This window comes from Zosterops lateralis (genome assembly GCF_965231275.1).
Source record: "Zosterops lateralis genome assembly, chromosome: 19".
NCBI classification, from domain to species: Eukaryota; Metazoa; Chordata; class Aves; order Passeriformes; family Zosteropidae; genus Zosterops; species Zosterops lateralis.
In genome coordinates, this window is record NC_139779.1 from 4,385,869 (window position 1) to 4,656,304 (window position 270,436).

Here is a 270,436-nt window from a genome sequence, read left to right on the forward strand (position 1 = left end):
GGTGAGATCGTGACCTATTTTTTTATTAGCTATGAAGATACTAATTCAGGTTAAGGTTTTCTCTGTCGTTTCTGTTCCTGTCTTGAGTCCCTTTCCTCTGGTCTGCTTATTGGAGTAAGGATTCCTGCACAGGCAGGGGCTGTCCCCTTTCTCCTCTGGTCATCCCCCACCTCTCCTCCTCTGCCAGCAGGTTCTTCTGGGTGTCTCTTGTACAGGGTCTTGTGTAATAGAGACTGGAGCATGTAATGCCAGCCAGATCCAGCTTGGGATCTGCCTGCTTATAGGTAGATCATGGAGTGTTCTATATGATCCAAGGGGTGATTTAACAGCTGCTCCATGACAGTGGTTTGGGCCTTCAGTCTCTGCTCTCTACCACTCCACCCATCTGGTGGATTGGCAAAGCAATGGTTTTCAAGCTTTGCTTGGAGTTTGATTTTGGTTTAAACCCAGTTCAATCCTCTGTGAAACCTGGTAGAAATCTCTTTGACCAACAGGTAGCTCCAGGACATGGATTCTGTCACTTACCCACTTCAAACCTTTCTGACCTTGTAAATCCCACTTTTTGCCTTTCATAGCTGCTGTGCACTCCTTTGAAATGTGGAAAGAAACCAAATTCTCACTAGGCTGTGAGTCCAGCAGCTGGGAGTGGGTGATGAGTGAATCAGCCAGCTAAATGGAAAGGAAAATTGCTTCCTGCTAGGAAAAAAGAGAGCTGGAAGTTGTGCTCCCAGTTGTGTGTGTAATGAGGGCTTTCACCTTCAAGAGAGCATTGTGGTGGCACCATAGTGTCCCAAGTGGCCAGTTGGTGACATCAGGGACATCTGGGAGTGATGGCATTCACAGCCAGAACTGCCAGTAGTTTTCCTGTGTGTCCAGGTTCTGATCTTGATTCAGTAAATTGCTATGGTGTCCCAAGCTTCCAGGAGTCTTACCCTCTCATCCCTAGAAGACTTTTCTGTCCGTCCATCCGTCGTGGTTTGTTTTTCTTACAGAGGCTGTTTACAAGGGAGCTGATTGAGGTCAGGAGGGAGAGAACAAGGATTCACCCACTTTAAAGCTGCTGCCATTTTTCACACTGGTGTGTAAGGCAGGAGAAGGGCTGGTGTGGTGGAGTAGCCAAGAAAACCAGAGTAGTTCTGGCTTTGGGCAGTTTTCCATGTGGGAAAACCTTAGTGCAGGCTGGTGGGAAGGAGAGATCTCCATGTGCTGCCTTCCAGGGATTACAGAGCTTTAGAGGTTTCCCCAGTACCTGTTGCACCCCAGGGTCAGGCTGGCTCCTCTGTCCTGCCCAAGATCTTCTAAAGCAGCAGGAGAGTGGAGCTGTGGGGAGGTAAAAGAGCCCTGTGGTGGCCTCATGTCCTGGGTGTGAGCCCACTCCCTGTGCTGGGACTGGAGCAAGAATCCTGCCTGTGCCCTCACCAGGGGAAGCTGAGCTGGATTTATCTTGACTGTTAATCAGAAAGCTTCATATAATGTGTCCAGAGCTCTAAAGCCATTTTGTAAGATAGCAGTGTCCCTTTTCTACAGCCTTATTAATGAGTAGAGGATCTTTAAAAAGAGGAAAACAAACAAAAAAAAGAATTGTTCATTTCTTTCTGTGGTATGGAACTTGTGTACTGCGAACTTCTGAACATTTAGCAAAAATACAACTTAGAGTTTTCTTAAAAAAAAAAACAAAAAAAAAGCAACAAAAAAAAATTCCCTAGCCTGTCTGCTTTCCATACGGTCTTTCCTCAGGTGCTAAATAAGGGTTCCAAAAATGGATACTGCTTTAGGAGTTTCTGCTTTATTCTTAAAATACATATTTTTTTGCTTAGGTGTTGTAAAGATATTTTAACAAGAATGGGGGTTTTTTTATGTAAATAAGATTGTGTCTTTAATTTTTGTTTTATCTCCTTTTTGTCCACATTGAATAGTCTAATTTTCATTTTTATCCTTTTGAGAAGGATCCTCTTATGCCCTTCCCCGAAGACATTTCATTAAGTGTTGCTGCATTTAAGAACGAATCTACAACTGTTCATTGTCTTGGATTAATGCTGATGCTGCTGCTATAAGTAACCCTGAAAAATCAAGAATGTGTGATGCACTTTTGTTTTTCGTTTTTTGTTGTTCTGTTTTTTTTAACATGACCATGTAGTTCCTCTGCGGATAGTTGAACCCTCCTGTAACACAGCCACTAGCTGGGGGAGTGTAGGAACTGGGGGAGCTGGGGTGTAGGACAGGGTTGGACCTGATTTTGGTGCTGACCTATGGGAATTTCTATGCAAACGCAAGCAAAGGAGAACTCTTTAACTTGAGAGAACACTGTGCTTTTTTTTTATTTTTTATTATTTGTGTTTCTTTTTCTCTCCCTCCTTTTCTCAAGCTGCTATTGGAAGGGTAGTGCAAATCCCTGAGGTTTTCAACTTCTCCTTCCTCCATGGCTGGTGGTTCAGGAAAGGTGCCTGAGTAACTTGTAAAGTAAAAAAACCTCAGTCAGCTCTTGTCTCGTCTCCGGTTTTAATATATTTGTTTTCTATTTGAATTTATCTCTAGAAGGAAATTGCTCATCTCTACAAAAAGATCTTTTGAATGCTTTATCTCAATGTGAAGTTAATCAGCAGTATTAAGGATTGCATGGCCTCCTTATCCCAGTGCTGGGGACCCACCGGCTCCTTCTCCACCTGGGGAGCGCTCAGTGTGTGGGCTCGGATGTTTTCCAAGAAAAAAATGAAGTGAAGCCATCCACCCAGCCAAAATCTGCCAGTAAAAGGCTTAGGGAGCAGTGGAGGGAGGTCTCACTGCATCAAGGCACAGGCAGGTCCAGAACCTCCTCACTTTATGGGTCACACCTGGACCATGGTGGGGGATGTGTACCCTGGAGCAGGAGTTTACTGGAGGGGAAAAAGGGATTTTACTTGACTATTTATAGAAGATCCTTTAGGAATATAAAGTACCTCTCTGCAAAGTGGGGGAAGAGTAAGGAAGGTCTAAAGTCGTGTAGGAAAAACACTTGGGAATTACAACTGCCTGGAAAATAGTCTACAAATACATAGGCCAGAGCTCTCTGCCTGTTTAGTTAGTTTTTTCAGCATCAATTTATTTCTTTTTCGGCCAGCGTTTGCTCTTTTACACACCCAGGTGTGTGTGTACATCTGACTCAATGTGCCTTGCATGTGTGCTTAGTCTTTCTGGAGAGAGGTGGTGGGGTGTGAGCTGGGGATGTGGTCAGAGAGCCACTCCCCATCCACAGTCGAGGGTTCCTTAGTGTCCCAGTGACCCTTTGGATCAGTATGAGACCTGGACTCCAGCCTGTGTAGTGGCTGTCTTAGTTTGGGGATGATGTCCTGTGCAGTGGCACCTGTAACCTCGGAGGGGAGTGGAAGGGAGAGAGAGAAAAGCTGCTTCACTCTTCTGTGGACAAAAAATCAGTATTGTCGTGGTTTGCCTGCAGAGCCTAAACAAGCCAAGGTCTGGAACCGGCTTTGCTGGAGTTCAGGCTCTCTGTGGCACCATGATCCCATTATCCAGAGGATTTATTCCCTGCCAGGTTGTGGTTCTTGTTTCCGTGGGGTTTACGAGATTTTTTTTTGTAAAGGAGAAGTCAACATGCCTTGCTTGAAGTTAACGAAATCCAAACGCTTGTGTTTGCAGTCAGTGACTCAGAACTCCAAGCTGTGCAATTCTGGGTTCTCCATCTCCCGCCCCAGCGTGTGATGATTCTGTCCGAGTCTTTCTGTACTTCTGCCACAGTAAATGTGAAAGCTTGCTTGCATTATTTTTTAGAAATGCATTTTGCACACTCGGGTTTCGCTGAAGCTCCGTGAAAAGGTTAGTTTGAAGCAGATGAATAAAGCTATGCACATGTTTTGAAAGTTTAATTTGTGTCTCATTACCAGAAGTGACTTATCTGCCCTCTTTTGCATTCCTGTGCTGTCATTGCCTCCATTCTCTTCACCATCTCGGAGGGTATGATGTAAGGTGACAGTTCTTTGCTGACAGCTGTAGCAGAAAACTGGCGCTTCTTGATTTTTTTAGTAGCCTTTCTCTCTCCTTTGCTTTCTCTGTATCTCTCTGTATAGCTATATAAATATATATATATTATTTTTTTATTTTAAAGAGCCTACTTTAGTAATTGAATCGGAGGGAGCGGGGTGTGCTGGCTTGTGTTTCAGATACACTTTGTGCTGTCGGATGAACCAGTGCCCTTTTTGTCTCCGGGGAGAGCGTGGTGGTGGCAGTGTCCCCATGGGGATGGGGAGCCCCCACGCAAAGCAGCTTTGGGGAGGGGATGGAGACCAGTCCACTGCGCTGCAGGCCGGTGGCGTGGGCAAACTCGAGGCTTCTAATGACAAAATGAACCTAGAGGAATCCTACCGCTGTGTATTCCCACTGTGAGGCAGGAGGGACAGGGTTCCTCACTATCCCGCTGCAAGGCTGGAGTGGAGACTGGGTTCCCTCCAGCCTCGGGGGTGAGAGCTTTATTTTGGTTTTGTTTTCATGTGTTAGGTGCATTGGGTTGCAGGTACCACCTTTGGAAACGTGTTGCTTAGCCCAGAGCCTGTGTGCGGGAGAGTCGGGATTTTGTGACAGGAGAAGGACCCTGACAGCTTTCTCCTCCTGTTCCCTTCGCCATGGCAGAAATTTGTACTAACTTGACAGCTTTTTTTCATACAGAACAGGGCTGCTTTTCTATCTACCATCACACGTGTACTTACACACCTTCAGTGGCTTCCCAGCCTCTGAAGGTCCTCAACTTGTTTACTGGGGGGACTGATGCCCCTCTCTCCCCCTTCCCTGAATATTTCAGTGTTAAGGGCGGTGCAAACACAACCGCGCTGGGGCTGGAGAGGTCCCTGCAGGCAGAGCCGGGCGGGGTCAGTCTCTTCTCATGCCCCTCTTCCCCCATCGATAAGTTCTCATTTCTTTCCTGGTTTGTACTCAAATCACTGCGAGGGGTTGTGCTCTGCCTGCTCAGGAGCTGAATTACCTCTGACCTGCAGAGAGGGGCAGCCCCTCTTTGGTGTCGTTGTTGTAGTGTGCGACCACACGGATCAGTAAAAGGTAGTCTTTGTTTCCTTCTCCCCTCCCCGGTAATTTCTGATTAGGTTAATGCACTCTGTGTGCCCAGCTGGAAAAGCGTAGGCGTTTTCCCGGTGGTGAGAGGGTGGCTAGAGGAGTTTAGTGTAAAACCTGCTGTAGCTGTGTCTGGCGCAGCCCCTTGCGCTGGTGTGGGTGATGTCACGGACTGTAAGGATAGGTAATGTCCATGAGCTGTAATGGCATGATGTATCTTTACCAATGATGTCATACTTCACACTAAATGTTTAAGAAAAAAAAAAAAAAAAAAGAAAAAAAAAAAAAAACAACTTTACCTGAAATTTTTGTTTATTCTGCACCAACAGGTCTTCAAAATTTATCCAAATTTTATTATTTTATCAGGAAAAAAAAAAGAAATTTGTGTAGATCGAATACGTTAAGACAGACAATAAGTGATGTAAATTGTTGAATAAAAATTTTAAAGTTTGTGGGTGTCGGTGTGACTTTCTTTTTTGCATTTTCAGGGGGCAGCCTGGGTTTAGATCCCTGAGGCCTGGCAGTGTTGGCCATGGAACCCATGAGCTGTGTGTACACAGGTGGGGTAGAAATCCAGGTGTCCTTTACTTTGTCAGGGGAAGGAGGGAAAAAAACAGGGGTTTCTGTGCGACAGTGAAGGTCTGGACCTCCCTCGGTGTGAGCCCTACCACACTTCAGCCCAGCTTAAAATGAGTACCAAAGAGTCTGGTCCCTGGTCCTGGGATGGGGATGTACAACCTCAGTCCCAAACACGCAACAGCAAACACACACCACGCTGATTTATCTTTTTCTTTCAGTCACATTTATTGGCAATTGTGGCAGTCGGTACCGTTTTGGGAGTGTTGTTCCATAAGCAGTGGCAGTACGAGAGGGGGTGGTTATTTCGGGAGGGGAGTATTAGCACCAAGAGGGAGCCGGTGAGCTTTGGAAACCTTGCAGAGATGTACTTGGGGAGTGGGGAGCTACTGCTGGACACGCCTGATGGATTGGATCTGGGAGGTCTGGGCGTGCGAACCCCACTCTCTCCAGTGCTTGTAGTCCCCACCGTGGTGGTCAAACTCCAGGACGTACTGGTAGCCACGGTACCCGGGATACTGGTAGCACACCCAGCTGGAAGAAAAGGACAAAGAGGTAAGCACGGGGGGTTACAGGGTGTCCTCTTCCCACCACAGTGGCACAGATGACAGTGGATTGTCCCCGGTGCTCCTGGTCACTTACGCGCCGCACTGGATCTTCATGGAGCCCACTTCGTTGTTGGCCCAGCCCATGGCCTGCAGCGAGGGGTAGTCGTCAGCAATCTCCCACTGGCGGCCGATGAAGTTGTCTTTCTCGAAGATGGTGATCTTGGATTCCTTGTGATTCTGTGGGGGAGAGCAGGGGGTGAGGGGGAGGTGGTGCTCCCTCCCCAGCGTGGGTGGGAATGGCAGGGCTGTCACTCCCTATGGCATTACTCAGAGGGTTCCTGGGGAGGGAGGTGTTCAGACCCTGGCTGTTTTGGAGTTTTCTGGGTGGCTGGGAGGTGTCAGCTATGCCACAGCTACTGTCTCAGGCTGGCTGTCCCCTAGCTCTGGTCATGTACAGCTTGCCCAGAAATTCCCTCAAAAGCTTTAAAAAACAGGCCAGAAAAGAGCAAATCCTGCTGGGATTGAGAGGGGAAGCGCTGAGCCTGCCCCCGGTGTAGCTGTGTTTTCCCTTCCTAACCTCACTGCCGCGGCCTGGGGCGTTTTACAGGGCTCAGAGCTGGGTGGGACACTCACGGCGGAGCAGACGGGGCGGAAGGACATCAGGCGCTCGATGTGGTAGGCATTGCTGCCGCTCCAGGCGTCCCAGCGCGGGTACTCTCCCCTCTCCAGGATGAACTGCTGCCCGCAGAAGCCGGTGTGCTCGTAACCGACCCAGCTGCAAAAACAGAGCGAGGGCTGCCAGGGCTTCCTGCAGCAGCTCCAGGCATCCTGCTGGGAGCTGGCATTAGGGGCAGGATGTAGGTGCAAGGAGGAGGTTGGGGTCTGGCCTCTGCCCACAGGTTGAGAGGAGAGGAAGCGGTGCTGGATGTGGGCACAGAACTCAGGGAGTGTGAAACTGCATCTGGTGTTGTGGAGGCACCCACACGGCATCCCTGGCTGCCCTGGGAGATGGGGAGATCCTGGGGCCCATCCTGCACAGGTGGCTCTTCCCCCTGGCTGCTCTGTCATTATTTATGCAGACCAGCATCGCTTCAGCGTGCCCCAGCTGCCCTTCTCTCCCAAACGCCTAATTTCTTACTTGTTTCCCAATTACAACCTGACACTGCTGGAAAGAGCTGAATTCCTGATGCCCAAAGCAGGCAGAGCCCATCTGGCTCTGAGCAGAGAGCAGGGACCTACGGCCTTTCCCCTTTCTGCCTCCCCCTCTTTGCTGAAAACAAACAAGGAGAGGTGAGTGGAATGCCTCCACCCTGCAGGACACATTTTGCAAGCCCTGGTGCTGCCCACACAGCACCTGCCCATCCCCAGGGTGGGGATGTCCCCTTAAGGACACTGGGGACAGAGCCACAGACAGGGCAGGGAGACAGAGCCTGGGCTGGGGGTTGGAAGGTGGATGGCATGGGCTGTGCAGTGCATGGATCTCTTGCTGATGAGGTACAAAGGGTGCTGAGGGCCTCGAGGGTTTCCTGCCACTGACCCAAGCTGGGCCCCAATGCCATGACCTGCAGCCAGCCCGCCCTGTGCAAGGTGAACAGCCTGATTAGGAACACGTCAACTGGAGCAGGGAGCTGATTACAGCGTGAGCACGCACGCTGCTGTAATCCCATTAGCATTACACGTCCTAAAGATAGCAGCACAAATCTATCTCGTCTGCTCCCCGCCCCGGAGGGATGCGCACCGCGGGACCGCTCCCGACACTGAGCCGCTCGGGAGGGGCCTTGCCTGTGCCAGGGAAGATTCCCGTGTGCAGGGAAATGCCCAGCTCTGCTCCCTACCCCTATCAGGACTGGAGAAGCTGCGGGAAGGTTCTGCCCTGGCCTGGGGAGCTGTGCAGTGCAGGGACAGCCCAGGGCAGAGCAGGGTTGGGCCCTGGGCAGGAGGTGGTTCTCTAGGGCTGGAGTTTGATGTGGTTTCACAGGCAGGACAGGACCAGGCTAAGCCAGGCCACTCACTGAGCACTGACCCTCTCTGCACCCTTGGGCAGCAACTCTGCTCCAACCCTGACTGGTCCAACACTGCAGGAGGCAGTTCTGGGTGATGCCAAAGGTGTTGCCATTGTCCTCTGGCCCTCTCTCTGTATCAGTGCTGCCTGTCCGGGCCAGGCTGCTCTACCCTGGCAGGGTGGGATCCCCCCATGCCTGGCTTCCCTTGGCTGTGGTGCTTGGCTCCAGCCGAGCAGAATGGGGACAGCTGGTCCCACTCCACGCTTGGGCACCCCTGTCCCGGCCAGCCTGCCTGGGAAAGCACCCCCTCCCCTGGCAGCCGGGTACTTACGCGCCACATTCCACCTTCAGCGAGCGGATGTTGTCGAAGCCACATTCCATGATGTTTGGACAGGCCGAAGTGAACTCCATCCTCTTGCCCTGGAAGTTTTCTTGGTCGTACACGGTGATCTGGAACGGAGAGCGAGCTGCCGAGTTGGAAACTGCCCAGCAGCGGCCCCAGGCAATTCAGCGCCTCGTGGAGACGGAAGGTGGCTCCGTCGGGGAGAGAGCCAGCACCGGGCACCCCTCTGGGCTGGGACACAGCCCCGCACGCCTCCGCGTCCCTGCACTGCTGGCCCCGGCTCCGCTCTCCTGCTCACCCCTGCGGAGATCAGTTCCCGGGGCAGCGGTGCCGTCCGGAGAGAGGAGCGGAGCCGTTCTGGGACGGGCGGGTGGCCGGGCTGTGGCTGGCGGTTCTCCCGGCCTCTGCTCCGAACGCTCTAGGGCAAAGAGGATTAACGGGGGAAAGGGCGAGGGGCACCTCCCCGGGGGGCTGCGGCTGACAGAGCTCTCCTCTCCCGGACAGCTCCAGGCTTCGACGGGATGCTCCTCACTTGTGCACGTGTTTCTCCTCTCCCTCTCGGCTCCCTCCTTGACCTGTGGCTATTGCCAGACCCCTCGGGGCTGCTCCCTGCCTCGCTCCACAGTGGCCACTGCCTATGCTCACCCTGTCTGCATGGACAGGGGAGGGCAAACAACAGCTGCTGGCTTTTGTGGACTGTGTAACTGCCTGTCACAGGATGGCTGGTAAGAGCAGGGCACAGCTGGCTCAGGGTGCTGTGAAAAGCCTTATGAAAAACACCCCTGAGATATTTGAGCAGGCAGTAGGCACGTTCCCATGGGCAGAGGACAGGGGTGCCCGTTTCCTTTGCTCGTCTCTACCTTACTGCCCACTCTGCAGATTTGCTGGCCCCGGAGGGCTTTGCCCTTCTCCCTGTTCCCTACCTGCACACAGGGAAGGGTGAAATACAGGGGCTGTGAGGACATACCTTCCACGGGCCCATGGGAACAGGCAGAGGGTTTGTCTGAGCCATCTTTGCTGCTGGATCGGTGTCTGGAGAAGGAAGGAAAAGCCATTTTTACTGGAGCATGTCCCTGTGCATCCCTGCTGCCCGCTCGCGAGGCTGGGGGATGGCTCTGTCCCCACCACCCACAGTGCTTGTTCGAGGACAGCTGCCCCACTGCTGGGGACAAGCCACACCGGCCACAGTGAGACCCTCCTGTCAGCCACCGGATGGGGAAGGGGGCACAGCAAGAGAGCTGTGGGACACATCCAAAGCAGGGTGCTCCCTTCTCACTGCTGCAGTGCCCTTTCTCTCCTCCCTGCCATGGTATGGAGCCTGCAAACCCACCAGGGTGCAGTGCCCAATCCCCCTTTCTCCTTCCCCAAGACCAGACCACCGCTAGAAAAAGCACCCCTGAGCCAGAGCAGGGGGCTTCAGTGGGCACGGGCTGCCCTGTGCCTGGCAGTGTCCCACAGACCCGCCTGATCCCCTGCCTGGTATCCCTTGGGAGGCACGGGGGGCTCCCATGGACAGCCCTGGCTAATGGTGGGAGAGGCCCACTGGCGTGCTGTGCCAGTGGGCACCAGGAGTGGGGTGCTCTGCTCTAGAGGGGTTCTCAGCCCCCCCAGCCGCCAGCAGGGACGTGTGAGCCTGTCTTATGCCATGGGAAACAGCGACAGTCCCTCTGGGTGTCTTTTGCCACCAGGCAGGAGAGGAAGGGAGTCTGCCCAGGTGGCTGGCAGCGGAGGGGTGAGGTGGGAGAGGTGCGCATAGGCCCAGGACTCACCTAGCTCAGGCGGTTACTGCTGCTTCGCCCATGTAATGTTTGCCTACTTCAGCGGCTCAGCTTTTATAGGGTACTGCTGGCCGGGAACCGGTGCCAGCGTTTGCAGAGCCGTCAGCACAATGCTTGCTCTGGCATTGTCCTGCTGATCCCCGGAGATTTCAGCTGCTCATCCCCATGGTCTGAGGCACATTCTTAGGGAAAAAGAAAAAAAAAAAATTGATAATAAAAAAAAAAATAATCGGGGCGGCTGTTTGCACAGATAATCTTGGGCACAAATGACTCAACGATTTGACCGCGCTGGCATTTTCCAGGGGCAATGCACCGCGCCGTCACGGGGTGAGCCTGGGGGCTGGCCTGGCCCTGGCGCCAGTTGGCACCGTGGGGACAGCGGGAACACCTCCCCGTGAGACCCTGCGGGTGGTGGGCTCGGCAGGGTGTCTACCAGCCACTGTCACTTCACTTCACCAGCCGAGGCATGTTCTCTGTCACCGTGTCAGCGTGGGCACCCTCCTCCCATCACAGGTGAGCATGGCTGGAGGTGAGAACTGGTGTGGCCCTGGCAGACATGTCACCACAGCCACACTGAGCTCCAGCACCCCACACGGCACTGCCACCACCACAACCCCACACTCAGGACACCTGCCAGGGCCTTGGGGATGCCTCAGCCCTGCGGTGACCACAGCCACCAGCCCCACAGCCCCTTTCTCATGCAGGGTTCCCATGGGGCAGACACTGCAGGCCCTGGGGCACCACGGCGGGCACAGCCCGGGCCGTCGGGGGTCACGAGGCGAGCGTGGCGGCGCAGGCTGCTGCCTCAGCGCATGGCTGCCAGCACAATGCTCGCCCGCGTCTGACTGCCCCTTTTGTCTCCCCGCTGGGCAGCCGAGGCCGCACAAAACAAAGCGCCCCGTCAGCGCTGCCTGCGGCGTGGCCTGGCGCCCGGCCCGGGGGACCCTGCGGGGACATGCGGCGGGGTGGCACCCGACCAGACGGGCCTCGTGGGGCTCAGCAGGGTCCTGGGGGACCCCTGCTGCGGGCAGGGCACTGCCCTGATGGGGGAAACTGGGGTTTGCGGGGATCTTTCCCCTCGCTGGCTGCTGCGGGATGGGGATAGGGGTGGGATCGGTGTCACTGGGGGGATGGCTGTGGCACAGAGCTGCACTCCCAAGGTCTGACGTGCCAGCTGACAGTACAACCATATCCCAGCAAATCTGGGTCAGGGAATGGCAAGGGCAGGACCACCTGCCCTCTGCAAGGATGCCAAAATGAGGGCTGGTGGTGGGATGGTCCTGTGAAGCCTCCTCAGCACACTCCCTGTGCACCTGCTGGGGGCATCCTGGCTGAGGGAGGAGATCAGCTCTGAGCTCCCCCTCCAGCTCAGTCCAGCCCCTCGGACATGCCCTGGTCACGGCTCCGGCCACCCCAGAGTGCGGAGGCTCTGCCAGGAGCCTGGTGCCACTAGAGGGAGAGCTCAGCCCGAGCAGGATGGGACACCATCGGCGCATGCGGCTGCACGGTGGGTGTGTGGCACTGCACATCCTGCTGCACCCCACACAGGCACCTGCCTCTCCTGGCAACAGGAAAACTGTCTCTGGCTGAAATCAACCCCAGAGCAAAGCCTGGAGCTGACAGCCACCCCAAGTGGGGGGAAAGCCCCCCTGCACAGCCCACACTGGTCATGGCCAGGGACAGATCACTCTCAGCAGATAACAGGACCCCAGTACAGCTCAGGCTGCTGTGGATCCCCCAACCCTCCCTCTGCTCACAGTGCTGGTGCTGCAGGTGTCCTCCCCTCAAGGACCTGGGGGCACAGCAGTGGGTGCCTGGGGAGCCAGCGATGCTGGCGGGTCCACAGGTTGTCTGGAACAACTGGTTTTTCTAGATCCAAGAGACTATAAAAATGCAGTGACCTATTTAGGGAACCCCGCGGTGCTGCAAAACAGATGCTTCCCCTCCCAGCCCGGCTCCAGGCCCTTGCCCCGGCCAGCCATCTGCGCCTGCCAGGGGCACACAAAATGCCACTGGCACCGGAGCTCTGTCCCTCTTCTCCATAGAAAACCCTGGGAAACAGGAGAGTTTCCTTGGATGTGGGATTTGCTGGTGCCTGGGGAAGCCCCTGCCAGGGAGAGCTGCTCAGGGCAACCCAACCTGTTTCTGGCAAAGCCAGACAGGATCATGTGGACAGGAACAGCTGGTCAGCTTGCTGGAAAACACGGGGTGTTTAGCTTTGGGGATGTGGCAGGAGCGTTGCCCCAGCAGGTGGCTGCTGGTGGCAGGGCTGTGTGGCACTGGGGACCTTGGGCTGTCCCACAGCTCGGCAGTTCCAACCGGCACCAGGCCATCACCACCTGCCCAGTGTGATAAGGAAGCAGGAGCTGCCTGTAACCAGCTGTTCACCCGCCTGTGCCAGGGAGCAGGGCAGAGGTGCAGCCACACAGTGTGTCCCTGTCCCCTCACCACCACAGCAGGAAAATTCTCCTGAAAGCTCAGACGGGCTCTGCAGCCCTTCCAGATCACTCGGCCCCATCCCCGCTCTCCAGATGGCTGCGGCTCCCTGCACTTGGTGCCACGTGCCTGGGACAAAGGACAGTGTGACAAAAGCAGGCAGCTGCGCTCACTGCCGCCCTCCGCCCCTGCAGGGGCTGCATCTCCTCCACCAGTGCATCCCTGCGGCCAGGGCCCAGCACGGGGCTCCTTGCTGAGCTGCCAGCTTGCTCTGCCATGCCCTGTGTGTCCTGCTCTGCTGCTGCTGCTGTGGGATCGTGTCCTGGGCACAGGCTGTGGGCTGGAAATCACAGCCAGCTTTACCACTGTGAGGGAGGCTGTGACACCCAGACAGGTGTGTCCCAAGAGTGGCTCACAGGCTGTTGGTAGGAGCCAGGACCACAGGACTCAGCCAGCAATGGGGTTTGGAGTGAGTCCCCTGGGGTACCTTGGGATAGGGCACTGTCCCTGTCACCTCTCTGAGCTTCCAGTCAGAGACTGAGCACTGCCCGGAAAGTGAAACTGAAAACTGCTTTAGGAAAGAGCTTGTGGATGCCTCTCTCTGGGATCCCTGTTCCCAAAGTCCCGCTCCAGCTTCCCTGGGCCCAGTTGCTCCCATGCCCGATAGGAGGGGAGGCTGTCCCAGCACAGATATGGGAGGGCTTATCCTGAAACCCTGGGTCCCAGGATTCTCCCTGTGTGTGACCAGCCCCGGTGTGACGTCCCAAAGCCGGGCACCAGGGGAAGGGGTGTAACAGAGACTGTGCTGCTCTCGCTGCTGGGTGTGCTGGGAGATGCTCATTGTTAACCGCGGGCTGTCTCCCGGGCAGAGCAGGGACTGTCCTCACAGCCATTCCCCGCAGGCTGACAGCCCGTGCTGGGGGCAGGTGAAGGAGAAGCTGCAGAATGGCTCCAGCTCTGCCACGGCCAGCTTTGTATTCCCCACATGGGGCCAGCATGGGGTCACCCTGCTGGAGGGGGCAGCCTGGAGCCTTCCCTGTCCGGATCCAGTGCTGCTCCTGATGGGATTCTTCCCAACAGGAGAACCCCAGGAGTGCGTGTGTGCATTGTGCGATGCGCGGGGCTGCGTGTGCACCAGTGCGAGCTCACACACAGCCTGTGGGTGTGTGTGAGTGTGTGTGAGTGTATGTGAGTGTGTGAGTGTGTGTGAGTGTATGTGAGTGTATGTGAGTGTGTGTGAGTGTATGTGAGTGTGTGTGAGTGTGTGTGAGTGTGTGTGAGTGTATGTGAGTGTGTGTGAGTGTATGTGAGTGTGTGTGAGTGTGTGTGAGTGTATGTGAGTGTGTGAGTGCATGTGAGTGTATGTGAGTGTGTGAGTGCATGTGAGTGTGTGTGAGTGTGTGTGAGTGTATGTGAGTGTGTGAGTGCATGTGAGTGTATGTGAGTGTGTGTGAGTGTGTGTGAGTGTGTGTGTGAGTGTGTGTGTGAGTGCGTGTGAGTGTATGTGAGTGTGTGTGAGTGCATGTGAGTGTGTGTGAGTGTATGTGAGGATGGGGCTGTGTGAGCGTGCGGGGAGCGCCGGGCGGACGGTGTGTCACCGTGTCACACACCGGGGGGTGCGGGGTCACCCCGGTTCGGGGGTGCGGGGGCGGTTGCGCCGGTCCTGGGCGCGGGTCCGTCCGGTGGTTCCGGCCGGGCCGCGGGCGCGGCGGGTTCCCTGCCGGGTGGGCACGGCCGCCTCCCCTCCCCTCCCCGCCCCTCCCCGCCCCTCCCCGCCCCTCTCCGCTCCTGCCGGTGCCGAGCGGGGCCGCGCCCGGCGGTGCGGGCGGCGCGCGCAGAGCCGGCAGTGCCCGCCCCGGTGCGGAGCCGCCCCGCCCCGCCTCGCCCCGCCCCGCGCGCCGCCGGGGCCCGGCACCGCCGCCGCCTCCACCGGGCCCCGCTCCGCCGCCGCCGCCGGGTGAGTCCCCGCCGCCATCGCACCGGCACCGGCACCGGCACCGCGCCCGGGGGCACCGGCACGCACCGGCCGGCGCGGGGCGGGCCGCGGCTGCATCGCCCCCCCCGGCGGGCCGCGCCGGGCTGGGCCGAGCCGAGCTGAGCCGTGCCCGTGCCGGTGCCCCCGCGGCGTTACACGGCCGCTGTGGGTGGGTGGGTGGGTGCGGAGCCCCTCGGTGCCGCCCCCCGGGTGTGCATGGCCCGCTCTTGTCTCGCAGCCCCCGGTGTCACTGGTGTGCGTGTTCGCATCTCTGTGTGTGTGTGTGTGTGTGTGTGTGTGTGTGTGTGTGTGTGTGTCACCTTGTCCTGTGTGCCGTGTCCCCGTGTGTCCCCCGGCGGGATGCCCCGTGTCAGGTGCTCCGTGTTGGGTACCCCAGCGCCGCTGCAGGGCTGCCCTGCTTCCAGGGGAACCCGCTGGCCTGGGCCTTTCCCACACCGCCAGGGAATTGCATCCTAAGCCATTAGCCCGGCTCGCCGCTAACCACATCGCTGCCGGGGCCGCTGGCACCTGAGGCACCTTTCTGGAGTGACAGGGGTGGGTGGCGCTCAGGGAGCTGCTGTGCTGGGGGTGGTGGGGGCTCGCAGGGCTGTGGCCGCCCCAGTGCCTGTTAATTTTCCCGGAGAGGGATATATGGGCGAGGGCTGGGATGTGCATCCCTAAATCGTGTGGTTTCCAGCCGGCCTGTGAGATGCAAATTGTCTGGTCAGCCAGTGCCAGAACTAAACTTAGGGCAATTACAGGAAAGTGTGGGCATATGGCAGTGTATTCCTACACCCCAAGGCTGGCCCTGGCACTCTGGCACTGGGGGACCCTGCCCACTGCCCCGTCCCAGCTGGGAGCTGAGCATTCCCACAGCACCTGTATCAGCCCTGGACTTTGCCCCCTGATGAGCTGTGGCTCAGCCCTTAACCTTTGCCATGGGCTGTGCCGTGCAGGACGTCAGGCTGTGAATTTGGGGCCAGAAAAGGGTGATGAGGGAGGTGTGCACCCTGTGCTGAGGGGGCTGCAAGCTGCCTGGCCCCCCCAGCTGGTCATGGAACCATGGCCCACCTGGCAGCCCAGCCAAAATCCTGCCCCACTGCCTCTGGGTCTACTCTGTAAGACCTCTTGAGCTGTGTCATTCCCCAGCTTTGGGGCGAGGCAGGTCCTTGCACCCCATGCACCCTCCTGGCCTGGGGTGACTCCTCATAACCAGTCTGGGTCCCTTTTGTTGTTGGACATGGAGTTCCTGCAGCAGGAGGGCCTGAAATCCTGCTCTGGCAAGAGCCTAGTGGCACATTCTGGCTGTGACTCAGGTAGATCCAGGATTGTTTTCCTCTTGACACATTCCAGCGTTGTCCATAAGGGAAGGCACTGCAGAGGGATTTGGAAACCCCCTAAATTTCCTTTTTCTGCGGAAAACTTGTGTCCAGCACTAAGCAATCATGCAGGTCAGCCCCCATTTGCCCTGCGTAGGAGCTGGCCTGGCTGCTCGCAATCGCTGCCAGCAGCTCCTGTTCCCTGGCACGGCATCATCCCTTCCTGGCTGGGCACAGCCAGGGCATGGGGTACCCCAACATGGTGTGCCCAAGGAAGGGGACAGCCACCAGCTCCTGTGCCAAAGTGGTGTGGGAGCAGAGCCCTGCTGCTGACTTCAGGGAGCAGAGCTGGGAGGGCAGGCGACCGTGAAACTTGCCGTGCAGGTCCCTGCGCGGGAGCGTGTCGGACGAGATTGCGTCTCGAGGAGGGAAGGAGTGGCTGGGAGTTTCAGTGAACGCCTTCCTCCCTGCCTGGAACTCCCCGGCGCCTTGGCAGGGGCACGGGGGCTCGTGGCTGTGGTGGGGGCACATGGGGGAAGGTGCTCCTGATCCTGCGTGGGTGGCTCAGAGAGGATTTTTGATTTGGGGTGCGTTGAGATGCGTTTCCCATTCTGCCATCTGGCCTTTCCAAGGTGATGTCCTCACCTTTTGCCAGCCCAGTGTCACAGCAGCATCCTCGCGTGCGATCCCAGAGCGCAGCCGGCGCTGGCGGGAGCCTCTCCCTTGTCTGACACGGCTCCTGCACGCCGCTGCCCCAAACATGCCTGGCCAAGGGGAGTCCCAGGGCAAGCCCGGGCTGAGTCAGGGAGGGCGCGTTGGGTCTGAATCAGGAGCCAGGAGATGCTCGGCAGCCACCTCCTGCTCATGGCATCGGGCTGCACCCATCCGTGGCAGGAGGCTCCTTGGGGAAAAGGGAGCAAAACCACAATGGCATCCCACACGGGCTGGGGACATCAGTGCAGGGCGGATGCTGCGGTCTTTTCCCCAGCCCACAAAAGTCCTGTGTCCCCAGTGCTGCCCTATTGTGGCCCTGAGTGGGGCACACGTGGCTGCGGCAGTGGCCGCCAGCGCTGCCTGATTAGCGATGCGGCTGGGAACACTGTTCCCCCTTTTTGTTGGGCGTACAAAGGCTGGGAGGCAGCCTGTGTGCCGGGAGAGAAACCACTGAGGACAAAGAGCGCGCTGCCTGCCTGTCTCCTGGCGCCGTGGCTCTATCCAGCACCTGCCTGGCGAATGGCTCTGCTCCCAAGGGACCCCCGGGAAGGATCCCAGCAGCCCCCTCCTTGCCATGGGATGAGCACTGGGTGCTCCCAGGGATGCAGCCCTTTTGTACAGCTTCAGGGATGCCCAGGTAGCTGTGGTACAGTGGCACGTGTCACACAGAGGGGACAGGGACAGCTGCATGTGGTTCCCTCCCTGCTGTTGTCTGTGCTGAGGCCCTGGCACAGGGGAGCAGCCCCCGGGATGGCATTGGCCATGGTGCCCTTTGTAGCAGCACCTTTTGTGGGTCATGAGAAGGAGCTGTGCTGTCTCCTGGTTCAGGTCAGTGATCATCCCACATCCAGCAGTTCTGGAAGAGGAGAAAAGAAGTGGATTGTTTTCATGTTTTTGAGGCTCTGCCCTGTCCGGGTCCTGCTGTGGGTCTGGGTAAAGCCCCAGGTGCTTGCATGGCCAGAGAGGCTGCCACAGTTGTGCCCACACCACCCAGCCCCAGGGAGGGCAGAGCAGCCAGAGCCTTGGGGCTGGGTGGTGTGGGCACAACTGTGGCAGTCCCTCTGGCCATGCAAGCCTGACCTTGTCCCTCGGGCTGCTTCCCCTCACTGCCTCAGAGGTATACCCAGATCCAACCCTGTGCCGTGGCTTGCAGGGCTCTGTCTTCACCTGCCCTGTGGCCAGGCCTCTTCCGGGCATGTGTGCTCCTGGCCCAGCCCTGAGGGACACCGAGGTTCAGGGAGTTCCCTGCCATTCCTGTATGGCTTTGCCAAGGGGAAAACGGGTTTCCCTTGTCCCTCTGGGTGTGTTCAGGGGCAGTGGAGACCATGTGTCTTTGCAGGGAGATGGTCCAGGCAGTGATGGTGATGCAGTATTGATGCTGTGCTGGAGCCAAGGTGCAGCTTGGCACAGCACAGCACATCCATACACCCCAGGCAGAGCCTGCACTCCTACCCTGGGCAGCACTACCCATCCCTACAGCATCCCACACCCGTTGGAGAGCTTTAAAGCAGATGCTTCAAACGTGGGGAGCTTTCCTGTTGTCCTTTGTGCTGAGGTTAAGTTCCTGTGCAGTTTCCTGGCCTGTTATATATAGCTGTCAGCCTGTCCCACGGGCGCTGCCAGCCGCCTGCTCCACTTTGGAGTTGTTTATCCGCAGCCCAAGTGCTCGATAGAGGCTGGGGGGGGGGTGGGGGGGTACCAGTTATCCCAGGGTCAGAGGAGTCCCATAGCACCCCATGCAGGGTGAGATTGTGGGTACCCCCAGGCGCTGGGTGTCCCCAGACACTGGGTGCACATGGGGTTTTCCAGGAGGGAGCTGGGTTTTCTGCCCAGCCATGGTTTTCCCACTGGAAGCTGGGTGCTCCCCCCGCTCTGCCTGGGATGCCCGAATGAAAGAGCGACTGTTCCTGGAGGTCGCCGGCAGCGTCACGAGCCTCTACGTCGCCCTGGCTAAAATTAGACACTTATCACTGTTAGGAGGGATGTGATTTTACAGGTTCCTGTTTATTAGAGCAACCTTCGCTCCAGGCCGTGTTTCCGGCTCCTCCCTGGTGGGGACACTGCCCATGGCAGCCCCTGTGGTTTGCGGTGGCCAGAGCCAGGATGAGCAGCAGAAAGGCCTCTGTTTCCTCAACAAGGGGCTTTTGAACAGCAGGCAGGACGTTGGTGGCTGGATGGAATGGGGGGTTTTACCCTGGGGAGTGTCCCTGCTGGCAGTAACTGCTGCAAAAGCCACCGGGATATTTTCTTCCCTGCCCACCCATGCTGCTCCAAAACAGCTCCTGAGCTGCTGAGGGTCTTGCCTGCAGTCAGCCCCAGTGCCAGGCACTGCCAGGCTTCTGGACTACGTTTGGGGCAACCCTGGGGACACAGAGCCATCCCTGTTGCATCCCTGGGGCTTGGTGCCCGGCCAGGGCGAGGGCGTATTGACTGGGGCAGTCTCAGCCCTGTGGTGCTGAAGTCCCCAGGGAGGGTGGGAATACTGGAGCATGGCCCAGGGGCTGGGGTGACCAGCAGGGTGAATGGAGGAGTGGTGGGTGGGTGTTGGCCGTGCTGCTCTCTGATGGCACCCTTCCTGTCTGTCCTTCTGCAGGCGGCTGTGCTGTAACCAGCGCCCCAGCTCAGTGCCCTGCCGTGGGGGCAAGAGTGCCCCGAGCCCCCATCCACCATGTTCAACCTGATGAAGAAGGACAAAGAGAAGGATGGGGCCCGGAAGGAGAAGAAGAAGGAAAAAAAGGAGCGAATGTCAGCAGCTGAACTCAAGAGCCTGGAGGAGATGAGCATGCGCCGGGGCTTCTTCAACCTCAACCGTGCCTCCAAGCGGGACTCCAAGACCCGCCTGGAGATCTCCAACCCCATCCCCATTAAGGTGGCCAGTGGCTCTGAGCTGCACCTCACAGATATTGACTCCGACAGCAACCGGGGCAGCGTCATCTTGGACTCGGGCCACCTGAGCACGGCCAGCTCCAGCGACGATCTCAAGGCGGACGATACCAACTTCAAGGGCTCGGTGCTGCAGCGGGCAGCCAAGTTTGGCTCCTTGGCCAAGCAGAACTCCCAGGTGATTGTCAAACGCTTCTCCTTCTCCCAGAAAAGCCGGGATGAGAGCACCTCAGAGACCTCCACACCCTCTGAGCACTCGGCAGCCCCGTCCCCGCAGGTGGAGGTGCGCACGCTGGAGACCCCGCTCGACAAGCAGGGGGTTCCCCCCGGACAGCCCTGCACCCCTCCTGCCGCCTCCCTGCGTGCCAGGGTGCCGGAACTCGTCAGCAAGAAGTTCCCTGCCGAGCTGCGGCTGCCCGCCCTGGTGCCCCCCCAGCCTCCCACCCCACGGCAGCTGGAGCTGCAGAGGCGCAACACCGGCGATTTCGGCTTCTCCCTGCGCCGCACCACCATGCTGGACCGGGGCCCCGACGGGCAGGTGTACCGGCGCGTCGTGCACTTCGCTGAGCCCGGAGCCGGCACCAAAGACTTGGCCTTGGGCTTGGTGCCGGGTGACCGACTGGTGGAGATCAACGGGCGGAACGTGGAGAACAAATCCCGGGATGAGATCGTGGAGATGATCCGGCAGTCGGGGGAGACGGTGCAGCTGAAGGTGCAGCCCATCCTGGAGCTGAGCGAGCTGAGCCACTGCTGGCTGCGGGGCGGCCAGGGGACACGCCGTGCTGCCTGGGATGTGAGTAATGCCGGTCCCACTGCAGGCACTGCCGGGCCTGGGTCCTGCCAGCATCCTCACGGGGGTGTTTGGGTTGGCAGGGCCTGTGGGAAACAGCGGGTGCTGGGGCTGCTCCAGCCAGGAGCCATGCACAGGGAGGAGTGTGAGGCTGTGGCTGGGATGCAGCGGTGATGCATCAGGTCTTGTGATGCTATAGTGACACCCAGAAACATGAGGTCCTACACTTCTGGGCAGGTCCAGAGGGTTTGCAGGGTGGGCTTGAGCCCCCTTGCAGTGCTGAGCACTAGGGTCTGGATTTGCCCTTGCTTTTGTCCCTTAGTCCCACCCACTATCCCTGTGCAACAAGTCTTGCAAATCATCACTGGTGGGTTTTGCCCCCCAAGGTGCTCAGGGTGCTGTTGGGTTGGGTTTTCCTCCTGCCAGAGGGGCCGCAACAGAGCCCAGTTCTGCGTTGCTTGCAGGAAGTCTATCCCCATCTCTTTGCTGACGGAGCACAGTCCAGCTGAGAAGGGAGCTTTGCTCCTCAGTGCCAGGAAATTCCAAAGGCTACTTTGCAGAAGGACACTGCCTGCTCCGCTGCCCACGCTGGCGTCCCCCACTGGGATCCTCCCCGGGGACTGGGGCAGGCACACAGAGTGCCAGGGCCCGGGAGCTGCTGCTGGCGTGCGCAGCCCTGCGTGCGCGGCTGCTACTGCTGCTGTATAAATAGAAACTTAATGGCTGGGTGACCCACATCCCTCTTGCCTGCTGCCCAGCACTGCTGACCCTGCCGCAGGCTAAACACTGTCCTGGCCAGCCGGACACTCCAGCAGAGCCCCCCAAATCAGCATCCTGCAGAGCTGGACCCCCTCCATGGTGACAGGGGGTGCAGCAGTGTGGTGTTGTTTAGCATATAAGCTGGACTTGTTCAGTGTATTTCTAAGCCTTCCTTAGGGGGAGGAGGGTGCCTGTGCCTGCAGAGCAGATTGCCTGCACTTGGGAGAGCCACACAGTGCATGGTGAGGGCCTGTACCTGCGGGATGGTGGCTAGGATGGAGTGAGGGTGACCATGTGCTCCTCGAGCAGATGCTGGCACTGCGGGGTGGAGTCTGCGCCAAGCCAGAGCTGTGGCTTTCCCGCAGCTCCTCCCCGGAGCCCTGCAGGCATCACCGGGCAGTGCTGCCTGGATAACCCCTAGTGGGATAACCCTGTGTGGACACGGGGCACGGCTGTCACCGTGTCGCAGCACCTTGGCACGGAGGCAGGTGTGTGTTGGATGTCAGCACACACAGAGCCAGCGAGGTGCTTGTGCCTTCCAGGAGCGCCAGGCTGGGCTGGGAAGGGGGAGAGGAGATGCCAGTGCCCTTGGGGCTGCATGGGAGAGGCTGCAACGTGCAGCCTTGTGCCAGAACATGGTGTGGTTTGACGGCATCAGCCGGTGGGAGCTGGCCAGAGGGATGGCAGTGACTGTGTTGTGGGGTTGCCACTGCAGCACAAGCACCTCCCTGCACAGGATGCCTCCTCCTCCTGCATGGTGCACCAGAGTGACACACTGTGCCTTTGCTGCTGATAGGGAGCCCAGACTGGGGTGCTGGGTGCAGTTGGGAGTCCCTCACACAAGGTGCTGGCACACAGGGAGGCCCAGCTCTCCCCCAGGCCCCACTAAGCTCCCTGGAATGTTTCTGGTCCTAATTTAAATAAAAATGATCCTTTTTGAAACAGGAAATTATAGACATATTTTGGGCTGTTGCTCTGGAAGCCCCTCCCTGGCTGGAGAGGGATGGTGCTGGGCTCTCTATGCACCATGGGGGGTTTAACCCTCTCACTGGGTCTGTGCTGAGTCACCCTTGTCCCCACAGACCCAGCTGGGCAGTGCAGCTCCCTCTGGGTCTTGGGGTGTTGTCAGTGCTGTGGGGTGACAGGGGCCAGCTGGTTGCACAATGTGGCCAGGCATTAGGGTTGGGGTGAAACCTTCTCCGTGTCCCAGCCTTGCTCCCAGTGTGGGGCAGCAGGGCTGGCTCTGCTCCACACTTGTATTTATTTATTTACCAGTGAAATTCCTCAGGCGTGCGCCGGCCCTGCAGAAATATTCCAAAAACGCCTCTGACCACTCCAGTGCTTCAGCAGGGCCACAAGTATCTGGTGACTGTGCTGGCCAACCTTGTCCTCGGGCACCCAGGTCCCTACAGGTCGCTGTCCCCAGGGTGCAAGGCCACTGTGCCATGGCACGGCTGGGTTCCCCATGTCCCACCAGGGTGGGAGTGTGGGACTCTCATCATGTCAGAGGCACTTTTATAATTTTTCCATGCTTGGGAAGTTCTTGGTTTGGCTCTTTTTCTGCTCTCACTGAAGGGTTGGTGCTGCTGCAGTGTGCCAGTGTGAGGAGGTCCTGGGAGGGGGATTGTATCCAGTGGGCTCAGCCATGGGCCAGTGTGTGTCTGCTGAATTTCCTGGGTTAAGAATGAGAGAAAGATACTGGCCAGGCAGAAATGCTGCTGTCACCAAACAGCTGGGCTGGGCATCCCAGTGGAGGTCGCTGCCTGCCTGTGCTGCCTGGGGACACCCGTGTCACTGCAGACACTCTCTGCTGTGTTATGCCAGCCCTGCCGAGGGTGTTTGATGTGGCCTGTCCCTTGTGCAGTGGGGTGTGCCAGGCTGGGACCCCCTGCTTCCTCTGGGAATGTTTTTTTTGCTCAAGGCACATCTGTCTCCCTTGAGTTGGGCAGGGACCTGCTCAGCTGCCAGCTGGGGTCCCAGTGTGCCATGCCTGTGTCACCGCTGCTCCTCCATGCCACCAGCATGCCTGGCTCCAATTCCTCCCAGCAGCCCCCACATGAGGAGGCTCCTGACCCCCAGCCCTTGTCCACTGCCCCATTCCCGCTATTTCCAGTGAGACCTTAGACTTCCAGAGGCAGCTTTGCCATGAAAACATCTTTACCACGGGCTGCTGGAGTGCTATCTGTCCCCGAGAACATTTTGGAGGGATCTCATGTTCATGGCAAAGCCAGAGGAGGAGCAGGAAGTGTCAGGGTCCCACCGCCTGGCACAACACCAGGCCACCCCGGCGTGTGGATTGTGCAACCCCATCCTTCTGAGGCACAGAGCCCTCCCTGGCTCCCCTCGAGCTGTGCTTGGCTTGGAGGTGTCTTTCCCCGTGGCTCCGGGCGGGCTGTGGATGGAGGCCGGGCAGTTCCCCCGCGGCAGAGCCCACATCACTTCCTCTGGCAGTGGCGGCGGTGACGGTGCTGCTGGTGGCGAGGCCCCACTGCCCGCCCCACTGTCCCCCCCCCAGCTCTCCCTCCGGCTGCTGCTGCGCCGGCGGGGCCCTCGCATTCCTGGGCTATTTTTAGGGTGGCCCTATCAGCCCAGCTGTCCCCTCTGCCGCCGGCTGCCGCCCCACTAGTGCCTCTCCCGTGCGGTGCCGCGCTCGCCCCAGCGGAAACCCTTCTCCTGGCTCCCTCTGGTAAGGTGGGGACCCCCAGCGTGGCCAGCACAGCTTGGGGGAGCACCAGGGGGTCTGTGGGAGACAGTCCTGCTGCTAGGATCAGGGATTGTGAGGCTGAACCCACCCCTGGGGCACTTTGGGGTTGTTTGTTGTGGGGGCCTCATGGCCGGTGCTCTCTGGAGATTCTTTGTGGCAGTGCCAGGCTGCTCGGAGGTGGGAGCGCTGTGGACAGAGGGTTTGGGGGTTCGGACCCACAGGTGGGTTCATCTCCAGACCCCCATGCTCAGCCTGTGCTCCAGGCACTGGTATTTGACACCATTTGGGGGACAGGGGACCCCTCAGGGATGTACTCCCAGACTGCTGGGTTGCTTTGGTGGCCAGGTGCTCCCCTGTGCCACGCCTGGCCCTGAGAGGGGCTTCTCCCCAGTGGCCCCAGGCACAACCTGGGGTTGGAGAGTGGGTGCCATCCAGGGCAGCAGGTCCCACCAGAGCTGCTGGCACGGGGTCAGGCTCAGAATAAACCCAGGCTGTCAGGGCAAGCAAGGAGCTGGGGCAGAAAATATCCCTTCCCTCACCCTGGCATTTGCTTACCACAGCAGCCTGGCCCGCTTGAGGGAGCGGAGCCACAGTCCTGCAGCCTGACTAAAGGGGTTTTTTTACACAGTGAGTTTTGCTGTGTCTCAGACTGGTCACCTGTCTGTCCCCAGAGCCCCTTATGTGGGCACTGTTTGTATGCTGAGCCGGTCCAGGTGGGCTCAGACCCCCATTTCTGAGGATCCCAGGTGGGGAAGGGCTGGTTCCTGTACCGTGTGCTGTGGTTTGGCATTCTGTGTGCTGTCCCCAGTCCATCTCACCTCTCCCTCTCTCCCCAGCCAGGGCTGCGGCTCCATGAGACATCACCATGGCGTTCTCATCCCGGTTTGCATTCTGGGAGCAGAAGGGAAGTCTCTCTTGCATGTTTGCCTGCGCCCCACGTTTGGGTCACGCTGCTGACCAGCTCCCCTAGTTTGCCCAGTGCTGGCACCATGTTTGGAGCAGCATTCGTGGCCTCACTGTGCTGCAGTGACAGGGGCTGTGCTGGGAGTTTGGCCAGGGCTGGGGTCACCAACATAGCCATGCATGTGATCACTAACACCATCACTAACGGCTTTGCAAGTGTCTGGTGCAGCCCCTAACACAGTGTGAGCCACCCCAGTGCCACCTGCCACCCAGGAGCTGCTGTGTCATGGCAAGTTGGGGTGTGTTGCCCACAGGATGCACCACACACTGCCACTGCAGTATCAGAGCTGAGTCCTTGCAGTCACAGACACAGCTCAGGGCAGGGTTTGGCTGCCCACCCCCCCCAGAGGCCCCTGGTTTCCCCGGGTCAGCAGGGTTCTGGCATGTCCCACGTGCGGCTGCTGCAGAGATTAGCTGGTGACACTTTAAACGTGCTGTGACACCAGGGAGGGGTGACGTGTAGAATGACAGAACCCTGCAGGAGGGGTGGTGGGACTCTGAACCACCTCCCTCACTGGCTGCACATCATGAGAGGGCCCAGGCCAGGCGGGCAGAGCACGTTCCTCTCCCACCTTTGGGGTTTGCCATAACTAGGGTGCATCTCTGTGCTTCACTCCTGATTTTTTGGCTGATGGGAAGCCTGGAAGGACACATGTCCTTGTCCCTGCAGTGGGCTGCAAATTAGGGCTGGCATGGAGTGATGGTCCCAGGGGGCTTTCCAGGAGCAAAGCCCCACAGTGGGTTGAAACATGCTCCTCTTGTTTGTCTGACCCTCAGGTCAAGGACGAGGACAAATCTTTAGCTGTGAAAAGACCCGTGAAGGAGGACGGGGCTGTAAGTGTCACAGGGCACGGGCAGGGTGGAGCTTTTGGGGATGGGGCTTGTCCTTGGTGGGAACAGCCCCTGTGACAGGGCCTGGGGACACCGTACAGGGTCATGGGCTTAGTGATGCCCTGAGCACTGAGTTTTATGTCCATGCTGGCAGCCTGAGGGTTGAATGGTCACTGTTTGTGGGGCAGGGAGGTCACCACTGCTCCCTGCCCCGGGATCCGTTATGGGGCTGTAGGTTGGTAGGGAAGCATGCTGTGTTCCCAGTGCTGGAGTCTGTCCAGGAACTGTGCCCCATGGCAGGGCAGAGCCCTGGGCACCACCAAAGCCCAAACAGCAGTGGAGGCTGGACCTCCACTCACACCAGTGTCGTTGTGGCTGCAGTCAGAGAGCCCGAAGGACGCAGCACCTGCACTCCCGAAAGCTGAGGCCCCGAAAGCTGAGCCCCCAAAACCTGAACCTGTGAAGAGCCCTGAACCTGCAAAGAGCCCCGAGCCACCTCCTGGGAGAGGGAAGAGCCCAGAGCCAGTGATGAACGGGGCAGCTGTGAATGGGCTGGAGGGCCCAGCCGCTGAGGCACAGGGAGATGACGGCCAGGGGCTCTCCCGCCGCAAGGTGGTCCGGGTGGTGCGCAAGGTGGTCCGCAAAGTTCTGCCAGGGGAGGACGCTGGCAGTGCCAAGGAGCCAGGCCGAGATGCCAAATCTCCTGAGCCAGTGCCACCCCCAAGGAAGGAGGAAACAGGCCGTACTGGTGTCCCGGCTCCCCCAGCCCCGCCACCTCCCCCCACCGTGGTGCCTTCAGCCCCCGCCAAGCCGGAACCCAAGGATGAGATATCAGAGGGGCTCAAATCCCTCATGGCAAAGGGCAAAACCAAGGAGCACCGGCCACGGCCCCGGCCCGGGGACAGGCAGGAGAAGCCCCGTGAGCCGGCCAGTGGGGACGCACAGCCGTCCCCGTCCCCAGGCGCTGGAGCCAAACCTGAGCCACCGGTGCAGCCTTCGGGAGGAAAAGCGGAGCCAGCAAAGGTCTCTGCTCTGAAACCCACGGCCCTGGAAAGGCACAAGGTACCAGCATGTGCACAGCAAGGGATGCTCTGACCCGGCGGCGGGTTGTGCCCCCAGTGCAGCATGGTGTGAGCTCACCTGCATGGTTTGCAGTGGTTTTGAGATGTGTAGTGTGGGTGGGAGTCACTTTTTTGGGGCAGTCGTGTGTGCTGTGGCCACTCCATCATGCTGCCCCTTGTCTCCCCTCCATTTCATGTGGAGAAGAAGCTGCAGACCAGTGAGAAGCGGCAGACCCCTGTGAAAAATGCCCCGGCTACCCCCCAGCAGGTGTGTAGGTGTGTAGGTCCCTGGACACTGTGGGTACATACTGGTACCCAGTTGTGCCTTCACCTTGGGACCTGCCCTAAGCACTGATGGGCTGCAGGGCTGGGAAAGCCTTCGCAATGGCCCTGCTGGTGCACACATGCCAGGGCTGTGAGGGCTGTGGGGCAGCTGGCCTGGAGCTAATGGTGCTCTGCCTCCAGGCTGCCCCTGGCCCTGCTTCCCCTGGCCCCACGTCCCCGCTGAGCCCATCTGAGGAGGCGCAGCTCCGGCTGGAGAGGATCTTCACCACTTCTGTAACTCCAGAGGTGTTGGTGCTTGCGTGTCGCCTTCCCAGGGATGGGGAGGCATGGGCATTGTGTGGCTACACAGGACGCGCTGTGTGCTCTGCACACGGTGACTGTTCACCTGTGTCTGGCTGCCAACCCTGTGGTCCATCTCTGGGTAACACTGGCAGCAGGGAATGGATGACCAGGGCTGTTGGTGGGTTTGGGGATCATTGCCCAGACCAGCGTGCTGGGGATGGGGAACTGCTGGCATCCCCGTAGGGGCCCAGGCACACTGTCGTGGCTGGGGTGGATGATGTCCTGGTGGTGCTGCGTCCATGCTGGGGCAATGTGGCTTGTCAGGGTGCTGCTTCTGCTCTCTGCCTCTCACTCCCTCTCTTCTTTCTCTCCTCCTTCCTTGCTGCCGTTAGCTGGACCCTGCCGCCTCCACCTCAGCACCCAGCCAGGTACTGTACCCCCGTCCTCAGGAGCCCTCTGCCTCCATCAGCGACCCCCCGCCATCCTCTGTCTGCCGCTGGGCTGGCGTCTGCGCCCGCGCCTCCTGCTGGAGTGTAAGGCTTTCCCCATCCCACCCTGCTCCCTGGGCTGCCATGGGGCCCACAGGTGCCAGGGCAGCCAGGGCTGGGTGCCTCTCCCCTCCCCAGCGAGGTCATGACGGGAAGCCAGGCATCTCAGGAGGCTACCTTCAGTGGAAGTGGCACAGCTAGGGCGGGCAGGGGTGTGGAGCAGGGTGTGAAGGGGCAGAATGCTGGCACAGGCAGGATGCATGATTCGTGCTGAAGCAGCTGTGGCACATGGTACTGGCAGAGCTCAGAGAGGGGTCAGTGCAGTGGCCCTCCCACCCCAGCCCCAGGGCTTTGGCAGCATGGCCTCATGGCCAGTGTCCTTCCCAGCTCTGTATCTGTCCAGCACTGCACTGGACTCGCCACCCTGCTGTCCACAGTGGTGGCCATGCCATGAGGACTGCCCACAGGGTTTGGCACAGCTTTAGCCCCGCTCGCTCCCCCTCGCCTCTTTCTGTGCTGTGTGCGGGGCAGGGCTGAGCCCTTCTCGCCTTCACCGCCGTCTCTCGGCCTCGCCAGGGTCCAGCGGACGATGCGCCGGCAGCTCCCCTTGGCCCCGTCCCTGCTGCAGCTCAGGTTTGGCTTTGGGGCTCGTCCTGCTCTCCTTGTGCCAGGGACATCCCTGCTGTGCTGGCTACCAGCCTGGCATTTCCCATGTCAGAGTCCTGTGCCATCTCCTGTGTGCCTCCGTTATGTGCCTCCTGTGTCCCTACAGCATGTCCCTGCAGCATGTCCCATGTCTCCATAGCATGTCTGGTGTCCCTACATCCTGACACGTGGCTGATGTGGGTGCCTGCTCTCCAGGCTGTGGTTTGAGAGCTTGGCCCCTCCAGGTTCACCTGAGGTGGCCGTGGTGAATGTGCCTGTGGGTCACTGTGTCTTTATGTCTGCCCCAAGCTGTGGCAGGGCCCTGGTGGTCTCTGCAGCCCTGTGCCCACGAGGGTCCCCACCGGGCAAACTGGGGACATGTCCTGGGAGGGTTTGTGCCTTGTGCAGGTGGCCTGACTGTCCAGAACGTGGTCCTGTGGCAAGTCAGCCCTGCTCTCTCCAGCCCCAGGGACGAGGGGAGGGGGTGAGACAGGGCAGAAGGCAAGTGACCGCAACCTCTCCACATCTGCTGTCCCACAGGCCAAGACAGAGGAGCAGATAGCAGCCGAGGAGGCCTGGTACGAGACCGAGAAGGTGTGGCTGGTGCACAGGGATGGCTTCTCCTTGGGTGAGCCAGGGGCACTGCTGGGACCCCATCCTTCCTGTGGCACAGCAAGCCCCCCTGACCCCACTGTGGCGTCCCTGGGGGCTGCCAGCACGCCCCCTCTGAGCGCCCTGTGCCCCTCACAGGCAGCCAGCTGCGGCCAGAGGCGGGCAGTCCCCTGCCCGAGGGCAAAGTGAAGGTGAAACTGGACCACGATGGAGCCGTCTTGGAGGTGGAGGAGGATGATGTGGAGAAGGTAGGGCTGCGGGGCGGGGGCTGGCAGGGCAGACCCCCGTTCCCCGCCTGACCCACCCCACTTCAACCTCTCTGCCAGGCAAACCCCCCGTCCTGTGACCGTGTGGAGGACCTCGCCAGCCTCCTCTACCTCAACGAGTCCAGCACGCTGCACACGCTGCGCCAGCGCTACGGCGGCAACCTCCTGCACACTTACGCCGGGCCCACCATGGTCATCATCAACCCGCTGAGCTCCCCCTCCATGTACTCTGAGAAGGTGACGCTGCTGCGGGGTGACACTGGAAGGGACAAGCAGCTGGCACCGCGCAGAGGGGGCGGTGGGGGTGGCAGAGCGCTGACCCTTCCCTGTCCCCATCAGGTCATGCACATGTTCAAGGGGTGCCGCAGGGAGGATGCGTCCCCGCACATCTACGCAGTGGCGCAGGCAGCGTACCGCAGCATGCTGATGAGCCGCCAGGACCAGGCCATCGTCCTGCTGGGCGCCAGCGGCAGCGGCAAAACCACCAACTGCCAGCACCTGGTGCAGTACCTTGCCACCATCGCCGGCAGCACCGGCAAGGTCTTCTCCGGTGAGTCCCTTGGTGGGTGTGTGGGGGCCCTCTGTCCTGCCTGCACGCGCCCCTTGCTTTGTGGTCACAGCCCCACACATGTGTGGACATGTCACCCCCACGCACCAAACGGGCTGTCACTGTGTCACGCTGGTGCCTCTGTTGTGCTCCTGGGGGCTGCTGTGCTGCAAGGAAACAGCAGCACCTGCCAGCTCTGGCCCCCTGCCCATTGCACAGCCCCTGCACTGCCCCGCTTCTCTTCCCGCAGTGGAGAAGTGGCAGGCTCTCTACACCATCCTGGAGGCTTTTGGCAATAGCAGCACCGGCATGAACGGCAACGCCACTCGCTTCTCCCAGATCATCTCTCTGGATTTTGACCAGGCTGGGCAGGTGGCATCTGCCTCTGTACAGGTGAGGAGACCAGGGTGGCTCCTCCAGCATGGGAGCTGGTCCATCCTTACCAGTGTGGGTCCCTGTGGTGCAGGAGCCAGTCCATCCTCACAGGAGTGTTGTCCAGAGAACTGTAACTGCCCCATCCCCTGTGGCAGTGTTCAAGGCCAGGTTGGATAGGGCTTGGAGCAGCCTAGGATAGGGGAAAGTGTCCTTGCCCGTGGCAGGGGTTTGGAACTCGTTGATCTTTCAGGTCCCTTCTAATCCAAACCGTTCCATGATACTCCTGGTGTTTCCTACACTGCAAGCTCTGCTGCAGATCCTCAGCCATGCTTGCAGCACTCAACAGCCTGGCATCCTGCTCTCATCCTTGTTCACACCCACATCAGATGGGCTGCCTGTCCTTGCTGAGTTAGTCCCAAAATCAAAGGATGTGTCTTCAGACGCCTTCCTGCTGTGTTAACAGCAGAGCCCTTAAAATCCAGGAGACATACTCCATGCTCTTGTAGTAGCATTCACCAGGGAGAGATGCTTATGGGCTGCTTGGGTGATGTTTGCATTCACATGGTGCCCTGCATTGGAAGGGAAACCCTCACAACTCCATGGGGACCCTGGGCAGGCAGCAAGGATGAGGCTGGGATGGGCTGGGGAGGTCTCTGTGGGCACTTGGGGACAGTTCTCAACTGTCCCATCTCTGCCAGACGCTGCTGCTGGAGAAGCTGCGTGTGGCCCGGCGCCCGGCCAACGAGGCCACCTTCAATGTCTTCTACTACCTGCTGGCCTGCTCTGACAGCACCCTGAGGTGAGCTGGGGGGGAGGGCATGGCCTCTATTGTGTGGGGATCTCTGGGACCTCCCTCATGGGGCAATCGTGGTGTTTATCCCTGCAGGACTGAGCTTCACTTCAACCACCTGGCAGAGAACAATGTCTTCGGCATCGTGCCCCCATCCAAGGTTGTTGCTGTGGGGGGCTGTAGGGGAAGATGAGGGTCTCTGGCCCATTTGAGTGCAGGGGGAGGCAGAGCTGGGCTCCCAGACCAATGGCTCCTGTTGTTTTCCACAGCCGGATGAAAAGCAGAAGGCAGCCCAGCAGTTCAGCAAGCTCCTGGCAGCCATGAAGGTGATGGGCATCTCAGGAGATGAACAGAAAGCTTTCTGGCTCATCCTGGGGGCCATTTACCACCTGGGAGCTGCCGGGGCAACCAAAGGTAACAAGCTGGGAGCCATTAATGAGGGGAGATTTGAGACTGATGGATGTGAGGGGTTCCAGAGGCACCTTGCAAACAGCCTGCAGTGCAGCCAAGCCCTGGGGGAGAGGGTGGGAGGCTGTGTCAGCTGAGGGACCGTGCCCTGCCACCTTGAGTGCTCTAGGGCACCCAGCTTTGTCCCCATGGTTGGGGTGGTCTCATTAACTGGTGGGAATTGAAGATGCCCAGACCCTGGGCTGTCCCCTGCCAGCTTGGAGGAGTGGGGGTCTGGGTGGGGCTGAGGCAGTCGGGGAGGTGTTCCCCATTCCCAGTTTAACACCTTTCCCTCCATCCTTCTCACAGACCCACTGGCAGATGGAGCTGGTAATGGGAGTGGGGAGGGCTCTGCTCTGGGGGGTGCCACGCGATGCTGATTTGGGGGGCTGAAATGGGGGCTTGGGATGCTGCTGGTGTGCTGGGTCCTGGCAGCCCCAAATTTGTCTGCTGCTCGTGAGAAGTCCCAACCCAGTCCTATCAGCACCATTGGTGATGTGGGGCAGGGCTGCCCTGGCACACAGGGCTCAACATGGGTGCGAGTCTCCCACAGCACCAGCTTTGCTCTCCATTCCTGGCAAATTTGGCTTTGGGGGCTGCTCTTCTCCCTCTGTAGCTTTCTCTTTCTGCCTGTTGTGCTGGAAGCCCCTGTGGTGCTGCACGCTGGTGGGAGAGCTGGGCATGTCACCCCAAGAATGGGCAACTGGAGCTGTGTCCTGGTTTAAGGCAAATTTGGCTGGTGGCTGCACCTGGGGAATTTGCAGCCCTGGGGTAAAAAATGATTTGGGGATGAAGAGGAAGAGACCAGAGGGGTCTGGATGCACACTGGGGTGCAGAGCTGGCCTGTGGGGTGTTCTTGGGGTGCAGTGCTGGCTCATGGAGTGTTCTCAGGGCACTAGAGGGCAGCAGGACCCTGCTGCAGCCACCACAGTGGGATGCTCAGGCAACTCCAGAGCCTCTCCGTGGGAGCCTGCTGGGGGAGAACCTCAGACCCTGCTGTGGGGCTGGGGGGGGGGAGGGGGGGGGCATTGCTGCATCCTGCTTGGGGTGGGCATCCCACCCCCAGGTCTGTGCTGCTGCTGCTGAAGCCTCCCCTGTGGCTCATGGACACTGGGAGTGCTCAGAGTTGCACCAGCCCCACAATTTCCTTGGCCCCGGGCTGGATCCAGAAGTGGCTCCCCATGCACTGGGGCAGAGCTGAGCTGCTCCCCAGCGGTGCCCGTGGTGCGGGGGGCTCAAAGGGAAGGGACCCACACGCCGGTCACGGTTTGTCACTGCAGTGGTGCCTGGGCAAGGGGGCAGGCATGGCATGTGCAGCGGTGTGGTGGCAGGAGGGCGTCCCTGTGCCGTGGCGTGCCGTTGTTTCTAACCCCTGTCTCTGTTCGCATGGTGCATGCTGCCCTTTGCAATGCAGACGCCGACGAAGGTAAAGTCCCGTTCTCCGCTCGTGTCTCTGGCTTCCCCCTCCCCTGTGCCACCCTCATCCCACTTCCATGTCCCTGTGTGTCATCGCTTCCGTGTCCCTGTGTGTCACCGTTAACCAGCTCACACCACCCCCAGCCTCCCTGTCTCTGTGTCTGGCTGTGTTGTGGCTGTGTCACCAAGCAGGGATGTGTCCCCGTGTCGGGGTGGCTCAGAGCCTCAGAGGTCCCTGGGTAGTGGTGGCAAGGGGTCCGTGCTCCACACCAGTGTGGCTCCAGGCTCAGCCCTGCAGCGGCACAAAGCCATTCACCCTTATCTCCTCTTAGACCCCAAATCTTCTGTGTCTCCACAAACCCCAAAACATGTGCTCCCACTCTGCCCGTCACCCCCAACCTACTATGTGGGTCCCTAAGATCACTTCAGGCCTGTTTGGAAACACTCCCCATTTTTGGGGGTGCCCTGCCTGGCCCTGAAGCCCCTTCTCCACCCTTCAGCTGGGAGGAAGCAGTTTGCACGGCACGAGTGGGCTCAGAAAGCCGCCTACCTGCTGGGCTGCAGCCTGGAGGAGCTCTCCTCTGCCATCTTCAAGCACCAGCCCAAGGGCACCCTGCAGCGCTCCACCTCCTTCCGGCAGGGCCCCGATGAGTCTCCCCTGGGGGACAGTGGCACAGGTAGGGTGAGGTATGGGGGGCACAGTGGATGGCCCTGGGGGATGCCAGGCTGGGGACACTCAGGTTTCCTTTGGCCAGGTCCCAAGCTGACAGCGCTGGAGTGCCTGGAGGGCATGGCAGCTGGCTTGTACTCCGAGCTCTTCACACTCCTCATCTCCCTCCTCAACAGGTACGTGCTGGGGGGGCCAGCGGGAGAGCAGGGAGTGATGCCTGGCAGCACCCACTGACCCCACTGTGTCCTTTTGTGCTCCCCCCAGGGCACTGAAGTCGAGCCAGCACTCGGTGTGCTCTGTGACAGTGGTGGACACCCCTGGGGCACAGAACCCTGAGCTGGCAGGGCAAAGCCGGGGGGCCACCTTCGAGGAGCTCTGCCACAACTACGCCCAGGAGCGCCTGCAGCAGCTCTTCCACCAGCGCACCTTTGCCCGCGAGCTGGAGCGGTACAAGGAGGTACCAGGGGCCCCCAGGGCTGCCATTGCCTCCTCCACTCCTCCCCTCCCATACTCACATGGACATCTCCTACATGTTCCCCCCTGATCTCTTACCCCATGGTCACTCTGGGCTATCCCAACTAAAGCAGCTCTGACACGATGTTGAGCGCCCAGGGCTTTTCCCAGGGCTCCTGTGCTGGCTGTGCAGCACAGCACAGGAGGGCTGGGCTGGGAGGTGGTGGAGTGGCTGTGGATGGTGATGATGGTTGTCACTGCTCCTCCATCTCAGCCTATGGGGACCCTTCAATGTGTCCTGGTTCTCCCTTAGCACTCTGCATCACTCTAAACCCCATCAAGACCAACACCCTGATGGGTTCACACTCCCTATCACTGCTACTCTGCAGTGTGGGTTCTCACCTGCCTCTGTTTCCCCTCATCAGGAGAACATAGAGCTTGCCCTGACTGATGCTGAGCCCAGCTCCTCTGGCTCCATAGCTGCTGTGGACCAGTCCTCACACCAGGCACTGGTAAGCACCCACCACTCTTCCTTCCAGCCACATCACGGCAGCAGATGGGCAGCTTTTTTGGGACTTGGGTGGTAAAGGGGAAGGAAAGGGGCTGTTCTGAATGCTTGGCCACGAAAGTGTGGGTGCAAGTGTATGTGCGTATCTGCTGTGTCCCCCAGCATGATTTTCCCCTCTTGTCCTGGGAGCTGCCTACACTGTGGGCAGGGAGCCTGGAGACTGTATGTGATTTCTGGGCTGCTCCAGTCCTCAAAGTGCTCTGGTCCCCAGGATGCTCTGATCCCCAAGGTGTTCAGGTGCCCAGTGTCCATGGGTTCCCAAAGTTCTCCAGTCCCTGGGGTCTTCCACTCCCCGCTGGAGGAGGCTGCAGAGACTGGGGGTGCTGCTGGCATCATCCCTGTGCTGGGTTTCAGCTCAGCACTGCATTTCCCACCTCAGTGAGATCAGAGTGTCCCATATGGACCCTTTCCCTTCTGGGTCTCCACTAATCAGAGCCCTCTCATACTGTGCAACACTGCATCCTCCCTGGGTGGCCCGGGTGCCTTGTTCCACCCCATGTCCCTGCCCTGGGGGACCGTGGTGTGCTGGGCCAGCTGCCAGCTTGGTGACCCTGCAGGTCCGGTCTCTGGCCCGCACGGATGAGGCACGGGGGCTGCTATGGCTCCTGGAGGAGGAGGCTCTGCAGCCAGGAGGCAACGAGGACACCTTGCTGGAGCGGCTCTTCTCCTACTATGGCCCTCAGGAAGGGAACAAAAAAGGTATGAAGGGGGGCCTGCAACCAGGGGGATATGTTCTCACACAACCTCTCTAGTGGAAGATGTCCCTGCCCATGGCAGGGGCTTGGAATGAAATGATCTTTAAGGTGCCTTCCAAGCCACTCTGGGGATTCTGTGACATGCCCCAGTGAAACTATGGTCCCCAAGGCTGTGCCCACTGGTGCTGTGTTTCCCTGCAGGGCACAACCCGCTGCTCCCCAGTGACAAGCCCCGACACTTCCTCCTGGGACACAGCTCGGGGACCAACTGGGTGGAGTACGATGCTACAGGATGGCTCAACTACGTCAAGCACAACCCGGCCTCCCAAAATGCCTCTGTCCTGCTGCAGGAGTCCCAAAAGTGAGCAGGGTCTTGGGGTGGGAGCATGGCAGGGCGGAGAGGTGACGCTGGGAAATCACATGCCCTCTGTGCCCTGCAGGAAGGTGATCAGCAGCCTGTTTGCTGGGCGTGGAGGGTCAGCCTTGGTGCTGTCAGGCTCGGTGGCAGGGCTGGAGGGGGGCTCCCAGCTGGCCCTGCGCCGGGCCACCAGCATGCGCAAGACCTTCACCACCGGCGTGGCTGCCGTCAAGAAGAAATCCCTCTGCATCCAGATCAAGCTGCAAGTGGTGAGTGAGGGGGTGCCAAGGGAGGGACACTTGCCTTCCCGAGATTAGCATTTAGAGGGGCTGGAGAGGATCAAACAGCAGCTTTGCTGGTGCAATTAGCCCAAATGCTAACGAAGGGAAGCATGCTGGGATGCTAGTCCCCACATCTGGCTGGGGCACCACTGCACATCACCGCTCACCCTGCTTTGCCACACCCGCAGGACGCCCTCATCGACAGCATCAAGAAGTCCAAGCTCCACTTTGTGCACTGCTTCCTGCCCAAGGCGGGGGGCGGCGGGGACCCCCAGGCCGTGCCGTGTCGGCGGGTGAGCGGCAGCGAGCTGGAGCTGCCGGCGGAGCACTGTGAGGCCGGGCTGATGCAGCTGGACGTGCCCCTGCTGCGGGCCCAGCTCCGTGGCTCTCGCCTGCTCGACGCCCTTCGCATGTACCGCCAAGGTGAGCCCTGCCACCGGCACCAGGGGATGGACAGCACAGAGGTCCTGGCTGCATCTTCTCACTGGAGAGCCAGAGACCCCCAGGAATCCCTTCAGCACATGCCCTTCCTCTGAACTCTCTCCTCAGGGCGGTGCTGTCCCTGTCCCCCCTCCACTGCTGGGCTGTTATCTGCACATGGGGACATACATGGCCTTAATTGGGTGCCTCCCCTGGTGCCTCTGGTTCCTGGCAGCAATCCCATTGGCATCCAGCCACTGTCCCGCTGGAAGGAGAGCCTCTGGGTTGTGCTCAGCAAAGCATTTATCGATACATTGGCTGACCAGCCACCCGGCTGAGGGTTTATTGCTTGGAGGCTGGACCCTTCTTGCCATGATTGGAAATCGATGCTACCTGCACACCTCCTGGATCAATGGCCGTGGCCAGCCGGCCGTGCTGGGGTCAATGTCCCCATCAATACTTCATTGTTAATTAAGATATGGAGGCTCAGCGCTGGAGCCTCATTCAGGAGTTGGCTGTGGCTCAGAGTGGAGCCAGAGCAGGACTTGCACAGGCAACATGTGCCGCTGCTCTCCTCCCGAGGAAGGATCTGGCCGCTTTCTCCTCAGATCCCAGCCAAAATTGCTGGAGGACACAGCCAAGGAAAACCTCCGGGGGGGGGGGCTGAGGGCGTTCCAGCTATGCCTGACCCCATGGGGAGCTTGTGACACATGGGGTGACCTCGTCAGCTCTCCCAAAACATGAGCTCCAGCATGTCAGGAGGGCACGTGGGGCTGTCCCTGGCCATCCCCCGGACATCCACACAGCCCCACTCTCCCTTGCTTCCCCAGGTTACCCCGACCACATGGTGTTTGCGGAGTTCAGGCGGCGCTTTGATGTCTTGGCCCCGCACCTGACCAAAAAGCACGGGCGCAACTACATCGTGGTGGATGAGAAGCGGGTATGTGCCCCATGTCAGAGTCACTGCTGTGGTCCAGAATCCCCTGTACCCCAAAATGCCTGGCCCTGACACATTTCCCTCCCTGCAGGCAGTGGAGGAGCTCCTGGAATCACTGGACCTGGAGAAGAGCAGCTACCACATGGGCTTGAGCCGGGTATGGTGCCCGACACCACCGGGTGTGGGTGTGCACAGGGCTGTGTGTCATGGCACGGTGGGACAGCAAAAGGGCAGCACTGTTCTCTCCCACCCACGGCATTCCTCATGCCTGGGGAATAAAACCCCACGGTGGGACAGGACCAGTGCCTGCAGAGGGGAGAGACTCATCCCCACCAGCGGGAGGGTGGCACAGTGTGGACAGAGGGATGCCGGCACCCATTGCTGTCCTGCTCCCCTCCCACAGGTGTTTTTCCGGGCTGGATCACTGGCCAGGCTGGAGGAGCAGCGGGACACACAGACCAGCAGGAACATCACCCTTTTCCAGGCAGCGTGCAGGGGCTTCCTGGCACGGCAGCACTTCAAGAAGAGAAAGGTTCGTCCCAGCGACTCTCCCCTCCCCGCTCTGCTGCACAATTTCGCCTAAAATGGGCAGTGCAGCCTTTCTGCGCCTCCTGGGCCAGCACCTCCTCCTCCCGCCTCCCCCGGAGCTGTGGGGGGCCAGGGGGAACCGGGGGGCCAGGGGGAACCGGCAGGGAGGCTGCTGGGCATCGCCACAGAAGGATGAAACCACACTTCAGCTCCTACTTTTATCATTAGAGAAGGTGTAAAATAGGCATCCTCGCCTTCCCGGGATTAGCATTTAGAGGGGCTGGAGAGGATCAAACAGCAGATTTGCTGGTGCAATTAGCTCAAATGCTAACAAAGGGAAGCATGCTGGGGTCCTGGCAGGGGTGCTGAGCACCCACATGCCCCGCTTTGCCCTGCTGGTGGCCCTGTACTGACCCCATACCCTGTGCTGACCCTGTGCCCTGCACAGATCCAGGATTTGGCCATCCGGTGTGTGCAGAAGAACATCAAGAAGAACAAAGGGGTGAAGGATTGGCCCTGGTGGAAGCTCTTCACCACGGTGCGGCCCCTCATCGAGGTGCAGCTCACCGAGGACCAGATCCGCGGCAAAGACGTGGGTATCCATGCTGGGGGATGCTGGATGGAACAGGGAGGGCTTGGGGGAGCTTTGGTCCTGGGTAGGGCCCCCAGTGGGGTGGGATGCAAGAGTCCATGGTAGGGTCACATGCAGAAGCTAATGGTGGGGTGGGATGCAGGATCCTGCAATGGGGTGGAATACAGGACCATGCAGTGGGAGGGGAAACAAAACCCAGGGAAGGATGGGATAAAGGATCCTGTGGTGTGTTGGGATACAGGATCCCACAGTGGGCTGGGATGCAGGAGCCCACAATGGGGTGAGATGCAGGACCATGTCTGCCTGAGCCCCATCAGCGCCAGGCTCGAATTGCTCCCTAATTTGCGAATCAGCATGTCATTAGCATCCCGAGAGCCGGCTGTTGCTTGAGCCCAATTACAAGCGTGGAGAATGGAAATGAAACCGTGTGCCGAGAGGCAAATGCGGGGGCTCTGCTCGCACTGGCAACCAGACACTGGTGCACCCGCCGAGCACGGAGCTGCTGCCTGGCTCAGCTTTCACCCCGACCTGCTGGGGACAGGCACCTGGGCAGGGGCACCTGGGCAGGGGCACCTGGGCCCCCCTGCTGCCTTCCAGCCTGTGCTGGGGCCAGAAGGAAGAGAGAGGAAGATGTTAGCAGCCAGACATGCTTCCACAGCACTGGCTGGTGGTCCCTGGGCATCCTGGTGGGCACCCTGCCTCCCCACCTGGGCTGGGTGCACCCAAACCTTTCAGCAAGCTGCTGATGGGTGGATTTGTTTCCACCTCCTCTGCCGGGGGATGTGGGTACCCCTCTGCAGCTTTTCTGGGACTGCCTGGCATTTCGACACCATTTATGGGGTTGGAGTCGGCACAGACGGCAGAGCGGGTTGGGGAAAGTCCCTGCCCAGCCCTTGGCAGGGGAGAGCAGCCCCGGGGAGCCCCCACCCTGCCCATCCTTCCCTGGGGGGGTGCTGGGGAGGGGCAGAGAGCTGCCAGCCTCCTACCCGCCAGCCTCTTCCCTGCGCCTGCCCCCTCCCTCACCGCCCGCTCTGTTGCAGGAAGAGATCCAGCAGCTGAAGAGCAAACTCGAGAAGGTGGAGAAGGAGCGTAACGAGCTGCGACTCAACAGCGACCGCCTGGAGAGCAGGGTAGGTCTTTGCCACTACTGGGATGGGGTATGGTGCTGTGCCAGCCTGCCCCAGCCCATGGTCTCATTCCCTCTGCCACCCCCAGATCACAGAACTGACATCGGAGCTGACAGACGAGCGGAACACCGGCGAGTCGGCCTCCCAGCTGCTGGACGCTGAGACAGCCGAGAGGCTGCGGGCTGAGAAGGAGATGAAGGACCTGCAGGTAAATGTGCCCCTCCCTGGCCTCACAGTGTATCTTGTCCCCATTAAGTGCTCACCACGGCCATGTCCCCTCCCAGGCCAAGTACGATGCCCTGAAGAAGCAGATGGAGTCGATGGAGATGGAGGTGATGGAGGCTCGGCTCATCCGGGCGGCCGAGCTCAACGGGGAGCTCGATGATGATGATTCAGGTACTCTCCTGCCTCCAGTGCTGGCTGCTGGCACACCCTGCGGTGTGCCCCTCTCCCTGTGCCATCCCCACAGCCCCTTGGTGACCACGTTTCCCCACACAGGTGGCGAATGGCGGCTGAAATACGAGCGGGCAGTGCGGGAGATTGACTTCACCAAGAAACGGCTGCAGCAGGAGCTGGAGGACAAGCTGGAGGTGGAGCAGCAGGGCAAGAGGCAGCTGGAGCGCAAGGTGAGTGGGGGCTCAGCTCTGGGGACTCCCTGGTCCCCTCAGCATGGCTAGGAGAGCAGACTAGGACATTGTGGCATCCCAGAGCCCTCACTGCCTCTCCCCCTCTGCCCACAGCTGGCGGACCTGCAGGCGGACAGCGAGGAGAGCCAGCGGGCACTGCAGCAGCTGAAGAAGAAGTGCCAGCGCCTGGCTGCCGAGCTCCAGGACACCAAGCTGCACCTTGAGGGACAGCAGGGACGCAACCATGACCTGGAGAAGAAGCAGCGGAGGTGGGGACCGTGCGCTGGCAGCGGGGAGGACATGGGGGACACGCCTCTGGCGAAGTGGCATTACCATTTTAGCAGGGATTTGGGCACTTCACCAGCTCCTGCTTGGCTCCAGCGGGATGGGGCTGCCCAAGTTGGATGTGTTTGTTGTGGGGGGGGATCCTCATGCCCTTTTGGGGGACCCAGAGCTGAGTGATCCCCCATGGGGTCATGCCCCATGGTGGAGGCTGCTAGTGCCCTACATCTCTGCTCGGCACATGTTGCCATCCCGTCCCCTCTCCCAGCCCCAAAGTTTGCTAACGTTATTAAGCAGCAGGGACGCTTTCATCTCATTATGGTAATGATCACACACACAAATACAGCGAGAGAATCCAATCTAATTAATTTCAATTTCCGCGGATTGGAGTCTGTGCTAATGCAGCTGTTTATTACCCAGCGCAAGGAAAAATGGGGATTAGCTGCCGAGGTGTTTAACGCAGGTCACAAACTCAAGAGCAGGGTTGTTTTCCAAGCCCCAAAGGCAGTGATTTCGGAGCTAACCCGGCTGATCCCATCCCAGGGGCACTGGGAGAGATTGCCACGTTGCTGCCTGCCTACAGGCTGTGCTGAGCACTCCTTCAACAGGGGCTTGTGTCCCCTCCAGGGGGTCGGTCGTGTGTCCGCTTTGGGGATGGGACTGGTGCCCAGCACTGGGATGCAGCTGTGGGAGCCAAGGTGCCACAAGAGCCCATGTCTCCTAGAGACCCTTCCATGTCCTGCTTGGTGGGTTTGGTGTGCCCTTGGAGTAGCCAAACCTCTGCCATTGGCATCACAGTTCCATGGGCACATGCTGGCCCTGGAGAACAGCTGAGGAGCTGCTGGGGTCAGTGCTGCACTCCCCATTAGCGTGAAGGTGTCAGGAGGAGTGTCTGAGTGACTCAGTGCCATTAAAGACTCATCAACAGTGTGTTTCACACAAGGACTAAGCAGCACACCACCCTTCCCAGTGTTTGCTGCTGAGGGAGGGGAGATGCTCAGTGCAGTGCCCCTGGCACAGGGCTGAGGATCAGTCCCCAGGGTGCTGAGTGCTCACCTCACTCTCCCTGTGCAGGTTTGATAGCGAGCTCTCACAGGCACATGAGGAGGCGCAGCGGGAACGGCTGCAGCGGGAGAAGCTGAGCCGAGAGAAGGATGTGCTGGTGGCTGAGGTCTTTGGCCTCAAGCAGCTGCTGGAGGTGAGTGCCTCCCAGACCCTCCCCAGTCTCCCAGTCACTGGGTGCCCCGGGCTGACGGTGACCCTGTCTATCACAGGACAAAGACTCGGACATCACAGGGCTGACACAAAAGGCGGAGGCGCTGGAGGCAGAGCTGCAGGACATCTCCTCCCAGGAGTCAAAGGACGAAGCCTCCCTGGCCAAGGTGAAGAAACAGCTGAGGGACCTGGAGGCAAAGGTCAAAGACCAGGAGGAGGAACTGGATGAGCAGGCTGGGACCATCCAGATGCTGGAGCAGGTACGGCGGGGAGGGGCGAGGTTTCTGGGTGGGGTGGTTTCATGCAAGGCTGTTATTACCTGGGCCGGGCTTGCCTGGGAAGAGGAGGCAGCCAGGCATTGCCGCGGCCAACACGGCTCCTGGCCCTCCGTGCCATGGCCCGGCAGGTCACCATGGGGCAGGCAGCCCAGCTGGCCTCAGACCGGGGGGTTTTAAGGGTGAGTGGTGACTGGAGAGTGGCATGGAGGGGTCCCCTTTGCTCTGATCACATCCCCACCATTTGCAGGCAAAGCTGCGGCTGGAGATGGAGATGGAGCGGCTGCGGCAGACCCACGCCAAGGAGGTGGAGAGCCGTGATGAGGAGGTGGAGGAGATCCGGCAGTCTTGCCAGAAGAAGGTAGGGCTCAGCTGTGGCCCCTCTGCCCGGGAGGGCCTGGGATGCCTCCCCATGCCCTGGCCAGGTGCTGGGAGCTGCCAGCTGGGCACCGTCACACAGCACCCGGCTCCCACGCAGCCGACCACAGCCCAGCTCCACTGGCCCGGCGGGTCCAACCAGTCCTTCTGCTGCCCGGGCCAGCACACGCCGGGCTTTGTGCCTCTGGTTGCGCAAACACCCAGCTGGTGGGGTCACCCAGTGTCCCCAGGGTGTAGGGACACGTGAGGAGTGGGTCATGACCCGTCCCCGCTGCCCTAACTGGCTGCCCCCTGGCTGTCCCTCAGCTGAAGCAGATGGAGGTGCAGCTGGAGGAGGAGTATGAGGACAAGCAGAAGGTGCTGAGAGAGAAGCGGGAGCTGGAGAGCAAGTTATCTGCTGTCAGCGAGCAGGTGGGGTGAAGGGCAGCTGGGCACCTGCCTTGCACTGGGGACCCTGAGGTGGCCATGGTGGGGTGGACACCCCTCTGGCATGGAGCCGTGGCAAAGTTTCCCCTGCCACAGGCCAACCAGAGGGACTTTGAGACGGAAAAGCGCCTGCGCCGGGACCTGAAGAGAACAAAGGCTTTGCTGGCTGATGCTCAGATCATGCTGGACCACCTGAAAAACAATGCACCCAGCAAGAGGGAGATCACCCAGCTCAAGAATCAGGTGTGCATCTAGAAACTTCTCATACTGCAGGCTTTGAGGGGCACAGGGTGTCCCTGTCCCCTGGCCAGGCACTGAGCTATATCCCTGCAGCTGGAAGAGTCGGAGTTCACCTGTGCAGCCGCTGTTAAGGCCCGCAAATCCATGGAGGTGGAGATCGAGGACCTCCACCTGCAGATCGATGACCTTGCCAAGGCCAAGGCAGCGGTGAGTGGGTTTGAGTTGTGAGGAACCATGGTGGGGCCATGTCCCATTTGCACCCAGGGTGGCCTCGCGCTGTTTGGAGTGGGTTTGGGGGGTGAGTGCCCCATTCTTGGGATGCAGCGGGAGACATGTGTGGCTCCCTGCAGCTGGAGGAGCAGCTGAGCCGTCTGCAGCGGGAAAAGAATGAGGTGCAGAGCCGGCTGGAGGAGGACCAGGAGGACATGAATGAGCTGATGAAGAAGCACAAGGCAGCTGTGGCCCAGGTGAGGAGGGAGCAGCAGTTGCACCCACCCACCCCCCTCCAGCTGTCCTTCTTGGAGACAGCTCAGTGGGATCCCCACTGATGGCCCTGGTGTGTCCTGCAGGCATCCCGGGACCTGGCACAGATGAATGACCTCCAGGCACAGCTGGAGGAGGTCAGCAAGGAGAAGCAGGAGCTGCAGGAGAAGGTGAGGATACACCCTGAGTGAAGCTAGAGCAATGGGGGGCACCCAGAGACCCACTGCCCACACCATGAGGGGCCCTCTGCACCGTGGGGGTGTAGAGCAGTCCCGTGGGAAGCTCTCCATCAGGATAGGAGCAGCATGGCCAGCAACTCTCCTCCAAGACAGCGTGGCAGGGAGGGCAGGGTGATTGTGGTCGAGGCTGAGGCTGTGCCCTCTCCCGCAGCTGCAAGGTCTGCAGAGCCAGCTGGAGTTCCTGGAGCAATCCATGGTGGACAAGTCGCTGGTGAGCCGGCAGGAGGCCAAAATCCGTGAGCTGGAGACCAGGCTGGAGTTCGAGAGGACGCAAGTCAAGCGCCTGGAGGTAGTCACAGGGCTTTCCCTCTGCTCCAGCTGGGACAGGGGTGCAACAGGACCATAACAAAGCCCGCCTGAGGGTCTTCTGAGTGCCTCCCCTCCCCATGACCCCCCACACTGCAGCCCTCCCTCTCTGGCAGCCCATCCCTGTCTCCACAGGGAAGGCTCCCTGCAAGCACTGATAACAGTAATCCACCGCCCAGCCCGGCAAAGTGCTGCTCTTTCCCTGCATCGACTTAGGGAAATTATAGACTCCCCAGTCCCACGAACGCAGCCTGTTTTATATTCTGCCTCCGCAGCTCTGCCGGGGAGCGCGGCAGCTTAGCTCTCCTCTTCATATTTTCCAAGCTATTATTTCCTTCTCCACTCTCTCTGCCGGGGCCATAAATATGCAGCGGCTGGCTCAGTGGCTGGGGGAGAACAGGAGCTATTTTTTCCCTACGTTACATGTTTTAATTACTTCACACACAGTTAAATCTATTTTTCCAATTCAACAAAGCCCTTGCTGTTGTTCTGCCCCTTCCCTGGCCCTGGGAGGGGGTGGTTTCTCCTCCATCTCCTTGTGCAAATTGATGGGAGTGGGATCCATCCTCTCATCATCCCCTGGTGGGTGTCGGGGTGAGGGTGGACCTGTGAGAGGTCGGTGGGGGGGTTTGGGGTGACCCCGCTGCTCGGCAGAGCCTGGCCACGCGGCTGAAGGAGAACATGGAGAAGCTGACGGAGGAGCGGGATCAGCGCGCAGCCGCCGAGAACCGGGAGAAGGAGCAGAACAAGCGGCTGCAGCGGCAGCTCCGTGATGTCAAGGAGGAGATGGGCGAGCTGGCCAAGAAGGAGGCAGAAGCCAGCCGCAAGAAACACGAGCTGGTGAGGCACCCGTGGTAGGGCCAGGCAGGGGACAAGGGGGTGTTCCCTGAGGAACGCAGCTCATGCCACTCCCTCTCCGCAGGAGATGGACCTGGAGAGCCTGGAAGCCGCCAACCAGAGCCTGCAGTCAGACCTGAAGCTGGCCTTCAAGCGCATCGGGGACCTGCAGGCGGCCATCGAGGATGAGATGGAGAGTGACAGCAATGAGGATCTCATCAACAGGTGAGAGCACCTGGGCACAGCTCCCGCACGTCCCTGGGCATCACCGCTTCCCCTCGCCACGTCAGAAATGCCACAGGGACCCCTTGGCTCTGCCTGGCCCTGGCAGGATGCTGTCTGTGCATCCATCCATGCATCGTGCACACATGCATCTGCCCATGCACCCGTGCCTGTCCATCCGTGCATTGGGCACCTGTGCACACAGGCATCAGTCCATGCATCTGTGCATCCATCCCCGTGTCCACCCGCAGCCCCCGTGAGCTTGAACCACTTGTGGAGGTGCCTGAAATGCATCCAGGATCCTGCCAGGTGGCTGGAAACAGCCCAGAGAGCCCCAGGAGCCAAGGCAGCACAAGCTGGCAGGAGGTTTGGGATGCTGGGATCCAGCCCAGCCCAGGATAGAAATATAGAATCGTACAATTGTTTAGGTTGGGAAAGACCTCTGAGATAATCGACTCCAGCCATTAACTCAGCACTGCCATGTTAGCACTAAATCATGTCTCCAGGTGCCACATCCACACATTTTTTAATGTTTCCAGGGAATGACTCCACCACTTCCCTGGACAGCCTATTCCAATGCCTGACCACCCTTTTGATGAAGAAATTTTCTCTAATATCCAAACCTCCCATGGCACAACTTGAGGCTGTGTCCTCTTGTCTTGTTCCTTGTTCCTTGGGAGCAGCACCTGACCCCCTCTGGCTACAGCCTCCTTTCAGGAAGTTGTAGGGAGTGAAAAAGTCCCCCCTGATCCTCCTTTTCTCCAGGATGACCCTTCCAGCTCCCTCAGTTGCTCCTCATCAGACCCTTCCCTAGCTCTGTTGCCTTTCTTTGGATATGCTCCAGCACCCAACCTGGGATGCTGGGATCCATCTGAGTGCAACCCCACTCCAGGGGCACAGGGCAGTCTCACCTCCCTCCCCTGACCTTTCCCCATAATTTAATTTGCCCATATCCGTTTCCCACCCACTTGGTCTTATTTTTTTAATTTATTTTCCTTTCATTTGATTTCTTTTCTGTTGTGTTTCTCCCTTTTCTGACCCTGCCCCCCCCCACCCTCCAACCCCTCCCAGTTTGCAGGACATGGTGGCAAAGTATCAGAAAAGAAAGAGTAAAATGTGAGGAGCATCTCTTTCCTTCCTCCCCTCCCCTAACCCCCACCTCACCCCCAGGGGCCGGGGTCCCGCATGCCACTGGCCCAACTCAGCATGCCCTAACAGCACCCACAGCACGGCACAGCACAGCACATAACCACATCCCATGCATGGGGACGGCATGAGCCCCTGGGATGGGGTGGGGGGTGATGCTCTGCCGTGGCTGATGACAAATGTGTCAGTGTGGAGGGCAGCAATGGAGCCCTGCTGCCACTAATTAATAACCCCATCGACCCGGATCCTGCTTAACTAACGGCACGTTTTCCTGGACATAAACCGTGTTTGATGTGGAGCTTAATTCCATTGGTCAGAAAAGCCTTAGCTGCCCCCAGAGCTTGTTTTCGGGGTTTGTTGGGTTTTTTTTTTTGGTGTCGTTCTGTGGTTTTTTTGTTGGTGGTTTTTTTTTCCCCCAAGCCCAGCGTTGCCTGGATGTATTGCAGGGGAGGGAGATGCGCAGGATGGAGAGCGGCTTGTTGCTCTGAATTTAAAAAGAGAAGGATTCATATACAGGGTCTATCCCAGCCTGTCCCTTGTGCTGTTTGCCTTCATTCCCAGGCAGAGAATAAGCCTAAAACCAGGCAGATAAAAGGCCATTTAAGATCCTATGATACATCCCATCCCTTCCTTGGAGTGGCCTGGTGGGAGCGGGGTGGCAAGAGGGGACCACACTGCTTCAATTTCCGTATAGATCCCGACGGTGCTGCCATAACCCTAATGAAAGCAGTAAGCGGTGAGGTATTAAGAGAGATTTATTCAGGGATGCTTTTAACGTGGAGGAATGGATTTTGCAATGCAGACAGCACCTTCTTTCTAAAGGCAATCAATATGGTTACGAATGGCCGTTATAAATTAGATGGTTTAAGCCAGATAGGGGTTTTTTTTTACGCCGGGACGTAAATCAGGGGCTCTCGGGCACGGCAGGGCTGTAAATCTGCCCGCTGTGCTCCCACGCCCGCCGTGCTGGAGTCGTTTCTGTTCCGCCTGCTAAACTCCTGTTTACCCGGGGCCATCAGCATTGCTCTTCCTCGCTGTAATTCTGCGCTCGACGGCGGCCTATAAAATGAACCCACTTATTTCCTTCCCAATCCCGGAGCTGGAAATCTCTCCTGTGTTTCTGGAGCTGTGCCCTGCCTGCTGCCCCGAAGCCAGGCCTTGCTGTCTCCAGCTCTGGAGCCGTGCAGTGACAGGGAGATGTTGGGCAGAGGGTGCAAGAGCCCTTTGGGTAGTACAGGGGTGGTTTGGGGGTGCTTCAGGGAGCCCCTGAGTTGCAGGTTGAACTATGTGCATGCAGATTATGTCCCTGAGGTGAAGAGGAACCACAGGATGGGGTTTCACCCATGCCAGGATACGCAGGCAGTGGGTACTGGAGGGGTTCAGTGCCTTTCATTGCACTTCCATCTCTCCAGTACCCAAAACCTCACTGCCCCTTGCTGAACTCTTGCTTTCTTCCACCCTGACCCGCTCCTCTGGCAGTGACGGTGACTCAGATGTGGACTCGGAGCTGGAGGAGCGCGTGGATGGGGTGAAGTCTTGGCTCTCCAAGAACAAAGGCTCCTGCAAAGCGCTCTCGGATGACGGCAGCCTGAAGGGCAGCAGGTGGGTGCAGGGCTGGGCACGGGGCTGGTGGACAGAGGACAGGCTGAGCTGTGCTGGGACATGGACAGAGCTGGGTGGGTGCCCGTGGGATGTGGCATTTGGTGCTGTGTTCCCACCTGGTGCTTGTGTGGATGGCCAGGGAAGGGTTAATGGTGGTGAGCAGCTCTGTCTCCACTGGGGACACATGTCCCCCTGCCCAAGGGGACTTCCTTGTCCCCATTCCCTCATCCCACCCTGGAGACATACGGGGCATCCACAGCCCCTACCCCATCTGCCTCCCCAGGGTTTGCAGTGCTGGGCTTTAGCTCTGTGCAGCATTCCACCACTCCAGGACTGATTCCCTGCTCCCTCCTGCCCTCCTCTGCAGCCCCACACATCCTCCCCACACCTCTCAGAAACCTTTGGCAGAGGTGGGGGACAAGCCCAGGTGCACCCACGGCGTGGGGCTGGGGCACACAGCCCCACTCCTCCTCCTCTTGGAAAACGCTTGCCTGCTGAGCGCAGATTGCTTTTATCCAAACCCAATTTCCTAGCAGGGCTCCAGGAGTCCCAGGGGACTCCCTCCCTCTGCTGAGCAGGGGGGAAAGATCTGAGCTGGTTTCTGTTAATTGGTTTAATTTATTCAGCGGTGCAGATGTAAAACATTTTGTTATTGGAGATAATTCCACCTTTTCTGAAGTCGGGAATCAAACGCAGAGGCTCCAGGTAGCCAACAATGAAATAAATTGAAGGCAACACTTTAAAGGGGAATCAAAGTGCTGGGCTAGAACAATTCCCACATTTACATGACATTTTTCCACCATGCCATTTCCCGCTGACGCAAATTGCCGAGGCCGCCTCGCCCGGCCCCCCCTCCGCCCGCTCATCTCGGTGTCTCTCTTGTCTCCCCGGTGCGTGCGGGGCGGCGGTGCGGCGGCACAGGTCAGCCCCGCCGGACGGCCCCGAGCCCGAGGAGCGCCCGCTGTCCGTGTTGAGCTCCCTCAGCTACAGGAAGCGGCCGGGCCTCAAGGACTCCATAGGCGGCCGCGGGGATGAGCAGACGCTGTTCAGCGCCCTGGGCGAGCGGCCGCCTTCCCCCGAGCGCCCCCCGCGCAGGGCGGCCCGCGGGGAGCCCCAGGACCGGGCGGCCGTCATCGCCCGCGCCTTCGCCGACGCCAGCGGCCGGGCCCGCCAGGGGCTGGACAAGCGGTGGTCCCTCTCGGCCACCGACGTAGAGAAAGCTTCTGTCGCCTCCGCCCCAGTGAGCCGCGTCTCCTCCGCCTCCTGGCGCGGGCTGGAGGACGGCGATGACGGGGACGAGGGGTGCTCGGTGCTGAGCTTCGCCCTCTCCAGCCCCGGCAGTTTGAGGAGCCGGCGCGGGGGCCCCGAGGGCCGCCCCGAGTCGCGGCTGTCCTTGGCCCGCAGCCGCCTGGATGAGGCGGACGAGGGGTCCCGCGGGCAGCCCCTCCTGGCCCGCAGCTTCTCCGTGCCCCCCCGGCCCCGCAGCGCGGCCTCCGAGGAGGAGGGTCCCGGGGACGCCCGCCCCGTGCGGCACCGCTCCTACCTCGACCCCGACCTGGAGGCCGCCATCCAAGAGGTGCTGAGCTACCGCCCGCTGCGGGCCAGGGGCTACTCCAGCCCCGAGGCCGAGTCGGGGGACGACAGCCGGAGTGTCCGCAGTGTCCGGAGTGTCCGCAGCGCGGCCCCCCTGGGCGCCGCTGACCGCCCCTCGGGCAGCCTGCGCCGCTCCGCGTCCGCCCTCGACTTCTCCCGGCACAGCTGCCGCTGCCGCAGCAGCTCGGCCTCCTCCGAGGAAGAGGAGGAGAGGAAGAAGAAGAGCTCCAAGAAGCGTGCCAAGAAAAACAAGAAGAAATCCAAGAAGAAGAAGAAGAAGCAGCAGTCATCATCCGAGTCCAGTTCCTCCTCCGAGTCCTCCTCCGGCTCCACCAGCTCCTACCGCAGCACCTCCAGTGTCAAGAGGGGCCCGCGGGCGGCGGGGAGCGAGGAGCCGACACGTCCTGCCCGGGGCAAGAAGGAGGAGAAGCAGCGCAAGAAGCAGGTGGACAACCTGATGATGAAGTACCTGTACCGTCCCGAGAGCGACTGAGGCAGGAGGTGGGAGCGGTGTGTGCCGTGCAGCATGAACCTCCCCGTGTGCCACTAACCGCTCGTCCTAACCCTCTCCTGACTCCGCAGTTCTCCTCTGCCGGGATGGGGCAGCCCTACTTTGGGGTGCTGTGGGGCATCCCCATCGCATCTCCATCCGTGGGGAGATTCCCTGGCATGGCTGCAGCAGGACCGGCAGCTGTCAGGACACAGCGTGTTCGGGATTAGCAGCTGCGGGACACCAGGGAGTGCTAATCCCTTCCTGGCTCCCCCAGCCATCGGCCAGGACACATCTGGATTTATTCCTTCGGGAAATTTTTAAGAGTTTGATGGGCAGCACAGCCCCCAGGAGCAGAGGGGAGTGGGATGGATACTAACCCACTGCAGTGTGTGAGCATGGGGGAGGCAGCACCCATGGCAGGGGAGGGACACCCAGGTTGGGCTGGTGGAGCTCAGAGTTGCCCTGTGCCCCATTGAGTGCCTGTGGTGGGAATTCTGGGTGTGAATGGCGTCAACCTGCAGAACTCTGGAGCTCTGCACGCTGTTTGATGCAGAGAGGGTGTGTTTAGGCTCGCTGGCAGTGATTTCAGAGCAGGCTTCATCCTTTCTGATGGCTTGAATAGGAAAATGGCTGGAGGAAGGGAAAGAAGCCTTTTGGAAATGTGCTTGCCTTGGGCTGCCTGTCCCAGAGGAAGGGAAGATACCATGGGATGCCTGGGAGCAACACCCCCAGCACCCAGCCCTGGGCTCGGGTACAACCAGGACCCTCAGTCAGGGTGTCTGGGAGCCCTGGTGTTGGCATCCCTGGTGTTGGCATCCCTGGTGTTGGCATCCAGAGCCACAAGCCTTTTCCTGGGCAGGCTCAGCTCGGCCCCACTGCAGAGCAGGGGCTCAGCTCAGCACAGCGAGGAGTTATTTGCAGTGAGGCATGTCCCAAGTATCTCGGAAAGAATAAAAAAGGAGGCAATCAAGGCTCCATCCAGCTGGCTGCCAGTGTGCTGGCTCACCACAGCTCCCACCGCAGCCAGAGGGAAGTTGTGCTCAGCAGCCAAGCCATGCTGGGCACACGGAGCCCCTCCGTGTCACCCCCTCTAACCCCGTTTTCTCCCACAGCCCCACGAGCTCCCGGCACACCTTCACCTACGACAGATGGGACGACGAGCAGGACGCCGGGGACAGCACACGTCGCTCCTCCCGCAGCTCCCCCAGTGCCAGCGAGGCGGAGAGCCGGGCTGCCGAGACCCCCGCCTAGCCCCTCCCCACCACTTCCCACCGCCCCGAGAACGCTCAGCTCCGGGGGCCGCCCCGGGCAGCCGGTATTTCTTCTGCGCGGGGTGGGGGGGACACACTCAGCCTCCCCCCCGGCCCCAGCCATGGGAGGAGCAGCCCGGCCGGCTCGCTGGCTGCACCCCCCACCCTCCCACCTCCTGTCTGTCCTTGGCGGCAGAGTCGGCTGCTCCGGCACCCGGGATTTATTCCTCAGTGCCTGCTGGCTCCTTGTTTTATAACTTAAACTCCCCCCCTTCGGCACCTTGCCGTCCTCTTACACCCCTTTTAGTTGAGCCAAAGACGTCTCTCTCGCTGGCCGGGCCCTGGGGAGCAGCCACACAGCAACTGGGAAGGGACATGGGGACAGGGTGCCATGTGCCCACCTGGGTTTTTGTCACCCCCCTAGCCCCCCACCTCTGCCTGGCTGTTTTGCACTAGCCCAGCTGTGCATCTTCCCCCACCCCCTTTACTTTCAGTATGAAAATAAACGTCATTTCTGGCTGGTGATACTGCCTGCTGCCTGCTCCATGTTGCCTGGGGGGTGTCCCCGTTTTGGGGGGGATGTTTGCATGGTGCAAGGGTCTGATGGAATGCATCCAGCCCCAGCAAGGAGGCAGGGCTTCATGCAAAGGCCAAGTCTGGCCTCTTGCCTGAGCCTGCTGCACCCATGGGTGCTGGGGAGGGGAGAGGGGGGGGAAACCCTCGTGGGTGCCAGTGCTGAATCATTTATCAATCTTCATAAATATGCAGATGAGCAGCGGGACAGAGCCTCTGCCTGCCGGCGTTAAATAATTAACGCGGAGGAGATGATGATGTGCATTGCTGGCTGCCTGCATGGCTCAGCCTCAGCCCTGGCCCTGTGCTGTCCCCCTGCCATGTGCTGTGCCCTGCACCTGGCCCCAGTGACACCCTGCACCTTGGGGACCCCCCCTCATTCCTTGGCAGGCTGTTTCCCTTTCCCCACCATCTCTTGGAAGCACACACAGGCCAAGCTCGGTGCTCGCTGCCATAAAGCCACGCTGCGCTAATGCGCTTTCATTAAGTGGGAGCGATCTAATGATAATAAAATGGCACATTTAACATTAAAACATTTAACTTGACTCCTAAGCGAGTGTGTCTCTCTGCGCTGCTCCAGCTCCATCTTCATGAGGGTGACAAAGCTGCTTAATTTGTTCCCCAGGAGTGGGTGCTTGGTAAAGATGGCTTTGGCACCGCATGGCTTGGGGGATGCTGGGATGTGGGGAGGCAGGGTACCAGGATGCAAGGATGTGGGGAAGCAAGGATGCAAAGGTGCTGGGATGGTGGGAGACATGGGGATGCAAGGTACTGGGGGTGCAGGGTTGGAGGAGGTGCAGCATGTTGGGAGTCCCCAGGGTGCAGGGAGATGGAGATACATGGGGATGGAGGTGTACAGGGTGTGGGGATGCAGCTGCAGCCAGTGCGGTGCCATGGGGGCACATCTGGAGCCCCACACCTACTGTGCAGCCCCAAGCACACCGGGGAAACGAGTGATGGCAAAGTGGGCCATGTTGTAGGATGGCTCCTCACCCAGGCTCAGCTGACACAGCAACTTGCCCACCACTGGTGCCAGCTTGAACCCATGGCCTGTGGGAAGGAGAGGGAAGGTGGGGATACAACCATCCCCACAACCCCAGACAGCTCTGGGGTGCAGGATTGTGGGGTGGGCTGCCCTGGCCTACCTGAGAAGCCGGCGCCAACGACGATGTTGCTGAACTTGGGATGCCGGTCCAGGATGAAATCTTCATCTGGAGTGTTCTGGGGAGCAAGGGTGTAAAGGTGAGGAGACAGAATGGGGCCACCTTGGGGTGGGGGAAGGCTCAAGACCCCAGATGCCTGGATCTGTTCCCCAGGGGAAGTCTCACCGTGTAGAGGCAGGCCTCCCTCACTGCTGGCTGGGTCTCCAGCCCGGGTAGATAGCTGCTGATGAAGCTGCTCAGGACAGCAACGTCAGGGCCGGGGGCACTCGAGGGGATCTGATCCCTCTTCTCTGGGTCAATGGGGCTGCCATGGTGGTGACACACCTGGAGAACAACTGGTCAGGGTGCGCTGGTGAAGGAATCCCCCCATCTTCAGCTGTGCCCTGCTCACCTTCATCAGACCTGGGTACTCAATGGAGGGCAGCCCGTAGATGCCGTGGGGGGCTTGGCTCAGCCCCAGGGTCAGGAAGCAGGGACTGACACTGCCCAAGCGAGCACTCCCAGGTTGCTTCTCCCTCCAGTAGCAGACATCGATGCGCAGGGGCTGGAATCACTCCATTAGCTCTGGCCATGATTGTGCCACCCCCCTGTGCCACCAACCCTTACCTGCAGCGGCAGGTGGAGACCCAGCTGTTCCACGAAGGCACCAGTCCAGGCTCCAGCTGTGATGATGAGCCGGGGGGTTTTGTACACCCCAGCAGTGGTGGTGACAGTGACCGTGGCCCCAGGCTCGATGCGCAGCACCTTCTCCCCGTCTCGCAGGGTGCCCCCGTGTCGGCGAAAGACTTCCTGTGTGAGGAGGGTGACAGGAGGTGGCTGCGGGGACAGAGCCAGGGGACCCCCCCATCCCATCCCATCCCATCCCATCCCATCCCATCCCATCCCATCCCATCCCAAACCATCCCAAACCATCCCATCCCATCCCATCTCATCCTATCCTAAACCATCCCATCCCAAACCATCCCATCTCATCCTATCCCAAACCATCCCAAACCATCCCATCCCAAAGAATTCCATCCCCTCAGCAGCGCCTACCTGCACTGCCCGCAGTGCCCGGTCAGCGAAGAGCACCCCGGCAGTGCTGTCCAGCACGGCCACCTGGCCGGCCGGCAGCCGGAAGCCTGGGAAGCGCTGAGCCAGCGCCGCCGCGTCGAGGACCTCGTCAACACCCAGGCTCCTCCTGCAGGCCTCCAGCTCCGGCTCTCCCGGCGGCCCCAGCAGCACCAGTCCCGTCTGCCTGCATCCCACCAGTCACGTCAGCTCGCACTGTTCCCCCTCCCTGCACGGATCCCCCCGTTTGCTTTGCCCCTGGGGGAAACTGAGGCACGGTGACACCAGTGATGCTTGGGATGTGCTACACCCTGGTGCTGGGGCACCGCACAGTAGGATGCGGGTGACAAGGGCAGAGTGAGATGCATGGGAAGGGTCTGGACACTGACATCACACTCTCCCCCTTAAATACAGCGAGCGCCATCAGCCCTGACCCCGGCACCGGAGGATCATTTAGATGCTCATTTCCTTAATGACATTTCCTACATGGAGCCCCGAAAATTACCAGGAAGTGGCGGCTGCCTGCCAAGGAACCCAAAGGTCACCGCCGCCAGTCCCGCGGGGAGGGGACCGTGCCCGGGGGTGGCTGCGTCCCTGTCCCCATCACCTGTAGAGGGTGGTGCCGGTCTCGGCCTCCAGCTGCTGCCAGAGGCGGAAGCATTCGGGCATCATGCGGGAATAGTACTCCTGGGGGTAGGCGCTGCGGATGATGCGGCTGTGCCCATGCGAGCTGCCCCGAGAGTGGGGCAGGTGGAACTGTGGGGCGGAGAGGACATGGGGGTGAGCACAGACCCTCAACCCCACCAGCCCCGTGTACACCAGCGCCGTGCGGCAGAGGGCACCTTGGAACACAGGCTGTCCTGTCAACCAGGCACCGGGAAACAGCAGGAAATGGGTGTCCTGGTGCTGGGGACAGGGGGTCCTGGCGCTGGGGACTGCAGTGTCAGCAGTGACTCTGCTCTGTGCCACGGTGGAGGGCAGCCAGATCTCCAGGCACCCCCCCCCCCCAGCCTGCTGGGAATGGGGACGTGGCAGAATGGGGTCGCCATACCTGCTCCAGCAGCAGAGTGTCCTTGTGGCGCTGGGCCAGGTGGCAGGCAGTGAAAGAGCCCTGGATGCCGGCCCCAATGACAATGACATCGTAGGTGGATTTCTGGGGCTGGCTTGGGGCAGCCATGTCCGTCCTCGTCCCTGCTTCTGTCTCTGTGCCCTCTGGGAGGTGAGCCAAGGGGAGGAACGGGGCAGAGTCCAGCCAAGCCGAGCGGGTGGTGCAGCCTTGGCCACCTCCCAGCTCTGTGGGGACACAGGGGCCACACTCTTCCTACCCCTTGGGGCTGGCCAGGCAGGAACACTCTCATTCCCCCACCTGGTCCCACCAGGGCAGGCAGCTCAGCTGATCAGAGTGAACAGGTGGCAGAGATATGAAGGAAAAACTGCTTCCAATAAATCCCCCTTTCCACTAGTCACTGCTGGCTCCAGCTGTGGTGGGACACAGGGCTTCCATTCGTGTGCCAATGGGAAACCCCTCCTTGCTTCCAGGCAAACGGGGCTGTTTTTCCTCCAGCACAATTTATTACAGCCATAAACCATTTTGTTGCCATCTTCTGTTATTATTTTTTTAACGGGAGATAGGGGTGATTTAGGGCTCACCAGAGCTTCCAGGATGTGGCATGGTGGATTTTGCAAATCTGTAAAATTTTGGGGTGTGACTGGGGTTTGGGGACAATGCCTTGGATTGGGGGATAACACAGGCAGGGCTGCCAGTTTTGCCCACTGCCACCACTGCCCCGTGCTGCCTGACAGCTAATTAGGGGAATTAATTTCCTCTGGCTTCTGCGGTGTAAAAGGCATTATTTACTGGTTAATTGTCGTTATTACGAAATGTTAAATATCATTATTTATTTTGCCACTTGCCTCTGGTGATGAATGAAGCATTGGGGAGCACTGGAGGCTCCCACCAGGTCACAGGGACACCCCAACCGTGCAAAGGCAGAACTGGCAGCTCACAGCGACAGGGAGGTGAGAGGAGGAGGATGGGCAGCACAGGCAGAGGTTGGGGTGTCCCCCAGACCCCTCATCCACCCCACTGCCCATGACCACTGCTGCAGCGAGTGCATCCCAGTCTCAGCATCACCACAGTGCCCAGGGCTCTGCCTCGCACAGGGCCCCGTTAAATCAGCACATCCTCGCTCGCCTTTGATGTTACAAATAATTCAGCAATTTCCCTGGGTTTCAGCTGACATTTTTTTTGCTTTGAATAGCCCCTCTACTTGCTCTTCCTTTTTTGCTGGAAAGATGAAGAATAATTAATTATCCGTGAAACGTTAAATGGTAAAAATGAACTCCTCTCCCGTTAGCAGTGTGGTAATAGAACGGATGGAAAAGCCTTGCTTGTGAGGTTACAGAGATGGTGAGACCTTTGCTGGGATGCAAATCACCATCCCCAGGGCTGTGTGGGCCCCCTCAAACCATTGCTTTTGTTCTGCAGGTGACCCCCACCAGGGCTGAACCCAGACATCAGGGAGGTCTGCACCCCCAAAGTCTAAAAATCAGCTTCAGGACCACATCTTGCCTTAGGGTGAATTTTTGTGGTGACCCCTCAGCCCTGTGCCAAGGTCTCCATCATCCCTGCCATGTCCTCTTCACCTGGGTTTATACTGACTGGTGGCAATGCTTGTGGCAGCAAGAAATCCATTTCCCTAAGCAGCCGGCGTGGGTCAGGAGAGCTCAGTAAAAATGAAATATTCCCTGTGTGGGCTGGGTGGATGGATGGGAAAACTCAGAGCTGGCAACGGCATGGGGAGGGAGAAATGGGGGCTTGGAGAACTGCACAGGCTGTGGGAGCTGCCCCAGCTCAGATCCATGTGGCACTGGGGAAATGAGGAATGAGGAACTTTGGCCAAGGCTGGGCAAGGATCAGATGAGATTTGATAGGTGCTGGACTCTGCGCTCACTGTACCCTTTTCACCCTCTGTACACTGGGGCAGAAATTTCCCAAAATCTCATCATCCATCTGTGCCAGCCTCATTTTTCACCAAGCACAAACCAACACTTAAAAAAGAATTAGGGAGCAATGCTGTTCCCCAAGGAGCTGAGGCAAACACGGCATCCTTCTCTCCGAGCCACAACATGTTTGTTCCGCGCAGGCTTGCCCCCATTTTCCTCCCCAGACCCCTCCATTCCCAACCCTTTGACGGCACCTGCAGAGGATTGTTTGTCTTCTGTCAAAACCAACAGCGGCTGAAGGCAGCCCTTCATTAGCAGTCCAGGTACATGCCTGGGGAAGCATCAGGCAGATTAAAATTATTTGAATATCATAATATTAGAAACTTCAATTTGGCCTCAAAATGCTCATCTTCCGAGCCCTACCAGGGCTTTGCCGCATTAAACATTGATGGCGCTACCGGCGGATCAAAGTTTTGGGTTTAGAGCTGAAAGCTCTTTGAGGGAGAGCCGGCGGCACCCCCGGGATGAGGAGGATCCTGGATTCCCTTCCAGCCCCTCTCCCGCCGCAGCCGCGGGGCTGGTGGCACAACAGACAGTGCCACGGGCTCGGTGGCACACGGCCCATGACGTGGGACTGGCTGCTGCTCTGCTCTTGGCTCCCCATGCCAAGCCGTGCCATTCCCCACGGCAGAAGTGATACATGTCGGCAAAGCAGGACCTGGGATTAAAATGAAACCCCCGGCGGAGCTGCTGCGTGGGCTGTGTGTGCAGCGGGGCTGGCCGGGCTGCGGGGGATCCGGCGAGGAGAAGCCATCTGGGCTTTGGGAGGGATGGGGAGGGGGTTATTAAACAAAGAGATGGGGGGTTTTTTTGTATCTTTAACACCCGCAAGAGCCGTCCATCAGCCAACACGGAGCTGCTCGGTGCCGGTGCCAACACCATCTGCCCACTGCAGGGCTGGCTGCCCTCGGGGACCCCGAGGCAGGGGCTGGGGAGGGGCTGTTGGACCCCCACCATAAAGAATACCGGCCCCTCTCTGTTCTGTTCCGGGTCCTGCTTGGGAGACGATGAGCTCAGCCCTGATTTGGGTTATTTAGGGATGGGGAAGGGCAGCTTGGGGGAGGGGGTTGTGGTGAGAATTCTGTAGGGTGGGGAGGTAGGATATGGTGAGGTGGGCACCGAGCACCTTTCCCACAGCCCTTAGCGGCTCCCACCCCGAAGGGTTGCCGGAATTCGGGGAGAAAGGGGGGGAATAGGCGATCCCCCTCCCCCAACCTTCATCTCCAGCTGCTTTTTTTTTTTTTTTATCAGGCGCCGCACTCGAAGAGTTACGGCGTGGGGGTGGGGTAGCAGGGAGGAGCCCCCCCCCCCCCAGCCTGCGGGATTGGAGGGCGCCTCGCTCGGAGAGTTACGGCGAGGGGTGGGAGGGGGAGGGCCCCCTCCCTTCGCCCCTGGAATTATCGAGCGCCTCACTCGGAGCATTACGGCCGCCCCCCCGCCCCGGCCCGGGGATTGGCGAGCGCCGCGCTCGGAGCATTACGGCGGGGGGAGGGGGGGGGAGGCGGGGAGAGCCCCCCCCGATCCCTGGATTGGTGTGCGCCGCGCTCGGAGCATTACGGCCCCCCCTCCTCCGCCGTCCCCGGTATCGGCGGGCGCCGCCGCCGCGCCCGCAGCGGAGCTGTCCGCGGTGCTGACCGCCGCCGGCCATGGGCCCGCCGCCCGCGCTGCTGCTGCCGCTCCTCGCCGCGCTGCTCCGCGCCCCGGCTCACGGTAAGCGCCGGCCGACACCCCGGCTCGTCCCCGCCGCGCACACCGACCGCCCTCCGGTACCGGCTGGCCTCAAGCCGCCTCCGTCGCCGTCAAACTTTGCCAACTCGTGTTCGCCCCCGCGGTGAGGAGGGGAGGCTCCCCGTTTTCTCTCGGTGAACCGAGAATCCCCCCCGTCTCCGTTATCCGCCCCACCGCCGCCCCCTCCGGGGACGCGCACGGCGCTTTGCAGCCGGGCTGGTGCAACGCCGCCCCCGGCAGGCTCCGGAGGCAGCCCCTCTCGCCGGTGTTATCGCCGCACCGGGGGCTGGGCAGGCACGGCGGGACCCGCTCCCGCGGTCACCGAGCCCTTCGAGCCACCCTCGGGCTGGCAATGCCGTGAGCCGGTCCCTCCGTGCGGTCCCCACTGCCGGCTGGGGGGCTCTGGGGTTATTTGGTTCTTTCCCCCGCTCTTCCCGGTTGGGGTGACCCCTCCAGCTCCGCGGGGGACACAGGGGACGAAGGGGTGGTGATTGCTGGTTTGCCAAGGAGAGCAGCCAACACCCAGCTCGGCTCCTTGTCTCTGCCACCCGCGGGGCACCGGCAGGCTCGATGCCTCGCGGCTCCGCTGCCCCAAAAGCAGGACTGGGGACCCTCCGAGGCTTGGGGAGACCTGTCAGGGATTGGGGTGCCCCGGAGCACTGTGGCCGTGCACGGGGCGATGGGCGGGTCGTGGTCCAGCCCCGCTGGCCCCGGTGGGATGCGGGATGTGGGCACCGGCTGCAGGCAGCAGCCGTGCGGGGAGTTACATAAACTCCCCATCTGGCAGCCGAGCCCAGCCGGGGAAGGGCGCCCTGGTCCTGCTCCCGCTGCTATTCCCAGCTCGCTCTGCCGCCTGGGGCTGCTGCCACAGCCTTCTTTCTTGGGAAAGGGAGTGGATGGGGACAGCAAGTGGGGCAATGACATGGCACCCCCATCTCCTGCCCTGCTTGGGGCGGGGGGGGGGGGGGGGGGACAGCAAAACTGGAATGGGGTGTCCATGTCGCTGGCTCTGTCCTGGGAGCAGGGCGCTGAGCAGGGCAGATTTCCCCCAAGGGAGGCTGGTGCTTACTGTGTCAGTTTAATGATTTCTAATGAGCAATTACCTCTAGTCAGTCCCCTAATTTCTGAATATCAATAAAGTTAATTAAACACTGCATGTGCATTTCCCAGAGTCTTAAAAGTAGGGATGCCCTGGGAGGTGCTGAGCTTTTCCCAGGGCTGGGACCCGTGGGGTCTAGTCCATCCTGTATCCCCTTATCATGTACTGAGAGCTGCCTGTGTGGTTCGTGCCTCAAGCTCCCCATCCTCCATCAGGCAGGGCTCCCAGGCAGCACCCGGGGTTCCATGCAGCATTGCTGTGCTCAGTGTCACTGTGGCCTTGACTTGGCATCCATGGGCTGGTGCATGATGGGGATGAGCCGTGGCTCTGAGGGACATGGGGTCAGGGAGCCTCGGACTCCTCATCCAGGCTGGGGAGCTTGGTGATGTGGTGGCAATGCAGGGTCTGAGCCTGTCTCTCTCCTGCCCCAGCTGTGGGGCACCACCAGCCCCTGGTGTCCACAGGGATTTGCCCCAGCAGAAAGTGGGGTCTGGACCCCACGGCACTGGTGCAGCTGAGGGGTACAGTGCCAGGCACAGCTCCATCAGCCTTGCCCCACTGCAGCCCCTCTCTCCAGCTCTCCAAAGCCATGGCAGGCCAGGCATTTCTTTGTGAGGGTCATCTTAGCCACGCTGGAGGGACCTCCTTGTAATTTGGGGTCCTGGCAGCCTGGGGCATTAGGAAGCAGCACAGGCTGTGGCAGGGGGCACAGGGCCTGGCTGTGACCCCATGAGCTGTGCCACAGCCAGATGCACTGTGCCCAGGGGGGTGATGTATTTGGGGGACACGGTGCCCCTGGGGCTGGGGGTGCTGGCTGGGGGTCTCAGTGTGAGGAGGGGGCTGGGGAGGGAGGCAGGCTCCAGTAATTAACAGCATGTGTGCTCGTGCCCTGCGTGCCTCGGAGGAGTTCGTCACCGCCACGCTGCCGTGCCGCCAGGCCAGGATTATCTGGATAATACTCTTAAGCCAGGGAGCGGGAGGGCAGGGCTGTCCCGCGGGGATGTGGGGCGCGGGCTGAGCCAACCCACCCCAGCATTGCCCGGGAGCCTGATTGCCGCAGGCATCGTCTGTGGGTTTGCAGCGGCGGGGATGGATTCAGCGCAGGGTGCTGTGTGCCAGCCAGGGCTGCCAGGCAGAGACAGAGCAGTGGGAATGTGGGGAAAAATGGGGTGCAAAGAAGCTTGGGCAAGGACACGAGAAGGGCACCCCCCCAGGCCTGGTTTGGAGCAGTGAAGAACCCCCCCTGTTCTGTGGTGCTGGTGGGACCCCCAGGCTGGCCCGGGGCTCCTGGGGCTGTCACTCCCCGTGCGCAGCCCCTGCTGGGGTGGGGGCTGTGGGCTGAGGCTGACCCTGACTGTGGGGTCCCCTGGGAACACCAACAGCCCCCAGGGGAGGCGGATGAAGTTGTGTCTCCAGCGGCTCTGACGGGAGAGGATAATTTCTCCTCCAATCAATTCTTTAAATGCGCACAATTGAAAGATTGCCTCTGAAAGCTGCCTATAACCAGGGAGGTAATGGATTCCCTCCAGTCGCAGGCAGGAGCTCGGGAGTGGCAGCATCCCTTCCTCCTGATGCCGGGGAGATGGGGACAAACAGAGGACCAGCACTGCTCCCACCATGAGCATCCTCGGGTGGGTGAAGGGGCTGCCTGGACCCCTCAGAAGCAGCTGCAGATGCCTCTATCTGCCTGGCTCGCTGCCAGCCTGCCCTATGCTGAGACCTGGCACCCCTCCTCACATCCTCCGAGGTGCCAGGGGGTCCCATTGGCCAAGGCTGGGGCTCTGCTCGGCCCCCAGCCTGCGGGAGAAGCGGCAGGAGCCAGCCCGCACGCTCGCTGTGCCAGTAGGAATTATTACATATATAATTTAAATGCAGTAACGAGCTGTGCTGAAGGGATCAAATATTAATCAGCTGCAAGAACGCTGCTCTGACCCTGTGAAAATGGAGAGAGGTGCTTGAAATGCCAGATCAGCCAGTGGTGGGCGATGAGCGAGGTGATGCTTGGACAGAGCAGGCTCTGGTGGTCCCCGATGCCCTGGGGGGGGTGGCAGCAAGGGGGAATGTTGGCTGTAAGATCAGCCCTCAGTGGCTTCCAGAACCAGATGGTTCATCCTCTAGGAAAAGCAGTGCTGGGCCAGGATGTGGGGCTGGCTGGAGGAGACAGAGTGCTGGGGGCAGCTGAAATGCTGGCTCTGGCAGGAGCAGGCGGCGATGGGAGGGAATGGTGTCTGCAGGAAGTATGACATGGCTGAGCAGCCCAACGCGGAGCCCGACAAGCAGCTCTCGCTCGCCTCCCGCAACCGATTTCAATTACTGTCTCTGGCAGTGGGCGGAGGGAAGGGGAGACAGGAGCTGGGTGGGCAGCGTGGCCCTGCTCACCCTGTCTGACTCCTGCCCACGCTGGGCAGGCACCCCCAGCACCCAGGGCTGTGTCCCGAGGGCTGGGTGCCCCTCTGCCACCCAGAGGGGTGAGCTCTGCTGGGTCCTGGGGGAGACCAGAGCTTGCACAGAGCCCCATGGGGGCCTGGCACCTACATCATGGCCCCTGTGGGGCGGCACACAGTGGGTGCTGCCCAGCAGTGGGGTATTCATCACAGGAAATCATGGGGGAGGGGCTGGAGGGGCTGATTTGGGTGCCGTCAGCCCAGGGAGGGAGGGGGGGACATGGCACCGCACAGCGCTTGGGTCTGAAATAGCAGCAGACACACAATTTATCACCGCTGCTGCCACGCAGGGAAATTGCTGTAGAAACCCATTAGCTCCGCAGGGAGAATGGGGAAGGGGGATTACACGGGCTGTGGGTGGCGAGGAGGGGACAAGGGCACCAATGGCACCCGGCAGGTGGGAAGGGAGGAAAGCCCCGGGGACGGGCACACAGCTGCCCGCGGGGCTCTGCCCCGTGCCCGCCCGGTGTCGGCGGTGCTCGGTGTGTCAGCCGGCGCCCGGCCGCCGCGATGCTCCAGGGAACCGGTTGCGGTGATGTGACATGTGTCAGCGGGTAAATGACTGTTCAATTCAAGGAGAATTGCAAAACATACAAGGTCAAACGCTTCCCCGCCAGCGCTGCCATGAATATTAAAGCCGAACTCCTCTGATAGCTGCCAGGGCTGGCGGCCGCAGTCACCAGCAGTGTCCCCGGGCACCAGGGCAGCCCCTTGGGTCCCTGCTCCAGCTGCTCTAACAGTCTCAGCGTGGCCGTGGGCATCTGGGGTCACTGCTGGTGCCAGCGTGGAGGTGGCCATGGGGTGGCAGGACATGGATGCCAGTATAGGTGCCAGCTCGCCATGCCAGGTGCCAGTGGTTTGTCTGTGGTGACAGCTGGGTGACAGAGGAGCTGGCTGCACAGCCCTGCCCGTGCCCACCTGGCCCTGCCTTCACCCTCACACCATCTGTGCGCTCCTGCCTGTGCACGCCCACCCCCGCCTGCATCCGCCCACCCCCGCCCGCCTGCATCCCGACAATGCCTGAATTCCCAGACTGCCTACACCTGCCCACCCACCCGCTGCACCCACCTGTATTCCCTGCCTGCTCCTGCCCACGCTGCCTTCACACCTGGAAACAAGCCCTGCTCCCTGCCTGCCGTCCTCAGAGCCACCAGGGCAGGGGGCAGGTGGGGATCTGGCATCAGGATGTGATGGTGGTGTGTTCCCTCTCCTGTTCCTGTTATGGAGGCTGGGCTGGCTCAGGGGGCTGGAGGCCGTGGGACAGGCAGGCTGTGGGTGGGGGATCGTGGCGTCGGCTGCCTGACAGCTCATTCATCACAGCTGCTGGCCCTGGCCATGGGGGCAAAGGCAGATTGGATTTTAAATTAGAAAATAAACCTAGAATCTTGCAAAGCCCAGCCTCTGCCCTCACCTTGGGCCAGGCACCCGCCTGCCTGCACGTCCCCGCCTGCCCCCTCCTACAGATGAGGAAACTGAGGCACGGAACACCGCTGTGATGCTCCTGGGGCCACCGAGGGCCCTGCCCCGTCCCCTCCCTAAGCCGGGCACTCTGTTATTGCTTTCTTGGCGGGCAGCATCGATCGGTGCTCCCTGGGCGGCCGCGTGCCGCCTTATTTATTTATTTGTGACAGCAGGCAGCATCGATTCCCGCCGGGGGCGCCTCCGCCCGCCACAGCCGGATTAGTCTCTGGCATCTCCCGGCTGCTGTTAATAAACTCCCACCCGACAAAGCCAATGGGAGGGATTAGGGCCCCGTCCCGGCTGTGACTATGGCCAGCATGCCGAGGGACCCCAACAGGCACAAGGCTACTGGGGATTTACAGCCCCTTTGCCCACCCCGAGTTCAGTGGGGTCACTGCTGGGTGTCAGGGACTGGAGGGGTGTGTGCTGGGTAGCCAGTCCCACGTCAGCAGTCCCTGGTCACCTTGGGGACATGGGAGGGACATAGCTGTGGCACTGGAGATAAGCTGCTTAGGGACATCTGTGGAGGTGGAGGATCTCGTAGTGTAGTGTAGCACGGGGCGTGGGTGGCAACAACTGGGCACCCACTGCCTCCCACAGTGTCCTGAGCATCCTGCATCCCCAGAGGGTCAAGAGTGTCCCCAGTCCCAAACATCCCCTGGTGCCAAGAGCATCCTGTGGTACCCAGAGCACCACACAGAGCCCAGGGCAGTGCCTGGTGCCAAGACAGTGCCCAGCCCAGGGTGCTCAGTATCCAGATGGGGCCTGTTGTAGGATCCTTGTGAGGCCTGGCCTTAGCCAGTACCTCCATAGGGAACACTGTGCCCCCCAGCACCCCCAGCAGGTGAGATACTCATGGACAGGAGTGTCCAGGAGGTTGGGTGGGCATCTCTAGCCCAGCCTTCACCACACAGGGCAGTGGTGGTGGTGCAGGGCCCAGCCCTGAGCACTAATCTGCTATTAAAGCCTAACAGAGATTTTGGCGCCCTTCAGTATAAACTCATTAACTTTTATGTTCTAATAAATGCATCCTATTAAAATATAATTCTGGCCTTGCTGGGGGGCAAGTAAACCTCTCGGAGCTGATGCGGGCAGGTGTCCCTGCTGTGCCTCTGTGACCAGAGCATCATCCTTGTCCCAGTGCGATGGCAGGGGACAGGGGGTGGGTAGCAGTGGTGTGAGGACGCCTGCCAGCACCCAGCAGCTCCCCACTACACTGCACACCCAAGATAATGTCTCTTAATAGTCCCTTAAAAGCAGCAGTCGCGGAGTAATTAATCTTCACGGGGCCCTGCCCTGCTACGGATAGGGATAATTACCCGGTAATTGGCAGTATCGTGTCATCAGTGCCTGTGCACGGCAGCAAGACGTGCCCACGCGCTACCGTGGCCCCACACCGGGGCCTCGGAGGGATGCTGAGTGTCACCATGGCATCCCCTCTGCCGTGGCACTGAGCTGTGCCCAGCAGGAGAAGGGACAGTGCTGTGCTGTGCCGGATCCAGGAGCGGGAGATGCTGGGTGACTCATTAGGGCTGATTAAATTCTCTTTTATTTTTGGTCTAAAGGCCGTAAGCTGCTGGGCTGAGCATGCTGGGGATTTGTTCAGGGACTAATGCCTGAGAGGGACACGGGGCTGTGACAGGGGAATCCCAGTGGTTGTGGGTGGGAGAGGGGGGAGCATCGATGGGGTAGGGGGTTCCCTACAGACTCACTGCTCAGGGACAGCCTGGCTGGAAAGATGCTGAGCTCTCTGGCAGCCTGGAGAAGGGTCCAAGTGTCCAGGCTCTCATGACATTCCTGGCATAGCTGGTCATGGCAGTCATGGTAATCACCTGCATGTCTGCACACTGGGAATATCCAGTCCCGGGAGAACCTTGGCACGGGATGGCACCACCTCTGCGGTGAAAGATAATCTGTGATCAGGGACACCCAATCCCAGGGCTGTCCCCATCCAGGCTGGCTCACAGGAGGAGTGGGCACCCCTTCATGTGGTACGAGCTGCAGATGTGGATTAATTAGCCAGGGCTTCATTACCAGGGCTGCCCCGGTGAAGGGTGTGCTGGGGAGAGGGTGTCACATCCCGCTGCATGAGGCCGATGCACTTGTTTGCCATCCTGGTTTTGGGGAAATATTGGTGTGCAGGAAAGTGTTAGTCCTTGGAGCAGCACTGGCCTGTGGTGCAGGGTTGGTCCATGGGAATGGGGGTCCCCAGTGCAGCACAGGTCTGTGGCACTGCACCAGCATCACTCCCCAGAGCTGCATCCATACCTGATACAGCACCAGTCCATGTCCAGGCACTGGTCCCAAGTGACACTGAGGACACCGTGCTGAAGCATCACTCCCTGGTGCATCACCCACCCTGCTCCCTGCCAGTCCCCAACACAGCATCAGCCCACAGGTCCCCAGCATCCCACACTCTTTCCTCCTTCCAGGCTTCAACGGGCTGGCGAGGAAGACCGGGGAGAGCGCTGAGGTGGAGCCGACGGCGCTGCCCACGCCGGCGGAGCGGGAGGCGGAGGCTCGCTTTGTGAGCACGGCGCCCACGCTCAAGATCCTCAACCACCACCCGCTGCTGGAGGACCTGCTGCACGAAGCCTTCCTGAAGAAGGACTACCTGGCCCAGGCGCCATTCCTGCCTGGTGGCGCCGGCCCCCTCCTCCCTGCTGGTGCCCTCCAGCCGGCCCCCGGCCCCCCAGAGCCCGAGCCCTCACCCCGCACCCCCGCCCTGCCCCGGCCCGCCTTCCCCACTGACCCGCTGACCACGCCAGCAGGGCGCCCCGGGCCATGGGGGGAGGCGTGGGGGGCTGTGCCAGGTGCAGACCCCTCGTGGTCCCCCTCTGGGGTGCCAGAATCAAGCACTGCATCCCCCAGCCAGGCACCCACCACGGCCAGCGCGTCCCTGGGACCCCGTACCGTGGCCACCGTGGTGCCTGGGGATGAGGAGGGGACCACCACCACCTCCACCATCACCACCACCACTGTCACCACACTGCAGGGGCCAGGTGAGTGCCAGGGAGGGAGTCAGGCAGAGCTGAGGTGAAGTGGGGCTGAGCTGGGGTCTCTTCTGTCACCAGCTCCTTGCAACCGGTCGCTGGCGGGTCCCGAGGGCTGGCTGGTGTCCCCAGAGCCAAGTGGTGTCCCCTATGATGGCAGCCTGGACTGCACCTACACCATCTCTGTTTACCCTGGCTATGGTGTGGAGCTCAAGGTGAGCTGAGGGCTGAGGGTGGGACAGGGTGCCAAGTGCCTGCAGACAAGTGTGGCATGTCCCTTGCTCTGTGCCATGGCTGTGTGTCTGTGCAGAGTGCAGCAAACACATGGTCTTGTCCCTGTCCCTGTCCCCATTCCTGTGACCCTAAGCTAAGAGAGCTGGCTCAGGGCACTGCCTACCCTCAGCCCCAGCAGAGGGATGTGGGTACATGAGCTGGTGGGATGTCCCAGGATGCTCTGTGCCCACCAGCTGCTATGGCTGGCACCCATCACAAAGAAGTGCTGAGAGATTTAATTAACGAAGAAGGTGTGAGCAGTGCCAGCAGGTGCCGTGCTGTGCTGCAGGGCCAGGAGCACCCAGCACCCATCTGCCAGGAGCAGAGGCTGACAGCACATCCTGCTGTGCTGAGGCCCTGTGTGGCTCCTGTCAGTGGCACACAGCCATGTATCCCCATCCCTGCTGAAGCCACCACAGGGCAGCGCCGTGGCTTGTGGAAAACCAGTGGTGAGCCAGAGGCAGCATCTCCACCACGAGCCCTGCTCCAGCCCACACTCACCAGTGCTGCTGCTCCTCACCATGCAGCATGGCTTAATTAGCATCATTAATAGCAAATTGCTCCAGAGGGCAAGGCTGGCTGATTTCAAGGCTGCCAGCGTGGGCCTGGCTGTGCTGTGGTGCTCTGGCAGAGCTGCTGGCTGGGCCCTGCTGCTCTTGGCGTGGGGGATGATTTATGGCACTGCTAACCATGTTTGAAAGGTGCTGCCCTGCACAGACAAGCTCCAGTGGGCTATTGACCACAGAGAAGCCACTCAAGGACCAGCTCCGAGCCAGGTGCCGGGTGATGCTGCGGTGGTGACACTTGTGTCCCCTGCAGGTAGAGAACATCAGCCTGGCAGAAGGGGAGACGCTGACAGTGGAGAGTGCAGGAGGCCTGGAGCCCAACCTCCTGGCCAACGAGTCCTTCCTGCTGCGGGGCCAGGTCATCCGCAGCCCAGCCAACCTCCTCACCCTCCGTTTCCAGAGCCCCCGGCCCCCCAGCCCTGGCTCCTACCACTTTCACTACCAAGGTATGGGGCCCAGACCCCTCTGTACCCTCTGGGAACTTCCCTGCCAGCGTGGTGCTAATTTGGGTCATCGCCTAATTTGGACGATGCACCAGGAGTTTGTCTGTGTTTTAAATGGACACTGACTGGGTGAGGAACGCTCATGGAGAGCTAATTTGCCTTAGCAATCATGGATTCATTTAGCATAATTCTCGGCAGCTGTAGGCACTGTGTCACTCAAGCCTTGCCACACTCAGGCATTTCCAGGTGTCTGGGGAGGCAGTTTCTGGGTTCTGGGGCAGGGGATCCATTGCTCCTCAGCCTTGGTGACACCACCACCTGCCCCCAGCCTATCTGCTGAGCTGCCCCTTCCCGGCACGGCCGGCTTTCGGGGAGGTCTCTGTCAGCAGCCTGCACCCTGGTGGGGACGCCCGTTTCCGCTGCTCCACGGGGTACCAACTGCAGGGGCCCCGCCGGCTGGTCTGCCGCAACGCCACCAGCCCCTTCTGGAGCGCCCGCGAGCCCCTCTGTCTCGGTAAGCACAGGCAACAAGGGGACACGGGACAGCTGGGCATGGCACGGTCACCCACTGACGGTCCCTCTCCCACAGCGGCGTGTGGCGGGGTGGTCCGGAACGCCACCGTGGGACGCATTGTCTCGCCGGGCTTTCCCGGGAACTACAGCAACAACCTGACATGCCACTGGCTGCTGGAAGCGCCGGATGGCCACCGCCTGCACCTCCACTTTGAAAAGGTGTCACTGGCAGAGGATGATGACAGGTTTGGCTCTGGAGCAAACTAGAGGGGGGCTAGGGGTGTGGGGACTCCTGGGGCAGCCCCTCATAGGGCCATGTTCAAGGATGAGTGCTCTTGGCTATATCCAAGGATGGGATCTGCCATGGATGGGTGCCATTAGTCATATTTGAAGATGGATGTTGCTCACCATGGCCAAATGCGGCTACCTTTGGCCATTAGCTGTGGCCAAGGAGAGGTGTTGTTGGCCATGTCCAAGGAAGATAACCTCTGCCCATGCCCAAGAATGGATGGAAATGGCTGGGGTTGGAGGCTACCATCCATGCCCAAGCACAGCTGCTGTTGGCCATGGTCAGTCAGCACTGCACCCTGCCCTTGTCATGCCTTGGCAGGCTCATCATCCGCAACGGCAACAACGTGGAGGCACCACCTGTGTACGACTCCTACGAGGTGGAGTACCTGCCCATCGAGGGGCTGCTCAGCACCGGGCGCCACTTCTTCGTGGAGCTCACCACCGACAGCAGCGGGGCCGCCGCGGGCATGGCGCTGCGCTATGAGGGTACGGGGCTGAGGGCGTACGGGTGACCCAAACATCCCCGTGCCCACCTGGCCCCTGCAGACCTTTGCCCCTGTGCCCGCAGCCTTTGAGCAGGGCCATTGCTATGAGCCCTTCGTCAAGTACGGGAACTTCACGGCCAGCGATCCCCGGTACCCCGTGGGCACCACGGTGGAGTTCAGCTGCGACCCTGGCTACACGCTGGAGCAGGGCTCCACCATCATCGAGTGTGTGGACCCCAGTGACCCACAGTGGAATGAGACAGAACCAGCGTGCCGTGGTGGGTGCTGGTGCTGGAGGGTGCTGGGGGTTGCCGTGGATGGGGCATGAGAGATATGGCAGCCACTGTGCTGTTTGTGATGGAGCTGAGGGACATGGTGGGTGCTGGAGTGGGTGCTGTGGTGGGTGCCCCAGGGCAGTGCCAAGCCTGGTGTGTGCCCACAGCGGTGTGCAGCGGGGAGCTGACGGACACAGCTGGAGTGGTGCTGTCACCCAACTGGCCAGAGGCGTACGGCAAGGGCCAGGACTGCATCTGGGGGCTGCACGTGGAGGAGGACAAGCGCATCATGCTGGACGTCCGCGTGTGAGTGTTGGGGTGGGCCGGGATGGGGATGGTGGGATGGCAGATCTGTGCACTCTCTGCCCTCATGGCCCCACTGCCTCAGGCTGCGGCTGGGCTCGGGGGACATGCTGACCTTCTATGATGGGGATGACCTGACGGCACGCATCCTGGGCCAGTACACGGGCGCCCGCGGCCGCTTCAAGCTCTACGCATCCACTGCTGATGTCACCGTCCAGTTCCAGTCCGACCCTGGTGCCGGTGCCTTTGCCTATCGGCAGGGCTTTGTCATCCACTTCTCCGGTGAGCCCCATGGTGGGACAGTGTCCTTGGTGTCTGCAGTGTCCCCACTGCCCTGCTCAGCCTTCCGTGCCCACAGAGGTCCCCCGGAATGACACCTGCCCCGAGCTGCCGGACATCGCCAATGGCTGGAAGACTTCCTCACAGCCGGAGCTTCTCCATGGCACTGTGGTCACCTTCCATTGCTACCCCGGCTTCCAGCTGATGGGCACTGACCTCCTGATGTGTCACTGGGACCTGACGTGGAGTGGTGACCTGCCCTCCTGCGAGCGGGGTGAGTGGTGCCCACCAGTGACTCCCTGCCCTGCGGTGTATCCCCAGCCACCATCACCACTGGTCACTCCTGCCTGCAGTGACAACCTGCCGGGACCCTGGGGATGCTGAGCACAGCCGCAGGGTGGTCTCCAACCCTAAATTCCCGGTGGGAGCCACCGTGCAGTACGTCTGTGACAAGGGCTATGTCCTGGCGGGCGCCGGGACTCTCACCTGCCATGACCGCGCTGCGGGGGGACCCAAGTGGAGTGACCGCCTCCCCAAGTGCATCCGTGAGTTGGGCATCCCCTCCCTGGGCATATCCCCCAAGCCGACGGCGAGCGCTGACGCGGCCTAACCACTGCCTCGCAGCGGAGACGTACGAGCCCTGCCACAACCCCGGCGTGCCGGCGGGCGGGCGGCAGAACCCGGAGCGGCGGCTGTACCCCGCGGGAGCCACCCTACACTTCTCCTGCACCGCCGGCCGGGCGCTGCTGGGCGAGAGCAGCCTGCGCTGCCTGCCCGGGCACCCCTCGCGCTGGAGCGGCTCCCCTCCCATCTGCAAGGCGGGTGAGACGAGCACTCCCCACCCCAGCACCCCGCCGGCACTGCTCAGCATCACACTTCTCACCCCTGGTGTTGGTTTCTTTCTTCCGCCTCATCCAGCCTCCTACGATGAGTTTTACAGCAACCGCAACCTGGATGGTAAGGGTTGGGTTTGTTGGGGTGCCAGAGCCTGGAGGGGCACCCAGGGTGAGCCCAGTGTGGGGTGTCCCGTGGGTGAGCCCCAACTCTCCCGGACAGCTGTGGCCAAGGCCGTGCCCTCGGGGACAACGCTGGAGGGCACCAACGTTGCCATCGCTGTCTTCCTGCCCGTGCTGGTGGTGGCCCTGCTCATCGGGGGCATTTATCTCTATTTCTCCAAGTGAGTGGCCCGCTGGCCCCTGTCACCCCATGGGGCCCCATGGCCCCCCACTGCCCACTGCAGCTGTCCTTTCCCCACAGGCTCCAGGGGAAGCCAGCCCTGCAGCTGCCCCTTGCTGGCTCCCACCCCTACGACCATATCACCGTGGAGTCGGCTTTTGACAATCCCACCTATGAGACAGGAGTAAGTACCGGCCCCCACACCCCCCATCTGGGGCTGGCCACCCTGGGGACCCTGCATTGCATGGGCCACCTGTGCCAGGGGCTGTGCATGGGCTGGGACAGGAGTGGGATGGGCTCATGTGTTCCAGGAACCGTGCATTAGATAGGACATCCATCCAGGCACAAACAGAGGGGATGGGACATGCACCCAGTGATCACCCATGGGATGATGTGTCTGTCCAGGGGCTGTTCACAGGATGGACATCCAGTTAGGGACCAAGCACAGGACAGAACATCAATCCAGGGACCACATGTGGGATGGGATATCCATCTAGGCACCACACATTAGTTCAGACAGCCATCCAGGGACCACACACACCACCTAGGATATCCATCCAAGGACCATGATGGACACTGATCCAGGACCCCTGTATGGGATGGCACACACATCCCCAGGGCCCTCTGTAGTATGGGATGTGCCCCCAGGTCATTATGGGATGGGAGATGCCCTATCCCTGTCCCAGGCACCCCATTGCACTGCCGAGTGTCCAACCCCTTGCAGTCTGTTTTCTTTGCAGGACACGAGGGAATATGAGGTGTCCATCTAGGTGTGGGCAGCGTGGAGCTGGGCGCTGCCGCCACCCCTCCCGGGCCCCCCCGTGCCCGCCAGCCCCTGGCACGGGCTGGGAACACCTCTCCCAAGGAGACTCAAGCCAAGCGCTTGGCAGGACCCACCAGGGCACCGGCCACCCCCCTGCCACCCCCAATCCACCCGGACCCCCGTGGGGTCTGCCCGAGCCCCACTGCCACCCAGCCCCAGCACTGGGCTCATGAGAGGCTGAGCCAGTGGGGGTCCCTGGACCCCATCCTGCCCCCCCGGCCCCCGAGCCAGCGAGGGTCCCTGGACCCCACTCCGCCCTTCGGGCTCCATCCCTCCCCCCAGACCCCCGCAGGGGGAGAACAGCAGTCCCCACAGTCCCTGCGACGAGAAGTGACACAGGCGGGGGGAGCAGCGCTGTGGGGACCCCCAGGTAAGGACAGGGCTCCCCGGGGCTGCAGCGGGGAGGGGACAAAGCGCATGGGGGGTGGGCGAGGGGCTCGGGTGGCCATGTGGGTGCCGCTCCCGCCCTCGCCCTCCGCCCAGCACAGGGCTGGTCCCCCCGCAACCCTGTGTCTCCCACCGCCGCCACGCAGGGACGCGTCCCTCCCGTGCCCCCAGCATGCTGCGTGTCCCCCCGGCCCCCGCTTGCTTCGCCCTCCCCGGGGGGTCCCTTCCGCCACCAGCGTGTCCCCCTTGCCCGTCCCGGCGCCCCAGCGCGGCCAGACCCGGAGTGACGGGGCGGGGGGGGGCACCGGGCATGGCTCTGCCCCCTCCCCACCGCCGCGTCCTGCCCGGGCTGGTGACCCCGGCCCCCGCCGCCCCCTCGATCTGGAGGGGACACCGCCCCCCTCCCCATCTTTTGGTTGTTTCATTAATAAAAACTGGTGTTTTAGAAGAAGCGATGGCGTCTTCCTCAGCGGGGCTGGGCAGCTTGGAATGGGGATACACCCACACACACCCCGCCAAGGGTGGACCTCGAGCCCAGCTCACCGCGACCCCGATCCCGACGCCCACGCCCTCCCCTCCCGTGCACTCGGGGGGTGCACTGCCGCTTTAAGAGGCGTGGCCTCTGCCCTGTTGACGTCACAAACAGAGACCGCGCCCCCGCCACCCCGGCGCGCCGCGCGCCGCGCGCCCCCTGCCGACGCGCGCGTGCCCCGCCGCCCCGCCCCGCGTCATTACGTCACTGACGTCCCCGCTACCCCGCCCGCTCCCTGGAACGTGACGGCCGCCACGCGCCTGCGCGAGAAGAGGGCGGTGAAGGGGCGGGGCCAATCGGTGCAGGGGCGGGGCTGGGCGGAGTTGCGCGGGGCGGTGCTTCGCGCAGGCGCGGTGGGTCGGCGTGCGTCCCGCCGCCCCCCCGCCGCCGCCGCCGCCGCCGCGCCAGGTCCGCGCGCGGGCGGCGGCGCGGAGCGCGCATGCGCGCGCGGCGGGCGGGGCGGGGGCGCGGAGTGCGCTTGCGCGCGGGGCTCGGAGCGTCGGCGCCGCCTGTGCGCGGGGCGTGCGCGGTGCGTGAGCGGCCGCGGCGGGCGCGGGGCCGCCGCCCCCTCCCTCCCTCACCCACCCACCCCCTGCGCGGCAATGGCAGCGGGCGTCGGGCCCCCCGCGGCCGCCCCCGGGCACGGCTGGAGGAGGAGGAGGACGACGCGCAAGCCGCAGCGGCCCGTGGGATAGGCCCCGCCGCCCGCCCGCCCCCGCCGCGCCGCGCCCCCCCCCCGCCGCCTCGACGCGGAGCCGCCGCTGAGGGGCCGCCGCACGTCCCCGCCTCGCTCCCTCTCGCCGGGGGGGGCTCTCGGGGCCGCTCCTGGGCTGGATGAATGTGGGAGAAGATGGAGACCAAGACGATCGTCTACGACCTGGACACCTCCGGGGGGCTGATGGAGGTGAGGCCCGGGACGCGGCGGGGGGGGCCTGACCGGGGAGGCAGTGGGGCTGCAAGATGGCGAGGGAACCCCCCCACCCCGGAGCCCCGTGGCCTTACAAGGAAGTGCGGAGGGACGGAGGCAGCTCGCCCGGCCCCCGGAGAGGCCCTGCCGGACACGGGGCGGGCGGGGCGGGCTCGGCCGGGGCTCTGTCCCCCCCCCGATCCCCTCCCGGAGGGCCCGGGGCCGCTGTCCCCCCGGCGGGCACGGGGAGAAGGGCGCTGGGTCAGGGTCCGTGCAGCCCCTCAGAGCCCGCTCTGTCTGTGTGTGCATGTGCAGCAAATCCAGGCCCTCCTGGCTCCCCCCAAGAGCGAAGATGGGGAGAAGAAGAGCAGGAGGCCCGAGAAGGAGCCCAGGCGAAGTGGCAGGGCCACTAACCACGATAGCTGCGATAGCTGCAAGGAAGGAGGGGATCTGCTGTGCTGCGATCACTGCCCCGCCGCTTTCCACCTCCAGTGCTGGTAAGGCTTGGCGCTCTCTCTCTCCGGATCTGCCCAGAGCACCTTCCCTCCGGCCGCTCCCGCTTCCCGTTAGGTCCCGGGGAGGGGGGACGTGGGGCCGGCTGGAGCAGACAGGGATAAAAAAGGAGGTGCAAACCCCCCTTGAGTCCATCCCTCCTGAGACTAATCCACAGCGGCCGAGCTAAACCCTCCCCTGGCTGCTTTCTGGAGGGTTGGGGGTCCACCCTCCTCCTTTCTTTTTGTGCTGAGCAGCGGGTGAAAGGCCTGGAGGAGGAGCGAGGCCGCTGGCTGCGCGGCCTGGCTGCCTTGGTGCTGCCCCTGCCCGGCCTTCCGCCCCCCCAGCGGGAAACTTCCCCACCTCACTCCCTCTCCAGGGGTGCCTGGCTTGGGGGGGACCCTCCGGAGGGCCCTGGCTGGAGAGGGGGAAGCCCTGGTGGCGTCTCTGCGCCAGGCCTGACGTTCCCAGCGCTTCCGTGCTACTGCAGCTGCTGGGAATAATGGAGGTTGCTGTCTCTGTGTCTCCCTGCCTCACTGTTTACAATATGGCGACCTTCCTTTAAATTATATTTTTATTCTCAGCGCCATTTTGGCTGCATATATGACTTCCAAACCCTCGCAGCGTTCCCCACAGTATCTTAAACGTGAAAATACCTTCCCCGTGGAAATCCAGGCCTCCAGACTTTAACGTTGGCCGGGTTTATTCCTTTCCCTCCTTTTTTCCTCCCCTTCCTCCTTGCTCTCCCGACCTGCTTGTCTCATCCGTGGGGGTGTCTGCTGCTGGGTGCTCTTGATGGGAGTTGTGTGGCTTTGTTGATAAAGGCAGAGCTTTCTGCATGAAAATCTGGCTGCCGGCTGGGAATCGAGGTGCGTGGGGAAGCGGTGGCAGAGCTGGAGGTGCTGGAGGCTGCAGCAGGATGGGCTCTTGCCGCCTTCCCTCGCAGCTTCCCAAGCTCTCCTGGCACAAAGCGACGCCGTGCCAAAAGCTCCTCAACTTTGTGCCCCGAAGTTTTTCCCTTTTTCTGCACCCGGAGCTTGGATGCATCCGAGGCTGCTTTGCCAAAATCCCCCCTTTCAACAGTTGACACAGGCGGGCGGTTTGTGTTAAATTAGCACAGCCAGAGTGGATAATGGAGTGGAGGAGGGAGCGGGGCAAGTCAAACAGCTGGAGCTTGGGAGTACAGAGTATTCTTCCTTAGGGGAGATTTTTTAACCACATTCCTTTCTCTCTTTCATGCTTTGGAGCTTTGTTTGCCACCCTGTTACAGCTGTCTCCTCTGCGCTTTTTTTCCCCTCCCTCTGTTGTGTTTTTTTGTTGCTTTTTTTTTTTTCCCTCTTCTTTTTTTGCCTTTTTCTGATTTTCATTTGCTTGCTGGCTATTCTGCATTTCTATGCTAATTGAGGGTCTCAGAACACTTATTAAACTGGTTGCTGATAGCAGGGAAGCCGAGAGTGCGGCCACAGTTGTGTAGGGAGTGTCCCGTTAGCAGCCTGTAGCCAGGCAAACCCGACAATGCTGTAGCATGCAGCCATGACATCATCCCTCCTACCCTGAGGAAGTGCTACTGGTGGTAGTGCAGATCCTCTAATATTTACTAGGAGGATAGTAATTATCATTCTTTTTCATCCAGTGTCCTTGATGAGCTTTAATTTAAGGGTGGTTTTTTCCCTTCTGCCGGGCGTAGTTGCTTTCGGATGCAGCCGAACACATCCTGAGTGTTCCCTTAGTGAGCCTGGAGGGATGGCTGTAACTTCACATTTTGGAATGGAAGAGCTGTGCCTAAGGCTGTCGAGTGTCCTGCTTGACTCTGAATCCTAGTTAAGTCTCACCATAAATGAGACCACTTTGTGCATGCCTGAATTTCATGGCTTAACGTGATGATGTTTTTGTAGTTAGGAGTGGGAAACAACCAGGTAAATCAGATACCTGTAAAGCTTTTGCTGTACCTAAGTTAGTTGCATTGTAATTGCATAAAAATTATATTAAAATATTATATTAAATATATATATATATATATATATCTTTGGCTAATCTAGTCACTCTTCAGAACAGGAATGAAAGAGCAATTCTAAATACTGTCTTTCACTCCATTTGTTGCCTTTACTGGCGTTTCTCAAGCAATCCCTTTGACAGTAGCCCAGACCGTGCTGTGGGAGGTGACACAGTGTGGAAAGGCTTTGTCTGAAGGCCTCCAGCTTGGGCCTGGTTCTGCCTCTTTCCTCCTGGACCTTTGTTGGACCCTTGGCTATGGCCTTTAGGTGACCTAGGTTGTCTCAAAGGGATGCTCAGGTTTTGTTTTCTTGTCTTCCCTTTACCTCCTGCATTTTGCTTAAAGTAAACTTCCGTTCTGGATATAAACTGAGGCATAAAGGCAGCACTTGCAACTTCCTTTCTGCCTCCTTTTTTTATTTAAAGCATAGCAGCTGTAATGCAAGGCTTGATTTAAGTCACTTGAATAGCACTGCTGGGGCACTCTTAACTGATTTGTGTTGACACCTTACCTGTTCTCTGAATATTTATTGTAAGCTTTGGTACTAGGTTGAATTTATTATCAGTATAGCATAACAAAAATGAAAAAGTAGCTTTTAATTGATCTGTGGTTTGTGATCAGTTGATTACAGCTGTATGGGAGAGGCCATAATGTAAAAGAACAGGATTTTCAGGGGTATGATTGGCACAAGTCATGCAGTCAGCTGGAGACAAACCCAGCTCAGCTTCCAGGAACTCCTATTGCTCCTTCCTGTGTAGAGAAGTTCTTCTGTATCAAGTTGTTTAAGCCTGTAGGGAGAAAGTTGGCTTTGCTAGGTAAGTGTGTGACCCTCAAACTTCAGCAGTTTGCCTTGACTTCAGTTTAGCACTTAAACCTGTTTTTGCTCTGCAGGAAACAGAAGGCACTTGGCCAAAACTCCCAAAACTTTCCAAGTCTGATAGTATTACACATCTGAGGTGGTAAATAACAAGTTTTGTTGGTACACCGTGGAACGACCGCTCTCCTGAATTATTGTGGGTGGAAGTGACTTCCCAATTCATCTGTTGGGGTGTCAGCTCTTTCACACAACTCTCTTTTGGAGTCACTAGTTCAGTGTAAAGCTGCTCTGGGTGCTCTGAGAGGCCATGGGTCCAGAGGATTCCAGCCCGGCTGCAGATAAACTGGCCTGGTGGGAGGGATACAGGAAAGTGTGAAATCCCTGCCAGATACTTAGTTTCAACATACTTGGATTAATATCACAGTCAGGTGACTCTCTTCATGTTTGAATTTACAGGGAGAGGTTTTTTAGGTCCCTAGTAATTCTTGAAAACAGGTCATGCTCTGAAGTTGGTGTTTGGTTCTGGTGTTTGCCCATAATCTGCTGCTTTGGCTAACGGTGCAGAGTGCATTTCCATCCTGATGTTCTGCCTTAGCCCAGGCCCTCAGGGATGGTGCACACTCCTTCTTTATGTGATTGAAAACCAATTTTCCAGTGCTACTTCTATTCTTTCCCATTTATATCCTCCTCCTGGCAATGTGATTGTTAGAATTCCCTGTGTTTTCTTGAGCTTGTAGTAAACTTGATTCACACTGAAGCGGGTTTGCAAAGTGACTGATGTTGCAAATTCATTATGAAGGATTAGAAAGATCCCCGGGAGAGGAAAAGTTTAGTTAACAAGCTGGGGGAGGGGAGTGACAACAGGAGGGAGAACCAACACAGAACAGTTTTGTGTTTGGTTGTTTTTTTTTTTGGTTTTTTTTTTTTTTTTTTTTTTTTTCCTCTCTCTCTTTTTGTTTTTTTTTTAAAGTCTCCCTGCCCGGGTTTCTGGTTGGAGGAGCCCAAAAGCACAAACCTCACTGAATGCTGCGGTTCAAGTCCCTCTTGTAAAATCTCATGCCGCTGGCTGTGCAGCTCTGCTGGCATGGCAGAGTGACCTCAGCGCCTTAAAGCTGACCACTTATGTAAAGTACTGTATGACAGTACCAGTTTTGTGGCACTGCCCAGCAATAAAAGGCTCCTCGTAGCCGGGCTTCCTCACTGCTTTGCTGGGAGAAGTGTGTTGTGTCCCTGCCGGGGCCTGCTACCTCCGTCAAACTTTTTGCAACACCTCTTTGTGTTTATATTTGCAGCGTTTGGCTCATTTTCCCCCCTGATTTGGCAGCCTTCACGCAAGTGCTGGTGTCGAAGAACAGGAGTGTCAGAGCTGCAAAGTGCAGCAGAGGAAGCTAAACTAGAGTTTTGGTATTTTCTATGAGTCACATTGTTTTAGTGCTTCGAACAAAGATTAGAAAAAGTTGTGTTTGGCTGGTAGGACATCGATAACTCTTTTCCCACTTTATTCAGTCTAAAATGCTCTGCTTTATCTTTGGCATTTGTTCTAGCTTTGGGTTTTTACATGAATATGCAGTCTGTGAGGGGAGCAGAACAATGGCCAGGCTATTGTCTCAGTTAATCCTTCCCTTAATGGTCATCTTGGGCTGCCTCCGGTGGTTCAGGTGAATCTTAGAATGGTCTGAGGCATCTCCTGCTGCAAGGAGTAGCAGGATGTCCAGGAAGGTGCTGGAGAGGCAAACTTCCTACCTAACAGTGGCTAGGAACAGGGTTTGAGTACATGGAATTACATCACAGCTTCAAAAGAGTTTGTAGTTTTAAGTGCAGAAAGTTTTTATCCTGAGGCTTTCTGTTTGTTTGGGGTTTTTTTAACAGTAAATGACTGGCAAACCCCTACTTTAATGTTCATGTAATTGCATATTGAAGGTCAGAGTAAGCTGTTCTGTTCCCAACATTTAAATGTATCCCTCTTAACCGATACTTTGTTAAAACAATATCGGTTTAAGTATGTGCTTTTAAAAAAAACCCAACTTTTGTTTTTATGTATCTCTGGTTCTGATATTTTGGGAGCCTTGGGGCCAAGCTAGGCTGGCTCCTGAGGCAGGAGGAAGTGATTGCCCTGGCTGGGTTTCTGGCAGCGGAGGGTCACTGCGTGTGCGCCTGCAGATGTGGTAACATGATCAGTCTTGGCAGCTCTGCTCTGCAAAGCTGTACCAATGAGATTTTTTCACTCTCCTTATTTTGTCCTAAATCTCTCTGTGCAAAGGCAGATAAGGTCAGCCTAAATCTATGGGCTTCAGCAAATGATTCACAGTAAGAATTTGATGAACTCGTGATTGAGTGACTTGCAAAGCACCACTCTCACCTGTGTGTGTGGATGTTACCCTTGTTAAACTGAGCGTGAGCAGATTTTGCACCGTGGGGAAGAATTGGTGGTTTGGATTGAGCTGTGGGTGTCTGCTGAAGTTCCCAAAATCAGTGTGGAGTGGTAGGAGCATGGCTTTGGGATTCTAAAGTCAAGGAGTCCGAGTCGAGGAGGAGGATGTTTAACTACTTAACTTAGGCTTTGCCTTTAGACGTGGCTGCTGCGTGGTCTGGTGTTACATCAAACATCTGCATTGTTCCAAGGCTGTTTAAAATGGCACAGTGGGAAACTGTGAACAAGGAAAATTCTCCGTGGTTTAGTACCTTGGCTTAGGAAAGTGCCATGTTTTATGTTGACCACGACTTGTGGAACTGAGAAGTCTTTTTTTTTTTTTTTTTTTGTGCCGCTGTGAGGTCCATTTTTGAGTTGACTCCTCAGGAGCAAGAGGCCGCAGTGGTTTGCTTCGAGGTGGGGTTCACTGCTTTGTTCCTGCTGCTCCAGAGCTGGTCTTTCCTGGTATGTCAGCCTGCAGGCATGACTCATGGGAGCCTTTCACAACATGGAAAGGTCTTCCCAGAGGAATTCCAGCTCCTCCAGGCATTTGCAAAGGAAATTCTTAATTGGATTAGATTCATAATACTAATCTGCTAATGACTGTTTGTTATGGAGATCTTGGCACTATCTTGTAAATATATTCACCTTCTTTTAGCTTGCCTTATGTCTTTTTATCGCATACAAGCTCAGCGTTGTTAAGATTGTACTGCCGCCAGCAGATCTGATAGTTGGGAATGGGGGACTACTGTGTTTATTACACAAGATCTTATAAAGCTCATAATTCTTCCCTCTCTCTCTCTCTCCATTTCACGGTGTTGTTTAGGTGGGGTAGTAAAAGGGAAGCAGTAGTAATGGCATGTCTGACATCCGGCTGTACTTCTCTTACCACGGGTGTGAAGGACACCCTGTCTGGGGAGTGCCTCTGTGCAGTTGTCAGTGACAGAACTGGGTATTTTTAGGAAGAATCAGGGCCAAACAGGCATTCTCCCCACCAAAAGGGCCTTTTTTGGGTTGTAGGTGCTCTTGTGGTGGTGTGAGGAACACCTGCAGGAGAGCAGGGCTCCTGCATTTCTTTATGTAAGACAGAGTCAATTCGAAATTTCAGTTGTAGCATCGATAGTGAAACAGTTTTTCAACACTGACATAAATTCTTCCAGTATTGACCCACACCAGTGGATGTTAAACTGCATTTGTTGCTAGACTGACTCGTTGGTACATGTCAGGTTCTTGAGTTTTTCCTGTGCTCTGCAGCCTTTCTTAATCCTTGGGTCAGTAGCAAATAGCAGGAATCTGCTGTGGAGAAAGGGAGCAGTTACTTCCAGAGTAGGAAAGAGGTGTATCTCCCTGAAAACATGTGTGACAGTCTGAATATTTAGGAAGTGCTGTGTGTTGGAATATAAATCATGTGAGAAGGATGTACCCGTTTTGTTTTTTTTAATCCAGTCAGGAAGTTCTCTTGGACTTGTGAAAATGCAAATGTATCTGGGGATATAACATGGCTTTGTTACAGGGGTATGAAAGAAGTGAGTGTAAGCAAAAAGCATCTTGCCACGTCAGGTTACTGGCTAGAGTTGTGATTTTTTGTGACACAGATTGTCAGAGCTGGCTTTTCCTTCTTATAGTAATCGATTTGTGCTGTCTCCAGCTCCACTGCTCACTAGATGTCTGCCCAGCTTCCTCGAAGGAACACTGCAGTCTCCAGTAACTCTGTAAGCTGAGTAAAAATAGTGTTGTAGCTTCCCTTTAATAAAGGAGTTGACAGATACTAGTTGTAATGCAATCACATACCTTTTTAGGGTATGGAGTAAATGTTCCCTGTAGCCAAAAATGAAGGAGGGAAAAGAAAAAAAAAGTTGTATAAATCATTCTTCCTGTTGGTGTATCAGATCTTGAGCACAAAAAGCAAAGAGCATCTCAGCCAGCTGGGGGGAATCAAGTGCCTGAACCCAACTCTAACCTATTTCTGCTGACGTCTGCTCTGCACGATCACTGGAAGCAAACTAGATGGAGCTGGAGATTACCGACTTTGAACCCTGCAGAAAGCACTGGCCTGAGGATACAATTTAGCAGGCTGAAAACCCCATGCTGAATTTCTGGCAAGCACTAGTGATTGGTGTGAAACACCTGCCTGTACAGCCTCTGACTTTGGGCACGGCATCATGTGAACTTCCCAGTGATCTCCGTCTAGAATAGCAACAGGAGCAAGATATGAAGGTGATCTGGAAAAGGCAGGAAAGAATGTATGCTCTGCTCTAAGGTTTTGGTTTTTGGTTGGTTTTTGGTTTTGGTTTTTTTTTTTTTTTTTTGTGGATATTTCTGTCTCTGCTCTTTTTTCTCTCTTCCCCAGTGTTCTTGGGAAAGCCTAGTCCACATGTAGATGTCAGAATTACACTTCACTTGTGCCTGTGTGAAGACAAATTCATGCTTTTGCTTTTATGGGTATGCCCTTCATCCTCTTCTGATGTGCTGCTTTCCTTTTTTCCACCTTATTGCCGCTGTCCTTTCACCCTTGTCTCCTTTGAACACGTTCAGTATGGCTGGGGCTGAATATGTTCACTTCTCAGAAACCTCTCAGACCCGTGTTTTGATTATTTTTTTTCCCACCAGAGATGTCTCTTCATTTATTGTTCTTTAAAGACAGAATTGGATGAAGTGATTCTCACCAGGGCTGTGTTGTTCCTCAGCCTCCTTTCTTTTCCCTGATGCTGCCCTATGTGTCATCCTGCTTTGAGAAGATGACTTCTAATCTGTTAAGAAGATGGTGCTATAAAGACCTGAACACTTAATAATGAACCTGGACATTGAATTCAGGCTATTGTTACTATTGTCTGCAGCACAGGCATGAGTGATGCCTGCGAAAGAAACAGGAGTCAGGATGTGCAAAATGTCTGAATTTCTGTGTCTGACCCACATTTTTCAAAGTCAACAATTCTTCCTATCGACTTCCATGGTTTCTGCTTATAAATACAAAGCTGGATGGCTCCCTAGGCAAATATGTCTCAAATATCAGAGTTCATAACCAGTCAAACTAATTAAAAAATAATAATCAAAAAACCTCACTGCGGTTCTGGTGGTCTTATACACTTTTAAATACATATTTATTTTTTTTATATATGTATATGTTTACCCATGTGTGGAAATTTGATATCTTAAAAAACAATACTTCCTTTAATTTTTTGTCAACTGGACATTAACGAAGGTAATAACTAACAGGTTGTCTAGGGAATGGTCTCTGTGGACCAGGTTCTTTCTATAAATAGAAGTAACTAATTACATCAGGTGATCACATGTTTACGTGCAGCTTATCCAGTTTATTGGACCCTCCTGCTTGTCAGGTTGGAGGGCAAAAAGTTCTGCCTCATGCCTTGGAGGAACTTTTCCCCACGAACCTCAGGATTGCCTGTGCACGAGGGCACAAGGAGGAGGCAGGAAGGGAGGTAAACACCTGCTTCCATGAGATTCTCCTCCCAGGATGAGAGCAGCAGCAGTGGTTTGATGAAAGATTGAAGTAAATAAGTTAATTGGCATTGAAATTCACAGAATACTCACAAAATTTATGATAGACTCATGAAATGGTACCTAGTTCTTTGGAGCACAGTGGTGCTGCTGCCAGAGGCTGGGATTGCTGGCCAAGCCCTTGAAATGTTGAACACTGGCAAGTCTAGATGGTAAAAATGAGAACACAGTGAAGGCAGTTTTGGCATACCCAGCAATGCTGCTACTTAAACCTTTAAAAGTTGTCTTCCTTCACTCTTGTAGCATCAGTAGATAGTGTAGCATCCCTTTATTTTTTCCTTGGATACATCTTGTTCCTCGCTGTCTGCCCATGTAATGGTGTTTTAATCCTGCTTCTGTTTTCTGTCTGTTGCTGAACCCCTATTTCCAGCTCTGGCCGTGCTGTTGGAAAGGTGCACACTAAGCAGATGCAGTGTTCCAGATGATGGGGTAATTGGTGACCTGTGCAACGGTCATTTTGGTTCCCTTCCTTGCATAGTGGCAGCCAAAATAATCATGTCCTGACCTGTTTGGTGGTGTCCAGGAGTCTTTGCTAGATGTTATTAATTTAGAACTTATGTCCATGCTCAAGACTTTCACTTCAGTGTAAACAAAGTTGTGTTGCCTGCTGTCAAGCTTTTTTCACAGGTTCCCTCAGGAGATGTTGCACCACAGGTAGAAGTATAGTGGGTGATGCTGTAGTTAATGTGAACTGTGCTGCTGGCTTAAAACAGGTATAACTTACAAACAGTGTGGCCAGAAAGTTGCTGAAACTGTTAGTTTTAATGTGATCAGGTCATGCTTAGAGGTCTATAAAGAACAAAAATTATGCTGGGCTTATATGAAGTTTTGTGGTCTCTGCATTGGTGCTTGAAAAATCTTTGGCTTTTTCAGGAAGATTGTTCTTGTACAGCTGAGTGTCACAATTTATCCATGTTAATGAGCAAAACTTGGAGACTTCACTGAATAATTTGAGGAATAACAGTGGAAGAGAGGAGGGAGCTGTTAGTTTTCCTAATGACCACCTCTAAGGTAATTGAAATCTGACTTTCTGTCTTCAGAAGCTTTGTGTTGGTGCAGGAGTAAAAGAGGAAGGTAAGGGAGTTGCAGTGGGGAGGAACTCACCGCAGGCTGCAGCTGTTGGCTTGTTTGGTGTGGTTTTATTCTGTCTAAGGTAGAGGCTCCAGGTGTCCTCCTCCAGCCGGGTTTGGGAGCAGCTGTGAGTAGAAGTGTGTAACTTGGATGCAGTAAAAATGTTCCAAAAAGCTGAATTTGTAAATGATGCAACGTTCCCTGTTTCTCAATGGGGCTCTTGTAATGCCCTGACAGTGAGGTTGGTTTCCTGGTTTGTTTTAGCTGCCATTGAGGCCCTGCTGTAGGAAGCCGGGGAGCCTTGTTCTTTATGAAGCTGGTAGAACAGCTGTAGCTCTATCCATCATAGGGATAAATAGGAGTCCCATAGAAGAGCCGAAAGCCTTCTTCCCTTATCTGGCAAACATATCTAGCATCCTTCATTATCATCCTGTCATTGAGTCTTGGTCAGCTCATTAAGTTTCCTGAGAAGGAAAAAATGTGTTTGCCTACATTTTTTCATGGTGTTACTATTTTTCCTCCCCACAGAAAAAAAAAAATAATATTTAAGTCCAATTGTTGAAAACAACTGACGTGAAAGACAAGTTATTGAAGAAAGCTTCACCAGGCAGTGGTTTGTTTTCCTGCCACCATTATCCCAGCTGGTAGCTGGCTGTATCCTGGTGGGTCCAAAAGTAGTGTCAACGTGCCTTTGACGCAAGATGGTCAGGAATGCAGTGTGTAAATAACCTCGGGTCTGCTTATAACTGGTTCCTTTGAGAGCCACGGCCCAGTTTGTATTGGAGAAGGTGCTATTCCTTGGAGCACTTGTTTACCTATTTATTGAGGTCAGCAAAGTGAAGAGTAATTACGGGATTTAGACTTGACAACAGGCTTCTGATGTATGAGAGCCCCAGCGTGTGAAATTGAAAAGCTAAGTGCCTTCATGCTATTGTTTGCTTGATAAAAACTCCTAATACGCTCTTGAAGATTTTTTTTTTTTGTCATAGCCATTTAAGTTTTATTTAAGGGATAGAGCATTGTGTTCTGACCATTGCAGAACAATGCTTGACAATGCACATGATAGGAATTTCAGGAGATACTTAACTTTTTCAGAAAAAGCCATGAGACAGATATTATATGGCAAGTGACTTTGTAGTCAGTGTAGTGGTTTTTGACTAGGCAGTGATAAACATCTCCTTTAATTTTCAGAGGCTTTGTATGAGTTAGTCTTCCAGGTATTTTTAACTCAGCCTGTGTTTTTCAGAGCTGTCTTTGTCTTAAACACAGAAACATGTTCTGCTAGGTAGGTTTGATTTGGGTCACACCAAACCCCCCAGGTAAACAGCAGAGGCCACCGCTCTTGTCTGTGATGACAGAAGGGGAAACTTTCTGAAATGAAGGGTTAGTGAAATCGTACTGAAAAGCGCAACTGACTGGTGTGTAGTTGAAAGGAGATGTGTTGTAACCGAAGATAAAGTGGGAGCTGTACAATTCCAGGTCCTGTTGGCAGCAAACACTGGCGGCTGGAGCTGTGCATGCTAATGAACCCATGAAAGATAGGGAGAAAAGGGCCGTGGTGCTCCTGCCAAAGTGCTAATTCTTACCTTGCTTATGAAGATCAAGTGTCTTGCTCAGATTTAAAAATCCCTTTCTTTTATGCTTACAGTAAAAGGTTGAAGAATGTGGTCATACCTAGTCAATTAAAACAGCATTCTTTAGCGCTTCCCTGGCTTTCTGCTGAGACCCAGGCAATGCTCTCTGCTTGCTGCGAGGCCAGCAGTGCAGGAGCAGCCTTCATCAGTCTTTGTTAGCATGGTGAGCTGCCTTGATGAACAGTTCATTAACCAGGAGAGGCAGAATCAGTCTTTTAATACACTTGCCATCGCAGCTAGGCCCTGACAGTGAGCAGAAAACCTCAGGAGGCTTGTCTGAGCACTAAAACCTTTCTGCTGCTCTGAAACGAATCTTTCCCCCTCCTTCCACAGGCCTTTGGGTAGCAGCATTCATTAAAATGCTTCTTTAATAGTACAGTGGATGTAGGATTTCATGGTTCAAACTCAGAAAATGAGAAAATAACATATACACTTGCAGAAGAAACCTGTTCTGACTCTTCCAGGCATCTCTCAAGGTTCACCGTGGTATTAATTGTTTCATTGTAAAATGCGTAAGATTGAGGTAACAGTTAAAACAAATAACCAGAGGCATCTGGCAGCGCGTGGATCCCTGGCACGCCGCACGTCGGAATGGGGCAGACGTGTTCCCAGCAGTTCAGGCACGCTCGTCGGGAGCTTCAGAGGGTGAAATTTCACTAGGAACAAATCAAAGTCTGTGGTTTTTCTGCCCTGGGGTGTTGGGAGGGGAGAGGGGAGTGGGCCAGATGAATCTGTGCTTGCTGTAGATGCAGATCTAAGAGCTCGTTTTCTAGCAAGAGTAAAACCCGAGCTATTGCAGGATGCACCTTAGGATTCAGCATGGATTTATGCTGCGGCAAGCACACGGGGATCATTTGTTACTCTACCCCTTCCACCCCCCTTCCTGCTTCTGTTAGCAAAAGATTAGTTTGGGGCAGGGAGTTACTGCTTCATCCAAGCATTTGAGGTGAAGCAGCCAGTAGTAGAGGCTTTGGTGCTCTCATCTAGAGCCTGATCTCTTGTTCATCCAAGCCCTCCAGGAAATGAGAAACATAAGCTGCAGGTATGTCAGTGCATATATGCAGAGCGCTGCGTTTCTGGAGCGCCTGGAACACAGAGGCCTCTGAAACCCTGCTCTCCTCCTCAAAATGGCTGCCAGATGTGTTGGCTCTACTGAATTCCCTTGAGCCTGACACCAGAAATGCTGAGGTTATTACCAGCTTGGTTCTTGCTGTGTTCTTCCTTCAGTCTTCCAGGCACAGTGTTGCAAGAGGGAGCGTGACCCCGGATGGCTGCAGTACCTGCAGAGGCTGTTGCTGGCACACAGGCGAGCTCAGGGCAAGGCTTGCCAGGACTCTGTTTAAACAAAGGAAGTGTGTTTGTTTTCACAGTCCAGGCTTGGGAGCCTGGGCTGGGATCCTGTGCCATTTCCCTGTGCTAGGAGCAAGATTCTCGAGGAAGACAGCCTCTCCCTTTGCTGCAAAGCACAGCTCTTCCTGGCCAGCAAGTATGCATCTTATCCTCCCTGGCTTGTCAGGGCTGGAGTCTGGAAAGCTTAACTCTGATTTGGTTTGATATTTGTAGGTGCAACAAATAGTATAGAGACTCCTGCTATGAACCACGGTCTAGCTTCCCATACTTGTGTGGCTTTCTTGGGCCAATCTTATAAGCTACTGTACTTCTTGATCCCCTTGTAATCCAGTCAGTCCCAGTGGATCCTTGAAATCTGTTTCCCAGTCAGTAGGAAATGGAGCTTCCAGATCCTGTGGTAGTGCATCTGTGTGCTCAGCACAAGAGAACAGACTTGCTAATAGCTGCCTCCAGCAAAAGTCAGGAGAACTTTTAAAGTATTATCTCAAGCCACACTGCATGGTAAATGGCTGGGTTTTGCCAACAGGTACATTTTTCCCTGCCACAGTCAGCAGTTTGCTCAAATAACAAATCTTAATGATAAAGAGGTGTTGGAAAGTACTTGAGTTAGTAGTAGGATCTGTAAGGAAAGTGTATCATCTAACATATGCTGCTCTGCCTTTTACTGAGGAAAAGTGTTTCTCAAAATAGTCCTCCTTACTCCTTCGTCTAATTTGCTTTGGTTTATTTCTAGCATCAAAATGAGAATGTCATTTCACTGTGATACAGCTTTTATAGTAAGTGCAGATCCATGTGAGTAGGATGTATCCTGTGCTTCGTAGCCAAGGCAAGCTGTATATGGTGACACTTTTAGGAGTATTTGGGTTGTCTTAAGATAGAAGGTGGTTTCCACCATTAAGTAAGTGTGCCCAGGGATGGAGTACATGGGAGGTGGTGGGCAGACCTCATGGCAACTCGTTCGGTTGGACTCACTGCAAATCCAAGGGATGGAAATGCCTGGATGTATGCACGGGAATCTGTGTGGTCTCACATGGAGTAATCAAGTTATTTAAGGAGGCATGGTATTGTGGGGGGAGGTATGTGTGTGGCACACCAGTGAATCTTCCATTTATCTTTGCTGTTCAAGTCTGAGAGTGCTCTGAAACCGTGGAGCTGAGATGGGTGTCATGGAAGGCTGGCTTCTTGGAGGTGTCTGGCTAAGTGGATGTATGGGAAAGCGAATCCGGGGAGCTTCACCATAAATAAAAGGAAGTGCCTGGGAGTGGAACTGCAGAGCTGCCCTGACTCTGGCTGTGTACGTGAGAAGAGTTCCAGAAACGACAGTAAATAACAGTAAAGCTTTGCTTTGTGTTTCTCTTGTAGCAACCCTCCGCTCAGCGAGGAGATGCTGCCTCCGGGGGAGTGGATGTGCCACCGCTGCACCGTGCGCCGCAAGGTAAAGCCTCTCAAAACAACAGACACAATCCCTGCCCTGGCCATTTGAAACCTGAATCCTGTGGTTTATACCTGCCTCTCCCTTCGTGTGTACTTAGACAAGCAGAGCTGCTTCTTTGTGCTCATGTTTGCAAAGGGCTTTGTAAGGGAAGGGCTTAAAGAAACCTGAGGGGTCTTAGTGAGACCCTCATGATATTTTAACCTCACTACTAGGAGGTAAAACTGAAGTGCCTGATACTTTCTTGTCAATCTGTGCCTTTTAAACTGTTTTCCTTCCCTCCATTTTTGGAAAGGAGGGAGAGCTGAGGCACAGAGGAAATGGGAATGGCTCCTGTGCTCGAGGAGGTGAGCTGTCTACAGGCAGAACGGGAGTCACGTTAATACAGCTTTGCCATCAGGGCTGTGATTCTAGTTAATATGTGTTTTTTAGAAGAGTGACTTCACAGCAGTTGTACATCAGCAGAGGGTGAAATCACAGTGAGTTACGATTTCCTGGGCTGTTGAACAGAATGGGAAGGAGATGATTGGGCAAGATCATAGCTTGTCTTTTTTTTGCCTTGATGCTCTTTCTCCAGGAAGCTGTCTTGCACAATGTAAACATCTTATTGCTGTGACCACGTAAGGCTGTGTAGCAGAGGGTTTAGAAACTGCACCAAGCTATCTAGCAACTGTTCCCTTGAAGTGACACCCAAAACAGATTGGAAGAAAACTGTGTGCTCAGCCTTTTGTTCCTGAAGTGATTGCCTTGTTATGTTTCCAGGGTACTGTTCAGCCATCTGCCAACAATAGAAATGAAGGTCACAAATCGAAAAACAAATAATAAAGTAAAAAGAGAGAGAAAAGGAGAAACTCCCCAACTTTTCTATATTAAAAATTGCCTGAAAACACTTTGCTCTCTTTGCCGACCATGTTAGTGATGGAGTAGATTGGTTCCTCCATATGGGTGATGCTGTTAAGCACTGGAGCAATGCATAGTTGCCCATCCCAGGCCATGCAGCATCTTCTCCTGTTGCAAAATTAATCTTGTGGTGATGACAATCTATAGTTTTCCTCTGCTGCACCTTTTTCAAGATTCTTATCATCAGGAGATAGCAGAGTGTTGTTTGTATGTTGTGCTTGTATTCTAAAGCTGACCTTCTCAACCCCTGATGGGTTTGTATGCAGTGTTAGGGTTAGTAAAGTGCATCAACAGTGAACCGTCTGCTGTGGAGTTTCTGTGTCAGTAGCAAAGTAAACAGTTGTCTGATTTGTCAGGTGTTTAGGACCAAATGCTGTGAAATGTTCTGATCTGGACCAAGTATAGCTACCCTGAAAGGAGAGACACATGGTAATGTTCTTCCCCATGCTTGGTTCTCTCCAGCTGTTCTGTCACCTGTACCTTAGCTGCCATCAGACTGTTCTTGATCGAGGCTCTAATGACTTCAAGGGGGACGTTGTAGTGAGTGGCTCAAGCGTTTTCAGATGCTGTTTGTCTTCAATCACATATTTGTCAAGGTTGATGTGCTTTGTTTGTGGCCTCCATGATAAGCCTGCCTATTCATGTCGTGCAGAAGCGAGAACAGAAGAAAGAGCTGGGGCAGGTAAATGGATTGGTGGACAAATCTGGGAAAAGGACCACCTCCCCCACCAGTGACGCAGACCTGTTGGACAGGTCTAGCAGCAGCATCAGGGCTAATGCGCATGCCAGGATCTTGGAAAGGAGAGCGAGCCGGCCTGGCACTCCCACATCCAATGCCAGCACCGAGACCCCCAACTCAGAACAGAATGATGTGGATGAGGACATAATTGACGTGGATGATGACTCTGCCATTGCAGAAATGGACTGTGGGCAGCCCCAGCTGAAGCGACCCTTTGAGCTTCTTATTGCTGCTGCCATGGAAAGGAACCCAACGCAGTTCCAGCTGCCGAATGAACTGACCTGCACCACAGCACTTCCAGGTGAGCTGGGCCACGTCTGGTGTTAGTGAAGATGCTGCAGTTGCATCCTGCTGCCATCTTTCCTTTTTTCCCTCTTGACTCTGTGGTAGTTGTGACTCTAGTGGTGTTCACTGGTAAAAGCAGAGGGTACCTCTGGCTCTCCTCCAGCTGCCTAGCAGCAGGTGCCTTTCAAATCTGAGCTGTGGGGACACTGCAACTACACACCATGTCCATCAGGACTTGTGATAGATGCTTTTTGTTTTCACCTTGGTCTAGATCATCAATATGAAAAAAAATCAGTTGTCAAAATACTTGATTTTTGATTTATGATGCAATTATCTAGTAACAGAGTAGTGACTAAATGTATAGGATGTCACTGAAATTACTACGTATGAAATATATCTGCCTTTAAAGATAGTCTCTGTCACTTAAGGCTAGGTTTAGTGGTTGATAGAAGTTCCTTAAGCAACAGTCTTTGACTTTCCTGAGATCATTATATGTATCTACCAGAATGCAAGTCTCTTCTATGTGGATAACCCAAAGCTTTTTAAAATTTCCTTTTCAGGTACTAGTAAGAGGAGGAGAAAGGAAGAAACCACAGGAAAGAATGTCAAGAAAGCACAACACGAGTTAGACCACAATGGTTTGGTTCCCTTGCCAGTGAAGGTCTGCTTCACATGCAACAGGTACTTGCTCTTCCCAGGAAGCTGTTCAGTGTAGCTGCAGCCATCACAGGAGCAAAATTCTTGCTGAAAAGAGTAGATTACCTGTTTCCCTTTTCATTCTCCTTCATTACTTAGTTACAATCCTCTACACAAATGGGAGAATATTCATCTTTGCTAAATAACAGGTGTTTAACCACAGCATGTTTAGGTCCAGCTGTAAAGGTTCTGAAATGTAGCCTGAAGATTGACAAGATTGAGCCATCTTGTCTTCAGTGTTTTCCTGGAAAGAAATATTCTAAAGTGATGGTGTTTTAGTAAATGGAGATGTTTGTTTATGGTTTGTGAAGGAAGTGTGTGAGGAGGTGACCTTTAGGAAATAGAAATCTACTGAGAGATTTATAAGCCCAAGGCAAATAGGAATATTGTGCTGAAATTGTAAATCTGAAAACCAGCACAAAATACTGATGGGTTTTGTAACATTGCATAAAGAAATGCATAGACCAATCCCAATTCAAAATGTCAGTGAAAATGAAACCTTTATTTCAGAAACCCAGTAAGAGTGAATTTCTTGAAGTGGAATGGGGACTCAGGTGGGTTTTTGTGGAGAGTAACTGATGCCTTTGTCACAGAGCAAAGACTTTTAAAGCCTGGAGATTCAGATGTAGTTGTTTTTTTCTGGAGTTTGAGACTTGTTCTGAGAACGTCTTGTTCATGTCCCAACGTCACATATGATTCCTCTAAGGAAACTTGTAATTATCTAAATCCGAGATTTCCTTTTCATCTCTGAATTTTGATTTAAATAAAGGCTTTTGTCTTGAGTGGGTCTTGAAGAAGGTCCATACAGATCAAGTTACAAATCACAAATCCTACTTTTTGGTGCAAACAACAGTGTAGAGGACAAACTGAAGCGGTCAGCCAAGCTTGCCTGAATGTTCTAGTTATACTCTGTACAGGGAATAAGATTTGGCTCTCTCTTCTCAGGAGCTGCAGAGTGGCACCTCTAATCCAGTGTGATTATTGCCCACTCCTGTTCCACATGGATTGTCTGGAGCCACCCCTTACTGCCATGCCTCTGGGTAGATGGATGTGCCCAAATCACATAGAGCACGTGGTGGTAAGCAGGACTATGATTGCAGTATGGTAACCGGATGCTGGAGTGGAACCTGGCAGGTCCATTAAAGGACAAAGCACAACAAATGTAAAACAGCTTCTGAGCTCTTATTGCTCCCTGTAATGCTTGTAAAGCTCCTGCTGCAAGCAACACGCTCTCCAAAGGAATATGATGCTGCTCTCTGCAATAAGATATAAAGATTGGGGAACTCCTTCCTGTAACTGAAGCTGACAGCTCAGATTGTGGCTCACTGACAGCTTGTCTAGTTTTTGACTGGACTCTTTAAGATCTAGATGAGCTTCCAGAACTGAGATACAAAGCAGCACAGTGCTACAAATAGGGGAAGTAATTCTTTGCATGCTTAACCCAAAAAAGTTTCATTCCAAGAGAGAGTTTTCATTTTTGGGAAAGCAGTGTACTTGAGACTTAAATACTCATGAAACAGGGGGCTGAAACAAAGAGCTTTTTCCCCAGACAAACTGCTTCTGAGAGCATTGATGCTGCTTAGTCGGCCTCTAAATGCTTTTGTATTCATCTCCAGCAATGTGCCCTTTAACAGAAATGGTTAGTGCTGCAGGAAACAAATAGTTTAAAGCTGAGCTGATGCTGTACTGCCAGTGCTACGAGGCATTATGAAAGTCTTAGGGTGCCTTAGAGTGACCTGCAGATCCCTAACTCCTGTGGCATTATCTGATCACCCAGCTGAACCAGAAGAACTTGACCCTGAGTAATCGGTGCCGAGTATTTGACCGGTTCCAGGACACCATATCTCAGCATGTTGTCAAGGTGGATTTCTTAAACCGAATCCATAAGAAACACCCTCCGAATCGCAGAGTTCTTCAGTCAGTGAAGAGGAAAGGTCTGAAGGTATGTGTAACAAATAGTGGTGGGTGAAAACCCCCGTGTATGTGTTTTAGTTTGGAAGGGAAACCAGCGTACTCCTTGGGGCAGGAGGAAGAAGACGGGGTCTGAATGATTGCGTTGGTGAGAGATCTGGGAGTCAGCAGTCACTGCCTCTAGGATTTAAGATCTCTTTCCTTCAACTATAAGGCTCAATTATTACAAGTAAGCACTTAAATCTAGCACAAGCATAGAAGGTACAACACAAAACTTCCTGAAGGTGGCCCTGCAGTCAGATTTAGGGCTATGTTTGTTGCCAGGATGCCTGAAAACTGCCATACAGACTTCCCTTGGCTGGTTTTTTATGATTTCTTTTCTGCTGTAGCCACCATGTTGTACTGAAGTCATGCCTGACCTAAGGGAATAAAACCTATTAATTTCAGCATGGCTACATCAATTTAAAGTACTCAGTCCTTGATACTTGTAATGTATCTGCAGGGTTCCTTTGGGTGAGAGAGCAGCAAATGCAAAGTTTAGTGCTGATCAGGCACTTGGTTTAACTAATCATTCTTGAGTAATTGTTCTCATGTGTGATCTTCTTTCTACACAATATAGGTTCCTGATGCTATAAAGTCCCAATACCGGCTTCCACCCCCGTTACTCACGCCTGCAGCAATTAGAGATGGCGAGCTGATCTGTAACGGGATCCCTGAGGAACCCTTGCAGAAGCACCTTTTGAACACTGAGCACTTAGCCAGCGAGACAGAACAACAGGAGGTAAATGAAGTCAAATGCTTGGACTCTGTGTGTGTAGTTGCTTTGGTACAAAGATCCCCTTCCACTTCAATCATGATGGAGCAGTTGTCTAGGAAACCAATCTCAAGCTCATGTGTGGTGATAGCTTGTCTTGTCTCTGACACCCTTGCCCATTAAAACTTCACTTTGACTTTCCAGGTGAGATGTAAAATTCCTCATTTGACACTTCAGGGAAGTGGTGCAATAGTCCTCTGGCCTTAAGAGTGGAGTCGAGGGCCTTCTGTCTAGACGTCATCTTTATTTCGTGGCTGAGGGGAAATACTTTGCACTTTGATTATGTAAGGCTGCTCTCTGACACGTTTATTTATAAGTTAACATCCCATTTCTGGGTCGCTTTTTATTGCCGATGGAATTGGACATGTAAATCAAGGTCAAATGAGTATTTAAATCTTGTATGAAACTTCTGGCCAGATTCCACAGTGTAAGGGCATGATAAGTTGCAATCAGTGGAGAAATCAAGTCCTTCTTTTAGTCCAGACTAAAAGGTTCTTTTATGTGGCAGGTGCACATGCACAATGGAGCTTAAAATAAATCTTTTGGTCTTCCTCCACTTTGTGTAAAAGGAAAGTGCTCTTCACCCCAGCTTTCTACTCCCTATACCTGAGGTAGAGCAGCATTTCTTTCCAACATGCTATTGATTAAGTTGGAGGATTGTGTTTGGCTAGAAGCCCAAATTAGTGAAAGGTGTTTGTAACCTGAGGCTCAAGAGTTCCAGCATTTAACAAGTGAAATGAAGGAGGAGTTTGGAAATGAGGAAGTGCTGCCTTGTCCCTCCTTTAATCTCAGCCCCTCTCTGTCCTATCTCTAGCATGGAGATAAACAGTACATAATTTTGGTTGCATACCTCTGGACAAAATTTTCTCCTAATTGTAGCTGAGCTCCAGAGCAGAGGCTGTAGTTCCACACTGCATCTGAGCAGTCAGCAGCTGGATTTCCTCTGCCTGGGTGAACAATGGAGCAACTGTAGAGGTTTGGAGCACTGCTGCCTCCAGAGCTAACCTGCTCTTTTTCTCTTCCTTCCAGTGGCTCTGTAGTGTTGTTGCGCTCCAGTGCAGCATATTGAAACATTTATCTGCTAAGCAGATGACTTCGCTTTGGGACTCTGAACAAACAGAGAAGGCTGATATTAAGCCTGTTATTGTGGCAGATGGCTCACTCGCCAACCCTTACCAGGCAGCTGACAAGGCACCCACACCTTCCCTCTATTCCATGTCATCCTGCACCTCAGGGATTACCACCCAGAATTCCTTGAGCTCCTCGCAATCCCAGCAGACTTTGTCACAGGAAGATGTTAACTGCAGCTCTTGTATAGATAAATCCAAGAAGGCGTCTTCTTGCGGGACTTCGAACGGGCCCACGGCCTCTGACATTAAAGTGAACGGGCCTCATTTCTATGGCGTTTCATCCGAATCCTCAGCACAGTTGACTGACTCCCAGAGGCTCGTGGGCTCTGGGAACACAATACCTGTTTTGTCCCATCGGCAAACGTGGCCTCGGCCCCTCACGCCCCCAGCGAGTTGCGGACTTCTGAATCACACCATTGGAACCATTGTCAAAACAGAGAACGTAGCAGGGCCCGTTTCTTGTGCACAAAGGGGATCTGCACCGGTCACGAGTTTGCCTACGTCCATATCGAGCTCCTGTGCCAGCCTGGAGACCACCAGCACTTTGCAAAGGAAGAATGTGCAGACGCAGATCGGGCCGCCGCTGACGGCAGAGCTGCGGGCCGGGGGCTCCCCGCTCAGTGCCACCCGGGCTCTCACCCCTCCCCAGGCTGCAGGAGATGGGATCTCAGCTGTTGGGTCCACAAACAGATTCTGTTCACCAGCACCACCTTCAGGTACGTGCTGAGCCGCTGACCTCGGCCCCAGGGCTGAGAAAAGCTCAGGCTAAACCTCATTCAAAACCTCAAGGCTGTAGCAGTGTGCCCTCGTTTGACTGGGAATCAGGCTTTCTGTGGAGAGCCAGCAGAAGTTTCTCAGGTCTCCTCTGTCTTAGGTCCCTTTATGGGAGCCATGGGATGTATTTTTGCTGGCTGCCTATACTTGAGGGGGGAACTCTGTCCTCACAAGCAGGATAGTAGGTCAGTTGAATTCTTGAAAGCAACAGTGGTTTTATATCACTTGGCTGCTGCCTCGCTATTTCAACAGCTGCTGCTTTAAAACCCCAGCGCTGCTGTAAAACCACTGGTTTGTTTCAAATGGCCATTTGGATTGCAAGGTAGTCAATCCTTCTCACAAGAGAAGCTCTCTGGGATCTAATCCAGAGTAACTGTTCAGGCAGTGGTTGTGTCCCCTACTGCAGGTGCTGTTGAAGTCTTCAGCTGCACATCCTTGATTTTGGAGAAATGTGGACTTGGGAAGCTGTAGTCTGCTTAGGATCTGTTGGTCTGACACAGGGTAGTTACAGACTTGGATGTGCCAGAGATCCTGAGTTGTATCCAAAAAAGTTGCTAAATAATATCAAAGTATATAATAAAGTGTATATAACCATTTTTAGTGTAGAAACAAAGTCAAAGATGTTGATAGATGTCAGAGTTAACTGCCCACAGCTCAAATTTTGCTGGAATAAACTTTCACATATGGCATTCTCTTCCTTTTCCCACTCCCCAAACCAGCAGGCTGGGTGGGAGCAGCCACTGAAAAGAACGTGGCAGAGCTTTGTGTCACTTCTCATGCAGCTCCAACCTGCTCAGTGTCAGGCTTGGTGTGGAGTGGCTCAGGTTATCGTGGTTGTAAAGCAAGAGAGCAACATATTTTTGTAATCCTTTCTAAAATTCCTCAATGAGTAACTTCTAAGCTTTGCCTCGCCTTTGGAAGCAGTCCCCAGGGCACTTGGCCTCCTCCTGAATAAACTTGGTTACTCTGAGGCTGCTGATTTGACCATGCCCTGCTTAGAAATGCAAGGCTGGGAGAAGTTCTGGTAGAGGAAATGAGACTGTGTTATAGAAAACTTCTTGCTTGTGGTTTGAAGAGCACTGCAAACCCTACATAATTTTGCAGTTACTTAAGATGTTAAATAATTGCCTCTGGTGCACAGCTTGTGTTCTACAAAATCATTACTTGCTGCAGTGTCTCTTGGGAAAAGTGTAAACATTTAAATTTTCCATCTAACACGATGGATATATATATATTTATAACAAAAATTGTGGTGTGCAAATTTTGCTGCCAAGTAAAAAAATGCAAATTGCTCATGGGTTTTCTTGCCATGAATTTCAGTAGTTATAAGAAAACCAGCTGAAGAAGATCTGGTATTGACAACACATTACAGAGATTCTGTTTCCTGGCATTTGCCACTGCCTCTTTCAGCTGTATGGCCACTTCCAAAGCAGGAGGATTTTATTTTGTAAATAATAAGATCTGCTTATGACTGTCACATTCCTTTTGGACAATGATGTGCACCCCAGACTTCATAACAGTGTAGAAATAAAACCAGGGCAGTTGTACTTTTTAGTCATGTTAAAACCTAGACAAGCTACTTGGCAAATGTCTCTTAGGTTTAATAAATTCTTCAAGCTCCTGGGGAGTTGGTGCTCATCTTTCCAGTGTCACCACAGGGAGCAGGAGATAAATGTATGGGTCAAGAATTCCTCCAGCAGCTGGAGACGAGGCAGGAGCCACGTTTGGCTCTGTGTTGGAGGCACACAGAAGCCTTTCAGTGAGCAGGAGAAAGCTCCTGGCCTCTACTTCAGGCCTTTTTCAAAGCATGACTGTGAGCAAAATGAGTCATTTGGAGCAGCTTGGCAGCCAAGGGCAGCCTGAGGGCTGGGTGCATGTCTGGTGAACGTCACAGTGACATCTCTTCTCTCCATCACCTCTCTCTGTAGATGGTAAGGTCAGTCCCAGCACCTTATCCATAGGAAGCGCTTTAACTCTACCCTCATCACTCACTTCAAACTCTGCAGCTATGTTGGACTTCACCAGTTCCCTGAAAGCATTTATGGACGGGGGTGAGTATTTAATTCATCATCAGTCTCTGCAAGCTCTGTGTGTTTGCTTCCCTAAAGCATTCCATCTCTGCTTGAGGAAAAGTTCCAGAGATAAAGAAGGGCTGTAGTCAGGTGAGGGAGGGGCTGGGTGTACATTACCTCAAATATGTCACATGCTTCCCTGCTCCTAGTGTTGCCAAGGCAGCGAGGCCAATGAAGTGTTTCTGCCTGAAGCTTTTTCTGGGGAAGAATCACAGCTGGGCTGCTTTCCAGGTGGAATTCACATGCAGAAACTTGCAGCCCTGCCATGTTGTGGTGCTAGCTGCAATCCAGAACTGCTCCTGGCGGATGTTAGGTCCAGCAGCAATAGATCTTGTAGTAGAGCAGTCACCTGAGTGGTGATGCTCCAGTGGGTCTGTTAATTTTATAATTTATTTCTGCTTCTGTCAGTCTCCTAGACTGGCCTGGTTTTTATTTCCTTTTGTTGCACTTGGCAAGAGATGGGAAATGTTAGCAGAGTGCCTTCAGGAGGACATTGCTGAGCAGCAATCGTCAGTAGCACAGCCAGGCTGTTGCCAGAGATGACTCCTACATCTGAAATCTGAAGAACAGCCCTTCTGGCATTGCCAGTGCGACCCTCTTTTCTTGGGGGAACCCCAGCTGCCCAGCCCACCCTCTCTGCTATTGGGAAAGGCTCTTGCAGCTCTTCCTCCTCTCCTTTCCATTTTAACTGTTGTTGATGTGGAGAAAGCTCTTGGGAGAAGAGGTTACACAGCCTCCTTGCTGCAAGAAAGCAGACCTCTGTAAGGCTTTACAAATATAAACACTTCAGGGTTATCAGAAGATCTGCTCTAAAGCTCATTAATAATATTGTCTGTTTGGTTTCATTTGCCCTGCTGTGGAACGTGTGACTCAAGCATGAGCCTGCAGCAGCTCCAAAGGGGTTGTAGTTCTCTGTGATGCAGGGCTGGAGTTTCTAACCAGGTAACAGAGCTTCAGAGGAATGACCCAACAAACTGTCCAAAGGGGTGCAATGGCCATCTCTACTGACCTGTTGATTCTGAGCCAAAACAGCAGATTTCCAGCTTTTATCAACCCTAGTTCCCCCAAACTTCTGCTTGCTGCCTCAGTTGTAGCTCTCCAGCTGTGGCTGGCACTGTCTTCACACTCTGCTCGCAGGAGGTGGTGTGAAATAATAGCTCACCTATGTGTAACAGTCTTGGTATTGCAGAATTGGTCAAGTCTTTGCTGTTAAAGCAAACAACAGATTTGAAAGTGGGACAGTTAAATCCACTGTAGCTCAGATTGCCCTCTTTCCCTGAATGACTTACTAATTGCTTTTTATTTATTAACAGAGATTGAGATAAATATGCTGGATGAGCAGCTGATCAAGTTTCTGGCCTTGCAGAGAATACATCAGCTCTTTCCTCCCAAAGCTCAGTCTCTAGCAAGCAGTGTCAATTCCCATCAGCAATCTCCTGTGGGAAACCACATTGAAGGTAAGAGCAGCCCTAGAATAGCTGGGTTATGTTGAGCCATAGATTTGCCACTCCTTTGCCTATTCCTTGAAGGAGATTTCTCTCTTCTTCTGGTATCTGATGCTGCCTTTCATTTTTCTTTCTTCTCATCCCCCTGCTCTGGATATCCACTGACCAGAAACTCCATCAGGATCCTCTACTTAATTATTTACAAATTTGAGCAATGTGAATACTTTTAGTACCTTCTGATATTCTGCTGGAAATGTTTAGTGAAGTTGTGTTTTATTCATCTTAGAATTAGCAAGAGATGGGAAGGTTCATCTCAGGTGCTTGATGGCTTTTCTTTGCACTTTTACCTTTGAGATGGGCAAGAGAGATCTGTGAATTCCTGCTCTCTCTTTCTGGAGGAGTTGCTTGTGATACAAGCACAAGAACAGGAGGAACTGGAGCACAGAATATATGTGTGACATTGTCATTGCCTGTTCAGAATGTCACTGTCAAGCTGAAACCACTATGTATGACTAATGCCAGTAATAGATAACAACTTGAGTGTCTCTTGGAAATCTCCAGATTACCGAGTTTGGCTTTGTTTATTACCACTGGTATCACCTAAACCTGCAGGGTGAACGTGGCTTCATGTTCCTCTGCATGCAGCCAGTCAGTTCAATCTGCTTTCAAGCACTAACTGGATAGCCTTGCTGTGGAAGCAGTTCTCTGCTCCCCCTCTGCTAGGCCTGGGGGTAAATATCCCAGATAAGATCTTTGGAAGTCAGTCAGTAATCTTTTTCTGAAGCTCTGTGCTTGCCTGCTTTAGCATCACAGCATTCCCTAAATGCTTTGTCAGTCTTCTTGTGATGGCTGCTGCGGGACACAGCAGCAGGCTGTGGTATGAGCTGCCTTCCTGGTCTGGAATTCTTCAGCAGTCTGCCTTTCTCAAGGCAGATTGGTGCTGCCTTAACCCTTTTTGGGTAGGAGTGATGCATCCAACTGGCTGCTTGGCATTGTTGATGAAGTGTTGGATCCAAAGCCTTTAGTGAGCCCTGCAGAGCCAGGCAGCTGAAAGGATTAATGCAGGGCAGCCAGGCAGATGTGCAACCTGTGATGCCACTTGGTGTGGCCACTATTCTTGATGTAGGTACCTCTGCACTCTTTTCATAATCCTCATATTCTCTTCCTTGATTTCACTCTCTTGGTGTAACCCTGTCCTGCAGATGTGGTATCAGAAGAGGCTTAAACTCAGAGTATATAAGGGGATTTCCTCCCAAAGACAGTGCTGAAATCCTGGCTAGGCCCGTGTGGCCCAATGGAGTTCAGTATCTGTTCCACAGAATATTTTCTGTCCAGTAAACATGGGCATGTGAGTGTGTGGTTTGAACTTGGAGCTGCTCTGGAGGCTCAGTCCATTATCAGGTGTGCCATAGGGACTGACCTGAGGATAAAAGAGTCCCCTCAGTTAATCATCCTGTCTTGGGAGCTGGATTTGGGAGCTGCCAAGCCCCATTCAACCCAGGAGTTTTTCCTGCAGCTTCACTAGAAATGAAATCACGGCTGTTTAGTTGGTGAATTCACCAGCACCGATTCTTTTTAAGTGGCACTTTGAGAGCAAAGACTGAGCTCTTTGATTACTCAGAGTAGAAAAGAATAAGAAAGAAGGCAGTGGTAGAAGGCTTGTGTGTTCCTCAGCGTGGCTTCATTGTGCCCACTCCGTGTTAATGCTCCCCATTTGCATGGCTTGTGTGGGTTATGGGAAAGCAAATTTCTCTGACTGGCAAGAAGAAGTTTAATGCACAAACATTCCTAGAGGGCTGGGAACGGGTGCTTAGGCCAAAGCTGACTGCATCCTCCTTAGGGTCTGTGCTTTCTGAGCTGGGGACACTGGGGTCAAGCAGCTTTCCCAGCTGATAACATTGTTCAAGTAATTTCTTTTAATCTTGCAGCGCAAAGAAAGGAAGTGCAAGCCCGGGCGGTGTTCTATCCTCTGATGGGCTTGGGGGGTGCAGTCAATATGTGCTATCGAACCCTCTACATTGGGACAGGTGAGTAGCTTTTTCCTGCCCTGACCTTTCAGAATCAGGGTGGTTTTCCCTGAACCCCCTTCCTAAGGTGTGTGCCAAGTGGGTGTCAAAGGAAACAGATTCACTGTGGCCACTTGTACCGGGATCCTGCACTACCAAGAAGTGCGGAAATCCCCCGTCTGCCTGAATCTGTGTGGGTGGCAGCTCTGTCACCTGGTGTCATAACTAGAACAGCTGTCTTGCAGTTTTAATGCCTGACTGATGGAGAGGAGAGTTATGGTTTGCTTGCAGGTTTTGTTTCTTGTTGCTTAGATTCTTCTGGTGCTCTGGGTAGACCCAGGAGCAGCGAAATGCTCTACAACCTTTGTGGAGCTGCTGGCTCCCTTCCCCCACTGAAACTTTGTTGGTGGCTTATCGAAGCATTATTCATGCAGTCCTGGGAGCAGGACAAAAGCAGTTGCTCCCCTGTTGTTTTGCTAATTGAAGTTTAATTCTGTCTGTTGTTCTCTGGTGCCTGACAGTTTGTTTTTTTTTCCAATATGAACTGAGCCTGTTTTGTCCTCCCCCATGACAGGAGCTGATATGGATGTGTGCCTTACAAGCTATGGTCACTGTAACTATGTGTCTGGCAAACATGCCTGCATATTCTATGATGAGGTGAGTGCCTGAGTGATTTTTTTTTTCTTTTCTTTTTTCTTTTTTTTTTTTTTTTTTCTTTAACTTATTTTTTGGTGTGCATGGCAGTGGGAGCTGGAGATGCAGGCAGCAGGTTGTCTTTGTGTGGTGCTCCTTTTGTGGACTACAAAGTAAGAGCCAGGTTTTATTCCAGTGGAGGCTGTGTCAGCATTTTCTGTCAAACCCTTTTCTGAAGCACAGAGCTCTGCCAGCACGATCTCTCTGACTGCCTGTGGGCAAGGACTGGCCACAAGTCAGCACTGTCACTGCTGGTGTCTAGGGAAAGAAAAGGACATAGACACGGTCTGATACTTTTTGATCTGGATGTGTTGTTAATAAAAGCTAAACTTCATGTGTCAACATTGAACCTCATCTGGAACAAGCCAGGGAACTGCTCTGAGTCCCTTGTTTTTAAGTGTGATGGGGGAGCAAAGCATTCATAGTGTCTGCAGTTCTCTATAAATTATTTATTTAGCTAAAATTTCAGTTAAGCTTAGAGCATAAACAGAAACCTACAGTTTCTACTTAGCTACAGCCCAGAGATTAGTTTGTTCTTGAAGTAAACAGACCAGCAGGCCTGCCAGTAACAGCACTGCTGGAGATGTCTCTTAGCATGGAAAGAGTCTTTGAAACAAGATCGAGTCTTTTATATCATCATTTGTCAACCAGCTACGGAGCAGGATCCAGGATTAACCCACAGCCAGCTTTAGCCATTCCTCCAGTGCCCTCCAAGCTGCCAAACACACTCAGTAACAGGATCCTGACCATAAATCTGTGGGGAAGCATCTCCTCACAGTGGTCAGTCATAAATTAGGCTCCAGGCACTGACCTTTGACCCTCCAGTGGGTCTTCTATGGCTGTGTTCACTCTGGAGAGGGAGAATTCCCCTTCTTGGAGCTCTCTCTTCTGCAGGTTCTCCTTCTGCAGTCTAGCAGGTTACTTCAAAACCTACCCCCATGTGCATTAAGAGTTTTTGTAACTTGATTAAAGCCTTGTAGTCCCCGAGGGATGAGGTCTTGAGCTCTCAGATGATTTCTGTGAGCTAACCTGAAATCTTCTCTGCTCTGTCAACATCCTCCACAAAGCTCAGCTGAGCGTGACGCCGCTTGTGTAACGCTGTGTGTCAGGGTAATGTCTGCTGGCATTTCAGCGTCTGCACAAGGCCTGTGAATCCCAGACTGCCTCTGTCCTGAGGCTGCTGCAGCACGTGGCATCCCTCTTGCCATCTTGTGCCTGCTTTCTAAAGCTCATCTCTTCCTGCTAGGCACAGGTCTCGGGCCAAGTTTGCATCAGGTGCGCCTGTAAAATACTCACTTTTGAGAGCATCCGCTTGAATATCCTGTTTCCAAAAGATGTGTTGGTTCAAATGGAGTAGATAAAACCCACTTCCCTCTGGCCCTCCTCTGCCAGAAAGCAGTTCCTGCTGGAGGGCTGGTTCTTCTGTCAGCAGGGGGATCAGGTTGGTGATCTCTGAAGCTGGAGGATATTTACCAGCTCTTATTTGACCACCACTGACAACAAGGAGAAAGGGGCTGTGTTTCAGCACTCCAAAGAGGTGTGTATGGGCAGAAGCATTTCTGAGTGACAGAGGGTGGAGTTAGATTGAATATTGGGAAGAACTGCTTCCCTGTGAGGGTGGTGAGGCCCTGGCACAGGTTGCACAGTGAAGCTGTGGCTGCCCCAGCCAATATTCAAGGCCAGGTTGGATGGGGCTTGGAGCAACCTGGTCTAGTGGAAGGTGTCTCTGCCCATGGCAGAGGCCTGAAAACAAGATGGTCTTTAAGGTCCCTTCCAACCTAAACCATTCTATGACTTCATGTCTTGATTCCCTCCTCTTCCCTTTCATTCCAGAATACAAAGCATTACGAGCTGTTGAACTACAGTGAGCATGGGACGACCGTGGACAATGTTCTGTATTCGTGTGACTTCTCGGAGAAGATGACACCCACTCCTCCCAGCAGTATTGTTGCCAAAGTGCAGAGTGTGATAAGTGAGTGTCATACCACTACCACAGGGAGTTAATTGAGAGAGGGCAGGAGCAGGTGGAAACCAATTCCTTGTTGGTGCCCCTTGTTCTGCACAGGCTGGTGCACCCCTTGCAAAAAGGGGAGCCTTGCCACAGCCCTCAGCTGGGATTACACAAGACCTTTCTCTGCAGCCTGGGGAGCTCTGTGCTCTGACCTAAACCCTACTCCAGCCTCCAGTGCAGATGTTACCAAGCTCCAGGTCCCCATGAGCAGCCAGTTTGGAGCAGACCTGAGGCATTTCCCCATGCATGTCCTCCCTTCCCAGGCTGTGAGAAGATCTGGGCTGTGCTGCTGGCATTCTGTCCCTGCATGTCTCACTCCTGCTCTCCACCTGATCAGCTTCCTCTTTTTGGGCTGCCAAAATAGATATGTAAATGCCTCAACCTCTCCAGGGCCGTGAGGAGATTCCCATTTCCCTTTGATCAGCTGCTCACTGCAGACTGAAATCCCTCATGGCTGGAGGATGAGGCACCTCAACACTAACCCCAGTCGATGAAAACAAAGCTGCTGCTGACCTGCCCAAACCTTAACCATTTTTTTTTATTCTTTTCCAGAACGACATAAAAGCAGAAAACAGGAAGAGGAGGCGCACGAAGAAGCTGCTGTGATGAATTCACAGGCACAAGGGCAGCATCGCAAACCCTGTAACTGCAAAGCCAGCAGCTCCAGTTTGATCGGGGGCAGCGGGGCTGGCTGGGAGGGCACGGCCCTGCTCCACCACGGCAGTTACATCAAGCTGGGCTGCCTGCAGTTCGTTTTCAGCATCACCGAATTTGCGACCAAACAGCCCAAGGGGGACACTGCCTTAGTACAAGATATGGACTTGGAGGAGAAGCTTTCTCTGAAACCCCACCAGGTGCCCGTGCTGCGGTCCAACTCAGTTCCCTAGGAATTTTTAGGAAGAGAGCTTTTTTGGAGTAAGGAAAAACGCCCTCAAGACTCTTTACAATGCAAAAATGTACAAACCGAGGTGGGATTTTTCTGTGTCGGCCCAGAGACTGTTCACACGCCGTTTGCATGAAATGAAGAACGTTTAACTTTTTTTAATTTTTCTTTTTTGCTCAAGTTTTAGGGGCATTTGCACATATATTTGTACTATACATTTCATTTTAAAAGGAAAACTGCAGTGAGAGCAGGACGCGTCAGAGCGAGAGGTGACCGCTGTCTGACTCGAGGACTCTCTCTGACAGATAGTTCCCATGCAGTTGTAAAATAATCAGAAACTTGTTCTATTTTGTGCCAGTGACAATAGTTTTATATTAAAAGAGAAATACAGTTTTCATACAGCAAATCTATACAATATCATTGTTTTATTTAATGTAAAGAAGCGCTCTTCTTCCCACAGTTATTTTTCCCATCCCTCCCTGCTATGGTTGCACTACAAGTAGCTACTGTGTATTATGGGCAGTGAGAAATGAGTTCTTTTCCTGGTGTCCATCCTATTTTTTATTTCAAATAAGGAAAAGTGTTGGATTCTGTGTAAATACATCAGTGATGGCATTTTTCAATGTTTTAAAGCTGTGTACAGTGCTACATGTGGTATGACGTTCCTCAAATTGTCTATTGTAGCAGATCCTTTGTCGTAACCTGTCTGTCTCTTTTGTTTCTCTGCCACCTCCCCGCAGCAGAACAGCTAGTTCCACTGTACATAGTAATTGTAACGTTTTAGACTTTACAGAAACTTTCCTGTATTCTGTATATAAAAAAAAAATACTTCACATTCTGTTTTCTCGATTGTCTGTCTTCACTCGTGTCACCACAACCTGGAGCTGCCCCAGAGTGTCTGACTGCAGAGGAGCCTGAGCTGGGGGTCAAGGCTGGGGTGGGATGGAAGGACTCTGGTGTCCTGCCTGGGATGTGGGAGGATGCTGGTGGGAAGAGGGTGAGGACTAGAAGGTGATTGAATCATGGAATTGGTTGAGGTAGGAGAGACTCTTGAAGGTCATCAAGTCCATCCCCTGCAATGAGCTGGGACATCTTCAACTCCCTGTGGCCCAACCTCACCTCAAACGTTTCCAGGGATGAGGCACATCCAGTTCTGGGCTCCTCAGGACAGGAAGATCAGGGGACTGGCACACCTCATTTATGAGGAAAAGCTGAGGGAGCTGCACTGTTTAGCCTGCAGAGGAGCGGACTGAGGAGATCTTATTCTCAAATGCATCGCTGTGAAGGAGGTGGGTCAGCGGAGGGGGTGGAGCCAGGCTCTTCTCAGGGGTGCTGAACAAGAGGGAAGGGCAGAAATAGGAGCAAGGGAAGTTACACCTGACCATGAGGAAGATGCACTGGAACAGGCTGCCTGAAAAATGGCAGATGGCTTATCCCAGGAGATATTCAGCTATTCAGGCACAGTTCTTAGTGCTCTAGAGGACGCTGCTGGAGTAGGGGGGCTGGACTGGGTGACCTCCGCTGGTCCCTTTCCCCCGGAACCATCCCGAGACTCTGCTCTCCCCCCCTCGGGGCAGGACCGCTTTCCCGGGGTATGATCGGGGGGGCAGCGCTGGCCCGTACTCACCCTGTGTCTGTCTCTGCTCCCACCGGCGCCACGAATCCCGCTCTCCCGTCTCCCGGAGCCGCGCGGACCTTGCCCCGTCCGCCCGTGGGTCGGTCCCGCCGGGGCGGGAGGCGGGAGCGGGGCGGGCCCGGCTCGGCGGGGCGGGCCCGGGGCTGCCCGGAACGGCGGTGGAATGGAGTGGGCGCTGGTGGCGGTGGGGCTGCTGATGGCCGTGTACACGCTGCTCCGGCACGGGCTGCGCAGCGCCCCGCGGCCCCGCGCCCGCCCCGACCTGCGCGGCCGCACCGCCATCGTCACCGGTGAGCGCCGGCGGCGGGCGGCGGGGAGCGGGTTCGGGCCCCGGGGCCGCCCTTGCCCGCGCTCAGCCCCCGGCTCCGCTCCGCAGGGGGAAGCAGCGGCATCGGCGCGGCCGCGGCGCTGGAGCTCGCCCGGTGCGGGGCCCGCGTTATCCTGGCCACCCGCAGCGCCCGGCGGGGAGAGGCCGCCGCCAGCCGCATCCGCAGGGTGAGCACCGGCCCCCCCCGGGGAACCCCCGGCGTCCCCACCCGTGGGACATCCCCACACCCTATGGCAGCCTCAGGGCATCTCTAGCACCCAATGGGCAGCTGCAGGACACTCCTGGAATACCTCCAATGTGCCCCCTTGGGACATCCGTGGGTATCATATGGGCACCTCCAGACACCTCCATGGGCACCCTGAGGATACTGCCATGGCATCCCTTCAGCAGCCCAGGGATGCCCATGAGACACCCCCAGGACATCCCTGGGCCACCCTAGGACACCATCCAACACACACAACATCTCTAAGCATCACATTATTAACTCCCAAAACACCCCTATGGGTACATCCAGGTACCCCATGGCGCCAGGAACAGCCCCTCAGACATCCCCGTAGGACATCCCCAGGCACCCCGAGATACTCCAAGTTGGGGCACACTGTACCACGGGGGTGGCTTGGCTGCAGCCTCCCATGCTGGGGATGGTCCCAGCACAGTGTAGCCCTTGGGCCAGATCCAGTCCCCAGAACATCCCCCTGCTCCTGGCTGGCTCCAGCCCCCACCCATGGCAGGGCACACCCCCGGGCCGCCCCCCGGCCCTGCCCCAGTCCCCGCTGTGCCCACAGGAGACGGGGAACAACGAGGTGCGGTTCATGCACCTGGACCTGGCCAGCCTGCGCTCAGTGAGAGCCTTTGCCAGCACCTTCCTGCGCCAGGAGCCCCAGCTGCACCTTCTCATCAACAACGCGGGTGAGTGCTGGGACCCCAAATCCCCCCTGCACCCCCGGGGCACCACCACGAGCTGCCTTTGCCTCCTCACTCCGCAGGGGTGAGCGCCGGGGGCACGACAGAGGATGGCTTCAGCCTGCCCTTCCAGGTGAACCACCTGGGCCATTTCCTGCTGACCCAGCTGCTGCTGGAGCGGCTGCGGAGCTGCGCTCCCAGCCGGGTGGTCATCGTGGCCTCCAGTGCCCACTGTGCCGGCCGCCTGCGCTCCGAGGCCCTGGGCCGGCCGCCCTCGGGGCTCTTCTCCACCTTCCAGGACTACTGTGACAGCAAACTGGCCAACGTGCTGCACGCCCGGGAGCTGGCCACGCGTGAGCAGGGCACACAGGTCACCTGCTACGCCGTGCACCCAGGTAGGGCCCGGCTCACCCTTGGTGGCTGTCTGTGGTCTGCACACCTTTGTGTCCATCTTTGGGGGGTGGTCTCCTGCTTTGCAGCCTTTTCACAGGGAATTCCTGTATGGGGAGCATCTTTCCTTTGCAGGATGTGGCCCTTTGCATGTGCCCCTGTGCACAATGTCTCTTTTCATGGTGTGTCCCTTACCTTGCCATGTCCCTTTGCACCTTGTCCCCTTGCACTGTATTCCTTGATACTCTGTGTTCCTTTTACAATGTCCCTTTGCACAAGGTATGTCTTTATACAGTGAGGCCTTTTCCATGTGTCCCTTCGCATGGCATCTCCCTTTGCACCTGTCCTGGCATGGGGCACACCCAGGACAAGCTTGGCATTGCCTGGGGACAATCACAGCTGTACTATGCCAAGGCCACCCTGGCCATCTCCATTATGTGCTCATCCACTGGGACACACAGGGGGACACTCCATGGGGGGACACTCCATGGGGGACACTCCATGGGGGGATCACCCCACATGTTCCAATCTCCCACAGGGTTTGTCAACACGTCTCTGTTCCGGCACGCGCCGCTGTGGCTGAAGCCGCTGCTGGTGCCCGTGGCCTGGCTGCTGTTCCTGGACGCGTCCGAGGGCGCACGGGCCGTGCTGGACTGCGCCACCCAGGACGGCCTCGAGCCCCTCAGCGGCCGCTACTTCACCGAGTGTGGCCCCCGGGTGCCGTGGCCGGCGGGGCGCGATGACCGCCTGGCCCGGGCGCTCTGGGAGGGCAGCGAGCGCCTGCTGGGGCTGGGGGCACCGGGGGGAGACCGGGAGGGACATCATCATCATCGGGAAGGACAAAGGGAGGGCCCTGGAGCCCAGCACACAGCACAATAAAGGTGATGGTGGTGGTAATGATGAGGGGAGCCCAGGGGGTCCTGTGTGCGTGTGGAATGGGGGGGAACGAAGGGCACTGGTCCTTGCACAGCCAGCACGCCCTGCATGTACAGCAGGGCTGGGAGGGTGACGCTGAATGAGCGTGCAAGGGGATGTGTGTGCACAGTGTGGGTGTGGAGATCTGCACACACACACACTGCAGGACACACGCTCTGCCTTGCACACCCGTGCAGTGTCACTCTCACACACACAGACACACACATCCCTTGCACACCCATGCAGAGTCACACACACACTCATACCCCTTGCACACCTTTGCAGTGTTACTCGCTCTCTCACACACATACCCACCCCTTGCACACTCGTGCAGTGTATATATATCTCTCTCACACACACACCCACCCCTTGCATACCCGTGCAGTGTGTGTCTCTCTCACACACACTGCACACCCGTGCAGTGCCACACACGCACACTCACCCCTTGCACACCCGTGTAGTGTCACACACATCCCTTGCACACCCGTGCAGTGTCACACACAGATACCCCTTGCACACCCGTGCAGTGTCTCTCTCTCACACACACTGCACACCCGTGCAGTGTCACTCTCACACACAGACACACACACCCCCTTGCCCACCCGTGCAGTGTCACACACAGATACCCCTTGCACACCCGTGCAGTGTCACACGCAGCCCTTTGCACACACATCCCTCCCTTGCACACACCGCGCATGCGCACGCCCCCCATGTTACCCGCGCGCGCGGCGCCCAACATGGCGGCGCCCATGGCCCGGCCCCGCCCCCGGGGTGTGGCACCGACCTCCCCAAGATGGCGGCGCCCGCGGGCCGCGCCCCCGCCGAGCGAGGCGCGGGGGGTTGTGGGGGCGGGCGGCGGCGGGGCCGTCATGGGGAACTGCCACACGGTGGGGCCCAACGAGGCGCTGGTGGTGTCAGGTACGGCCGGGACAGAGGGGCCGTGCGGTGACACGGAGGGCACGCTGAGGGAGTCGGGGGTCTTGGCTGTGAGGAGACTGACAGCGGTTTGAGGGGTCCCTGTGATGGGAGGGCCCTGAGGGGTTTGGGGGGCGTCTCCATTGCGGTGTTTTACGGGGGGGCTTTGGGGTCCTGGCTGAGAGGGAGCGCTCAGCGATTTGAGGGGTTTCGATCACCCGGGGACCCTGAGGGAACTGGGGCGTGGGGATGGATGTGTCTGTAATGGAGCCTCGGGGGAAAGGGAAATCGGAGGGTCCTGGGGGACTTGAGGGACTTGAGGAGTCAGGGGAGACACTCATGAGAGAACCTGTGGAGTTGGGGGGGTCTCTATGATGGGCTGTGCAAGGAGCGGGGAATTGAGGGGTCCTGGCTGTGAGGACACTCTGAGGGATTCCTGTCATAGGAGGGCCCTGAGTGGTTTGGGAATAGACAGGGAGATGGGAGATGCTGCAGTGGGGTGGGCGAGGTCCGGCCGCAGCAGCAGCACCTCCGATGCCGCTGGTTTCAGGTGATGTCAGGCAATGGCACCAGCAGAGCTCTGCGCACCCGCCAACAGGCTTTGCCTGGGATTGCCAGGAAGCCTTCCTGTTCCCAGGAACAGGTTGGATTTGCCGGGAAAGGGGAGCTGGGTGTGAGCATCCCCTTGGGGCAGAGCGCTGCAGGCTTCTCCCTGCAGTGCCCGTCTTCATCCATCACATCCCCTGGGATCTCAGTGGTGCTGGATGCAGGTGATGACCACTGGACGTGTGGAATGTCATGAGGAGCTGATTGAGGTTAGGGTTAAACAAACCAGCAGTGAAGTCTCCATCGACCTGTAGCTACTTCGATGCTGCTGAAGCTCTAGGATGCACTTTGGCATGGGCCAGGCTTTGTGCAGACAGGTTTATTATTAATTCATTATTAGGTGAATTAATTATTGTTGGGTGATGCGAGGGCTGGGAGCTTCACACTGTTACAGACTGAGTCCAGCTGCAAGGTAATGAACACTGGTAGAAAATGCATGTGAACATCAGGGATGTGCCTCAAGTCACAGCTCTGCCACACTTGCAACTATATTACTGTGGTTTTGGAGCCAAAGCCTCCAGCAAGCTGTGGCTGATCTGTTACCAGTTCATCTCTCTTGGATGGCAGAGCTGTTATGGGAATTCCTGAGGTGATGCCAGGAGCAGGCTGCACTTCTGGAAACAGATATGCCAACTCTGGTGGTGGGTTCTATGAAGCTACAAATCCCACCCAGCAGCTGCCCAGAGCAGCAGTATTCCTTGCAGTTTTCCTGATCTGCAGTTCCCAGTGGGGATCCAGAGCTGATGCTGTGCTTCCCTCCAAACAGATCCCTGCCAAACCTGGCACTGCTTGGTGAAATCCCACATTCATGGGGAGATTGGGAATCTGTGCTCCAGGTGTGCTGCGATGCCCTTTAGTGTCAAAGCTTGGGTTTGCTTCTGTGCAGCTCTGGAGTTTACAAAACACAGCTTGCAGGATGAGCCAGCAGGAATTTGTGGCATCTGCCTGCAGTTCCAGGCGTGGTGCTTTTCCACTGCCAGGAGCAGCGAGCCCAGGACACTCCTCGAAGTGCAGCTGCATTTTGGGAAGGGAGCAGAGATCACCCCGGGTTCTGCCAGCTGGGATGGGGTTTGGGGCTGCCAGCAGACTGGTTTTCCTCAGCTGCTGCCCAGTGTAGCCTGCAGATAGTGGCTTGAGTCTGGAGGGCACCAACTGGGAGCTGTGCAGGGCCCTGCAGCTCCTCTGTGCCCATGTGCAGAGCGGCTGCCAGGGCATTAGTGAGAGGGTGTAGCTACGAGCCGTTGAAATTCCAGGAAGTTGAGCCCTGTTCCTCCAGGGAAAAGCAGGGAGGACCTCGTGGGTCAGCATTAATTTGTGTGATACTGAGTCGGATTTAGGGAGAGAGGGGAAGGAAAGGAGAAACTAATAATAATTACCAATAAGCCAAAATAATATTAAATAAACTCTAGTTAAATTAATTTAAATAAACCAAATATTATTAGAGGCATGCTTTTGGCTTGCAGTCTTGAATTGTCATGTGGTAGTTATTTGAAAGACTTCACTTTGTGGGAGGGTTTTCTTTATTTTCTTTACTCAGCCTGTGCCCCTTGGCCTTTAGTGCTGGGCCTCCCCTGGCATGTGGGTTTTTCTGAGGAGGGCTGTCCTTTCTTTTCACTTTCTTGTGAGACACTCGAGTTCCTCCAGTGCTCAAGAAGCAGCCAGCTGTGCCTTGGGAACGTGGAGCTTTGTATCCTTATTTGGGAAGCTGCTTCCCAGGCACGGCTCAGCACTCTGCCGTCCTTCCCCTGCTGAGCAACATCGACCTCCTTCTAAGAAACTGCACTGCTGATCGATCCCTCAGTGAATTGTGGAGCCCAGGATTTGTCAGGATACCCCACAGAGCCTTGAGTCTCCCCGGATTGTGGGTCTGACTTTTCTGGGAGACTGCCTTGGTGCAAGGTCTGAGGAGGCTGTGGCACATCGCTGAGCCCACTCTGAGCACAACTGGAGCTGGTGGAGTTTTCAGGGAGATACACAAAAGTACCTGTTCATCCTGATATCTGAATGTTCCCACCAGCCAGGGAGGCTGTGAAATGCTGGGTTTGGGTTACAGTCTGGTTAAATGCAGCTTTTGTGGCCAAGGGTTGATCTGCTGGTTTTGAAATACAGCACTGTAGTATTTCCACAGTGTCACAATAAGGAAATCTGTATTTATAGTGGCCATGTTCATCTAACAGTTCCTAAACAGTGTTGCCCAAATTTCTACATTTTGGGGCATTTTTCCTTCTGGCTGGCAAGGGCTGCAGGTGAGGAGCTCTGAGGGGAACACCTGGACAAAGGTGACCCTGGGAAGTGGGCACAGCCCTCTCTGTTCCTGTGTCAAAACAAACAAACTGCTACTTCAGCAAAAGTTTGGGGAGTGAAAGGAGGAAAGAAATCAGGGGAGTGCAACCCAGACAACACAACTTTGTCTCCTAGGAGACTACTGAGACAAGTATGTTGCTTGTAACACCTAGAGGAAGACAATTGGAGGTATTTGCTGTGTCCAGGTAATCTGATTCTTCCTCATTTGAGCAGAAGTCAGCTTGAGAAATATGCTCCAGCCCAGTTCCTCAAATCTGACTTCGGTGCAACACCTTTTGGGGCTCCTTGATGTCTGTTGAAGTAAAAGAAGAGCTAGCAGTTAATTCTAGTTTTATATAGGAATTTGCTGCTGTATGCCAGCAGTCAGGGGTATGTAACCCTTCCAGGGCTGTTCTAAGCTCTTCCATCCTGTTACTGGATCCCTCTTACCCCTTCAAGAACTGCTCATGTGCTATTTCACGTTACTTTTCTAAGTTGAAAACATGAAATAAGGATTTCCTGAAGCTCTTGAAGCCCTTCCTGCAAGAGAACTAGAGTCCACAGTGGAAGAAGGAACTGGTTTCTCAGATATTATGAAATTAATATGAAACTGCCTGCAAGACCATTGCCAGGGAACTTGACAGTGGCTCACTGTTCAGTTGAAAGAATTTATCAAGTAAGTTCCTTGTTTTGGTGTGGATAATGGAATCGAGAATGTGCTTATTGAATTTGCAGACTGAGCTGAGTTCAAGAGCTTTGAGGAGCTGGATCAGGATCAAAACAAACTCTGGAGATTGACCCAATGGGCTCAACAAAATCCAGTACAGTGCAGGAAGGAGAAATATAGAAGTTACATTTAGGTGAGAAGAATCTATTGCATGAAAATGGAAGGAGAAGGTCCAGGCCGTGTCCTGAGGAAAGACGTGGTGGGCAGCAAGAGCCACCTGAACCCTCACACTGATAGTGTAATTCCAGTTCTTCAGCCTCAGCAGAAAGAGGAGTTTGTGGGAAGGAGCAGGCAGCTTCAGCTGGGTCTCATGAGGTTTTGCCCTATGTTCATACAGTTCATTCAGTTCAAACTGTTTTCCAAGGTTGTGGTTGGGGTGTTCCACCTTTTGCGCCAGGCAAGCCATGCAGGAAACTTGCAGTGGCAGTGATGGTCATCTGCCAGGTTTAACTGAGTCCTCCTGCAGATTTAGGTTTGTCATTTTGGCAAGCCAGAACTCTTTCCCCACGCTTGGTTTCTCACTGCTTGTGGTGCTCAGGGGTTGCTGAGAGTGCAGTGTTGCAGCTGGTCTCAAGTTATGAGTGCTCAAAAGGGCCTTACACTGCTCATCTGGGGTCTTTCCTTCTCAGGAGGTGCTTCTTCACCTCTTTGAATGTGGTGGGGCTCAAGATTTCCCTTATCATATGCTTGTTAAATCTCCAGAACTTGCAAACTACTCTTTGGAAAGCCTGTTAGGAGGAGGTGGACAATAGCCTCAGACCTTTCTTTTTGGTTTCCAAAAGGAGTTTTGGGGTAATATCTCAGTGATTTTGTTGTGTAGCTTCACTGTTGTTTGTCTTTTCTGAGTTGGTGTTTACAAGATGAGTTATTAAATATGTTTTTAAACTCACTCTATAGCATTGTTAGTCATTAAGTCATGTTCATATAGCTTACATCCAGAACAAGGTAGCCAGTGTAATCTGCTTTCATCTGCTGCAGTGACCATCAGAGATTTTTATGGATTCAACTCAGAACTCTGCATCGTTTTAAATTAATTTTTGTTAACCTTGTGCCATTTCTGCTTGTGAACAAAGCCTGGTCTATACACACAGTGAGGCCTAAGAACCACACACTGACTTCAGTCTGGGCCCTGCTTTAGGATGTGATTGTTTTTATGTATGCTTTTGCCTTCCTCTATCTCTGCCTTATCTTTTGTCAATTATCTTTTTTCAATTATCAACCTTTTCCTGGTCGGTCTGCATTCAGCAGCAGTTTACCATGACCTGGTTTCAGAACACTCACCACTTCCTGCCAGAAAGGTAACTCAGTGCCTGAGCTACCTGGGAGAGCAAACAACACAAGAGCTTCTTCACATCACCCCAGCTTTGATGTTTTGAAGCCCTGTGTCCCCAAAACTGTTGAGGCTCACGTTCTTCCTCACTCACTTCCTGCATCTGCTGAGAGCTCCTTTTATCTACCGACTCCCAAGCAATTAATCTTATTTCATAATATAAAAAAAAAACACCAAACAAACAGACAACGTACTTTCTCCTGGCTCTGGGAATTCTTGCCTGAACATGGGACCTCTTCCTTGGTAAGAGGCCAAGCTGGCTGGCAGCTCCCTGGCTATGAATTCTCCATTTGTGGCCCCGCACACTGCCCCGGAAGAGGCACGGTGGATGTTTGTGGAAGCGACTGTGAGACCCAGTCTGCTGGAACAGTGGGCGTATTATAGCTGGAAAAGGCAATTCCTCTGCCAAATCTCATTGTGCAAGAGGGTTCATTCTTTAGCCTTGCAAAGATTTTGCTTTGTTGGTTCCTTTTTCACTTGCTGCCTGAGGATTGAGAAAGAGGCGGCAGAGGCTGCCATGGAAAATGAGCCCTCAGCTCCTCAGCCTTACCAGGACGGAGCTCTGCTGCGCTCAGACGTCCAGCATGTGTGAAAGCAACTGGCTGGCATCCCACTCCTCCTTAATGTGTTAGTTTTCCCTGCTTTTTTTAGGCTTTGAACAGGTTTTGACATATAATCTAGCTCAGTAGACCGTGCTCTGCAGCTGTGTTGTGTAGCACCGGGAAGCAAATGTGTAGCTTCACTGTTGTTTTGTGTGTGATACTAAATAAGGTATTTCCTTGCATTTCCTACACAAGAAGAGGAACATCTGTGTGGAGAGGCACTTCCCTGTCACAATGGTGGGTTTAGTGTGCAGAGCTTTCTCAGGATATTATTAAGGAAAAATTAACAGAGGTTCAGTAAAGACACATAGAAATAAAATACCTTTCCATGTGGTGCTGCTTTTCCTGAGTGCCAGGAACACCTCCCTTCCTGTTCTTGGAAAACAAGGGCCTGGCTGAAAGGCTGAGCTAACTGGGCTGACGCCCTCCAAGAAATGTTAAAGGCATTGTGGTTACTGCAGGATGTTGTATCATCAGCTGCTGTAACACTTGCCTGGCTGAAATAGCCTTCCAGCTACAGGAAAAACCTATCCAAAGGCTGGCTCAGAGGTCTCAGGAGAATATTCCTCTAGGCTGTGCAGCACACTGAAAAAGTGTGTAAAGCCTTTTTCTGTTTGTGCTTAATTCTTACTGAAATGCAAGGGTGAAGGATTGTAGATTGGGCAGATCTGCTGGCTTGTCAACCACTGCATGGAAGCCAGCAAAGCAGGCAGTGCGTGGCCAGTGTCTAGAAGCAGACAGTGTTTGGAAGTAGGCATAAGATGGCTACATGCTGGGGGATTGGAGGAAGAGGAGGAGCAAGAAGAGGAGAACAAGGAGGACAGAGTCTCTGCAGGCACACTGCCCTGGATGTGTGCTGCTTCTGCTTCTTCATTTTGACCTATAGTAGCAAACAATACTGGTCATTTCTTTTGAAAGGGCTGCTGGCTTCATCCTTCTCCCTTTCCACTCCCAAAGCCACTGTGTTTTCTGCATTCCTGCTCTTCCTCTGCACTGGCTCTGTCTTGCCTGCATAGATCTATCCTGCAGGGCTGGAATTGTCTGTTGCTCTGTTTGTACAGCACTTGCCTTGCTGAGGCCCTCGGGCACTGCTGTAGTAAGAGTGATTATGGCGAGCAGCTGAGAGAGGGAATTCTGGCTCGATCTGCCTGAGAGTCAGCAGCTCCCAGCCCTGGTCTGAGCCAGGGAACTGCAGTTTCTCCCTTCCCAGCCATGAATCCCGGGGCTGATCACTGGCAGGGTGCTCTCTTGAAAGGCAGCAGGTGTCTTGTTCCTTTAATCACAGATATGAAAATCCAGACAGTATCTTCTGGCTTCACCAGGATCAAATCTTAAATGTGTCAGAAGAGTTCTGGAGGCTGCCTGAATCTTGGGTACATCCAGCTCTGAGATGGACCATCAAAGCATCAGACACTGTGCTACTTGCACAAGCCAAAACTAGGAGGTGTTTTTTGTGAGCTCAAGGGTTTTTTCCCTTTTCCAATGCTGACTTGAGAGCTTTTGTGGGAATTTAAGGGTGGTGTGAGGGAAAGGAGGTGGATTTCTTATGTGGCTTTCCATAACAGTTAACATCACAGTTGAAGGTACTTATATTGATTCTGGTTGCTAAAAGGGCTTAAAATAAAAATAAAACCCTGGTTTAAGATACAGTCCCTTTCTGTGTGTGTTACTGTTGGTTGTAGTGAATTATACAAATACTATTTTCCAATTTTATAAGACAATTCCAAAAAAGGTTGCTTTGGGAAAACTGCCATGTGAAGCCCCTGGAGAGGAGGAAGAGTAGGAATTCCTCTGCTTGTAAGTAATTCCCTGTCCAAGAGCAGGGAATGTGTGTAATCCTGATGTCCCTGTGCTCTCTGCTGTGCTGCAGGTGGCTGCTGTGGCTCTGATGAGAAGCAATATGTGTATGGAGGCTGGGCCTGGGCTTGGTGGTGCATTACTGACACCCAAAGGTAAGGAGACCCCTGTTATTTGTGGGCTTTTGGAGTAAGAATTTGGCAAATTCATCCCAGTGGGGCTGTCAGCAATATCTTTAGGGACACTGGATCAGGCACTGTGTGTGAAACCAGGGATGAGCATTAGGAGTTCTCTGCTGGCTGTTGGCATGAGGACAGCTGGGTGCCACAGTGCAAAAGACACACACACAAAAAGAAATCACATGCTTTCAGCTGGAGTGCTTTTCAAACAGCCTCTGTGTCCACAAGAGGAGCCAAGCTCTGCCCAGTATGGCCCAACCCCTCACCCAGTAACAAACCAGTTTGTGGCCTGCAGTGCACCAGTGCCCCCCTCTGCTTCTCAAGTCCCTCTTTGTAAAGATCTGCTGACTGCTGTCACCTTGGGAGCAGACTGTTCTGATTTAAAACCACGGCGTTTCCTTTCTCTCCCTTTCCTCAGCCGTGGATTTTGCTTGCTGCTGCTTGTCTGGTCTCTGAGCTGACATGCTGTGGTAGTGCTGCTGTCCTGCTAATACAGCTCTTTGTCTCTAGGATCTGTAGGAATGCTCCCTCCCAATATACCCCTCATGCTCACTGGTACAGTCTGTGTAAAAAAAAAAAATAGCAGGGAAAAGGATAAAGATGTGACTTTTGAGTTTTACACTGAATGATGGCTAGAGCTTGTAGTTAACCCTTATAGCCTCTTCCAGCCTCTTTTCCCTGTAGCTGTGTTGCCACCAGCAAAGTGAGCATGTGGCTGCCTTCACTCTGCACATGATGGGAGGTGGGAGAGGAAGGAAAAGCTCAGCTAGCAGGCCCAGTGTTTAAGGGATGCATTTGATCCAGACAAGCCTCATTGCCAAATTTCTGTGAGACATCTTGCTGGGAAAACTGTTAATTGAACAAATGGTTCTTGCTTCTCTTCTTCTTCTTCTGTGAGAAGTGCAAAGAACAGTGCAGGGCCTTGACCTGCCCACTGCAGAAGATCAGATACATTTGAGAGGCTGATTTATTAAGTTAAGGATAGGCTGAATCCAGAGCCAAGAACTGGATTGCCAGGAATGAGCTGTTATATGATAGAGGTCTGGGCATTATTTAGCAAATGGAGCTCTTGACAGGAATTCAGCATCCAAACAAATCTTCTACTTTAAAATCCATACCAGTTCATGCCGTGGGATGTGGGGCTTAATTCTCCTTTCTCAAATGCCATAAGCTGTGCCCCAGATGGAGCCCACTGCATTAACATGAAGAGTGAGACAGATTTCCTTCTCTGAAATTAGGACATTTTTTCTGGAACTGCCAGTGCTGCGAGCAAGAGAGACAGGAGCAATTGTGTTGCTGTCAGCGGCATCCCGCCAGGTAGCATTAACCTGGGAACAAAAGGAACAGTTAGAACTGGCAGGGTGCTGGGCACTTATCCTGCTGCAACCTTGAGCACTGGGGAAAAACAAGGGGAAAAAATGCTGTCCCTGTTTAGGGGTCAGAAATAAAGGCAAGTGAGAGAGACAGTGTGGTCTAATATGCCTCTGGGGTAGCCAAATGGTGTTAATTCAGCTTCCCAGGACAGCACTTGGAAGCAGCTTCTCTCCTCAATGCCTTAGCCAGGGGTGGGTAGCCAGGTCCCTGGTGTTTTTACATTTATCTGTCCTCTCTTAAATACTGACATGGAGGCATCTAAATTACTACCAAAAGGAATTTTTCTGTGTGCAAAGATTACTTCAAGAGAAAACTCCAGCTGACACCAGGCTGGCAGTTTCATGTGCAGGGTGAGGACGAGCTCCCAGCCTGTTTAAACATAAAAAACCCCATTAAAACATAAAACAATTAAACATTAAAAAACATTAAACCAAACTGCTGGATGCTGTAAACTCCCTCCCATGACCAGGGAAGCTGATTGTGGAGCCCTGGGAGCAGGCAGTGGGAGAAAGGCAAACTGACCAGGGAAAAGTTGAAACCTGAAAGTCTCATCTGTCCTTTGCAACGAGTGTCTTACTCTCTGGTAACTGCTCTGTGTATTTGCTGTCCTACCCTTACTCCTCCCTGCTCAGAGTGTCTTTGGAGGTTTTGACCATCCTCTGTCGCTGCGAGAATGTTGAGACGTCGGAGGGGGTCCCACTGTACGTAACAGGGGTTGCACAGGTAATAATCCACCAGCTTCCTAACACACTGTCTAACTGTTTATCCCTCTGTTCTGAGCAGCAGCAGCAGCAGCAGCAGCAGGATAACATAAAAACTAATGGTTTTCTAACGGGACAGCTGAAATCTCCATGCTCTCCTCTCCTTCCCCTTCTCCGGCTCTTGCCCTGTGGCACTCCACAGTTAATAGGTAATGCAGACAGGTACATTCCTGGCGAATTCCAAATTCAGCGTTGCTGTACCTAACATTTGCTCCTGCTGTAACCCTTTCCTTGCCAGCACTGTCTCCATTGTGGGCTTGGGGGAGACAGAAGGGCATCTGCTTTTGTGTGGGGGCACAGAGAGGCCAGATTGGATTCTGTACAGGATTTGGGGCAGATTTTATGCCATTTCAAAATTGCAACTGTGCCTGGCTCTGCAGTGTTGGCTGTGGATTCCCACTCAGCCATTCTTCCTCCACATGGAGACACTGCCCATTTTGGATGTTGTCACCTTTGAAAATACAGCACAGAGACCTCAGTTGAGTTGCAGCACACAGGACTGGCATTATGAACCAGTAATGACTACATATCCCTGTGAACAGAACTAAGAAGCAGCACAGTTTGAAAATTAAATTCCAAATATAGATTAGGCCTTCAGAAGGCAGAAATGCTGCAGTATCTGATTAAAGCTGTGAACACATGGCAAAAAATGCCTGTGCATGTCCTGGACAGTGGGATGTGTTTTATCAGCTCCCAGTTTGCGTGCCAGTTTAATTAGGACGGTGGCCAAGGCAGGCATGAACTTGCAGGGATAGGTTTCAGCACTTCCAGCCAATCCTGGAGCAACTCAGTGTGCATGCAGCAGCCCAGGGCAGCCCCTTCATGGTTCAGATGTTTGACCTGATGTTCAGTGACACAAACTCTCTGCCCCGTGGCTCTCTGTCCTGACTCCCAGCGTCTTTCTGGCTCGTTATGGCTGACATGGGAGCCAGGCTTGGCTTCCTGGAACAGAACCTGTCACAGCCAAAGATGTCTCTTGTCCCTTGTGACCTGCAGATTTCTGGGACTGACCAAAGTACTTCAAACCCACCTGTGGTGATTGAGAAAGCTCTGGAGCTGCAGGATCTGTTCCTGGGTGCCTGATACTCTACAGGCATGGCCATAAAGAACTGGAGACTCATTTCCATCTTTGGGTCACGGGACACTGGAAAAATAGAGGGACAGGTGAACCAGGTCAGGGGGTAGGGCTAACCCAGGGCTTCTTCAGCATCAGTGTCAGGTTCTGCCGAGCACCAGTGCTCGTGTGAGGTGGGTAGGAGCATCCCAGTTCTGTGCTGTGCTTTTAAACCAGTGACACCACCCCGTGCTGCCATGGCATTGGGCAGTGTGGCACAATGAGCCTCTGACAGAGGGCCCTTTGGGGTCCCAACGCTGCAGCTTCTGGCTCCTCACTAACCCAGAAGGAGGGAAAGGGCCACGGGATAATTTCCAGTCTGGATTCCAGCCTTTTGCTGACAAATTACCTTTAAGCATTATCTGAAAATCTGTTTCTTGGCCACAATGCCCTGTCTGTCTCCAGTCACAGATGTGGTCCCTTTGGCTGCATTCTGTGCCTGCTTTGCATTACCTGTGATGAGTGCAGCAGGTAGCCTGAGGCAGGAGATGCAAAGGGAAGAGCTGAGTGTGTGTAACCTGGAAACGTGCAAACATTTTACGTTTTTTGGCAGGATTTCCCTAGAGATAATGACGTTACAGCCCAGGTGTGAGGACGTAGAGACGGCGGAGGGGGTAGCTATAACTGTCACAGGTGTGGCACAGGTACAGTAACTCAAAAACATCATTTCAGGAATGCATGTCTCTAACTTACATCTGGTTTTCTCTCTTAAAAGTTTGCTGTTGTCCAGGGAGAGAAGCCAACTGCTCTGGAATAAACCTTTGTACCAAACCACATTGTCCTAGTTGGTACAAACACGCTCCAGCATGTTCCATGTGGTGAAGGGGGTTATGACTTCTCCTTCTCTCCCCAGAATAATTTTTTTTCTGGTGTCTCATTTGTCCACGTGGCAAATGAGGTGTGTGGAGGTGACTTGATGTGTTTGTGGAATGCTGATGTGCTGTGGTGCCCTTGGAGCTATGTGTGACCCCACAAGACTGGCCCATTACCTCCTGAGATGGTATCAAGCATTATATTCCTTTGGATTGTTATTGTTATCACGTGGACCTTGTAATTCTTCATGGCGAATTAAAGCTTAAAAACAAGAACTTAGTCCCTCCAGGCACTAAAGCTGGCGTGTAAAATTTTTGGCTGGAATTGAATTTTGATTCTCTACAGCTTTTTTTCAAATGTAAGAACCTGCTTTTGCTGCTTGTGGCAGCACACCAAAACCCTGCACTTCTTGGAGTCTGAGGTCTGCTGTCCTGGTACAGTCTGTCCTTGGGGCTAGGTCCTGCCCTGGGGAGGATGCTGGGAGGGAAATGTTAGTTTTTGAGGGAACTTGGCTCCTCCAATAGGCAGCTGGATGCTGTGATGGAAAATTGCTCCTGACAGCTCATTCTGCAGTTGGGTGTACAAACCAAGAGTGGCTCTCAGTGCACACAGGGCTGTGTCTATCTGAGGTATGTCCAGGTGTGTTGTCACAGATTAAGTGGCTGCCACGTTCCCTGTGGGGAGATCTGGAGCCAAGGGGAGCTGCTGAGTGATGCAATGATGTGACCGAAATCCTTCATGGACCCAGCACCCTTGGTTTCTATTTTTCAGTACTTTATATCCATCTTTCACTTCATTTCCACTTCTCTATATCCATTTAGCTGCTAAGGTATCACATAACCCCAGTGGTGTTTGCATGGCTGGCAAAAATGTGTACACCCATGTCTCCCTTCACACTCTGTTCCCAAATCTGTAGGCTTTTCCTTCTGTATTTGGTGTTTCTCTGAAACCAGCATTCATTTTTGTCCTAGTTTTGGGAAATCCTTCCTGCAAATTGGTCTGGTAGCAGAGCGCTGGATCACCAGGTGCCTCAATTTAAAAATGCAGACCCCAGTCCATCTCATTCATGTTATTCTCTCTTCTCACTGTTCATTTTTTCCACTGACAGTTAATTTTAAAGCTGGGATCCAAGGAATTGCCACGCAGAAAGCAGCCTCAAGGCTGTTGGGGATGTGCATGGCAGAGATTACCTTAATTCTGCAGAAGGACTTTTTGAGACAAATAGACAAATGCTTTTCTGTTAAGGGCTTGAGAAAAAAAGAAAAAAAAAAAGAAAAAAAAAAGAAAAAAAAAACCCAAACAAATTATTCCTAGAGAAACAGATTTTAAAGTGTTTGCTGCAATGATAGAAGTGCTTAATGTGCATAAGGATGCTGTTCTTTTCTTGAGGAGTAGCTTCCTTCCCATGTTGGCTGGCTGTGGGATCTGCTGGGATGCTGCTGCCTTAGGCCACACCAGGCTCTGTATCCTCCTGTAGCATTTTCCTGAGCCTCCAGCTAATTGGATTCTGTGTGCTCAGCCCCTCACTGGGAGTGCAGCTGGCTGGAGCAGGGTGTGGCACCATCGATCCTGCACACGGGAGTGCTGGATGGAGGCTCTGTGATTCCCTGCCAGCCGAGGGCTCTCCCTCTGGTGGGAATGACATTTGAGTGTCGCAGTGCCCTGCCTGAAACCCTGCAAAACACGCTGAGCACAAATTGCTCAACTCTGGTTTCTTTTGTGCAGCCTTTGCTTTGGAGGTTGGGATCTGTATTCCATGCAGAGCCAGGCTCCCGTGGGCTGGCCAGGGCTCACCAGTGGAGGCTGGCTGGCTTTATCCAGAGGCTGAATCATTCCTTGCTCCTGAGTACCACAGGGATTCTCCTAATGAACATCCTGCCCTGTGCTCTGTCCTCCCCGCAGCTCCCGAGGGTGGGGATTGTTTGGAGAGGTGGAATTGCTGGCAGATGCTCACCGTAAGTGTCACTGCTGAGTCTAATTGCTTTTGATACTTGCAAAAATCTCCTGTTTGCTGTGAGAGGAGCCTCGTGCAGGGCTCACACTCCTGGGTGCAGCTCCAGAGCAGCTCTCCCAACTCCCCCTGGTGTGGGAAGAGCACACTGCTGGCCTGGGGTGTAGAGACAAGAAACCACTGTGGAATTGGCCCCAAAAGGATGCCAAGAGGCTTCAGGGACAATGTGGAATTTGGGGACAGTGCCATGCTTGCCTGAGGTTGTTTGACATTTTGAGTGGGAGACCCAGTCTGGGAAGCAGCAGTAGGAAATAGGCTCAGCCTGGGTTGGTGTTTCTTCACATTATGAGGGGCAGGGTGCGTTTTGGCCACTCTCTCTATCATGGTCCACCTCCTGTCCCCTTGGAGGATGACAGTCAGTCCCAGTTGTCCTGCTCTCTGGCAGTGCCTGGGCCAGGTGCTGCTGTTCTGCTCTAGAGGGATCATTTTGTGTGCATGGGCTGTCAGACAAGACTCTCAAGAAAGAGTTGTGTTGCTTTTGCAGCTGAAAGTGCTAGAAGGTATCAGGATGAGGTCTGTAGGCTGTGAATCCCTCAACAGTGTGCACTGGGACCCTCGGAGGGCGCCTGTACAGCATCTGTGCTTTGGAAATCTCTGAACCAGGTCCAGCCAAGGGCCTTGGGGCAGGGCTCAGGGTGCCACCAGCTCCTTGTGGACAGGAGGCACTGCCCAGCCCGGCTGTGTCCATGAGAGGGTGCTGTAGGATTCAGAAAGCTGTGTGGCTGCTCTGGACCTGCTCCTTCTCTGGTGCTGCAGGCACAGAATGTCCCTGTGCCCAGCCTTTGCCTGAGCCCTGGGACTGGACAGGGCCACCAGGAGCTGTCATAGTGGTGGGTTGCAGCTCCTCATAGCTGGGTGCTGTAGAGCACAGACTTCCACTGCCTAACACAGGCATTTGTAATTCACTTTGCCCTTAAAAAGCAGCCCTGTGACCAGCAGGGCCATCCTAAGACCCTGGCTTGGCTGGAATGGGGGCGATTTTACGCCTGGCTCTGGCATAAGGGAGGTGAAAACATTGCTGGGGTGACTGTGTCCCAGCTTTGGGGATCGTCACCAGAGTGACTGTGTGGAGCAGAACAGCCAAGTCCTGACCATGACACATTGGGGTCATTGCAAAGGATGTCTGAGAGCTCCCAGCAACAGGCAGGAGACAAGCCAGTGGCCTTATTGTATCAACTCTCCTTCCAGGGAACACTGAATGGAACCCCTGTTCCCAAGCTGCACCTTGGCCATGTCAGACTCTTTCTTAGTCTCTGCCTTTTTGGGGTGAGAAAAATTAATTCTAGTGAAAGAGGAGGAAGAGGAAGGTAACAAAATTAACAAAATAGGTTTTGGCCAGGGATGGTAATATCCAGCTTTCTTCTGACTCTGGTGTTGATGCAGTGGCTGAACTGCTATTTCAGGGAGGTTTGTAGGGTTTCTGTGAGTTGGGACTGGCAGGACCAGACTCTGTCCCCACTGCTGAGCACCTCCACGCTGAGCTGCTGTCAGGGTTTGGGCAGCAGCACAGGCAGCAGGGGCTCTCTGCCTGGTCCAGTGGCCTGGCTCACATGGTGACAGCTCAGCGTGGTCCCTTGGAGCATCGGTAGCATGGGGGCCTGGCAGCCTGGTGGTGGTACTGCTGCTTCTGCTGCTGCTGCTGCTGTTGGGTGCCTGCACCTCTGGGACAGGCACCTTCAGTCCCTTTGGTTCTGTCTCCTGTCTCTAGGTGAAGATAATGACCGAGAAGGAGCTCCTGGCTGTGGCCTGTGAGCAGTTCTTGGGGAAGAACGTGCAGGATGTGAAGAACGTGGTCCTGCAGACGCTGGAGGGACACCTGCGCTCCATCCTGGGTATGGAGGGGCTCATCCCCTGCAGGCATCTCGAGTGGCTTTGTCCCTTCTCAGCTGGCTGGTCCCAGCAATATCACTGCCACCACACAGCCACAGGGGACCTTCCTGTGCTGCCTGCAGAGGTGGCATCTCCCCTCCAGCAGCTCCTTCTGCGTGGCTGGCCCTTGTGATAAATGAGTTTTCGGTGCCTGCAGCAAGAGATGTCTGAGTCTCCAAGGGCCACAGGTAGCACATGTGGGTGGTGGTTGTTGCACTTGTGAGACTGAGATGTTGCTGCCACTGCTGTAGCAGAGGATTACACCCTTGTGCCCAGGCCTGAAGAGATTAGGGACAACAAGGATGTTGCTGAGCCTAGACACATATTTTTGTGTGTTACCTGTTCCAAATAAAGTGCTTCACCTTCCTCCCCTCCACAGGTACCCTGACAGTGGAGCAGATCTACCAGGACAGAGACCAGTTTGCCAAGCTGGTGCGGGAGGTGGCAGCTCCTGACGTGGGTCGCATGGGGATTGAGATCCTGAGTTTCACCATCAAGGTACACCCAAGATGTTGGGCACTGCAGTCTAGGCAGAGCTGTAGGAGCAGCAGGAGAGAGCCTGGCTGGCCCTGATCCCCAGCTGCAGCTGGAAGGCTCGGGCTGACAGCCTGTCCCAGCCCTCAGGGAGTTTCCATGACAGCCGCCACAGCATGTCCTGTATCCAGGGAGCTGGGCCAAGAGCACCCGGGTAGCTGCCTCTGTAAACAGGCTCGTGGAGAGAGCTGGCTGATAACCCAGCCCCCTGGGAGTGAGGGAAGATGTCGGAATGGCCTTCTCCTCCCTGCCCTCACTGTTTGTTTGGAGTCACTGACATGACGTATTCTGACCCTGGCCTGACTGCACTGAGCTTCAATGGGAAAGAGACTGAGATGGAGTCACTCATTTGAAGTGGTTATGACTTACCTCCTCTCCCCAGGATGTCTATGATAAAGTGGATTACCTGAGCTCCCTGGGGAAGACTCAGATTGCAGCTGTCCAAAGGGATGCAGACATTGGAGTGGCAGAAGCTGAGCGGGATGCTGGCATTCGGGTGAGTCCGGAGACGTGCTGGGCTTCCCTGGAGCAGCCCCTTCTGCTCCAACTGCATATCCTGAAGCTCTGCTCTCTGTTCCCTCTCTGCAGGAGGCAGAGTGCAAGAAAGAAATGCTGGATGTCAAGTTCATGGCAGATACCAAAATAGCAGATTCCAAACGGGCTTTTGAGTTGCAGAAAGCTGCCTTCACTGAGGAGGTCAACATTAAGGTGAGAGTATCCCACAGCCCACTGCTCTTCCCTAGAGGGTCTGTGATGGTGTTGATGTGTCTGGGACTTGTCAGCTTCCTCCTCCTGCATCTGTTAGGAGAGCTGGAGATAGAGAACCCAGGTCTGTGTGTTACTGTGAGCTCCTTGTAGGAGATTCCTCTCCTGTTTGGAGTAATTTAGTGGAACTTAGAGAAGAAAAAAGGATGGGGAGGGTTGATCCTGGAGTTGGTTGGGTTTAAATGCTATGGGAAGAGCAGCACTGAGGATTGGGTGTCACCACTGAGAAAAGATTCAATAGCAGGAGTCGTGTCTGGTTTTGGGGTCCTTATGTCTGCGTACAGGAGTTCATGGCCCAGACCCCTCTCCTCCTCTCCTCCTCTCCCCCATGTACAGACTGCAGAGGCCCAGCTGGCCTATGAGCTCCAGAGCGCCCGGGAGCAGCAGAAGATCCGTCAGGAGGAGATAGAGATCGAGGTGGTGGAGCGCAAGAAGCAGATTGAGGTGGAGCAGAAGGAGGTGGCCCGCATGGAGAAGGAGCTGATGGCCACTGTGAAGCAGCCGGCCGAGGCCGAGGCCTATCGCATCCAGCAGATCGCTGAGGGCGAGAAGTGAGTGAGGCCCTGCCCTGGGCTGGGCAGGTGGGAGCACAGTGCTGCCCTGAGCCCCTGGGCTCTCTGCAGGAATCTGGGCTGCCGCAGAGCTGCATTTCCCTTTCCAGAGTGAAGCAAATCCTCCTTGCTCAGGCCGAAGCAGAAAAGATCCGTAAGATCGGAGAGGCCGAGGCTTTTGTGATTGAGGCCGTTGGGAAGGCAGAGGCTGAGGGGTTGAAGCTGAAAGCAGAAGCACTCCAGAAGTATGGAGAAGCTGCCCAGCTGGCACTAGTGCTGGATGCACTGCCTGAGGTGAGGAGGGGGCAGTTTTCCCCTACTCCAGGTGGGCTGGGGGAGTTCCCAGACTGGGCCAGGTCTCCTCAGGGTACAGTAAGGCCCTGTAGGGACCTTTCCCAGTGAGCTGCTGAGCAGTTCCTTGACTCTCTGCTCACCTTGTTTCCCCAGATTGCTGCCAAAGTGTCTGCTCCCCTCTCCAAAGTGGATGAGATTGTTATTCTCAGTGGGGAGAACGGCAGCACCATGTCTGATGTGAACCGTCTCCTGGCTGAGGTCCCCGCCTCCGTGCGTGCCATCACTGGTGTGGATCTCTCAAAGGTGAGCAATGCCAGCTGCTCTTAGAGCACAGGGACTTGCCTGGAAGCTTTCAGCCTCCCAGGGAGCCTCTCCTTCCCAGCCCTGACCACCGCAGAGTGCAGGCAGTGCCCTGCCTTCTCCTCCTCCTGCAGCCCTAACAGCTTCTCTCTTCCCCTCCTGCAGCTTCCTCTGTTCCAGAAAGCCACCGAGGCCAAGAAATGACGTTGGCCAACCCAAAGCTAGTGAAGATCACTCCCTGTTATGCACTCAGACATCAACTGCCTTCTACACATGGGAATTCCTTTTATATCAAAGACAATCCGAGTTTTGTTTGTAACTGGTGCCTTATTTTGTAGGGCCAGAAAGATGCATGTCCTGTCTGCTGCTCTTTTTATTCCAAGGCTAAGAGAGGATTTATTTTCTAATTAACTTTGTGTTGTCTCAGGCCAATCCCATCCCCAGTTATGACTGGCAGCTTGTCTGGTGTTGCAGTCCCAGTGCCTTGCTGTTCTCTGCCCTGGGGTGAACACTTGGGACTTGGAGCAGAGGCTTGGGATGGGGAGTTTTAGGAAGAGAACCAGGACCTCCCTCCCCTGGGCTTCTTGCCCTCTCTCAGTGACCCCTGTGGGCCCTGTCCCAGCCCTGCCTCTGCCCACAGCTGTCCCTGTGGCTGGCTCTCCCTGTCCCTGTGTCTCACCCCCAGGGTCCCCACAGTGCCAGCAGCCCTGCCCAGGCTGGGTGGGTGGCAGTCAATCCCCCAGGAAGGTGACAATCCAGCACTAGCAGTGGGTGCTGCCCTCTCCCATGCTTAGGGAATTTTCCTCATAGGATCTGGAGCAGGGAGAGCTACAGGGGACAGAGGGAGCTCAGCTCAGCCCTGGTGAGATCTCACCACCACGAATACCAAAAAGTAGCTCTGTGCCAAAGCCACCCGTCCCCTGAGAGGGCAGTGAAGCCACTGTGGTTGCTGTCCCCAGGTGCTGTGGCACTTCCTGACCCTACAACTGCTCAAGCAGAGTGGTGGTCAGAGGTGGATGGGGGACCAGCAGGACACTGAGGTGGGGACAGGTACCTCCAGCACAGCCTGTACAGCTGCCCCTGCCCCTGCCTCCATCCCTCCTCTTATGGCCAGTGGCTTTGCTGCCTTGTGACAATATGAAAGAGATTGTCCCCTGTGTGTGCCCGTCCTCCCCACAGTGCCACCAGAGCCCTGTGCTGGCCCGTGCCCCTTCCCTGCCTGTCTCAATGCCTGTTCAGTGTGGCTGGCACAGCCAGACCCGTGTGTGGAGTCAGCCTGGCACTGCTGGGAGCGAGTGGTGGTGTTCGGGGGCCCGGCACCCACAGCTCAGTGCCCCCACCCCGTGCCACAGGGCGGCTGCAGGTCCCTCCCGGTGGAATCCTTTGCCAGGAGTGACCCACGGCGGGTGCTGGGTGCTGCGGGGCCCCCCCCGTGCCCTCCCTGCGGCCGGGGTGGGGGGAGCGGCGTTATCGGCGTTATCAGCCCCCGGCTGGCGCTGGCCCGTGGGCGGCGGGCGCGGATCTGGCGCTGGCCGGGCAGCGGGCCGGGCCCTATCTGCATGTGCCTGCGCCCGCCACGCCGCTGCTGTGAGATAATAAACCCTTGTCACCTCCTGCCTGGGCTCTGTCTCGTTCCTCACGCCCGTCTGTCCCACCCCAGCCCCCCTGAGTGCGTGTCCAGCCGTGGCTTGGGCTGGCCGGGGGCTGCTGGCCCCGCTGGGATGGGGGAACAAGGGGTGCGGGGAGGTGAGGTCCTGGCTCACACTGCTCCTCCAAGGCTCCTGGGAGCTGCTGGCTTCCCCACGGTCACCGTGTCCCCTTGGGCTCTGTGTCACAGTCCTCCATGGGGGTAGAACCTTGTCCTGCTCCCACAGGGATGAGTGTGGGGCCAGGAGGCACCGAGTGAACTCCACTGCATGGTCTGTGTTACCCCAGGGGGTGACCACCCCAAAGAGTGGCACCCGGGGTCTGGAGAAGGGTTGGCAGGTGCTGAAGGTGCCGTGTCACAGCAGCCAGGCCGGTGGCAGCCGCTCTTGTCCCCCTGCCCTGCCACCCGAGCCCTGTCCCAGCCCCACATGCCCTTCCCTGCCCTGGGGGAGCATCAGGGTGGTTCTGGGGGTACCTGTCCTGCTCAGAGTCACCCTGCAAGCAGGACCTGTGACAGCCAGCATAGGGCTGGCATGAGGGGACTTTGCTGCATTGCCCTCCCTGGGGAAAATGGTTTCTTTGTGCCCTCCAGACCCTCCATGTCCTCCCAAACCCAGGGCAGGACAACAGGCCCTGTCCTCTGTGTCCTGCAGGGTGGCCCTGCAGATAGACAGGGTGGGGACAGCTCTGCAGCTCCCAGTGCCTCCTTATCTGGAGCCAGACACTCTACCCTGGGGCAGCACGGCTGCTGGAAGGGCCGTGACACACGGGGGGCTCCTGTGGCACCTGGGGGTTCCCACTCCAGCTCTGTGGTACCAGCCTGGGGGACACTCAGGCCCTCTCTGTCACTGTGGGGTACAAGGTCACAGGGTAGGGCTGCCCTCGAGCAGGCAGCAGGGCTGGCAGGCACCGGCCAGCATGGAGGTAACCCCATGGGGATAATGGGGACTCATCTGGAGCTGGAAGGGCTTGGGGGACGCAAGGACACTTTGCCTGTGTCACTGCTCTGCATGCTGGGCTGTCTGTGCCACAGTCTGGGGAACACCACAGGCTCCAGGACACCTCTGGGTCACAAGAGGGACCAAAACAGGAGGTCCTTTGCCGCCCCCAAATCCCCACAACCTCATGCCCTGGGACAGGCTCAGACCAGGGCTTGACCCTGTGCCCTCTCCTGCAGGGAGGCTCTCTCCTCCAGGGTCTGCCCTGCCCGGGGGGACTGTGGGCCCCTGTTCCTGTCGCCCAGAGGTGACGGCGGGTCTAGGGACACCTTGTGTGGCAGGGCAGGGTCCCTGATAGCCGGAGGCTGCTGCTTATCGGGACCCCGCGCACACAGCCCCGGGCCCGCAGGGGATTATCACCTCCCCCCAGCCGATTTCCAGGAATGCCAGCCCGTCCTGGCGAAAACAACCCGGCACAAAGGCACAGCACTGGCTGCAGGATGTGGCCCTGGGGGGACAGACAGGGCTGGGGGACACAAATGGCCAGGGTCATGCACAGGCAGGTGACACTCAGGGAAAGGGGGTGGAGCCATTTGGGGACACGCGTGGTCAGGGGACAAGTGTGACCAGGGTCATGTGCAATGAAGGGACACGGCCCTCTTGGGGACACTCGTGGTCTGGAGGAGCATCCCTTGGGGGGACACAGCTGGGGGTTACATCCCTCCAGGGGACACACATGGCCAGGGGAACCTGTCCTTTGGGGACACCCAGCTGAGGGATGCATCCCTCAAAGGGTCACATCCCCCCCGGGAGGGGGAATGTATTTCCAGGGTGTCCCTAAAGGCAGGAGGGCAAATCCTTTTTTTGGGGACACACTGCTAGGGGTCATGTCCCTCAGGAGAGCAAATATGGCCAGGGGCACAGCACTACAGAGGTCACCCACCCCAGGGGGACACAGGCTCCCTGCACCCACGTGTATCCTCTATGTGACCTGAGGGTGCCTGTGTAGGGTGACACTCCCAGATGTCCCTCCTGGGCCCCATCCCCAGGGCTGCCACCCTTCCCTGTCCAACGCCACTGTCCAGTAACTGGGAACCAGTTTGCAGTGGGGGGGCTCCCAGTTCACAGTCCCCACAGCTACGGTAAGGGATAATCCTGGTGACCACAGGAGGACAGGGCATTTGTGGGGCCACGCTGAAGTGGAAGACAGAGGTGGTGGCCCCTTGCAAGCCCCACATCCCCACACATCCCCATGGACAGTGCCAGGCTGGGTGGGGGGAGCTGCTTGGGGCGGTGCCCCCCTGGGCATGAAGGGGTTAAGGGCCCCGTCCAGCTGTGCAGTGCAGATGTGAGATATGCAGATGAGGCAGAGCAGGTTTTATAAGGCGGGTGCAGACCCAGCACCCCACAAAGCCCCAGTGCCACCCCTATAAGGTAGGTGACACCACCTGGGGAGCTGCTGTCCTGCTCAGGGAGGGTGGGACTGGGGGAGACACAGGTGGGGTTTTGGGAACCTCTGTCCTGCTCTGAGGTGGTGGATGTGGGATAAAAGGAGGGGTAGGGGGGATGTTGTGGTGGGGAGGCAGTTGGGAGCCTTCAATCCCACTCTGGGGCAGCAGGACTGGGGGGCAAAGATGGGGAAGGGGGGTGTTGGTGTGAGGGGGTGATTTGGAACCTCTGCTCTTCTCCAGAGGTATGGGAATGGGGAGATACCTGGGTAGGAAAACTACTGAAAACCTCTGTCCTGCTCTGGGGTGGTGGAATTGGGAGGGATAAAGAACAGGTTGGGAGGTGCTGGGGTGGGGAGGCAACAGGACCAGGGGGACAGGGCTGGGTGAGGGTGACACCGGGGTGAGAACGGGCTGTGCCCCCTAACCACACTGTCCCCTGCAGGCTCTGCTCTCCTCTCCGCGCTGTCCCGGGCAGGATATCATCGTATACTGTAAGTTGGCTATGAGACACTACAGTATAGATGATGTACTCCCCGGGCTGCACCGACCTCCTCCCGCCACCACCGACCACCGGGACCACGGCCCGGGGCACCGGGGATGTGTGACAGGGCTGGGAGCGGGGTGGGATGGGGCATTCCCGGGGTGTGGAAAGATCCAGACACAGCCAGGAACCCACAGCCGGCGGGGAAACCGTTACCATTACTGAGTTTAGTAATGGTAACGGTTCTGCTGACGGCTGGGCACACGGCATAGAATGGAATGGCACAGGAATGACACAGGAATGGCACGGGAATGGCATGGGAATGGCACAGAATGGCACGGAATGGCACGGGAATGGCAGGGGAATAGCACGGGAATGGCACGGCGTGGACACAGTGATGGAGCCCTGGGGATTCCTGGGCACAGGACAATAAAGAGAGTTATAGAACCATGTCTCTGTCTTTCCTTCCTCACCACATCCCCTGGGGGCTCCAGGCCTGGTGGAACTGAGCAACTCAGGGGCTCAAGGGTGCTCTGGAGTACTGAGTGTGACTGGGAATTTCGGGTGCATTCAGGCACAGGAGTACCTTGGGGCAGAGCTTGGTGGTCCAGGGGACACAGGAGTGCACTGGGGAGAACTGGGAGGCTCTGGGGTGTGCTGGAGAGGGCTGGAAGGCTTGAGGAGCATTGGGATGCACAAGGTTGTGTAGAAGAGGGAACTGGGAGCACTGGGTCTCACCGGGGAGCACAGGGGGCTGTGATCACATGCAGATGTGTTGTGGGGGACGCTGGGCAACTTGGAGTGCACTGGGATGGACTGGAGAAGGTTGTGGGGAGCACTGGGACACACTGGTTGGTGTTGTAGAAGGCACTGGGGCTCACTGGGCTGTGTAATGGGGAGCACTGGGGGCACTGGGAGCGCTGGGATGTGTGACAGGGAGCTCTAGGAGCACTGGAGGCACTGCGGGCATCGGGGGCACGGACACTGGGGCCACTGGGGGCACTGGGGAGGCACTGGTGACACTGGGAGTGCTCGTGGCAGCAGGGGGGCACTTGTGACACTTATGACACTGGGAGCACTGGGGGCAGTGGGGAGGCACTGGTGACACTGGTGACATCGGGAGCTCTGGTGACACTGGGGGGGGGCGTATTGGTCATACTGGTGACACCGGCAGCACTGAGGGCTCTGGGGGACACTGGTGACACTGGAGCACTGGGGGCACTGGGGGGACACTGGTGACGCCGGGAGCACTGAAGGCACTGGGGGGACGCTGGTGACACGGGGAGCACTGAAGGCACTGGGGGGACACTGGTGACACGGGGAGCACTGAAGGCACTGGGGGGACGCTGGTGACACCGGGAGCACTGGGGGCACTGGGGGGACACTTGGGCGGACACTGGTGGCACCGGGAGCACTGGGGGGACACTGGTGACACCGGGAGCACTGGGAGGACACTGGTGACACCGGAGACGCCGCGGTGCCGCCACCTGCACTACGCGGTGGCGCCGGCAGGAGGCGCTCCCGAGTCCCCGCGCCAGCCGCTCCTCGGCCGTTTCCATCCCACAATTCCCCGCGGCACGGCGGCGCTCTATCCCCTCCCTGGCGCTCTCTATGTCCCCGCGCTGTTGCCCAATGGGAGCGGGCACCGCTCGCCTTCCCGGCGTGTCCCGCGGCGGCCCGACATGGCGGCTCCCATGGCCGCGGCCGCCTCCCGGGCCGCGCTCTGGGCCGCCGCTGCCGCCGCGGCGGGGCCGCTCCGGCTGGGAGCAGGTGCGCTGGGGCCGCGGGCGCACTCTGGGGGTGGCTGAATCTGGGAGGTGACCGACGGGACGCCGGGGCGGATCGGGACCGGCCGAGAGGCCTTGTGGTGGGGTGAGCGCTGCCCGGGCGCTGCGTGTGGAGGTGGGGGCCAACGCGATCTTGGTGTGGTTTAGGTACGTTCTTGGTATAGTCGGTATTTTCTTCCAGCTCGCCTCCCGGGGAGCCGCTGCAGCAGAAGCAGCCTGGCGCTGAGTAGGAGCATCCTGAGCGTTCCCAGGAGCAGCTCGGCGCTGGGCGGGATCCCGAGCGTTCCCAGCCGCGGGAGCGGGAGCAGTTCGGCGCTGGGCAGCCTCCTGGGCATCCCCGCCGAGGCCCCGCCCGCCGCTCTGGGCCAGCACCCGCCGCCCGTGGCCACCGACAAAGGTGAGCGGTGCCGCCCCGCCCCGCACCAGGGCGATCCCGGCCCGCGGAGGGGTTTGGCGGTATCCGAGCTCCTCCTTTCTCCGGCAGAGGAGCAGAAGCGCCTGCTGGAGAATCGGCCGGACCAGCCGCAAAACCCCAAGGTGCTGAGGGTCGCCATCATTGGTGCTCCCAACGCCGGGAAATCCACACTCTCCAACCAGCTCCTGGGCAGGAAGGTGAAGCTGGGGTGGAGCTCACGCTGTTACCTTGGATTTTTTGGCATGTCCTGGCTGTGTAACAGGGTTAATTGATTTCCTGCAGGTCTTTCCAGTCTCCAAGAAGGTCCACACCACCCGCTGCAAGGCCCAGGGTGTCATCACACATGGGGACACACAGCTGGTAAGTCCTGGGGACAAAGGGTGGGATTTGCTCCTCTGTATCCCGTGGGATCACTTCTCCTTGCACAAAGATAGGGTTTTACCCTGACCTCTCACTGCTGGCAAGCTTGAAACATTTATTTTTTTTTCCTTTTTTTTAGATCATCCTGGACACACCTGGCCTCACTAATCCCTTAAAAGCCAAAAGGTACCAACCACTGGTGTGGGGAGGGGGGTGTGTGCTGCCTGCCAAGAGTTGATAAAACAGGAATGTGATTTTCACTGTGCAAAGTCTGTGAAATGGGAGTGAGACAAATGCCTATTTTTAGCCTTATTTTGGTCTCCAAGATTTTTTTTTTTTTGTTGCAATTTCAGTAGCGCACAGAGGTGTGATGTCCCTTGAGCCTTTTTGTGTGTGGTTCTGTGTATCTGCACATGACAAGGGGTGTCACAACCCCTAAGGCAGGAGTGAGGGAAAACACTGGTTTCTCTCTACTTTGAGGGAAAGGAACACAATTATAATGAAGTGTGTCTGGTTTACTCATTTGTATGTGTCTTTCAGGCATAATTTAGAAGAAGCCATGCTGACAGACCCGTGGGATAGCATGAAACATGCAGATTTAGGTGGGTTTTCAACTCCTTTTGGATCAAACCAGATCCTTTTCTACCACACAAGATCCCAGCTGTGGTATCTGGGTGTTTTATGGCAGCACAGGCAGCCCAGGGAGTGTGAACAAGGAAGGAAGGGCAGAGAAAAGATCTGGAATATTGAGTTGAGGAGGGAATAAGAACTGCCTGGTGCCAAGGGGAGGCACTTTGGGTTAATAATTAGGTTTGGATGTTCAGATTTAGCACATGTGATGTCATTAGAGTGACATGGGGAAGCTGCATTTTAGTGTTTTGTCAATAAAATTCTTCTTTTTGTGCCTCTCCTGAGGGGGTGGTGGTCACTCCTGAGTGACCATAGACTCCAAAGCTGCAGGTGAACATTATGGAAAATGTAGATTCACCCTGTTTCCCTCCCTGTTTCCTGGCAGTCCTGGTTCTGGTGGACGTGTCGGATCACTGGACACGGAACTCTCTGAGCAAGGAGGTGCTCAAGTGCCTGTCTCAGTTCCCCCACATCCCCAGTGTCCTGGTCCTGAACAAGGTAAGTCCTGCTTGTTCTTCCTGCCTTCTCCAGGCACCACCTGGCATCAGCAGTGGTGGGTTTGTGGCTCCATGGGATGTTAAAGGACACAGGTTTCTCCCTCTGGTCCAGAATATTGAGGGATGCACGTGTACCTGTTGCATACCCAAGCACTCCTGAAGTTGTGCTGCTGTCTGGGATTTAAATCCATCTGGGAAGAGGAGCCAGGTTGATCAGGGAGGATCTCAGCATAGCTGACAGGTTCTCAGTGTATGTGAAACTGTGCTGGTACTGCTGAGACATTCTGCTTTGGCCTCTGGTCACAAAACTCTCCTGTCCTGCAGCAGCTGCTTCCCTGGGTGGTTTCCTCTGGCTCCTTCAGATCCAGGGCCCAGCTGCCCATTTCATTTAGGATAAATCCTGATACCTCTCTCTCTCTGTCTCTGACTTCAGGTGGATATATTAAAGAAGAAGTTTCTCTTGCTGGAAATAGCAACTGACCTGACAGAAGGAATTGTAAATGGAAAGAAACTGGAAGTAAAATCTACACTTAAACAGGATTCCAGATCTTCAGCAAAGCCTCCCTTTCATATCACTCGAGCTTCTCCATCTGAAAGCAAGGTCCCAGAGTCTCCCTTTGGGCAGGAGAAGAATCAGGCCCAGGAAGGCTCTGGTTTGGACAAGAGCTGTGGTGTTGGGGGTGCTGGCACAGGGGAAGCCCAAGGACCAAAGCACCACAAACCTGAGGATCTCAGAGATGCAAAAGGCTGGCCACACTTCCGGGAGATCTTCATGCTGGCAGCTCTCCGTGGGGAGGAGGTGGATACACTCAAGGTAACTCCGTCTGAATTCTGTCACACCTGGAGACTGGGGTGGGATCCCAGCACTTCATAGAGCCTCATCTTCTGCTCCTGGCCTAGGATGGGGGGAAAGTGCCACGTGTCAACATGGGATGTGTCCCTGCTGCATCTCCAGAGTTTTCTGTACAAAACTCTTACCTGAGGCTCTCCAAACAGCAGCTTGTTCACAACAATGAACCCACCCACTGCTGTCTCTCTGCTCCAGGGATTCTGTGGGCTTTTGTCACTGATACACACAGCCCTAGGGAGGGGTTTCAGAGCTTCCCTTTCTCCTTTCCCTGCCCAAAATACCAAACCACTGCCCTGGTGCCAGGCCAGCAGCATCAGAGGGAGCACAGGGGTGTTGGCACTGTGTGGGTGACACGTGGCAGCTGATGGGGATGGTGTTGTGCCCACAGAAGTACCTCCTGATGCAAGCCAAGCCAGGCCCTTGGGAATTCCACAGTGAAGTCCTGACCAACCAGTCCCCTCAGGAGATCTGTGATAACATCATCAGGGAGAAGGTCCTGGAGTACCTGCCCCTTGAAGTGCCTTATGGAGTGACTCAGGTGGGAACTGTGCACAGGCAGACTTGGCCACAAGCTGCTTATTGGGAATTTCAGGCTGTGTGATGAGAATCCCTTTGTTTGGATCTGTGGGATCTGCCAGGCCCTGGGGGGTGACTCAGTACCTGCACCTCAGGTGTGCTCTAAGGCCCCTTCTGTGTGTGAAGGGGCAACCCTTGTGTGCTGGTGTCTCCAGAGAAATGGTGTTGGGGATTCCTGAGGATTTTCCAGGGTTGCTGAGTGCTCCCTTGCTGTTGCAGGTGACGGAGATATGGGAGGAAGGAGAATGTGGGGAGCTCCTCATCATGCAGAGCCTCCTGGTACCAAGGGAGTCTCATAAAGTGAGTGAGGGAAGAAAGATGGGATGCTGGGGAGGGTGAAGGGAGGTTGCCCAAGTCCAATATGTGCATCCTTGGTGTGATCCCCTCTCCCTCTCTTTTGGGAAGAGCCACGTACCCAATTCTGACTGTTCAGTAGCAACTTACACATTCCTGAAGTTGCCTCATGGTTTAATGTTGGAATTTCCCTCGTTGCTTCTGTGGCTGCACTGTCCTCCTGGGCAATGTAAGGGTGAGTTTGATGATGTTCTCTCTGGGTTTTAACACAGAGGATGTTGATTGGAAGAGGAGGAAAGGTCATCAGCAGGATTGCTCAGGAGGCTGGCCAGGACCTGATGAACACCTTCCTGTGTGACGTCCGCCTGAAACTCAAGGTGGAAGTGAAGGGTTGAACTCTTTGTGTGTTTTAACAGCCCTTGAACTCTCTGATCATGTGGAGAAACCAGTCCTGGGGTTATCTTGGCACCTTTGTTCAATCCAGGAATAGAGGATGATGGAATCACTACAGTGGGCTGAAGTGGAATATATTATTCTTTGGGGGAACACCTAAACTTAATTAAAATCTTCAGACCTTCTGTGGCATCTGAACTGGGGACAGACACTGAAGAATCAGCTGCACCCATGATTCTGGTACTGCATCTCCAGAGCTGCCACCCACTTCTTGTGGGCTGTGTCTCATGTCCTTGCTCTCAGGTGTTTGTACGTGGGAGTTCAGGAACATCTCCTGCCTTGTAGCAAACAAAGGGTCTCAGTGAAGGATTGTCAGCACAGGCTTGTAATCTCTTCTGAAGGCTGAATCATGGTCACACAGGAGGATGAGGTCACCCCAGCCCACCTGATGCTCTCATGTTGACATTTCTCCCTGCCCTGTTGAAGTTGGTGGGTGTAGGGAGTCAGTTTTAGGGATTTGCTGGAACATCTGTAATGCCTGACTGGCTCATCTGTCACACGAAACCAGCATGGACCTACTTTTTAGGAATTCGAGTAGTTTATTGCATCAGTTACTTCCAACTCCTCACTCTTTGCACCAGGGTCACAGATACAAACACAGAAGCTGTTGCAGATAAAGAAAACCCCTGAGTGGGAAGAGCAGCAGGTTCTGCAGCTCAGGTGTAACAGAGAGCACCTGGCACAGGTGAGGCTGGAGGAGCAGGGCTGGCTCTGCAGAACCCTTGGCATGGTGGAGCCTGGCACCACATGTGTGTGCCTGGACCTGGTGTTTGGGGCTTGTTGGGTCTCTTTTGTCAGGCATTTGGAGCACTTCCTGCCGGAAATCCAGGTAAATCTCCATGGGCAGTTCTAAATTAACATCTCTGAAGGAAGAAAACCCCAGCAGGGGTGAAGAGATTGAGAAGGCTCTGGAACCCAAACTTGCTCAGCCCTTTGTCCCCCTCTGGTGCACTGTGAGAGAGATGTTTTACCCTTCTGCTGAAGAATTCTATCTGGAGTGTGAAAACTGGGTTGGGAAACTTCCATGGAGTGTCTTTCCTTGTTTCCCAGGAGCAGGGGGTGCTGTGGTCCCTTGAATGCTGCTGTCCAACTTTTGTATTGCCCTTGCAATAAAATGAGGTCCCAGCACAAGTGATTGTTCTCTCCTTTATTCTTCCCTGGCAGCCTGACCTCACAGCCACCACCTTCCCTCTGTTTTATTCCAGCTCAAACCAGGGCACTTTCATGTCATTCCTCTTTCCCAGCTGAGCTTAGATCCCCTTTCCTGAGCTGTGACTCCTGAAGGTTGCACCTTGTGGGGGGAAAAGCTGGGTGAGCAGGGTTGGAGGGGTTTCGTGGGATGGGGTACAAGGGGAAGCTGTCCCCTCTGTGTGGCCATGTCACCCTGTGCTGCCCCAGAGCTTCATCCCAGGCTGCTTCCAGGGATGGAGCAGAATTCCCAGAGCAACAGCCATTTCTGGGGCAGTGGAAATGCTCGTGGCATGGGAAGGGGTGAAGTCTCTCACCTTCCTGATCTGCAGCTCCTTAACGAGCTTTGAGAATTAGGTTAATGAGCCCATTGCAAGCCCATCGCAGGGGTGCGAATCATCACTTCCCTGTGGGAAAAAACTTCACTAAGGAGTGTGGAGGGTGTCTGTCGAGACCTCAGTGTGGGCAGCACTGGAGCTGTGGCACAGCCCCCTCTGTGTCCCCTTCCTGGCCTGCCTGCATCCCCCTGTCCACCCCCGTGTTCCTTCATGTCCTCCCTGTGCCTCTGCCATGACTCAATGTCCTCTGTATGTCCCTGCCGTGTCCCTCCCTGTTCCCTGGATGTCCCTATCACGTCCTCCCTATGCTCCCCATGCCGTCCCTTCATGTCTCCTGTGTCCCACAGTCTGTACCTGCCGTGCCCCTCCCTCATACCCCCCCAAATGCCCCCCAATGTCCTCCCCGTGTCCCCCAGTGTGTACCCGCCGTGTCCCTCCCTCATGTCCCCCAATGTTCCCCAATGTCCTCCCCATGTCCCTCAGTGTGTGCCCAGTGTCACTCCCTCATGCCCCCCAATATCCTCGCCGTGTCCCTCCTTCATACCCCCCAAATGTCCCCCAAATGCCCCCCAATGTCCCCCAGTATGTCCCCGCCGTGTTCCTCCCTCATACCCCCGCAAATGCCGCCCGATGTCCCCCCAATGTCCCCCAGTGTGTCCCCGCCGTGTCCCTCCCTCACGCCCCGCGCTGTCCCCGCCGTGTCCCCGATCCCCGCCGTTCTCTGCACTACCCGCGGTTACCGGCAGGGGGCGGCGCTCCGCTGCCCCCCCTCATTCCCCCCCCTCTCTCGCTCCCGTGGCCGCGGGGCCGCGCGTGCGCGGGGCGGGGCGGGCGGCGCGCGGGCCGCGCGTGCGCGGGGGCGGCTGCGCAGCCAGCACGGCCGGGGCGGGCGGCGGCGGCGGCGGCGGGGCCGGGCGGGCACAGCGGCGGCGGCGCCATGAGGCCCGGGCAGGGGCACCGAGAGTAAGTGCGGCACGCGGCGGGGGCGAGGGCGCGGCCCCACCGTCACCTCCTCCCCCTCTTCCTCCTCATCATCATCCTCATCCCCCTACTCCCCCTGGCAGCGCGGCGGGACCGCCGCCGTTCATACCCCCCCCCCACCCCACACACACCATTGTCCTTCCCGGGTGTCCCCTCCCCTCCGCCCGCTGAGGCATCACCGGTGTGGCGACCCGCCCCCTGTCGCGACACCCGCCGCCTGTCGCGACAATGGCTCCCCCCCGCCTCGCCGGGCTCTCGGCGGAGCCCCCGGTGCCCCCGTTCCCTGTCCCCGGGTCGCGATAGCGCCTCGGCCATCGCGACACAAGTGCCGTCAGCGGGAAGGGGGGATTGCGGTCGCAGTGCGAGCACATCCTTTGTGTGATTCTTTTCCCGAGAAAAGTGTCTTTTTTGCAAGAGACTCGCAAGAGGCTGGCTTGGGCTGGAAGGGACCTCAAAGCCCGTCTTTCCCACGGGCAGGGAACAGGTATCGGCAGTAAATTATCCGTCGTTTTTATTCCCTACCGACCAATTTCCAAGTGTCTGAAGAGGAAGAAGAAGAAGAAGAAGAAGAAAACTGCAGAGCTGGACTCCAGTTCTCAGTCCACTCGTGCAGCAGCAAAGTGCTGAGATGGTTTCGGTTCTGCAGCGTGTGAACCTCCCCGACCAACACCTGCGAGGGCTCACCTGCGACTCTCACCCTCCCTTGGTAGCACTAGGTACAAGTTTAGGGTAAATCACAGATGCAGCTTGATTAGTTCAACCAGAATTTGTTCTCCTCACTTCTTACTACGGTCCTTAATTTTTCCGTAGTTGCGTTCTCAACAAAATATAAGTTTTTCTGGAAAACTTTTTGCAGCAATACTTTTTTTTTTTTCTCCTCTTTATTGCACAAGCCCGGTTCTTTGTTGCTCCTCCGGTCGCTGCGGGAGAGGAGGGAGCTGGGAGCTCTCAGGAGATGAGGTTGGGTTCCTAAGTGATGTCATTTGTGCTGGAGCAACGGTGGTGACTTTGTGATGGAATAAATCCTCCTGGACATGTTGGGGCTTTGTGATATTGTGTGTGTGTGTGCACTGTGGAAACTTTGTCTGATTCAGCAGCCAGCTGAGAAAATCCTGTGCTCCATAGGCAGTGAGGGAAGAGGGTGATGAGAGTAGCGTTTTCCTTTCAGCCTGTTTATTTCTGATTGAAGGTTTTTAAGAATTTGAACTTGTTAAGAGTCTGTTCATTTAAATGGGGGCATAAAGCAGTGGGGGAAGATGATGTTCAGGGGTCTTACAGGTGTTAGAGGTGGAGAGAGCAGAGTTTTGCAACCAGCAGCAGTGAAGGATTCAGGGAGAGCTTTCAGGTGGGTCTGGTGTCCTGTGAAGCCAGTCCAGAGGGTCTGGAAGCTTGGAGAGGAAAAGCAGTGATAACAGAAAGCAAACTTAAAAGCAAATGTGCTCACGATTAATTTTCAGCAGAGGAAGGTTTGGATCAAAAGCGAGTGAGAGTCAGAGGGTAAGGTTTGCAATTAACACACAATCTAAGCTTTCATGAAGAAATGCTTCCATAAAAGAAAGGCTGTTTATTTTCTAAATGATATTTACACCAGGTAGAATTTCTGAGGTGAAGAAATAAGAATTGCCCCTTGTCTGGGGGAGCACAGGTCGAGCAGGGGCTGGAAGAGGAGTTGATGAATTGGCTGCAATTCACAGGCATTGCTTCAAATATTTTCATTATTTCTCAACTATTTTAAGAAGCTGTATTGAATTCCAGCCCAACCAGCCTGATAGTCTGGAGAGAGGAAGGATGTGTATTGCTGGAGCAAGAATTAAGCAAAAATAGATAAATCTGACATAATGGATGACAAGGGAAAGCTGATTGCTGAAAGATGCTGGCATGCTCTGTTTTTGCATGCTTGGCATATATTCTGTTGTGTTACATGGCTTTTGAAGTGTAAAAAAAAAGAGAAAGAAATCTCATTTTGTGCTGAGATAAAAGAAAAGGCAGGTGCTTAAATTCTGTTAAGGATCAGCTTTGATACTGACATGAAGTAGTGACCTCGCTTGCATTTACCCCCCTGTCATTTTGTGAACTTCTCAATAGAATAAATAATTCACTTAGCACCAAATAAATGCCATTTAATAAGGTGGTATTTTTGATCCCCCTTTCACTTCACATTGCAAACAGTTTCACACTTTTTCAGCTTGAGCACAGCCTGGGGTGCTATTTCTGTTAATAACATTAAAAATATGTTGGAGAATGTCCACGTAGTATTGTCTTTTCTCCAAATGTGAAATTAAGGAACCGTTGTGTTCTCTGCAGCTTGGATATTTGCCTTCATTTAAGCCTTATTTGTATTTGTTTCAAGTTGTCCTCTGATAGATAAGCTTTTATATCTATGCTTCCTTCTGGGAACAGTTACCAGATCAAGAGGAGAAGTAAGGATTTTTGTCAAGGACTGAAATATCTCTATTTCCCAGAAGCTCAGACAATGTGCAGGAGCCTCAGCTTGTGTCCTCTGCTGCACTTGCAGAAATGCCTGGATGTGGGATAGAAACTTTTATCAGTGTTTCCAGTTCAATGTTTCACTTTTTCACATTGGTTTGTCCATTCATTTTTACTCTTCTTCACTTTTGACCATGACTTGTTACTGGCCAACAGATGGAGATGGGAGATGAGGAAACAGAAAATTTTGCCCTGGCTGTCCTCACCCCAAAAACCTCCATCACCAAAACATTTTATATCCTGTATATTCCTGTCTCACTCATCTTCAGTGAGGTAACAGTGAGGAGAGTCACAAATTTATGAAGTGAGGGGTAAAGTAACTTGCAGGATTCTGGGATTTATGGAGTTGCTAAATACACCACCAAGAATGTAGCCACAGCCTGATTTGTTTGAGTCGTTTAACAGATGATCAGCACTTTTAAATAATTGCTTTAAGAACATGTAGTTCACTGAAATGCTACACCCAGCAGGTGAGTAACAGGTCACTCTGTTGTGTAGTAGCGCACTGTATCCAGGGTCTGCTGACTCTTCAGAGGCTGTTTTTTGGGGTAAGATGCCCCTGAGGATGACTAAAGGTTTCACAATTTTCTGCACCTGTCATCTGTCACCCCACCCTTTCCAATTGTCAGCATTTGAAATGTTTAAACAATTTTAAACGTTCTCAAACTAGGAAGTGAAGTGAGTAATTGAATTTTTTATTCCTTGTGTGGTATGCCACATTCCCATTTTCCCATTGTATTTTGTGACTCGTGTTAAAATCTTCACCACACAGATCTTGGAGCAATTTTTTTCTTTTAATTGCAGATCGTTACTTTGACTGCGAATGCTAAAATGAGTTTGTCACATTATTCATCTTCCTTCTTTAAAAAAAAAAAAAAAAAAAAAAAAAAAAAAAAAAAAAAAAAAAAAAAAAAAGCTTTCCAAATACTGATTGAGGAACAGAACTTCTGAACAGGCATTCTGCTGGCTGACATCCAGAAAAGTTGTTCTGAACTTTACCCAAAGATATTTTTCCAAGGGGTTATAATCTTTCAAAAGCTGATTTTACTGTCCAAGCAGGGCATAGCTTGGCCTGCACCTGGAGCTGACAGTGTTCATCTGCTGCTGATTTCTATGTTTTTAGTAAATCTGATTTAAATGAGCACTTAAAAAACCATCAGCTGTAGTTTATGACTGTTCCAACCTCATAGATCCTATAGGTCCCTTTTCCTTATTTCAGCACATTCTGTCTGGGTGTCTCTCCATGTCTCCCCACTCATTTTGTGTTTGTTCTGTTGTTGCTGTAATTATTCCCCCATTGTGCTTAAGAATTATGCCTGGTTTATGTATTCCCATTGCTTAACTTGTTTATTCTGTGTGTGAAGATTAGTCCAAGTTTCCAGGGTTTATGAGGAAAATGGTGATATTTCATTCTTGGAATAATTTCTCAGGAATGTAGTTTGGCTGCAGTGTGGATTTGGTAGGGAATAGTGGGGGTGTTGCACTTGGGGATGAAAACTGGGAAAGATTTTTTTCATGTGGATTCCCAAGTCCCATTCAGGGATTCTGGAGTGCTTGGAATGCGTGGAGCACCGAGTTGTTGATGTATTTTGAGATAACTGAGCTGTTCCAGGCTTTTAAATAGATGCATTGATGGGTGTACCAGGGGGAAATGTTTTAGGAAACAGGTTCTCTATAGATGCAACGGTTCTGAGACAGACCTTTAAGTACAATTCTGCTGAATTAGGTGACAGATCCTGCCTGCAGCAGGTGTGGGTCCTGTAGGATCTTCAGTGGGCAACGAGTGCTAACATTTAATTTTTTATGATGTGTGTAGTAAAGGTGATGTAGAAAAGGTGAACCGTGGAAGTGCAGCTATTTTTAGTGTTAAAGGGAGAAAAAAGCAGCCAGAAAATGATCTACTAAGTGATACATTGCTGACGTCTGTGGTGCAGCCAACCCAATTAAGGTGCTGTATATTGTTTCCAGCAGGATTCTGATTGTTTCTAATTTGGGAACCACGCGAGAGCAAGTGGAAATAGGTGAAACGCCGTGCTCTGCTCTGCAGAGTGGATCTAGCATCCAGTTGTTCTCTGTAATTTCCCTCCTCAGGCCTGGGACAATCTCCCTGGCCTGGCTAAGGTGGGAGCCACACATGCGAAAAAAAAATAAAATTCTCCTGTGTGTTTTTATTGGTAAAATATCCCATAAGTCAGTGTTGAGCTCTGTGGATTCTTTTCTCATTTCCTGGCCCCAGCATATCCTTTGCTGTATCCTGCTGTCCCTGTCCTTGCCTTCATGTTGTTAAACTTGGAGTGTGCCTGTTGGAGGATATGTGTCTCACAGTCCTGCCCTTTCCTGTGGCTGTCCCTTGCCACTCATTTTGTTCCTCTCCCCAGGCAGTTGCTGCATGGAAAACACTTTGAAAAACATGTTAAGGTGACTGTCTTGAGCCAATACCACATATATCTATGTATAGATATAGTTTAAATTCTGTTGGAAGGAAATCTTTGTATGAATCTTTTTCAAAAAATTATGCAGATGCTCCCACTCTCCAAAGTAAACTTCCTCCTCTGCTTATCTTTTTTTAAACCTGGAATGAAAAACAGCATGTCTTCTTAACATCTGGAAAGGGGAGCCCTTCATGCCTACTTTATATTCTTTTATCCAGCATTGTTCTTTGTTCATCCTTCTGTTTTGGCACTGGTTTTCTTAATTTGTTGTCTTCTAAGCTGAAGGAATGTCATGTGCTTTGGTTTTGTTGTGGACAGGGAAAATTAGGGATTTGCTCGCCCTTCTCTTCCAGCTCATCAGTGTGTTCTGATTCTGGGTTGGTTTTTATTTTCTTCAGCTACAGCAAAGCCCTCAGCTTTTGCCTCAAATGGGTGGTGTGTTCCTGGAGCTGGTAATTCGTGCATCCCTTGACTCTAAATTGTTCACAGCTCTGCTGAGCATTTGTGAATGAGCGTGGAGGAAAATCAATATATGAAAAAGCCAGAGTAGGGGAGGAAAAACAGCTTTTCCAGCACCTTTTCCTGGTCACACCGTTGCCTGATTTAGTTTTTGTGTCTGTGAACGCTTTAGTGTTTAAATTTAGAAATGGATTGTTTTGGAACCAGTCACTTTTAAGATCGTTTCCAGGAGATTTGTGTGTAATTTAATCTCATTCAGGTTTGCTGCTCTCTGATCTGCTTGTTCTGCAAGACTTCAGGTTCTCTGTTTCCCTGTACCTCTCCCACTGTATTCTACAAATCTGTTCGGGTTTTTTTTCCAATCAAAACTGCAGCAGCATTTATTAATCTTTTTATACCTTTGCTATTCCCTGTTTCTGTTTATTGACAAGGTGGTGCTTCTTACAATAAATTAGAGGTTTTAAAAAATGTAACTGCAGTGTCTCTGAAGGATCTCATTAGTGATTATTATACAAATGCTCTAGAAATTGAATTTAGAATTTAGAAATTAGCCTGAATAATATATTTAGTATTTCTGCTGTATATTCTCTTATATTTACTATTCATTTCCAGCACTGCTTAGTTTAATATTTCAGGGCATCTTTTTACTTAGAGCTTATCAATGAGTGAAGTTGCTGATGAAGAACCAAGAAAAAATTCTTCTCAGAATGTGGCAGTCCAACATAACATCTCAACCACTTGAATTTAAGTTGAGACAGGAAAGAATTAAGGTTTTTCCATACTTCCATCTAGTGTGCATGAGGGAAATTGCATCCATGGCTAAAATCCCAGTCATTCTCCTAGCAGTTCCAGTTGGGCAAGGATCATCATCCACTGGTCTTTGTTAAGCAGTTACTGCTGATGAACTGACAGCTTTGAGATCCAAGTATTTATGTAGTGGTACCTTTGTGATGTCCATAAAATGGTGATGTGTGAAGTTTGGGAAAAATCACCTTTCACCATGTGGTGTTTGTGCTCTCCTTCACTGTGCTCTGCTTTATTTACTTGTCACTCTGTGCTAGGATTTCAGCTGCTTGATTTATGAATTATTGCTGTTGAAATAAAATTAAAGTGGCTGTTCAGTTATTTAAGAGCCAATTAAATCTGATTTTATTCTGATGTAACATTTCCAGTGAAAGGGCATAAAACGCAGTCTGTGGGGGAAAGTTAGATCTAAAAATGGTTAGTGTTTATTTTTTATAATCTGTCCTTTCGACAGCTTGACTTGGCAAATAAAATCCTTTGCAATCTCACAGCAGTGACTGCAGATGTTAGAAATTGCTCTGTATAAGAAAATAAAACAGGTTTGGTGCTTTCAGTGATCCTGTATAAACCTTTAGCTTTGGCTGCTGGTTGGAGAATGTATCCAGCCAGGAGAAAGGAATTTGCAAAGCTTTTGGAGAATATAATTTATTTACCAGCCTTTGGTGACTTTGAAAGGTAGAAACAAAGGGCCTTTTGGGACGAACGTTTCTCAAATCATGGGCTGTGCTGTCCTGGGGGATCAGTGTTAGAATTAGTTGAGTTTCCAGTATCAGATTGTGCTAATTACTGCGAGGTCCCACTCACAGGGGACACTCAGGACGAGCTGCTTTGAGAAGTGCAGCCCAAGAACCTCGTTCATACATGGACAGAGATGGGTCATTTGTGTTGCATTGGAGAGCCAAATTCACTCTGGGGCATGGACACTCCAAAAAAACTAAAGTCACCAGAAAATATCCTGCCAAGACTTGTAGTCCTGAATTTAAATACCAATAAGTACAGCAAGTGGAGGATGAGCAGGTACTTCTCATTACATGTGGCAATTAAAATGTGTCTCTTGGTAGTAGTATTTCTTACTAGGGGAAATGACAGTGCCAATTCCAGTTTTATTCTGACAATTTCACACTGTACATGGTATCTTCTGTGGGCATGGAGGATGCTGACTGAGCTTGTTTTGATATGAAGAGCCTGGTTTGCCTTATTTTTTTTATTAAAAATAAATCATATTGATGTGGATGTAATTTTATTTGTGACTAGACAAGCCTGCACTAGCCAGCTCTCAGGTTTGTGGCGTCTGTCTCCAACAGGATCGTAGATACGGAGAAAATGATTTATTTTAGTCTCCAACGCTCAGATAAAACTCTGATTTTGTGCAGATGGCATTGAAAGGATAACACATAGCTTGGACAAATTTGTATAAACCACCATATATTTCTACTAGAATCCAAATCTTCAGTACATCAGCAATATTGAGGTTTATATTTTTGTGCTAACCTGTTTTTTTTTGGTGTATGGAATTAATTTGTGGGTGTAGAGGTTGGTGGGGATGTTGTCCTCTGGTCTGGCTACTCTGAGCATCCTGGAGAGTCCTTCCAGCTGCCCAGCCTGGCACTCTGAAGAGCTGTTGGAAACTGGTTGATCTTGGAGAATACTTTGGGGTTTTGGGATGGAAAACATTGAGGAGTGTGAGGGTGCTCAGCTTTTTGGAGAGGGTTGGAGATGGCACAGGTGTTTGGGAGGGACCTGCTCCTCCCTCAAAGGCTTTTATAGAACACTTTAGTAGAGCACAATCAAATTCTGATGGCGGCACTAATTCTAAATAAGTGTTTGCTAAACAACGTTAATGGATTTAAAATGTTTTTAGGAATAGTTATTAGTCCTTCAGTCTCGTATGGTGAAGGGAGTTTTGTCTCGATGGGGGGCTGCCATTTTAATGCTTCCTGGCAGGAGGCCTATTTTGATCATGCAAATTAGGTTGGAAAAAGTAGGCTAAGCCATTAAAAAGTAGGAGAGATCATGAAATTTTAAATTTTTAAGGTGACTGTTTTTCTAATTATTAACATTTTTGTTATCATCATTCACGTATGTCACTTCATTTCCCTTAATTCTCGTGTCCTCATCCCTTAACTGTCAGCTTCAATGCTGATTGCTCATGCATCCACCACTCCAAATGGAAACCTCAGTCCACTGGCTATTTTATTCCCAGCAAGGTGCTTGGAAATACTGCCATGTGGTGTGTTTTGTTGTATAATTAGAAATGCAGATACAGTTCTTTTTTACTTGCACCATGGTTAATTTTTTCCTATTCCGTTAACATTAATAGGGACTGAAGGTTAAGCTTACGTAAACTCCGGATATTTGCAGGGTTCTTGTTGGCAAGGGAATTCATTCTGGGAGGTGGGAAAGGGGCACATGGGTGAGGATTGGAGGCGGTGTCCAGAGAGGGCTGGATCTCAGATGCAATGACACTGAGGTTTTCACCAGGATCTCATCAGGGTTTCATCTTCCCCACCAGTTTCTGGGCGGGAGGACGGAGTGACACAGCACTAATGGAACCCAGGGTCTCTCTGGGGATGTGGGGAAGAGCCCCCTGTTCCCCCCAGGAGCCACATGGATCCTGCATCCTGCAGGAACAGCCCATCCCTCACCTCCTGCTCCTCTGGGCAACGAATGCGTCGGCAAAATAACTGCCTTGGTGCCCACAGGCTTGCAAGCTTCATTTAGTCCTATTAATTTTTAATAGAAAATTAATATTAAGCCAGCATACTTCAAGCATGGCTTTGCCTGTGCCCAGAAAGACCCTCAGCTCATGTTTGCTTTGGAGTGTTGGATCCTGCAGGAACAAGACCCTCCTGGAGCAGTATGGGGCTAGGAGCAGAGGGATGTGGTCACACCTTCAGCAATTACAGTAGCAGTGCCATGTTCCACCTCAGTGATCACAAATGTTGGTTGGATTTCAAATCTCTCTCTCTCTAAAAAGGGTGTTGGGTGTGCCGTGCATGGATAAATAGAGAGGAACTGGGCATTTCCAGCTGAAAATGTGGAACAAATGTATTTGTGTCAATTGTCACTGTGCTGACCCGACTAGAGTCCAATGGAAAATGCCCACAGTTGGATATTAATTTTACCAGGACCTCAATAAATACTAATCTATGCAATTTAGGGGTGATGTTGTGCAAAAAAAAAGCATATTTTTAATTGCCATTTTCAGCTTTGCTACAGTTGATATTCTGCAGCCTTCAGAACAGTAAACTCGAAACAGGAAGGTCGACTCTTGGAGCTGATGGTATCTTTGTCCTTAAGAGAGATTCTGGGAAAGTAAGCTGCATTCCTTAGCTCTTGCAACCCTTTTAAATTGTTTTTTCTCACAACCTTAGCCTGATCTTATCACCTAAGTAATTGTTGCATCATATTTGCTTTATTCTCCCTTCTGGGATGTCAGATAATTGCTTTATACCTTTTAATGGAAAGTGTTTGGGAAGCCTGTTACCTCCGGGACATAGATGAGCGGTGCAGCAACTATTGCAACAGTTGCATTTATCCCATTTTTCTGAAGCTGGATGGGAATCCAGCAGGAGAAGGCTTGGATGGCTGGCACCTTCTCTAGAATTGAGCAGCAGCCATAAAGTTACTTGGTGTTTTAAACCCCATCATAAAAGTAAAGCTGCCAGCTCTGCTGTGCCTCGTGTTTGAGTGTATCTCATCTGCGGGAATATTCAGCCAGACTTTTCCTTATGAAGTAGTATTGTAGGGTATTAATTATTCATAGTCAGTTTAATTCTTCTTTCTTGCATATTTAATTGTAATAGCATGCTGTATGTCACAGTGATTTCCCAGAAGAACTGTACACCAAAGGCAAACCATTCAGGTATATAGTCTTAAATACGTCCGTGCTAATCTTTGTTGTTTAATTTTGGAGCAGAATGGGATGTTATCAGATGTTTCTTGCAGGGAAACAATTATGCAAAATCATGATTTCGCTTAATCTTTCCAGCTGAAATTTTCGAGCTGAAATAGCTGGTTTGATTTCCACTGATGACGTTTACGTCGTCTTGCTTATTTTATGAGGAAAAAATGCTTAATGGGAGGGAGGACGTGACTTTTGTTTTCTTCTCTGTAGCAGGGGAGCCTTTATCAAAGACTTTGGAAGTGTCAATCGATTCCTTGCAGAAGATGAAGGAAGGGAATAAGATTTTTATTGAGTTTTTTTCAGTGATCAGAATAGCAATGCCAAGTGCTTGTGTGATTAAGATTTTTTTAAACATTTTTTTTTTAACGACTAGGATGGGCTCTTAGTGCTTGATGTGAGAAAATATTGGAGGCACAGGAACTGCAAATGCATTCACAATTTGATTTGCATTACCCTCCTTCCAGAGCAGTTTCTCACTTGTAAAACACTTGGTGAGGCTGAATCCCTCGTGTTTGGAGAGCAGGATTGTTCTCGGAGATTTACCGTAGGAGTTTAAACTTCTGAAAAATCTGTTTACAGTGTGTCTGAACTGGAGCATAGAGGACACAGTAGAGACTGTTATCTGTTTACTGCTCAGATAAGGAGGTGGAATAGATTGCTGGCCTGTTTCTGAACTCTGCTTAATGAATGGTTGCTAGGCAAATTGCATCTCAATCAGCTTAATCCTCAAGATGTCATTTACAGGTCTGCTCTTTGTGAGGGCCAGAACCGTGCGCTTTCAAACTGCACAGGCCAGAAATTGCTAGCAAAGCAGCTTAGAATAGCTTGTTCAAAAATTCAGTGTACATGTGCTGCTGAGCTGCCCAATTTAAAGTGCCTGTTGTCACAGGGCTGTCACTGCCTGGCCACGCGCGAGATGAAGCGTGCGGTGATAGACAGGAGGCAGCAGCATCCTTAGCACTGTTTCTGGATCAGCACAGCCCACACCACCACGTTTTGGCACTGGATTAACGTGAAAGAAAACGTTTCTAAATGGGGACCGCACTGCTGACGTGATGAAAGGTATTTCTGCTTTGGCTGAGTTCGCTCGGAGCCGGGTGCGATGTTGAGGTGCGTACGTGGGACATGGCGAACAGGTGGAGATGGGTGGTGGTGTCACCTGGCACGGGACAAGGGAGAGCAGTAGTCAGGAGAGGGCACAGGCTGGTTGTGTGGAAGCTCCATCCTGCCTCTGGAGTGTTGGACTTTCTCCCGCGGCATCAGGCGAGAGCCAATTAATCGCATATGCTGGCATGTGGGATGCCCACATACATTAGGCTCATGGTTTAGTCCAAAGGAAAAAGTTTCCTTATATAGTTAAGCTTTAACAGTCCCTTTGTAAAGAAAGATAACAAAATACTTGTTTTTATTGGTTTCTCATGACAGCGATTAATCTTGTTGTGGGCAGTGCATTGTTCTTTTCATGGCTACACCTTCCTTTCCTTTGACATACATCCTCTGAGTGCTGTGTGTCATGACACCGAGCACTCTAAAGGCAAACTGGAAAAGGCTGGACTTGTTGAGTACAAAAGGCATTTTACAACTGTTCGTGGTCACCTTGTGCTGATATGAAATGTCCTTCACATGACACGGTTATTAAAAATACAGGTGTGAGTGTAGCGAGTGAACTTTGCATCATTGGGTTGTGTGCAGCTTTTGTGTTATTCAAAAATACTGTGTTTTTTTTTTTTAGGAAAAGATGGCATTAAAACATTGAGAGCCTCTCCAGATAAAACATAAATAAAATATTCCACCTCAGTCACAGGCAAAATGACAGTGGTGCTTGCATCTCTATGCCGTGGATGGGAAGAGGGCTGTCGAACAGAAGACTTTGTGATCAGAGAGTGCTTTTCATGCAAATGAAGATTTTATTACATGCTGCTGAATCAGGGGCTTGTGTAGCGAGAACAGCACAGAAGTGATAAGATCACTTTGTCATAGCTTGAAATTTTGCCCAGCGTGTCTTTCAGATTGCTGAAACGGGCAAGAAACACTCTTGTTAAGGGCACAGCAGTAACTGATACAATATTTGGGGGAGGGAGGGCTGTTGTTTCCTGGTACAGTCTGTCTGCAGGGTTCTGCCACATGTCCACAGCCCTGACTGCCAAGGAAGGAGGAACTGCAACCTGTAGGTCACCCTGTGCAGCAACAAAGTCCTCAAAGCTCCTGTTCCTAATGGGATCCCTGCTCTGTTCTGGCTGAATGGGTATGAAATCTCTCTGCTGCAAGCCAGGAGCTGTTAGCATTGATCAGAGCTGTCCATCCTTTTGGCTGGGATAGCCTGTGTTGCCCATTCCCAGGTCCTGCAGGGGCTCTGCACATGCTCTGGGGCTGCATTTTGCTGCAGAAGGCACCCCTCCAGAACTGCCTCTGCTGGGTTTTCCTTTTGCATTTGTTAGCTAATATCATCTTCCCAATGTCCTTTCTTTCATGGTTAGAACTGGTTTGGTTTAATGAGGGCTGTTGTTGCCAACAGGGGAGTGGATATGTGTGGTGGAACAGGCATCTAAATCTTCCCCTGCAGATGGGGAGCATTCAGCATCCTGACATGACCTTGGTGAAAGTTCTCTGGTGTGTTACTTTCCCTCTTTATTTATCTCCTTTGCTGTGTAGCAGCTTTGCTTGCAGGGAAGTGTCTGAGCTATTGGAAATCTGTCCTCTCTTCTCTTCCCCTCTCCAGAGACATTGTCAGCGTAACACCCAAACTACTTAGATTGGCGCCCTGAATATTCTGCTTTTGCACAATCAGGAGGCATTCAGTGAAAGTAGCAAGAGGAGAAGAAGTTTAAGATTTAGGACTGACATTTTTAGACACTTTTCAATCCATAATTTTGCGCAGTCTTGGTGAGGAAGGTCAGAGGCTTCCTTCACATGAGATGCCCCTGTGTGTATGTGTAGAGCATCCAAGTGTACAGCACAGGGGAAAAATATTCTTAACAGCCATCAGATTGCAACGTGGAGTTATTCGTATTTCAGATTCTTATCTGAAGAGTTAAGGAACAAAATCCAAGCCTGCATGTTCCTGGAGAGTTTCAGAGCAGTAGGATGGAACCTTTTGCCTGTTTTTCTCATGCAAATTATGGTAAGGATTATTCAGTGTTTCAAATCTGGTTTATACTGGCTTCTGAATTTCATTTAAAATAAACATCTGGAGAGCTTTTTGATCTCCTGTGCAAGACTGTTGTCTGCCTGCCTCCTTAAAATGACTTCTGCTTAATTTTTAGTGAAAGGCGAAGACCTAGATGGTTTCAGCCCAGAGGCAATCTAAATGCTTCCCCTTCTGCAGTTAGAAATTTCCATGAGCAGATACTTAAAATCTGTTCTCTGAGGGAATGTGGCAGCGATAGGTATCTGTTTTTTTCATGCTGCAGTTTGGGATCTGCAGAGCTGCTACCTGTAGTGCCATTTCTACTTCTGCAGAGCTTCGTTCTCCTGGTGCCAAGCACGTGCTGGAGCAGATGCTCCGTTCAAGAATTTCAGTCTTGTCCCTTTGCAGCTTGCAGTTGAAAGCCCTCCTAGGGAAGGTTGCCACGGTGTGCTGCTATCCCACAGTCAGAGCACTGGAACTGGAGTAATCAGTGATTTATTCAAGTAACCGTTGTATTTGGAGTCTATTTTCTGTGATTCAACAGGAGCCCACTCCTCTGCTCTTCACTGGAGACTGGAAACCTGTGCCCATGGCGAGGGATGGGTATGTGCTTCCAGTGGCTTTCTGGCTTTGAAACAGGTTCCTGTTGCTCTTTACAGAGCCTGAAGCAGTGATCTGTGCAGGCAGTGTCTGCAGAGCTGGAGTGACTTTACCTCTTTGTTTTTTCTCCAAATTCATATCTGTATGAGATCAGCTGGTCCCATATCGTGTGTGAAGTAGTTAAATGCTACCCTGCATGTATAAGATGTGATTTCTTTCCCCCCCTCCTTCCTAGTCTCTTTGATCAAATCAAATAAAAACGCAGCGCTTTCATTTCTAGTTTTATAGTTTCAAAGACAATCTCTTGACATGCTCGAGCAGTCTGGACCTGAGTCCCTTTTTTCCTTAGTCCAAAAGCTCGCTGTGTCTTGTGCCTTTCTCTGTATCAGCAGTTGCAATCTGCATTAGCTTTTATCTGCATCAAAAGACAAATGGAAGAGAGCAGGACCCTGCAGGAATGGGAAACAGACTTACATGTGCAATGGAAATATGTAATCCTTACGTTCAGTCTGGCACATGGAGTACAGACCAGCTCCTATACTGGAAATCTCTAGCCTATACTCTCAGAAATAGGAGTTTAGATTTTAGCCTTTGAAGGTTGGTTAATCCCCTCCAGTGGTTAATACCAACGTAAAATATTCTGTGAATGTCAAACTTTTCCTCCTAAACGCTTCTTTTCCCCCTCTTTTTTTTTTTACTTTTTTTTTTTTTTTTTTTTTGCATATGTCAACTATACAAAGCAACGCTCAATTTGAGAAATTAGCATTCAAACACTCTGTAAGCACTTTATTTTTGTCTGCTTTGTGAGCAGCTGAACACATGTCCAGGCTGACATACACGGAGCTGCTGCTGCTGCTTCCCGGCGCGCGCGTGCCAGGCATGGGAGAATTTGGAACTTTGTCCCGTGTCCTGAAGAGGCGCTCCTGATCCCCCTCCCATCCTGCAAAAAAAAAAAGAGCACATCTGCACAAATCTCCTGCTCGACTGCATCCCAGGAGGAAAGGATCCCAGTTAAGCCAGACTGAATCACAGCCAGGGAGATGAGCTCTCTGGTCGCTGTCACCCCGATCAAAATCCCGGCCGCGTCTGATGGCATTCGGGATGTCGCGGCGCGCATTCCGCTCTCGCAGTGGTGGTGCTTAAAGCAAAGTGTGTTATTTCTCTGCATTAAGGAGTCAGATTCAGCTGTTCAAAGCAAGTTGATAAATTGCTTTTCATTAAGTGTCTGAGCGCCGAGGGGTTCGGTGTGTGTTCCAAGGAAAAAATACATTAATTACAGCTTCTGTAGAGCATTTATCAATCACGTAGTTATAAACACTACTAATGCAGTTAATTGAAGGTAGAAAAATTTACCTTTTTGAATTTGTTGACTGTAGCAATTCCGTGGCTGGAAAGACAAATTGGAAATTAAAACCTGGGGATATTTTCAGTGGGAGCTGCACAGTGAAGGTCAGGGCTGTTGGAGATGGGTTACCAGGAGCTCACCTTTGTGCAGGCAGCTTTGTGCTCCGTCTGCTGTTGAGGTGCAGGCTGCAACAGCAGTGTTTGTTCTCTTCTCCCACACAGCCACATTGTGTTTGCCATGCAAAAGGATCTCCCTGCAGAAACACTCCCTCTGTGTCCTGCCCTAACAATTTATTTATTGCTCTCTGTGTGTTGGGTTTTGTTGGTTTGTTTTTTTTAAAGGAAAAGGCAAGTGTGGAGGAGGAAAGATGCACAAAAGCAAACAAAAACATCCTATAGTCAGTAAAACTTTCTGGGAAAAAATAAATCTGTCATGAATATAAACTTCAGGTAAAGGTGGTGTGTTGGCAGCTGCTGGAGGAGTCAGGTGAGATCGTACTGAAGTGTTTTATCAGATCTTCAGACAAAACCCTCTGGTGCTTGTGGTGTGCAGAGGCTTTGAAGGCACCTTGCACACTCATGTTGCTTTCCCTGTGGCTATTTTGAACTGCCAGCTGTGCAAGTGGCTGTTTTTCATGCTTCTCAGGAAAGCAGTGAGAATAGCAGAGACTTTTTACAATAGCTCACAGCTAATGTATTTCTTGTCCTTTCTTCTATGGAGTTGTTACAAGGTGGCCTTTGAGTTTCCCGGGAGATTGATAAGGACATTAGGTCTGTCAGGACAAGCCAGCAGGACACCAGCACCTCGTTGTGAAGGTTGACAGGAAAACACCATCCAAAGTGTCTGGTCCAGCTCTTTGGTATTCACCTGATGGCTTCTATTTTCTGCTGGTGGGTGTTTTGTACGTGTGTTGCAGCTTCTGTTTGAGGTTCTTAAAATGCTTTTCATCTTTGCAGCTGGCTGCACGGTATCTCCAACTACAGAAGGAGGTCTTATCTTGCCTTTACAAATGATAAGATGTGTATCCAAGAGCTGATGTGTTTGTGGTCCAGCAGGCAGCTCTGTTGCTGTGCACAATCACACAGAGATCTCCAGTTTTGGATCTTAAAAACGTATTTTTCACTGCTGGCTTTGTAAATGGGCTGTTAAAATTTCACCATGTGTGGGACCATAATTCAGTGTCCAGAGAGAGAAATACTAAACCAAACTGTCAGTGTGATTGTACAGGTCAAAACGGGTCACATGCGTGACCAATGCAAACCAAATCCATCCTCCCTGTGAGCCCATGTTCACACACCACCAGCACACCTGGTCCAAAAGTGAGTCACTTCCTATTTTTATTCCTTTATATGCAAGTTCAGTTTTCCTTTTGTTACGAAGTGTAATGCATTCTGCCTCATTTTATTTGCAAATATTTCTCATTTTCAAGTGGATCTATTTTTAAAACAGGACTCAAAACATATTTTTCAATAGCTAACAAATGTCTGCTCTGTTGTTTATCTGTTGAATAGAGGTAAAATTTGTTCAGAGTTAGCTCTGAATATTTTTTTTTTTTTTAAATAATCAGCTTGTAACAAACAGGGGAAGATAGCTGCTTTCCTACCCAGGAACTGTCGTAATCCGTAACTTCTAACGATATTTTAGAAGGAAAAACTGTCTTCCTTCTGTCATGTGCAGCCACAAGGATTTCTGTAAGTCATGATTAAGACTTTAATTCAGGGCTTTTACAGAGTAAGTGTGGAGTGAGAGGAGATAATGAAAATGGTGATCTTTGTGAAGCAGCCACAGGAGAGGGGAACTGTTTCATGTTTCCTTTCCGCTTTGCCTAGGCAGCTGTTTGCTGTAGCTAAGAAAAACTTCCTTTTCAGATCTGGGAAAGCAAGAATGCCGAGAGGGAGGAATTCTGCTCGAGAGTGGCATGAGGAAGCTCACAATTCTTGCATGTCCTGTGTGGTGAAGTAAAGCCCAGAATTATAGCCTCGTGCTTCTCCCACACGTGGGACACGTAGGAAAGCTGCACATAACCCTGTTCCTGCTGAGGATGTTGAGGTTATAACTGCAGGCTGTCCCCTATGGGAAAGGGGTCAGTGTGTATTTTGGTTTCTTATCACTTGAAGGCAGCAGGAAGTTGCATAAAGGATGGAGAATGTCTGTTGGTGGGAATGCATGGTACCTCCACTGGGGTATGTGTGAGCAGCATCCTGTAGTTTGGCAGAGGCCGGGCTGCTCTGGCTTTCCTTTGGATGGAAGTCATCTCAGCTAACCCTCATTTTCCCTCATGTTCACATGAGAACAGGCACGCTCGTGTCTGTAAGTCTTGTTCCATATTTCAGAACTGCTGTGATGTTGGAGATGCTGTTCAAGCATGTAGGAAGAAGTTGGGTTTAGTTTGCCCCGAGGATAATGGGTGCTTTGGAGGAAGGAATGTTTGTTTGTGCCTGACAGTATCTCGTTGAGGAAAATGGGATCTTTTGTGAATGCTACAGCAGTGGGTAGAGAGTCTGTTTTGCATTTTGAAAATAAAAATGTAAGCCTGGTATCCAGGGTAAGTTATTTTGGTGACAGTGCTGTGTTTACCTAGCTGCTGTGGTTCAGCTGTAGCATCCTCTGCTCCCTCCCCAAATATCCATGGAGCCACATGCACCCATCAGCATAGCTAAGATACATCCCAGGCTGTGTCTTCATCCCTGTTTCCCACCGGTACAGCATGAAAAATTTGAAGTTGGAAGTTACCATATAAAAGGAGAAAGAAAACTAATTAAAGGTCAGAGTGCTTTTAGTGTAGGGAAAATTGAGAGGAGGCAGATACAAAGTTATTCAAATTGCTTTTGACTTCAGGCAGGTTGATTTTCGTATTTCTTGCATATGTTCCCATGGTAAAAGTAGTATCTCATCTGTCTCACAACTGACCACTAGTATTTGTGTTTCAAGCACAGCCAGAAATCCTCATTTGAAGCTTTGGCCAGGCCCTACAATTGTCCTGACTTGTCTTTTCTACATCTTTCCTTCACCTCGGGAGCAGCCAGCAACACCTGGCAAGACCTACTTTACACCTGTATTGTCTGTCAGCTCCTGCCACGTTGCAGAATACAGAGTTAAATCTAAAAATACTCTTAAAAAGAGGTGAGGGCTTTGAGCAAAGTAAAGTAAGCCACTGATTTGGGTCATGAAAGGGAATTGATGTCACTGGTTCTTCGGTTGCAGCTTTCTTGAGCTAAGAAGTTCTGTTCTGAGCTGTGAAGATGCAGAGGAGCAGGAGGTGAGCAAGTGGTGCTCAGGACAGGGAAAGCTGATCTGTGTCCATTTGTCCCCAGGAGATTGCCCAGACTGTGACCTTGTGAGCCTGATGTGAGGAGTCGAGGTGGTGTTAAATGCTCTGCAGTTTCATTTGTCTTCTTCAGTGGTAGAAAACTGTTACCCACTGCTGTCCTTTAAACAAAGAGTGACCGTGGCATGAGGTGATTAAATGCTTCATCCAAAATTATGTCAGGAACCTGTGGTGAGCCAGATACTTCCCTCCATCTCTCCTGTCATAGACTAGTCCATCATCAGGAGACCACTCTTCTAACATAAATATAGTAAAAAAAAAAAAAAAAAAAAAAAAAAAAAAAAAAAAAAGTGAGGCCAACTGTAAAAGGAGTTGTGTGCAATTTTTGCCCGTGTCAGAGTGGTTATGTGGCTTCAGTAATGTTTGTTAAGTGCTTTGATATGCTTTGGTGAAGGACAGAGTGTTAATAATTAAAATTGTAAAGAAGTTCTGGAGTAGCATGGGGTTTGACGACCGCTTTCTGGTCTGTTAGTTAACAAAAATGCAAAATATAAATGGACGAATCAGCAGGAATTGAGTTGAACGCTCCCTTCCCCCAGCCACCTGCATGGGCTGAGCACAGAAAGCAGCTAATTGTCTGCTCTGCTGCAGAGATGAAAGAAGCTGGTCCTACAACAGGAAAGGCTATTGAACTGCATGAAGGTGGTAAATTATCAGCACTGAAAACCTTTTGAGTCGGTATCTTTACGTGCTCAAAAAGTACATTATTTGTACTGGTATTGACAGCGTTCGGGGAGCTGATAAAACCGGCGTCTGGTGACGTGATTCTGATGTTTCAGTGCCTGTAATTAAGAGCTCTGTAAAACTAAAACTTGTTTTTTGAAACTCTGCGCCATCGCCCTGTTTGGGTGTAGTTGAAGGGTGTGTTTGGTGAGGACGGGCTCACCTCATAATGGCTTTATCTTGGCCCAGCTAATGAGCTGTTTGCAGAACTGCTCTGATTTGCAGTGGGCAGACTGTAAAGCAGCCTCGTGTTTGTCCATTTTCCTGCTAGCAGTTCCATTTGCAGAGTGCAGGCAGGAGCAGGCTTCTTGCCAGCAACAGCTTCATTCAGATTAGGGCTTTAGTTCAATTATGTCCAATTAACTTTTATTGCAGATAGCAGTGATAATTACTTGCAAGTCAATTTTTTGGCTGTGGTTATCCCAAGGCTAAAGTCTGAGCTTGATGGATTTTAATAACTGAAGTGACGTATAGCTTCTCTTTCCTCTTTTTTTTTTCTTCTTCAGGCCTCAATTAGATGAAAGGTCAGAAGCTATGTAAAAATCCATCTTACAATTAAAGCCAACTGTTCTACTCCTCGGCAGATGCGTAGTACTGTGTTTTAAAATAATCTCTTGGGACAGACCTAAAAAAAGGCTTTTTAAACTCTAAGATCATAACCTTGAGCTGGCTGCTGCTTTATCCGAGGAGTGAATTTGATGGAGCTGATGTCACATGTGGCAATACCTGAAGCTGAGAGCCGCCTCCTTGGCTTTTTTTAGTGCACTGCATCCTGTTCCAAATTACTCACCTAGAAGCCTTCAGTAGTAGCCCTTGGGCATGAGGAGTGTGATATGAACAATATTCCATTTAAGTGCTGTTATCCCAAAGCTGCTTCCTTTTCTTCCCTGTTGGGTATTGTCATCTCAGCTCGGAGAGAGGAGCAGAGCTGTGCTATGGCAGCATTTAAATTCTCTCTGCCTTCCCCACCAAATGAATTTTGTTGCCTGAGTAACATTATAAATGGAGGTCAGCTTAAAAGGTGGCGTGGTTTACAAGCAAAATCATAGTTAATTAAATGGCAAGAAGCAAAAATTGATTTTAATCGAAACTGTTGCAAGGGCTCCACAAAAGGTCCACCTGAATGCAGAAAGCCAAAGGTCCTGTGCTGGCAGGTGCTGACTGTGCACTCCCCGTGCTACAAAAGGCGACTTCCTATTGTTCAGTTTCCTATTTATTTATCCCCAAGTCCACTCGATGCTATTGTGATTTATTGCCATTTCAGAGGGCAACTTCTCTGCCCACTGTTTTGCAGTTTTCCATTTATAAAGCATTAAGAGGATGTTATACCAGCCGGTGATGAATACAGTGCTAGTTTGGTAATTTTCTTCCAGGAAACGCTAAGATTTATCTCTGGCTCTTCAGCTGTCCTGGGAAAGGGCCATTCTGGTAAGTGCCCAAGAATAAAGGGCAGTTTTAGAGCTGGAAAAAGGCAGGAAGCCTGCAGGATGGGTCTAGACACTGTCAGGCAAAGCATGACTGCCTGGAAGGAGTTGTATTAAATGCTGAGGTTGGCAGGAGGGTTCGATGTCTGCCATTGACATGAACAAGTCTTTGAAACCCCAAATTTTAGGTTACTTTGGGAGAGGGAAAAGGAATTATTCTCCTTGGTGTTGAGCAGCCTGTCAGGGGGGTAAATGGGACACTGAGTTTCCTTCGGAGCATGAAAATTGGCCCGGATTCAATTCCGTTTCCTGGCAAGCTCTTGCAGACATTTGTACCAAAGAAAAACTTCACAGCCCCGGTTAGTTTTTGTTGTTGCCTGCAGCATTTCTGTGCTCTGAACTTGGCATGTGCTGCGTGCGCTCGGGGGGTTGCCGTAAATCCCACCAATGGCCCCGAATCTTCACGGTGGATGTGGAACTTCATGGAACTATCTTGTGACTAAAGAAGCAAAGCATAGCAGCCACAAGCCTTTAACAACCCTCACACTGAGGCTTTCGGGACCCCAGGGTGCTGGAAACTTGGAATAGTTTGGAGCTTTTTCTTTTGTGTGTGGGTGGATGCTCCCGCTTCCTCCTGGCCTAGGGGTTTGTGAACAAGCCCGCAGTTAATTGTGGAATTTCAGACATGCCTGTTTACTTTCAGGAACCTAACTTTAGACATCACCAGCTTGCTTTCCTCTAAACCAGCTCAGTTTCCCATGTTTCAGTGGCCAGGGGTGGTTTGTGGGGAGTTGTTTCTTTTGTGTTCTCACCCTGTAAGGCCTCTCAGGAGCTTCAGAGGCTGGTGTATCTGAAAACTTGGCAGTAACTCTATATGTGGTCCATTTATATGATGATAAAACTGTGTTAGAAATTTCCTAGTAGTTGCTTTACACCTAGGTTTTACTCTAGATTGTAAAAGCACCGCCTGGTCTGAGAAATACAGAGGCAATAAATACTAAATGTTGAATATAGTTCAGAAAATGATACATTTTTAAGTCAAAAAAGCAATATTGTGGTAATTTCTACTGGAATTGATTCTTAGCTCTGCAGGGGTGTCCCTGGGCAGTGGGTGGATGTGGGTTCTTCCATCCTGATGAGTCCCTGTTGTGACAGGGGACACTGTGCTGCCTGGACCAAAAACCACCATGATGTGCAGGTAAGGCTGAACATAATAGTCATTGTGAGGATGTGCCAATTACCCCCAAATCCCAAGCACTGCAAATCCCTCTTAAGCTTAGCATGCTTTGATTTAATTATTAATAGATCTTAGGAGAAGAAAAATCTGTTCACATGTCTAAACCTGCTATTTTGTGGAGCATCCTGCAGTACGTGTGCTGTTAAGATTATATCCCGCAGCCAGATTAGATTAAAATCACTTCAAAGAGGGGTATTTATTTATTTATTCCAATCTAATGATTGTTTTCCTCTAGAGATATGCTTTATCTTTTTTTTATATATATATTTTCAAGACAGAGCTCGCTGTGCTGCGTTTGGCAGTGTACAGAATCTGTTTAAAATGCAATTTAAAAACCGAAGTTTTCATGGTTCACAGCCCTCCATGGCTGGGTGCCACAGCCTACTGGTCAGATCACTCTCCAGTTTGCAGCTGACTGGTTTAGATGACAGTGTGACTGACCCTGGTACAGTGCAAAACCCTCTCCATTCCAGCTCCCCCAGCAGCACACCATTCATTCTTGGAGGGGCTGCAGCTTTGCAGGTGCTGGTGCCCACACAAGTCGCCACCGCAGAGCAGAACTGCTGGTGAGAAGTCCTGATGTGCCAAGTTCAGTTCTAATTAAAAGGAATAAACCCAAGCAGGAGGGGCTGATGGGCCCAGCTGCCAATCCTGAGACAGCCAGTACTGCTCACCTCGATCCCAAATACAGCCCATGCCAGGGATTTCAGTTCATTTTAACTGGTGGTGAACTGGAGTTGTCCGTGCCAGCTCATGCTGGGGAAGAGTCAGGTCAGAAAGTAGTGGTCAGGTGCTGAGGATCTCAAAGGGAATAAATGTTAATTAATTTCTAACTAGAAAAAAAATGCATGGGGTGCTTGTCAGGATATTTCAAATGTGTTTGTTTTCAAATACTGAGACCTTGATTATGAAAACTGGCATTGATTTCATAGAGAAGAAAAACTGAACCAGGATTTTAATTATAATAAGAAATTCAGTGATGGAGTTATGGTCAGCACTTCTATGCAAGTCTGAATTTCTTTTTCTAATGCTCAGCAGTGACCTAGATGTCATCAATTTGTTTACTGCAAATCAAGCTAGAAGAGCAATTTTAGGCTTCCACTTCAAATTATTTTTGTAAGTCCAGTATTTCCTTTAAAATTATTATTGCCGCCCCAGTCTTTTATGAACCTTTGGCATTACCTAAAACGATTATCTGCCTGTGGGAACAGCTTGCCTTTATAGCTCTCTCTAAAACATTGCTCTCCATACTGGAGCTAAAGCTTCTGTAAATACATGTTTTGACCTTCAAGGAAGCACTGCTGTCATGTAGCAGGAGCCTGGCTATTCCGAGGTGAATGCTGTGACCACTCCTAATCACTTGTTCTCTCTCCTAATGTGCCATTATCCTGTTTATTGCTGCGTGCACCTCGCTGGGGCACTTCAGCAAGAGGCTTTCTGAGAGCGTCACAGTTCAGGCTCTAATGAGCGTTAATGATGGAGCAGGTGAGCAAAACCTCCCTGCATCTTGCTGCCAGAAATTCTGCTCCCTCAGTCAGAGCACGGCTGTGCTCTTTCAGGGCTGCACACAAACTTGCCATCAATTAAATAATGTTTTAGACACCGACCTCCTTCGGGCCTGCAGGCACGGGAAGTGAATCCTTGGTTGGTGTCAGACGTTATTGGAGTAAAAGGTGGATGCTCAGATGAATATGGGAATAGTGTGATCTGTTTTTCTGTCTACAGTGAAGGCTCTTAATTTTGTTTGTCTGCTTTTCACTGAGAAATAGGTCTTGTTTGTGCCAGCCTTCTGAAGTTGATGAAATGAGGAAAAAAGAAAAATACAATTATTATTTTTTTCTTGCTGACTGTGGGTGTTTCTGTTGCTTACTCAGGTAAAGCTCTGACAACTCACAGTGGTTTTGTCTTCTGATTAAAAGGAGCTGGATTCTTGTTTTGTCTTTTTGGTCTTGCTGGGCATGATTTGGGACAAGGAACTGCTGCCCACGGGCTGTTTGCAAGTTTCATTGAGTGTTGTGTACCCACAGTCATGACTGAATCTCATCTATAAAGGCTGGGCAATTTTTCAGTTCCTCAAGCAGTTCCTTGATGTTGTGGACGTGACAGGTCTTCAGTCATCATTTCTGAAAGACTCCAAGAATTCCATCTCCTTTGGAGAATCAGAAGAAAATCCAGGTTTCGGTTTATTTTACAAAGCTTGGACTTTGGGCAGTGCAGATTGTTGCTGTCTCCTAGAAATGAAATGGAGAATGATACAAATGTGTCTGTTGGTGGTTTTGCTGTCAGCCCCACACCTTGGTGAGGTGATGTCTGTGTTTCTCACGGCACCAGGTCTGTGTTACTCTGCGTGGGAAGGGTGAATAGGCAACAGCTGGATTGTCAGACTGACATTCAGTGCCCAGAACTATTTTTGTTAGTCACAGTGGCACCCAGCAGGTTCACTCAGCCACACTCGGCCAGCTCTGGAGAGCACTCGCTCAGTGAAGATGCGGAAACTCTCATAAATTAATATTTGTATGAGATTTTCTTGGCCGTTGGTTTAATCAACCTTTGCGTGTTGAGCTGAGGAGATGCATAAACATGGAGCTAATGAACTGTACACAGTGAGTAATTGCTGTGCTGCAGGAAAGCTTCGAGTCCACGCTGTTCACTCCATTGGTGCCAGTGTTCCGTGGGCAGCCTGACCTGTGCTGGTGGTCTGAGGTGAGGTTTTGCATTCAAGTCTTTCAAAGGTCTCTGCAGAAATCTGCTGTTGGAGGTTTCTGGAGCATGAAGGTGGCGGTGCTGACGGTGTCACATCGCTGTCATCGCATTGTTTGTGCCGTCTCAGCAGCGAGGCTCGTTCAGAAGTGGCCTCTGAGAGGTTTTGGCGGATGTGGCTTCTCGAGTCTGGGCTCGAGCTTTCTCTTCCCCCCCCCCCCCCCCCTTTTGATCTCTGCCTCCCCAGTTGTTTTAATTAGGGCTTGTGAAACAATGACTGAAACTAAATCAGCTTACAAATCTTGAATCCTTCAACTCTTCCCATGTTTTGGAGGTCGTATACCAAGTCCCAAAGCCTTTCTAGCTGCTCCTTAGGTGTTTTGCTCTGTATAGCAGCATTGATGCTTGTGAACATCTGGACAGGGAGAAAAAAATCTTCTAATTTCTCCAGCTTGGTTCTGTTTCCCAGAACTTTATAAAGTGTTGCAGCCAGGAGGGTTTGAGCAGGGGCTTGGACCAGATGGCCTTTAGAGATCTTGTTCTGGCTTAAATCTCTGTAATTCTAGTAACATTGGACACTTTGAGCCTCAGTTAGTCTTGTTGCTGGGATCCCTCTTTGCACAGCACTGGTGGGATTTAAGAGGAGTTGTGCCATATTTATATACAAAGAGCTTTAGTGATCCATTTCAAGGTTTGATTTCTTAAATGCTGGACCAGACAGAAGAGGATGGTGGCACCTCTGCAGTCCCTTTGTGCACATCTTGCTGTTGTCTGCCCCACAGCAGCTCGGGTTAGCGAGTCTCTGCTGAAACGAAGGAAGTTATAGCCATTCATCTTTCAGCCTAATGGACCACAGAAATTACAAGCTGTAGCATGCAGCTTAATCTTGCCACAAGGCAGAGTGCTGCATACTTTGCCTTCAATTTATGCATGCCATGCCTTTTTGTTAAATGCAAAAGAGCAGTTGACAGGATTTCTCTAGAGAAGTTCCCTTGGTGGATACCAGTGCGTTTCAACATAGTGAAATGAGTGATGGTGGTTTCTTTACCATTCATAACAACCACCTTTGAAAAGTGAGGACAGAGCAATGGATTATTCTCTGTGTGTCAAGTAGCAGAGGAGAGCAAGGCAGCTATTTTGGTTTTAACCCTGCAGATGACCCAGTTCTTGAAGTATTTCCGTTGCCGTTAGGAGATGCAGTCAGGACTGGAGCAGCGGTTGTGCATCTGTGCTTGGTCAGGCCTTCACCCAGGGATGGCTCTTTGCCGCTTTCTTTTCTCTGTTCCTCCTTGTATTATAACTTTGAATTGTCTCTCTGTTGTTGCAGTGTGCAGAGGAGTGAATGCCCCATGTTGTGTTAGTGCCTGTCTGCCATGCTGGCCTGTCTGCCAGGACCAGGCGACCTCTCCTTTCAGCTTCTTTCTTACACGCAGATGAACACTGGACTTCAGAAATGTGAGTGATGTTTTGTCTGCAGGATGTGGTTAACTGTTAAATCTGGCTCTGGTACCGCTGTGACATAAACATTTAGGATACAGTGGAAAAACTATGTAATGTAGAGCCTTTCTTTTGTTACGCCTTCAAGGCATCTGTCAGTAAAGGCTCTGAGAAATGGCTGTAGAGGTTCACATGTGTGCAGCTCCTCTGTTCCTGGCTCTGCAGAGGTTAATTTTAACCACAGCAGGATGCAGCAAGTGAGGTTCCTGTGAGATTCGTGCCTCTCTGCTAAAAAGGTTTTGTGCTAAAAGTGTGCCAGCTGATTTGCTTCTCAACACTTATTCCTCAGTCTTTTTCACTTTCCTTCGTGCAATTACTCGTAGACACCAATAAAAGTTGGATCAGTCTAATGCAAACCTTTTGAGGTCAGCAGCTCTTGCTCTACATACCTGGGGCTCATACTGCAAATATTAGTGAGCTAGCCCAAATTACTAAAGTTCAAAGTTTCCGTCTTCTTTCTGATGTCTCTTTGGTGCCTCTGAAAATATGTCTGCAGAGTGCTCTGATAATTCTTTTTTGATAACTTCAGTCATTTTTTTCATAGTTGTACTGGTATTTTTAAGAACAACTTGTGCTTGGGAATGTAAGTTTACTGACTAGAGGTTTTTTAACTCTTACTCTCTCTCTCTCCTCTTTATCACTGAAGTAGCACATTGATTGTTCAGCTGAAATTTCAGAAATGCCAACGTTTCTATGTAAGGTCTGAGTACTTGGTTTTTAGGGCTGCGACCTGTCTCTTGTATTTGAAATGTGCATTGGGAGATCTCAGTTTGCTGAAGCACTCGTTCCTTTTTAAACCCACGTGATTTACAGTCCACTTGTAGCTAAATTGTTCATATATGAGGCTTGTGATGCTACAGAAAATAAATAGGGAAGATATTTTTGTACTCAAGGGTGACCTGCTCATGGTCATGGTCCTGCCAGAAGTGGCTGACACTGTTCACATACACACCCCCACAGCACTTCTGCTGACTCCATGGACTGGGTAATTGTAATAACAGTCAGCAACAATAAAAATCTTCACTCACCAAAGGATTGGTGATGGCATCAGACGGGGCATCCCCTCCTTTCTCTTTCCTGTTTCCAGCATGAGTGTTCCTGACAGCCTGTGGGGTGAAGACGTGCCCAGGTCTGTGCATTGCGTGAGATTTCTTTGTCAGAGCTTAGTTCTGAAAGCAAAATGTTGAGGTTCATGTGAGGGCAGCTGTGCATAAATCAGGTATTTGCTAATTACAGCTTTACAAGGCAACATGCTGGTATCTTGGGCAGTTTTTCTCACCTGATGGTACCTGATGCTGTTTCTTGGAGATCTGCAGATCCATGTGCTGAAAGCATTGCTGTGTCTTGCTCAGTGAAGAGCTTTGGGAACTGCATTTCAAAGAATTTAGGACATAAAGTAGCTGGCAGGCACGGGCTGGCAGTGGTAATGCTCAGCTGTTGGGTTTGTTCTGATTTATATGGAAGATGAAGCTGCTGGTACAGACCTCGCTCAGCCTTGCTGCAGATGTGGGCACGATTAATTGGTGCATTTCTCTTCTGCTGGAGATGCATGAGTAGCCCAGCCCCTGGTCAGGGCAGAGCTGAGTTAATGAGCATTTTTTAATGAACAGCGACTTGTGACTTTTGATGGGGGCTGGAAGCAGGCTGTAATAATAGTGCTGTTGCTTTTATAAAAGGCACAGAACTCCACAGGATTGCTTTTCTTCAGACTTACAGTGTTTGTATTAATAATTTTTAAGTGTAGTTTTCTGGATCAGACTTTTTATTTGTGCTTAAAAATCGACATCAGCTCAATTACCTTTTTTTTTTCAATATTCACTCTCTGATAAGGGGCTTGTTCTTACAAGTGGTCCATGCAGTAGGAGTTTGGTAGATTAATATGCACATAGTTTTTCCTTTAGAAACTGATGACTAAAATACTTCCAATTTTAGTATTTTTTCTGAATTCCAGCCCGAGTTCAGGCTAACCCTGGGATTCATACTTTTCCACACATGGAATTTCTCACTGGCCCAGTATCAATATTCTCACCTTCCTCCCAGTGACTCCAGTATAAACCTGACTGGTCATTTGGGATTTTAGAGGCAAGATTGTTCAGGTTGTGTCTGCAGCTGCTGTTGGACATAGCAGAGGTGCCAAACCTTTTGGGAGAAAGGAAGGTAGGGTTTTTTTTGACAGTGGTGCAAAATCAAGTGAAAGGTGCTTCTTCAGAAGTATTTTGTTGAGAGGGGACATCAAAGAAGAGGAGATTGGACTGAATATGGGATCATCAGCTAAACTGAGTCTTTTTGGAGGGGTTCTTTCTGTAAAGCCTGTAGAGAAACTGCTGAAATTGAGGATTTTTTGCAGAAGGTGGACACAGCTGGTTCTGGCCTGTCCCAGTGTAGGAGCTCTCATTAGGGTACCAGTCCTGAAGGCCTGTTTGTATTTTGTTTAATGATAATGAAAATTTAACCATAGGCAGCTTTTAAAAGCAGTGGGTTTTAAAGTCTTAATGTGAAATGCACTTAAAAGATGTTCCATTAGTGCTGAGGTGAGGCAGGGAAATCTGTCTTATTCCATGACAAAAATAGCTCCAGTGGTGAGACCAGGAGTGTGACCAGAGGAATCGGTTGCCACGGGATTAGCAGGAGTTGAGAACTTGCAGCTCACCAGTTCATTGGGGTAATTGCTCATATGCACAGCTTTGCCTTATAATAAACATGAAATAATTACTTTTCAATAAAAGTATTCTGCCTTGCATTCACCATTAGGGAGCTTCCTGGAGCTCATCCCATTGTTTTCCTAATGAAGCTTCTTCCTCTGCTGTTGCCTCATCATTTTATTATGGCCTGATCTGGAATTCTTGCTCTTGCACACAAATGATGCTATTCCGATACCAGCATTTTCTTTCAGACTGTTCTAGCAGGTTTTCCATTCACTTAGTTACCAGAAGTAATTGTATTTTATTGGTTTGTAGGATATTTGTATGGGATATTCAGATTCTTGCTCACCGTGTAGTGCCTTTCTCCTAATATTTTACTGCCATAATTATTACAGTCATGGAATCTTGCCTATGGAACTACTAGCAAAGCACATTAGGACACTTAGAAATACATCACCTTCAGCCTGAGTAACATGGCTGAGTTAGCCTGGAGTAAAAGGAGCTTTATCTTACCTGTACATAAACCAGGTGCTGTTTGGAATGGTGATTGGGTTCAGAAGATCCCATCCAAGGGATTTAAGAGGGGATTTGCCTTCGGTAGGATGCCAGACTTGATGCTGGGGTGTCATTTAAGTTTAACTGAGGGGTTATTTTCTCTCAGTGGAAGGAGTTCTTCCAGGTTTGAGAGTAGATGACTGATGGCTGCAGCTTGTTCAAACATCCATGTTTTAGCTGCTTCCTGAAACTTCTGTGTAACAGAAAATCAGATGATTAGGTACGAGAATACTCAGTGTGTCTGTTTAGTGTTTATATTTAATTCACTGATTTGCTTATAGAAATGTAAACCAGGCTGGGAAGTTTTGATGGCAAAGGTGTCTTAAAGTATCTTCCTAATTTTTCATCTGAAAATAGAATGTGTCAGTGTCTGCAAGCATAACATAAACCATAACACAGACAGGTATGGGGTCCTTTGTCCTTTGGTTCTTCTGTGGTTCAGGGGGGTTGCCAGGGTCATGTCTTGGGGAAGAAACAGACCTTAATGAGCGTGGGCAGTGCTAAAAATAAAGGTTGGGAGTTCATGAAGCCCTTGGCTTTTGAGGCAAGGTAATACTGGCAAATGCCATTCGGAGGCTCTCCTCTCCGTTAGGAGCACAGCAGCTCGCTCAAAAGGGCAGATATGAACCACCTGCCTGCAGAGACAGGTACAGGGACGTGCACAGAGAGGATGTTTGGGTTAATATTTCCTTTGATTAAGAGAAAGGGATGATGTGTGCCAGTGTCTGGGCAGCACAGGGAGTACAGGTATAACCGGCGCCGTGGTACGAGCTGTGCTAGAGGTGGAAGACAAACTGCTCATAAAGCTTCTTATTTCACAAAAGATATTTTTAATACTTCTATAATTAACCTTTCTTTTGGTATCCATTCTATTTTCCATTTTCTGACCTTTCTCTTCTGAAAGTGAGAGCTCTTAGAGCAGAGCTGCTCTCCCTCACCTGTGACAGCGGGAAGCTGCAGGATGCAAAGAGAGAAGTGGCTGGTACTCATCTTTTTGAGGCAATTTGCTTGAAAGAATCAGAGGTGGGTTTTCAAGAGGAAGGGCTGTTTGCCTGGGAGCAGCAAGCTCTTTGCTGGAGCATTAAATTTCATTGGGTCAGAGGGCCAGATATGGGGCTGGGGTGTTCTTGAGTGGCTGCCACATTCCCTGTTCCCTCAGCACAACAAACAGCACAGGGGTGCTGAAAATTTTAGGAAAAGGATGGGCATTTTTTTTCCACTGAACTGTTTCGAAGGTGAAGGTGGGGAGGGGGGAATCAAGCAAAAGTTAAATTGGATTGTCAAAGCTGCAAGCCATTATTTGAAGATTATAAAATCAGCAGGAGTCCCATAGGAGTTTGGCAGCAGAGCTGTGGTGGGAAACAGCCCAACTCTCTGCTTGGAATATGATTATGGCAAGAGACACACATGTATTCCCCTAGATTTCTGAAGTTCTTTGCAGAAGCAGTTGGAGCTTGTGAGCCAGGTAGGTATCTGGTAAATCAGAGGAAGTGAAACCACACCTCTGTCTCCAGAAGCCTTTTGTCTCTGTCTGGGAAGTAGCATGTTTTTAATCCTGCGAGGTAATCACATCATTTTGCCATGTGATGTGGGGATGTTGTCCTTAGCAAGGTGCCACCCTGAAAAGTCAGCTGAAGAAATAATTGCAGGCCATAAAATAATCAGCCTCCTTCCATTTGCTGAGCTTGGGCTGACAAGAGCTTCCTAATGCACAGAAAGACACTCCAAGTGCTTTCAGATGTCAGCACCTAGGAGAGGAGTGGGGTGTAAATGGAGGCTTGAGCTGAAGCTTTGATGTAGATTGGGTTTGCAGGGCAAGGGTTTAGTAGTGGGGGGATGCAGGAATTGCTTAAAAACTTCCCTGTGTCTGATGGAGCCAACGCCAGCTGGCTCCAGGACGGACACACTGCTGGAACAACAGATTGAAGAAGGAGGAAAAAACCTCCACAACTGCAGCTGGAGAGAGGAGTGAGAATATGTGAGAGGAGCAGCTCTGCACAGGACCCCAGGGCACTGCAGAAGGAGGGGGAGAAGGTGCTCCAGCCACCAGAGCAGAGATTCCCATGCAGCCCATGGGGAGGACCATGGGGAGGCAGCTGTGCCCATCTCCCTGTGCTGTGGAGGTGGAGAAAGAAGCGAAGTTGAGCCCTGGAAGAAGGGAGGGGTGGAAGGAATCATTACCCTACTTTGATTGGATTGGTAATAAATTAAATTAATTTTCCCAAGTCTTGTCCATGACAATAGTTGGTGAGTGATATCTCCCTTTCCTTATTCTGACCCTGTGTTTCTTCTTCCCTGCTCAGCTGAGGAGGGGAGTGACAGAGCAGCTTTGGGGGCACCTGGTGCCCAGCCAGGGTCAGCCCACCATAGTATGGTTCCTACCTCAGGGTTACAGGGGCTTCATGTTTAATTCATATCTTTCTGATTTTGAATTCCATGGTAAAAATACTGAGAATGGTTTGAAGAGCTATGGGGAGGCAGCTTAAATTAAGAGAATAAAAACCAGCACACCAGTGTGTGCTGTGAGGAATATTTCAGCTGGGGACCATCTGATGTTTATAACACATTACCTGTTTCTGTCCAACTGCAAACATACTCTGATGAGAACATGATTTTGTTTTGCTCCCCTGGGCAGGTCTTGCCTTAAGCTGAACTGGGGCTTGTGTTGGTCACCAGGTAATAAAGGGAATGAGGTATCTGCTACATGACCCGCTGGTCTGGCAGGATGAAGTTTTCCTTGCCTCTTGAATCCTTGGAGATTTCCTACCCTTGTGTGACTGTCTTGCCCTGGGGTTGATCCCTTGCTTACCAGAACTGACGAATTTCCTTTTCTCCACAGGGGACACTACACAGAAAATGAGATCTGCACAGTATCCTACCCCAGCAGAATTGGATGCTTATGCTAAGAAGGTCGCCAACAATCCACTGACTATAAAAATCTTTCCGAACAGCGTCAAGGTTCCCCAGAGGAAACACATACGCCGTACTGTGAACGGACTCGATACTTCGGGCCAGAGGTACAGCCCCTACCCGTCTCAGGCCACCACGAAAACGGGTCTGCTGGCCATAGTCAAATCCCCAGCGAAAGGAATCATCAAGGACTTTGACGGGACGCGGGCGCGCCTGCTGCCGGAGGCGATGATGAACCCCCCCTCCACGCCGTACGTTGCACCAAGCACTTTATCCCACCCGCAGGCGCTCGCTCGCCAGCAGGCTCTCCAGCATGCACAGACTTTGCCGCACCCCCAGAGCATCCCGCAGCACCCTCAGGGTATTCCACAGCCACCGCCCAGCTTACCGCACCCTCAGGGGATCCCGCAGGCGCTGCCGCACCCGCAGAACATGCAGCAGCCGCAGGGCTTGCAGCACCCTCAGACCATGGCACACCAGACCCTGCAGCACCCCCCGAATCCGCTGCTGCAGCCGGGTTTACATGGAGGCAGAAAGATGCCGGACGCAGACGCGCCGCCGAATGTGACCGTGTCTACCTCAACCATTCCCCTCTCTATGGCTGCCACCCTGCAGCAGAACCAGCCACCGGACCTGAGCAGCATTGTGCACCAGATTAACCAGTTCTGCCAGGCCAGAGCTGGCATTAGCACTACCTCAGTGTGTGAGGGACAGATTGCAAACCCCAGCCCTATAAGTCGCAACCTGCTTATCAATGCAAGTACCAGGGTATCTACTCACAATGTCCCTACACCCATGCCTTCCTGTGTAGTAAACCCTGTCGACCATGCTGCTGCTGCTATTCCTCCTGCCTCTGTTAATGTGCCCATGGTCAATATTAACAGGGTGCCGCCCGCCTACCAGAACGAAATCAAATCGGTTGCGTGGAACCAGCACCAGCTTGCACATCTGCAGCAAATGTGTGGGGATGCTGCTGGACCTGCTGGACTCGCAGGGAAGCACCCTCAGAGAGAGATTGCAGGGCAGAGTTTCCCTGGCAAAACTTCCAACTACCCTCAAGAACTGTGCATGGGCCAGTCCTTCAGCTTGAAGCCCCCCATCGAGAAGCCTACGCCTTCTCCGCCTGTGAACGGGTTGCAGGGACCTTTGCCATATACCAATGGGCACTATTTCCAGCCCCTCTGGAATAACATTCTGCCCACGCCCAACAGTGACAGCTCTGGGTCCCAGGACCTCGCCATGCCTTTCCACGGGGGACAGCCAGCGGGAGCGCCGCTGGATTGTGCAGGAGGAACTCATTACAGAGCTGGAGCTGGCCCATCCAGCCAGAATAATGTGATGCAGACCATGGATTACCTAAGTGGGGACTTCCAGCAGTCCTGCTTCCGAGACCAGAGCGTGGCCGTGCTGGGAAAAGTCCATCGGCCTCCCATGAACCGAGCACCTGAACCAACCGATAGTCGAAATCTTCATATTCAACACCCAGGGTATAGATAGGCTGCAGTCACTTTCACAGACAAAAAAAAAAAAAAATTATAGGTTTTAGTCTTAATTTTAATTAATAAGCAAGGCGTTTTTAACTTGCAAACTTGTGTGATCATTATAGTACCCATTGGAAGAAGACATACTGTATATTTAAAGAGCTTTGCTTACATGTTATCTCTTCTCCTTTATGCATCAAATATTTAACATGCCTTTTGTGTCAAAGAATTTCATTACACTACTTCAGGCCGCAGCTGTCTCCTCACCGCAGAGTCTCCCTTTGTGCAGCTTTTATTTTTTTATTTTTTAATATTTTTTTTTGCCTTCTGCTGAGCAGCTCCTCGCTGGACTGAGGATGAGTTGCTGCAGGGTCTCGCAGCCGCATCTGTTCTCCAGCTCCGGCGAGAGCGAGGTAGCGGAGCTGCTTCCATTTCCATCTCAATTTCCTCACAAGATTAAGAGCAACAGAATTTTGTCAGGGAGTAGGGCTTATTTTCAACTCGAAAGCCCATTTCATTAATGCATTAAACATTGACCATTTGCACTGTCTAGAGGCCTGTGTAATTGAAAAAGAGCCTACATTTGAAAAGAGCCAGCTAGGGGTATGTATTTAGGCTTTAATAGAGGGAGAAGCTTTTCAGCTGTTACTTGCCCACGTTTGTCATTTAGACTTTGTCCAAAGTCAAAAGTCTCTGGCAGATTTTTCTGACACTTTTTGTTTTCTGGACAGGGTATGGAGGAGGGGCACAGCAGGTTTGGGTGAAGGCAGCCACGGGGATCTGCCTTTCATGTTCCCTTTCCCCACTGCCCTTCCACCATCCTCAGAGCTCATGTTGTCTGAATCCCTCGCTGCTAGGAGTCTGGCCAGCCTCACGTGAAGGGAATCCAGACCCACTGACAACTCCAAAAAGGGTTCAGCCACTTCTCTGGAAGCTGGAATTACTGTCAGGGTGAGGAGATGTAGCTCGGCCCATCCCCAGTGCAGCCAGCGTGGTCCCACTGTGGGATGGGAGACAGTCTGAATCAAAGCTCCTCTCACAAGCCACTGTGGGATGACAGTCCCTTGTTCCTCTCCATCAAAACACCCCAGCGGATTTAATGGAACAATTCTTCTCCCTGGGAATTAGCGAAGCTATTTATAACATCCCTTTTTCCCAGGGTCTCGGTGCCTAACTCCTTCTGTTCCTTCCCCACGTCACTTCCAGCAGCCAGTTGAGTCAGTGACTGTAGGACACTAACTACTGGGTAACCTCAGCATCTTGTTCTCCTCAGTGTACCAAAACATCCCTTTCCTTTTCTAACAGCCAAATTTTATTGTAAGTAGAAAATTCCTCATCTCTGTTAACGAGACTTATACTTGAACATAATGATCACAATCAAGTTTGGAAATTAAAAAAAAAAGAAAAAAAAGACAAAAAAAAGAAGAAGAAGAAGAAAAAATTTAAAAAAATAAATGCATTGATTCTTTCTATGTACACTGGCTAAAAAATATTGCTCTACACTGTAACTTTTAAGTGTAATATTTCTGTATGAATGTCGCCTGGTAGTGTGGGTTTGAGTAGCATTGTGTATGGGTGAACCCACTGGCCTCTGCCATCCACTGGCCTCCCTCACAGCCCTTGGAAAAACAAAGCCTTAAGTATTTGCTCCTTGAACTTTCCTTAATGAGCATGGTTTAAAAAAAATCTTAAAAGACATCATACAAAGTTTAAAAAAAAAAAAAATTAAAAAAAAAATAACAAGTTTTGAAGTGACGTCATAGTTGGCTAGAGATTCTTAAAAGTTTTTCGTAAATGGGAAAATTAGAAAACATTTATTTGTATTTTTTTAATTTAGAATGTGTAGTCCTGGGCTGTAACAAATATTTAGGTTTCAAAGCTTAGCAGAGTACGTTTCTGACTCCTTGCGTAAGTTAGTACACTTATGTCATTATTTAAATTCTTTTAAGTGTACTATAACCCGTTCTTTAGTGGTAACTCCTGAGCAAAGTTAAGCAATTTGACTAAAGACGGATTAAATTATGTGTTGGCTTGTGTTGCCTTATATTTAAAAAAAGGAAAAATTGCCTGATTGTGTTATGCCAAATGATAGCAACATGAAGTCCTAATTTATTGTTTATAATCGTATTCCTGCAGTCTTTGTGAAAACTGGTAAATATACATCTATGAAAGAACGAAAACCCTGAGGCTTTTCATGCAATATTTTTCTGAATCCATTCTGTTGGAGCCAGAGTTCGAGTCTGAAGCTGCTTCCCCTACAGTCACCCCGTCGTTTTCCCCATCCCAAACCCAACCCCAGCGAGGGCTGTGCTCTGACCTCACCCCTCCCTGCCCAGTCAGTCACTGTAAGGTGTTCTGCTACCTGAGTCCGTACCTTTTTACTAAATAAAACCTTGGCCTCTCCTCTGTTCCGTAGCCTGCTCCAAATCTTAACCCAGACTGTTACTAAAAGCTAATTTTTAACTCCTGCTCCTCTCCCGAGAGCCTGAGCAGAGTCCTGTGCCGTGGTGGTGGTTGCCTGGGAGGTGTTTGGTGGTGTTGGCAGCACGCTGTGAGTTTTTGGGGACTGTTCTGCACAGGTACAGCCACGACCTCCGAGGCTTTGCCCCGGTACAGCAGGACCGGGAAGCAAAAATCCTGCTGAGACTCATCCAGGTGGGACATTGCTTGAAAAAAATAAGAATCATTTTACTATTAAAATATACTGAAACCTTTCCTTTTGGTCTGGGAGTGAGATTTTTCTTTGAACCAACCCTTTTCACCTCTGCAGCAGCCCTGTTGTGATGGGCTGTCCATCTTTCCCTGCTCATCCCTGAAGAGAAACACTGTCCTGGCTCATTCCCAGGTGGGATGGTGGGAGCAAAGGTCGGATCCATGGTGTAGGTGCCCAGGGTGGGGGTCTGGCTGTGGCACCGTCACCAGGGTGAGGAAGGGTAGAGCCTTGTGGTGCTTTGTGTGGTAGGAGCTGTGCCCTGTTCTCCTGGAAACGTGGAAAAACCCTGATGGTTTTTTCTCTCCCACCCGGTGCAGAATTAAGAGGAACCAAAAGGCCAGGAATGTTCTTTCCCCCTGGGCTCTCCCAGGAGCCCCTTGTGGGTGGTCACCAACCTTTGGGGCTCACACTGCTGCTCCTCTTGCCTTTCTGTCCATCTGTCCATCCATGGGTCACTGCTTTCCCCAGCTCTGACTCCAGCACAAGGCTCTGCTCCCTGAGGAATGAGTAAAGCTCAGGTGTTTCCTGAGCTCCTCGCCCTCCTTCAGCAGCAGCACCGTCCTCCCCATCCCCACACCAGATTCTCCAGGTGGACGTTAGGAAGATCCTGGGAAGGATAAACAGGAGCAGGGTGTGAACCCTTCCACAGGGAATCCGTGTCCTGTGTTTGGAGCAGAACCTTTGGAGCTGTTCAGCCACAGTTTGTTACAGCCAAAGTGAACATTTTATAAAAGACACTTGTGAGTTTTCTTTAAGCTTTCCATGTCAGATGTCTCCAGGGGCCTGGGCTGCTCCCGTGGAAACCAAACAGAGCTGTTTGCTGGGGATCACTGGGGAGAGGACTGGGAATTGCTGCTGTATTTCATTAAACCACAAGAGCTGATGATAAAGGCTGCTGCTCCTGTGCTACGGGTACCAATTAGAATTTTCTTTGCTATTATTTTGTCTACAGGAAAAATAAAAAAAAAAAAAAAATTGCCTGGTCCCTCTGCCCCTTCTGCTGGTTTTATGCAGTGTGAGTGTGTGGGGCTTGGGTGGCCGTGGAGTCACGGGGTAGGTGCTTGTCCTAGAGGGAATTTGAGGAAGGGTCTCCATGGGTTTCTGGGATAGGAATGTATCAGGCAGAGTCTGGCTGACTGCTCCTATAAGAGGGAAGGTTTGGGAAAACGGAGAAGGAATCTCAGAGAGAAAGGTGCTGAAATAATGGTTCAAAATAGGAGGAGTGGAGGAGGGGGTTTGAGTCCTGACAAAATTTTAAAGGGAATTTGGAACATTTGTGGTCACCTTCCAGAAGGTGGGACCTGATAGGGTTTCCTCCCCTCTCCCAGGATTATACATCTCATTTAATCTTTGTTTCCATCCCTCAGAAGGACAAAACTCCAACCCCATCTCCTGTGCTCACACCAAACCCGAGTGTCAAAATCCCGCTTTCCTACTGTTCCCACTGTTCCTCAAATACTATGGACATTTGGTTCCCACATGGTTTTCCTGGAATTCGGGCTAAACCAGGCAGCTTAGCCTGGCTGAGCTTAGGCAGGAAGAGCTGTTTGCCCACAGGCACTGCTGCATCCCTCTCCAGTGTCCGGAAATTCCAACAGCAGCCACTCCGTCCATCAGAGCTGCAGGATCCTCTTCTCCTTTAACATGAAGCTTCTTTGGTATCTGGTTTCTTCATCCATCCCCCCAACAGGAACAATCTGTTCTGCAAGGAGTTTTCAAGAGACTTTCTCATCATCTTTGCAGCCAGTTGGAGCTGGAGTGAGGATCTGGTGGAAAACGATCCAGCAGGGACTTGGTGTGAGCAGCTGCTGCCTCCACCGAGGAATCACCTGCAGCCACAGCTAAGCTGAGGGCTTTGACTAAAATCCAATATTTTAAAACTTCTCCTTTAGGATCAAATAAGTTTTTCTTCCAAAGGTTTTGACCCAGAGTAGGCACCACCCAGATGTTTTCTGTGAACTCCAGCAGCTCTGGCAGCTTGTGATGTTTGGAGAGGAGCAACACTGGGGATGCTGCAAAAATTCAAAGCTGGAAAAAATCCTGCTCCATGTGGTGTCCGGGGGAGGTCCAGAGGGTGGAGGAGCCAAAGGAAAGGGGCACATTGTGGTTGGAGCACACGTTGGACACCCTCCAGCAAGAGCCGCCTTTCGGATGCTCTTCAACGTTCAGCAGAGGCAAATTGCAATAAAATTACTGGAGTGTTTTATCTGCTTAGTTTAAGTTAATTTCAAAGCAATTGGGTACAGGCTGTTGATTCTGCTGGAGTGGCTGCAAGCCTGAGAGATTTACTAACAGTGAAGTGAAATTGCACCAAAAAACTGCTGTGAAATCTTGTCAACTTTCGCTGCCCTCAAACCCCTCAGTCCTGGGGGCAGCTGGGGAGGGACGGGGCCCAAACAGGTCTTTAATAAAGGATGTGCAAAGCTTTTCTTATGTTTTTCTCCCTATACAATATCAATGTCTGGTTTCATTGTCTTGGAGAAGAAGCATCAAGAATCAGCACAAATCAGAGCTCTGTGATGTGAGCAGATGAAGTGGTTTTGCCAAAAATCTTCTCTGTCTACAATCCCTAAGAGGTTAAAAAGGTTTTGAGGTTATTTAGGGCATCTCCACTGTGGTAGGAGTATTGCACAGGCAGAGGGCCCTCCAGGTGGGGTCTCTCTCGATTTTTTGGGTATTTAATAAGACTTACCTCTCTGATTTGGGCATCTTCTGAAGTTCCTTCCAGTGTCCCAGTGATGTTGGGACAACGGAGCAGGGAGTGAACTGGCAGCACAAACCTTTAGAATAAACCCTAAAACCAACAAGTTTCCAGGAAGTTTATTTTTACACTTGGTATTTGAGGCTAAATTTAGTAACAAAAATCGATTTGTCTCCTCCCTGAGCATTGAGAGCATCTCCCTCCTCTGGTTTTCCGCAGCCCAGGCCCTGGCGGGGAATCGTTGCCGCGTTCCCTGGGAACACTGAAGGTTAAGAGGTGCTCCAAGATCCGGCTGACATTTCCAGACATTTCCAGGTAAACGGAGCTGGAGTGCAGCACCCAACAGCACATCCCGCAGATAGAGCTGGAAAGGGGCAGGAAAAGGGGGAAAATCAACCCAAGCAGGGAAAGCAGAGTTGGGAGTTGGTCCCTGAGGTGGGGATAAGGACAATTCCAAGCTCCCAGGGTTGGTTTTTTTCCTTCTTGGATTCCCTGAGCTCATCCAGGAGCTGCTGTCCAGCACCGCTTCCCCCTTTTAGTTCATAAATTATGTAAGAATTATGATTTGATTTCTTTTAAGGCAACTGATTGGAACAAAGGGCTGCCAACCCCCTGTGTGTGGCCTGGTCAGAGGGACAGGGCTGTCCCTGTACTCTGTGTGTGTATGGGGGGTGTGTATATATACATACAAATAAAAATATATAAATAAAATGTGCATAATAAATTTAAAAATATACAGACATAGAATATAAGGATAAAAATTATAAATAGCTATTAAACAAAAATGACATGTCTGATAAATATGGAAGATGTGTAAATATGCAGATTAAATTTCTATAATATAAAAATATATATTTATGTAATATAAAATACTAAAATATTACATAATGCAATTATTTTGATATATTCAATTTGATATAATAGCAATACATATATCAGTATATAACAATGTAAGTATACTTATATAATAGATGAAATAATAAAATATTTTAAAATATTATATAAAAAGTATCTCTTAACTATAAAATAAAAAACAAGCATAAAATACGTGAGGATAAAATGCATATTTAATCTGAATTATAACAATTTGTTAGCGCAATAATTATAATTATTATTATAATAATAATGATTATAATTATTATTCATTAATATAAATTATAAGGCTATAAATTTCTATTGACACCTTCCCCTCCCCTCGGTCACCACGCGGCGGCGCCACCGAGACGAGCACCGGGCGGGGAGGGGACCCAGGGACGCCAGTACAGGCTGGCACTGGGCACCAATTTGGGCTAATTTGGGTCTCCAGAATGGGCTGGAACTGCCACCATTGTGGGCTGGCACTGGACACACCAGTATGGGCAAGAACTGTCTGTCATTAGGGTCCAGCATCAGGAACCAGTGTGAGGCTGGCACTTGGCACGAGTGTGGGGTGACACTGGGTGCCAGTACAGGCTGACACTGGACACCAGAATGGGATGGCATTAGACACCCGTTTGGTGGCCCAGTATGGGCTGGCACTGGGCACCAGTATGGAGCTGCACTTCACTCCAGTGCAGGAATGGCGCTGGGCACCAGTACAGGCTGGCACTGGGCACCAGTACAGGCTGGCACTGGGCAGTGCTGTCAGCTCGTACTGGGCACCAGTCTGGGCACCAGTACAAGGTACCAGCAAGGACAGGAGTATTGCCCAGCTCCCCAGGGCCCGAGGCTGTCACACCGGGCTGGGACCTGCTCAGGGGGACATTCCTGGGGGGGAAACGGGGTGTGGGGACACCCCCGACAGTGCTGCCTCCCCAGCCCAGCCAGGGCCGCAGGGTGCAGCTAATTAGGGGCTAATTGCATTAAAGCGGAGCAGCACTAATGCAATTGTGGGATTATCCTGCAGAGATGGCGACCCCCCCATTGCTGCCGGGGTGACCGGGGGTGGGGTGAGGGGGCAGACACACGGACCTGGGGTCTGATCCAGCCCGACCCCCCCAGTCTGCCTTAAAAACCCCCACCATGGCCCACCCCGTCTGCTCGGGATCCCGCCCTCCCCCGGGGCGTTAATTACCCAGCGCTAACGAGGGGCTGAGGGGACACAGGGGGCTCTGCAGAGAAACAGCCCTCGGGGCTGGCGACCCCCCCAGCCCCGCACCTCCCCGCTGCTGCCGGTGATTACCGAATTAACCGGCTCCATCTGAGCCCGTCTGCTGCCGGGATGTGGGTCAGGGATTACCCCTCTCCGTGCCCCCCAGCCCAGTCCCGGCTCTCCCTGTCCCCAGCACCCACTGCTGCACCCACTGCATTCCCCGGTTCTGCCATCCCCATCCCGGCAGGCAGAGGAAGGAGGTTCAGGCTGAGCAAGGACGTTCAGGCGGCCGTAATAAATACAAGAAAAGTTTATTGAAAAGAAGAAGATGAGGGGAGGGGGCAGCAGCCCCAGCCCGGGGTAATAAATAACAACCTGGGGAGCACCAGTTTACAAAATATGGCTCTGGGCAGTGGGGTCCTGCAGGGTCCCCAGCCAGACTGGTGGGTGGGGGCTGCTGAGCACCTCGGGGAGGGGCTTAGGGGGCCCAGCCCCCCGGCACCCCCGGGAACCTGAGGAGGGGCTGCCCAAGAGGACAGTCCCAGCCCCAGGAGGGATGGGACAGCCCCTGCCAGTCCTGAGAGCCACCACGGTGCCACAGCAGCGTCCCCAAGCCGGGGGCACCGGCTGCGGGCAGGGGCTCAGCACCACTTGGGGCACCCCTGGGTGGGTGCCCCGGTCACATCCTGTCCCCCTCCGGGGCTCAGGCCAGAATCTTCTGGGGGATCTCCACCGAGGCTTTGATGTAGATGGCGTTGTCCCGCACGTAGTTCCGTTTCCTGATGTCCTCGTGGGAGATGAACTTGGGGTAGCCGAAGCCCAGGGTGCTCTCGTCCAGGGAGCTGCGAATGGCCGGCGGCTTCTGGAAGTTCTTCCAGTTGGGGTCGGGGTGGAAGGTCTCGGTGATGTGCTGGGGCTTGGAGAGCGAGGGGTCACTCTGGTCCAGCAGGGAGAAGGTGACTCGGTAGGAGAAGGGCCACTCCAGCAGGTTGTCGTACTCGCCCGGCAGCACGCGGATGTAGACGGAGAGGTGGCTGCTCTCCCCGCTGCCGTTGCCGTTGAGGAAAGCCGACACCTGGAGCTTGTAGCCGTACTTGTGGGTGTAGAACGGGGGGCTGAAGAACTCGTAGTTGCTGCGGGCTTTGGACTCCTGCAGCTTGCGGGCGTAGTCGGCGATTTTCCAGATGAGGGTCCCCTCGCTGCTCACCGACAGCTCCTCCAGCTCCCGGCGCAGCTCCAGGATCTCCTGCCGCTGCCGGCTCACCAGGGCACACACCATGCCCAGGTGGGTCTTGGTGCTCTCCTCCAGGTGCCGGCCCATGGCCAGCTTGGGGCACTGCGGGGGCAGCGGGACCGTCAGCAGGAGGGTGCCAGGGACAGTGTGGGGACATGGGACAGCGTGGGGACATGGGACAGGAGAGAAGGTACCGTGGGGATAACTTGGGAGATGGCATTGGAGCATGGGGATACTGGGGCAGGATGGCACAGGGATGTCATGGGGACACAGGGATGGCACAGGGACACCTGGCTGGGATGGCAAACACAGCAGTGAGGCTGTGGAGCCACATAGATGGGACTGAGCACAAGGGATGGGACAGACATCAGGGCAGAAGTGGTTGTGGGGGTGTTGTGGGGCACAGGTGTGACATGGTAGGGACAGCACTGATGCCAGGGCAGGTTGGTCACAGGGACAACACTCACCCGGTGCTTGCAGCCAGCTTCCTTGAAGGGGCACAGCAGCATGGCAGTGTTGCAGCTCTCCTTGAGGTGGGTGGTCACATCTTCCCGGGCAATGCTGGGTGTCCCACACTGGTTGGGGCAGGGCACGGGGTACCGAGGACACTGGTACTGGTGGTTCTGGGGAGGCAGAGAGGCTGTCAGCTGGGGCTGGGAGCCAGCAGGGCGAGGGTCCCCATGGGCTCCATCTCACCTGGATGGTGTCAAAGACGAACTCCTTGGAGCAGTAGGTGCAGGGCTGGGTGCGCTTGGGGCACTCAGACAGGGCGTGCTGGGACAGCAGGCGCCGCATCATGCGGGCCCCACACTTGTTCTCACAGTACACACTCTCCTGGGGACACGTGCCCTGGTGGCCCTGGGGACCACAACAGTATCATCACCCTCTGGGTCCCCTCACCAGCCAGCCCTAACAGGGATGGGGACACACAATGCCCCCACAGCCAGAGGGCACAACGACCAGGAGCCCACATGTGCACATTCCCCCAAGGCTGTCCCCACCACGATGCACCTCCCACCATGCCCCCATCCCGGCCCTGTCCCCATACCTAGACAGTGTCCCCACGATGCTCTGCAGCCCACTGGGGTGCCCACACATCCCAGCTACACCCCACAACACCCCCAACATAGCAGCCACCATGGCACCCTGGCCAGCTGTGTCCCCCAAGTGTCCCCCACCAGTGCCCACCTCGAAGGCCTCCCCAGTGAAGTCACTGGCACAGAACTCGCACTTGACCCTGCGCTTGGGGCAGCCGTGCTGGATGTGGTCGGGGAGGTCACGGCGGCTCAGTTTGGCGCTGCACCGGTTGGGGCAGGGGATCACGTTGAAGCTACAGGTGCCGAGATGGGCCTGGGGGGCACAGGGATGGTGATGGGGAAGGCCATGGGGTACACATTTGGCCCCCCTCCCAATCCTCCCAGGTCCTACCTGGAGGTGCTTGATGAGCCCGCTCCAGCGGCAGCCCTCCTCGCTGTGGATGCAGCGGATGGCCAGGCTCAGCACCTGCGCCTCCAGCTCGGGGTCGGGGTAGATCTGGAGGGGCAGCAGTGGGGTATCAGCATCCTGCACGGGGCTGCAGGGGCACACAGCCCCCAGCACAGCCTGGCTGGGAGCCTTGGGCACGCTGCCCAGGGCCGGATCCCCCCCGGGCACACCAACAAGTGCCCTTTGTTGGGAGCGGGTTTCCGCTCCCCGGCCCGGCGGCACAAAGGGCTCTTGCTTCCGCCTGGGCGCCCGTGCCAGGCCGGCGTGGCTGTGCCAGGCTCTGTGCACAGCCCGGGGACGGCCCCTGGGTGGGGATGTCCCCTTGGAGCAGGGTACCATCCGTGTGCCAGGCTCACCTTGGCGTAGTCCAGGGGCAGCTGGTCCTCTGGGCACTTGAAGACGCCTTCGCTGCAAGACACAGAAAGCTCGGGATCACTCGGGGCTGGGGAGCAGCACGTCACCAGTGACACAGCCACGATGTCCCAGCGGGTCCCCGCCATCCCGCCCCAGGACATTGGTGCTGTCCCTGCACTGCTGAGCTCTCACCCCGTGCCAAATCCAGCCGCCACCCTGGGGGAGCCACGGCTCTAATCCTGCTCCATCTGTCTGAGCTGGGAAATGCCCCCGCCAGACACCCCCCCCAGGCAGCCCCCCGGCCCCCAGCCGGGCACGGCGGCCCCGGTCCCCGGGGGCCTGACCAGGCTCCGGGAGCGTGGCACCATCTGGAGCCCCGGCAGCTCCTTGCCCATCCAGTCCCCTGGGATTAAGGAGGGTGCCGGCGGCGCCGGGGCGTCCACAGCCCCAGGTGCCGGGGCCCAGGGGAGGTGGGGGAAGGACAACAGCTGGGCGCCAGATGTGCAGCCCTGATGTGCCCCTGGGGCTCCTGCTCCACAGGAAATGACCCCAGCAGCCACCACGATGAGTCAGGACGGGGTACAGGCAGCTGCCCTGGGGGGGGTCCCCATCCTGCTGGGCCCCCAGGATGAGGGGCTCCTTCTGAGAGCTGTCCATGAGGAGGGAAGGACCCTGTTCTGCAGAGGAGCAGCGTGAAGTAGAGACAGGGACCCAGCCAAAGAGGCAGCCTGGCCTGTGACAAGGCTGGCCAGGAGTCACTGTCACCTCTGGTCCTCACATCGCTGTGCCCAGAGATAGGGGAAGGATGTCCATGCACCATCCCCGATGGACACTGGGGTGGGAGACCCACAGGGACATCAGCAGGGACACAAAGGGACCCTGTGGCTCTGGCGTCTTTGCAGTGACACTGGACAAGGCTGTCCTGCCCGGGCAGCCCTTGTGCCCATCTAATCACTGCATGCCCTTGGCAGGCAGTGGCGTGGCCTCGAGCAGAGCTGCCAAGTGGATGTGAGACACCAGGAGGGAGCCAGCAGTGCCGCCGGGCACGCGCCAGCCGGGCCAATGTCCCCTGCAGCCACCAGCCCTGAGCTGCGAGTGCAAGTGAACCCCAGGAACCCCAGCCCTGTGGGGTGTGATCCAAGTGGGGAAGGGCTGCAAAAGGCTCTGCACGTGCCCACACTGTCTGTCACAGGTGGTTTTGTGGGAGTCATCAGGGACAGACCGAGATAAGATGCTCCCAGACAGGGCTGGGCACGGGGCCCTTCCCGCGGAGCCCGTGGCGCTGCCGCGTGGCTGGGACTGCCCCGTGCCTGGGGTCACTCTGCTGCCTTCCCAGGGCTGCCAGCTGTGCCTGCACCTCGTGCACGGTGCTTGGGGTGCTGTGGCTGGGGGGGAAGTGGGACGATGACCCGAAGCCAGCGCCTAATCCCTGACAAAGCCTCCCCATTCCTCACGCTTGGCCGGGCAGGGAATGTGCTGAGGCAGCGCCCGAGGGGACCGTCCTTGCCTCTGACCTTCACGGCGTGTTGGGGCACAACAAGGTGATGGGGCGGGGAACCCCAGCATCCCCCGGCACCCCCCGGCATCCCTTCCCAGCCCCGCGGAGAGGCCGGACGGCTCAGCCCATGGGATCCCCAAACTGGCCCGGGATCCCCAAACAGTTTGTGCTCGGGGGGATCCCCGGGGCCATTCCCCCCCCCGGCAGAGCGGAGATGCCGGCGGGAAGGTGCGGGGGAGGGGGGGACAGATGCGCTCTGACACGTGCCCCGGGGAACGCCCGGTTTCACAGAAACCGGCCCCGGTGACGGTGGTGCCCGGCAGCCGTGCCCGGGCGAAGGTCGCTCCGGCGGGGAAAGGCGGGGAAAGGCCCCGGGGTGACGCTTGTCATCGCCCGGAGAGCCGGGACCGGGAGCCGGGACAGCACCGGCCCCGCGCGTGTCCCCGGCACCGGCACCGGGATGGGGATCCCAAACCGCAGGGGGCTGGAGAGGCCCCGGCTCCTGCTCCCGGCCAGGGCACACGGCCGGGCCGCGCTCTCCCGTGGGCACGGGGACACCGGGGTGGCCGCACACACATCCCCAAAAACATCCCCGGCCACTTCCTCCGGCGGGGCCGGGGCAGGAAGGGGTTAAGCTCGAATCTCGAAACTCGCCGCTCCGGGCTTCACCGGGCCCTCCTCTTCCTCCTCCTCCTCGGCGAAAGGGGCCACGGGCCGCTGCACCCGCGGGGCGCCTGTCACGGGCTGGGCGCGCCCCGCACCCCCTCCCTGCCCCGGGGCACCGCCGGGCACCCCGCGCCTTTCCCCGGCCCGAGGCGTCCCTGGGCGCCCCGTGCCTTTCCCGGGGCACTCCGAGCCTTTCCCGGGGTCCTCCACATCTTTTCCCGGGGCACGCCGCCGCCGTTCCCGGCCCGGAGCAGCCCCGGGCACCCGCATCTTTCCCCAGGACCCCCCGGTACCCCTCGTCCCTTCCCGGGACATCCCGCATTCCCTCCCGGGCCCGGGGCATCCGCACCCCCGTGCCCCGCACACTCCACACCGGCCCGGGGCACCCCCGGACAGCGCGCCCCGGGACCGGCGGCGGAGGGAGGGCGGCGAGGAGTCCCCGCTGCCGCCCGGAGTGCGGGGCCCGCGGCCGGGGCACCCCCGGCGGAACAAGGGCTGAGCGCAGCAACGTCAGGTGGGGCCGCCCGCGGGGCGATGCGGGGTCTCACCTGAGGAACTCCTGCAGGCAGGTGTCGCAGAAGCGGTGGCCGCAGGTGGAGACGCGGACGGGCTCCCGCATGGGTTTCCCGCAGAGCGGGCACAGCACCCGGCGCCGGGGCCGCTCCAGCAGCTTGTAGTCGTAGCCCGGCATCCCTCCGCCGCCCCGCGCCCGCCGCCGCCGCCCCGCGCCCGCTCGGCTCCGCGCTCCGTGCCCGGCTCCGCCCGGGGGCCGGACGGGGCGGTGGGACCGGCCTGAGCCCGCCCCGCGACGGGGGACGGCATCGCCATCGCCACCGCCCCCCGCCCGGAGCCGCCTCCCCGCCCCGCCGCCGCCGCCGCCGCACGGGGGGGATGGAGCGGCCCCGGCATCCCGGGGGGGCGGGGAGCATCGCACCGGGGACAGCCCCTCCGAGGGGTTTGGGGGGCAGCACATCGGGGACTTGGGGAGCGCCCACCGGGCACAGCCCTCGGGGGGGTTGGTACCCAGCGCACTGGGAACAGCCACCCCAGGGGTTTGGGGAGCATCGACATCACATCAGGTCACACACGGGCCTCTCACCCACTGCGGCCTCCCCTGGGCCAGGGCCGGGCTCTGAGGGCGCACACTGCGGTCTCCTCGCTGACCCTACATGCCCCCCTTGGCTCAGAGGTGTCCCAGGGGGGCCACACTCCTGCAGGCAGCCCGAGGCCACGGTTGTGCCCCTGAGCGAGGCTGGAGGGGGACACAGCTCCCAGTCCTGCTCCTGTCACACAGAGCAGCCCGTGTCCCAGCCATCACCCCCAGCAGGACACGGAGGGGCTGTCCTGAGCCCCCCACACCCCAGGCACGAGGGGGACACACGCTCCTGTGGCTTTGTCTTTCTGGGAGCTCAGGCCCCAGGCTGGAGCCAACAGCCTCCCTCCAGCCACGGTTTGTAACTGAGCAAGAGCCTGGAGGAGGGAGAATAAAAGCAAATCTGTCTGGCTCCAGCCCCCTCGTCACTCTTTCAGAAATCAGAGCAGCATATGGGAGTATTTGCCCCTTTCCCCAGAGATGGAGCCGAGCAGATGACAGGCTGTGAGCATGTGTTAGTCCCACCAACGCTCACTCCAGCCAGCTTCCCATTAAGGGCGGCAGTTGCTCCAGACCCAAATGTTAGCAGTTTTCAATTAGCAAATGGCAGAGGAGAGGGATTCCTGGGGGACACGCTGAGCAAGTCGAGCTCTATCACTTGTCACTCAAGGAGCTCACGTTACCCTTCTCCCGGAGAGGCTCTTGCTTAAAATAAAACCCTGCAGCAGCCCGGGGGGAGGCAGCCTGCTCGCTGCCAGAGCTGCCAGGGAGGGGAAGGGTGGCTCATTTCTGGGGTTACCCTGAGGGATGGCAGGTTGTTCTGAGCAGCGCTGGGGCTCCCAAACATCAGGGAACCTTGTGCTGGGGTACGCTGAGCACGAGCTGCCATCAGCAGGGGCTTTTCCAAGAGACGTGAGTGGCTGCTCGGATGATGGAGAGCACTAAGCTAAACTTTAACCAGCTCCCAGTGATACTGAAAACTTGACAGGTAAAAACAAGGGACAGTGGGCAACTGCACAGGGAGCAGTGGGGAGGAACAGCCACCTCGGGCCGGGGTTGAGGTGCTCCCCGGCCGGGTTTGCTCAGGGCGGTGACGCCCCCAGGGCAGGATCTACCAGCAGCCCCACGGTCCAGCTGGTTCTGCCACTCTGTGCCAGCAGAGCCCGGAGCCGGGCTGTCTCCAACAAGAGATAGGCACAACCCAGACACTGTCCCTGACACGCTGTGACCTGGCCCCGGATAAAAACTGTCCCTGGACACCACTCTGGGACAAGGTTCAGGCCAAAAGGACAGGTCCCCGCTATCCTGGGGGTTCATGGCACTCCAAAGACAGGACACATCAGTCCTGTAAACACAGGCAGCCTGTGCCTCCGATGACAACCGTGAAACAGCCGACTTTTATCATTATTTACTGCTTCTCTTTGATGTTTTAAAATTATTCTTCTCTAACCTCGCTGAAGAGCATCTCTGCTAATTAGCCAGGAGCTGACAAAGCCATCAGAAGGTGCTGGCTGTGCCGGCAGGGCGGCTGGGAGGTGTCAGACCCTGCAAACAAAGATCCCTCCTTTTCCCCTCTCCCTAAGCAAAGCCCTCCCCGCACTCAACATCACAGCCAGGCATTTGTCTCACACAAAGGCGACACTCAGGGCAATTCCCTTTGTGGAGGTGATATGTTCCCTGTCCCCTGTGATGGGTCACTTCTTGAACCCATCTGAGCTCCGAGAAGCCTCTTGTTCTCTTCCCCAGCCTCTCCCTGCTGCTACTCCATCCCTCCACCTTCAATTTAACTCAAACTGGAGGGACAGAAAACAGACGCTCCGGCTTCTAAAGAAGTTAAGGTGGAGCCTTTTGCCCCAGGGAAAGGGGTGGGGAGAGTCCTCTCCCGGCTTCTGGGGCCTCGTGCCCAGGGAGGGCAGGGGTAAGGGGTTCAGGCAGACGGACAGAGGGACAGCAGCCGCACCTCCTGCCAAAAACCTCGTGGGAATGAGGATACGACCTCGACAGAGGTGCCGTAATCAAAATAAATCAGCTCCGGGATCAGCAGGCGGTTTGGGCTGTTTCCTGCTACAGTAATGGCCCCAAGTCAGCAGGATCTTATTTGGAACTGGGACAGCTTTTCCCTGGGTGACAGTGGCCAGAGGGGACCCGCACTAGGATGCACAAGCGGGGGGACCAGGCAGCCCCATCCCACATCACCTCCCCTCCCCGCTCCCCTCCGGCCCTGCCTTTCCTCAGCAGGAAGAGCCGCGGGGAGCCTGATCCACCACCAGCCCCACACAACACAGGAACAAAAAAAGGATAAAGGGAGAAGCCCTGAGACCTGCAGATTTCACCGGGAGCTTCTGCAGGGAAACAAAGCAGCAGACGTGAGGAATGCAAGTGGCCTATTTGCCCGAGCTGCTCTCTGCCTCCGGCAGCACGGACATGCCTCGGCTTGTCGTTCCAGGAGCTTTTGTTGCTCGGGGCTGGGGGCCTCTTTGTTTCCTTTACCCTTTCGCCAGGCTTGGTCACAGCCCGGTATTAAATTATTCAAATGATCTCGCTGGGCTTCACAGCTGAACTCCTGCGCAGAGAGCCCAGGCTGCGAAATCCCGAGGGCTCCAGCCCTCACCCGAGCCCCCCCAGCCCAGCACAAAGAGCACTGGTCCACACTGGTTTCCCCAGTCCAGAACAAAGGATCACAATATTCAAGCTAGTAACACCTCCAGCCCCAGAAGTGCAGTGCAAAAGGTGTCATAAAGCCATAAAATCATCCACCTAACACCAGTACACTGATAGGAACCGGGCAGGGGGGCCGCACCCCTGGATTTGGCAGCACAGCTGGAGCAGGAGGAGCTTGGCTCCTGAAGCAGCAGCATTTTGGTGCCACCACTGACAAGACAAAGGCTGTCAGACCTCTGTCCTGCCTGCTGCTGTCCCAGCCAACCCTCAGCCCTGGCAAGGCTGCAGGAGGAACACCAGCCTCTTTCTATGGGATGTGTTTGAATGTGGTGTGCGGTGAGGGGAGCCCTGAGAACTCTGCACAACACGGGCCAGAGAAATCTGATGCTGGAAGGAGCTGGAGGTGCTGCCAGCTTCACACAGGGAGGAGAGGCAGGGGCCCAGAGGGACTTTGAGGCAATTGAACCCAGCCCTGCAAGCAGCCTGGTGCCCAGGTTGGTCTGGGAGGGGAAAGCACCTTCCCCGACAGCGCGCTGAGCCGTCTCTGTAACCTGCAGCACAGGAAAGTGCCAAAGGACTGGCAGAACCTTTGAATTCCAGTCGGCTTCCTGGGATAGCAGGGTGTAACCGCCTGAAAAGGCAGCTCCACAAGAAACAAAAAAGGCAGGGAAAAACCCGTGCACCCACCCTGCCAGGAGCCAAACAGGGAGGCTGTGTCTGCAGCCAGAGCTGCACACGCCTCTCCCGGCCGGACGGGACCTGCTCCCTTCCCCAGCCGGAGCCTGGGAGGCAGGGAAGGAAGGGCAGGAGAGCTGCAGAAATTCATTACCTTCCACATGACAGAGGGATCAGTTGGCTTTTACCAGAGCCCGTCGAGGTTTCCCTCATTGAAAACAGGAAAGAATCACAAAAATAATTAGAGAGATTTCATCTCGGCCAGCTTATGAAAGCACTGACTTTATACACAACAGATTGGCAACAGCACAAAGATGGATGTGAAAGGCAAAAGCATTTGCAATGTCAGACAGATCAGAGACAGAAGCTCATCAAAAAATGGCCCAGGGCAAATGTAAGTTAAAAAAAGAAAAGAAGAGGAAAAAAATAAAGGAAAGGAAACGACCCTTCTGGAGACAAAAACCGTGACTCCTGTCCATAACACATGGATGTGCTTCTCCTGCCCCCAAAGACCCCTGGTGAAAACTCATCAGCTCCTTGGACAAATCTGGGTTAAAAAACTTCAAGTACTGATGCTTGCTGGCTGTGTTTTGCTGCCTTCCCTAGCTCAGCTGGGAGCCAGTGTTCCAGTCAGCAGCAGGACTGAGGGGCCTGAGGACAAATGTCAGCTGGAAGATCCTCCAGCGAGCTCCTGGGGCCAGGGGAGGCTGTAATTGGAAAGCTCCAGGCAGCATTTGGGGAGAGCTGTGCAGCACAGGGAGGCTGCTCGTGCAGAGCTCGGCCAGCCGTGCAGACAGGACCCTCCAAAGTGTGCTCAATAAATGGGTGAAACGTTTTAGGGGGGGGATGGGAAAGGACAGACTTCTCTAATTAGCAAAGAGGTTTGCATTTAGTCACCCAGCACAGCGCCTGGGGCCCTGACTCCAGACGCTGCTGTGCAAAGGCTGACAGCTCTCTCAGACACGGAGCTGTCAGCCTGGGCTCTGTAACCAGAAACAGTTTCCACGGAGAAAAACAACCTCTGTGCTCCTCACTCTTCCACACAGACACTTCCACCAGGGAGGGGAAGGGCTATGGTGTAACCCCCCCCGAAGGCAGCACCGGAGCTCTGGGCATGTGCAGGGCAGCAACTCTCAGGCACTTGGAGGTTCACAGTGACAATTCAATAAGTGAGACCAGCTCTGGTTCCTTGGGAACCATCGTTAGAAGCTCTCAGGTTTCCAGACTGCTGCCTTTGGAGTGCAGCTGAGGAGCTCTGGAGCCTGGAGTGTCTGAACCAGGCCACGGTGGGCAGCAGAACAGCAGGATGTGGCCGCTCTCACTCACTGGGAAGGCGACTCCTCCACGACAGCTGAAAAAAGGGTAAAGACCAAGATTTAGCTGGAAGCCCCACCTTGATGAAGCTACAGGAAGTGTTCTGCCCCACACATGCCTGATACCCAACAGATGGGCACCAAAATCCCTGTCCCCTTCCCTACAGGAAGCCACTGCAAGACCTCAGCAGTGGCACAAGTGAGGCAACACCCAGCAGACAGAGCCCAAGCAGGACGAAATGCAAACCTCTCTTGAGGTTTGTGTTCTCCTCCTCCTCTCCAGCATGCCTTTTCCCAGTTACTCTGTTTGCAGTGGGATTGAGAGAAGGGAGCAGCAGCTCATGATAACCTGGGCAGCAGCCCAAGCCAGTCAAAAGCAGAGCTGGCCCCATGGAAGGAGCAGAACGGCCGCCCCAAAGGTGGAGCACAGCTCGCCTATGCCAGCACCCTCCCGGGGCCAGATCACAGCAGCAATGACATCACATGTGTCACCGGATCTCGTGTTCTCGCTGGAGAAATTTCCAGGCACATTGAGCTGTGTGAAAGCCCAAATCTCAGCTCTTTACAGAGCTCTTAGTGCTTTTTTGCACACTGGTTGCTGAGAGATGCTGGGGCAGGCAAGGCTGCTGCCCTCACACTGCTGAGTTTGCACTCCCAGTATTGGGACAGGAAAAGTTTTGGGGTAGAGGGGCAGCAGTGGGGCTACACATTCAGTCCTTGCTCTTACAGTGCTGCAGGTGGGAGCCCACAAATCAGCTGCCACAGAGTTCAGGGTGACTCCAGCAGCGGAAGGGGAGAGCAGCCTGCAGTCTTCCTGCAGAGACAAAACCCTTTTACTCCCATGACAAATGCCCTACTTGTTCCCGAGCCTGGGGAATCGACCATTCCCCATCCCCTTCACATGGCAGCGCACATCACATGAGAGCTGGGCACTTGCAGGGGAGAAACAGAGCCAGGGCCGATTCCGCTGTGCCGGGGCCGTCAGCCGGGCCTCCTCCCCTCGGGGCTGTAATTAGCCTCCTTGAAGTGGGCTGGGACTGGAATCCCTCAGCCCAGGCTGAGGCCATAATCAGCCCAGCAGAGGAGGAAGAAAGGCCCCTGCAGCAGTCTGGGCCAGGCTCCCGTTGTACATCCAGGCAACGGAAGGGCAGGTCACGCCACGGGCACGTTTTAACCAAGCCACGATGCTGCCTTTGGCCCGAGCAGAGAGGAACCACAAAACCATCGCTATCTTTTCCAAACCACAATGGAAAGGCAGCAGCCAAAATGACGCCTCAAATCTCAGCTTCTATTTCAGCAGCATCAATTAGAGAGCTGCTCTTTTTGGATACTCTGCAGACCACTGGCACGCCAGCTCCCCGCCGGCCGCAGCTTGGCCAGCCTACCTGTCTGGGAGTGAATGAGACAGCCTCTGCCATCCCTTTGCTCCCCTTGCCCAGTGGGAGAGGCAGTGTCACAGAGCTGAAGAGCAGCAGGGGAATTATTTTGGGCTTGAAGTTATTTCTATTCATCTACAGCTCAAGAAGGACTAGAATAACACTGAGCTTACGTGCCAGGGTTACTCGGCACAGCTCCGGTCACAAGGCGTTGTGTCTGGCTGGGTCCTCATGGCAGGAATCTCAGGGACAAAGCCTTTTACTCACGCTTTACTGCCAGCAGTGTGTTCCCGTGGCAGCAGGCAACGGAGGTCACCAGGTATGGATGTGTCTCCTCCAGCTGCACTGGCCTGGGCACTCCTGTTTCCTCATCCTTCCTGCCCAGGCGTCCCCTGGCTCCTTTTCCCCACGTGCACACCTCACCGTCTGCAGAGGGATATGAACACCTCACATCACATCTGCCTTGGCCACAGCAGAAGCAGAGGCCAGCCAGGGCCTGCTGCAGCCCAAGACGTGGGGGCTTCAGCCTCACCTGCTCCAATGGCCACAGTGAAGGCATCTCCACAAGCCACCACGGTGACCTTCATCGTCTCGAGCCCCACAACCAGGTGGGGCACGCGACTGTTGCGGCAGGAGTTGGTGCCCAGCTGCCCATGCTGGTTGCTCCCAAAGGTGTAACAGTGACCAGAGGCTGGCAGCAGAGAGGAGAGACACAACTGGGTGTCACTTGGGAGACAGGCAGAAGGAAGATGGGGAAAATGCAGGTGTCCCCCCTCTGAGAATTTGGGCACACACCCTCACCTGTGACAGCAGCCGAATGTGCTGTACCAATGTCAGCACACACAATGGGCTCTTGGTTCAGGGGGGCTGACTGGGCACACACAAACACAGTGGCCTCCTCCACCTGGTCCTCTGGGGAGGGCTCCTCTGCAGAGCTGATCCGGTCTAGGCCCAGCTTGTTACACCTGCACAGGGAAAATCGCTAGGATCACTCAGGGATGTCTTCTGGAGCCCTTTGGTAACAACACAGACAGGCCCAGGAGGGTAAAATGTGGAGCACAGACCCTCACCCTTCTTACCTGTTGCTCCCACAAGCAAGAATCTGGTTCTTCACTGTGAGGACCATGGAGGAATCAATGCCACAGATGACTCTCTGAGCCTCGTGCTCTGGAGGGACTGTGACCTGCTGGGGGCAGTTGTGGCACTCCAGTGTGCCCAGCCCAAGCCGACCTGGCAGGAGGAACAGAGCAGGCAACAGCTGATGGCAGCACACACCCTGACCACAACCACACCAAGAGCAGCACTGACACAGCTGCTGCAAGAGCCCAGCCTGGGATCCCAGAAAGCAGCAAAACCCAAAGCACAGGAGCCCTGGTACACAGCAAAACAGCTGCAGCTCTTCCACACCCACCCACCCTGGCACATCTGGAGAGGACTGTGGGCGAGCAGTGCCAGCAAAGGGAGTGGGAACAGGCACAAGCCCTGTTCTGCAAAACAGACATCACTTACCATTATCCCCTCTGCCCCAGGCGAACACTTCCCGTTCGTTGGAGACCGCCAGGACGTGAGACGCGCCACAGGCCACCTGCACCATCTCGTAGCCCAGCAGGGCCTCCACAATCTTGGGCTGGCAGGGGAAGAGCAGCAGCCGTCAGCCGAGACCTCCCAGCCTGCCCGGCTGCTCCCATCCCTCCAACCCAGCCCCCCCAGACTCAACACAGTGCTGGCAGCATCCCAGTTTTCATCCAACACAAACAACAGAGAAATTTCTTTTCTTTTTTTTTTTTTTTTTTTTTTGTTCCAAACAGTCTTCAAAGGGATAAGAGACTACGTGCACGCAGCACAGCAGATAATGCAAACATCTCTGGGGCGGAAGAAAGCAGCCAGCACGAGAGTTTGGAAAGGGAAGAGGTTCAGCAAGGGTTGGGATTCGCCCCCCTGCCCCTGTGGGGAGTGCCAGGGGCTGTGAACGCCTGCTCTGAGCAGGCAGGGGCTTGGTGCAGGATGCATTGGCTTAAAGGCTCTTGTGCAGAGGAGCTGTGAGTTAACAGCTCAGATTCATTAGGGTGTGGAGTGACCGGGATCTCCACATTTCACCCAGCCCCTGCTGTGACCTGCTGTTAGATCTGACACCTCGCTTCATACTCATTATCTTCCTCAAGTGAAAAGCACCATTTGTTGGGATCTGGCTGCTGCTTCCAACTGGTCTCCCCTCCCCAGCCATAAGCAGGGAGCAGCTCAGCTCTGGGAGGAGCAGGAACAAACGGGCCAGCTGACCACAGTGACAAATGGCACCAGTCCCCGGGCTCGGCTGGAAGCCATCGGCTGCTGCCACATCCGAGGACAGGCAAGGAAGAAGCTGGAAGGGAGCAATGAGCCCTCAGCCCCAGCGTTCCGAGCCAATCGGAAACACACAGCTCTTCTTTAAATACTGGCTCTTTTGAAAAATAACTTTTCTCAGTGAACCTTGGCAGCTGCAGGCCAAGAGTGAAGCAGGCAGGTGTGTGATTAGAGGCAGGCTCCAAGCTGGGAGCCTGCCAACAGCAACCACAAGGCAGCTCTTGACTTCCCCCACGCTCAAAGGGATCATTGTGTAGGGGGGGGAGAGAAAGAGAGAGGCAGGTTGAGTCTTTTAAAACCCTCAGTGACAGGGAGAGGACGGGGAGGGGGTCAGATGCCAAAGCATGCCTGGGATGCACATCCCTGGAGCTGGGATGAGCCCCCTCACGTGGTGCAGAAGCCACGATCCATCCTTTACCCTGGGGGAGCAAGCACGCCCAGCACCCTCTCCACCAACCTGGCTCACATCCGTGAAGTTTCCGTGCCCCAAACAGCCATTGCTGCCACTGCCGAAAGTCATGATTATCCCCCTGTCTGTAGGAGCAGAGAGGAGCCTTGTCAGTGGCACACGTGAGGCCCTGCAAGGCACATGTGAGGCCCTGAGAGGTGACACAGCCAAGGGGTGGCCATAGCTCCCAGTACATTGGATCCACTCTGACTCAGAACAAGCTGCAGGGGCCACAAGCCTTAAATAAGTTTCCAGGGAGCTGCAGGAGCTTTCAAAGAGCTGCAGGAGCTTCCAGGGAGCTGCGGGAGCTTCAAGGGAACTGCAGCCTCGCCATGCTGCAACAGCTCGACAAACAAACAGCAGTGATAAGAGTGCCGAGATAACATTGCTGCAGCTGTGTACGCAGGAGCTGTGAACCCCACAGCCTGTCAAGGTGTTAAAGTCACAGAGGCACACCCTGAGCAGCTGCCCAGCAGAGGGGTGGCAGGAAACGCCATGGGAGGTAGGATAAACACGTGCCCATGGAGTTTGCCCACCGTGAATCTGTCGTTTGCTGCCCTGACCCCCAGCAGAAGAGCAAACAGAGCTCCCACAGGACCACTGGGAGGGTTTGCTCCACAAACATGGCCTTGGACTGGTGTGTATGCTCCCCTCTCACCCAGAACACTTCCTGGACTGCTCTGAGGGGGCTTCAAACCCTGCTTTCCTGCAGTTTGAGGACAACCAGCCCTGCAGCAGCTCATGCTGACTCCTCACTGTGACACCAGTCATTGCTGGTCACTGCATGTGCCCATGTCATGCTCACAGAGTATGTGACAGAGATTCTCCTCACACTGCAGTCCCCACTATCAGTTCTGGTTTCAGGTGACACCAATGCAACAGGACAACTAGCACAGGAGGTTTCATAGAATCACCGAATAATTTAGGTTGGAAAAGACTTTTAAGAACACCTAAGTCCACCTGTTTGTGGCCTGCCCCACACCAGACAGTTTGGAACAAAGTTGACCAGCATGGCATCACAGGAGGACAATGTCTGCCATTTCTGACCCCCACATGATGCTACATGAGAGGCCACAGAGGCCTCTGTGTCACCCCAGCACAGAGAATCTCTCTGGCTCCTCCCTGAGCAGGCTCCCCAGGCAGTCCCACTGGGTTTTAGGGGGTTCTGAGACCCAGACAGGTGAAGGCAGGAGACAGCAGCTCACCTGTGAGGCAGGCTGTGAAAAGATCCCCACAGGATACGTGTTTGATTGTCACTCCAGACTGGCCCTCCAGAAAGCGGGACACAAACTGAGGCTGGAGCTGCTCGGTGGCTCCTGGGAGAGAAGCACCCCCAGCAGCACCCACAGGAGGAGCCTGATAGAGAGAAGCCATGGAAAAGCTGAGTTGGAGAACACTGATGAACCCCTTCCCACAGGCTTATCAGCATTACCCACACCCTGGCTGGGACTGCAGTTCTGGAGGAGGGGTCTGTGAGTGAGCAGAAATGTCTCCTTCACAGAAATCACACATCCAAGGCTCCACAGGCACTGCCTGCTCCAGGTTCCCTGTCACTCACCTCCCACAGGATGAGCCTCCCAGATTTGGTGACCCCAGCCTTCTGTGTCCTGCCAGCAGAGACTTGCACCACCTCAGTGTTCAGCATGGGCAGGCGCAGAGGGGTGGTGATCCCACTGCCCCACGTGTAGATGGATGACAGTGGAGGTGGGATTCCTGTCTTGGCTGAACCACATCGGACACCTGTGGGGCACAGGGAGATCATTAATGTGGATCCCTGACTCTCCTCCCACAGGAAAAGCAACAGCATCAGCCAGTCTGGGTGCCAGCACAGCTACCAGTGCTGGTCCAAGAGGCTGCAGGGCTCCTCCAGAGCTCAGGAAAGGTGACATCTCTTAAGTTCCTCTCTCCAGAACCCTGAGTGCCTCTCTGACTTGTGTCATCCAAAGGAAAGGGTCCTTCCAAATGGAACTGATTTGAACACATCATGCCAGAACTCACCCCTCGACCTGGCACTGCTTGCCCGTCCCCCTGTCCGGCTGTGGGTCACTGTGGGCACTGGAGCCAAGGGTTTTTCAGGCCTGCGAAACCAAAATCCAGCCTTTAATGTCCTGCAGAGCCCTGGATCACAGAATGTCTGGGCAGAGCTACAGCAGAAGCCACAGGTGAATCATTCACAGCACTGCTTTGTGCTGGTGCTTTAAACAACCTGAGAGAGGGGAATTGGCACCACCAGTTCACTTCCCCCTGTGCTCACAACTCTGTTTACTGTCACTGTGATGACAGGCTCACACCTGCCATGGCACCTGCCTGGCTCTGAGCCCCTGGGCCAAGCTCAGCCAGCAGCAGCTGCACGTTATGCAGCACAGGAGAGATGCATTGGTAAAATGCTCTCTTTGGAGCTCAGAACAGAGGCAGTGAGCTGGTCAGACATGCTGTGGGCTGTGACAACCCCTCCCAAGGGACACTGAGGTGGCAGTGTCACTTGCCTCCTCATTTTGACGCTGCCCACGTCTGTGTAGAGGTTTAGGAGGGGCCGGATGCAGATGGCCTGGGCCATGATCTCATTCAGCTGTGGCCGCTTGGAAGGATCCAGGTTGAGCATGCTGAGGATGAGCTGGCGCAGGTCAGGGCTGTATCGATCTGATATCGGGGCAAACGTCCCGCTCATGATCTTCAGCACTAAGGCAGGAAGGTTCTGGAGAGAAAACAAGAGACAAACAGTGGCTGGGCAGTCAGGGGCGAGGCCAAGGAGGAAGGAGTTCTCAGCACTGCCCTCTGCCTTCACACTTCCCGGCTCGCTGAGAAGTGATCCCGGCATACATTTTCACCTCTGCGAGAGGCCACGGCTCCCTGTGCTACGTGTAAACCACATCGCTCTTACCGCAGCTTCGAAAGCCCTCTTGAGGCTGGCCAGCTCGTAGAGCACGCAGCCCAGGGCCCAGATGTCACTCTTCTGGTTGTAAGGCTTCCCTTCACAGAGCTCCGGGGAGATGTAGCAGGGAGTTCCCACCACCTACGAGAGACAGAAATTTACCACAGTGCAGTGAAACTGAGGCAAAGAGGTGGAAAGAGGAAGGCTCGGTGCACAGCTGGCTGGAACACCACCACCTAAAGCTCCACAGAGCTGGGCTTTTGTTCCCTTGGCATCAACGGCTGCCTGACAACCTCAGTGAAAAACAAGAGGATTTGCCTTTCCAGTGACACATACAGTGATTGCCTCTAATTTTGCTTCTATGCACTTGAGAGAATCAGAGCCCAGAGCACCGAGCGTGATGCAAACGTCTGGTCAGATTAGCCCAGGTGGGGAAAGACACTCAAATGTCAAGCAGAGAAAGGAGATTAAGGCAGGATGGGAGTGCACAGGCAGGAATTTATTTGCTCAGGATGCGTCAGACAAGTCTGCAAACACCATCCCCAGCAGGAGCCACCCTGTCTGCCCTCACCAGTGGGCCCAGACACCCCATCCTCTCCCAGCTTCGGGCGGGTCCTTCTTACCTTTCTGCAGCCCACAGAGCCACAGCAAACCCGGGCATGAAGATATCAGCCAAGGAACAAAGCAGCATTGCCTACAGCCACTTCCCAGAGACTACTGTGAGCCAAATCCAGAGTTTCCAGCCTGCTGCCATGGGGTAAGAAGCTCCCCTGCCACTCACCGTGTAGGCTTTGCTCTTGCTGCTCAAGATTTTGGAGATGCCAAAGTCTCCGATCTTGACGATCATGCGATGCTTGTCCAGGAGGATGTTCTGGGTCTTCAGGTCACGGTGCAGGATCTGCTTGGTGTGCACGTGGTGTAGGGCCAGGAGGATCTGCACGAAGAAGTGCAGGATGGTGTCCTCATCCAGCAAGGAATTACAGCGCTTGTGGATGAACTCTGCCAGAGTGCCCCCTGCAAGGAACAACAAAGGGCTGTGGGCACAGGGAGCTGCACAGGACAACACAAACCTGGCTTAAAACTGGGGGGATTTTGCTATTTTGGCATCCTAACAAGCCAAGCATGTGGGAAAAACACGTCCTGGTGGGATATGCAGCACATCCTCCAATGCTCCTGAACAATGGCAGCACAGCTGGTGGGAGGAAGAAACAGGCAGAGAGAAGTTACCGTTGACATATTATCAAAAGCAGCAGGAAAAAGAAACACTAAAATTACAGCTCTTGGAAAAGGACATAAACCTCCACGGCAGAACAAGATCAGCCTGTTCTGCAGAGGAGAATTCTTGCAGTCCAAGAGGCCACGTGGCACAGAGGGGCCCCTGTCGGGAAGGGGAGGTCCAGATTCAGGGCTCACCTACAGCTTTTAGCAAACCTTCATGCAAATGTTGATTTCATCTGAAACTCCACAGGAAATCTTGTTAGAAATGTGGGGCCGACAGAAACAGGGAAATGTGCCTGAAACCTGAGGCAAGGGCAGGTGGTAACGTGGTGATCAGGGACAGAGGGGTTTGAAATCTCCTTGTTTTGGATATGGTTAGCAGGTGTAAGGCATTGAGTGGCTGAGGTTGGAAGGGACCTCACGAGGTCACTGCTCAAGTAGGGCCACTGAGGTTGTCCACGACCAGAATCTCTCTTTTGAGTATCTTCAAGGATGGTGACTCCACAACCTGCATCAATGTTTGGTCACTTGGTGCATGGTCAATTTGGTGTCCACCAAGAACCACAGATACTTTTCTGCAAATATATCTCCTCAAGAGAGACGTGCTTGGACTCCTGGGGGTGCAAAGCCCAGGATCTTTACAAGGAGCATAACATGAGACCACAACAGCTTGATCCAAAGAGAGCCAAGTGCTTGGCATCCCCTGGACCTGCCAAGGGAGCAGCTACAGGCACTGGGGGGCAGCAGGGCCCACCTGGGGCGTATTCCATGGCGATCATGAGCGCCTTGTCCTCCAGGAAGTTCTCGTAGTACTCGATGACGTTGGGATGGCTGAGCAGCTTGAGGACCTGGCACTCGTTCTGCGCTGCCAGCCGCTCATCTTTGCTCATCTGCTCCACCGGGATCTGCTTCAGGATCACCAGCTTCTGGTCGGCCTTGCGCAGGCACAGGTGCACGATGCTGCGGGGACAGGGACGGGGCCTCAGCGCGGGGAGGGGGGACACAACACAGGGCCCGCCCATCACCCTGAGGTGACACAGGTCGCCTGCAATCCCCGCGCCCCGGGGTGTCGCACACTGTGCCACGTCCCCCCGGCCGACCCCGCACTGCCGCGGCCACAAGCGCCTCGCTGCCACGGGGACGCTGCTTAAAGACCTCCCGCCCGGAGGTAAAAAGACTGGAGACCTCCCCATCGCCTATCCCCGGCGCCCCCTCACCCGAAGGCCCCTCTCCCCACCACCCGGATCCGCTCGTATTTCTCCATCCCTGGGCCCGGCTCCGTCCGTCTCCATGGAGACACTTCCGCGCTGCTACGGCGTCCGCGGGGGGACAAACCGCGCCGTGTGTGTGAGGCCGGGGGAGGCTCCGTGTTTCGGTCGGGGGCGGGGGACAACGCCACCCCCCGCTTAGGTGGCACCCCAGTGCCACCGGGAGCCACCTCAGCCACCCTCTTGGGTAGCACCCAGAGGGAGATGTTTGGGGTGCGCTAGGCTGCCCGCCCCCGACTGGGGGATGCCAGCAGGACCCCCCGCACCCCCAGAGAGCGGCGGTGCCCCCAGCAGCCTCCAGCCCCGAGCCTGGAGGGGCACCCACTGTCGGGGGCTGCGCTGCTGCAGGGCCAGCACAAGGGGCACGAGTCCTCTTCGTGGCCCCCCAGACCTGCTTTAGACCCCCCCCAGGACCATGAGCACCCCTAGGGCTGGCCGTGATGGCGGCTATAGCGTGGAAGCGATTATTGCCCTACACCCAGGAGTGGCGGCCTCTATCCTGGAGTGAGGACAGTGACAGCAGTGGCAGTGGTGGCACTGCCACGTGGCCCTGCTGCCATCTAGCGACAGCCAGCTCAGCTCACCGGGGAGGGGGGTCAGCCCCCCTCGTGCAAGCCAGCGCCCTGCAGCGTGGGGCAGCGATGGGGCAGAACCCCCCACACAGGAACCAGCACCTCGCCGCGTTTCGGCGCCGCCTTTTGGGCCTCACCTTACTGCTGCCTGGTATTAGGGGGCACTTTCGAGTGTCCCAGCCCCCCCATCATGTCTTGAGGTGAGCGTTTGTGGCTGCTCCCACTACTTTTCCAAACAGGATGTTTTCCCCGGCATGAACCGCTGACACAATGCGCCGCAACCACCGGCGACAGCCACACCGTGCGGGGACACATACACACGGCGCAGAACAGATGTGCGAGGCCCACGCCAGCTGTGCATCACTGTGGCAGATGTGCAGGGCCCGGCACAGATGTGCAACGTCTGCCACGCACACACCGCACTCACCCTCCCGCCTGGCACAGACGGGCAGTATCTGACACCCACACATACGGTGCCTGGCACACGCGAGCAATGCCACTCCCGTTCAGCAGCACCGCCCGGCAGGAACGCGGCCCACAGCCCGCACACCTGCACACCCCAGGCAGGTGCGGCGCCCTCCGCGCCACACTCCGCACACGTGCGCGCACCGCCCCGCGCGTACGCGCGTACACACGCGGCCGGGGGGCGTGGCCAGCGCGCCTCTTCTCAATGAAAGGCGCGGCCACGCCCCTCAGGGCCCGCCAACCCCGCGCAGGCGCGCGCGGGGAGGCGTGGCCAGCGCGGGGGGAGTGCCCAATGGGAAGGCGTGGCCCCGCGTGTTCACATGGGGGCGTGGCCAGCCCTAAGGTGCGGTCCGAAAGGGGCGTGGCCCCGCGGCCCCGCGCGCCGCCGGACTGGGCGCGATGGGCCCGGGCTGGCGGGCGGCCTCGGCGGCGCTGGTGGGCGGCAGCGTGCTGATCTTCGGGGCGCTGCGCCGGCTGGCCCTGGCCCTGCCACAGCCCGCCGCCGTACGGAGCCGTCCCGGCCGCGTCTGGCGCTGGAGGAATCTCCTCGTCTCTTTCGCACACTCCGTGCTGGCCGGGCTATGGGCCCTCTTCAGGTACCGGGAAGGGCGGGGGTGGCGGGCACGGTGCACATGCTGCGAACTGGGCACTCCTGGGGAGTGGGCAGGGGGTAGGGAATCCCCCTGTTCCCCATCCTGGAGCCTAAGTTGACCCTCTTCCTCCTCTCCTCACTCCCAGCCTCTGGCACTCTCCGGAGCTGCTCTCCGATATCCAGGACGGCTACAGTGTTTCAGGGCACCTGCTGGTCTGCTTTTCCTCAGGTAAGGAGCCAAGCAGGACAACGGCCGCAGCCACCCTGCCGGACTTGGCCCACTCCCTGCTCAGCCTCGCCCGGCATGCTGGCTTGGGACGAGCCATCGGCTCAAGGGCTGGGCAGCTCCATGCCTCCCGCCTTAATCACAAGCGTGGAGCCCACAGGCTGCTAACCCCCAGGGAATAGCCATCTCTCCATACCCAGACGGGGTGGAGATGTTTCTGACACCTGAAGAACAGTCACACCACCCTCCTCCTCCTCCTCATTGCTCCTCCTTTCCACAGTGGGTCACAGTGCACAGACCTTCTGAACACTCTCCTTCATCCTACAGGCTACTTCATCCACGACACCCTTGATATCATCTTCAACCATCAGTCCCGCTCATCTTGGGAGTACCTGGTGCACCATGCCATGGTGAGTATGGCCAGCACGGGGGGCTACCACAAAACCCCGGGGCTCAGCCCACCCAGGTTTCACGGGCTATGGCAGGGCAAGCTGGAGCCCTTCCCTCCCCTCTGCCTTGCCCTGGCTGCCAGGTAAGCTTTGCGTCAACAAGGCAAGGGCGCCTGGCAGGGCAGGACCACTGCCAGCATTGGGCTCTGAGTGCCTGGAGCCAGACAGGCTGCCGAGCTGGCAGGGGGGAGAGCTGGAGGCTCGTCCCAGCACAGGGAGGTGTAACTGGTCCTGGGGGATCTGGCTTTCCAGACTGGTTTTCCCTAAGCTCAGGTGCCTGCTGGGATCTCTGGGTGGGGAGAACAGGACTGTGTGCTCTCACTGAGGGCAGGGAAGGATTTGCTTTCCCCAGGACAAGGCAAGCTGACCCTGCTCTGTGTGTGTGTGTGTGTGTGTGTCCCAGGCCATCTCTGCCTTCGTCTCACTCATCATCACCGGCCGCTTCCTGGTGGCAGCGGTGCTGCTGCTGCTGGTGGAGGTGAGCAACATCTTCCTGACGGTGCGCATGCTGCTGAAGATGAGCAACGTGCCTTCCCCGGCGCTCTACGAGGCCAACAAGTACATCAACCTGGTGATGTACTTCGCCTTCCGCCTGGCGCCCCAGGCTTACCTCACCTGGTATTTCCTCCGCTACGTGGAGGTGCAGGGCCAGGGTGCCTTCCTCACCGCCAACCTCCTGCTGCTCGACGCCATGATCCTCATGTACTTCTCCCGCCTCCTCCGCTCTGATTTTTTCCCCTCCCTGCGCAAGGGCTCTGCAGGGAGAGATGTAGACGGTGAGAAGTTTCTGATAGACTGAGACGTGCACCCCGAGGGGGGACCCAGGCTCCGGCTCCTGGAAGTTTTGGGCTCTCCAAAGCTGCTCTGATGTGCCTTAGGGCTCGCTCCCTGGCCCCAGGCCCTGCCTTCACCCGCTCTGCTGCCTAAAAGCGCTTCCCTGCTGGACCAGCCCGACAGCTTCACCGAGCTGGGGATGCTGCTGAAGCCAGAGGCATGGCCAATGGAGAAGCAGCCCAAGCCAGCTTCCCTGCAGGCAGCTGGAGGGCCAGAGGTGGCTGTGCTTCACCGCTGATGGCCTGGAAGGGTTGTGAGGGAGGGGACGAGTCCCTCCCGTGGTGATGTTGGGTGCTATGTGCATTAAAATCAGTCTGTTTACTGCTGCCGCAGCACACCTGGGCTGGCTCTTCTGTGGGGCAGAGCAGGTCGGGGATTCCCGCTGGGCCAGGACTGTGGGAAAGGATGTGCCCCATTTCCAGAGGGCTGGCAGTTCTCAGAGAGGGAGAGGCACATTCCTGCTGCTCTCTTTGTTCTAGGGACCTTTCAGCCAGCCTAGCTGAGCCTTGAACAGCACAATTCTGTCCCTTGTGTGGATGGGTTCCTCTCCTCTTCCTTATTCCTCTGCTCTTCCAAGACCCAGCGCTGTGTAGGGAACAGCTGAAGGGAACCAGGAGAGGTAGGGAGCCTTGTGGCAGTGCCTGACCCGCCTGTCTCCAGCCTGGCTGGGCTGCATGACTCACCCGGCAGCCACGTGAAGTGGAGCTGGCATGGAAAAGCCATGGGAGGCCAAGGGCTCTTCCTGGAAGATTGCTCTATGTTTGCATCCCCCTGGAGTGATCACTGACGCAGTGTAGTTGCAGCCCTGTGAGCATGCTGGGCCCTCTCCTGCAGCCACAGGACCAGGATGGTTTCAGCAGCTCTCCCAGAGCAGTGAGAGGAGAAGGGGGGGTTCAGCTCCCCAGAGAGCAGGACCAGAACTGGCCCAGCCGGTCCTGTGAAGCACCAGAGAGGCAAATCCTGCTGACGTGACAGCTCCAGGATGGCACTGGATCGGCTTCAGCAGCGGGGCTTAGAGGGACTCCTGCCCAGCCCCTGCTCTGGGCAGATCTGTCCCACCCACCCCAGCACCTGCCCGGCTCAGGCAGAGACAGGCACTACGGTTGAAATAATCTGGTGATTAAGGGGAGGCAGCGGGGGATCACCTTTCCACCAGAGAGCTGGGAAACACCTCACAGGATCTGGATCCTGCTGGGACTCCCTGGTGTGCATTGACACCAATCCCAGGAACAACCTGGCAGCTGGAACAGAGATGTGATAGCTGGGACAGTGTGGGCAGGGATCGATGCCAGCTCCAAACCTGCTGCCTTGTCCCTCCCTCCTTGCTTGAAACAGAGCTCAGCAGCCCTGGGCACAGCCTTGCTCTCAGCAGCACATCCCAACAGCCGTGTGTGTGTGTGCTCCAACTGCAGCTTAAGCCTCATGGACTCTTTGCAGTTTAGATGGCTGCATCTGCAATCACCTCACACAGCTGAGCCCAAATGTTAATTTTCCCTTCACCCCTATTGCTGCACACATTTCCCCTTGTCTCTCCACATGAAGCAGACACGGCTCTGTCCCAGCAGGTCACAGCCACAGACCAGCCCATACTTCCCCCATCCTTACACCAGTGTGGAAGGCCAGGCATGACAAAGCTTCCCGAAGGAGGGAGCACAGCTCCCTGCTGTTCCCATCCTGGCTTCCAGCAGGAGCATCCCCCAGCAGTGCAGCTGTGGATCAGGCAGGCTGCCAGCCAGGAGCAAGAGGCAAGTGAAGTGCCAGGGCAGCACCACTGGGCTGAGCTGAGGTAAGTCCAGGGCTGACTGCAAGTCATGCTGATGTGGAATCCCTCCCAGCCTCTGGCTGCAGCACATCCAGGCTCTCCAGAACCAATCCTAGCCCAGCAGTGACAGCAGCTTTGCTACAAGAGGGGCAACTTCTCCCACATCTTGAGGTGATTACATGTAAAAAGGTGGCCTGGGGGTCAGGGGACCCTGCTGCTATGCATCCACAGGGAAGAGGCTGGGTTGGTGGTGCCAGGGAAGCACACAGGGAAGCAGCACTCCTCCCTCCAAGCAGTTTTTTATCCCTTACAACAGGCAGGGAGCACCTCCTGCCCACCCCCCCTAGCCCAAGTGAGGGGTGTCAAGCCAGGGCCACACAACCCAGTACAAATCTCCACTGAGTCCTGAGAGCAGCTCCTGCTTTCCATTCACCACTGTCTTGGGAATCTGCCACCCTCCACAACAGGCCTGAAAGAACTCGGTGTCCCACCATTCAAGAGCCCAATTACCCCAGTCAGTATTTGGTCATGGCTTTCATCATCTTTCTCAGTCAAGTCTAAGTAGGTACTTAAGCTCAGGCACCCTGAAGACTTTTCCATAATTCCCCTATTCCCTGGTCACCCAGTGCTCCACGTTCTCCTGACTCCAAACACCCTAAACAAACATTGCAGAGGCAGCAACAGCAGCATTTAGAAACAGCCCTGAGGACAGTGAACCCTGTGAGGAACAGCAAGAGGGAAACACACACTGCAAGCACATGGAGCAGAGATTGTGCCAGAATAACCCACAAAGCCTCTGCTGCTGGATTGGCAGAAGAGTTCCAAGTGAACCTGCAGCATAAGCAGAGAGCTGATAACACTGGGGAAATGGTGTGACAGGTCACTTGTGTCACATCAGAGCCACTGACAGGTTTTTGTTGTGGTCACCCCATGTGGCCATGTTTCTCCATGAGGAAGTGATGTAGGACACCCAAAACACTGATCACAAACATGTCCCAATTACACTGTGCAAGAAAACACAAGACACAAGAGGTCTGGGGGTAAACATAGAGATATTTGGGATTCAGGTGTCACCTCATGTTCCCAGGATCCCAGACACCCTCTGGGTAGGGCAGCACTGCTCCTGCATGACCCTCTTGTGGGGCTCTGCCCACCGCCAGGAAGCGAAGGAGGAACCCCCTTAATGAAATGAAGGCCCCAAAGTTTGCTGGGTGCTCTCTTTCACACAGGCTGTGCTGTCACAAAACACAAGAGCCCCCAGTGGTGTCACAATGTTTATTAGTCTGTACAGTCCTCGGCAGATGCAGTTTAGATGATCCCAATCTGGAAAGAAGCAAAGGATGTTAAAACAGATGTGATGGTGGCAGAAAGGCAGAGCCTCCACCACAGCCATCACTGTCATTCATGGCTGCATCTCCCCAGGATTCCTGTCCTCCAAGGCTCCTTCCTCCCAGACCTGCCCAAGATTTTTACACATCCACTTTGTACATTTATTCCACAGTGATCCTTGAGCTGTACATTCCCCTGCCCACTTTGTATGTACCACCTCTGCCTCCTGCCTACCTCAACCACCTTGAGGACTGAACTGACTGAGAACGTGGCTCCTCAACACTCAGATCCTGCCTGGCTACAAGGACACAGAAGTGCCACCACACTTGAAGCACAAGCACCTCATGAAGAAACTCAGGAAGAACAATCAGTGGAGGAGACACGAGACAAGTTGCAAAAAAAAAAAAAAAGCTTCCCAAGTTTCACAAACATCTCACCTTGTTGGCCACATCCAGTGCATCATAATCTGGAGCCAGTCGGACGTAAGCCTTCTTCTCTCCATCAGGCCTAGAGAGGAACAGGAGGCATCAGAACAGAGGAAACTCCTGTCCCTTGCTCCACATTCCTGCAACTCCCATGTGCATCAGTGGTTCCTTTGGAAACATCACGTTACTCAGTAGAATCAAAGTTTACATCACTTGCACAGGAGTCCCGGGGTGTCAGAAGTGCTCCTTGAAGAGGCAAAGAGTCCCCTGAGGAAACCAACCCTCTGCTCTGCCAACATTTCCCACTTCCACCAAGATGTGGCCAGTCAAAAGCTGCACTTAGCTACAGAGCTTTATCTCACATCTGCTGAATCTCACTGGTGCTCCCATTTTCTGCTAAAATTTTCACCTCACACCCACCAGGGACCTGTTCTCCTCCCCTTTCTCACCTAATTAATGTGTTGACCTTGGCCACATCGATATCATACAGCTTCTTGACAGCCTGTTTGATCTGGTGCTTGTTTGCCTTGACATCCACGATGAACACCAGAGTGTTGTTATCCTCAATCTTCTTCATCGCTGATTCTGTGGTCAGAGGGAACTTGATAATGGCATAATGGTCCAGCCTGCAAAAAAGGTCCTGCGATTAACAGAGGGCTGGCAGGTGCTCCCTTGCATTTCAGGGGTTTTCTTTTTGGGGTGCATCAGTCACCTAAGGTTATAATCACAAACTCTCAGGCTTTGGTCGCTGAAAAATCATCACCTGCATCCCAAACCACCAGGTCCCCACACCAGCCCGTTTATGGGGCTGCTCCCACCCCCAAAACCCCCAGCAGGGCAGAGCCCCAGAGCCCACACGCACTTGTTTCTCCGTGGGGCGCTCTTCCGGGGGTATTTGGGCTGCCTCCGCAGCCGCAGCGTCTTGGGCCTGCGGAAAGTGGGCGACGTGCGGATCTTCTTCTTCTTGTGGCTGTGCACCCCCTTCAGGACGGCCTTCTTGGCCTTCAGCGCCTTTGCCTTCGCCTCTGTCTTCGGAGGCACAGCTGTGAGGAGAGCTCAGTCAGCACAAGGATCTGCGGGGTCGGGATGTGCTCCCCAGCCGGGCATGGCCTCCCCTGATCAATGAGCAGGACCTCACACAGCGGCCCACGCTCCCTCATCCAACCAAAAGGAGGCCCAAAACGCCCATTTGAGTTAAAAGTCTCCCATTTCCGTGCGGGAAAAGGCGCTTATTCCCTCCCCACACACGAGTCCCAGCATCGAGATGGGAACATCCTCCCCCCACGCGCCGCTCAGACAACCCGGCAGGCCTGTCCCGCCGCCTCCACGTGCCCACGCCTAACAAAGCGCTGGAACCCCGCATCGCTCCCCGCTTCGCTCAGCCCGGCCACCCCACATACACCAGCACCCCGCGGGGTCCCACACGCCGCCCCGCGCCCCCAACACGGACCCGGCGCCCCGCGCCCTCACCCTCCTTCTTCGCCTTGGGCGCCATCTTGGCCAGGCGGAAGCCGAAAGGGGTCTCCCGCGCCGCTCCGCACGGGCTTATACCCCCAAATCTCGCGAGAGCAAGACGGGAAGCTCCATTACCCTGCGACACCTTCGAAGCATGCCGGGAGTGGTAGTACTCATTAACGGACTCGGCCGCACACGCGTAGCCGTGATCCGCGCGTCGCAAAGCGTCATGGGAGTTGTAGTCTGGCAGGCTGCCGTCCCTCCCCGCCGTCGTGGCGGTGCGGGACCGGGGTGAGCCCCGGGCTGCGGGTGGTTACTGGTTTCCCATCGCGGTGGTAGCAGCTCAATGGCCCAGTCCCGGAGTAACCGGCGTCCAGGCCCCTCCCACGCCCCCGAAGGGGGCGTGGGAGGGGCCTGGACGCCGGTTACTCCGGGACTGGGCGTGAAGCACCGAGCACCGCTACCGACGCTGGGAGGTTCGCGGTAACGGGGACACCCCGCTTCATTCCCTCGCTGTAGGGACAGGGACGAGGCGGGGAGAGCTTGATCTTGCACTGGGATAAGGCGAGGGGACGGCGGACACGGGACGGGACGGGACGGGACGGGACGGGACGGGACGGGGCGGGGGGGACACGGAGATGGGGATGGGTGAGACTCGGGGATGGTTCCATTGCAGGGCCCTGCGGTGGCCGTGGGGACAGCTGGGACACGGGGATGGATGGGTGGGACATGGGGACAGTGGTACCCGGGCGTGGAGGAATGTGGGAGGGGTGGGACAGCTGTGGGACAGCCACACCTGGGGACGGAGGGACAGTGACACCCTGGGATGGCACAGTGGGGATGTGGGATGGGTGGGACACGGGGACAGCTGAGACACGGGGACAGCTGGGACACGGGGACAGCTGTGCCCCAGGGTGTGAGGACAGCCACAGTCGAGTGATTCGAGGTGGGGACAGCCATCCTCGGTGACGTGGGGAATCAGGACACAGCGACAACCCCGTCCTGGGAGAGTGAGGACTGTTGGATAAGGGGACAGCCCCACCTGGGGACAGGGGGACAAGTGTTCCAGAACGCTGTTCACGAGGACAACTGTGACATGGGGACATCACCACTCCTGGCTCTCTCTGTCCCCCCAGAGCTCGCGGTGACCCCCATCCCATCCCCGCTCCCCCGGCCGCCCGCGGACCATGAACGTGCTGGCTCCGGTCCGCAGGGACAGGGTCATCGCCGACCTGCCCCGGGTGAGCAGGGGGACAACACCAGCCCGGGGGTGACCCCGCCGAGCCCCGTGCTCACCGCGGCGTGTCCCTCTTTGTCCCCCCGGCAGTGTTTTCGGAAGGAGGCCGCCCTGCACACCCGCCACGCCTTCCACCCCACCGTGGCCGGCACCTGCCAGGAGCAGCGGACGGGCCTTGTGGGGTCAGCCGGAGGCGGTTTGGGGTCCCCGCTGTTGGCACGGGGGGGGTGACGAGGGCCCCGCCGGCCGCGGGTGGGGGTCCCCAGCGTGGGCGCCGCGTGGCTGCCGGCGCTGCCCGATGCCGAGCCCTGCGTCACGGCCCTGGAATGCGGCGCGGGGGGGACACGGGGCGGGGGCGGGCACGGGGGGCCGGGATGAGCCGCGGCAGCGCCGGGATGCGGGGCCGGGATGCGGGGCCGGGATGCGGGGCCAGGATGCGGGGCCGGGATGCGGGGCCGGGATGCGGGGCCGGGATGCAGGGAGGGGTGCAGGGCCGGGGTGCGGGGCCGGGATGCGGGGCCGGGATGCGGGGCTGGGATGCAGGGCAGGGGTGCGGAGCGCTGCGGACACCAGGGACCGTGGGGTGATGCCCGCCCGACTCCATGAGCCCCTCTCCCCCCACCCCGCTGAGCAGAGCGTCTCCCCCTCCCTGCAGATTCAAGATCTCCAAGATCATCGTGGTGGGCGACCTCTCGGTGGGGAAGACCTGCCTGATCAATCGGTAACGGGACACCCGGAGAGGCCTGGATGGGGATGGCGAGTGGGGAACGTGACCCCTCTCCCCTGAAGGGCAGCAGCCCCTTGGCTGAACCCAGCTCCAGCCAGACTCTGGTGCTGGGCACTCCTGGGGCAGGGTCACTGAGCCCCCCAAGGGGTTGGGATGAGGGGTCAGGGGATGTTGATACCCCCTCACCCCTCCCCACAGGTTTTGCAAGGACACTTTTGATAAGAACTACAAGGCGACCATCGGGGTGGATTTCGAGATGGAGCGGTTTGAGGTGCTGGGGGTGCCCTTCAGCCTGCAGCTGTGAGTAGGTGCCAGCCCCCTCCCCACACACTCCTGCAACCCCCCTCACCTCTCACACCCCCCTCAGGTGGGACACGGCCGGCCAGGAGCGTTTCAAGTGCATCGCCTCCACCTACTACCGGGGAGCACAGGGTGAGCTCCCCACTGCATCCCAGCTGCCCATCCCACTGTCCCTGTCCCCGTCTCACCCCTCCTTCCTCCCCCAGCCATCGTGATTGTCTTTGATGTCAACGACGTGGGGTCCCTGGAGCACACACGGTAGGTGACACATGGCCCGGGGGGGGGACCAGGGATGAGCGTGGGGGGCTTAAGGGCTGGGCAGGGAGGGTTTGTGGGGCTGCTGTGGAGTGTGAGCACGAGGGCAGTGCTCAGCCAGCAGCTGCTGACAGCGGCTCCCACAGGCAGTGGCTGGCTGATGCCCTGAAGGAGAATGACCCATCCAACGTGATCCTCTTCTTGGTGGGCTCCAAGAAGGATCTGAGCGTGAGTGTGTCCCCCTCCCTGTGGGCAAGCTGTGCCCTGGCTGTCCCTGTCACCCACCCATGCCTGGCTCGCTTGGCAGACACCAGCACAGTACAGCCTGATGGAGAAGGACGCTCTCAAGGTGGCCCAGGAGATGCAGGCAGAGTACTGGGCTGTCTCCTCACTCACTGGTGAGTCCCAGCTGGGTGGGGAGGATGCAGATCCCAACATCAGCCAGGTCAGGGGACACTCAGGGAGGTCTCTTCCCATGGGGCAGGGGAGAACGTGCGGGATTTCTTCTTCCGAGTGGCGGCCCTGACCTTTGAGAACAGCGTGCTGGCCGAGCTGGAGCGCGGCAGCAGCACCCGCAGGATCGGCGACACCGTGCGTGAGTAGCCCCGGCCAGCCCCGCCTGGGTGTGTCCCCTTTGCCCCCCCTTGTCCCCCCACCAACCCTCCTTCCTCTGTCCCTCAGGGATCACCAGCAAGGAGAGCGACCTGTACCTGTCAACGCCCCGCAAGAAACCCAAGTGCTGCCAGTGAGGGGCAGCCCCAGCCCCCTCAATGCTCACACCTCTGGACCAAAGAGGGGCGACCCCGGCCGGCCCCGAGGAGCCGTCCCTGCCCCCCCAGCCCCCCCAGCCCCTCGCCTGCCTGGGCACCCCTGGCTGGGGTGGGCAGGAGCAGCCGTGTGGCTCCTGTAGCTATGCAAACCCAGGTACTGCTCGCAGGGGGAGATGCCTTCAGGCTCCCTTTTGTCTTAATAAAACATTTTTTTATGCTTTGTAAGAAAGGTGTGGGGCTGAAGGCAGGGAGATGGGGCTGGTTGTGGGTCTCCCTGTCCCTGGGTGCAGCCCCCAGGCTCATAGGCAAGCAGGAGGATGGATGGCTGCTGCTGAGGATGAGTTCCTTCTTCCACCGAGGAGCATCCTTGTCCTGCAAGAGCCAGCAGCCTTGTGTCCCTCAGGGGTCTGCAGGGGACACACGAGGTGCCAGTCCCACATCAGTCCCAGCCAAACTGGTGCTGGTCGAAGCGGGGCTGGAGGTGAGGGGGGACACAGTGGGAGCACTTGTAGTGCTCCTGGATCCACTTCCCTCCCTCGCTGTTCTCCATGCAGATGGCAGCAACACCTGTGGGGGCACACACAGGGGGGCTTAGTAGTAGCCACCACAGCCTGTGGGAGTGGTGGTCCTGCTGCACCCATGGGTGCATCCTGGGGTGCCCTCTCCTACCTGCCACAACCCCCCCCAGCCGCTCCACCAGCTCGATGGCCGCTCTCATGGTGCCCCCAGTTTCAACCCACTGGTCCACGAGAAGGATGCGCAGACCTGGAGGGGGCAGAGGCTGGGGATGAGTGCCCTGTGCCCACACTGGCAGCCCCCCCAAAAGGGGAGCACCCCACATGCTCACCTGGTGAGATGGCATCGGTGCGGACCTCCATCACCTTCTCCCGGCCCGAGTAGTCGCTGTAGGGCTGTGCCACTGTCTGCACACAGAGGTGCCCGGCCTTGCGGATGGCCAGGAAGCCTTTCTGCAGCGTGGCAGCAGCTGCAGCACCTGGAGGTGAGCACAGCACTGTCAGGACCCCCAGGGACAAGGGACAGAGACCTTGCGCTCACCTGTGACCTGTGTCCTGCTCACCCAGGATGAAGCCCATGGCGTCGATGCCGGCCACCATGTCGATGGCATCTCCCTGGAAGGGCTGCAGCAGGTCGGCCACACAGTCCTGCAAGCCCTGGGGGGAGAGTGGAGGTGCTGGGTGCCCTCAGCCCACCATGGGCACCCACAGCTGGGTGCCCCAGCAGCCCTGTGGAGAGGCAGCCCACCCTGGCACCCCTGTGGGTGCCATCCCCCCCGGGCACTGGGTACTTGCGGGTGGCAGTAGAGCCGGGAGGGGTCCAGCCAGGCATAGTTGGGACCCTTGACGTTGGGAGCCATCAGTGCCAGGTACCAGCCTTTCTCCCGGGTGGCAGGGACGTGGCACAGGTCCATGTGTGGGGACTGCAGGCACTGCAAGCACTGAGCATGAAGGAGGATGAGATTTCCCCACCTCCAGCCTTCACAGGGCTCCCCATGGCCTGGTGCCCCCCACCCACACACACGCACGTGGTGCCCCAGGGCCCAGGGCTCCCGTTCCAGCTCCATACCTGGGTGCTGGTGGCAGGGCTGAGCCGAGCAGGACCGTCACAGGAGCGTCACAGACAGCGACAGCTGAGCAGGGGCAGCCCCTGTGGCACTGGGCCAGCGCCCTGGGCCAGCTGGACACTGGGACAGTTCCAGGCAGGAACCCTTCCCATGGGCCAGTGATGTCCCCCACCCGCTCTGCTGTCCCAGCCAGGCAGTGCTGTGGTGGGGAGCAATGGGGTTGTGGTGTTTGCACTCCATGTGGGTGTCCCCAGCACCAGCTGCCTGTGCCAGTGTGGGTGGCACTGTGGGGTGGCACCCCGTGGTGCAAGGGTCAGCGAGCCAGGGTGATGCTTAGCGGGTTTCCTTTAGCTTTGGGTGGCCTTGGGCAGTGCAGGGATTTTTTTGAGGCCACGCACGTCCCCGTTGGGGTGTCCAGGCACTGTCCTGCCCTGCTGAACACTGGCTCCCACAGCACCCCAGTGAGCCAGGGCTGTGTCCTGACTGTCAATGGGCTCCGAGGACAGGAGCTGGCCGGGAAGGACAGCCCTGGCAGCGCTCTGGGAGTGCCGGTGTGGGCTGCCAGCCCGGCTGGGCACCGGGCTCTGGGCTGCCCTGTAAATGGCACATCTGCAGGATGGGATGCAGGCCACAGGGAATGGGATGGGACACGGGGATGCAGCAGGCATTCATGGGATGGGATGTGCAGATGTGGGGAGCATCCCCGCGAGGGGACACGGGGATGCAGGGGGGCATCTGTGGGCTGGGATCCGGCGCTGCACAGAGCATCCATAGGATGGGATGCAGGGATGCAGGGAGCATCATTGTCCCGTCGGGGGCCGCTCCTGGGCCGGGGGCTGTGCGGGGCCCGGTGCGTCACGGGGCGGGGGTTTGGGGCCGCCTCGTTACCGGCCCCGGCACATCACCCCACCGGCTGCCACAGCAACGGGGCCGGTCCCACCGGGAGGGGTGACCCTTCCCCGCGGGCTGCCGGCGCGGGACGTGCGGCGGCTGCTGGAGCGGCTGCAGCATCCCGGCTCCGCGGGACCCTCCGCACGGTGCCGGGCCGTGCCAAGCCGTGCCGGGCCGCCCCGCGTGGGCGGGCTGCGCCACTCTATAAGGCGGCCCCACGGCGGCCAGCGGCGCGGTGCCATGTGCGCCCCGGGGCTGCTCTGCCGCCTCCTCCTCCTCCTCCTCCTCTTCCTCCTGCTCCTGCTGCCACCTGCCCCCGGAGCGGCCCCGCCGGGACGGCCCCGCGCCCGCCGCGGGCTCACCTACCCCGGGACGCTGTGGTGCGGTGCGGGCAGCAACGCGGACAGCTACGAGCAGCTGGGTAAGGGCGGCAGGGATGCTGCTACATGGATCTTCCCGTCCCATCTCATCCCACCCCTTCTCATCCCATCCCACTCCCTTCCATCCCTTCCAGTCCCTTTCCTGAAATCCCTTCTCCCCATCCCACCCCACTCCACCCATCCCCAGCCCAGTCCAGTGCTGGGTCAGTCCCCACCAATCCTCATCCAGTCCCATCCCAGTACTGGTCTGCTCCAGCCCCTGTTCCCACACTAGTTCAATCCCTTTCTATCCCAGTTCTGTCCCCACCCAAGCACCAGTCCAATCCCAGTTCATCTCTGCCTATGACAATCCTTTCTGGTGCTGGTCCTCTCTTGATCCACCCTTTGTCCCCAGCCTACTCTGTGGTCTGTCCTGCTGCCATTCCAGTCCCCATCCCAATACTGATCCACTCCCAGCTGCAATCCTGATCCCAGCCTAAAGCTTCTCTTGGTCCTGCTCCAGGACCACAGTCTAGTCCCAGTCTCATCCCCAGTGTGGAACTGGTACATCCCAGTGCCAGCCTTGTCCCACCCAAGTGCTGATCATGTTGAGCCCTTAGCCATCCATCCTCTCCTATCCCAGCATGATTCCAGTGTGTCAGTCCAATCTAATCCTAGTCCTAGCCTAGCTCAACCCTAGCCCTGCATGTGGGCTCCCCAGCCCTGCCTGCACCCCACGTTTCCCTGCAGGGGAGCACAGGGACACAGACCGGTGCTGCCGTGACCACGACCACTGCCAGCACGTCATCCACCCCTTCACCTCCCGCTACGGCTACCGCAACCTGCGCTGGCACACCATCAGCCACTGCGACTGTGACCACAGGTGAGCGTCCCCAGACCTGCCCCAGGGCACCCTGACATCCCCCCCTACCCCGGGGAGGTGCCAGCCCCCTGAGCCCGGCTCTGCCCCGGGGCAGGCTGAAGGAATGTCTACGGAGGGTGAACGACACGGCCTCGAGGGTGGTGGGCCAGGCCTTCTTCAACGTCATCCAGGTGCCTTGCTTCGAGTTCACCTACAGGGAGGAGTGTGTGGAGCCCTATCTCTATGTCTGGTGAGTGCCCCCCTGCCCAGGGGACTGTCCCCCTGCCCGGGCTTGTCCCACCCTGCGGTGTCTCCTCGTTTTTGGCAGGTGCAAGACATACAACACGGTGGCCGTGGCGGTGCCCCGAGAGCCGGTGCTGTATGAATTTGGGGGGGAGCTCATCGACAGGGCAGCCAGGCCCAGGGGAGTCCCCCTGAGCCCCCCGTGGGGCAGCACAGGGGGAGGAGTGGATCATCACACTGGGACAGCCCCCAAGGCAGTCAAGAAAGAGAGGAAGAGAAAGAAAGATAAGAAAAATAAGGGGAAAGGTCTGAAAAAGAAAGGCTCTTCCGAAAAGGGGGCACGGAGCCATCCTGCAGGTGCTGCCCCTGCTGATCCCTGGGCCCTGCTGCCATCCTTGGGGAAAGCATCCAACACCATCCTCAGCGATGCTCCAGCACGGGAGGGACTGGGCGGGGAGCCAGTGCCAGCCACTCCCTCCCCGGTCCCCACCACCAGCGGGAAGAGGAGGAGGAAGGAGAGGAACAGAAAGAAGAGGCTGAAAAGTAAAACTCAGGCTGAGCCCCCACAAGAGCTGCAGCTCTGAGTCCCTCCTGAGCCTTGCTTGGGTCCTGGCTATGAAATAAATTTACATCTGCTCCAGCAGCTTTGGCTTTGTCTCTGTGTGGGAAAAGATGGCACCAGGGGCAGCATCCAGGGGAAATCCCAGGGCTGATCCCGTGGGAACACCTAGAGCAGGGTGGGGACCCCGGGGTTTGAGCTGCTCCTCACTGCTCCCCTCAGTTCATGTCATTGTCCTGGCACTGGGGCCACAGCTCTTGGCCAAATGCCTGCAACAGGGCTGAGCCCCAGTTTTAGCTCCCCTGCTAGAGGGTTAAATTCCAGCTCCCCAGGCATGTAATTTTCTCTGGAAGTTCTCTGAATTGCACCACCCAAGCTCTCTCATCCTCTTAACCCCTTGCCTTTCCCTTGTTCCCACACCAGCATCAACTCCTTCTCCCTTCCTTTGGGAGGAACAGGGTCTTGGCCCGCCCTGAAGGCTCCTCAAATGCCTGCAAAGCTCCTTAGAGTGGGACAATAGATGCTTTTCCAGCCCTGGGACAAAGGCAGATGCTGCCTGGGAAGAGCTGGGGCAGAGAATGGTGCCTGTGTCCCTTCCTGGTGGGTGGGGATCCTGCCTGGGGCAGCCCCAGGGAACAGGGCATTGCCACCAACTCCTCCAAAGTGCTTCCAAGGGTGGAGTGTGGCTCAGCCCAGTGTCCCGGTGAGGTGGTGGAAAAATATTCCTGCACCAGCACCAAATTCCAGACTTGGAAAAAGCCGGAGTGCCAGGAGCCAAGCAGACAGCAAACCCCACACCGAGGAGCGTGCAGTGCAATCCCAAATCCCTGAAATAAGCGGATCACACGAGCCCAGGGGGGAATACCAAGGGTGGAGGAAGGCATTGCTTCCTCTCTGGGTGCAAAGCCCCTGTGGCAGCCACAGCATCCCGGCAGGAAGCACGGACGCGGGGATGTGGACGAGCTTCCCAAAAGTAGAACTTTTATTGACAGCAAGGGAAAACTAAAAACAAAGACAGCCAGAAAGGAGGCAACAACACACAACTAGCCACCCCCCCCCCTTCCAGGTCCAACCAGTAAGGAGCTGCTCCCAGTCATATTCCTATTGTACAGTCTCGTGAAATAAGAAAATAGCGCCAGGTTCATCCACCTGCAACCTCGGAGCTGTGGGCCCCAGCCCATGGTTCTCCCCCCTGGCCTGAGTGGCTTTGGGAGGAGCAGGACCCTCCCTGTCAGCCCCTCAGCACTGCAGAGGGGATGGCATTGAAGCCAGGACCTGCATTTCTCTGTGCAAAGAGCTTTGCTTTGTCTCCCGGGTCGCTGCCATTCTTCAGGAGCATTTACATGCAAAGAAGACCTTTGTTTCCTAAGATCTGCTGTTCCTGCTCATTTCCTAGCAAAGGAGGCTGACCAGGAGCACTGGGAAGGAACAAAGACTCTGCTTCCATAGAAAATCCCTACTAACAAAGCAGAAGAGGGGAGAGTGTGTGCAGCAGGAACTTTCCCTCTCAGAAACATCTCTCCCATCGCTGGCAATCCCTCAGGAGCACCGCACCGGGCTGTTTCTGACACAAGTTATCCACTTTATCCGCCCCCTCCCAGCGCCTCTCCCTATCCAACAGCCACAGGCAGGTGCCCCCGATGTCGGTGTGATGCATCCCCGATGTCTCCACGTGGTGCATCCGTAACAAAATATCCTTTAACAACATAAATCGGCTTCTCTGCGAAACTTCCAGCACGCAGAGGGCAACACCAAGTAACAAAGGAAGAAGGAGCATCGACTTCCACCACGCAACTCTGCTCTGAGCAAATCCTAAGGTGAAGGGCAGGGTGCAGGCAGAAAACCTCTGAGTTAGCATTCAGTAAAAACACTATTTATTCACCCCTCTTGGTTACAGCTGGGCAGGGGAAGCGGGTACAGAGGAGGAGGCCATGCACTCCGGGCTGCTCCGTGGTGCTTTGTCCCACGTGTCTGTCTCAGGGAAGCTGCCGTAGGCTGGCGCTTTATTTCGCAGTCTGATTAAAAAAAAATAATAATCAAAACTAAATAAATATTGTTCCAAAAGAAGCCAGAGGAGAGAGCAAGCCTTTGGTACAACAGCTGCATCTCCAGCAAGACCCCGAGCCGCTGTGCTGGACCCATCCAGGCACAGCTGGGGTTGGCACAGGCTCTGCTGAGCCTGTCACGCATGAAAACATGGAGCAAACAACAACAGGAACCTTGTGAGAACTCTGGTTTCGTTTGTCACAACCCCCACGACTTTGCTTTGTGGTCTTGGGACGAGGGGAGGTGATGGTCAGGGTTTGGGAGAATCCAAAGGAAACAGGCTCACTCCAGGGCAATGCACTTTCAGCTCTGTTTGCTTCCCAGTCTTTGAGGTGAAAGCAGAGTGCTGTGCATGTACAAGGACAGGCTCCTTTGACCTCACGTTTGCTTTGCTAAGTTTCCAAGGTGCCTCAAAACCGGAGCCTAGAACGCAGAGGCCGATGCAGTGTTCCTTTCTATGATATATTTTTCTTATATATAGTATATATTTTTAAACCAGCCCTGCCAAGTCTATTCTCTCGTTCAGGTGCACATCACCAAGAGTCATTTCCCACCATCCCGCGACGTATAAAACAGGAGTTATGTGTCTAAGGGAAGTCGCTTCCTATTGTTCCCTCTCCTTCCCCCTTCCTCGGAGAAGAGAGTGGCGGTGTCGGGTGTCAGGTCCTATCGATCCATCTCATCCAGGAGAGGCGTGGCGTCCCCGGCGATGGACATGGGCGTGCTCTCGATCATGGGGCTGGGAGAGGGGCGAGGGGTCAACCTCTGCTTCTGTTTCCTCCGCTCAGCCTCCTTCTCCTGCAGCCACTGCTCGGCCATCTTGCCCCAGTCGATGGCAGCGTGGGTGTTGGTCCTGCAAGGGACACGGGGACAACGTGAGATGTGACAGGAAAACTTCCCTGCCCTCCCTTCCCTCCCCAGGGGGAGAGTAACCCCATCATGCTGCTTCCACAAAAAGCAAGAAAAGCAACGGAGACGGGGCATGGATACAAAGCACATGGAGCTACTCACTTTGGCTGCTGCCTCTGCCTGGAGCTGGAGGAGGGCTGTGACTGGGACTGGGTGGACTGGGGTGTGGTGTTGGCCTGGAGCTGGTACTGGGGCGTGGTCATGGGCTGGCTGGGAGTAGTGTAGGAGTAGCTGGGGGTCATCAGAGGGGTGGCCACCGGCTGCTGTGCTGGAGTCGTGAAGACCTGTGGAGAGCAGAGGCTGTCAGGGGACAGAAGGTGGACCCTGCTAGGCTGGGGGGACTCTGCACTGCCCTGCTCATCCAGGAGGGTGCCCACCCTCCCTCTGCATGCCCCCAGCCCTGCTGAGCACAGCACATTTACTCCCCCGCCCCAAGAGCTGGGCCAGCACAGCTTGTTCAGCCCAAGGGGAGATGCTCCAGTCAAGCAAAGGCAAGGGGTGCAAGAGACACTTGGGGCAAGCCAGCACTAATGACATCCTGCAGTGGGCACAAAGAACAGATCAATTCTTCCCCTGCAGGCTGCAGAGAAGGTGCAGCAGCTCCCAGGATGGCTCCCTCCCACACCCCAAGCCAGCTGGCTGCTTGTCCCATGAAGAACTTAGTGTCTTTGCCTCCCGGTGTTCACCTCCCTTTTTCTTCAGATGTCTTGATGATTAATACAATCGGGTTATCCACAGTCCCTGCCTATCCTCGGCTCAGCATTTACTGTGCCAAACTTCCTGAAAGCTTCCCAAGGTGCTCCAAAGGAGGATCACTCTTCCCTGCAAGCCTTGTCTTGCAGCATCTCTTCTTTGGGTGCAATAGCTGGGTGTGTTTTTTGCACCCAGGCTCCTCAGCCCTTCTGCAGCTGGAATTTGCCTTGATGCCAGCTGGGAAGCTTGCAGAGTGAGCTGGGAGCAGGCACACATGAAGAAAGGCTTCAGCATGAGCCAAAATTGTCCAATTCCATCTTACTCCCTGCAAAGCCCCTGGGTGTAGGGTCAGGCTGAGGTGTTCCCCGCCGGTGCAGCTCAGAGATTAGCGCTGAGCTGAAAAGCCCTGCAAACTCAGCGCATACTTTCCCAGCTAATCTCCTCCACTGGCAGCTCACGTTGCCAATTCAGGGGCACAATCAGAAGGCTGTGTGCCCTCACTGCTGGATCCCTCCTCTCCACCCTGCCACATTCCTTGGGGGGGCCAGACCAGTTTGCTCCTTGCTCCAACTTCCCCCCGGAGCAGGGTTGTGTTATGCGTCTCATTTCTCCAGTCACGGGAGGCAAAAGGAAACCTGGTTCAAGAATCCAGCCTGTGCAGCACCAGGGGGACAAAACCAGGACTTGGGGACTCCAGGCAATGAGAGATTCCTTAGGCTCCCAGTGGTTTCTAGCAGCAAGGAGAAGCCAGCAGAAATTTAAGTGACACCTACGTGGTATGCACTGCTGCCGCCTCCGCTGCCTCCGTAGCCGTACTGACTGGAGCCCCACTGTGCTGGGGTGGCATTTGGGTTCTGTCCCTGGCCTGTCACAGCAGCGATGGCACTGAACATCTGGGAGGTCATGTTCTGTGGTAGAGCGTTCACTGCACGTGTCAGGTCTGCAAGGGAGACAAAACGCATTAGGAAAAGTGGAGCCTGGAGGAGCAGCTCAAACCCCAATTCCAACTGGGAATGGCCTCCACTGACCTGCCAGGTTGATGTTAGCTGGAGTAGCATTAATGGAGGCTGGAGTCCTGGTCCGACTGCTACTGCTGGGGGTGATACCTGTGGAAAACACCAACCACAAAGTAGATTAATTCTCCTGGAAGAGCAACCATTGGTCTGAAGCTCAGGATTTGAAAAAAAATGGAGTCAACAGTTGTTCCGGGACCATGGTTTACTACCAGTGAATAGTGTGTGCTGGATTGTATGGTGAGGGAGACAAAGGAGAGGAAAGGAACTAACTAGTCCAGACTGGCACAGCCCTCTTGATGAAATATTAACTCTCAGGAGAGCTCTCAGTGGGTCAGTCCATGGACCCAAACATTTCAAGCATTCCTTGGAAACTTCCCACATATAGAAAAATCATAGGATACATTTTTCAGGACAAAGACTGAAGTGTCTTTTAATAACTGTCCCTGATACTGTGTGATAAACAGAGAGCTGAGGCACTGAAGTTTTAGGCTGCTCACCTGGAACAGGGTCCTGATAATGATCCTTAAACCATCGGAAAAGTCCATTCACAGTAGGGAAGACTTGGCCCCGGTAGCGGAATCCCTCTGGTGTCACTGTCACATACTCTATCCTGGGAGGAGCAGGGACAGCATGAGGCATCACAGCCTGTTTCAGTCACTCACTGACAGCTCACACTCTGAACAGGCATGGACTAAAATTTCCACAGGCAATGGCTCTACTGACAATGAACAGATAGATCCACCCAAGACACTTTATCTTCAAACAATTGCTTCAAACCACCCTGCCTTTCCATGAAAAATCCATTATTCCCTGCCTGCACTCCCACAACACCCACAGTACCCACAGGGCAGTGCTGCCTGTGGCAGCCAGATGGTTAAGAAACATGGGAGTCTCCTGGGTGAGATTTACTGCTAGAATTGGGTCCTCCACTGCCAGGAGAGCAAATCCTGGCAAAGAGGAGGTGTGATTTACAGGGATTCTGACAGAGCTGGAAGAAAAACTGGCAGCAGCCAGCTGAGGTTTGGTACTGGCAGTACTCAGTGCAGATGCTGGGCTTGCCTCTCACTTACCTTGGTTTGCCTCGAGGCTGATATCCCAAGAGGAATTTACCAGGTAGATCTTTACAGGCACTAATGAAGTATGGAATAAACGTTGGCTTCTCTTTCTTGGTCTTTATCAGCAGCTCTTCCAGCTTCTAATTAGAGAGAGAAAGAAGATAAATGCTCCAGGGGAGCCCACATTTTCAGCAGCACACAGAGCCTATGGATATCTTCCTAAGAAGTTACCATATCCTGGGATTGTCTCACCTTCTTGTCTCCACCATTGCAGTCCTGATAGTACTTGTGGTTCAACAGGTCTCTGGCAAAAGAAGCCATTGGCTGGACATAACGAGCAACAATTTCATCCAGGTCTTCAAATTCCTTTGAACAAACACATTTAAAGAGGTATTTAGGGCGGATTTGGTCATACACTCTGCACAGCAAGGCTTGAGGAAAAAAAGAAAAAAGACAAGTATTGTCTAAGGATTCAGGGAATGTATTGGAAGTTACTCTCCAAGAGTGCAAAAGCAGCATAAGGATGGAAGGGCTGTGTCAACCTGTAAAATAAGTCCCTCCCCTTCTTAGGCTTTCTCTGCAGGGCTTTACCTCTGTGTTAATCCAGAGCATGGAGCCCAGGCTGAAGGCATTCTCCTTGCCCTCTTCCCGGACATCCACATGCTGGTAAATGCCATCGTTGACCTTCCAGGTGACAGTCAGATGGTTCTCCCCTTTACTGCTTGGCCTAATAATCACATCCCCTTGGTCCATGGTCTCCATCATCTTCTCTGCTTGCTTGAAGCTGATGTTGTGGAATGATGGGTGAGCAATTACCCTCTTGATGTATGCTGGGGAAGGAAGGGAATGTTCAGCCTTCCAAGTGCTTTAATGCAACTGTATCTAATTGTGTCAGTTGTTCTGAAGCAGCCTGGGAAGGCTGGAATTATAAGGGAGAGAGGAATTAAGAGAACTCACTTGTCCTCTGCTGTTTTCTTTTCATGTCTTCTTCCTGCTTGTGATCTGCTGCCTCAGAGTCGAAGTCGTAGTAGGTGTCTTTGGGCAGTTTCCACTCATTGTTCTTGTCCATCAGGTCTGAGGTCCTGCAGGTCAGGTCTGCACTGAATTTCTCGATGTCAATCTTCATGATGCGGCAGTGGACAGTCATTCCCACCTGCAGAGGAGGTGCAGGCCAAGGTGAGCAGCAGGTTGGGCAGATACATCAGAACCCCTGTGCTATAGAACAATCCACATGGGATCCTGCTGACACTGAGGAGGTACAAATCACCTCAGCTACTTCAGGCTGATAGAATCTTTAAAAGTGATCTTTCTACATGAACTGAAAGCCAACTGATCCCAAAAATGACCAGAATCAAAAGAGATTAAGGGAAAAATGGGCAGTTTTCCAGCATTTCTATTACCTATTACCTACACCACATAGAACACTGCGTGTCTGGAGGGCGAGGACAATCAGTTTTCTATTTCAAATCTCTTTCACAATGGGAGCAGCAAAACTGGACTTCAAGATGTGCAAGAAAGCAGTTAAGTGTGTTCAGAAGCAGACACCCAAAGGGCTGCTCTAATAAAATGTGAGGCAGAAAATCTCCCCACAAAAACTGCAATGTCTTAGTTCAGTTAACCATGATGAAGTTAATTAACAACTCTTTAAAGAAATGCTAAACCTCTGAGCTTACAGGATTATCCATCACCTGCATGGACTGCTGGGAACCCCAAAAGACAGCAAAGATGTTAAACCACTATTTTATTATGTGATAAAAAGGTGTTACTCCATTTCTTTCAGAACCATAATCCCCGTCCTGAGCAGGACCAGTAACTCTGATGACCTCCACAAATTAATGGAGAGGGAAAAAAAAGCTCTAAGAGGGAAAATGACCCTTGCCTGTCCAAAAGCAGTTCTGTGAACTCTTTAGAAAGCCAGAAACAAAGGGCAGCTCTGCATTAGAATGCCTTCTGCTCTCCTAAACCCAGACTCCAGCCAGACGACAATAAATCCTCCTGCAGCACAACGTGTTAACTGATTAACAGGGTACCACCAGCTGCCAAGGGAGATTTGCCCTGTGGGAGAAGGACACTAACCAGAACCTGAACTTCCTGCTGATTTGAAGTCCTTACATAAAAATAAGGTCAGAAAAGTCATTTAAGAACAGTGTTATTAACCAAATTCTGAGTCTTTGGTATTGCCTCCAGGTTCTTCCAGCTCTTGCTGGGAGTGTAAAAATCCCCTCCTTTCATACCTTCACCCTTTCTTCTGGCCTCTTGACCACCTTGTCACTAAGAAACTTTGTTGGGATGAAGCCAGCAACACCATTATCCAGACGTGTCTTCACTCCAATGGCCTGACCTGGGCAGGAACCGCTGTCAAAATGGTTCCAAACCTTGAGCAAGGCAAAAGTAAATAAATCATTCAGCATGGAAACAAAATAGCTCCAGCAGTTCATACTCAAAACAAGTCCAAAAGCTGTGTCAGCAAAGTGCTGCAGCCAGCAGAGACTTGTGGAAGGGCAGGGGACAGAAGACTTCAACAAATGCTACCCAGTAATGCAATCTTCCTCCTCCAGTTCTGCTCAGTTTATGGGACATTGCAACCAGGAAGGTCAGAACATTTTTAGAGCCTGAATACCAGCCTGCAGCCAGGGCTGGTCTCTAATGAACCCTATAGGGGTTTAAAGTCATGGATTACCCAGGCTGGAATTCACAGTGTTTAGAAGGGACCTAATGTACAGCTGTATTAAGCAGCAGGTGGTCCAGATAAGTTCTTAAAATTGAGAAGGTGGCAGAGCCTTCTGTTCTCAGTGTCACAGGCAATTTCTCTGCATAAAACACAATCCCAGACCACAAACAAGAACGCTTTATGTATCTGCAAAGAACTGGCCAGCTTAGCCCCAGGTCCATTTCACTCTAAAAGCCATAATGTAACCATAAAAGACCTGTCAAATCTATACTGAAGCAATTAGTCAGAAGAGCAACAGATTTTATTTACAGCCAAAGGCCACATCAGGTTGGGATCCTGGGGCACTGCGGACACAATCTTGGCTCTGATACCTTGCCTCCCAAAAACCCTACATAATGCTCCTGCTGATAGCAGGCTCCTGACAAAGGCAGGCCCGTCAGGAGAAGCAGCCCCACCTCACTGAGCTCTGGGAAGTTGTCCTGCTGGCAGAAAGGGCACTGCCAAAGGCCCGTCTCATCATTCCGTATCGCCTGGTCGTAGCTCTCTCCCTGTGGGCGCCTGTGGGCAATCCCAGTCACATTGCAGATGATCATTTTACCTGCAGGGTGATGGCAGAGGGGAAGGAAAGAATGAAAAACTGCAGAGCTGGACAGTTTCTTCCATCTAAGGTTGTTATTCATGCATGAAGGTGTTAGGAGACAACCCAAATATTTGAAAAGCTGCTTCACACTGCACCACAGCACCATCCCAGCACCACACTCACTAAGATCCCTTTGCCCCACCTTCACACACCCTGTGTCAACTTAAGAGGACAGAAAGCGGGGATGTGAACAGGGATGTACCTATGTAAAATGTCTCTGGAGTTTCTTTGGTCAGCATATTGAAGACCTCCTCTGTGTTGGGAGAACGGTACGGGGTTCTCAGGTCCTTATATCTGCAGCTTAGCTCAGCTCGAATGTCGTACAAAGTGATGTGCTTGTCACCATAGCCCTGTGTGGGATTTAGAGGTTATAAAGGCATGAGCAGCAGGAAGAAAGTCAGTAGGGAATCCAGTATAAGTTTTGGAAAAAACTCAAGCAACTTATGAAACAGCAAATTTAAAAAAGAGGAACACAGCAGGTACCAACAAATGGTGAAACTCAGAGACAGGAAGATGAGGAGGTCAAAAGGACAAACACATTTAGAAAAAATTTAAGGGAGAAGAGCTTAAATGATCTAATTACAGTCCCCTGCCTCAAGTGTACTTTCTGCAAGCATTTACTGCATGCCATTTGTCAGACACTGACTGCTCATCATGGCTGTTTACACATTTTATGACAGCACAGCTAATGCCCAGCTCCTAAAAAGGATAAAGCTATAAAACATGAGAATCTCAGCTGGGCAGCAGAGCTTCCCCTCTGTTTCTCAGCACCAGGAACCCCCAATGCACCTGTCTTTCCAGTTCTTCAGCAAAGGCATCGAGATCCAGGTCTTTCAGGCGCTCGGGGTTTTCCAGGATCTCCTCCAGAGCTCCTGCAGGATTTGCATCCTCAGCCGACTCATCGTATTCCAGGGCATCCACTGCCATTTTCCTGGCCCATTCATAGGTTTCAGGATGGACCCTAGAGCCATCTAGGACTTCAATGTAGGAATCAGTGCTGAAATAAAACCAACGTTCAGATCAGGGCTCTGAGCTGTTCCAGCTGTTCCTGCAGCTCAATGATCAAGCACATTGCTGAGCACCACCACTGCCCCCCATGGAACAAAGTACTCCAAAAAAAGACATCATGAATTATTCATTGCTAAACCAACAGGAGCCAAGGCAAGACCTGGCAAACTCCAGTCTGCAGCTCCAAAGACACAGCCAGGCATTTTGGATGCTGGGTGGATTTGTTCCCTGCATACTACAGCTATGAGCACACAGCCCTCTGCAGTTTCTCTCCTCACACACAAATTCAGTGTTGCCACTGAGCTGTTTGGATGGGTTACACTTTGCCCTCAGGATCTCTGGGATTTGTATCCTGCAAGAATCAATGGATCTAAGCTGCGTTGGATCACTCAGTGTAGGGATTCAGCCAGGTGTTCTTTCTCACATTGCTTTTCAAAGGCAAAAACCCTGGAGAAAGCATGTTTCTAGTAAGCGACTCTTTGTGCAAAGCAGCCAGTCAGGTTCAAAAACAAGGTTACAGCTGTCCTCAAAATACCTCTTGTGCAGTTACCAGTAATTTAATACCCTATAAACTTCCCAGTATTGCTACTGGTTTAAGAGGAAGCCAAATTGCTGAGTTATTTCTCAAGTTTGAAACTTTAGAAAAATAAAATACTGTTGGAAGGACCAGGCAAAAAGTAAGCTGAAGTGTCCATGGGTTACTGATGACTGCATGACAACTATTTTAGGGAACAATTGGTTTAAGTTTAGTTCCTCTTGATCACAAAGAGTCCTTCACACCAGAACAAGCCACATAATTAATTTTCTGCAGTTCACACTGCTGCTGTGCAAGTTTAGCTGCCCGTAAGAATCAGATTAATAACCAGCAATACCTGAACTTGGCCTGAAGTCAGAAGGGCCACACAGAAACTCTGGGGAGCACTGAGGGAAGGTCACTGTATCAGGATGTCACTCACACTGACTCCACACCCCACAGGACATCAAACACAACCCAATACCCACCTATCACCCAGTGATGCTGTGTCAATTTTGATGAAGCCAGCACAGTTGATAAACACTTTGGGTCCCATGTGACACATTGTAACCAGCTGGGTCCTGTTCTCCAGACGGGTGTTGTTTTGTTTTAAGATCTGCAGAGACAGGCAAGAATACAAACCTTGAGAGAGGCAAGAATATAAACCCTGCTATTCAAACACAAGATTACCCACAGACCCACAGAGGCTGTGAACTTCCTGTCCCTGGAATTGTTCAAGGCCAGGTTGGATGGGGCTCTGAGTAACCTGTTTTAGTGGAAGATGCCTGTGGCCATGGCCAGGGGTTGGAATTAGATGATCTTTAAGGTCCCTTCCAACCCAAATTGTTTTTGTCTGGGGAAAAAAGCAGAGCATTCACACTGCACACTGCAGTGTTTAAAGCATCTGACACACGCTCATCACAACTCTTAAGTTGTTGCTCCCTGCCAGTGTCTCAACATTGTGTGAAAGATGATGATTCCACATCATCACGGCTCCAACTCTCATGAAAAGGTTTGGCTTTTTGCCTCGTGTTTTCTACACTGTGGAGGTGTCTTGATGCTCTGACAGCACATCCATTCCTGTGGGTTTGAGAGCTGGCTGGGATTGATGGATCTGCTGAGCTGTTTGGGTCTCTCAAGGACACAAGTCCACGTGTAGCTTCAGGGCAAGGCACAGCAAGGTAAAAAACACACATCAACAGAGCTGTCAGCTGCACCTGGCACAGGGAACCCTGACTCACCTCCCAAGCACTCACAGAGTGCTGGTGATGTGCTGGTTTTGTGGGCAGGCTCAGAAGCCTCCTTACCTTCAGCAGGTGAGTGCCTTTGCGTGGTCCCAGGCCACACACGTACTGCAGCAAAGCCTGGCTGTGGGGGTGAGCAATGGCCCTGTTCACATCCACCCCCACCTCGTTCACACGGTTGATGAATTCGCAGTAGAGCGCGTTCAGCAGCTCCTCCTTCACCACGTGCTCCTGGCAGAGAGAAGAGGTGTTAGCCCGGGAAAAGATGGATCTGTGCAGCCCTCTGCCATGAGCCAAACACAACATACTGGCTCCCAGGAGCTGTGTTGCATCTCAGAGTTACCCCTGAGAACAGCCTAAAGGCTGATAATAAGAAAAAAAAAAAAAAAAGGAAGGTGCTGTGTAGCCTGAATATGGCACAGAACAGGCAGAACTTGCACAAGTTTAACTTTTCTTTGAAAGCAAACCCTCACAGGCTGCTTTCTCTTGCAGAGAAGGGTCTTTCTTGCCTGCCCAAGGAAAATTTACCTGCAGAGGGTGGAGTTTCAGGCAGAGAATATCCTCATCAGAGCTGCAGACCTGGGCAAACTCTATGAGGGGGTCCTGGATGCGGCGAGCGAGGGACACGGCCTGACGCAGCAGAGGGGGGTAATCCCGGAATTCATTCTGCAACAGGACACAGGATCAGGGAAAACCCTCGTGGTGTTTTCACACTTTGTACCACAAGCAGCAAAGAGACATCAGACAGGGACTGCAGCAAGGAAGCATCTGGTGCTCAGGGCAAAGAAAGCTGAGGTCAAAGGCTCCCAGGAGCTCTTATGCAATTAGTAATGGAACAATCTCACTTATTTCTGACTACATCAATATCCACTTTGTGCATCTGCTGGTGCTGATCTCTTCAGGGAAGCCTAAGACGTTTTGCCTTGATCCAAAAATCAGTACGTGACTGTCCAGATGGATCATATGAGCAGACAGAGGATGATGCAAGGCCAGCACAACAAATGGAGGATGACACAGCACGAATGAGCAACAGACTAAGGGAGAGCTGGAGTAGCAGAAGGTTCACCTCAGACTTCTTGCTGTTCATGTAGAGGATGGCCAGTTCATTGTCCACCAGCTCCACTCCAATCGAGGACAGCTGCTGCCCTTGGTCCAGCTCATGAACAATTCTCTTTACATCCTCTATCAGCATCTGAGCATCCCTAGGGAGAGACAGCCAAGGGGATTGAGGGGAGAGCATAGAGTTGGGTCCTGGAAACAGTGAAATGTAGACTAGCACAAGGGAAGGACTGCCAAGAGACTGGGAAGTGGAAGCAGCACAAAGACTGACCTGTTTTCGCCTGCAATTGTTACTACATGAGGCTTCTTGTTCAGGAGGAATTTTTTCAATGTTTCAATATCCTGGGCCTGGAAAGGCAAGCAGAAAATCAGAGTAGAAAAGCTAGAGGGTTTCTGTTCTGAGCTACCTACATTATTCTCAGTGACAGCTGCACCAAGGCTCACCTTCTTTTCCCTCTCCTCCTCACGCCAGGCATTCCTTCTCTTTGTGAAATGTGGCAATCGGAGGAAATCTGTCACCTCACCCTCTCCATTAACGAGGGCACAAAACACAGGGTGGTCCCTGTCAAACAGAGATCACTCAGACATGGGGGACTGCTAAAGCTGGACACGCATCCAGACACCATTCCCCCCTTCCTACCTGGCTGATGAAAACGCAATGCCTAGCACCCGGATCCCCTTCCCTTGGTTTTCATCCATGAAATCATCATCCTCCTCCACTTGTTGATCTGGCCTGTAGGGAGCAACCTTCAGCCAGTTGTACAGTTTACGGCTGCAAGCCTGGGAGAGCAGAGAAAGGACAAAGAGGCGTGAGAAAATCCAGTGCAGGGGCCTTGGCATAACCCTCCTCTGGAGGGAAAGCTGAACCACACTCAATCACTGCCTCCTCCATCTCCCCAAGAACTTGTGTATGACCTGTCAGCAACAATTTCCAGAACACTGTAGTGTCTGCAAGCCCATCTCTGCCCCAAACCTGTGCCTCATCTCACCTTGAGGACATATTCCTTGGCCTCCACTAAGAGCTTGTTCTTCAATTCTTTGGCCATCTGCACGTAGAGGAACTGGTTGAGGGAGCGCTCGATGGCCATGGTGCGCTGCCGATTCCACTCCTGCACCTGGTGACTGAACTCATCCCGGTAATAAAACTGCTTGATTTCCTCAAAGTATGTCTGGTCACTGCCATAACTGCAAGAAAGGAGAGGAGGAGATACTCCAGACACCATCACTGGCAGATTTCTGCACACCTCAGATTCAGGTAGCTGCTTGGAAAAATTAGGCAAGAGCCAACTCTCCCATCAAGCACTGCTTTAGCTGCTGAAGTGATGCTGTAGACAGATCACAACTACTCCAGCACACCCATATTGCACAGTGTGGTCACTCAGATGTGCAGGGAAGGAACTAAGTTGGTTGGGAAACAAACACCTTCCACAAAAATCACAAGGTTTCAGAGTTTGCTTTCAAGTGCATAAGACAGGTGTCTGCTATAGTTCTCAACAAGGCGATGAAAAAATTAAGACCCTGAGAGGCTACTTGACTTTCAGGCACAGGAAACTACCAGGCCATGACTTTCAGGAGTAGTTTGGGTTACAGAGGTGCTCTAAGAGCACTGCATGAAGGAGCTCTGCCAAGTCAGAGATGGCACAGCCAGTGGGAACTCACCCCTCCACTCCTTTCATGTCAATGCTGATATCTATGGTGAGCAGTGCCTCATCCTCTGCCAGGCTCATTTTCAAGAACTGGTCATCTCTCAGCTCCTTCACAGGCTTGTTCTTCATGTATTTAAAGGAATAGGCATAGTGGGCTTCATCAATATCCTGGGAAAGAGGAGAGACAGTCAGCATGCACACAGGGCATTCATGAAGAAAGATCCTTCTGTATGCCACAGCAGACAATGGTTTTTATTCAATTTTATTCAGTCCTATGCCTGCCAGTCTGCATTTCCTTCCCCAGCAGGACATAGTGGAATTGCTTCCCAGGCCCAGAGAAACAGAGACTGTTTCAATAATAGAAGGCAACATCTCATCTGGTAAAATGCTGAGACCTAAAATGCAGCACGCTGCTGAGCTGGGCTCTGCAACAGCCCAGCTCAGTGCTGCTCTGAGATTTACTCAGAGTTGCCACTGACACGGGAGAACAAGCATTTGCATTTTATTTAGATCCTTCCCTGAAGTGACTCACAGAGTCAGAGCTTCCTTACCTTCTTCCCCTTTTTGGTTGGTGAAATGTTGATTTTAGCTCGCTCTTGGAAAGTCTGTCTCAGGACCTGTCTGACCAAGGGCTCCCTGGCGATCTGCAGAGCCACCATGTACCGCGCTCCCTCCAGCACTGCTTCCGGGCTTGGGAACTGACTACAAGCAAAAAGGCAACGTGAAGGCTTAGAAGAGTGTCCCCAGATCCTCTCACTTGTGTTACATCCACCGTAACTCCACGAAGAGCCCCCCACACCACTGACCTACACACATAATCCTTGGCCAGCTCCAGGGGCTCTGCAGGGAACTGCTCTGTCTCATGACGCTGGTAACTGTCTCGGAGATTCTCTCCAAACTGCTCAGGTGTCAGACCAAATTTCTTAGCCAAGCCATCTGGTAAAATAAAAAAACAAACAATAAGTCAATGAGGACAAGGGTATTGTAGCTAATAGTTAGTCTTCCTTCCACAGGTGAGCCACAGCACCCTGCAGAGCAGGTGAGCCAGGCCACTGCAAGCCCAGCAGGAAGAGCAGAGCCTTACCCAGCCCAGCTGCCTGGCAGATGGTGTACATATCCCTGCGGGAAGCCTGCTTCAGCTCAGGCCCCTTCTGCTCATCATCCTCTGCATCCTCCCCTTCACCTGTAGGAATGATCCATTAGAGAGGCATCCAGACAGCTGGAGTGTGTCAGAAGCACAATAAGGAGATTAAACACAGTGCAACAGAGCCCCTAAATCCCACAAAGGCATCTCAAAGGCCACAGTGGCCTTAAAATTATTCAGGGTTGAAAAAAGACCCTGGAAACACTATCTTCAGTGTCACTCTTGCAGTTTTACTAGGAGTATCTCTGGGTTGCACTTTAGAATATACACCAAGTTTGCTGATGCCACCCCGCCACAAGGGGTGGCACTCATATTCCATTGGAAAGCACCTTCTGTGGCAAACCTTAAACATTTTCAAAGGTGCCTGAAAGACCTGGAACTAATTCAAGACAGAATGACCAGCAGAGATGCTTTGTGCAAGCACATGGGCTTTTCATCAAACTTTCTTCCTTTCTTTTGAACCAGGATTTTCAAGCAGCCCACAAGGAGGAAAGTATCAAATGTGGAGAGACAAACCTTCCTCTTCTTCACCATCCTCCCGGATACGCTTTTGCTTTTTGCGAGCGGCCTTGGCAGCGTTCTGCATCTTGGGGATGTCTCTCCCATAGTACAGCAGGAAGTGATTGTACACGTCCTTCAGCTCGTCCATGGACTGCACGTCCTTCAGCCTACAGAAAGCCAGCATGTTACACCCTGCCTGCAGCTAGGTCATGCTCAGAATGCTCAAGGAATGTGCTCTGACTCAGGTCAGGCAGAAGAGGAGCTCTTGGATTCATCTCCCAAAAGAATTTTAAGTATTTCTCATTACTGGCTTTGTGGGTGCTCTGCAGTGGCCAGAGCAGCTGCACTGTTTGGGCAAGTGTATGGACATTTAAAGTCATTTTGGAATGAATATAGAAGTCCTGGCACGCTACCTCTCCATGTCAGTAGTATCCAGGGCCCTTATTCCATCAGCCAAGGGCTTGTCTGGGTCAGCAGAGATTTGCTCATACTGGTAGGCCTGCATCTTCTCAAACAGTCGTGTCAGGTTCTGCTTACGGATCTTCAGCTGGGTCCACTGACATGAGAATAAAAGAATTCCAGTGAAACACCCCATTGCAGTGTGTTATCTGTCTCCTCCCTTCCCAAATCCTTCCAGGATTTTGGGATATTTGTCATATTAAAAAATTATCATTAAAATCTTCACTCACAGCCAAAGCCAAATGTGACATGTGGCAGATCTCATCTCAGAGATGTATTGCATTAACAGAAAAAAACCCCAAAATCCAGGTTTGGATCTGAAACTAGAGAAGCAACCTGCACTGCTGGCAGGAAATGTCACAAAAGGAACTCAGTGAAGGGGAAGGATTTTGCAAAAATGCAAAAAGACATGGGTAAAAACCCCAAACATAGCCAAAACAAACTGCTGAAAGTATCAGGCTAGGTAGGAGTACAAATGTTGATGGGATAACTAGCAATGAAAATATCCCTCACCTTCTCATCCCACTGCCAGACCCTCCACAGGTCATTGATGTGCAGCTCTGGCTCCACATACTCCTTTCTGTAGAAGGCGATGAATGGCACCTGGGTCAGAAATGAGATTCATCATCCTTGTGCAGGCGACTGGGCTGTTCATGGCAGCCAGCAGCCCAGACAGAGCTCCTGCTCCACGTGGGACAACAAACTAAATTCCACCAAAGAACACACCACATAGGCCAAAAAACTCCTGGAACATTGGGCAACACCTCAGAGAACAGACTGGATGGACTGAGCAAGGCTCAAGAGAAATTCCCCCATTTCATTCAGCTTCAACTTGTCCAGAACCAGGGAAAGACAATGACAGCAGCTCTGTCAAACAGGCCTTAAAAATCTGCATTGCCACAGCTCACATAAGATGAGTTGCAATTCCCAATGGAGCATCATTTCATCACAGGAGAGGCAACCAGGGATGGTATCTCAGCCCCTTCCATGAGCCCTGAATGTTTCCAGCAGCCCTGCTAATCCTGTCAGGAAAAGGAGATAGACCTTAGTAATGAAGAAAAGTTACAGATTACCTCAAAGTGCTGATTTCTCATGAAATTCAGGGCTTCTTTAATCTTCTGGATGGTGCTGGGTCCCTTGCGACTGAAGCTGCTGGCTTGTCCACGGTCAAGGTAGTCAGAAGTTTCCTGAAAAGGAGAAACACATTGTATTCACTCGGTTCCTGAGCTGATCCCCTAAAAGAGTAACCCCAGGTTAAGGCGGAGAAATTGTGGTTTTTCCCACTTTTTTGTATTCCTTTTTGCTCTGTTTCATGGATGCAAAAATGAAGACACACACATCAAGTGACCAGCTCCAAACCAGAAATTACAGGTGGTACTGGGCACCACATTCCTATCAGGAGACCCCTGGAACAAGTCCCAGGCACAATCCTTTACCTGCAAGGAGATGGTGGGCGTTGCAAATGCATTCCTATAAATCCAGTCAGCTTCTTCCTCCAGCTCATCATCTTCAGCACTCTTCACTGGGATGGACCTCAGCTAGGAAGAGACAAGAGCATGAGCAGAGGCACATACAACACCAGGGCTTGTACTGCCACGTTTCCAACAAGCCTGAAAATTAGTGCTTTGAGCTGCAGGTTACCTCTGGGGACTCCCATCTAATGGGGTGCCAAGGATATCACTTCAATGTCTGCACCTTCTGAGCACACAGGAAACTGCATTGGCTTTACACTAGATAAAAGCAGCTACAATCCTGTCAAAGGCTTGTGGAAAGGCCTGCAACGGTGCAAAGTCTGCTGTGAAAATCAAGTGAGGATATCTCCACTTCCCACCAGAATCCCTGGTGGGAAAAATCAAATTTTCTGCAGTTACATCCTCTGTTCCAATCTATCTGCGCCTTGCTACCACTTTTGCTGCTGCAGCCACAGAGTAACGAAAGATAAAGCAGCTCCAAAGCTTCTCTGGGCATTCAGTCTCAGCCACGTCTCTCACAGAGGTGCTGCCCTAATCACCACTGACATCCATGAAGATGACAATATGTGTGAACAGGCTACCTACAACCAGAAGACATCACAGACAGCACTTCCTTCTGTGGCACAGACTGGCATGGGGAAAAAATGTCCTTTGGAAAACTGGCAGCTTCACACATCCCACTACACAGAGAAGGGTAATAAACCTCTGCACATAATTACACTAACATACACTAAAGGGAGATGGATTTCTCAGTGAAAATCTGAATATAGGGTAAAATTAAGACAAAAATATGAGACACCAGAAGGATTCCTCACAGCACAAACAGCACTTTGTAAGCGTCATCACCTTGAGTAAAGTCAGTTACAGCAGTTATGTGCTGGCTGGCATACAGGTAAGCTAGAAAGCTTCCCATGTCCTCTCTGGCACTGCATCTTGCCCTCCCATATGTCCAGCTCAAGGGATTCCTAACATCATCCAGCACAAAGCCATCTCAGCAGAGCCCAAGCCCTGCACTTCAGCAATGCAACACTGGCACCCAGTGGCCACAGGGAAGCTGTGACTGGAGCTAAACACACATTCACACAGCTCCCACTGATATGTCTGAATGCAGTTTTAGCCTGCACATTTGACAGGCAGGGTCATCAAAGAGGGAATAAGAGATTCCAAAACCCATCCAGCAGCTTGCCAGTCTGCAGGTCCCAGGCCTGGGAGCCAAAATGCTTCCTTTGCCTGCAGAGCTGCAGTTCCTTGCCTCACCTGGAACCTCTCAGGCATGTCTGTCATGCGGATCTCGTTGTCCTGGTCTGTGAGGTGGCTGCTCTCCAGCTCACTGGGCTCGTACATCTCGAAGATGCTGCGGCGGCTGACGCGTTTCTTGGTCGTCTTCTTGGGCCGCACGCGCGTCTCCCCTTCCGTTTCCTCGTCCTCGTACTCGTACTCCTCCTCCATCTCCTCGTCGTACTCGTTGTACTTCTCGAACTCATCATAGTCAAAGTCCACACCAAAGATTTCCTGGGCTTCCTGCAAAGCACTGGAAAGCAAAAAAACCAAACCCTATTGCTCAGCCTCACAGTGCAGTTCATAGAACATCTTTACAGCCAAACACAGGAGTCATGGGGCACTGTCTAAGTTTTAATTTCTCATCCAGGCTAAAAAATCATGGACAGGTACAAACTCTGAGCTTTAGTGCAAATATTTCTCTTAGGGCCCTGGTTTTGCTGTCCCTTTAAAAAATCCAGGGGAAAAAAGGAAAGAGTCACACATTTCAGAAATCGCACACTAAAAGCTCTATTTCTAAATTTACCAGGTTTCTTCTGGGAAAAAGACCAGCAGTAGCCAACCACAAGCTGAATCACTCTGCAGTTGCAAGATCCAAATAAGTCGAGCACTATTTTCAAGGCTCCAGGCCAACTTCCAATCAATACTTACGCATCTGTGTATCCTGGAAGCTTCTTTCTCCATTTTGGCTTCTTCAGAGGTTGTCCATCATCATCCACAATGAAGTCATCAATGTCTGGACATTGAGAAACAATTCAGTGGTTAGGGAACTTGGATACGGAACTCTGACAAAGCTCAGCCAGTGCAACAGCCTCCACCACACACTTAAGCTGCTGCTGGCTCTCGGTCTGCACAGCTCCCCACACCATCTCCTACACCAACCTCACAAAGTCCAGGAGCCTGAACCACAGTAACAAGCTGGAACAAACTTCCAGACAAATTTCCAGGCAAAGCCATCTGAGTTGCAGCTCAGTGCACTGAAAATACAGCCAGGAAAGGCCTGGCTGTTTTGCATAGTAGAAAGAATTCTTGAAACTTTTTGGTAATAGCAGCAGTGACAGGTTGATGTTGAAGAGAGGTAGGGCAGGCATGCACTGTGCTATGAGGTACTAAACAGTGCCTTGAGTGCCTTCCTCTGAAGCATTTTCATTTTTAAGGCAGCTTAGGGGCGGTGTTCAAGACCTCAGCACACATAATGTACTCCTGCACAAAGTGGTTCAGACAGAGAAACTAAACCAGTCACGCAGAAATGTTTAATTCTAAGTAAGGACTATTTTAACAGACCAGTAAGAGCTTTACCATGACAGGATCACAGCCTTTTGGATACTTCTAGTTCAGAGAAAGTCTGAACTTTGTTCCTGTGCTTTAATCTTAGGAGAAACACTGGATGTAACTGACCATCCACACTCACCAGATTCATCTTCCTCCTCCTCCTCTTCCTCCTCCTGTGGAGCAACAGGAGCTTCCACAGCTTCCCCTCCTTCCTCGCCTTCACCATCCTGAAAGATTTCTTCAGCAATGGCTTCCTTCTCATGTTCTTCCTTTCCATAATCTTCTGCTTCATCATCCTCATCATCAGACATTTTTCGCACACGCCTGAATTTTTGCTGCAAGGAAAACTCTGTGTTAGTGCTCACAATCCCTGGCTCAGCACTGCACTTCCTCTCCAGGGATCTGTGAGGGAGCAGGATGGAGCCCAGCACAGACACACAGGGGAGAAGAGCCATCCCCTCAGGAGCTGTGCCTGTGTCACTTGCATTCTGTCACCACCAGTGCTGGCCTGGTTGATGTGACTCCAATGTTACAGAAACAGCTTTAGAGCCCATAACAGCCTGTGCTGGCCTTGAGGTTAGCAGCACACACAGGAATGGAAGATGAGACTGTCCTGAAGAGGTGGAAAGGGAGGAGCACAGCAGACTTTAGGAACCAGAAAGAAGTGTTTTGCAAACTCTGGGAAGCCAGGTCCCAGTTGCTTGGGCAGGGAGAGATCCTGCTTCCTTCAAGCACCCAGCTCTCCCTTTCCAAGAGGGCAGGAGCTGATGGGAGGCAGGCTGGAGCCCACCCTCCTCTGTGCTAAAACACACCACAGCATTAACAGCAGCATGGGAACACAACTCACTCTTTTGACTTTAACGCCCAAGTTTTCTTCAATGAGGTCAAAGTCATCATCCTCCAGGCGGTCATCAAAAGCTAAAGAAGACAGCAGAGCTAAAGTTACACTTCTCCTTTCCTAATCTGGGAATGCACTAAGCCCCAAAGGGTACAGTTTACCAGGGCAGAGGGTGCTCTCTGCCAGCATTACACCGTGCCTTGTTGGTAACAATCATCACAAAACTTACTGCGCTTTCTCTTTTTGTGCCCAACATCATCCTCGGAGTCTCCAGAGTCACTGGCTTCCTCCTCCTCTTCCTCATCATCATCATCGTTAATGAATCCTTTCAGGTTCCCCTGCTCATCCTGATCATCGAGGTTCAGCTCCTCCTCTTCCTCATCTGGGATGGAGAGCAGCACGTGTCAGACACTTACTGGTTATCACTGAGACCTGTGCAAGCAGCATCCTCCTCCACACCATCCACACAGAGTTTTAACTGAACACTTTTACTGACATAGAATTAAGCCAGCTGCTCTGGCCACATCCCCCCTTTTTGTCTCTGCAGAGGGAACAGGTGGAGTGGTCACACTGGGAGAATTCCTCTGCTTTTACTATTTACTATCAAATTGTGTGACTGCAAGTCCCACGGGGGTGAAGCAGCGTATTTTTTATTGCCAATTATAAAAACCACTTGGAGGAAGGGAAGCACTCAAACAGCTGAGATTATGGACTCCAGATGGCCCTGCTATTATAGCACAGTTATTGCTCCATCTGCAGAGCCACAGGATGCAGAACAGAACAGCAATGAACACAGACAATTCAGCAAACTCACCATCCTCATCTTCCTCTACAAACTTCTTGGTTACTCTGGGTACAACCTCTCCATCCTGGTTGTACTCCTCCTCTGACTCCTCTGCTTCGCTCTCCACGAAGTCAGACATGGCTGCAGCCTCTCACACAGCAGCTGGGGGAAGAGAAAACATCCCTGGCATCAGCTGAGCAAGCACAACACAAGCACTTCCCCCTTCAGGTTTTGGAAAGAAGGCAGCTAAAGCGAGCAGGGTTTCAAATTAGCTACAGAGGCCCTGAATTACCCAGTATCCACCATGCCTGGACATGTCACCAGAGATTAGGCAGGAGAAGGCAGCAGCCAAGAGCTGCCAGCTCCTGCCAACCCGTGTCTGGGTGAGGAGGGCAGGAGCTGCCACAGCAACACTCCCAGCTGGAACGTGCACACAGCCAGAGCCTCCATCCCATCCACACCCTCCCACACGCTGGGAAAGCTCCCACTGATGCTGCACAGTGTCAGGCACGCAGCCCAACTAATTAGGATCTTAATATGATTAATCCTCACTCAGTTAACGAAGCCAGGGTGACCCTGAGAAGGGCCTTGGCTGAGCCGCGATTGCTGGCTGTGAGTGAGACTCTGCAGAGCCCACAGAGCAAACTGGAGAGAGGTCTGGGGTCCTGGGTTGGACCAGGGGGGCTTTGTGGCTGCCCACAAGCCACAGAGCCACAGCCAGGATGTTCCATGCCAGGGGCCTCCACCCAGAGTTGAGGAAGCAACAAGAAAACTATAAAATGAATGTATTTTCTATATCCAGAGACTTTTGTTTGATGCTTTTCCCAACTGGAGTTTCTGAAAACAATATAAATCAAGCTGGGCACAAAGGAAAGTGTTTTCCAAGTTTTGTCTCTCTGAGCTTTCCACTTCTGGTGGTTACAAACTCACTGATATTTTTGAAATTTTCAAAGGAAGTTTTTTTTTTTTACCTCCTTTTTACATACATCCAAACAGTTGAACCTTACAAGAGTCAGCTATGAGGAAAACCAAATCAAGTCCTCAAATGGCTGTGTGGATGAAAATGCCAGCCCAGGAAGAAGTACAGGCCTTTGGGAAAGAGCAGTACAAAAAGCAGTTCAGAGGCGTCAGATCTGAAGCCAAAACCTCCATGTTAAATTACATCTGATGTAACTCAACACACAAACACGCAAAAACAACAGAGAAGAAAAGATGAGAAAAGAATTCCATATGGCAGGGAACGATACCTAAACAAACACCCTTCAAAATATTCCCATAATCATTTCCCCACTGTAAACAATCCACTGAAGGAAATCAGTCCCATACGGGACAACCTGATCAAGGCTTTGCCATGACACTTCTTGTGTGCAGGATTTCTTGTTCTGCCCTGAGACACACACATCTGTTGCACAAACACAACAACTTGAAGAAAAACAAGGACTTAGTGCTCAGTCAGAGTTAAAAGGTCCAAGGCTGATCTTGGATGATCTTTTAAGTCTTAAAATATGAGCAGCTCCGAAGGAACATGTCATCCATATCTCATTAAAGAAAACCCACAACAAAGATGAGGGGAAGACCTCTGCTAGATTTCGGACACGAGTGGAGAGAGCAGCTCATACTCCTTGGCTGCAGAATGTGTGGCTGTGGCCAACTTCTATGCAGGATGCTCCAGACAAGCAGAAATCCCAGTAGGCCAAGGCTACTGCTCTGCATCCAGACAGGACATGGCTGTTCTGGTTCAGTGTGGGATCCCTACCCTCAAGAGGACACTTTAGAAGTCAAACACCTGTATTTAAGCACATCTCTCAGAAATAACACCTCAGAGGGCAGCACTGATGCCAGTTAAATGTGTGTTCCTGATGCAAATGCCACTGATGAAACGTGTGACTACACATAATAGAGAAACAGGGATTATGTTTACCAGCCTGGAGATGAATATTCTGTCAACTTCACACTTTCTCACCAATCCTCCTGCTCCAGGTATTCACCAGAGTGTATTAACATACACAAACCTGCAGGCTGAGTGGCTTTTCCTAGAGCATTTTCAAGTCTAATAACTTCATTTATCTCCTGCCCATGATCAATACACAAACCCAACCTTGTGAAAGCACCACATCCAATTTCACCATTCTCTGCCAGTGAAGTATTTACCTCACAATTCCCACTTTCCTCTTCATCACTTGCTCTAAAATTTCCTGGCTATTTTAGTCCACGTCAACTCAAATTTGTCTGGACACAGGGAACAAATAGGACTTGAGAAAACCATCTTATTTAATGAACCAGCCAAGCAGGTTCCACACCACAAGCCAACCACCCACAAACCTGGGTGCTTTCAGCTCCAGCAAAATTCACCTCAGGACAGCAGGGATGTCACTTAGCACGGAAAACAAAAGCAAGATGTTAAACCAGATATGGATTAAAGGTGCTTCTCCCACCCCCTGTGCCAGGGAGGCCTTAATTTGAAACAAAACAAGTCAGGGAAGTGGGCAGAGGTGCAGAAGCAGAACTTGGTGTGGTCACACAGGGAGAGACCTGAGGAGGGTTTAAAGACTCTGGACCAAGGAGTGTTGGGCCAGCCCACACTGTTTTGATCAGGACTGTCTGTACTTTGCTCAGCTCAAGGGCACAGTGGCACTGATCCAGAGTCCACGAGCTCCTTTTAACTGGGATCGCTGAGTTCTGAGCAGGTCAGGCCCAAGATGGACATCGGCCACAGGCCCTGTGAGGTGAGGCAGAGCCTCTGCTGTGTGAGAACCTGAGGATTTCAGAAATCATCCACACACCCAGATATCTGCTGGCTACTCAGGACATTGGGAATAGAAAAGTCCCTCAAGAGCGTCACCTGAGCAGGTGTGGGGTGAGAGAAAGCAGAAATATCTGACACTCTCCCAGCTGTAGGGATGCCACCTAAGGCAGGAGACCTCAGTGATGTTCAGAGAATAGCCAAGCAGTGTCCTCAGAACAAGATATATTTAATATTCAGCAATCAATCTCAGGATAGCAGTGTGAATACACAAACCAACAAAGCCAGGTGCTCACCTTGGCTTTAGGACAGCATGAATGCAGCAAAGACAGTCCTTGACTCCTCCCCGTCTTTTGTGGAAGAAACTACATCAATCTCACATTAACACTTGTTTTATTTTTTTTTTTTTTTTTTTTTTTTTTTTTTTTTTTTTTTTTTTTTTTGTTTCCTCGAGGGGCAGAGAACTTGGGCAGGGGTGGTTTTAACCTCTACCACTTCATGATTCAACTCATTTAGGATCACACAGATCCAGGGAACCACACTGCCAAAGCCACCACTGAACATCTTGCTCAGTTCTCATGGCCACATTTGAAAGGGTCAAACTGCAGAGGATTCAGAAAGCTCTGTGAGAATAAGAGAGCTAGGGAACTCAACTCAAAATGCAAAGCCTGAGGAAGCCAAATCTATCAATTTTGTCAATTAAATGCTCATGAAATTAATTTTAGCACAGTCCAAGTACATCCACAAGAGTCTGAGACTGACAACAAACGTCTGACTAGGAAAAACCCAAATGAACTGCAACGATAACACCACTCTTTCACCCCCTGAAGCTCTCAGTGAATTTCGCAGTGAAATCAATATCAGTTTTCTTAAAATAAAATTTAAAAAAAAAAAAGGCAAGCCATGGCTAAGCTGGAATGTGTGGATTTAATACTTATTACTAAGCAATGATCTCCAGGCTGTGTCCCACCACAGAACTCAGACAAAATCACCTTGGCATGTTTTAATTTGAAGCTTATGAGCCTAACAGAAATATCCCTATGAAGCACTGCAAGGAACTCACACCACGAGAAACTACCCTTACAGGCACCCCAATGCTGAGCTCTTCCTCACAGGCATTTTTTGGTATCCACGTGGACTTCTGATGGCTACTGGGGCCCGTCAGCCCTGACATCAGCAATATATCATTTTATATTTAGCTTTTACAGCTGTTTTACAGATTTCTGAAGCCTGCATTTAACCTGACACTCCCACCCTGTTCGGTGGGAGGAACAGGGGGAAGTGATGACTGGGGACCAACGATGGGGAAAGTCCAGGCAGCCACCACAAGCTCAGGAACTTCCCATACCTGCTTTGTTGGTTTTAATGCTCCTGTTGGTCCACCACCCCGATGCTATCAGGTGGCAGCACGTCCTGTGGCAGGGTGACACATTTAATAGCACGTTGTGAGAAAAAGCACTTCCTCCTGTTTATTTTAGCCCTGCTGCATCATAATTTCCGGTCAGAAACAGAAAACTGATGCTCCCTCCTCGCTTTCTCTGACCTGCCCGTGACTTCACGCACCTGGATCGTATCTCTTGTCAACAAGCTTCTCCCCTAAGGTGAGGACATCAAGGCTTTGCTTGCCCAAAAACCTGCTCTGCTCCTGCCCCTGCCTTTTCCAGCGCTCCCTTTTTCGGATGGTCTAACCAGAATTGCCAGGACACAAACTGCCAACCATTTTACTCAGGAGCGTAACAATGTTTTCTATTTCATTCTGTCCGCCTTTAAAGTATTTTCAAAATATCTCTCTTAGGCTACAACGGGATGTTGAAGTTGTTTTAAAGAAACAATTGTTGAGACACCTACTGCTCTTCCCTGAATAACCAGAGCTGACATAGAGCCAATTTTGTGGTGTTTGTTACCCTTCTTACACCTGCCACATCTCATTTACCACACTAGCACTCCCACCCGGCGTTATCTAGTCTCTGCAACTCCCTACAGTTTAATTATCCTAAATAATTTAGGAGTAACCTTCTTTCTCCACATCATCGCATTTCAGGGAAAGAAAAGAGCAGCGGAGATCACTGTGAAACTCCACAATAACCTCACTCCCCTATGAGCACCAATCGTTTGCCACCTTTTAGTCATTTATTAAACCCAAAAGGGCTTTCCCAGGCCCTCGGCTTTCCAGGGAACACCTCGCCAGAAGTCTGGAAAGCCTAATGCGGCGGTCTGGGAACCACACCCGCGGAGCAGAGATCCGGGAATCACATCCACAGGCCAGGGGGGCCCAGGACCACCGGCGTGGTGAGAAACGAAGGTCAGACCCTTTCCCCCGCTCCAAGAAAAGCATCCCGACGCTCCCCAGGCCATCGCTTCGTATCCACAGCCCTCCCCACCGTGCCGGCGCCACCCCGCAGCCCCGGCCCCGCTGCGGCACCTCCCGGCGCCGGGGGAGCCGCCCTCGACCCCGGCCACCGCCTCGCCTTCCCCGGGCCCTGCCCGCCGCCGCCCCGGGAGGCTCCTGCCGCCGCCAGCCCCACCCGCGGCCCCCACCGGGCCCTCACCCCCGCACCGGGGCCCGCGGCGCAGCCCGACACCAACCTCGGGGACGTCCCCACCGCCTTCACCGGGGCTCGGAGCCGCCGCGGCGCCGGGCCGGCTGTGACACGCGGGGCGGGACAGACGCGGGTTCGGCCTTCACCCGGTAAGGGACCCCCGTTCCCGGCCACCGCCGCCCCGCCGGGCCCAGCGCGGCCTTACCCGAGGGGCCGAGGGAAAATGGAGGCGGCGGCGGCGGCGAGCGCGGGGGGCGGAGCGGGCGGGCCGCGACCTCCCGGCGGGCGGAGCGGCGGCGCTTCCGCTTCCGCTTCCGGCGGGATGGAGGCGGTGCGGCGGCCGCTCCCGGTGCCGCTCCCGGTGCTGCTGCTGCCGCTGCTGGCGGCGGCGTTGGGCGCGGCGGGGCGCGGCGGCCCCGGGCCCGTCACCTGCGGTTCCGTGGTGAAGCTGCTCAATGTGCGGCACAACGTGCGGCTGCACTCGCACGACGTGCGCTACGGCTCCGGTAACGGACGGGCGTCCCCTCCGCGCTTCCCCCGGTTCTTTCATAGGGCTGAGCGGGGTGTGATGGTGGTTCTCCCTCCTCCGCAGGCAGCGGGCAGCAGTCGGTGACCGGGGTGTCGGCGGCGGATGACGGGAACAGCTACTGGCGGGTGCGGGGCCGCACGGCCGCCGTGTGCCAGCGGGGCACGCCGGTGCGCTGTGGGCAGGCCATCCGCCTCACGCACCTGGGCACCGGCCGCAACCTGCACAGCCACCGCTTCACCTCGCCGCTCTCCGGGAACCAGGTACCGCCCGGGCATCACCGCCCCCGGGCCCCGGGCTCGGTGTCTTTCCCTGGGCGTGATGGGGCCTGCCTTGTCACTCGGGTGACCCAGTCCCTGCTGGGTTGTCCCTGTCTCTGCCCGTCCTGCCCGGGCTCCCCTCGTCCCCCATGTTACTGCCAGCCCCACCTTATTGCCCAGTCAATCTCCTGGCTTTTCCTAACCAGATCCTGCATATGTCTACCAGCATTTCCTAATTCCTGGCCCCACACGTGTCCCCCCCATGTCCCCACCAGTCCCAACTTGTTCCCCAGTTCAGACTGGGTCTCTCCTCAAGGCTGGGTGTCCCTGCCAGCACTGCCTTGTTCCCTGGTCCCAGCTGGGTCTCTGCCAGTCCTCCCTTGTTCCCCAATCCCTCTCTCTTCCCCAGTGCCCTGAATCCCAACCAGACCCTCCAGCTCATAACCAGGTCCCTCCTTCCCCCTTTCTCTGCCCATCTCAACCCAACTCTTTTTTTCCATCCCAGCCCCCAAACGAGCTGTTCTTCCCCTCCAGGAGGTGAGTGCATTTGGGGAGGCTGGCGAGGGGGACTACCTGGACGACTGGACCGTGGTGTGCAGTGGCACCTACTGGGTGCGGGACGACGAGGTGCGGTTCCAGCACACCTCCACCGACGTCTTCCTGTCGGTGACCGGGGAGCAGTACGGGCGGCCCATCCACGGCCAGAAGGAGGTGCACGGCATGGCTGCCTCCAGCCAGAATAACTACTGGAAGGTGATGGAGGGCATCTTCATGCAGCCCAGCGAGGCTTTCCAGATGGAGCAGTACCACGCCGAGTTGTGAGGGACAGACAGACTGATGATGAGCGTCTGGGCGCTGCCCTGCTGTGTTTGGGACTGCTGAGCCCAGGGGATGGCTCCTGTCCCCACCCTGGGACTGACACACACCACTGACACAGGGCCCCAGCACAAAGCAGATCTCAATGTCCTGAATTTAATGTGGACCAGATTCCGTTGTCCTAAATCAGACACTAAACAGGTCCCAGCATCCAGACCTGACCTGAAGCAGCTCCCAACATCCTAAAACCACTACAAAGCAGATCCCAGTGTCCAGACCTGATCCACAACAGAGCCCAACATACTAGATCGGCACGAAGCAGGTCCAAACATCCCAAATTAGCAAAGAGCCAAGCCCAACATCCAGACATGACCTAAAAGAAATTCCCAAACCCCCACCCTGTCCCTTTTCAGCCCACTCTGTCCAAGGACCTACTCCTTAAAGGACTGCTGTCCCTGGGAGCTGTACCTCTTGCTGTACCCCAAACTGTTCCTCATGCCCTGTGAGGACCTGGGGCCATAAAAGTGCTGAACTCTGCCCTGTGGTGTGGCTGTTTGTTTGTTTGATGCAGGGTACATGTGGCACAGGGGGCCAGACCTGGTGTCATCTGCACTTGCCCCATCCTGGTGCTGCCCCTGGTGTCACCCACTTGCCCCATCCCAGTGCCAGATCTGGTGTCACCCCCCCCTACTCCTTGCTCCATTTCAGTGCTGGACCTGCTGTCACCTCTCTCACTCCATTGCCAGTCATTGCCCAGTGCCAGACAAATGCCAGACCCCGTGTTACTCCTCTCCCCATCCCTGTGCCACCTCACTGCCATCTTTCTCCTTGTCCCAGTGTCCTGGCTGTCCCCATGCTGGTGCTGCCCCCGTGTCACCCTTGTCCCCACCCTGCTGTCCCCCATGCTGGTTCAGCCCCAGTGTCCCCACTACCCCTGTGCTGGTGCCGTCCTGGTGTCCCTGCTGTCTCCATACCAGTGGCTCTGCTGTGCATCCCTGTCCCCATTCTTATCCCTATCCTCATGTCCCGGTGCGGCCCTGGTGTCACCCCTGTCCCTATCCCGGTGCGGCCGCAGTGTTGCCCCTGTCCCCATTCAGGTGTCTCTGCTGTCCCCATCCCGGTGCCGCCAAGGTGTCCCCATATCCCTGAGCTGGTGCCGTCCCGGTGTCCCTGCTGTGTATCCCTGTCTCCATCCTTACACCCATCCTCGTGGCCCGGTGCGGCCCCGGTGTCCCCGCTGTCCCCATCCCGGTGTCCCCGCAGTTCCGATGCCGGTGCGGCCCGCTGTCCCCATCCCGGCCCGGCCCCGGCGGGGCGCTGCGGCGGCCGCTGTCCCCGGCGAGGCCCCGCCCCGTCCCGCCCCTCCCAGCGGCCACTCGGGGTGCGCGGGCGGCCCCACGGGCGGCGGCGGCGGCGGCGCCGGGGCCGGGGCAGGGGCGGGCGGGAGGGAGGGGGTTTAACCGGGGCCGGGGGGCCGCACCGGGGCCGTGCCCGCCATGCCGCCGCCGCTGCCCGCCGCGCTCCTCGGCATCGTCCTCATCGCGCTGCTCGCCGGGCTGCTGGCGCGGTCAGGGCCTGGCGGGCGGGTCTGGGGGCGTGAGGGGGCTCGGGGCGGGCTGTGACGGGGGTGGGGAGGGGGCTCGGCGGTGGCAGGGGGTGACAGCGGGTTGGGGGGTGACGGAGCGGCGGGTGGGGCTCTGCTGGGGTGGGAGGAGCTCGCCGGGGTCAAGGGGAGGCCCGAGGGGCTGGCAGTGGGGGGTGCGGGTGTTTTGGGGAGCCGAGGGAGTTTTGGGGGGGTGGTAAGGCGGGTTGGGGTGGTGTCGGGGGGGCAGGGGGCCCGCGGGGCTGAGGGTGAGGAGTTTGAGGTCGGGGAGGAGGGAAGCAGAGGGTAACGGGGAGAAAGTGGGCTTGGAGGGGTGTCGGGAGTTTGGGGGGCTGACAGGGCTGGGAGGGAGGTGTGGAGGGGAGCCTGCAGGGGACTGGGGGGTTGTAGAGCTCGGTGTCAGAGGCTTGGGGGGGTAGAAAAGTTCAGAGGAGCCCGCAGGGGTGGGCATGGGGTATCAGGGGGGTGTGAAGGCCTCAGGGCTTGGGAGGGGGGCATCAGGGATTTTTGGGGATGGTTCTGCAGGGTGTCTTCCCCACCAAGAAGCCCTGGGAGCTCCTGTGTAGCTGTGGGTGCTGGAGCTGATGCTCGAAGGATGAAGAGCATCCATAGACCCCAACCCCAGCGGAGAGGCTGACCCTGGCCTTCTCCCTGTCCCCACAGATGGCTGGCATGTCGCCTGGCTGTCACCTGGTGCCGGCAGAAGCTTCATGCAGAGCTGAAGATCGGCTCCTTTGGCTTCTTCTGGGCCCAGAACATCAGCCTCAAATTCCAGCAGGAGCAGCAGACTGTGGTGGGTACCTGGGTGAGGAGTGGTTGCTGGCAGGCAAGGCAGGGAGGGTGGTTGCTGTCACTTCCAGACTGGCAGCAAATCCATGGAGCCACTTTCCTGTTTAACACCCCCATGGCTGGTGCCAGACCCTTCCTTCCATGGCCAGATTTGGGGTTTTGGCTGCTCCTTGCATGATCTTAGGCACTGGGAGTGGAGTGGGAATGCTGAGATGAGCATCACAAGGCAGAGCCAAGTTGCTTCTTCTCTGACCTACCTGTGTGTCCTTACAGGAGATCGACAACATCTGGATCTCCAGCAAACTGAGCCGGGAGCTGCCGTACGTGCCCCCACCCCAGCTCCCTGCCTGCTCCTGCTCCCTTTGGGAAAATGGCTCACCCCTTGCCCTGCTTGCCACCCTGCTGCCTTTACACCTTTCTACCATCCTTATTCCCCTGCGGTCAGCTCTGTGAGGGAGCGACCCATGCTTGGAGGTGGCTTGTGGGTGCCCTTGTGCTGGTCCCACACTGGTCCCACACATCCCTGGGGTAGGGGAAATCCCTGGTGACAGGGCCAGGTGTGCCAAGTGCGAGCTCTTGCCTGTGCTGTTGTTCCCCAGGCGTTACTTCGAGCTGTGTTTTGGCGAGGTGCGAATCCGCACGGATCTCCAGAAGGGCCCTGGGTTCCAGCCGTCCGTCCCGGAGGCTCCCAGAGAAGCTGATGGAAATGAAGGCAAAACAGACCTGACCCTTAAACCCTCCCTGCTGAGGCTCCTTAGCCAGGTGAGGCGCTGGCTTAGTGAGAGGCTGCAGTGGGCTGCGCTGCTGTCGGAGATCCCTCACAGTAGCACCTTCCCCCCAGCTCTTTTCCATCCACATGGATTCCATCAACATCATGGTTCTGCACGTGGCCACCTCAGAGTCTCTCTGGCACATCCAGGCCAGCCAGACACGTCTCCTCCTGAATGGCAATGGGAAGAGGTAATGCTGTGCTCATACCCCACTCTGCTTCCAGGGCAGGGAAGCTCCTCCAACCCCAGCCTTGTGTCTCTCCTCTCTCTGTCCCACTCAGCAGTGTCTCATGTCACCTGTGGTGTGACGCATTAACCTCCTCTGAGGCTGGCCTGGTTCCTTTTCCTGTCACAGGAAGCTTGAGTTGTGTGTTCTCCAATTAATGTGGTGTGCATGGAGTTAGGGCATGCTCTGCTTTTGGGAGCACTTGGAGCAGGGACCTGGGGGTCCCTGTGTCCCACAGGAAAGAAGCCACGGACTTGTTTTGGCAGCAACAAGACCCACATCCTCCTTCTGTTCTCTTCTCTCCCCAGCCTGACGTGCGAGGTGAGCCTGACAAAGGTGAACAGCAAAGTCCTCCGGAGCAGCCAGCTGGTGAGTGCTGGAGGAGGGAGAAATTCCACACTTGGAAGCTGGGCACTGTCTCTCTGGGACATGCTGCTGACCTGTTCCAGGGTGTCCCTGAGGCTGGGTGATGCTGCCAGGTGCTGGGCTCTCTGCTGTGCCCAGCTCTCCACCTGCAGCACGCACTGGGTGGGCCCTGTGTGACACCCTGTGTGCTCCTTGCTGTGTCCCCTGTGCACAGGATGACACGTGCCTGGCAGAGCTGGCCCTGGCACTGTCCCTCTCCCTGGAGATCAGCAGCAAGCGGCGGCTGGTGGGCGTCCGGCTCTGTGTCCGCACCCTGCAGGCAGAGCTGCATGAGGGGCTTTTCTGCAGCCCCCTCCTGCACCACGTCACTGCTGGGGCCCAGCACAGCAGCGCGGGGGAAGAGCCCAGCACAGGTCAGGACAAGGACAGGGACAAGCTCTGCACAGGGCAGGGGCTGGTGGCCCCCAGAGTTGCACTGGAGCCAGAGGGATTTGGCTGTGGGATCACTCCTTCCTGCTCCAGAGTGTGGGGGTTTGGAAAAGTCCTTCCTGTGACTCTCTCTGTCCTTCTCCAGGCCCAGGGGAGCCCTCGAAGTCCCTGTCTGTGCTGAGCAGGGATACACTGAAGCTCATCCCCAAAAGGGTGGAGATGAAGCTGGAGAACACTAGCATGGTGCTGTCCATGAACAGCCAGAAGAGGTGAGGGGCAGGTTGTCCAAGTCCAAAGTAATGCTGAGGACATGAACTTGGGGACAACTGTGCCATTCCCTTCTCATCCTTTGGCTCTGCTAGACTGCAGAGAGTGAGTCCTAGAGCCCACTGCAGAGGGAAGGACTGAGCTTGGCTTAGGGCTGGGCTCTTGGGGGGGGGGAGGAAGGCACGTGAGCTGGTTCTCCAGTAGGACAGCTGACGGGATCCTCAGGCGATGGGATGAGAGCACTGGGCTGTGCTGCAGCTGGGCTCTGGCTGCTGTGTTTGTCCATGCCAGCATGCTGGTCAGCTGGTGATGAGAGACAGGGAGATGAAGGGCATGACAGTGCAGTTCCCTCCTGGCAGTGACTCCCTGTGTCTTCTCCAGGCACCTCACCTGGAGCCTGAAGCTGCTGCAGTTTCTATATCAGCGTGAAGAGGAGCAAATCCCATTGCGCAACTTCACGCCCAACTCAGACCTGGACCAAATGAGTGTAGACCTCCAGCTGGAGGGCAAGTAGCCAGGAGGGCACCAGTGGGACAGAGCTGCCATCATTGCCCTCTGCCACCCCTCATTTGTGCTCCTCTGTCTCCCCAGATGGCCTTCTCCTGTCCCAGAGCCGCCAGCGCATTGTGTGCCTCAACTCCCTGAAGACCAGTGTGCAGGTGAGTGAGCACTGGGCACATTCTGTCCCCTAGGGGTGGCTGGTTTGGCTCCTGGCATGAGTTTTTTGCCACCTGGCCCTTTCCCTGCTCTAGGTCACAGCCATTGACCTCTCAGCTGCTGTGCTGCTCAACACCTGCATCATCCACTACCGTCACCAAGAGTTTTCGCACTGGCTGGGCCTGTTGGCACAGGAATACAGGTGCCGGGCGGTGCCTGTCCCCAGCCAAGGGCACAAGGGAAGGTAAACTTGGCCTCAGTGCAGCTGCTGGTATCACAGCTTGTTTCCTCTTGCTGGTCACACTCTGGCACGGTGCCTGGGCACTCAGCACCTTATCTGCCCTGTGCACAGCCTGTGGGATGGGGAGGCTGGTCAGGAGGTGATCAGGGAGCCCCTGCAGAGAGGACATCCCTCTGGGCCTGCTCCCTGCCAGGCTCTGTGGCACACAGCTCCCAGTAACAGCCCATCCCTGCTTGTCCCATGCAGGAGCTATCCCCAAATCCTAGCGCCCATCATCCTGTGTGCCTCGCTGTCCAACGTCAATGTGTCCGTGCAGCTGGGGGACACTCCACCCTTTGCCTTGGGCTTCAACTCCATCTCTGCAGGTACAGGCTGGATCAGGGGGGTGCTGGGCTCTTCTTGGGGTCTGCCAGAAAGACACCAGGATGGGAATGGAGAGGGTCATGCTCTGTCTGCTATGTTTGCCCATGTGTGTATGTGTGGCCAGGGGCTGTGGATCTCTGCCTGGTTGTGTTTGGGGTGCCCATGTTTGGGTGAGCCTTGCCTGCACTTCCCCCCTCCTCTGTGCCCACAGACTACCAGCACCTGCGGCCACAGAGCGTGCACCAGCGAGCAGTGCTGGCCGTGGACCACCTGTGCTGGCGAGTGGGCAATGACTCCCACATCCAGCGTGCCCCACATCCCCCCAACATGCATGTGTGGGGAGAAGCCCTCATCCTCGACTCCTTCAACCTCCAGGTGAGGGACAAGCCAAGGGGGCAAGGAGTGGCTTTCAGTCTCAGACTCCATGTGGGTGGCACAGGGATGTCCTGCAGCCTGAGAGTGATGGTCCTGTTTGTCTTGCAGGGCAGCTACAACCAGCCCCTGGGCATGTCCAGCGCCCAGTCGGATACGCTCTTCCTGGATTGCACCATCCGAGGGCTGCAAGTGGAGTCGTCTGACACCTGCACTGAGTGCCTGGCCAGGGTCCTGCCCCTATTTTGCCTGCAGCCTGGTGGGGCTGAACTTGCCAAGCAGCCCTCTGCCTCCAGTGAGCCCTGGGGGCTGCTCTGGAAGGTGGATCTGAAGGTGGAGGACGTGAACCTTTTCACACTCTCGGCTGTAGTGGGTAAGTAGCATCCGACCTCATCCCAGATGGCTGTCCTGGAATAACCCCACAGTCAGAGGAACTTGGCATGTTGTGGTGTGCCTGCTTTGTGCCTCCAGCACTGACAGGCTGTCTCTCCAGGTGCCCTGGAGCTGCGGCTGGACACGCTGACTGTCCTGGGAAGTGCTGAGAGTTGCACGGTCAGCGTCCAGGGCATGGTGCTGGCCTTGGTGAAGAGCATCACCGAGAAGATGCAGCCGTGCTGCAAAGCTCCTGCCATCCCCAACCCTGTGGCCAACCTCTCTGTGCTCTCTGTCACCTACCACAGCAGCATCCGCTCCCTGGAGGTTGGTTTGGCTGTTGGGCCACTGCTTTATCTTGTGTTGGGGATAGATGGGGCAGGGTGAGGATTGGCTGGTGCAAAAGGTACTGGGAGGAGGATAGGGCTGTGCTGTGCTGTCCCTGGAATGATGGGGTGCCTGCTCACTCTCTCTGGTGCAGGTGCAGTGCGGAGAGGGGCTGGCAGTGCTGTGGAGCCCACCTGACCACATGCACCTGTACCATCACACCCTGGCCACCCTGCAGTGCCACGAAGCCTTGCGGAGCGCCCTTGGCCACAGGACGCTTCCCTCTCCACCCCCAGAGAGCCCCACATCCCACCCAGCCACCCCTACTGAGTCACCGGGGCCCCTCCAGCCAAAAGGGCCCCCTCCCAAAAGACTCCTGTCCCTGTCCCTGGAGCTGAGCTCTGCCAAGCTCACAGCCTTTGTCTCTGAGGCCAACTACATCAGCCTGGCTGCGGAACGGACCTCGGTGAGCTGGCACGGCGGTGCCCTGCACGGCTACTGCCCTGAGCTGGCCGCCGGCTTTGACGGACACAGCATCTTCAGCTTCAAGGAAGTAGAGGTGAAGCTGCTGCCGGAGCTGGAGGAGGTCGTCCGGCATCGTGACGCCTTCCCCACCCTGCGCACCCTCCGCAACCGCGGCTGGGCCTTCTCCTTTGCCAGCGTGACCATTGAGTTCCCCTACCAGTACGACTTCTCCCGCACGCTGGACGCTGCCGTGGGCGTGCAGAAGTGGCTGAAGGGCCTGCACCGGCCCGGGCGCCCTGCCAGTACAGCCCTACCCCCTGACCTCCTGCTCAAAGTCACCCATTTCTCCTGGGTCTTCCTGGATGACGTCTTTGAGGTTAAGTTGCGAGACAACTACGAGCTGATGAAGGATGAGAGCAAGGAGAGCGCCAAGCGCCTGCAGCTGCTGGACGCCAAGGTGGCTGCGCTGCGCAAGCAGCACGGGGAGCTGCTGCCTGCCCGCAAGATCGAGGAGCTCTATGCCTCACTGGAGAAGAAGAACATTGAGATCTACATCCAGCGCTCAAGGCGCCTCTACGCCAACACGCCCATGAGGAGGGCCCTGCTCACCTGGACTCTGGCCCACCTGGAGCTGGTGGCCATGGCTGATGAGTCCTTCCACGGCACGGAGCGTGTGTTGGAGCAGATGAGGGACTTGGATGACGTCAGCCCGTTCCCCCAAGAGGGTCTGGAGATGGTCACCCAGTGGTGCCGCATGATGAAGGGCACAGTTGGCAGCTTCTTTGGTGAGTTGCTTTGTGGGAGGGTGCCCTTGGAGGATGGCACAATGGTGTGTGGCCTGGGCTGGCACCACGTGGCATGTAACCAGGCGGGAAAAACTATTTTTGGAGGTTCAAAGGGAGTGGGAAGGAAGCAGAGAGGTGACAGGACGATGGCTCCTGCTGTGGCCCAGAGTGGGGGACTGCCTGTCTCTTCACTGCCCCATCCCTCAGCCCTTCCTCCCCCTGCAGTGCGGATCCGTGACTACCCCCGGTACCTGTTTGAGATCCGGAACTGGCAGCTCTCGGGCCGGCTGATCGGAGCTGAGCAGTGTGGCCAGGCCTGCTCCCGGCGCCGCCAGGTCCTGAAGCTGGGGCTGCCCTGGGGCGATGCCACGGTGGAGAGGAACATGCCACCCTTAAAGTTCTACCATGACTTTCACTGTAAGAGCTGGGTGAATGGGGGGGCTCTGTGGTGGGGTAGAGACAGGGCAAATGGCTGAGCAAACCTATGTCCGCAGCTGTGATCTCCCAGTACACTATCGTGTGGGGACCTTGCTGGGACCCAGCCTGGACCCTCATCGGGCAGTGTGTAGATCTCCTCACCAAGCCCTCAGAGGACCCCAGTGCCCCATTGCCTTGGTGGGACAAGAGCCGCCTTCTCTTCCATGGAGACTGGCACATGGACATTGAACAGGCCAATCTGCACCAACTGGCCACTGAGGTGGGTGCAACTGGACTGGGGAACAACATGGTGTGGGGTCAGCTCACACCTGCCCCTCCTCACGCCTGCCCTTGCAGGACCCCTACAACACTACAGAGAACATGCACTGGGAGTGGAGCCAACTCTCCTTCCACTGGAAGCCTGGGCAGTTTGTCTTCAAGGGCAACCTGGATGTCAATGTCCGGACAGCCTCCAAGTGAGTGTGGGGCCATGAGCATGGGAGGCCCTATCCAGTGCTAGGAGGTGACTGGTGTCTTTCTCTGCGTTCAGATATGATGACTGCTGCTTCCTGCACCTGCCTGACCTGTGCATGACACTAGACATGCAGTGGCTGTGCCATGGGAACCCCCATGACCACCATGGTGTGGTGCTGCGCTCCCCCGAGTTCCTGCCTGAGGTGCCAGTGGGGCAGCAGTATGACTCCTACCGTGCCTTCCGTTCTGAGAACCTCAACCTTTCCATCCGGATGGACCTGACACAACCTAGTAAAGGTGGCTGACAGCATCCTGGGGATCCTTTGGGGACAAGGGGCATAGGACAGGGCACACTGGTTGTGGCTTGGGTGCTGCCATGTCCCGGTGCTGGCTGATGGTGGGTGTATTCTCAGAGCACTCCCAGCCCCGGATCCTGCTCTACAGCAGCACCCTCCGCTGGATGCAGAATTTTTGGGCCACGTGGACCAGCGTGACAAGGCCCATCTGCCGTGGGAAGCTCTTCAACAACATGAAACCCAGCAAGAAGAAGCTGGGGCAGCATTACAAGCAGTTGTCCTACACTGCACTCTTCCCCCAGCTGCAGGTAATTCCCCGGGCTGGGAATCCAGTGTTTCCTCCCTGTTCTTCCTCTGCTAGACTCTGAGCCCCTGCTCTCTGCTCCCTCTCAGGTGCATTACTGGGCCTCCTTTGCCCAGCAGCGGGGGATCCAGGTGGAATGCTGCCAGGGACACATCTTCACTCGGGGCACACAGCGGCTCATCCCACAAGGTGAGTGGGAATCCTGCCCAGCGGCACTTCCAGGTACAGCAGGGCCCTGGCTGACCCCTGTCCTTGTCCCCCAGCTGGCACAGTGATGCGACGCCTCATTTCGGAGTGGAGCATCACACAGATGGTGAGTGACCTGAGCCAGGTCACCGTGCACCTCATGGCCTCCACTTGTGATGAGAACGCTGACCACCAGCTCGACACCCTGGTGAAGAAAACCCACCTGCTGAGCCTGTCCTCCCTCACCTACCAGCGGCACAGCAACCGCACGGCTGAGGAGGTACCACTGCAAACAGGGCACAGCAGCTTGTGCTGGCCTGCTGGCATCTCCAGGACATGGGGATGTTGGTTGTTGGATGCAATGGGGAAGGGATGTAGCTGGGGAAGAGACAGAACTTCAGGGCCTCCATTCTACCAAGCACCTGACTTTGTGCCCATGCTGTGGTCCCTGGGGTGGTACAGGTTCCAGTCCTCATGCTCTGCCTTGAAGGGCTGGCAGGGTAACTAGTCCAGTGCATGAGGCCACTGGGCAGGGCCAGGGGTGGCTTTGCTGTGCTGAGACACTGGCCCTCTGTGCCCAGGAGCTGCCCCTGCGTGATGGGGACGACGGTTTCCACACGCATCAGCTGCACTTGGTGGACCTGCGGGCGTCCTGGACCACCACGAACCGGGACATCGCCTTCGGCCTCTACGATGGCTACAAGAAAGCGGCTGTGCTCAAGCGTAACCTGTCCACCGAGGCCCTGAAGGGGCTGAAGATCGACACACAGCTGCAGGCCAAAAAGCTGAAGCGGGGCCCTCTCTCTGCTCACTCCATCCCTGCCAGAGTGACTGTTCCCATCACCAGCGGCCGTCCTGAGAGAGCCTCCTCAGGGGGTGAGCTCAGCAGGGAGGGGAGCAAGGGGAAACGCACAGCTCAAAGCTGTGCCTACTTTCATTCTGTACATTTGAGCCATCCCCCCACAGCTTTGCACTGACCCTTTCTCCTTCCCCAGGGGCCTACATGCTGCAGAAGCTCATTGAGGAGACGGACAAGTTTGTGGTTTTCACAGAAGAGGAGTCGGGGGCCAGTGAGCAGCTATGTGGCATCGCCGCCTGCCAGACCGACGACATCTACAACCGCAACTGCCTCATCGAGCTGGTGAACTGCCAGGTACCTGCCTGTCCCCACAGCCTGGCTGTGACAGGGGCTGTGCCTGCCCCAGAAAGGTCCATCAGACCCCTCTGTCTCTCCCCCCACAGATGGTTCTGCGTGGTGCAGAGACGGAGGGCTGTGTGATTGTCTCCGCTGCGAAGGCACAGCTGCTGCAGTGCCAGCACCACCCCGCCTGGTACGGGGACACTCTGAAGCAGAAGACATCCTGGACGTGTTTGCTGGATGGCATGCAGTACTTTGCCACAACAGAGAGCAGCCCCTCTGAGGGGGAGCATGGCCAGCTCTGGCTGGAGGTGAGCGTGTGGTGGGTGAGCTATATGGGGGACAGGCAGTGCTTTGAGTGCCCTGGCCAAGCCAGGGAAAGTGGGGACAGCCAGCAGTGCCTCCTTGCCTCTCCAGGTGAAAAATATTGAGGAGCATCGTCAGCGGAGCCTGGACTCAGTGCAGGAGCTGATGGAGAGCGGGCAGGCAGTGGGAGGCATGGTCAGCACCACCACAGGTACTGCCCACAGCCCTGGCTGCTGTGCCTACCCCAGTCCCACTGGGGTGTGACCCCAAGGCTGCTAGAGCTGAGAGCACCTGTCCTGTCCCTGTGTGGCTCCAGGAGGTGGCTGATGCTCCAAGCCCTGCGCTGTGCAGTCCCAGTGTGCTGGACATGGCACTCTGACTGTGGTCCCTCTGCCTGTCCCCAGATTGGAATCAGCCCTCGGAAGCCCAGCAGACCCAGCAGGTGCAGAGGATCATCTCTCGCTGCAGTTGCCGCATGTACTACATCAGCTACAGCCACGACATCGACCCCGAGCTGGCCACGCAGATAAAGCCCCCTGAGACTCCTGCTAACCAGGAGAAGGAGGATCTGCTGAAGAAGCAGGAGGGTGAGTGCATCCAGGCAGTGTGCCTTGGGAGGGTAGAGCTCTGGTCTGACCCATGGCTAACTCCAGGGGTAGTCTCTTTTGGCCCTGCATACAGGAGGGATCCCCAACACATTTCTGGCCGTGCTGAGGCCCACTTGCCCTTTGTGTCCCTGCAGGAGCTGTGGACACCTTCACCCTGATCCACCACGACCTGGAGATCTCCACCAACCCTGCACAGTATGCCATGATCCTCGATATAGTCAACAACCTGCTGCTGCATGTGGAGCCCAAACGCAAGGTACCCATGGGGCTCCAGGTGTCTGTGCCACTCACTGCAGCCAGGCAGTCCTAACCTTGCCCTGTTCTTGTGTCCAGGAGCACAGTGAGAAGAAGCAGCGAGTGCGTTTCCAGCTGGAAATCTCCAGCAACCCTGAGGAGCAGCGCAGCAGTATCCTACACCTGCAAGAGGCTGTGAGGCAGCACGTGGCCCAGATCAGGCAGCTGGAGAAGCAGATGTACTCCAACATGAAGGTGAGCCCACATCCCTGGCTCCCCGGGATCCCCACTCAAGGGCAGAGGGTGCTGAGGGTTGTCTGTCCTTCAGTCCTTGAAGGATGACAGCAAAAACGAGATCCTGCTTGACCTGAACCACCGGCTGCAGCAGCAGCTGAGCCAGGAAAAAGCTGACCTGCAGCTGGAGAGCGAGGAGCTGAACATATTGATCAGGTAGGACAAGGGGGAATGGCTTTAAACTGGGAGTAGGTTTGGATTGGATATTAGGGAGAAATTCTTCATAGTGAGGCATGGGCACAGGTTGCCCAGAGAAGCTGTGGCTGCCTGTCTTGAGTTGCAAGACACTGCCCCATCTGTGGAAAAGTTCAAGGATAGGCTGGATGGGGCTTGGAGCAACCTGGGACAGTGGGAGGTGTCCATGCCAAACCATTCTGATTCTATGATCTCAGCCTTCCCCGGCACTGTGTCCCCCTTACTCTAGGATTCCCACATCTCAGCTCTCTCCTCTGTGCTGCAGGTGCTTCAAGGACTTTCAGCTGCAGCGAGCCAACAAGATGGAGCTGCGAAAGCAGCCAGAGGACGTGAGCGTGGCACGGAGGACTGAGTTCTACTTTGCTCAGGCACGCTGGCGTCTGACAGAGGAGGATGGGCAGCTGGGCATTGCTGAGCTGGAGCTCCAGCGCTTCCTCTACAGCAAGGTGAGGGGTTGGACAGTGCCCACAGCCCCTGAGCTGGGGATGGGGACGTTGGGAGCTGATGGTTTTGCCCGCGCAGGTCAACAAGTCTGATGACACGGCCGAACATCTGCTGGAACTCGGCTGGGTGACCATGAACAACCTGCTGCCCAATGCTGTGTACAAGGCAAGTGGCAGCTGGGGGAGCAGCTCTGCATGCTGGGGACCCATGGGTGGCCTGAGCAGAATGGCCTGTCCTCACCCCAGTCACCCATACTCTTCCCTGCAGGTGGTGCTGCGTCCCCAGAGCTCCTGCCAGTCCGGCCGGCAGCTGGCCCTGAGGATTTTCAGCAAGGTCCGGCCACCCGTGGGAGGCATCTCCATCAAGGAGCATTTTGAGGTGCCAGGGCTGGGCCAGGAGGTGCCAGGGTCTCTGTAGGGCACAGGCAGTGTGTGCCTGGCTCTGACATGTCTCTTTCTCACAGGTGAACGTGGTGCCTCTCACCATCCAGCTCACTCACCAGTTCTTCCACAGAATGATGGGTTTCTTCTTCCCTGGCCGTAATGTGGAGGAGGAGGAGGTGGGGGATGAGGAAGATAAGTCCAAGCTGGTGACAACAGGTGAGAGGCTCATGATGACCTTCCTCTCTGGATGTCCTTGAGCAGCTCTGTCTGCCTGTCCAGGATATGTTTGTGGGCAGCTGCTCTCCAGCCATGAGTTGAGGATCAGGGATTTGGGGTTTCCCCTGTGGACAGGGAGATGGTGGGAGGGTTGGGGTCATGGCTGACCCCTGGCTGGACACCACCATCACCTCACACCCTGTTTTCCCCAGGGATCCCCGTGGTGAAGCCACGGCAGCTGATCGGGGCCGATGACTCGCTGGGCCCAGGGAAGGGAGTTGGTCAGGGACTGAATCGGACATCAGGGGTCAGAAGATCGTTCCGAAAAGCACCTGAGGTACCTCCTGCTGCCGTGAGGGGGGAGCTTGCAGGAGCTCTGCTGTGGTGCCAGTCTGTTTTCCCTTAACTGCAGGGCTGGGTAGCCGTGTCCTCCCACACTTCCCTCCCACGCTTGTCTGTTTTCTCCTGCTCCCTCCCACCATGAGGATTTGCATCCTTTACAACCAGGCGCCTGCACGCTTGATGTGATCCTTGTATCTCATTTTTCCAACACCGTGCCAGAGCAGCTCTCACCTCTCTCTGATGAAGCAATGCTGTGGCATAGTGCCCAGCTGTCCCTTCCCTGCTGGCTCCTGGCTGTGTCCCTTCTCTTCCCCTTCTGCTCATGGCTTCTGCTCTGTCCCCAGCACCCCGTGGATGACATCGACAAGATGAAGGAGCGTGCAGCCATGAACAACTCCTTCATCTACATCAAGATCCCACAGGTGCCACTCTGTGTCAGCTACAAGGTGTGAGACCAGTGGGACAGGGCACACTTGGGGTGGTCTGGGCCATCGTCCCACACTGCCTGACACCTCTGTCACACAGGGGGAGAAGAACAGCGTGGACTGGGGCGACCTGAACCTGGTGCTGCCATGCCTGGAGTACCACAACAACACATGGACATGGCTGGACTTTGCCATGGCGGTGAAGAGGGACAGCCGCAAAGCCTTGGTGGCACAGGTATGTGGCACCACATCCCTCTTCCCGCTCCAGAGGCTGCCAGGGCTGTTCTGCCCAGGAGATGGTAACCCCAGGATGGGTGGCACGTTCCCCAGAGTGGGAAGCAGCTGCACTGGGTCAGCAGCTCAGGTGTCACCCATGTCAAGGGCCCAGGGTGTGGCTGTGGGGATTGCTGATCCCCCTGACTCCCGGGGCAGGTGATCAAGGAGAAGCTGCGCCTGAAGCCGGCGGCGGGCGCGGAGGCCCGGGGGAAGCTGGAGAACAAATCCGACGGGACCATCCAGCAGCAGGAGGAGGACGAGAAGGCTCGGCTGCTCATCGGGCTGAGTGTGGGCGAGAAGAACCCCAGCAAGAAATCCATCTTCGGCAGGCGCAAATGACAGCAGCACCCGGCAGGCCGGGAAAGGACTTGGGGTGCCCCGTGCTCCCCCCTTGGAGGGGCACCCCGAAGGCAAAGGAGGGGCTGTGCTGCTCGGCAGTGCCCAAGGAGGGCTCAGCCCCATGCAGGCCCTCGGTAGCCCCGTTGCTGTGGGGCAGGGGTGGAGCAGCACGGGGATATGGGGCACAGGGTGCTCCAGGGCTGCTTTGTGGGGTGCAGAACCCTCGTGCCAAGGGCTCCTGCGAGCTTTCCCCCCACTCCCTGCTGTGCGGGTGCTGGGCCCAGCCCCTGGGCCTGGTGAAGCAGCAGGATCGCTCCAGGCTGGGAAAAAGGGGAACGGGAGAGAGTTTAAATAAAGAGTTTTTAATTTGGAGCAGGTTCGGGCGAGCGGCTCGTTTCTTGCCTCAGCCTGCAGTGCTGGGCTCAGCAAGCCTCACCTCAGCCCGGCAGCCCCATCCTTGGGGGGCTTCACCCCTTGTCCTTCCCCAGCAGTTGCTCAGGGCACCCCTGAGTGGCCCTGGGCTCAGCCTGTGCACTTATCCCTCTGCAGTCCCCTGGGTGAGCCCAGGGCCATGCCAGGGCTCAGCAAGGGCTGCAGGCAACTCCCTCAGGGCTGCAGCACTCGGGGTGCAAACACAGAAGGAAAGGTTTAAGGGGGAGCCCCAGAGTGTGTAGGGAGGGGGGTTCCCGGAGAAGGGCTGGGATCAGTCCCGGGGCGTCCTCGGGTGGGCTCAGTCACGGCTGGGTGAGCACCCCCAGGTGTGTATGGGGGTCCGGGATGGGGGGCACCGGTCACGGGTGGGTGTCGCAGTGCAAGGAGCAGCCCCGCCGCCGAGCCCCGGGGCGGGGGGTGGTCGCGGCGGGCGGGGCGGGGCGGGGCGGCGGGGTTATGTAAGGAGGCGATTACCGGGGACCGGGCCCGGGGCGCGGCCGGGCGGCGCCGCGATGGGAGCGACGAGCAGCGGCCCCAGCCCGGCCCCGGCCCCGGCGCGGCCCCCCCAGGTGCGTGCGGCGGCGGCATCAGCCCCGGGGATCCCCCTGGGCATCTCCCGCCCCGGGGTCCCCTCGCTGACGCCGTCCCCGGTTCCGCAGGGCCGCGCTGTGGGCTCGTGGGTGCGGGCGCTGTTGAGCCGAGCGGGGTCGGTGCCGGTATCGGTCCCGGTGCCGGTCCCGGGGCTCGCCTTGGCCCCCCGGGGCCCCGCCGAGGAGCCGCCGCTGCCCGGGTGGCCGCTGCCGCAGCTCGTCTCCTTGTTCCTGCCGGAGTTCCCCGTCCGCCCCTCCGCCCGCCAGCAGCAGCTCAAGGTGCCGTCCCGGGGTCCCCACCCTCCCAACGGGGTCCCCGATCGTCCTCTCCCGGGCGCGTCCTGCCCGTGCATCCCTCCCCGGCAGCTCCGGGCGCCCTCAAGGGTCCCCTCGCACCCCGCACCGGTGTCCCTGCTCGTCCTACCGGGGTTCCTGCACGTCCCTACCGGGGTCCCCAGCGCCCTGAGCATCCTTCCGTGCCGTCCGTGCATCGCCGACCGCCTTACCGAGCTCCCCTCGCACGCTCTGCCGGGTCCCTGCGCATCCTACCGGCGTCCCCGGCTGTTCCACCGGGTCCCCTTCTATCCCCGCCGGGTGCCCGTGTCGGGTCCCGGTGTGCTCTCCCGGGGTTCCTCTGCACTCCGCCGGAGCGTGGCATCCCACCGAGGCCCCGCGTGTATTCCCGGGGGTCCTGTGCACTCTGTCAAAATCCACCTGTGTCCCAGTTCCCCGTGTCCCTGTGCCCCATTCTGGGTCCCCATGAATCCTGCTGGGGTCCCTGTTGGGTCTTCCAGGTCCCCATGTGTCCCCAGCGCCTGCTTTGGGTGCTCTGTGCCCCTCCCCTTACCCCGTGCAGGACCCCCAGCCTGAGCACCCCAAATCCATCCCCATGGCGTGCTCAGCCCCTGTTCCTCCCCTCAGATCCTGGGCTTCGTGGCCAAAGGCTCCTTCGGGACCATCCTCAAAGTGCTGGACTGTGGGCGGGAGAAGGTCTGCGCCGTCAAGGTGGGTGCTGGTCCCTGGGGCCCGGGTGCCCCCACCTGTCCTTGTCCCCCTCCTTGACAGCCCCTCGCCCCCCCAGGTTGTGCCCAAAGTGGAGGTGCTGCGCCGTGACACCCTCAAACAGTGCAAAGAAGAAGTCAGCATCCAGGTGAGGGGGGGGCAGGGGGGACCCCAGCCCGTGAAGGGCTTTGGGGCGGCCACGGGGCCATCAGGAGGCCGTGGGAGCTGCGGATGGAACACGGCAGAAGGGGGTCCCAGCCCCTCGCAGCCCCCTACCCCGGGGGCCGCTCACCCTGTGCGCTTTTGTGTCCCCAGAGACAGGTCAGGCACCCGTTTGTCCACGGGCTGGGGGACAGCTGGCAGGGCCAGCGCCACCTCTTCATCAGTGAGTGACCATCTGCCCGCGGGCTCGCCCCGGCCCCCCCTCCCCGTGCCCGCGCACGTGTCCCCGCCGCCCGCACACGTGTCCCCGCACACGCGCGCTCCCCCCGCTGCCCCGTGGGGATCCGGGAGCTTTGGCTGCCTGTTCCCATCTCCCACCCCGCACCCACCCACCGCGGGGGACAGCGATGGGGACAAGCCACAGCGGGGCAGGGACCAGCGTGGGGGTGAACAAAGCACCTCAGAGCTGGTGCCTGCCCGGCGCTGGTGGCTGTGTCACCTCAGCCCTGCAGTTTGTGTTTTCCCGGTGCCTGTGTGACCCTCTAAGGACCACGTCGTTTTGGTACCTCATGTGGTCCCAGGTGTTTTTGTGTTCCCAGTGCCCACAGGGCTCTGGTGCTGATGTCACCGTGGTACTGGCATGTTCACATGCCACTTCACTCGTGCTTATGTCACCTCAGTACGTAACCTGGTGCCCGTATTGCCCTGGGGCTTTGTGCCACCTTGGCACCACTGTGCTCCAGGTGCTTGTGCCACCTTGCTGCCTTTACAACCCCAGCACTTCCACTACCTCAGTGCACGGCCCCAGTGACCCCTCTGCACCCCTGTCCCCGTGCCACCCCCGTGTCCCTCGTGCCAGCCCAGCCCGTCAGTAAGGCGTGTCACCTGTCCCGGCAGTGTGCACCTACTGCAGCACCGGGGACCTGCACGCGCTGTGGCGCACGGCCGGCTGCTTGGCCGAGGCCACCGTCCGCCTGTTTGCCGCCGAGCTGGTGCTGGTGCTGGGTGAGTGACCCTCCACGCTAGGGACAGACACCGCTGTCCCCACCAGTGGAAACCTGCAGGCAGGGTCAGCCACCCCCAGGGGTGGCAGTGGACACTGCACTAGGAGGGGACACATGGCACTGATGGCTCTGTCTTGTCCCCAGTGTACCTCCACGACCTGGGCATCATGCACAGAGACGTCAAGGTGGGTGGCAGTGGGGCTGGGGGGCTGGAGGGTGGGATGGGGAGGGGTCTCTGAACCCCCAGCATGGAGAGGCCACCTCAGTGCCTGTCTCATTTCAGATGGAGAACATCCTCCTGGATGAGAGAGGTAAGAGCCTGGTGGAACACCTTGGGGACATCCCATCCGTGGGGACACCCTGTCAATGAGAACACCCTCTCTATATGTTCCCATGTTGTGTCTGGCCCCACAGGGCACCTCAAGCTCACTGACTTCGGCCTCTCCCGGTACCTGCAGTGGGGTGAGCGAGCCCACACCATCTGTGGCACCCTGCAGTACATGGGTAAGGGATCCTGCACTGGGGGAGGGGGCTATGCTGGGGGCACAGACCCCCCCAGGTGCTCACCCACTCTCCCCACAGCCCCAGAGGTGCTGAGTGGGGGGCCCTACAGCCACGCAGCCGACTGGTGGTCCTTGGGAGTCCTGCTCTTTGCCTTGGCCAGTGGGGAGGTAAGGACCACAGGGTGGGGGGACAGGGACACCTCAGGGAGACCCTGAATTCATTCTGTGCTCCCCCAGTTCCCCGTGGCTCCAGCGGGGGACCATGTGGCCATGCTGGAACGTGTCAAACAGAGCAGCTACGAGACCCCACCCGAGTTCAGCCCTGAGCTGTCCCGGCTGCTGGCCGAGGTGATCCTGGCTGCATTTTGGGGTCCCCACTGACCCCTGGGCTGGATGCTGAGATTTCCATTCTCACTGTCCTCTCTCTGTCTGCAGCTGCTGTGCCACAACCCCCTGTACCGCCTGCGCTACCTCCACCACTTCCAGGGCCACCCTTTCTTCCGCGGGGTGGCCTTTGACGCTGACCTGCTGCAGAAGGAGCCGGTGGTGGTGGCAGTGGCCCCGCGACCCCCCGAGCAGCCCCCGCCCGACCCCGCCACGTTCGCCGACTTTGACTACGACCTCGCCGCCTCCCCGGACCGGCCCTGGCCTGGCTGAGCCAGCACGGCTGGGACCCTCGGCATCGCTCAGGGACATCCCCCTAGCCCGGCAGCCGGCCGGACCCTGCTGGGCCGGGTCCCCCAAGGGGTTATCCGGGTACCCCCCACCTCATCCCCGGGTACCTCAACTCTGTACCTCTCCCCGCGGGAGCAATAAACCCGAGAGCCGCGGGCACTGCTGCGGATGCTGCCCTGACTCGTGGTGGGGAAAGCGGGACCACCGAGGCGGGAGAGCGAGGGCGCGGCGCTGGACGGGGCGGGGTTGGGGCAGGTCTGGGGGGCCGTGTGGGGTGGTTTCCCCGGGGCAGGCGATGCGGGACGAGCTGGGTCCGCCTGCCCATCCTCCTGCCCACCGATCTGCCCGTTCCGGTACCGGCGCTGCGCAGCGCGGTGGGGGCGTGGCCAACGGATTAAACCACGCCCACGTCCCCGCCCACCGCCGGCATTGGCCCCGCCCCAACCGTCTCCCCGCGGGGCGACGCGCGCGCGGCGCAGCCAATCAGAGCCGCGCGTGGTTTTCAAACCGGCGGCGCGCGGGCAGCGGGGCCGGGAACCAGGCCCGAGACCAGCCCCAACCCCCCCGGAGCCCTCACCAGGAGCGGGCCCACACCGAGAGCCACCGCAGCCGTAGTCGAGACCAAGAGCAGGAGCGGGGCCGGGCCATGGAGCGCGCCAAGACCCCCGCCGTGAGTGCGGGCCGGGGTTCGGTTTGGATGTTCCGGTGGGGGCAGCCCCGGGGAGGGTTCTGAGGGGGCGGCGGGTCCGCAGCGCTCCCGGTATCTCTCTATGTGTGTCTATGTGTGTGTGGTGGGGGGGAGCTGCCGGTGACCCCCCCCCCCGGTGACCCCCCCGTGAACCCCCGTTTCCCCGGCAGGCGCAGAGGCGGCCCCGGCGCACCCCCCTGCAGCAGCTGCAGATGCAATCGGGCGCCGACCGGACCAGCCTGACCCCCCTGCTCCGCCGGCTGCGCCTCAAGGTCAGTGTGCGGGGATAACCGGCGGGGAGGGCTGCCCGGTGTACCGGAACCGGCCGTGCTGCGGGGTTAGATGGTGCCGGCGCAGCGGGAGGACGGGCGTGTTTCCTGGAGTGGAGAAATGAGGAGACTGGGACAAACGGCTGCGGGGGTGCAGGGGGAAAGGGCGGGGCTGCCCTGACCTCCCTTTTCCCCTAAAATATCCTGTAGGACCATGACTGCGCCACCCCGGTGTCCTGCGGCCGGGGCCCCCGCAGCGGCGTCACCGCGGTGCCTCGCACCCCAGGACCCCGGCGAAGTGCTACCCCGGGGCCCCCCAGCAGCGCCACCCCCGTGCCTTGCACCCCGGAGCCCCCCAAGAGCACCACTTTGGAGTCCCCCCGGGGCCTCAGGACTCCCATCCTTAAGCCTGGTGCCTCTGAGGCCCCCAGCAATGCCACCCTTATTCCTGGTGCCTTGGACACCTCTAGCAGCACCAGCCCAGAGGCCACTGATAGTGCTGTCTCAGTGTCCAGCACCCCAGAGCTCCCTGAAAACACCATGCCAGCCCCTCTGTGCAGTCCAGTCCTGGGGCCCAGCACCCAGGAGCCCCCCAGCAGCACCGTGCCAGCCTCTGTGTGTAGCTCTATCCCACAGTCCAGAATGTCAGAGCCTCCTAGCAGCACTGTGCCAGCCTCTGTGTGCGGCTCCATCGCAGTCAGCACGTCAGAGCCCCCTGACAACACCGGGCCAGTTTCTGTGTGCAGCTCCATCCCAGTGTCCAGCACCCCTGAGCCCTCTAGCAGCCCCATTCCAGTCCCCCTGAGCAGTTCCATCCCGGTGCCCAGCACCCCAGAGCCTTCTAGCATCTTTCCAGTCCCTGTGTGCAGCTCCATCCTGGTGCCCAGCCTCTCAGAGCCCCCTGACAACACCATGCCAGCCTCTGTGTGCAGCTCCATCCCAGTGCCCAGCACCTCAGAGCCCTCCAGCAGCCCCATCCCAGTCCCCCTGAGCAGTTCCATCTCAGTGTCCAGCACCCCAGAGCCCTCCAGCATCATTCCAGTCCCCTTGAGCAGTTCCATCCCAGTGCCCAGCACCCCAGAGCCTTCCAGCAGCATCATTCCAGTCCCCCTGTGCAGCTCCATCCCAGTGTCCAGCACCCCAGAGCCCTCTAGCATCGTTCCTGTCCCCCTTTGCAGCTCCTTCCTGGGATCCAGCACCCCAGAGCCCTCCAGCATCATTCCAGTCCCCCTTTGCAGCTCCTTCCTGGGATCCAGCACCCCAGAGTGCCCTGGCAACACTGTGCCAGTCTCCCCGTGCAGCTCCATCCCGGTGACCTCGGAGTCCCCTGGCAGCACCACCCCAGGGCTCCCCAGCATTATTAGCTCAGTGTCTTGCAACCCAACCTCTCCAGGCAGCTCTGCTCTACCCCCCTGCAGCTCTGGGTCCCCTGGCAATGCCAGCACAGCCTCCTGCACCCCAGGGCCTCCTGGCACCAGCTCCACTCCGCAGAAAGCTCCTTTCCACGGGTGGCGAGCAGCACCTCCAGACTTTTCCTGCAGCTTTGGGGCCTCCGAGCCCTCATCTGCAAATGGGAGTGCTGATCCTCTGCACCAAGGCTCCACTGAGGGAGCCGAGTTCCCTGCCCCTGTCCCCCCAGAACAGAGCCCACCTGGCCTCCCCCCCATTGAGACAAGTGGGTTGGAGCCTGCTGGGCCAGAAGCCACTGTCATCCCTGTCACCTCGCCTGAATCAACCCTGGGTGCTGTGTCTTGGATGTTGCCACTGGTGTGGCTGGAGAAGACCCTCAACAGCTCATTCCTGGTGGAATCCCTTCGGCACAGTCTGCCCCTCCGCAAGCCACAGCAGGATGCTGGCAGCAGTGTCACCCCTGTGCCCACTGTGGTCACTGGCACCAGCACAACCCCCATATCCACTGTGGTCACTGGCACTAGCATCACCCCCGTGCCCACTGTGGTTACTGGCACTAGCACAACCCCCATGTCCACTGTGGTCACTGGCACTAGCATCACCCCCGTGCCCACTGTGGTTACTGGCTCCAGCACAACCCCCATGTCCACTGTGGTCACTGGCACCAGCACAACCCCTGTGCCCACCGTGGTCATTGGCACCAGCATGACCCCAGTGCCTACCACAGCCATTGGAACCAGCATGACCCCAGTGCCCACTGCAGCCGCTGGCACCAGCACGACCCCAGTGCCCACCACAGTCATTGGCACCAGCACGACCCCAGTGCCCACCACAGTCATTGGTACCAGCATGACCCCAGTGCCCACCACAGTCATTGGAACCAGCATGACCCCAGTGCCCACTATGGCCACGGGCACCAGCATGACCCCAGTGCTCTCCATGGCTACTGGCACCTCCATGACACCTCGAGATGTGTGGGAGAGGAGCATGAACACATCCAGGGGAAGCCTCCCCTGTGCCAAGGACAGCGCTGCGGAAACAGACTCCCTGCTCTGGCAGTACGTATGAGGACATGCCCCCCTAGATGGGGCTGTGGCACCTGGGGGCTGTCCTTGCCCTAAGCCCCTCTCTTTGTCCCCAGCTGTCCCCGGGAGCATCTGAAGACCCTGCCACGGGCAGAGCTGGAGGGGAGGCTGGAGAGCACCCTCATCATCATCGAAGCCCTCTCGCTGCAGCTGCGTGACTGGCAGGAGAGCC

The 270,436-nt window shown here is 54.8% G+C and overlaps 21 protein-coding genes and 1 long non-coding RNA gene across 33 annotated transcripts in view; 15 read left to right on the forward strand and 7 right to left on the reverse strand.

Moving 5' to 3' along the window:
- Positions 1-6,017: 6,017 nt before the first annotated feature.
- CRYBA1 (crystallin beta A1) lies at positions 6,018-12,821 on the reverse strand (the record flags this gene model as incomplete). The annotated part of the gene is made up of 7 exons (XM_083875304.1): positions 6,018-6,165; positions 6,274-6,416; positions 6,813-6,954; positions 8,514-8,632; positions 8,824-8,943; positions 9,493-9,557; positions 12,752-12,821. 7 exons carry the CDS (start codon positions 12,819-12,821, stop codon positions 6,018-6,020), a joined length of 807 nt encoding a protein of 268 aa, XP_083731430.1.
- A 1,827-nt stretch (positions 12,822-14,648) lies between these two features.
- Positions 14,649-51,656, forward strand: MYO18A (myosin XVIIIA). Of its 7 annotated transcripts, XM_083875131.1 has the most exons (43): positions 14,649-14,696; positions 19,341-20,423; positions 28,979-29,066; positions 29,189-29,298; positions 29,377-29,553; positions 29,656-29,866; positions 30,114-30,256; positions 30,937-31,037; positions 31,125-31,188; positions 31,298-31,442; positions 31,785-31,805; positions 32,890-32,901; positions 33,392-33,568; positions 33,647-33,737; positions 33,826-34,018; positions 34,440-34,526; positions 35,140-35,281; positions 35,479-35,638; positions 35,718-35,904; positions 36,105-36,339; positions 37,167-37,276; positions 37,365-37,430; positions 37,677-37,805; positions 38,250-38,393; positions 39,434-39,523; positions 39,609-39,728; positions 39,805-39,916; positions 40,019-40,146; positions 40,261-40,415; positions 41,503-41,626; positions 41,703-41,903; positions 42,169-42,279; positions 42,603-42,707; positions 42,819-42,965; positions 43,056-43,169; positions 43,313-43,429; positions 43,532-43,615; positions 43,836-43,973; positions 44,645-44,830; positions 44,913-45,052; positions 46,121-46,165; positions 47,675-47,797; positions 50,996-51,656. In XM_083875131.1, the coding sequence occupies exons 2-43, from the start codon at positions 19,416-19,418 to the stop codon at positions 51,132-51,134; spliced, it is 6,180 nt and encodes a 2,059-aa protein (XP_083731257.1). In that variant the 5' UTR covers positions 14,649-14,696; positions 19,341-19,415; the 3' UTR covers positions 51,135-51,656. The 7 variants fall into 7 exon arrangements, with proteins under 7 accessions (XP_083731257.1, XP_083731260.1, XP_083731258.1 ...); XM_083875134.1 differs by lacking the exon at positions 46,121-46,165; XM_083875132.1 differs by lacking the exon at positions 31,785-31,805.
- Positions 51,657-52,184: 528 nt separating this feature from the next.
- On the reverse strand, positions 52,185-55,155 carry PIPOX (pipecolic acid and sarcosine oxidase). The gene is made up of 8 exons (XM_083875138.1): positions 54,971-55,155; positions 54,527-54,675; positions 53,905-54,106; positions 53,476-53,658; positions 53,261-53,413; positions 53,035-53,193; positions 52,852-52,927; positions 52,185-52,756 (listed from the first exon to the last, which is right to left on the reverse strand). Exons 1-8 carry the CDS (start codon positions 55,094-55,096, stop codon positions 52,626-52,628), a joined length of 1,179 nt encoding a protein of 392 aa, XP_083731264.1. The 5' UTR covers positions 55,097-55,155; the 3' UTR covers positions 52,185-52,625.
- Positions 55,156-58,571: 3,416 nt separating this feature from the next.
- Positions 58,572-72,011, forward strand: SEZ6 (seizure related 6 homolog; the record flags this gene model as incomplete). Its single annotated transcript, XM_083874972.1, has 17 exons — positions 58,572-58,635; positions 66,090-66,659; positions 66,732-66,865; positions 67,743-67,935; positions 68,261-68,446; positions 68,522-68,690; positions 69,056-69,222; positions 69,305-69,499; positions 69,664-69,802; positions 69,885-70,081; positions 70,158-70,352; positions 70,432-70,623; positions 70,703-70,900; positions 70,997-71,035; positions 71,135-71,255; positions 71,336-71,438; positions 71,979-72,011. 17 exons carry the CDS (start codon positions 58,572-58,574, stop codon positions 72,009-72,011), a joined length of 2,895 nt encoding a protein of 964 aa, XP_083731098.1.
- A 1,673-nt stretch (positions 72,012-73,684) lies between these two features.
- PHF12 (PHD finger protein 12) lies at positions 73,685-105,823 on the forward strand. The gene is made up of 15 exons (XM_083875216.1): positions 73,685-73,900; positions 74,219-74,400; positions 88,552-88,624; positions 90,174-90,561; positions 91,106-91,226; positions 92,187-92,319; positions 93,019-93,183; positions 93,772-93,933; positions 94,996-95,812; positions 97,799-97,921; positions 99,256-99,399; positions 101,316-101,414; positions 101,968-102,050; positions 103,920-104,058; positions 104,650-105,823. The coding sequence occupies exons 1-15, from the start codon at positions 73,835-73,837 to the stop codon at positions 104,982-104,984; spliced, it is 3,030 nt and encodes a 1,009-aa protein (XP_083731342.1). The 5' UTR covers positions 73,685-73,834; the 3' UTR covers positions 104,985-105,823.
- Positions 105,824-106,779: 956 nt separating this feature from the next.
- On the forward strand, positions 106,780-109,116 carry DHRS13 (dehydrogenase/reductase 13; the record flags this gene model as incomplete). The annotated part of the gene is made up of 5 exons (XM_083875305.1): positions 106,780-106,906; positions 106,993-107,111; positions 107,730-107,853; positions 107,931-108,242; positions 108,776-109,116. The coding sequence occupies 5 exons, from the start codon at positions 106,780-106,782 to the stop codon at positions 109,114-109,116; spliced, it is 1,023 nt and encodes a 340-aa protein (XP_083731431.1).
- An 879-nt stretch (positions 109,117-109,995) lies between these two features.
- FLOT2 (flotillin 2) lies at positions 109,996-129,505 on the forward strand. Of its 5 annotated transcripts, XM_083875105.1 has the most exons (12): positions 109,996-110,070; positions 117,486-117,567; positions 119,598-119,666; positions 121,394-121,484; positions 125,373-125,496; positions 125,913-126,031; positions 126,450-126,563; positions 126,656-126,775; positions 127,169-127,383; positions 127,494-127,677; positions 127,831-127,980; positions 128,143-129,504. In XM_083875105.1, exons 1-12 carry the CDS (start codon positions 110,022-110,024, stop codon positions 128,179-128,181), a joined length of 1,356 nt encoding a protein of 451 aa, XP_083731231.1. In that variant the 5' UTR covers positions 109,996-110,021; the 3' UTR covers positions 128,182-129,504. The 5 variants fall into 5 exon arrangements, with proteins under 5 accessions (XP_083731231.1, XP_083731228.1, XP_083731227.1 ...); XM_083875102.1 differs by lacking the exon at positions 121,394-121,484 and having other exon boundaries at positions 119,598-119,688; XM_083875101.1 differs by lacking the exon at positions 119,598-119,666 and having other exon boundaries at positions 128,143-129,500.
- Positions 129,506-131,777: 2,272 nt separating this feature from the next.
- LOC310917109 lies at positions 131,778-132,944 on the forward strand. Its single transcript, XR_014591395.1, has 2 exons — positions 131,778-131,996; positions 132,456-132,944. It is a non-coding gene; the product is annotated as an uncharacterized lncRNA (long non-coding RNA).
- Positions 132,945-134,151: 1,207 nt separating this feature from the next.
- Positions 134,152-139,478, forward strand: ERAL1 (Era like 12S mitochondrial rRNA chaperone 1). The gene is made up of 11 exons (XM_083875139.1): positions 134,152-134,264; positions 134,463-134,678; positions 134,766-134,893; positions 134,979-135,056; positions 135,196-135,242; positions 135,597-135,658; positions 136,072-136,184; positions 136,617-136,997; positions 137,422-137,571; positions 137,829-137,909; positions 138,176-139,478. The coding sequence occupies exons 1-11, from the start codon at positions 134,177-134,179 to the stop codon at positions 138,296-138,298; spliced, it is 1,467 nt and encodes a 488-aa protein (XP_083731265.1). The 5' UTR covers positions 134,152-134,176; the 3' UTR covers positions 138,299-139,478.
- Positions 139,479-140,785: 1,307 nt separating this feature from the next.
- On the forward strand, positions 140,786-177,237 carry FAM222B (family with sequence similarity 222 member B). Of its 2 annotated transcripts, XM_083875217.1 has the most exons (3): positions 140,786-140,845; positions 166,764-166,891; positions 172,970-177,237. In XM_083875217.1, the coding sequence occupies exons 2-3, from the start codon at positions 166,810-166,812 to the stop codon at positions 174,535-174,537; spliced, it is 1,650 nt and encodes a 549-aa protein (XP_083731343.1). In that variant the 5' UTR covers positions 140,786-140,845; positions 166,764-166,809; the 3' UTR covers positions 174,538-177,237. The 2 variants fall into 2 exon arrangements, with proteins under 2 accessions (XP_083731343.1, XP_083731344.1); XM_083875218.1 differs by lacking the exon at positions 166,764-166,891.
- Positions 177,238-182,300: 5,063 nt separating this feature from the next.
- Positions 182,301-188,174, reverse strand: TRAF4 (TNF receptor associated factor 4). The gene is made up of 7 exons (XM_083875197.1): positions 187,792-188,174; positions 185,082-185,133; positions 184,669-184,773; positions 184,429-184,590; positions 183,937-184,098; positions 183,708-183,863; positions 182,301-183,342 (listed from the first exon to the last, which is right to left on the reverse strand). Exons 1-7 carry the CDS (start codon positions 187,932-187,934, stop codon positions 182,710-182,712), a joined length of 1,413 nt encoding a protein of 470 aa, XP_083731323.1. The 5' UTR covers positions 187,935-188,174; the 3' UTR covers positions 182,301-182,709.
- A 3,749-nt stretch (positions 188,175-191,923) lies between these two features.
- NEK8 (NIMA related kinase 8) lies at positions 191,924-202,565 on the reverse strand. Its single transcript, XM_083875370.1, has 15 exons — positions 202,457-202,565; positions 201,994-202,199; positions 200,803-201,035; positions 200,031-200,162; positions 199,636-199,844; positions 199,148-199,227; positions 198,708-198,889; positions 198,355-198,505; positions 197,159-197,235; positions 195,871-195,988; positions 195,441-195,591; positions 195,163-195,326; positions 194,894-195,052; positions 194,629-194,787; positions 191,924-193,023 (listed from the first exon to the last, which is right to left on the reverse strand). The coding sequence occupies exons 1-15, from the start codon at positions 202,501-202,503 to the stop codon at positions 192,995-192,997; spliced, it is 2,097 nt and encodes a 698-aa protein (XP_083731496.1). The 5' UTR covers positions 202,504-202,565; the 3' UTR covers positions 191,924-192,994.
- Positions 202,566-203,943: 1,378 nt separating this feature from the next.
- On the forward strand, positions 203,944-205,838 carry TLCD1 (TLC domain containing 1; the record flags this gene model as incomplete). The annotated part of the gene is made up of 4 exons (XM_083875380.1): positions 203,944-204,140; positions 204,283-204,365; positions 204,690-204,772; positions 205,215-205,838. 4 exons carry the CDS (start codon positions 203,944-203,946, stop codon positions 205,608-205,610), a joined length of 759 nt encoding a protein of 252 aa, XP_083731506.1. The 3' UTR covers positions 205,611-205,838.
- A 2,830-nt stretch (positions 205,839-208,668) lies between these two features.
- RPL23A (ribosomal protein L23a) lies at positions 208,669-210,761 on the reverse strand. Its single transcript, XM_083875431.1, has 5 exons — positions 210,632-210,761; positions 210,024-210,204; positions 209,611-209,787; positions 209,174-209,243; positions 208,669-208,730 (listed from the first exon to the last, which is right to left on the reverse strand). The coding sequence occupies exons 1-5, from the start codon at positions 210,654-210,656 to the stop codon at positions 208,716-208,718; spliced, it is 468 nt and encodes a 155-aa protein (XP_083731557.1). The 5' UTR covers positions 210,657-210,761; the 3' UTR covers positions 208,669-208,715.
- Positions 210,762-211,035: 274 nt separating this feature from the next.
- Positions 211,036-213,961, forward strand: RAB34 (RAB34, member RAS oncogene family). The gene is made up of 11 exons (XM_083875430.1): positions 211,036-211,092; positions 211,753-211,857; positions 211,944-212,035; positions 212,509-212,574; positions 212,779-212,880; positions 212,948-213,012; positions 213,087-213,138; positions 213,282-213,363; positions 213,443-213,533; positions 213,620-213,730; positions 213,817-213,961. Exons 2-11 carry the CDS (start codon positions 211,804-211,806, stop codon positions 213,882-213,884), a joined length of 783 nt encoding a protein of 260 aa, XP_083731556.1. The 5' UTR covers positions 211,036-211,092; positions 211,753-211,803; the 3' UTR covers positions 213,885-213,961.
- A 187-nt stretch (positions 213,962-214,148) lies between these two features.
- Positions 214,149-215,530, reverse strand: LOC310917309 (adenine phosphoribosyltransferase-like). The gene is made up of 6 exons (XM_083875434.1): positions 215,490-215,530; positions 215,212-215,361; positions 214,984-215,077; positions 214,753-214,899; positions 214,575-214,670; positions 214,149-214,472 (listed from the first exon to the last, which is right to left on the reverse strand). Exons 2-6 carry the CDS (start codon positions 215,332-215,334, stop codon positions 214,345-214,347), a joined length of 588 nt encoding a protein of 195 aa, XP_083731560.1. The 5' UTR covers positions 215,335-215,361; positions 215,490-215,530; the 3' UTR covers positions 214,149-214,344.
- Positions 215,531-216,618: 1,088 nt separating this feature from the next.
- Positions 216,619-218,426, forward strand: PROCA1 (protein interacting with cyclin A1; the record flags this gene model as incomplete). Its single annotated transcript, XM_083875443.1, has 4 exons — positions 216,619-216,799; positions 217,488-217,620; positions 217,715-217,849; positions 217,928-218,426. The coding sequence occupies 4 exons, from the start codon at positions 216,619-216,621 to the stop codon at positions 218,424-218,426; spliced, it is 948 nt and encodes a 315-aa protein (XP_083731569.1).
- A 947-nt stretch (positions 218,427-219,373) lies between these two features.
- SUPT6H (SPT6 homolog, histone chaperone and transcription elongation factor) lies at positions 219,374-246,107 on the reverse strand. Its single transcript, XM_083875394.1, has 37 exons — positions 245,980-246,107; positions 240,681-240,812; positions 240,096-240,248; positions 239,876-239,946; positions 239,168-239,363; positions 238,408-238,492; positions 237,736-238,009; positions 236,443-236,544; positions 236,080-236,193; positions 235,520-235,609; positions 234,961-235,103; positions 234,563-234,714; positions 233,987-234,085; positions 233,709-233,838; positions 233,454-233,604; positions 232,916-233,070; positions 232,246-232,441; positions 231,897-232,036; positions 231,701-231,818; positions 231,528-231,604; positions 231,264-231,399; positions 230,726-230,863; positions 230,261-230,428; positions 229,442-229,569; positions 228,221-228,428; positions 227,634-227,781; positions 227,247-227,389; positions 226,355-226,495; positions 225,078-225,273; positions 224,712-224,950; positions 224,373-224,486; positions 224,136-224,260; positions 223,563-223,675; positions 223,078-223,155; positions 222,823-222,989; positions 221,459-221,640; positions 219,374-221,300 (listed from the first exon to the last, which is right to left on the reverse strand). The coding sequence occupies exons 2-37, from the start codon at positions 240,787-240,789 to the stop codon at positions 221,114-221,116; spliced, it is 5,166 nt and encodes a 1,721-aa protein (XP_083731520.1). The 5' UTR covers positions 240,790-240,812; positions 245,980-246,107; the 3' UTR covers positions 219,374-221,113.
- A 148-nt stretch (positions 246,108-246,255) lies between these two features.
- On the forward strand, positions 246,256-248,086 carry SDF2 (stromal cell derived factor 2; the record flags this gene model as incomplete). The annotated part of the gene is made up of 3 exons (XM_083875395.1): positions 246,256-246,439; positions 246,526-246,722; positions 247,254-248,086. The coding sequence occupies 3 exons, from the start codon at positions 246,256-246,258 to the stop codon at positions 247,539-247,541; spliced, it is 669 nt and encodes a 222-aa protein (XP_083731521.1). The 3' UTR covers positions 247,542-248,086.
- Positions 248,087-249,031: 945 nt separating this feature from the next.
- On the forward strand, positions 249,032-262,816 carry BLTP2 (bridge-like lipid transfer protein family member 2; the record flags this gene model as incomplete). The annotated part of the gene is made up of 39 exons (XM_083874955.1): positions 249,032-249,102; positions 249,802-249,931; positions 250,201-250,247; positions 250,527-250,689; positions 250,769-250,887; positions 251,232-251,292; positions 251,504-251,702; positions 251,864-251,987; positions 252,367-252,491; positions 252,577-252,644; positions 252,738-252,886; positions 253,130-253,248; positions 253,458-253,621; positions 253,730-253,991; positions 254,112-254,317; positions 254,472-255,567; positions 255,793-255,984; positions 256,062-256,264; positions 256,342-256,460; positions 256,535-256,755; positions 256,872-257,062; positions 257,148-257,247; positions 257,322-257,524; positions 257,826-258,120; positions 258,240-258,397; positions 258,487-258,693; positions 258,800-258,899; positions 259,093-259,275; positions 259,431-259,552; positions 259,630-259,785; positions 259,859-259,980; positions 260,285-260,465; positions 260,542-260,628; positions 260,731-260,841; positions 260,927-261,062; positions 261,275-261,399; positions 261,749-261,850; positions 261,930-262,064; positions 262,262-262,816. 39 exons carry the CDS (start codon positions 249,032-249,034, stop codon positions 262,442-262,444), a joined length of 6,735 nt encoding a protein of 2,244 aa, XP_083731081.1. The 3' UTR covers positions 262,445-262,816.
- A 572-nt stretch (positions 262,817-263,388) lies between these two features.
- On the forward strand, positions 263,389-266,794 carry RSKR (ribosomal protein S6 kinase related; the record flags this gene model as incomplete). The annotated part of the gene is made up of 11 exons (XM_083875306.1): positions 263,389-263,745; positions 264,388-264,471; positions 264,548-264,616; positions 264,784-264,853; positions 265,528-265,635; positions 265,779-265,819; positions 265,918-265,945; positions 266,049-266,138; positions 266,217-266,305; positions 266,375-266,485; positions 266,573-266,794. 11 exons carry the CDS (start codon positions 263,389-263,391, stop codon positions 266,792-266,794), a joined length of 1,269 nt encoding a protein of 422 aa, XP_083731432.1.
- Positions 266,795-267,107: 313 nt separating this feature from the next.
- The window catches only part of SPAG5 (sperm associated antigen 5), a gene marked incomplete at its 5' end in the record, with an annotated part of 9,232 nt that continues 5,903 nt past the window's right edge, over positions 267,108-270,436 (forward strand). The window contains 6 exons of the mRNA XM_083875307.1: positions 267,108-267,482; positions 267,671-267,772; positions 267,980-268,473; positions 268,888-269,722; positions 270,119-270,237; positions 270,321-270,436. The exon at positions 270,321-270,436 is cut by the window's right edge and continues 77 nt beyond it. Coding sequence (XP_083731433.1) covers positions 267,108-267,482; positions 267,671-267,772; positions 267,980-268,473; positions 268,888-269,722; positions 270,119-270,237; positions 270,321-270,436 — 2,041 coding nt within the window. The remainder of the gene's footprint in view (positions 267,483-267,670; positions 267,773-267,979; positions 268,474-268,887; positions 269,723-270,118; positions 270,238-270,320) is intronic.

Excerpts from the sequence above, each read along its gene's own strand:
- MYO18A (XM_083875137.1), top strand. The coding sequence starts at position 19,416 with ATGTTCAACCTGATGAAGAAGGACAAAGAGAAGGATGGGGCCCGGAAG. Across the intron at positions 33,569-33,646 it reads CCTGGGGGACAGTGGCACAG|GTCCCAAGCTGACAGCGCTG; the intron begins GTAGGGTGAGGT and ends TCCTTTGGCCAG. Across the intron at positions 36,340-37,166 it reads CCTTCGCATGTACCGCCAAG|GTTACCCCGACCACATGGTG; the intron begins GTGAGCCCTGCC and ends TTGCTTCCCCAG.
- PIPOX (XM_083875138.1), bottom strand. The coding sequence starts at position 55,096 with ATGGCTGCCCCAAGCCAGCCCCAGAAATCCACCTACGATGTCATTGTC. Across the intron at positions 53,659-53,904 it reads GGGCACTGCGGGCAGTGCAG|GAAGTCTTTCGCCGACACGG; the intron begins GTAGGCGCTGCT and ends CTCCTCACACAG. Across the intron at positions 53,414-53,475 it reads GTCTCCACCTGCCGCTGCAG|CCCCTGCGCATCGATGTCTG; the intron begins GTAAGGGTTGGT and ends GAGTGATTCCAG.
- PHF12 (XM_083875216.1), top strand. The coding sequence starts at position 73,835 with ATGTGGGAGAAGATGGAGACCAAGACGATCGTCTACGACCTGGACACC. Across the intron at positions 73,901-74,218 it reads CCTCCGGGGGGCTGATGGAG|CAAATCCAGGCCCTCCTGGC; the intron begins GTGAGGCCCGGG and ends GTGCATGTGCAG. Across the intron at positions 95,813-97,798 it reads TTCACCAGCACCACCTTCAG|ATGGTAAGGTCAGTCCCAGC; the intron begins GTACGTGCTGAG and ends CTCTCTCTGTAG.
- FLOT2 (XM_083875105.1), top strand. The coding sequence starts at position 110,022 with ATGGGGAACTGCCACACGGTGGGGCCCAACGAGGCGCTGGTGGTGTCA. Across the intron at positions 126,776-127,168 it reads CTGAGGAGGTCAACATTAAG|ACTGCAGAGGCCCAGCTGGC; the intron begins GTGAGAGTATCC and ends CCCCATGTACAG. Across the intron at positions 127,678-127,830 it reads TGCTGGATGCACTGCCTGAG|ATTGCTGCCAAAGTGTCTGC; the intron begins GTGAGGAGGGGG and ends TTGTTTCCCCAG.
- ERAL1 (XM_083875139.1), top strand. The coding sequence starts at position 134,177 with ATGGCGGCTCCCATGGCCGCGGCCGCCTCCCGGGCCGCGCTCTGGGCC. Across the intron at positions 134,265-134,462 it reads GCCGCTCCGGCTGGGAGCAG|CTCGCCTCCCGGGGAGCCGC; the intron begins GTGCGCTGGGGC and ends ATTTTCTTCCAG. Across the intron at positions 135,057-135,195 it reads CACATGGGGACACACAGCTG|ATCATCCTGGACACACCTGG; the intron begins GTAAGTCCTGGG and ends CCTTTTTTTTAG.
- FAM222B (XM_083875217.1), top strand. The coding sequence starts at position 166,810 with ATGCTGGCCTGTCTGCCAGGACCAGGCGACCTCTCCTTTCAGCTTCTT. Across the intron at positions 166,892-172,969 it reads GAACACTGGACTTCAGAAAT|GGGACACTACACAGAAAATG; the intron begins GTGAGTGATGTT and ends TTTTCTCCACAG.
- TRAF4 (XM_083875197.1), bottom strand. The coding sequence starts at position 187,934 with ATGCCGGGCTACGACTACAAGCTGCTGGAGCGGCCCCGGCGCCGGGTG. Across the intron at positions 184,774-185,081 it reads TGCCCCTGGACTACGCCAAG|ATCTACCCCGACCCCGAGCT; the intron begins GTGAGCCTGGCA and ends CTGCCCCTCCAG. Across the intron at positions 183,864-183,936 it reads TCGTCTTTGACACCATCCAG|AACCACCAGTACCAGTGTCC; the intron begins GTGAGATGGAGC and ends CTGCCTCCCCAG.
- NEK8 (XM_083875370.1), bottom strand. The coding sequence starts at position 202,503 with ATGGAGAAATACGAGCGGATCCGGGTGGTGGGGAGAGGGGCCTTCGG. Across the intron at positions 202,200-202,456 it reads GTGGGGAGAGGGGCCTTCGG|CATCGTGCACCTGTGCCTGC; the intron begins GTGAGGGGGCGC and ends CTGTCCCCGCAG. Across the intron at positions 198,506-198,707 it reads GGAGGCTCATCCTGTGGGAG|GCTCCTCCTGTGGGTGCTGC; the intron begins GTGAGTGACAGG and ends TCTCTCTATCAG.
- RPL23A (XM_083875431.1), bottom strand. The coding sequence starts at position 210,656 with ATGGCGCCCAAGGCGAAGAAGGAGG. Across the intron at positions 210,205-210,631 it reads GCCCAAGGCGAAGAAGGAGG|CTGTGCCTCCGAAGACAGAG; the intron begins GTGAGGGCGCGG and ends CTCTCCTCACAG. Across the intron at positions 209,244-209,610 it reads AAGGTCAACACATTAATTAG|GCCTGATGGAGAGAAGAAGG; the intron begins GTGAGAAAGGGG and ends GTTCCTCTCTAG.
- RAB34 (XM_083875430.1), top strand. The coding sequence starts at position 211,804 with ATGAACGTGCTGGCTCCGGTCCGCAGGGACAGGGTCATCGCCGACCTG. Across the intron at positions 212,575-212,778 it reads AAGACCTGCCTGATCAATCG|GTTTTGCAAGGACACTTTTG; the intron begins GTAACGGGACAC and ends CCCTCCCCACAG. Across the intron at positions 212,881-212,947 it reads GTGCCCTTCAGCCTGCAGCT|GTGGGACACGGCCGGCCAGG; the intron begins GTGAGTAGGTGC and ends CACCCCCCTCAG.
- LOC310917309 (XM_083875434.1), bottom strand. The coding sequence starts at position 215,334 with ATGGACCTGTGCCACGTCCCTGCCACCCGGGAGAAAGGCTGGTACCTG. Across the intron at positions 214,900-214,983 it reads CGCCATGGGCTTCATCCTGG|GTGCTGCAGCTGCTGCCACG; the intron begins GTGAGCAGGACA and ends GCTCACCTCCAG. Across the intron at positions 214,671-214,752 it reads CACCGATGCCATCTCACCAG|GTCTGCGCATCCTTCTCGTG; the intron begins GTGAGCATGTGG and ends TGCCCCCTCCAG.
- SUPT6H (XM_083875394.1), bottom strand. The coding sequence starts at position 240,789 with ATGTCTGACTTCGTGGAGAGCGAAGCAGAGGAGTCAGAGGAGGAGTAC. Across the intron at positions 238,493-239,167 it reads GGAGGAGGAAGATGAATCTG|ACATTGATGACTTCATTGTG; the intron begins GTGAGTGTGGAT and ends CTCAATGTCCAG. Across the intron at positions 229,570-230,260 it reads AAGGCACTCACCTGCTGAAG|ATCTTAAAACAAAACAACAC; the intron begins GTAAGGAGGCTT and ends CTGTCTCTGCAG.